The sequence below is a fragment of the Arvicola amphibius genome, chromosome 15, assembly GCF_903992535.2.
Source record: "Arvicola amphibius chromosome 15, mArvAmp1.2, whole genome shotgun sequence".
Classification (NCBI taxonomy): Eukaryota; Metazoa; Chordata; class Mammalia; order Rodentia; family Cricetidae; genus Arvicola; species Arvicola amphibius.
The window spans coordinates 19,283,960-19,569,154 of NC_052061.1; the positions used below are offsets into that span (position 1 = coordinate 19,283,960).

General features: G+C 45.2%; 2 protein-coding genes and 1 long non-coding RNA gene across 9 annotated transcripts; 1 reads left to right on the top strand and 2 right to left on the bottom strand.

Annotated features, from left to right (window-relative positions):
• The first annotated feature begins 801 nt into the window (after nucleotides 1–801).
• LOC119802263 (protein arginine N-methyltransferase 9-like) lies at nucleotides 802–36,192 on the top strand. 6 transcript variants are annotated; one of them, XR_005283366.1, is made up of 4 exons: nucleotides 802–1,150; nucleotides 12,092–12,259; nucleotides 16,538–16,644; nucleotides 21,044–21,385. XR_005283366.1 is itself a non-coding variant. In XM_038313229.1 (4 exons), the coding sequence occupies exons 1-4, from the start codon at nucleotides 968–970 to the stop codon at nucleotides 36,175–36,177; spliced, it is 516 nt and encodes a 171-aa protein (XP_038169157.1). In that variant the 5' UTR covers nucleotides 802–967; the 3' UTR covers nucleotides 36,178–36,192. The 6 variants fall into 6 exon arrangements, 4 of the variants coding, with proteins under 4 accessions (XP_038169157.1, XP_038169155.1, XP_038169158.1 ...); XM_038313229.1 differs by lacking the exon at nucleotides 12,092–12,259 and adding an exon at nucleotides 36,145–36,192 and having other exon boundaries at nucleotides 21,044–21,236; XM_038313227.1 differs by lacking the exon at nucleotides 12,092–12,259 and adding an exon at nucleotides 29,415–29,630 and having other exon boundaries at nucleotides 21,044–21,236.
• Nucleotides 36,193–67,207: 31,015 nt separating this feature from the next.
• On the bottom strand, nucleotides 67,208–69,069 carry LOC119801831. Its single transcript, XR_005283296.1, has 2 exons — nucleotides 68,456–69,069; nucleotides 67,208–68,281 (listed from the first exon to the last, which is right to left on the bottom strand). It is a non-coding gene; the product is annotated as an uncharacterized LOC119801831 (long non-coding RNA).
• A 66-nt stretch (nucleotides 69,070–69,135) lies between these two features.
• On the bottom strand, nucleotides 69,136–182,866 carry Gab1 (GRB2 associated binding protein 1). 2 transcript variants are annotated; one of them, XM_038312526.1, is made up of 11 exons: nucleotides 182,184–182,866; nucleotides 102,559–102,853; nucleotides 93,967–94,195; nucleotides 89,017–89,618; nucleotides 85,609–85,694; nucleotides 85,150–85,450; nucleotides 78,719–78,808; nucleotides 77,470–77,563; nucleotides 77,066–77,189; nucleotides 73,676–73,798; nucleotides 69,136–69,659 (listed from the first exon to the last, which is right to left on the bottom strand). In XM_038312526.1, exons 1-11 carry the CDS (start codon nucleotides 182,253–182,255, stop codon nucleotides 69,501–69,503), a joined length of 2,175 nt encoding a protein of 724 aa, XP_038168454.1. In that variant the 5' UTR covers nucleotides 182,256–182,866; the 3' UTR covers nucleotides 69,136–69,500. The 2 variants fall into 2 exon arrangements, with proteins under 2 accessions (XP_038168454.1, XP_038168455.1); XM_038312527.1 differs by lacking the exon at nucleotides 78,719–78,808.
• Nucleotides 182,867–285,195: the final 102,329 nt, after the last annotated feature.

A 285,195-nucleotide genomic window follows, 5' to 3' on the forward strand; every position in this document is an offset into this window, starting at 1 on the left:
TTTCCAGCTAACTCTTGATGCTGCAAAGTTTTAAAAGTTTTTATGTCCTTACATTAGGATGTACATAGGTATGTGCTTACAAGGGTGGGTCAGAGAATAAGTCACAAGAGAAAGCAAAAAGGCACACAAAGGTTGACTTAAGGAGAACCAGAGAATTTTTTGTTTAATGTCCAAAATTCTTTATGTTCCACTTCTTATTAGCCACTCTATACACTACTAATCTCTTGAAAATGGCAACAAAATTAGCTAACTATATAATTCCTGTAGATCTTTAAAAACTTTCGGACTTCTTTCTAAGAGGCCACATGTGACACAAGTCTTCTGTGTCAATGTAATAGGTCACCAGGAAATTCGGATTCAGCTGTACCATTCCACGGACTTGTGTGACCTTGACGCAGTTCTCGGAGACTGCTTTTTCTTTCTTTATCGAGTGTAACCCAAAGTTTTAACTCACGTGGTTTTGTTTTGTTTTTAAAAAATATCTGACGCTAAGAGAGTACACCATGACCAAATTTAAGGTGATTTATTTCGTTTTGCAATAGTGAGACTCGCGCGCTATGCTCCACAGGGCCTAAGCATCGCACATGCCTGTCAAGTTGAAAAGCAGGGTTCGGCATTCCCAATGGCTGCACCCCAGGAGGAGGGAGAGAGGACCGACAAGCTCACACCTAGTGCAAGGGACCACGCTCAGGAGCTCCCAGGCGCTGGGGGCGGGGCAGGGCGGGGCAGGGCGGGGCGGGGCTTACCCGGGAGGGCGCGCCCGGGTGGCGTCATCACCGCGCGTCGCCTCTGGTCGCGCGAGGCTGCCCGATGCGGAGAAGGCGGGGTTTCGCTCTGTGTAGCGGTGAGCGCGGTTTCCTTCTGCGCCTTCTGTTGCTGCCTTGGGTGCCAGGGAAGTGAGGCGTCGAGAGTCTCTTTTCCCGGAGGAGAGCGCCTTCCTCGAGGGCTTCGGAGGGGAGCCTGAGCCATGCCGAACTCGCGACCCAGACCCCGGCGGGGGGGTGGCGCAGGTGCGGCCGGCCGGGATCGGCTGGTGGCGCGGTCCTTGCAGAGCGCTGAGCACTGCCTGGGCGCCCGGGACTTCGGCACTGCCTATGCTCATTACCTCCTAGTGCTCAGCCTGGCGCCGGAGCTCAAAGACGACGTGAAGGTGAGGCCTTCCTGCTACCCTAGGGTGATGTGTGTGTGTGTGTGTTTGTGTGTGTGTGTGTGAGAGAGAGAGAGAGAGAGAGAGAGAGAGAGAGAGAGAGAGAGAGAGAGAGAGAGAGAGAGAGACAGAGAGAGAGAGAGAGAGAGAGAGAGACAGAGAGAGAGAGAGGAGAGAGACAGTGATGACTCAGAGACTGAGACACCTCAAGCTTCTAACTACCATGGAAGTCGATTCCCTCCCGGGCTCTCCTGCAGCCCATCTCAGTACAGCCAGGTTTTAGTAACAAAAGTCAAAAGTTGTCTTACATCTGTTCGAAAATTTCTACCTCTCTTAAGATTCCAAAGGCCCGCAGGGCAATGGTGGCGCACGCCTTTAACCCCAGCACTCGGGAGGCAGATTTAGATGGATCTTTGTGAGTTCGAGATCAGCCTGGTCTAGAATGAGTTCCAGGACAGTCAGAACTATCCCACAGAGAAACCCTGTCTCGAAAACAACAACAACAACAAATCCAAATGTCCTTTAAATGCCAATGCCACTAGATAGTCCTTTCTCTCCTCCAGTATGTAATTTAATTAGCCCTGCCTTGAAGGCTTTGTATTATCATGTGTACAAAGAAATTATCATATGTACAAGGAATACTGTTCGTCCAGAGTTTGGATAAATTGTGCAAGGGACTCTTTATTTGATGGTGCGTCTCATGTGCAGCCGTTACCCTGCTGAACTACTGTACACTTTCATGTGTTAGAATCTCAGTTTCACAAAGCAGTTGAATTCCACATTCAGTTTAAGCCGTGGACCTTCTTGCTTTGTTCATCCCGGAATTTCTCAATCTGACACTGTTGACATTTTGCAGGCGATTGTCTTCCTTCTTGTTTAGCAGTGTGGTCTGTCCTTTGTCCACTAGATGGCAGTAACATTAGGCGCTTGTAATTCACAGAAATTTCAGGATCTCTTACGTAGTATTCTGGGTAGTTTGCTCCCTCGTGTAGAAAGCAGTCTCATCAACACGATTTCTCTTGGCTCAGCTCTAGCTGCTGCTTCTGTGAATGGACAAGATAAATAGTTGGTGTGAGTGTAGAACATGGTAGAGTGCTTGTGTTGGTAGAATTCTTATCCCAACAACAAACTGAGGTCTCCGGGGAAGCAGTGAATTCACTGGCTTGCTTACAGAGCACAGCGGAGGGATTACTTACTGCAGTGTGGGTGCTCCCCTACAGAAGGCTGCACTGGAAAGCCCTGACCCGCAGGAATGATAGCTTTCTCAGGGCTGCACGGCTTCTCTCTCCCCGCCACCTCCCACTGTCTTCCCTGGTTATATACTGTAGACCAGATGTTCTTAACCTGTGGGTTGTGGCTCCTTTGGGCCACACATCTTGCATATCAGATATTTACATTATGATTCATAAAAGAGCAAAATTACAGTCATGAAGTAGCAACAAAAATAATTTTATGATTGGGGTCATCCTAACATGAAGAACTGTATTAAAGGGTCACAGCATCAATACAACATTAATTAAAGTTTGAGCATTGTCAAACCACAGCCCTAGATTCTACTTGAGGCCATGCGGTCAGGACAGCGTTGCACACAACAGGTGGTATGAACAGCAGGATACTCAGGTGAGGGTCTCATGAGGTTGTATGAACAGCAGGATACTCAGGTGAGGGTCTCATGAGCCAGCCTGCCCTTCTGGGAGAGAGTTAAACAAGTCCATCTGGTATGACTTTGGCAAGTGGGCACAGACAAACTTCCTTCCAAGATGGCAGTTGTTTGACTTGGGGAATAGGCCTATATAACAGCTTGCCATAGAATGGCCCAAGTGTGATGCTCTGGGTTCCACTGCTAGCACAGAAAAACTATGTGAAATTTGACTGTATGACTGGAGACCTAGCTCAGTTGGTGGATTTGTCCTAACGTGCACCAGATCTAAAGCTAATACTGCAGCACACATTGTGATCCCAGCACTTGGGGTGGACGCAGGAGGATCAGAAGTTCCAGATTATCTTCAGCTACATAATGGGTTTGAGGTAGGGTTGTATGCGACCCTGTACTAACTTTTTATTAAAAACAGACAAGCTGGTGATGGCCAGCATTCAGTAGCTTAGTAACTGGCTTGGTTTTATGTGAAACAAAGTTCTTTTTTTCTTTCTTTCTTTTTTCTTTTTGCAAAAGCCTCATTTACAGAAGTTTGCTTTTCTGAAACCTCTCTACTACCTATACCCACACTTTGGTCACATTAAACCATTTGTTTTTTAAAACTTTTAAATTTAATATGCGTGAGTATTTGCCTGTATGTGTGGATATGTACCACATGTGTGCAGTTCTGGCTCAGGATCCCACAAGACCAAGTTCTCAGCACAAAGGACTTTTATTTGCCTCAGAGGGATACTGGATGGGAGATAGAAGACAGGGAGAAAGGGGAAGGGAAGGGAACAAGGGCGATGGACAAGGGGTATTTGTTCCAAGGGAGACAGACCTGGCACATAGGCAATTGGTGGTTTATAAAGGTAAAGGGGGAGACCCTGTGTTAGGATAAGGTATTTAGTTTTACATGGGAATGTTAATCAGATGAGCCAAAGGGGGCTTTTGATTGCTGGACTTCAATACTTTGATAGCTGGCCCTTGGTAGTCATCCTCAGGAGGAGGAAGTGGCCAAATAAGGGAATAGACCTTGGTGGTTAGCTTTAGAAATGGTAAGCTAGGGGCTGGAGAGATGGCTCAGAGGTTAAGAGCACTGGCTGCTCTTCCAGAGGTCCTGAGTTCAATTCCCAGCCCCCACATGGTGGCTCACAACCATCTGTACTGAGATCTGGCGCCCTCCTCTGGCATGCGGGCATACATTGAGGCAGAATGTTGTATACATAATAAATAAATAAATACATCTTAAAAAAAAGAAATGGTAAGCTAATGGTTTTTAGCAAGACAGGGAATGAGGGAGAAGGGTAAGACTTGCCAGACCAGACCCATGCTTGCTGCGATTGGACTGGCTAGAGTTCCTTCATGGAGGAGACCAGAAGAGAGCATTGGATTCCTTGGAGCTGGAGTTATAGCCAGTTGTGAGCTGCTGTCTGGGGTACTTAACCTGGGTCTTCTGAAAGAGCAACAAGTACTCTTTTTATCCTCCCCATCTGAGACAAAGTTTTTCGGTGTCTCTTTAGCTGTCCTGGAACTTGCTTTGTAGACCAGGGTGGCCTTGAACTGAGAGATCTGTCTGCCTCTTCCTCTACTGAACCATCTCTCCAGCCCATTAACTGTTTTGTTCATTTACTTATTTTTGTTGTTACCAAGGACCAAACCCAGGGCCTTAAGCATCCTAGGAAAGAGTACTCAACCACTGAGCAATCTACTAATCCATAGAACTCTTGATCCACTTATATAATATCTAGACATCCAGAGTATCTACCATATAATAGGATCTCCTTCGTTATCTTTGCTTTTCTAGTAAACTGATAATTCCGATATTAACTCTTCTGTGTAAAGTTTGTGTGTGGGATATCAGAGCCTGCCTTTTCTCCATAGAGCAGTCTCTTGGAAAACAGCTGCAGGAAGATGAGACTGGAGCTGGGTGGGTAGTGAGAAGGCAGTCGCTGCCTTTACCAAGTGATTGACGGCCAGGGTAGGATGGAGCAGTAGAGCTTGTCAGAAAGCAGCAGGTTTAAGGATAATAGAGTAAGATGTGTTGTGACCAAACTTGGAGGAGCAAAGCATACATATCTACTCACCCAGATAGGAATTCCCTGACAGACCAAAGTTAGATGTTGTATGAGGAGCATGGGCCCCTTTGTTCTGTCCCGCCCTGCTAGCTTAACCCCTGAAATAATTACACAGAAACCATATTCATTTAAACACTGCCTGGCCCATTATATCTAGCCCCTTCTTGGCTAATTCTTACATCTTGATTCAACCCATTTCTAATAATCTGTGTAGAACCACGAGGTTGTGGTTTACCAGGAAAGATTCAGCATGTCTGACTCTGGCGACTTCATGGCAGCTCTCCCTGCCTGCCTTTTTTTCTCCCAGCATCCAGTTCTGTCTCTCCCACCTACCTAAGTTTCTGCCCTATCAATAGGCCAAGGCAGTTTCTTTGTTTGACCAATGAAAGCAACTCATAAAAAGAAGAACCTCATAGACCAATTAGATACCACGAAAGACTAACTTAGTGAACCATTGAGTTTTATTGGGGTTACTTACAGGGACAGAAATAGCTTAAAGACAGGTGTATCATCAAAGCCCACCCCAGCATGGACGACAGCTCACAAAGCTGGAAACTGAACCACTCTGCACAGCCTGCTGGCAGCACAACAGACTGGAAAGCATCCTTTCCAGCTGGCCCTGGTCTAAACCTCCTGGAAGCCTGGCTGGTTTCTGCTTGTTCCAGGCTAGCTGGTCTGATCTCAAAAGTCTTCCTGGCAGCTTGGCTTGTCTAAGTGACTCTCAGCACTATTGTGAGAGTGCATGGGAGGTAGAGGCGTAGTGAATCTGCTCAGTTTCAGGGACTTCCTGAAGCTATCTTGAGTTGTTTACCTTTTGTTTTAAGGACCTTTCCTAAAGGATGGAATGTTTTAATCATGGAGGAACCTTATACAACAGGGTAGCAGTAAGTAGTGATTTGTGGTTTGAGACGGAATAATACCTTTGTATCCTTTTGTATCCTGTGAAGGAAAGGTGGTGTGACAATTGAGGACATGTTGAACTTTTTAAAGATTGTTAAATTTCTATTACGATAGAAGCAACATTCACTGCATCTTTGAGTTTTCATTCTAGTTCTTTGCACGTTGGTTGATGAGATGACTGGAGACCTATGCATGATGGGTGGAGATAGCCAGAGTCTGAGGGCTGAAAAACAAGGGCCTAAGTAGTCGTGTACATGCTGCATCATTAGCACATATGTGGTTGTATATGAGGGATGAATAAGGATGAACAAGGACACTCGTGATGCATAGCTACCTGCAGAAAGCAGAGGCAGGAGAGAGGCAGCTAAGAACAGATGTTTACAGGAAGATCATACTGTCTGATTCTACATAGTATTTTTCTTACATGTGCTTATTTGGTGTCTTAGTCACTGCTGTATTGCTATGAAGAATCTCCATGTCCAATGCTGCTCTTAGAAAAGAAAGCATTTAATTGGGGCTGACTTCAGTTTCAGAGGTTTCGTCCATTATTATCACTGTGGGAGCATGGCAGGAAGTGTGCATGGCACTGGAACAATAACTTAGAGCTGCATCCTGATCTGCAGGAAGGGAGGGAAGGAAGGGGCTGTGGGAGAGACAGACACTAGACTTGGCTTGGACTTTTGAAACTTTAAAGCCCACCTGCAGTGACATTTCCTCCAACAAGGCCACACCTCCTTATCCTTCTCAAACAAGTACCACTCCTTGGTGACTTAGCATTCAAATATATGAGCCTATGGGACCATTCTTTTTTTTTAAAATATTTATTTATTTATTTATTTATTTATTTATTTATTTATTTATTTATTATGTATACAATATTCTGTCTGTGTGTATGCCTGCACGGCAGAAGAGGGCACCAGACCCCATTACAGATGGTTGTGAGCCACCATGTGGTTGCTGGGAATCGAACTCAGGACCTTTGGAAGAGCAGGCAATGCTCTTAACCTCTGAGCCATCTCTCCAGCCCCCTATGGGACCATTCTTATTTGAACCACCACATTTGGTAAGCAGTACTTACTGAAAATTAGTGATTTCAGGTCATCATTCATTTCAGTTATTCCATTTGCTGGAATCTTCAGTTAGAGTTGTGTGTTCTTTATTCTTGTTTACTAATTTGTCTTTTTTTCTCGTTTGTAAAGGAAACTTTTCAGTATACACTTTTCAAGTGGGCTGAAGAGCTTGATGCACTCAGTCGAGTACAGGACTTACTTGGTTGCTATGAGCAGGCCTTGGAACTCTTTCCTGATGATGAAGTGATTTGCAATAGTATGGGAGAGCATCTCTTTAGGTTTGTGGTAACTTCACTATTACTTGTTGAAGATTATTCTTTATCAGTCCAAAGCAAGTATAAGTTATGCATTAACTTTGTTTAGTTTTGAGATGGAGTCTTACCGCCAGCTGAGTCTGGGCTGGAATTTGTGGATTTATGAGATGTTTTAGCCTGAGACTACATGTATGCACTACCATGCCTATAGATAGGGTGATTTAAATAGAGAAAGTTTAATGTAAATAATTAACTATAGCAGGATCAAAAGAATGAGTGATTAGTTAGTAATAAGGAGAACTCAAGAGAATACAAGAATAGTAAATATGGTATGTAATCTGGCAATTTAAAATTAGATTTATTTTATGTGTGCACATCTGGGTATATGTGTGCATTTGTACACGTGTGTGGGTAGTGTGCTGTAGTGTGCCTGTGGATATCAGAGGACAACTTTTGGGAGTTGGTTCTCTCCCTCTACCATGTTGGTTTGGGGATTGAACTAAGGTTTTCAGGCTTAGTGGGAAGAACCCTTATCTGCTTAATCATCTTGCTGGCCATTGCAGTTTTATAGTTTATTGTTTAAGGGTTTGACCCATGGAGACTGAGGAAGTATTGAAGGAAGAAGTTTCTTTACTGAACTCAGAGCCTGTCTTTGTTTGAAAAGGCACTGCTGTGGTTCACAGGATGCCTTGCCAGAAAGTCTTTAGAACTTGCTAGAATTTTTTCTTTTGGGGTGCCAAAGAAAGCCTGATGGGGAAGTATAAAATTGGGAGCATTCTGTTGATGAGACTCCACTGGGTAGAGTCAAGGATAAGCTGCCATCATTGCTGCTGGTGCCACACTGTTGGATGCTGTGCCCCATGCATAGGGAGGTAACTTATGTAAACCTCGAGGCACATTGAATCACTCGTCATCAGTTCAGACAGTGAAAGCCTTCATCAACCTCAGTACTTACATGCCAAAGGTCAGCCTTGTAAGTAGGCTTTTCAGAGCTCACCAGTCAGGCCTGCCATATAAACCCTGTACACACTAGTACAAGCCGTACCCATTCCTGAGAAATTACAGGACTACAATAAAAGGTTAGCATTGCCTCTGCATTTGAAAGTTTAAAGAAATGGGGGAAAGAACATGGTTCTGCCAAATTGACAAGTGGCAGTTTCAAATTTAAGAGTTTACTAAATAAATCTCATTTTATATATTCCTTCTAGTTTATTCTCGTGCATTTCTCTACCATGCATCCTCTCGCATCATTGATGTTATTAGTAATGAACTAAAAAGCATCATAGTGCGCACAGAATTTCTCTTAAATATATCTAGATTCTATTGGCTGTTGATAATGATTTTAGTTAGGGTTTCTATTGCCGTGAAGAGCCACCATGACCACGACAACTTTTAAAGGAGAACATTCCATTGGGATGGTGGCGTCCAGTTTCAAAGATTAGTCTGTCATCATCATACTGGGACATGGCAGTGTGCAGGCAGACATGGTGTTGCTGGAGCGGAGAGTCCTATGTCTTGATAAGTAGGCAAGAGGAAGTGAACTGAGACACTGGGCATAGCTTAAGACCTTAAGCCCGCCTCTACAGTGACACACTTCCTCCAACAAGGCATACTCCAACAAAGCCACACCTAATTGTGCCACTCCCTACATTCAAAGTAGCACAATAATCAACCTAGTAGTTTTGTCTTCTACTCCCAAGGGGCCCTTCCTCGACTCAGGACTGTGCAGGGCTAGGGCTCTGGAGAAGGGAGTGTATACATTCTTTTCTGACAAATTAATTGAGCAGTAGTCTTCCTTTGTTACACATTTTGGTTCAGCATGGCGAGGCTTGCTCACATTAATGTCATATGTTTTCTATTGTGACGTGTGCTATGCAGTTCCAGAAAATATAAAGAGACTTTTATCTTCAGGGTAAGAAAGAAGGAACATGTACTGACCTTAAATATTTCAATTTTAGACTAAAGCATGAATGCCTATAATTTAACATAGTATTGCCCTTTTGTTAGTTGGTCTCATCTGTCCATGCCTGGGATGAATAGCGATGATTGAGTTTCTTTAGAATGGACGGATGGCGAATAAAGGTGCTGGTGAAGAAACAAGTGAGGACTCTACTTGTTCTGCTCTGTTGAGTGTGTGCTCTGTAAATCACTGATTTGTGACAGCCGTGTGTAGAATCTGATAGTAGTGGACATCTCTGCTCAAGGAGCTCATGGGGTGAACAAAGTATAGACCGGTTTTGGATGCTACTGAATTCCGATATCCTGTGAGACACATACTGGTCGTGGGCAGTGCAGTCAGCCCATGAGTAACTATTTTAAACAGTGTCGGAGTTTTTCACCACAGTTTGAGAAGCAGCGTTCAGATGACTTGGTAGTGTTTCCCCCCCTTTTAAAAAATTTTTATATGCTCATATTCAGTACACATTAATGCCTTTGACACCCCCACCCCCACCCCCAGAATCTCTGAGATGCATAGGTGGAAATTCAGGAGTCAGGAGAGTGCCATCCCCACAGAAGGAGAAATTTGCCCAGGAGACTGCTCTGGGGTATGGGGTAGTGATGAAGGGTTCTCAGGCTTGGTCAGTGCATGAACACAGGCACTGTAACTAATCGCATAGAGTTGAAGTAGTCTGTCATTTTTCCCCCTCTAGAATGGGCTTTCGAGATGAGGCAGCTGGGTATTTTCATAAAGCAGTGAAGCTCAACCCTGATTTCAGTGATGCAAAGGAGAACTTCTATCGAGTTGCAAACTGGCTGGTGGAGCGCTGGCACTTCATCATGCTCAATGACACCAAGAGGAACAAGATCCAGCAATCCAGAAGGCAGTGAGCTTGGGGTCCAAGAGGGTTTTAGATATTGGCGCAGGAACTGGAATACTGAGGTTTGTTATAATTATTGTTTTATTATTATAGTTACATAATAAACAGTTTTGTTAGCTATCAAAATTGTAACATTGGTATATAAAAAAAAAAAGCCAGGCGGTGGTGGCGCATGCCTTTAATCCCACACCACTCGGGAGGCAGAGGCAGGCGGATCTCTGAGGCCAGCCTGGTCTACAAGAGCTAGTTCCAGGACAGGCTCTAGAAACTACAGGGAAACCCTGTCTCGAAAAACAAAAACAAAAACAAAAAAGAATAGCAGTTGTTTTTCAAAATATTGTTAGAATATTCATGCAGCTGTTCTTTTCTTTTCTTTTTTTTTTTTTTTTTTTTGAGGCAGGGTTTCTCTGTGTAACAGTTCTAGCTGTTCTGGAACTCACTTTGTAGACCAGGCTGGCCTTGAACTCACAGAGATCCACCTCTGCTTCCTGAGTGCTGGGATTAAAGGCATATGCCACCAATGCCTGGCTTGATGCAACTATTAGCACTGTAATTTTTACTATCAAAAATTCAAGAAAACTAAGGAAAACTTGGGGTTGTTGAATTTCTGTATAATGAATTTTAGAGTATTTTTATGTTAACATTCTGGTGGATTCTAGAAAGCCCATTAAGCGAGCTTCTTGTCAGTCGTGTCTTAATTGTGTGGATGCTAAGCTGGGCCTTTAATCCCACACTTGGGAGGCAGAGGCAGGAGGAGCTCTGTGACTTTGAGGCTAGCCTGGTCTACAGAGTGAGTTGCGGGACAGCTAATGCCATATAGATAAACCCTGTCTGAAAAAAACAAAAAGCAAAACAAAACAAAAAACTGTGTGGATGTCATTATTTACTGGATTGTTTTTAAAAGGTATTCTAGTTCATTCGTTCTGTTATTTATTATTATTGTTGTTGTTGTTGTTGTTACTATTACTATTTTCTTTTCATTTTTTTTGAGACAGGGTTTCTCTGTGCAGCCCTGGCTGTCCTAAAACTCTCTCTGTAGACTAGACTGGTCTTGAACTCACACAGATCCACCTGCTTCTACCTCCCAAGTGCTGAAATTAAAGATGTGCTCCAACATACCCAATTCTTTTTATCTTAATTTTTTAAAAGTCTTTTTTTTTGGGGGGGGGGGGTTTGAGACAGTGCTTCCCTGTGTAACAGTCTTAGCTGTCCTGGAATTAGCTCTTCTTGAGCTCACAGAGATCCACCTGCCTCTACCTCCCAAGTGCTGGGATTAAAGGCTTGCACCACCACCGCCGGACTAAAAGTCTTTTTGTGTCTCACTATGTATCTTTGGCTGCCCTGGAACTTGCTGTGTAGAGTAGGCTGGCCTGGAGCCCACAGGGATCCACCTGCTTCAACTTCCTAAGTGTAGGGATTAAAGGCATGCACTACCATACTTGGCCTTATCTTAGCTAATAAATTTTTAATTAAATTATATATAAAATACACATATCTAATATATATTAAATATAATTTATTATATATATAATAGAAATATATATTGGTTGTTCGAGACAGTTTCTCTGTGTACCTCTGGTTGTTCTAGAACTCAAGGCTGGCCTTGAACTCACAGAGATCTACCTGCCTCTGCCTCTTGAGTGCTGGAATTGAAGATGTGCTCCGCCAGCGACTGGAGAGATAGTCAGAGGTCAAGAGCACTGGCTGTTCTTCCAGAGTTTTTAATTCCTAGCAATCACATCATGACTTACAACTATCTATAATGAGATCTTGTGCCTATAGGTATATGTGCAGACAGAATATTATATATGTAATAAATAAATCTCTTTTAAAAAAGATGCGCTCCATCACTGCCTGGTTTAATTATATTATTATTACTGTGTATGTCTACATGTTTTGTGTGTACACATGCACGTGCAAGCCTGTGCACCACAGTCTGCATGTGGAAGTCAGAAGTTAACTCTCAGGAGTCAGCTTTCTCCTTCCACTGTAGGTTTCAGAGATTGAACTTGGGTTGTCAGACTTGAATGGCAAGTGGTTTTACCTGTTGAGCCATCTTGCTAGCCCTAATCTTTTAAAAGCAGAGCAAATAATAGTTATATTGAAGAATGGAAGGATCCCATGTTTGAAGAGTTATAATTTTATTGAAATTGGGAAAAGATACAATGGATTTTTCTTCTTTTGCAGCATGTTTGCTAAAAGAGCCAGTGCACACTCAGTGTATGCCTGCGAGTTATCCAAGACCATGTATGAGCTTGCCTGTGATGTCGTGACTGCAAACAAGATGGAAGCTGGAATTAAGCTCCTCCACATGAAGTCACTTGACATAGAAATTCCAAAACACATTCCTGAAAGGTGTGTTTATAACTCACCCAAACCATGAAGATACGTTTCCAGCTTTTTGCGTAAATGAAAACATTCTCATTCTGTGACGGCACGGTTACTAGCCAGTTTAATAAGATACAGGATTTTATGATAACATGCTTTTTAAAGAGTACCTAAGAACTCAAGGAAAATTGATAGTGAGGAACTGAGCAAAAACCATCTTTAATACATCACGTAAGCTCATGTTTTTTTGTTCATAAAAGTGGATAGACTTCCTGTGTTTGTGTATAAAGTGTGAACATTCTACCCTGAGCAGACATCATGTTCTCATTACTATCCTTGTTGACAATGGAAGGTTAGAAGTGCCAGTTGGCAGTGTGTTTTGCCTTGCATCTCTCAGATGCTGTAAGAACAGTCTTAGCAGCCTTGAGTATTCTGCATCTCAGGGTGGTCAGGAGAACAATGAAGATCAGAACTTGCAGGGATTTCAAAATCATCTGGCCCACCCTTTCAAAGAACTTTCCCTTTTCTTAATGTGACACTTGTCTTGTAACTCTGCCTATGCTGTCTCTCTTCTGCCTTATGTAAATGTAGTCTACATATGAAGAATTTATTATACTCTATTGTTATTTGAACTCCTATTTTTAAGTCATCTTTCAGTTTTAATAAGTGTGCATGGTACTTAAACTTTCCAGTAGTCTTTGTTCGTGAAGATGTTTATCAGATTGTTAGTGCAGGTGTGTACTCACTTTATAAAAAACAAAACGTCCTAAGTTGTCTTAGGAGCCTAAGGTCACAGTTTTAAACAGCAGACACAAAAGTTTTCAGGCAGAGTTCCTCCGGGCTGCAGTGGGCTACGTGCTCTGTATCCTCATGTGACCTTTGCTGTGTGTGTGACTTATTGCTAGTGTTTGCTCTTTCAGTAGGACACCAGTCCTGTTGAATTAGAACCTCATGTTGGTGACTTTAACCTTAATCGCCTCCTAAGGGCTCTGTCTCTAAATATAGGATTAGGGCTTCCACATAAGATCTGGGGTGACTTGAAGCTACGGTTGCTTTAATTTGTATTTTCCTCACAGACTGCTTTTGAAGCAAATGAAATAGAGATCTGAACTCAGACTCTTATTTGTTCACTTTGACAATAAGCAGATTTCTGAACTAAGTTGCAGGACTCGACGATTTGAGAAATTTTTTTGTATTCTAAGTGTATGCAGTCATAAATATTGAATGTTTCCTGTCTGTAGGTCTAATTGGGTCTAGGTACTGTGGAGGATACCCAAGTCATCCCTGCTGTTAAGATACCTATAAATCTAGAGAGGGGCATAAGGAGCACTGATGGAATTTGTGGATGTCTTTAGACTACAGAAGTGAGTGATGCTCACAGTGAAAGCTAAAGGAATTCAGAGAAGGTGAAATAGTTCTGAGTGTCCTTGGGTTTTCTAGAAAGAATGAAAGAATGAGTAAGAGCGCATAACTCTGGAGTGGGTTGTTGTGGGGACTGGAGGAGTGAGCGGTGAGACAGGCGCGGTCAGGCCCAGGGAAGGGAAGTTTTGGAGGGGAAGGTTCTTATCAGCATCAGGTGTTGTTTGCCCTGCAAGAAGTATAACTGGACTGGCAAGGTGGCTCACTGGGTAAGGACGCTTGTTGCTAAGCCTGATGACCTGAGTTCAATCCCTCAATCCCATAGGGTAAAAGGAGAGAACTGATTCACACACAAAACAGACATGGTTGGGAAGTGGTGGCACACGCCTTTATTCCCAGCACTCAGGAGGCAGAGAGGCAGGAGGATTTTTGTGTTTGAAGCCAGCCTGGTCTACAGCTTGAGATCCAGGACAACCAGGGCTACACAGACAAATCCTGTCTCATAAAAACAAAAACAAAATAAAATTTCATTTTAAGAAGGGTCATTGATGGAGGAGAACCTGTGGAAGTATTCCCTCCTTGATGGTGGAGAACCTGTGGATGTAGTCCCTCCCTGATGGTGGAGAACCTGTGGATGTAGTCCCTCTCTGATGGTGGAGAACCTGTGGATGTAGTCCCTCTCTGATGGTGGAGAGCCTGTGGATGTAGTCCCTCCCTGATGGTAGAGAATCTGTGGATGTAGTCCCTCCCTGATGGTGGAGAACCTGTAGATGTAGTCCCTCCCTGATGGAGGAGAACCTATGGATGTAGTCCCTCCCTGATGGAGGAGAACCTATGGATGTAGTCCCTCCCTGATGGAGGAGAACTTGTGGATGTAGTCCCTCCCTGATGGTGGAGAACCTATGGACGTACTCCCTCCCTGATGGTAGAGAACCTGTGGATGTGATGTAGAGAACCTCCCTGATTTATTTTTGCTTTTTTAATGCAGGGTTTCATGTAGCCTGGGCTGATTTCAAACCCACAACATAGTCAAAGGTTACCTTTAACTTCTGTGTGATCTTCTTGTCTTCCACAATCCAAGTTCAGGGACAACAGACATAAGGCACCATTCCAGGCTGGTAGAAGAACATTTGTATGGAGTGTTAGAGTTAGGTGCTAAATGTTTGATGTCAATGAAGGGACCAGGAAAGATTTCAGCACCCCTTACTCTTCAGGACTTAGGCAGTGAATGAACGTCTGAGAAGGTAGCCCTTTTATGCCCAGAGCAAAGAAGAGGAACTGATGAAGAGAGGAACCCAAGCAGTACCGCAGAGTTCAGGGGAAGGTGCTAAAATGCAATGCATTAGGAAACTTTACACAGGATTTTCTGTAATGTATTTGCCTTTTTCTCTTGTCTCAGCTCTGACAGCTTTAAATAAATAGCATGACATTTTACTCACACGTATCTTTAAAACATCGTTCTATAGAGTGTCCCTAGTTGTAACAGAAACTGTTGATGCAGGTGTGTTTGGAGAAAGAATTGTGGCGAGTTTAATTCATGCATGGGAGCATTTGCTTCTGCAACCAAAGGTAACCCATGTAAAAACACTCAAGTTTGATTAAGAATTCACTATTTCAAAAGGTGTATTGAGTCCTGAGGATGTACAGAAATATATCAGAGTATGTCTGTATACCTGGAGAGAAACACAAGGAGAAGCATTCTATAGTGGTGTACACACGGTGTGCACTTTGTGTACCAGGAAGGTTTACAGAGAAGAATGCGATGGGAAGGTAGGCGAATGAGTGACCTTGTTTGAGTGTAGTTGTAGGAGAGGGAGTCCTTTGGCCTGCACAGTGTCGGTGTTTGGGAGTTTGGAACATCTCTAAAAGAGAAAATAGTAATGCTAGTTCAGTAATGTTTTAAGGTCCTCAGTGAGTTCAGTCTCTAGACAGAGCTCTGAACTCCTGCTGCAGCCCACGTGCCATTTACCGTGTATACTGAATATAGGAAGAGACTTCAGTAAAGTCCACTGTGTAGAGAAGATATGTATTTAACATGCAACAGCAGTTTATTTTTCAAAAAAAATGATGACTTTGATATTTTTCTTTTTTGTTGCTAAGAGTTGAATTTGGTGCCTCACACATGGCCTGTGCTCTCTACTGTTGAGCTGTATTTTGAGCCTACTTTTATCTTCTTTCTGTTTTTAAATATGTATTTACTTTCATTTTGTCTGAGTGTTTGTTATGTGTGCCTGTCAAGTGTGTGTGCCTGTTGAATGTGTATGTGCGCCTGTCATGTGTGCAGTGTTTGTGGAGGTTAGAACGCATTGACCCTGTGGGGCTGGAGCTAGAGATGGCTGTTAGCTGCTTGTGGTTACTGGGAATTAAACCTGGGTCCTTGCTAGAGTAGCCACTGCTCTCAACCTCAGTCATCTCTCCACTTCCTCCATTATTGTTTTAAAGTCAGAATTTTTCTGTGTAGCCCTGGCTGTCCTGGAACTCTATCTGTATATCAGACTGGCCTTGAACTTGCAGAGTTCTGCCTACCTGTGCCCCCTGAGTACTGGGATTAAAGCCACCACCACCTGGCTCATTTTTTTTAAAGATTTATTTATTTATTTATTTATTTATTTATTTATACAGTATCCTGCCTGTAGGCCAGAAGAGGGCACCAGATCTCATTATAGGTGGTTGTGAGCCACCATGTGGTTGCTGGGAATTAAACTCAGGACCTCTGAAAGAGCAGTCAGTTCTCTTAATTGCTGAGCCATCTCTCCAGCCCTTGGCTCATTTTTTTTTTAAATTATTATATCCTAAAGTGATATAGCTTTATACCTCTCTTTTTTGTACTTGTATTCTAAACACATGAAACAGTAAAAATACTTTTTAAAGGAAAAATTCTTTAACCTGTATATAGACACAAACTTACTTGTACATGTAATGATGTGACTTTTATTATATTTTCAGACCAAAGGAGCAAATGGAAATTGTGGACAGTATGGGAGAGTCATACCAGCAAGTGTTGTTATATTTGGGATGGCAGTAGAGTGTTCAGAGATACGAAGACATCATAGGTAAGTGGGAGAAGACTCTAAGTTGGGCAGTGGTGGAGCACACCTTTATTTCCAGCACTGGGGATGAGGATGGACAGAGGCAGGCAGATCTCTGATTTTGAGGCCAGTCTGGTCTACAGAGCAAGTTCCAGGACAGCCAGGACTATCCAGAGAAACCCTGTGTCAGAAAGCTTCCCCATCTCTTTACTCCCCCCCCCCCCCCGCCAAAAAGAAAAACACTACTTCCAAGCTTCGTGCCTGCTTATCATGTTTAATTAGTAGAACTCTAGAATTGAAGCTAGCTTTTTCTAAGTGAACTTTTCCTACAGCTTACTGTTGTCTCGCTGGGTGAGAAGTTTGTGTAGAAAAATAGTAAGTTCAGATTGATTTTAATTGAAGTTCAAGTAAGGATTTCCAATGTGAGGATAAATTTTAGTATTGTTTTTCTTGGTAACTTCATTAATAGTTATTAGTGGTGTGATGTACATATTTTAGCTTTCCAAATTCTACAAAATGGAACACATCCATCTGCCAGATTTCTTTCCTTTGAGAATTCTTGCGGTTACTTTCTGCAGGTAGTGGTGTTTGGTTGTATAAAGAACAAGCAAGTAGGACATTTAAATTACATATTCTCTCATTTCATCGTTCTGTTTTCAAACTGTCTAACAATCATCATACAGAGATCCAAATCCCTCCTTTTTAATGGTTTTTCCCATTCCTTAATGTGGGGAAACTCTCTTTAACCACTGCCTGGCCTGGATGGCTGACCAGTGTAGCTGTTTTACATTCTGTTCTTCAGGCAAACTTTTTAAATTAAAATACAAATAAAATATCATTACACATACCTTCAAAATAGCCACAAACAACATAAAATATCTTGGGGTAATTCTAACCAAGCAAGTGAAAGACCTGCATTATAAGAACTTTAAATCTTTGAAGAAAGAAGTTGAAGAAGATATCAGAAAATAGAAAGATCAGTGTTCCCGGATAGGTAGGATTAAAATAGTAAAATTGGCAATCCTACCAAAAACAATCTACAGATTCAGTGCAATAGCCACCAAATTCCCAGCACAATTCCTCACAGACCTCAAAAGAGCAATACTAAATTTCTGATGTGGGAGAGTCTTCGGTTTGTGTTGATTTCATTCGTTAATAAAGAAACTGCCTTGGCCCATTTAATAGGCCAGCCCTTAGGTGGGTGAAGTAGACAGAACAGGAAGAAGGAAGTGAGGTAGATGCCTTGGGCAATCGCCATGTCTCTCCTCTCTGGGACAGTCGCCATGAAGCCAGCCACCAGGTCAGACATGCTGAATCTTTCCCAGTAAGATACCACCATGTGGTGTTACACAGATTATTAGATGTGAGTTAGTCAAGATGTGAGTAAGAGGCTGAAACTAATGGGCCAGGCAGTGTTTAAAAAAATACAGTTTGTATGTTATTATTTCGGGGCATAAGCTAGCTGTGTGGGATCCAGGTGGGACGAAAAGCAGGCAACCCCTCACTACAAATTTCATATGGAAAAGCAAAAAAAAAAAAAATAATAATAATAATACCAGGATAGCCAAAACAAAAACAATCCTATATGATAAAGGAACTTCACCGTCTCTGACATCAAGCTCTGTTACAGAGCTACAGTAATGAAAACATTTTGATATTGACATAAAAACAGACATGGAGTTGAATTGAAGACTCTGATATTAACTCACACTCCTATGAACAACTGATTTTTGACAAAGAAGCTAAAAAAGAAATTATCTTCATCAAATTATGCTGGTATAACTGAATATCAACATGTAGAAGATTGCAAATAGATCCATATCTATTGCTACACATAAAACTCACGTCTAAATGGATCAAAGACCTCTACATAAATCCAACCACACTGAACCTTACAGAAGAAAAAGTGGGAAATACCCTTGAAAGCATGACACAGAAGACCACTTACTAAATAAAACCCCAGTAGCACAGAAACTGAGAGCAACAATAAAGAAATGGGACCTCCTGAACCTGAGAATCTTCTGTAAAGCAAAGGATATGGTCAACAACACTAAATGGCAGCCTACAGAATGGGAAAAGATCCTCACCAACTCCATATTGGACAGAGAGCTGATCTCCCAAATATATAAAGAATTCAAGAAAATAGACATCAAAATACTGAATAATCTAATTAAAAAATAAGGTACATATCTAAAGAGTGAATTCTCAACAGAAGAATCTTAAATGGCCAGAAGACACTTAAGGAAATGCTCAGCATCTTTAGCCATCAGAGAAATGCAAAGCAAAACAACTCTGAGAAACCATCTTATACCGTATGTCAGAATTGCTAAGATAAAAAAACGCTGATAACTGTTTATGTTGGAGGGGATGTGGAGTAAGGGAAATGCTCCTCCATTGCTGGTGGGAATGCAAACTTGTACAGCTGCTGTGGAAATCAGCCTGTCGTTTTCTTAGGAAATTAGGAATCACACCCAGCAATACCATTTTTGGGCATATGCCTAAAGGAAGCACACTCACAGCACAATACATTTGCTCAACTATGTTCACAGCAGCATTATCTGTAACAGCCAAAACCTGGAAGTAACCTAGATGCCCCTCAGCTGAAGAATGGATAAAGAAAATGTGATACATTTACACAATGGTGTACTATTCAGTGGTTTAAAAAAAGACATCTTGAAATTTGCAGGCTGTAGTAGCAATTCATTTGTTTATTAATGAATAAGATTGCTTGAAGGTCAGAAAAGTAAAGCAGCCACGCTGGCCAGTCCTACAGACCAGGCAGCAGTGATGCACACCTTTAGTCCCAGCAGCCACACTAGCTTGCCATAGAAACCAGGTGGTAGTTTAATCCCAGAACTAGAGAGGATTATAACACAGGAGGAGACAACCTCAGTCACAGCCTCATCTGAGGTTTCCTGGAGGCAGGTCGCCATTTTGAACTGAGGTAGAGGTAAGAGCCAGTGGCTGGGTGTTTTGCTTTTCTGACCTTCCAGTTGAACCCCAGTTTCTGTCTCTGGATTTTTATTAATTGTGCTTCAGCAGGCAAATGGACGGAACTAAAAAAAAAAATCATCCTGAGTGAGGTAACCCAGACTCAGAAAGACAAATATAGTATGTCCTCACTCTTAAGTTGATATCAAGCATAAAGCAAAGGATAACCAACCCAGAGGAGTCCACAACCCAGAGAAGCTAGACCCCTCATCCAGAAACAGTTGGTAGCAGATGCAGAAATCTATAGCTAACTACTGGCCTGAGCTCCCGGAATACAGTCAAAGACAGGAGGCGTGAAAATATGAACAAAGGGTCAAGACTATGATGGGGGAGACCCACAGAATCAGCTGATGGGAGCTAGTGGGATATCACTGACTCTGGGCTGACAATTGGGGAACGTGCATAGGACTGAACTAGGTCCCCCGAATGCAGGTGAAAATGGTGTGATTTGGGTAGTATGTGTACCACTGGCAGTGGTACCAGGATCTAACCCTAATGCATGAACCTACTTTGTGGAGCCATTCTCTATGGAGAGATACCTTGCTCAGCCTAGGCACAGGGGTGGTAGGGGTGGTGGATGTCTTGGTCCTGCCTCAATGAGGTGATGAGACAGACTTAGTTGACTTCCCAGGGGAGGCCTTACCCTCTCTGAGGAATGGATGGGGAATGAGGTGGGGGAAGGTGGAGGGAGCAGAAAGAGAGGAAGAAGGGGGAACTAGGAATGGCATGCAAACAAAGTGTGTGTGTATGTTTGTGTATAAATTTAAGTGCTTCTGCTTGTTAAATTAATTCATTAAAGAGTACCAATAAATACAGTCGTGTGAGACAGTATCCTTAGCATCCCTTGCTATTGACCATTCCTGTTGTAGGTTGTATAGTGTGCACTGTGGTTTTCATTTCATTGCTTTGATGATCCCTGATGGTCTTATTTTATTTGGTTATTCTCTTTGGTGAGGTATCTAAGTTTTTGTTCATTTTTGTTTGTTTTCTATTAACTTGCCAGAATTCAAAAGTAAATTTGAATATGATCGTTTGTTGAATATATGTTCTAAATATTATCCTTTTTAATTTTCTAATTTTTATTTATGCTTGTATATTTGTGTGAATTCTGCTTGTATATGTGGTGTTTGTGGAGGACATAAGAGGACATAAGAGCGTGTTGATTCCCTGGAGCTGGGGTTGCAGGTGGTGTGTGTGAGAGTCAAACTGAACTCAGGACATCTGCAAGAATAGCAAGTGTGTTTAACACTGAACCATCTTTTTATACTACAAAGTTGTTCATTTTACTATAGACTTTATCATATTTTTCTTTATGTGAATCTGTGGTTATGAGGTCTTATTTAATTTTTTATATTTTCTCAACTACTAGATAATGATATTGATAATTAAAAAAACACATCTTTTACCTCGCCTTTTCTTAAACTCTTACTAGGGTGGGCACTAAGGACATTGCTGGTGTCCATTTGCCAGCAAGTGTGAAATTTCAGAGCCCAGCCTCCTCTTCTGCAGAAACTGGAGACGCAGTTGAACCATATACAACTGAGAAGATGAGTCGGATCCCTGGAGGGTATTTGCCTCTGACAGAGTGCTTTGAAATTATGAAAGTGGATTTCAGCAGTCTTCAGGTAAAAACAAGAAGTTAATTCTTCCTTATCCCCAAACCCCAAACATAGTTTCTCTGGCTAACAGCTCTGGCTGACCTGGAACTCACTTTGTGGACCAGGCTGGCCTGGAAATAATACAAATCTGCCTACCTCTGTGGTAGGCCACCATGCCTGGCCCTTAATTCTTACTCTTAAGAATTTCATTAATTGTTTCAGGTAGTGTATGAAGTCTTACTTTTTGTTTTGTTTTCCCCCCGCCCCTCTCCTAAGACAAGCTTTCTCTGTGTAGACCTGTCCTGGGACTCACTCTGTAGACCAGGATGGCCTCGAACTCAGAGATCCTCCTGCCTCTGTCTCCCAGGTGAGTGCTGGGTTTAAAGGTCCTTCCACAACCACTGATTCTGCACGACTATGTCTTACTGCTTGAATGTACATGAGGTTCTACTTATGAAGAAATGATTAGCAACAAATTAAAATTCCCTTTTGAATGTAATCTTTTTAAATGCAAGGGCAAAGGTCTCTAGAGTTTGTCAAGTGTCTCCTGTGCTGTGTGCTTTTCATGAACATTCACTATGACAGTAGGAGCAAGAGAATGCGTGCTATTTAGTGCTATTTACTGTTTGCAGTAGTTAGTGCTGCAGAGTTCTCATGTAAACACACAGGCAAAACTTCCAGCCTAGACCTTTATTGTTTTCTTTGTTATGCTGTCTTCTCAAATTAATGGTTTTCATTCAGTTGAGCACTAATCTAAATTCAAACGTATTAAAGTCATTAGGACAGTGTCTCTTAGCCTGTGGGTCATGACCCTTTGGAGGAGGGTTGAGTGACTCTACCACAAGAGTCACCTCAGACGATCAGACAACATAAATATTTACATTACAATTCATAACAGTAGCAAAATTACAGTCATAATGAGCAGCGGAAATAGTTTTACAGTTGGGGTCGCCACAATATAAGGAACTGTATAAAGGTCGCAGCGTGAGGAGGTTTGAGAACCACTGTGCTAAGTTAATGGCATCCCATCTCAGCCAGGGCTGAAGGCACCCGAGACAGAGAACATTTCGGTTTCTGTCAGGATCCCAGAGATTGAATCTAGACGTGACACATGCTAGACGAGCCTCTTTATTACAGTTACACTTCCTGCTTGGGCTTTTCCTTTTCAAGCCAGAACAGACCTGAGGAAGGCCGATGGTGGACCACCCTAGCTTGTTTATGCCTGTCCTGGTGGCTGATAGGAAGATGTGTGTACAATATGCCCAGAGAGCCCAAGAACTGTTGAATAAGACCCCTTTCTAACTTCTTGAAGAAACAATGATGTTCATGACACATGCTTTGGGGTGGAGGTGGCTGAAGGAAGGGCATTTTGTCATGAAAGTTTAAAAGTGTAGCCAGAAGTCCCTCTTAATTCGTCTCTTCTTGGCGGGGGGAGTGTTGCAGCTGTTTTAAGTTCAGTTTTATCACACTGAGCAGTCCTGGGTTTTAAGGTCATTCCTGACCAGACACAGTGTTCCAGGGAGTAGTGGAGTAGTGGGAGTACAGCTGCGAAGTACCCCACAGCTGTTCTGTTATTTATTTTAATAGTTTTTATTTGAATTATTTCTTACACCACACACACCCTGTAAAGATTTTAGTTTTAGAAGTAGTGTCTGTCTGTTTAACACTTTGAAGGAAAACAGAACAGAAATGAAAAGGCCCGGTATTACCCTCTGAAATGTTGTTTCTTCCTTGGGTTATTTGTTTGAACTGTGTGTTCCAGGCTTGCTCTTCTTTCTGTGTGTGTGCATTTGCACATATGCATTTTTCCAGTATAAAATAAATGGCCCCGTGGCTTTGCTGCCTGCTTCTGTCATCTGGCACTACACCACTGGCATGTTTTTCTTCATCCGTGGAGAGAGAGAGAGAGAGAGAGAGAGAGAGAGAGAGAGAGAGAGAGAGAGAGAGAGAGAGAGAGAGAGAGAGAGACAGAGAGAGAGACAGAGAAACACAGAGAGAGACAGAAAGAGAATGTGTGTGATACTTTATGATATTTGTGGTTATTGTGCAAGGCGATGTCTCTCTGATTTCTTTCTCAGCTTATCATTTGTATATAGGAGGACTCCTGATTTTTTAGTTGATTTTGTATCCTGCACATTACTGATGGTGTTTATCACTTGTAGGAGTTCTCTGGTAGAGTTTTTGGGGTCACATATATATATATACTATCATATAATCTGCAAATAGTGAGAGTTTGACTTCTTCTTTCGATCTGCCTTTGTTGTCTTATTGCTATAGTCAGAACTTCAAGAACTGTGTTGAAGAGATATGGAGAGAGTGGACAGCCTTTTCTTGTTCCTGATTTTAGTGGAATGGCTTTGAGTATTTCTCTATTTAACTTGATGTTGGCTTCGGCTTGCTATATATTGCTTTTATTATGTTTAGATATGTTCTTTGTATCCCTGCTCTCTCCAAGACCTTTATCATGAAGGGGTGTTGGATTTTGCCAAATGCTTTTTCAGCATCTAATGAGATGATCATATGTTTTTTTCTTTCAGCTTATTTATATGGTGGATTACATTGATAGATTTTCATATGTTGAACCATTCCTGCATCTCTGGGATGAAGCCTACTTGATTATGGTGGATAATTTTTCTGGTGTGTTCTTGGATTCAGTTTACCAGTGTTTTATTGAGTATTTTTGCATTAATGTTCATGAGTGAAATTGGTCTGTAATTCTTTTTCTTGGTTGAGTCTTTATGTGGTTTTAGTATCAGGGTATCTGCAGCCTTATAAAAAGAGTTTGGCTATATCCCTTCTGTTTCTATTTTGTGAAATAATTTGAGAAGTATAGGTATTAGTTCTTCTTGGAAGTTCTGGTAGAATTCTGCACTAAAACCATCTGGCCCTGCGCTTTTTTTGGTTGGGAGGTTTTTGATGACAGCTTCTATTTCCTTGCAGTTTATAGGTCTATTTAAATTGTTCACCCGGTCTTGATTTAATTTTGGTATATGGTATCCATTCAGAAAATGGTCCATTTCTTTTACTCTTTCGATTTTGTGGAGTACAGGTTTTTGTAGTATGACATAATAATTCTCTGAATTTCCTCAGTGTCTGTTGTCATGTCCCCCTTTTCATTTCTGATTTTGTTAATTTGGATATTCTCTCTCTGCCTTTTGATTAGTTTGGATAAAGGTTTGTCTATCTTGTTGATTTTCTCAAAGAACCAACTCTTTGTCTCATGATTCTTTGTATTGTTTTCTTTGTTTCTATTTTATTGATTTCAGCCCTCAATTTGATTATTTCCTGTCTTCTACTCCTCCTGGGTGCCTCTGCTTTTTTTTGTTCTAGAGATTTCAGGTGTGTTGTTAAGTTACTGATGTGAGCTTTCTCCACTTTCTTTCTTTGGGCACTTAGTGCTATGAACTTTCCTCTTAGCACTGCTTTCATAGTGTCCATAGGTTTGGATACATTGTGCCTTCATTTTCATTGAATTCTAGGAAGTCTTTAACATCTTTATTTTTTCCTTGATCCAGTGGTGGTTCAATAGTTCACTGTTCAATTTCCATGAGTTTGTAGGCTTTCTGAAGGTAGTATTTTTGTTAAATTCTAACTTTAAACCATGGTGAATTGATAAGACACAGGGAGTTACTCCAACTTTTTTTTTTAATCTGTGGAGATTTGCTTTGATACTGAGTATGTGATCAATTTTAGACAAAGTTCCATACAGTGCTGAGAAGAAGGTATATTCTTTTGTGTTTGAGAAGAATGTTCTATAGATGTGTCTGTTAAGTCCATTTGTGTTATGACATCTGTTAGTTCTCTTATTTCTCTGTTAAGTTTCTGTCTGGTTGACCTGTCCATGGGCGAGAGTGGAGTGTTGAAGTCTTCTACTATTAGTGTGTGGGGTTTAATGTGTGATTTAAGCTTTAGTAATGTTTCTTTTATGTATGTGGGTGCTCTTATATTAAAGGCATAGATGTTCAGGATTGAGACTTCATCTTGATGAATTATTCCTGTTATGAGTATAAAGTGTCCTTCTCCATCTTTACTGATTGAATTTAATTTGAAGTCCATTTTGTTAGATATTAGGATAACTATATCATCTTTTTTCTTAGGTCCATTTGATTGGAATTTTTTTCCCCAATCCTTTACTCTGAGGCGATGTCTGTCTTTGAGGCTGAAGTGTGTTTCTTGTATGCAGCAGAAGCATGGATTCTGTTTTCATATCCAATCTGTTAGCCTGTGTCTTTTTTAAAAAATATTTATTTATTTATTATGTATACAATATTCTGTCTGTGTGTATGCCTGAAGGCCAGAAGAGGGCACCAGACCTCATTGCAGATGGTTGTGAGCCACCATGTGGTTGCTGGGAATTGAACTCAAAACCTTTGGAAGACCAGGCAATGCTCTTAACCGCTGAGCCATCTCTCCAGCCCCGCCTGTGTCTTTTTATAGGTGAGTTGAGTCCATTTATATTAAGGGATATTAATCACCAGTGATTGCCATCTCCTGTTTTTTTTTAGTTTTTGTTGAATGGTAATTTTATTGTGTGTTTTCCTTCTTTGGGATTTGCTGCTGTGAGATCATATTGTCTGTGTTTTTGTGGATGTAGCTGATTTCCTCGGGTTGGAGTTTTCCATCTAGTACTTTGTGTAGAGCTGGGTTTGTGGCTAGGTATTGACTGAATCTGGTTCTGTCATGGAATATCTTGTTTTGTCCATCTATGGTGACTGAAAGTTTTGCTGGTGATCAATCTTCCAGGTGCAGGGAATCCAAGGCTCAGAGGGTTGATCCTCTTGGTGTAGTCGGGGTCACAGTTCCAGGCACCCCAGAGGTCACTCGGTGTTCCTGGAGGTCGCACAGCGCTCCCTGTGTTGTTCTGCAATACTGGGGTTCTTTGGGCCTGCTATCTGAGGTATTTTTAAGTACAACACAATTTGGTGAAGTTTCCTGGTGGTAATTCATTCAATCTCATGTGCACAGCACAGCTAAAAACATGAGCACATCAAAACTCTGTGTTAAGTACAAATGCCATCTTCTATAAAGATGGATTCTATAGATTATCTGAAAAAACAAGTTTGAGATAAGGGTCTGGGTGAGGAGCTGGTGTATTCTCTGCCACATAGGTATCTCAAAGGTCACCAGGCTATTAATGACATCCATTCCCACCTTTCTGGGCAGAAAACTGGTTATAGCCCGTTTTAAGGTCAATAGAAGTCCATAGCGGCCGGGAGAATCCTGATCTTCCAGCTCAATTGAAGGTTTGCTGTGGCTCCTGTCAGGAGTGCTCCCCAATATGATGCCAACACTTCCAGGCCAGCAAAACGTAAGGTTGTGGGAACAGGAAGGAAAAGTTTTCCTAGGGAGTCACTAGGGTGTAATGAGTACATATTGCCTTTTCCATCCTGCCTTGACTCCTGGACCCATGGATCCTGGCTATGGGAGGAACTGTACCATGTACTGGATGCTGATTCAAAGCATATAGCACCTTCTAGAGAACCTGCCCCAGCCCTCCATGCTGCTGCTATCTAATTGACCCTGGATCTATGTCTTCAAAAGACCATCCCATCTTTCATCAGGTCAGCTCCCTCGGGATAGTGGAGAACAGAGTGAGACCAGTGGATTCCATGATCATGGGCCCACTGTCATGAACTACACTTTCTACCTCCCCTACCAGCCTACTGTGCCTTAAGTCTGGTTATAGGTCTAGAGGCAACTATTGGTGGCCCTGAGGGACATCAGTATTGTGTTGCCTGACATTTTCTTTATAGCTGGTTTAGAAGACAATGAAGAATGAACTTTCTCAATCACAGGTGACAATGATAGCATTTCAAAAAGGGGGTAATGAGGGTGTAGTGATTACCCCCCAGGTGGGATTAACCCTTGAGAGCCTGAGAGCTCACTGTTCTCAGCCCTAATAGATTCCTCCCACACATCCACATCTCAAGTCCCAGGATCCCATACTTTACCAATTAATGCCCTTGCCTTAACTGCAGACACTCTCTGAGGCTGGGACTTGAGTATTTTTTTTTCAGTGACTTTTACATTTTATTTACGTTGGTAGCACTAAAATACATTATGCCTTGTGGGTCACATTTCCACAACACACATTAATACCAATTCACACTCCATGGTAATTGCCCACATCACCTCCCACTGAAACCAATCAAACACAGCAAATGCTTCCTGGCCATCCCCTCAAACCTCAGGTGACACTGCCCCAGGCTCCTAGCTATGCCAGGGCCTATATCTCACAAAACTCACCCTTTCCACATTGCTGGATCCAACTGCTGGCATCTCAAGTCCACCAACACTTTTAATGATGCTCTCTCTTCCAAAAAGACAAAGTCCAAGCAACAGATCCTCATGGCCGAAAGGAACACATTCCCGAGAGGCACGTGTAGTGCAGAAATGAGACGGCATCGGAACTACCTGGTGCTCACAGTGCAAACGGCAGGTTAGGAGGCAGCATGGCATGGATTTGTGACAGGACGATGTGAAGGGGCAGTGTTTGCAATCTAAAGAACTGAGGTCAAGCTTCTTGCTCGGTAGCTGATTTTTATGCATGTACCTGTGTGGCTGTGTAAAGAGCCAGCGGCACTGACCTAGAAAAGCTAGAAATGGTATTACTAGGCCAAACCTGTTGACCGAAGGGCAAATATTTCTCCAAGAAGAAAAGATGAGATTTCCCAGAAATTAAACTACATTTGGTGTTAGTTTTTGACTAGCTGGAGATTAAAAGTTGAACAGTAAGTACAAAGAAAGACTATATCTGAAGTGGCTCATGATGGCCTCTATTGCCAGAGTACTGAATCAAAAGCACCCTAAAACCCATGACTCAAGGCGCAGCTTACATTACCTGTTAAGTTCCGCTGTACTAAAACTGCCCACTGTACCGCCGCCGGGAGACAGTCATGAACACATACCCAGCTCCCTACTGGGCCCTACTGGACTCCTACAGCTACAAACACCTCAGTGCACAGAGCAGGGCTTGGACTGCTGAAAAGAATGAGGCAGATCCTTACAACTCAAGAGGAAAATGCTACGGATTTAGTGCTGGGGAAAAGCAGAGTTACAAGGCTGAGGATGTGTCACAAGCTTACACTCTGCGGGCCACCCGAGATTCACCTCCATCTCCAACACCCCTGGTCCTACCGATCCGTGGGCACATGTCCACAATCCTGCTAAGTGAAGTGACACCGAAAGGATGCCGCTGCCGTGCACGTGCGCACCACACACGAGAGCAGCTGCAGCGGCTGCCGCCAAGTTCAGCCTAGTGGTTCCCTTTGGTCGACTTCTTCTTCCTTCGAGTCCTCTTTCTGCTTCTGCTTCTTCCTCTTGCCACCTTTCTTTAGTCCTGCTGAGGTTATGGGGGCATCCCAGTTGCCAGGAACCCGCTGCCTGTCCTGCTCTTCATCTTCCCAGTTGCTTTTAGACACAAGTTTGGCCTGTCGGGCAGGCCTGGGTGGCTTCTGTGTGCGGGTGCTGATAGAAGGGGCCAGAGTTGGGGCTGGAGCTAGAGCTAGAGTCCCTCAACACTAGGCCACTTTACATCTCCCCTCTCCCAGACTCCAGGGAGCTCATTCAAGTTCATCTAGAAGACCGTTTTGTGTCTTCCTCCTCCTCTTCAGTGATCTACAGCTGCCACCACAGCATGGAGTTCCTGTCCTCTGAGCTGAGCGCCCATGGCTGTTGCCCTATGGCCATACTTGACTATCCATTGTCTATCCCTGCCACAATGCTCACCCGCCACTCAGATCTGGGTTCCCAGGGGCCCTATCTGTGCTTATTTCTCTTCTAGAAATGGCCCTCTGCCCTACAGCCCTCCTCCTCAAAGGCCCAGCCCTGAGTCTTCTTTGTGCCCTGAACAGAAGCAGCCCTGTGGTATTCTGTGGCCCCCACCCCCACAGCACTTGGTGTCGCTTCTGGCTCTTGCCTCTCCGGAATGTATAGCTGCAGCCAACTGTGTACTGTGTTGCCTCCCTCTAGACTGTGAGCTCCTCGCGGGCAGGGACCATATGGTCACTCTGTATCTCTTGTGGCACCTAACAGTGCCTTCCTTGCACTTGGTAGGTGCTCAATACATGTCTGTTCAAGTGAACTGGAGGATGGTGCCTTCTTGACTGGAGGAACTTTGGTGATCGTGTTTCAGAGATGGGACAGACCTCTGTCAGGTGTAGGGGAGGCTTAGCTTGCCTGCTTCACTCTGTCCCCTTTCCTCAGGGCCTTCAGCACACGCCATCCTGTTCAACTTGCCCAGACCTGGAATCCTGACCAGACGGAACCGTCCAAAGCAGACAGTTGGCTTAGACCTCACCCGCCAGTCCTCTCAGAGATTTTGCCCGTTGTGCTGGGGCTCAAGCCATGTGGGATGCACCCACAACCATTAGCACCATTTTCTGCCATGGGGAAGAAACATGAACAAGAGACCGACCCTGAGTCCTGGGCTCACTTTGTCAAGGAAACCTTCCTCAGGTGTCAGGAGGCCCAGTATTCTCCAAGTGCGCCCAGATGCTGAAGCAGTTTCATGTTAGTTCATCCCGTGAGATCGGGTGTCTATGCAGAGTGAAGCGCCTCACTGTCCTTAGCAGAGCCTGGCAGATTGGAGAGCAGGCATCCAGCTTGATGTTTAGGAAGGTCCCAAAGACATGTGCCAATAGCCCACCAGGATGAGCACCTAGTCTGGGTGTCAGCATGCCACTCTGTCCTGCTCAAGAGCCCCCCCTCCCAGTTTCCTGCTACCCTACCCCTCTTCCACCCCAGGGAAGGAGGCGGCCTCCACTGTTCTGTGCTGAGGGATGCGCCCAGTACTGTTGCTGTGGGAGGAGAGAGGAAACACATTCGGTGGTTTGTTTTTGTACACTCTATCCTGTAGTCCAGGCTGTCCTTGAATTCACAGCAGTCCTCCTGCCTCAGCCTTCCAAGTGGTAGAGTTGCAGGTGAGACCCGTCATGCTTTGCTCCACTGGTTTTGAGAACCAAAAGCAACTCAGCTTTCCATTCTCCGGACACATGGTGCTGTCAAGACCAGGGGTGACTTCTGGGGAAGCAGCTGAGCCAGAGTCCTTCTGCCAGTGCGGAGATGCATCCCAGGGGCTGGACTTGCCCCTCCTGCCTCCTCCTGTTTGGTGGCTTTTGCTGCAAATCACAGGGCTCTCTGCTGCAGACTGTAGCTTCTAGGGTTTTGCTTGCCATCTCTCTCCAGATCCCCAGCTAGCCCCACTCATCTGCACAGTCTGGAACCCAGACCTGGGTGAGACCCCTCCTCTGTCACTGCTCCCAGCAGAGGAACCAGACCTGTACTGCTCTGCCGCATGTCTGGCCCCTGGATCAGGCCCAAGTTGCAACCTTCCAAACAGGCAGCAGGAAGAAGGGTCTTTCTGTGTGGCCCGCAGGAGCTGAAAAGGTTGTGTTCACAGCTTCCCCATCTATAGGGGCTATACCAGCAAGTTACCTGGACCCTCTGAAAAGGGTTGGACACCTACAGAAAATAACCCCACTACAACCCCCCCCCCCACCATGGATACCTATGCTTTATCTGTCCTGTGACCCTTATACCCAAAAGAAAACACGGGGGCGGTCCTGGAGGAAGGAAGGAGGCGGTCAGAATGACCCTCAGGTGTGTGTGTGGGCCCTGCTGTGACACACCCAGTGCTGTGTGGCCCGGAGAAAGGAAACCCAGCCTCTGGAAGGCTTGGTGCTAACATCTGTAGGGGCATAGCATGATGCTGCCGTGTGTGGAAGGCTCGCTGCCCTCCCCAGGCTCAGCCAGCACTGCCCATCTGCCCATCTACCATCTCATGGTGACCCTGTTCTGCAGTAAGCAGAAGAGTACGCTGAGCAGAAATAGTTCTCAGGGCAGGTGAGTGCCAACTTTTCACTGGAGTCCGAGGAGAGGAGACTGCCGCCTTCCTGCAGGCCTTTCCCATTTCACAGAGAAGCAGAAGTAACATCCTGGGACAGGGCTGAGAAGAAATGGATACCTCTGCTGAGATATTCCCTTAGGGGAGCAGAACAGAAGAAATGGATACCTCTGTAGTGATACTTAGTTTGTGTTTGAACTAATAAAGCTCGCCTGAAAATCAAAGTGCAGAGCTAAGCTACTAGAGGTCAGGCAGTGGTGGCACACACCTTTAATCCCGGAACTGGGAGGGACAAAGGTAGAGGGAGCTCTGTTAGTTCAAGGCCACCCTGGGCTACAGGAGAGTGAATCTGTCTAAAAGAGAAACAGCTCACACAAATGTGATCCTAGTACTTTGTGATCCCACGCCTTTAATCCCAGCACAGGGAGGTGGAGACAGGAGGGGTGTGGCTGGGAGGAGGGAGTAGAATATAAGATGGGAAGAGACAGTCTGAGGACAGGCTCGCCTCTTAGGTTTGAACATTGATCAAGGTAAAAGGTCTCTTTAGTGGCTGGCACACTGCTCTGATCCTTCAGCCTTCACCCCCTAGTATCTGACTTTGGGTGTTTGTTTGTTTGTTTGTTTTAAGAATAATTGGAGGGGCTGGAGAGATGGCTCAGTGGTTAAGAGCACTGACTGCTCTTCCAGAGGTCCTGAGTTCAATTCCCAGCAACCACTTGGTGGCTCACAGCCATCTATAATGAGATCTGGTGCCCTCTTCTGGCATGCAAGCATATATGGAAGGAATGTTGTATACATAATAAATAAATAAATCTTTAAAAAAAAAGAATAATTGAAATTTGTGCTATATACCTCTGCTGGGAAGCTCCCTTGGGAGGGTAGAGCAGAGCTCACCTGTACCGGTGCTGAGAGCCCCAGGATTGGTGCATCTGGCGGAGAGACCACCCTTCCCCATACCCCAGCTTCAGGTAGAGCCTAACTTCCCAACAAGTTAGGATACCTTTCCCTAGTTGCCCGTGTCTTCCTTTCTGGGTGTACTTCTTGGATCCAGAATTCAACTTCATGATTCTCTTCTCGTTGGCCTTCCAGTGTGAATTTAGAGAAACAGTCACCCACCAGTTCTGGAGCTCACCGGTTCTCCTAGACTCCATCCTGAGACTCGAAAGTAGGGATCACCACTGTGTGCTAGTGCTGCTGACATTATATGCGGGTGCTGGGACACAAACATAGGTCCCACTGTTGTCTGAGAAGTACTCTGCCAACTGAGTACTCCCCCCAACACAATCCCTAGTTCCGGTTTCTTAGTCCCCATGTTCACCATGATTGTCACTCTCTGTGGCTCTCATGACCTGGGTGTTCTGCAGAATATGGAAGTCCATATCCCATTCCCCGTGGTGTCTGTCTATCCATGTTGATGTGACTTTGGTCTGTGCTCTGAAAACGATGATGACCCAACGTGAAGAACAAAGTAGTTTTCTGCCTGTTGGTCAGAACTGTCACCAAAATGCTAGAGGTTTGGCTGCATGGAGTCAGCCCGTCTCCTAGCCTTCTCATTTCTGCCAGGGATTGTTTCTTCTGAGGCCCTCGGGGCCTCTGTCGCTAGTCTCTCTGAGCTTTGGGAATTGAAGATGACCATGGTGTGTATTGACACTTCTCCTCCTGTGACACCGTTTCTCCAGTTTCTGACACATCTTTCAGTGCGAATATCTGCTAAGAGGGACCCAAGCTACACAACATAAGTGGCGAGCATCCACAGTAATTTTCAGTCCAGAGGAGATCCTTCTTTCACTTCCTGACACCAGGTCTTGCTGTGCTGTGCGATAACCCTTCTGTATGCTGTTGGCCAATGAAAAAGCTGATTCGGCCTTTAACAAGGCAGAATAAATCTAGGTGGGAAAGCCAAACAGGGAGAAAGAAGGGCAGAATCATGTGAGACAGGAGTCAGAAACCAAGACACAAGACGTAAAGCCACGGCCACAGGGCAACATATAGATTAAACGAAATGGGTTAATTTAACTGTAAGAGATATTTAGTAATAAGCCTCAACAACAGGCCAAAATTTGTAATCAATATAACCTGAGCGATTGTTATTATTATCGAATGTATTTCAAGACAGGGATTCTCTGTGTAACCGTCAGTCCTGACTGTCCTGGAAGTAACTCTTGTTGAACAGGCTGGCCTCTAACTCACAGAGATCATCCTCCCTCTGCCTCCTGAGTGCTGGGATTAAAGTCTTGCACCACCAGCTCCCAGCCTAGGGATTATTTCAAAGCTGCTACTGCATGGTGCAGTCCAGAGAAACCTCTGTTTCCAACCCCTCTGTGAAATTTGTAAAATGGTTTCAGGATCACCTTAGTCAGGGAGTGTTGCCCCAGCATGCTTCAGTATCTGGTCCAGATTTGTAGCACTGGACAGGTGAAGAGGAAGGCCAATGCCTATGATGTCAGCACTTGGCAGTGGAGCAGAACGAGATGTTTGAGGTCACCATTAGAGACATGGGGCCCTCATTGAGCTTCGGAATGGGTCACTAGCCCTGTCTCAGAATCAAAAATCAAAATACTTCGAGACACACACACCAGTGCACAAAAGTTCAATTCATTCTTTATGATTCTTTCTCCATTCTCTCTCCTGTCTTCCTCTCTCTTCCCACCCCCACCCCGTATGTGTGCCTGTGTGTATCTGTGATTCTTCTTACATGCACATGCATACACTTGTGTCTGTGTGTACACATACATTCCTTTAGTGTATATGCATGCGGAAGCCACAGGAAAACCTCAGTGTTTGCTCCTAAGACACATTCACCTTGTTTATTGACACAGGTCACTCATCTATACCAGGTCTCGGTGATTCTGCTAGGTTGGTGGCATTGACAGAGACCCAGTAATCAGCAGATGGCTGCCTTGCCAGTGGTGCGATTCCAAGCATATGTCACCATTCCTGTTTGCCAACGGAGAGAAGGAAGACAGGAAGTCAGAATTCATGCTTGCCTAGCAAGTAGTGAACGGATACCTCTCTCTCAAGCTTCCTTTGCTTTTTCAGGAGAGGGTTTCTCTGTAAACAGCCCTTGCTATCCTGGAACTCCCTTTGTGAACATGGCTGATCTTGAATTCACAAAGATCCTCCTGCCTCTGTCTCCTGAGTGTGCTTCCTTTGCTTTGGTTTTTATGTTTTCCCTAGTTGCTCTGATGTCTTTTTGTGTCTCTGAATTTCCCGAGGCAGGTCTGTGCTGATGGCTGGACAGCTGAGGCAGGCACATCTAAGCTGAAGGCTCCTTCCCAGGCCTCTTTGTTTGTTGCTGCTGTTGTTTGTTTTTGGTTTTCTTGAGCTATAAAGGTTTTTCAATATGGTTGTAGCTTTACATCCCTTAAGGCCTTCTTTTCATTTGGCCATCCCAGGAACTGGTTTCTTCCCTCCAGTGAGAGCTCTGGGACCACGTGACCCTGAGCACAGAAGACCTTCCTAGCTACTTCCTGGACTGCTCCTGTCAATGCAGTCAAGAAGCATCGGGTGTGGCCATGCTGCAGACGTGATATGTTTGTGTGCTTCAGACACAGCTCCCAATAAGACATAGGTGCCCTGAAGCATGGGCTGCTACAAGAGTCAATGCCAAAGCTTTTGTGGGAAATAGTTCTGAAAAATACCAGCCACGGTGAAATCAAACAGGATTAGCAAATCCTGACTGAGAAATTGTGCTGCGATATTTCAATTAACTTAGGATTGGATATCATAGGTCTATATCAACGTAAAGAGATGGGTCAGTGTCGGGGTCCAGCCCCAACATAAATTATCTCCCTGGGCCAGTGTGGAGGGGTAGGAATAGTTGAGACACAGTTCACAGGGCAATATCAGGAGGGAGTCCCAGGATTCATTCAAATCCTAAAGATCACCCGTGTTTATTTTCCTAACAGCTTTTATATTAAAAGGTAAACTGAGGGGGAAGTTCATTAGCATTCTGTTTCAAGGTATCAGGACTAAAGCCACTTCCACAAGTATGGTTGCTCTGTCAGGTAGCCTGGATTAACACTTCCCAGGTGATCTCCATAATGGCAAAGAAAGAATCAGAACAATATTAGCATATCCTAAACTTTGTAGGATGGCGACATCCTGTCTGGAAGTCATGTGACCACCTTCCGTGTGGCCAGGTATGAGCTGGCCTGTAAGTTTGTCTGCCATACAATGTAGGGCCTGTATAATATTGCCCCACGGGTCAGGATAAAAATCAAGGCAACATTTAATAAAGTAAATAATAAACAGAGGAATTTATTTATTGATTACTGAAATAATAAACAAATTTCTGTGTCAGGCCTGGGAAATGTTCTGAGGGTGGAACATAGTTCTGTTGCACCAACATCAAGTGAAAATTAGCAGTGGGCTCCATACGGTGGAAAGCAGCAGTGGGTTCATACGGTGGGGAAAGCAGCAGTGGGTTCCATACGACCGTGACATTGTGGGAAAGGCTTCCACACAAAGCTATGAGCTGCCATTCTGTTGTTCCACAGAGGCAGCTTACAACAGGTTGCAACGCTGTTCTTCAAAGGTTCAAGCGACCTGTGATTTTCAGCAGAGTCATCTGAGGAGAGAAAAATGAAGTTGAAACCACAGTTATGCAGGAGCCTAGAATGCTGTGAACAAAATCACAGTTATCGCAGGTTGAGAAATAGATCCCGCACTTAAGAACAATCATTAATGGAAGATGAAGCCTTCACCCATTTCTTTCTATTCCCTTTTCTTCATGCCTCCCAACTGTGTGTGTCTGGGTTCATATGTGTCTTCTGGAGCACCGCCTGTCCACTCCTGTGTGAGTAGGAGGGGTCAAGTGTCACACTTACCTTGCTTCCTGAGACACTCTCCTTGAACCTGTGACTTGTCAGTAACTCTAGACCCCTGTACAAGGATGAAAAGGGGACTTCTCCCTTCCACCTCCATAGAGGTAGGATGATACGCTCACACTGGCCTTCAAAGCTTTTATGTGGCATCTGGTTCTGAGCCCACGCCCTCACGTTTGAAGACCAAGCACTTGGTGGAGTGAGTTATTCCTGTCACTAGGAGGGCAATTTCATGGCTACATTCTCATCTTATGATTTCTCTCAGGAGCCAAGTGTTGTCAACAGAACAAATGAATAATTGACCCTGTGTGGTAGTCAATCCCCTGTTGGAGCTCTGGATGGGAAACAAGAAAAGCTTGTGGTTGAATGTGTTCACAAGTACCTGCAAGCCAAGGAAGACCAAAGGTTATTATCCATTTCCTGCCATGGTGAGCAGCCTGGGGATCAGGAAGTTTGGCCAAAAAACAAAACAAAACAAACCACATGGTTTCTTGACTTGTGTGAAGATGAGCAGTGTGGATTTGCTGTCTGAAAGGGGCAGAGAAGCGACCACATGCTTTCCTGAGGTAAGACCAAAGGGCAGATGAGGCTGGTGCCTTTGAGACCTGGAAAGGAAGTGGCCTGGCTTTACTGGATGGTGTCCCTAATGGATTCTGTAACCTTGTCTGTCAGGGAAAGATTTCTTTCACATTGTCCCTAGCTAGACAGCCTTTGCTTGGGGAGAGCTGACCAGACATGTGTGTCCCATTCTAACCTTCCATGGTGCTCAGCCTGAATTCTCTGGCCACCTGCCCACCTGCCTCCCATTCAACTTTACCATGACAGGAGACAGATCATAATGTCAGAGTCACACAGATTTTGCTAATCCCCCTGCTTTCCAAAGGCTCATGAGAAAGCTGAGAAAATCACTCTTTGCTCTCTTAGATGGCTTTCCCAACACAAGGAGCTGATTGGCAGGCCTCTCCCTAAACTCCATGGTGCCCTGCGCTGGTCCAGGACTTATGCTCACATTGACTACTGTGTCTGATAGTCAGCAGCAGGGAAGACACTAACACTGAATGCCCCAGCAAGTTGGCAGAGAGGCTGTGGCATGGGTTGGTTGACAGGCTGCCACTGTGGTCAGACTTCCATTGTCACATAAGGCAGACCACTGATGGTTTTGTATGTTGTGTCTTCCAATGAGGATTGAGGGGTGTGCCTGGTATTTGTTCTTTTTCTGAGACTATCTAGCCCATTCTGACCGTGTGAGGTGGTCACAAACATCCAATTGGGTGCAGAGAGGCAAACAGGGCTCCTCTAGGTGAGGGGTTCCACAAAAGAAACTTCGTTGTGGATAAAACTGAGTGCAAGGGTCTCTTCTGTCTTCCAGACATCTTTATGGAAGTGCAGGTTTGCAAGTTTCAAGAGAGACAGTGGTGTCATCTGCTCTCTGAGAGTGCAAGGAGAGCGGAAGGGTGGGGACAGCGACAGTCAGAGCTCAGGGCGATGCTACTCAAGAGTTTCCTCTCCCCATCCTGGTTAGTATTTGGCTTTGTTTGAATGAGAATGGCTCCCATGGATGAACATGTTTAGATATGGAACATCAGGAGGTATGGCCTGGAAGGAGGAAGTGTCAGTAGGGGTCACAGAGCTTTAAGGATTCTAGAGCCAAACCCATTCCAAGTCTCCCCCCCACCCGTGTGTGTGTATGTGTGTGTGTGTGTGTTGCTTGAGAATCAGTGTCAGCTATCACCTCCAGCTCCAATGCCATGACTGTCTGCCTATTGCTAGATTCCCATCAGGATGGTCATGTGCTGTCCCCCTCTGCAACTGTGGACCCCTAAGTCACATGCTTTCTCCCATAAATGGCCTTGGCCACAGTGCTTTGTCAAGGCGATAGAGTAGAAACCGCAGGAATGAGCAAATTCAGTAAGTGAATGCTAGAATAGGTTTCTGTCTGCAACAAGTTCCTATCTCAAAGGCCCTAGGGCACCTGGCAAATGATTCATGACACAAGGAGACAAGTGTCAAGCCCTCCTCAGGATGACCTGCTGATCCACTGCACCATCAACACCAGTAGAGTTCGGCACTATAGGCTGCCACAGAGACTTGTGTGTGCAAGCTGTGCTCAGCGGTGGCCGAGGAAGTAGATTGCTATTTGCTAAGCTGACACAACACCCAGATTCAGAAAGACCAATGCCAGCATTCTCAGCAGACATAAGAAAGCCTGATTCATTGGTGGATACCATCAAGACCAGGCTTCAGAAACTCATCTTCCACAAAGAGACACTAAGAGAACTCAAACTAATTCATCCCTTCAGCGCTTCTCAACCTGTGGGTCTCAACCTCTTTGGGGATCTAATGAGCCTTTCACAGGCTCACCTAAGATCAGAAACAGGAGCAAAAGTAACTGGTTTTGGGGGGTCTTTACAACATGAGGAACTGTATTAAAAGGTTGCAGCATTAGGAATATTGAGAACTACTGGTCCAAATAATCCCCTCAGACAAGAACCCTGGATTCCCTGTCAGCTGGGAAGCTCTCGCTGACACAGAGCTGTTCACAACCTGCATGGTTCCCATGAGGATTCTGCAGACACCTCACTCAACAGGAATGTACACAATAGCACTGGCTGATTCCTTGTAGCTCCATGACAGTGACTGTTCCCCCAATCTAGACCCCGACATCATCACTGGACACAAAGCCATCCAAGGATGCTGGCCTTGTCCAGCGGTGATGTTCCACAGCCCCCTCAAGTCCTAGTTACCTTTTCACAGTGGGCAGAAAAGTCCTGTAATTTTAGTCAAAGTGAAAGTTTCTAAACTTCTGGAACATGGGAAGGGCAGCATGGACCCTGGTGGCAGGAGGCTGTGAAGAAAAGGACGCAGATGTTACCAGATCAGCCTGAGGTTGGATAGAGCAGAAAGAGGAGGAGGCTCCTGGGAAGGGGTTGGCTTGAACCCCCTACGGAGGCATGGTCTTCTGCTCCTGGGCACTCCATATATCTCTTCAGGGAGTTTCTCCCGATCAGATCAGCCCACCCAAGGTCCCTGTCCCTGCCCTACATGCTCATCTCTTTCTTCTCAGCTGCCTGGCTGGAACTGGAATTTCCCATGGGCAGACTCCTCCCCTTCCCCAGTGTCATGCCCTGTCCCCTCACTGTCTTACTGATTTTCTTCTCTCTTGCCTTGTCCCACACACCCCTCTCCTCCTCTCTACCCTTTACATGGACTTCTTTACAGCTGGTCATCGATAAGGATCTTCAAAAATTAGGAGACGACTTGGTGAAGACCCCATTTCTTGTGGAACACAAAGTTGCAGAACGTGGATTGCAGAAGTTGGACGGCTGGCTCTTTAAAATGGGGTGGCCGTGTGTCCGACTTCTCTGCCCAGCCATAGTGCTGGAACAAGTATGAGCTTACCTTGCTGGAGCTAACAGCTCCCACTGCAGGGAGAGGAGGGGTACAGAGCTTGTCCTCATGTGTCACGGGGTGTGTCACAGGGCGTGATGATTTCGGGTACATAGCTCTAAAACGTTCTGGCCTGGCCCCCTCTTGTGGCTCGTAGGCCACACCAGGCCGAACGAGACCCATGGTTTAATAACCATGGCCCCAGGCCTGTTCTTCAGACCTTGAAAGGAGACATAAGCAAAGGACTCTGTTAATGACTCTGACATAGGCAGGACTCACCACTGGGCTAGACTGTTGTCCCACAGCCCTCCCTGATCTTCCTTCCCCAAGCCCAAACCCCTCTCCTTCCCTCCACTGCCCCTTGTTGCTTCCTCTGCTTGTCTGCTTCAGGCTCAACTTCCCCAGAATCCATATAAAGGGGCAGAATGGGAAAGCTCCTTCTAGGGTCACAGACATTAGGGTTCGTGTCCTCTAAATGGTGCTGCATATCCATGGCAAAAGCAAAGATGAAATACACAAGAAGTCACTGGGCTGGTCTACACGGTCTCACTGGGACTCCATTTCCCACCTCTCCCTGTCCCTCACCTGGGGGTTGGGTCTTCTTCATTTGGGGTGAGGAGGCAACAGCAGAAACAGCAGCAGAGACGATGGATTTGCCTCCTCACCCCTTTAAGGCTCCATCTCTTCCTGTTGTTGTGAGGGCTCTGGTTTTGGTCACCATGCAAGCTGTCTTCACGGTCCACACTTGGACTGGGCAGAATGCCCTCGGTATTTTCATATTCTTCCCTTTGGATCGGGAGAGCATTCAGGGACTCCTCACTATCCCAGGGGGGGCCAGGGATAACGATAACTTTCGGGTAGAGACAGGGAGGCGCAGGACCACCAAAGCTTGTATAATCTTCTGTGTCCTGGGTTGGGCCATCACCTATGGTTCCGTCACTCGCCCTGCTGTGGCCAGTGTCCGTGATCATCTCAGGGACTGTATTGTGGCTCAGGGGACCATCAAAGGTCACATCAACTTTTGTGCCTTGGCTTGGGCCATGGCCTAAATTGTCATCAGTATCCCTGTTGGGGCCGGTGGTGACCTCAGGGAGTATACTCTCGCTAAGGGGAGCATGATAAGTTACATCAGTTTCTATGCCCTGGGTTGGGCCATGGTCTACGTTGTACTTGGTATCCCTGCTGGGGCCGGTGGTAACCTCAGGGAGTGCTCCCTGGCTAAGGGGAGCATGATAAGTTACATCAGTGTCTATGTCCTGGGTTGAGCCATGGTCTATGTTGTACTCGGTATCCCTGCTGGGGCCGGTGGTAACCTCAGGGAGTGCTCCCTGGCTAAGGGGAGCATGATAAGTTACATCAGTGTCTATGTCCTGGGTTGAGCCATGGTCTATGTTGTACTCGGTATCCCTGCTGGGGCCGGTGGTAACCTCAGGGAGTGCTCCCTGGCTAAGGGGAGCATGATAAGTTACATCAATTTCTATGTCCTGGGTTGAGCCATGGTCTATGTTGTACTCGGTATCCCTGCTGGGGCCGGTGGTAACCTCAGGGAGTGCTCCCTGGCTAAGGGGAGCATGATAAGTTACATCAATTTCTATGTCCTGGGTTGAGCCATGGTCTATGTTGTACTCGGTATCCCTGCTGGGGCCGGTGGTAACCTCAGGGAGTGCTCCCTGGCTAAGGGGAGCATGATAAGTTACATCAGTGTCTATGTCCTGGGTTGAGCCATGGTCTATGTTGTACTCGGTATCCCTGCTGGGGCCGGTGGTAACCTCAGGGAGTGCTCCCTGGCTAAGGGGAGCATGATAAGTTACATCAATGTCTATGTCCTGGGTTGAGCCATGGTCTATGTTGTACTCGGTATCCCTGCTGGGGCCGGTGGTAACCTCAGGGAGTGCTCCCTGGCTAAGGGGAGCATGATAAGTTACATCAGTGTCTATGTCCTGGGTTGAGCCATGGTCTATGTTGTACTCGGTATCCCTGCTGGGGCCGGTGGTAACCTCAGGGAGTACTCCCTGGCTAAGGGGAGCATGATAAGTTACATCAGTGTCTATGTCCTGGGTTGAGCCATGGTCTATGTTGTACTCGGTATCCCTGCTGGGGCCGGTGGTAACCTCAGGGAGTGCTCCCTGGCTAAGGGGAGCATGATAAGTTACATCAATTTCTATGTCCTGGGTTGAGCCATGGTCTATGTTGTACTCGGTATCCCTGCTGGGGCTGGTGGTAACCTCAGGGAGTGCTCCCTGGCTAAGGGGAGCATGATAAGTTACATCAATTTCTATGTCCTGGGTTGAGCCATGGTCTATGTTGTACTCGGTATCCCTGCTGGGGCCGGTGGTAACCTCAGGGAGTGCTCCCTGGCTAAGGGGAGCATGATAAGTTACATCAATTTCTATGTCCTGGGTTGAGCCATGGTCTATGTTGTACTCGGTATCCCTGCTGGGGCCGGTGGTAACCTCAGGGAGTGCTCCCTGGCTAAGGGGAGCATGATAAGTTACATCAGTGTCTATGTCCTGGGTTGAGCCATGGTCTATGTTGTACTCGGTATCCCTGCTGGGGCCGGTGGTAACCTCAGGGAGTGCTCCCTGGCTAAGGGGAGCATGATAAGTTACATCAGTGTCTATGTCCTGGCTTGGGCCATGGTCTAGGTTGTCCTCAGTATCCCTGCTGGGACCAGTGCCCGTGGTGACATTTGGGAATCTACTCCGAATCAGGGGAACACAAATGGTGTCTTCAACACCTGTGCTTTGGCTTGGGCAAGGGTCCATAGTTTCTTCATCATCTTCCCTCTCTCTCAGGGCACACAGCAGATGGAGGCCTGACTGGATGGTGATGCTGCCCTTCTCCTGGATCTCATCCTCTCCGCTGTCATCATCCATATCTAAATCCTCCAGACAGGAGAAGTACTCCTCCTCTGTCTCACTGTCAAGGACAGTTTCATATGATGAAGCTGTCTCCATCTCATCGTAATAAATCTGTGGGGCCGAAAAATCTGGCCAGTTCTTGTCCCAAAGTTTTTCCCATTCCTCCTCCATGGCCCCCACCCTGGCAGGTGGGGGGGGGTGGGACCACCACAAGATTCTAGAAGGAAAAAGACAAAAGCAGATCTAGAAGAGAAGTTTATGGCTCTCAATGTCTACATCATGAAAATCATCAAAAAAATTTAGCTATCTCAAACCTCCTAATGATACATCTTGGGGTCAGAGGTTGAAAAGAAAATAAATGCCAACCCAAACCCCAAAGCAATTATGAGAAAGCATAAGAAATATTAGAGATTAAATAAGTGGATTCTTGGAGTTTGAATCAAAAACCAAAGAAACAAAGATCTGGTGATTTGAAAGGATGAAGTCTGACAAACCCTTGACCTGCGTCACCCAGAGAGAAGATTCAAATTCTTGAAATGTGAGACAAGACATGAGTATGAAAGAAGGACAAGTAGGACCTAGGGAACCCTGCGTGTGTGTGATGTGAACTGACTCTAGAGGGTTGATACCCCTGTAAGCAAGAGATTTCTTGAGTCATAAAAGAGACACTAACATTGATAAGATGTTATTAAACCTAAATAGCACTTGCTGCCTTCCAGCTACTCCACCCTGGGCGTGAGGATCAATTCCAGATGTTACAGAACATTCAAAGTGATCAATTTAGGAATGAGATGGAAAGAGAAACACAACTTCTGCTAGCAAGGACATCCCAGGACCAACAGAGTGCATGATGGGTCTTTCTGTATAACGGAGACCAGTGTTCCTCAGGAAGCTTCTAAAAGATACGAGGAAAGATCCTCTGGAAGCATCCAGAAGACATGAAAAAAGATCATTGCAAACAAAGTCTTGAAAGCCAGTATAACCCTGGGGCTGAACCCATAATAACAACAACCACAACACACACACATACACACACACACACACACATACAGGATTAAGTGTACTCCAATGTCCTTGACAAACATCCACTTGTACATCTGTTATCAGATTCCTTGCTTCTTTACACAAGTTCAAACAATACATGACAGCTAGGATGTTTCCTGTTCACAGAGAGTTCAACAGGGAATCCTAGGACAATTCTATGGGGAAACTAACAAGCATGTAAGGAAATCAAGTGAAGAGGTCCACACTTGGCCACAAAAACATCAACTTTTGTCATTCTCTGAAGAAGAAATAGACATGAGGTTCGTACTGCACCCCCCCTCCCAGTTCCAGAGAAATGGTGACTGGAGCTGTGGATCAGTAGCTCCAACCTTAACTGAAATGGGGGTCTTTGCGGCACACACCAGGGGCAGCTGGAATGTCACAGAGCAGAGGAAAATGATCCCAGGTTCTGTTTACATCTATAGAAGTGTTACAGACGATTCCTTGTTTCACACAGATAAGGTTTAAAATAAGAAAAATGAAACCAACGTAAAACATGGCAAAAATATTTAAATGCAACAATTAAGCAAAATGAACACATAAGCAGAAATCTGTGCCTCAACAAAAAGCATTGAGTGTATGTATCAAAAAGAACAACCGGACACAAAATTCAGCCAACAATGAGGAAATCTAATGTCAAGGTCCAAGAGATTAGGAGATTCCAGTTTATCAGGTCAAGTGTAGAAGTCCTGGTGCTCTCTATCCAACAAGAGTTTCTCTGCAGCATCAAGACAAACCGCAGTCTGCTGCAGGGCCTTATAGGAAGAGATTTCACTAACTTCTCACAAAGGCTTTTTGTGATGTCACAGTAAGGAATGGACCAGTAACAGCAAAGAGACTAAAAGATGATTCTCTACCCACCTCCAGGGACTGCATAACTTTTGTCAAGGCTGTGAGCAAATCCCCAACAAAATACAGCTTAAATGACAACGGGTAACTCTCTTCTCAGGCTCTCGGGGGGACAGGGAGAGATGGCAGAGGAGGAGCTGGGGACTTGGGAAGATAAGTCTGAAACAGTTGGGTACATGACTTGGCAGGTCCCTGGTGCACCCAGTCACCCAATTCCTCCTGAGGCTCTGGGCTTTTATGACTTCCCCAAACTGCATCAAACTGCACCTCCTGCGAGAACCCAGGCATTCAGACATACGAGAAAGTGTGAGTCCCTCTCTATCAAACCTGAGTAGGACACTTTGACTTTAAGAACATAGTAAGCAGGTAACATGGTAACAAGGTAACAAGCGCCATAGTAACAGGGTGGACAGACTCAGCAACTCTGTGCTGACCTTTGCTAGGGACACGGGTATGGACTAGTTAGAGAATGAACCCATAGTCTGCCCCAATGCCCTCTGCACTAGGATGCTAAAGTTCTCTAAGTATTCTGACAACTACAGACATTGTCTCCATACTTCACATATTCAATTCCTTTATCTAAAACTCATATAGATGGTCATCTAAAGGATGCTAGTCCTCCCCGACACTGGGATGCTGTAATGAAATGGACTGTACCTCATGGTACACATGACATGTTTTTGGTCTTTTTTGCAGGGCGTTGGGGTGCAACATAGCAAGTGTGGAAGATAGTTACCAGGGTAGATGAGCATTTAAGTGCTTCAGAGTATCTATGAGATAATAGATGGCACAGGTAGATATGATAAACATTCACATGGTGATGAAATAGCTGGCTTACAGCTTGTCCATACTAATAAAACTTTGAGAACCAGAAAAATTAAATTTAAAGAATGTCAAGGAATCATGCTTAAGAATAGAAATGTGGGACTAGTCAGAAGAAACTGAATGAAAAGCACAAATTAAGTCAAGAACCACCTAAGAGACAGAAATCAAAACCAACAACCTGGGAAGCAAACTCACTGTTTGGACGTCAAAGCCAGTGAACAGCGTCTGTTTTCGTAGATCAATAATATCAAGGTTTAAGTAAATCAAAGTCTGAGCTCAACAACTCTGCAGCCAACCAAGCTACAGCTTCTCTGCAGAGTGAGAAGCCCCAGCCCCAGCCAGGGCCTCATGTGGGTGGAGCCTGCAACTCCTCACAATGGCTCTAGTGAGGAGGAAATGAACAAATCACAGCTATTCACAGCCAAAAAAAATTTAAAAAAATTTAAAAACCCACTTCACCTTCTGTCTCCCAGGACTGCATTGGTTTTCTCATAGCCATGACCAATTCCCTGAGAAGCAGCAACATTTGTTTCATGGGTTGTGCTATGGCTCAGACTCTCAGAGGACAGGGAATCCATGTCTGGGGACTTGGGAAGATGGGTCTGAGGCAGCTGCTTACATGGCTTTGTCATGTCCTGTTGCCTCCAATGACTCAATTCCCCCTGCTGGGTTCCACCGCCATGGGGCATTACAATGATTACAATGTCCTGAACAGCACCCTCTGTTAGAGACCGGAAATCCAGAGAATTGAGGTGGTGTGAAAGCTCTCCCACACAAACCTTGAGGACATTTGGACTTAAATAACAGCAACAGTAACAACAAGAGTGGACTCAGCCGGCTTTGGGCTAGCCTGGGTTAGAGACAGGCTATGGACTAGATAGTGAACACATAGGCTTCTTCAAGATCCTTTTCACTCAGACCCTCAAATTCTCTGATGACTCCAACTACTGCAGCCCTCTTCCTCTCCACCCTCATGACACTCAGTTCCTTTCCCTTAAACTCGTAGATGATGGCCTGTCTGTGACACTGCGAGGCCACGAGGAAACTGTCGTCCCTCAAGACTTTCCAGAGAGTGTTCTGTTTAGTGAGTGGCATGGTGGGCAGGAGAAGAGTCTTAACGTGGTAAGGGGATTTATAACCACAGGGAAATGCCGGGGGAAGTAACAAGGCACGTGGGTATGCTTCAAGTGCACGACCAAATCAAATCCCTTATGTTTTACAGCTAACTTAACAAAAGTTACGGTAAAGAAATAAACCAATGTATGAAATGTCAAAGATGAATGTGTAGAGAATAAGAGAAAATGGTTGATGATGAAATAAACTGAAGCAGGCATGAACTAAATCTAAGCCAAGTCAGTCAAAATTCAGGCACAAACCCGACCCCACTGGGAAGCACACTCACGATGTTCAAGTCAGTGGTGATCACAGATGTTCAGACGCACACTAAAAATAAAAATCAATAAAAATCTAAGTCTTGAGTCAAGTCCTCTGCAACCAACCAACAGTTTCACTGTCGCCAAAGAACAAGATCTAGGCCCAGTTGGTGCCTTATATGGGTGGGCCTCTCTCATTCATCACAATGGTTTCTTGTGAGGTCATGGAGCCATGCACCAATCACAGTTGACCAGAAGCCAGCATAGCTTTGGAGTTCTTTGCTCATGGCTCCTCCCACGTAGGTGCCAAGACTCAGTGTAAGGGAGGTAGAGGTTATTTGGCTCAGGCTTGCAGAGGATCAACCCAGCATGGTGGTGGGCTCAGCTGGTGTCACTGGCAGCAGGGCCTTGGGCGACTGTTTTCACTACATAGACATCTCACCCTTGAACCTACTGAAATATCCTTCTAGGGCACTCCTGAAATTCTTTTCAGTGTCAAAACCACAAATCCCGGTGTCTCCTGAGTCAAGATCCCTAAAAGCTCAAACTGCTGAGGGTGACAGTTCAAAGTTAGGTCTCTGTCACGTCAGTGACTGATAATTCTGGGGGCTTATGCCAAATCAGCAGGGCAGAGAGCTGGCTGTGTTGCCTGGTGGCCTAGGTTTACCTTCTGCCCTATTTCTATATAGAATGAGAAACATATAATAAGCAGATCACGTGACTTCGTGGTACTTATCTTTTCTACAAGCTGGAAGCTTTACTCTCTACCTGTGTCACACTCCAGGTATCCTGAACTATGACCATACCGCCTCATCCCGTTAGTTAAGCAGGGTTGGTCCTGCTTAGCTCTTGGAGGGGACGCCAGGCCTGTTGGCACACGTGGTAATCTTAGCATATGGGGGTGAAGGCAGGAGAATCAGAAGTTCAAGGTCATCCCTAGACATATGTTAAGAACAACCTGAGCTCCATGAGACCCTTCCTACAAAAGGAAATGAAAACATCTTAATCCATTTTCACAACTTTGGATTCAGCAATCTTTTCTTATCCCAGCAGCATAGGCACACACCAGGTGAGAGAAGGCTGTTAAGGGAGAACCCGGAAGAGACAGACCTGGGCGCTCACAGGGGAGGAAGAGCAGCTTATGTCCAAAAACTCAGAAGGTGGAAGAGAGACCCTTTGTTGCAACTCTGAGTCATGGAAAAAGGTCAACATCGACTCTCCTCCCCACAAAATGTAGCCCAGGCTGGCGTCAGATTTACTATGTAGACAAAAATAGCCTGGAACCTTTGATCCTCCTGCCTTTGTCTCCCAACTCCTTGACAGCAGGCACGATTCCATGCTTGGCATTGCCTTCCAAATTCTCTTAATTATTATTTTTAGTACACTTTGTGTGTGTTTCGATGTGTATGTGTGTTCCCATGTGCATGTGTGTTTGTTCCTATGAGTATGTGTGTGTGTTCTTATGTGTATGCGTGTGTGAGTTCCTATGTGTGTATGTGTTCTCAGCATGTGGCTATCAGAAGTACTTGCTATATATCCAAAGCTGGCACTGAATTTATAGGAATCCTCCTGCCTCTACCTCCTGTGTGCTGCTGGAATTCCAGGTGTACTTCCCTATACCTGGTTTAATTTACTTTGCATTATGAAAAAAATAGTTCACTTGGTTTGTGTGAACAAAAATGTCTGAAAAGATGCTGTCTGGCTGTGAACAGCAACAACAACAACAACAAAGCTCCTGGCAGGAGTCTGTGTTGTGGCTGAAGAGACAGGCAGACTAGGCAGAATTTCTGCAAACCTGTGCAGAGGTTTGAATTTGATAGGTCCAGAGACTAATTACTTTACTTTGTGCTGGTTCTAGCACCTTGTAGCACTCAGTATCTGAGTTTCTTCCTGTCTTCCTTCCGTCTTTTTTTTTTTTTTTTGACTTTTCAAAACACACAGGGTTTGGTTGTCTATCCTGGGCTGTCCTGGAATTCAGTCTATAGAGCAGGCTGGCCTGGAACTCTGTAGATCCACCTTCCTCTGCTTCCTGAATGCTTGGATTAAAGGTGTATGCCACCACCACCCAGCTATCGCTCTACTGAAACTAGCACCACATGATAATAAATAAAAACCTCCTTGAAGCTATTAACTTAGCAGAACATTAGCTTCTCCAAACCGAGAGCTCTAAGAATGTCATCAGATTGCCTGTTCGCCTGTAGAATACCACTCCCCACTTCTCGATGTACCTGCCTCTCTGGTGTGCCCACAAATGTATTGTAAAGCTGACTTGACTTACGTTTGTCTTTGATGTGTAAAATTGCGCAAATCCTGTGAAAAGGCTTCCACATTGGAACATGGAATTTTGGGTAACCTAAATTTGTGTTCCTGGGCCATGCTCACTCTAAATGACTCCAGAATAAACCATCTCTTATTCCCTTTAGGATGAGAGCTGAGGTGTTAACGTTGGTGTTTCTTTCCACCTGAGAGAAGGATAACACGAGGCATTGTCAGCCACCAGACGTTCAGAAACATCGGAAACCCCGTGTTCAACACAGTGATGTGGTACGTTGGTTATTTCCTGTTGCTGAGACAGCAGTGACTTGAGGAGGTTGGAGGGTAGAGTCTGCCATGGCAGTGGGAGCTGAAGGCGGCTTCTCACATGGTATCCACAGTCAGGAAGCAGAGAGCCTCTCCAGATGGAGCTTTATCCCCAGCTCCTATATTTTGGTTTGGAAACAAGGTCTCATGTAGCTTCACTGACTTCACACTGTTAGTAGCCATGCAGAGCCTGCACCATCAAGGGCAGTCACTGTGTCAATGACAGGTGGCCCTTTATTTTCAGATTTTTTTTTTTTATTTCCTGCCACTGACACCCAGTGCTGGGATTAAATGTAAGCATCCCATTGCTTGGCTTTATTTCCATTTGAATTGCTAATATTAATTCACATCGCATATCACACTATAAATGTAGCTATGTTTATCAGTTATAAACTCTTGCTTAACTATCCACACAAATGTAGTTATCACACAAACTCCCCTTTTCCCTTTAGAAAGCATAGCCCTAATTACCTCTAATTACCTTGTCAGATGTGCTGAGGTGTTTCACAGTCACGCCCCCTCTGAGACAGAAGAAAGCTAACAGGTGCCCACTTTGTCGGCCTTATCTGCCTTTTTGGTCCTGTGAGATGCATGATTGATATCATTGCTATTGCCTAAAGAATTGCTAATTGTGTCTGTATGTGTATATAAACTGGGATCTTTGTGGGATCCAGAGAACATCAAGAGAGAATATCTAGAGAGCATTGGAGAGAACATAGAGAGAGCGTTGGGGAGTACATAGAGAGAGCATTGGGGAGGACATAGAGCGTTGGGGAGGACATAGAGAGAGTGTTGGGGAGGACTTAGAGAGAGCTTTTGGGGAGGACGTCGAGAGAGCATTGGGGAGGACGTTGGAAGAATAAATTTGACCTGGTGAGAAGACTTGTGTGAGCTGATTCATTCCTTTCACCCTCAGAGCCCGTTTAGTCAGGTTTTGCCTAGTATAGCATTCCTTCTGGGTCCTGAGAGGTTCAGGGGACTGGCACCTCAATAAACCTCAATTTTTTGATGCCTGAATTGGATTATCATAAATATAATTTTTGGAAATTGTCCTAACAGAGACAGCTTTTTCTGGGAGAACATATCTGAGGTCTCCATAATTAGTCAGCTATAGCAAGATCTCACTAAGAAGGTTGTTGCCAAACGAGGTGTAGGAATCTCATAGGTAGTAAAAAAAGAAAACTTGCCCAACCCACTCCCAAGGGCACCATGAAAGGTCCCTTCTGGAAGTGTCCCAGAGACACTTCCAAATCAACAGCTCTTTAAAGAATCCTCACTGGTAGAACACTTCTGGTTTGAAGGAAGTGGATGCTTTGTTAAGAATGAGTGACTTTTTTCCCTTCATCCCTCTTTTAATGCTCTCTTTCTAAGTGTTTTGGTTTGGATGGGGCCATTCTTTCCTAAGCAGCACAATATAACCTATTACAGAAGATTTGGGGGTATTTTGTTGTTGTTATTTTGTTTTTGTTTTCTTTTTCTTTTTCTTTTTGATTTTTTGAGACAGAGTTTGTCTATGTAGCCCTGGCTGTCCTGGAACTCATTTGTATATCAGACTGGCTTTGAACTCACAGTGATCCGCCTGTCTCTGCCTCCCAAGTGCTGGGATTAAGCACATGTCACCACCACCCAGCTAAAAGTTTTATTTTTATTCAAATGTTTTCAATTTTATGTCTTAATTGTTTACATTGGACAAAGAATCAAAGTAGGTGGTAGTAAATCAACACAGTTGGAGAAAGGGCTCCTGAGACTCCACCCTCATGGCTGATGGCTGTCTGGCCAGGCAAATGTGGCCACAGGTAGCTTGCCCATCCCCAAGGCTGCACTGATAACTTTGAGGGGGTTATTTTTTAAAAGTGGAGGAGGAGAATGGCATCTAACTCTAGGTAGAGATAGGCCCAAGTGTTAATCCAACAAGGCTAATCATGCCCCTGGTTAAGGAACCACCCTTAGGAAACAAGGTTCCCCTTAAATTAATGTACTTTTTCTTCCCAGAATTCCTGTGCCCAATTTCAGTCCCTATGTATAGGGTGAAAAGTGTTATGGTTTTGATAAAATGCTGCAGTTCCCTGAGTGGCCAGCAGACCATGAGGGGTGGTGGGTCCCCAGCAGGGAGTCATGCAGCAGGTGAGAGACAGAGACGGATAGGCACACCATGCAGAGTGAGATTGGATATTTATTTAGTGGGTTACAGAAGGGAAGGGGAAAGGGGAGAGGGAGGAAGAAGGGGGAAGAGGAGAGGCAGGAAGAGAGAGAAAGAAAAACAGGGGGAGATGGGGAGAAGAGAGGAGCCACAGCAGCAGCTACCTCTATCAAGAGAGAGATGGGGAAAAATGGAACTCAGGCTGGAAGCAGAAGGAAGATCCACTTGCCTCGGAGGGAGTGGGTGGGGCTTGTCTCTTAAAGGGACAGGACAGACTATTACAAAAAGGACCAAGGAAAAATAACCCTGCCCCTGACTTTATTTTAGGACCAGGGCTTAACATCCCACCAATCCCTGAGCTTGCCCCAGAGTCAGGCTGCAGAATCCCACCAATCACTAAGCACAGAATCCCACCAATTCCCAAGCTTGCCCCAGAATCAGACCACAAAAACCCATCAATCCCAATGTAATGGTCCGCTCTGTCCCTTTAAGAGACAAGCCACACCCACTCCCTCCCCTGTCTGCCAAGGCATGTGGATCTTCAGCTTCCAGCCTGAGTCCCTCTTTCCCCCACTCTCAGAGGCAGCTTCTGTCTCTCCCTTCTCCCCACTTCTCTCCTTCCCTCTTCTGTTTCTCTCTCTGCCTCTCTCTCTCTGCTCTTCCCTCTTCTTCCCTTCCCTTCTATAACACACTAAATAATTATCCAACTTTACTCTCATGACGTGCCTATCCATGTTTCTATCTCTTACCCACCATGTGGCTCTCTGTCCGGGACCAGCTGCCTTTGGAGACTTGCAGTGTGGTCTTGCGGTGTGTCTATCCACCTCAGTCTCTCACCTACCATGCAGATCCCTGCCTGGGATTCGCTGCCCCTCATGGCCCACTGCAGCCACTTGGAAACTGTGCCATCCCTGCCTGGGATTGGCTGCTTTCTGGACCCACTGCCCACTGCCCACTGCCTGCACCACTTTGGGGGACCTGCAGCATGGTCTCATGGCCCACTGCCCACTGGAGCCATTCAGGGGTCCGCAGCATTTTACTTTTCCCATTCCACCCAAGCCACCCAGAATAGTTCTCCTCCTCCAATAAATTCTATATAAGATCTGTACCCTGATGTTTCTCACCCAAGGTAGCCACCCTCCTGGACTCTTCCTTCTCAATAAATCTCTGGAGTGAGGTTTATTGTGTGGCGTGACAATTTCACTGGAGTGGAGCCCAGCTATAACACTTTTGCTAGAGAAACTTCCCCTAGCAGAGCATAGTTGTAACACTTCTCCTGTGCAGGGCAGAGGAGAGCTGTAACAACTTCGCTGGGGAAAACTTCCCCTACCAGAGCAGTTGTTACATTGGGGGCACCTCTCCCAGGAGCAGAGATGTAAGTTGCTATGCTTACAGTGGCTTTATGGTATTCCTTGACTCCCAACTGCCAGGATACCTTTCAGTCTGAGCTGACAGGCTTTATACCAAGAGCAGAATTGCCCTGAGATACTGCTGGGTCTGTACCTAAAGCTTCAGAAGGGCAGAAATGTGTTTTTTTCTATTTCCATTATGCTTTTAAGTGAATAATGACCTGGACTCCCTCCCTGCCCTGTGGATGCCTGTCAGTGGCTGACCTTTACCCTTATCTTCTCCATTGTCCTCCAGACAGCTTCAAGACTTAGGGATTGCCTGCTCTGGATTTCCTGTATCAAATGAAAGCATCACCCTTGAACTTCCATTTGAGACCCTCCGTTATTATGTTAATCAAACTAAGAACTCTACAAGGAGGCCTGAGTTCCCTGGTGTCATCTGGTGGCTCTCCTGGGATGCCCCACTGTTTCTAGTAACACTTTGCCCCTGCATTTTCTTTAATTGGCAGAGAAAACGAATCCATCCCTGTGCCTTAGACATCAGGAAAGGTGTGAGAGGCACTTGTTGGGGAACCTGAAATGATTTGAGAGGAGACATGATCAAGATACATTGTTTATATGTATGACATTGTCAGACAAAATATTTAAAATATTACATAAAAAAGAAAGAATAATGAGGGTGTGGGGGAGTGGTGTATGCCTTTAATCTAGCACTCAGGAGGCAGAGGCAGGTGGATCTCTGAGTTTAAGACCAACCTGGGCTACAGAGTAAGTTCCGGGACAGCCAGGGATACACAGAGAAACCCTGTCTTGAAAATCAAATCAATAAATGTACAAAAAACTTTAAAGATAAAAAAGTAAAAAGAACTAAATTATGATCATTGATCATCTGGCAAGAATGGCTAGATTCCATGGGACAGAAAGTGAAAGCTAGGCAGTGGCTGTCGACAGTAGGTGGAGCAATAGGTCTCTGGGAGTTCCAGGACCGGCTTGAGGACAGTGTGCTGTGTGTCACCCTGGGAGCTAGGTGAAAGGGGTAAAAGGAAGAGACATTGGCTATTAGGGCAGAGAGTGAGTGTCCTGCTGGCGACGCAGGCCTGAACAGAAGTCTCCAGAGAAAACATGCTAGAAGGGAGAATGGGTTTTAGTGCTGGAGAGTGGGAGGAACCTATGTGTGACTCAGTTTCCATCTGGAGTCCATTCTTACTTTGAGTTCAAGCTTGCTTGCCCTACTTTTTCCAATAACCTTGAGGGCTGTGAGACTTCTGATTTAGCCCATGAACAAAGAGCACTCTATCTAGTAGAGCGTATACTGCTGATGACAGACCTCAGCAACATCAAGATAGAAGTGAGGCTGCTTCCGAGCAGCAAGCACATGTTGGAGAGGAGGCCGCTCACTCAAGGACAGGAATGGTCTTATGGTTAGACACTGACTGACCATCTGTGCTGTGCTTTGTTCTGCTTTTGTGTATAAGCAAGTTCTGAAATAAATTCTGAGCTGTTTGACTTTTGGGCATGATCAAACAGACCTCCCGATTCTATCCTGTGTGTTCTGTCTCTGTTGCTTTCATCTGACATTTCCTCATCTTAGATGACCCCCAATCCAGGAATTCTAACTGACTTTTAGGAGTGGATTCCTATGAATTACCTCTCTAGCTGACTCTGAACTCTATGCAAATCCCAGCACTCAGAAGGTAGAGGTAAGTGGATTCCTTTGAGTTCATGGCCACCTAGTCTTCATTTGAAGACTCAGTCACAAAAAGCAAAGAAGAGGAGGAGGAGAATGTAATGGTCTGTTCTGTCCCTTTAAGAGACAAGCCATGCCCACGCCCCCTTCCACTGCTGAGGAAGAGGATCTTCCTTCTGCTTCCAGTCTGATCTCTTTCCTCTCTCTCTCTCTCTCTCTCTCTCTCTCTCTCTCTCTCTCTCTCTCTCTCTCTCTCTCTCTGAAGAGGCAGCTTCTGCCTCACTCCCTTCTCCCCACTTCTCCCCTTCCCTCCCTCTCTCTCTCTCTCTGCTCTTCCCCCTTCTCCCCTTTTCCCCACTTCCTTTTCCCTTCATAACCCACTAAATAAATATCCAACCTCACTCTGCATGGCGTGCCTATCTGTCTGTCTCTCACCCACTGTGGCTTCAGCTCCTCATGGGACTGGTTGCCCCGCCAAGGTCTCACACCTGCTGCATGGCTCCCTGCCCAGGACCACCTGCCTTTGGGGACCTGCGGTATGGTTTTGTGGCCTGCTGCCTGCTGCTGCCACTCAAGGAACAGCACAGTTTTACTTAAACCATAACAAGGAGGAAATGAAAGAGTGAGTGAGAGAAAGAAAGAAAGAAAGAAAGAAAGAGAAGAAGGAACTTGTATTATGAGCTTGTTGTGTTCTTGTCACGAGACTCTTAAACAAGACCACAGAGTTAGTATACAGTGCCAACACAAATGGGTTTATTACAAGCCTGAGCTTGATTCATTGTCCAACACTACATCACAGGTGGAGGAGAGTGGCCCTGAGGCTTTACGGATTAGTGTTTATATAGGACAAAAACAGAAAGGAAAATCACAAGTGGGTCACAGCTTTGTCAGAGGGTCTTAGGGTAGCTGATGTTTAACCTGACTGGTTATGGTGAGGGGAAATACAGAACTGAAGAGTAAAGTTGTTAAAAATACATCAGGCATGCTTGAGGCATGTGGTTAGTAGCTGTCATTAGTGATGTGGTTAGTGGCTGTCGTCAATAATACCCTCAACAGGGTGGAGTTAAACTCATTTTGGGAACTTGGTAAACTTGGGATCATAGAGAGGGCATAAGAGAAGTGGTCTTAGTTTAGTTCAAATTTGACCCTCACAAGCTGGGCATAATTGACTTATTGAAGGCAGAAGGGTAGATCATTTGGCTCCAAGAACATTTTGTAATGAATGAAATCAGATAAAATTATATTGAGCGAAGTAACCAGGGCCCACAAGGGCAAAGGCCACATGTTCTCCCTTCTGTAGACTTGTATAACTCTGAGTACCCATGGAAGTCATGAAACTAGAAAGAGGAGGAGGCAGGGTTGCTTTAAGGAAGGAGGTGAGAACACAGGTGACAGCAGAGGGAGAGTACTGGCATGGGAGCAGAAGGGAAGATGGGATAGGGTACCAAAACGAAGGGAGGAGTGTGTAAAGGCCCCATGAAAACCTACTGTCTTGTAACACAAATAAAAACATGAAAGAGAAATTGAAGAGACTGTCCTGCCTTCCCAGATAGATGATGCTGTGCTGAAAAGCCTTAGTAAGGTACCCACTCCCAGATGTGGAATAGTTGGTGAGGGAGAATACCCAGAATACCCTCCCACCAGCAAACAGCATAGGCTCTTGACCATTTTCTTAGATGCCCAGAAGATAAGGCTCTGTTGCTGAAGACAATGCATGTCTCAATTGCAACATGCAGAGACATCCAGCTGGAACTGGGCTCTGTGTTTCCTTTCTGCTGGCTGGCTAGCTTTCAAAATGCTGGCAGGTACTATACAGGATAGTGGGGGTGGGAAGAAGGCACCAGGGTGGTCTTAGCTATCTAAGAGCCCAGGAATCACAAAACCAGCCCTCACAGAAAGATGTTCCCACCTGAGCAATTACAGCGTGAGTGCTGTAGGGGTATCAACCACTTTCTGATTGGATCTGAGGCACATTCCATGGGAGGAAATCCATGTATGGCAGTATAAGTCTGGTTAACATTTGGGGGCAAGGCACAGGTCTCAGGATGGGGCTGGCAAAGATCAATACTGAAGTGGTTTGAAAGAAAATGGCCCCTAAAGGGAGTGACACTATTACGAGGGTGCTGGAGTAGGTGTGGTCTTATTGGAGGAAGTGTGTCATCATGGGGGCAGGCTTTGAGATTTTTTTTTCTCAAGCTTTCTTGGGTTTGATTGTCAGTCACTTTCCTGTTGCTTCTGAGTGAAGACGTAGGACTCTCAGCTCCAGCACTGTCTGCCTGTACACTGCCTTGCTCCCCACCGTGATAGTGGGCTGAATATCTGAAACTGTAAGCGAGCCCCTCAATTAAATGTTTTCATTAATAAGAATTGCCATGATCATGGTATCTCTTCACAGCAATAGTAAACCCTAGCTAAGACAAGTACTGTTTAACTCAATCAGCATATCATCAAATTTCCTTTTAAATATGTACATTTAATCCCTAAACAAAAGCTATTCTCAGCTTTAGTCAGACAGGCCTATCTTGGCAGAGAATGCCTGTGGCTGCCCAAGTTACTAAGAATAAGTGAAGGTTGAGGATTCAGCTGTTATGATCTTTATGCTGGCCTGCCCTGTCACCTGGGTACCCTGTCCCTTTAAAAGACAAGCTCCACCCACTCCCAATCTCTCTCTCTCTCTCTCTCTCTCTCTCTCTCTCTCTCTCTCTCTCTCTCTCTCTCTCTCTCTCTCTCTCTCACACACACATACACACACACACACACCTCCCCACTGAGGCAAGCCCACTTGGATCCCCTTTCTCTTTCTCAGCTGTCCTTCTGAAAAGGCAGCTTTCTGTCTCTTTTCCCCTTCCCTTCCTCTCTCTCCCCTTCTCTCTCTCTGTCCCTCTATTTCTCTCTCTTTTCACCCCCATACTCCATCTATCCTTATACCCTCCCAGTACCCACTAAATAAATTCTCCATACCCAAGTTCTCTTTGCATGGCATATCTGTCTGTCCCTTACCTGCCGCGGTTCCCCACCTGCCATGGGATCCACCATGGGTCACTAGCACTGTAAATGATGACATCTGCTATAAACAAGACATCCACACCACATCCTCTAAGGCTCAGGGACATTAGAAAGAGAGAGTGGGAAGTATGTGTGAGTTGGAAGACAGAGTGAAGGGTTGTGGAATGCCATCCTCTATGCTAACATAGCCGTTGTAATCATGAAATCTCAACTTGGATTACACAAAACCGGATGATCAGCAATCAGTGTTGGAAGGAAAAGCTTGTACTCAGCACCCCTCAGTGCTAAACTACTGGACTCAAACAGATTCTGGGAGGGGAAAGTCATCGTCTTCAGTTGTGTATCCACTACTGACTCTCCCAAACCTCATTGCACAGTTCCATACCCTTGAAAGGACAGATAGCCCTGGTTACATTCAGTGACTCTGTAAACAAAGGAAATAGACATGAATGTGAGAAAGAGGCGGGGGAGGGAAGAGGAAGGTGGGAGGAAATGGGAGAAAGCGAGGAGAGAATGGTCAGCATACATTATGTGCACAGGTGGAATCGCCAGGAAGCAAATTCGGTTAGTAAAACTTGTTAAAAGAGAAGCTATTTAGTTTGTTTTGTTTCTCGAGACAGGGTTTCTCTGTGTAGCCCTGGCCATCCTGGGACTCATTCTGTAGACCAGGCTGGCCTCAAACGCAGAGTTCCACCTGTCTCTGCTGTTATTAAAGGGGTGTGCCACCACTCCACACACACACACACACACACACACACACACATACAATTTTAGAATTGTAACTCTATGACAGCATAGTAATGTGAACGTATTCCAATTGTCAGAGGTCCCAAAGATTCAGTTTCATCCGTAAGAGGGCTCCGTCAACCAAATGGCAAAGTCACAGGGCCAGAACATCAGCAGATGGAATCCCAAGAGAGAAGAGCGAGCCCTTTCAGTAGCCCTAACTGAAGTCTCATCAATACACGTGAACTTGTCTTCAATAGCACAGAATATCTTGGAAGGATACATAACTTGGATATCAGAAGAAGAAAATGTGTTCATCTTTTGAACATGTGACTGTAATATTTATTCAAAAACCCTATGTAGGAAAAACACTTTATAGGGAATAATATTTTGTGAACTTCTTTAGACTTATGTATGAAATTTAAGAAAGAGCTGTGAAGAACACAATATAAAGAAATTACTAAAATGTTTTCACAAAGCCTGCCACTTCATATTAGTAACTTTTAAAAATAGCCTTGTCTTCCATTGTTATGTTTTGGATTGGCAGAGGTTTTTTTTTGTTGTTGTTTGTTTGTTTTTTGTTTTGTTTTTCGAGACAGAGTTTCTCTGTGGCTTTGGAGCCTGTCCTGGAACTAGCTCTTGTAGACCAGGCTGGCCTCGAACTCACAGAGATCCGTCTGCCTCTGCCTCCCGAGTGCTGGGATTAAAGGCGTGCGCCACCACCGCCCGGCAGAGGTTTTTTTTTTTTTTGAAACTATTATTAGCATGCAATATTATGGTTTTTTTGTTTGTTTTTTTTTTTTTTTCAAAACAGGGCTTCTCTGTGTAGTCTTGGCTGTCCTGGAACTTGTTCTGCAGATCAGATTGGCCTAAACTCACAGAGATCCACCTGCCTCTACCTCCCGAGTGCTAGGATTAAAAGTGTGCAACATCCTGATCAGCTTCAATTCAGCATTCACATAAGCACAAAAGGCAAAGCATCATTGAAAGAACAGTGTGGAAGAAGTTTTTACAGGACCTCTAATTTGTAGGGAGAGACTTCAACTGAGTTAATGCAATGTCGTCGTAAGTGAAGAAAGAAAAACACCCAATAAGCACAAAAACAGAACCAATAGCTATGTGGGAACTTAACTCAGGCAGTATGGCTTTTTCCAATAAATGCTGGTAGGCATGAATGAAAGATGAACTATGTATCAGTGCTCAGTGAACTATAGGTACAATTGTGAAAGGCAAAACCATAACAAGAAGTGTAAAAGTGCACACTTTTATTTTTTTTTTTTTTGTTTGTTTGTTTTTCGAGACAGGGTTTCCCTGTAGTTTCTAGAGCCTGTCCTGGAACTAGCTCACCTTTAATCCCAGCACTTACAAGGCAGAGGCAGGCAGATCTCTGTCAGTTCACAGCTAACCTGGTCTACATAGTGAGTTGAAGTCTAGCCAGGGCTACCTAATGAGACCATATTTTAAGACAACAAAAACAGAATCCACTATCACTACCAGCAAACAACAACAAAAACCCAACAACAATGCTTATCTAGGATAACTCAGGGGCTTGGAATAAGAGGACCAAAATGATTACCCCAAAATGAAACCTCAGTCAATTGGAGTCTCTCAAAAATTAAGACTATCCATACATGCCATTAAAAGAATAAAAGGGAAACATGCTATGGTGCATATTTGTTTTCTATTGTTTGTTTTGTTGGTTGGTTTTTCAAGACAAGGTTTCTCAGTATAGCCTTGGCTGTCCTGGAGCTAGCTCTGTAGACCAGGCTAGCCTCGAACTCACAGAGATCTGCCTGCCTCTGCCTCCCGGGTGATGGACTTAAAGGTGTATGTTGTGGGAGCTCCTTCCGCTCCTTCAGCCAATAGCCACTGAGATACCAGCCCATTGGGGCGTGGTCTCTTTCTCTTTAAAAAAGCAGCAACTGCCCTCCGTTTGCTCTCTGGCTTCTGGCTCTGCTTCCGGCGACTAGGCTCATTTCCTGATTGCCCAGAGGGTTATTGTCTGGGACCCCGTGATCTGTAAGTTTTCCCCTTTAAATAAATAACTATTCTAATAATCATAATTCTAAACTGGTGTGGGATTGTTTATGACTTACGCCTTCAGGTGTACACCATCACTGCCCGACTGGGGCATATGTGTTAGGCATTTAGTTGACAAAGCAGTTATAACCTGAATGCTAGGTGTGGGAATAACTAGGTATCTGGATTGAGAAATCATTGTCTCTTATCAGTGAAAGGGAGGTGTCCAGCCTCCCCCGCCAGCCTCAGAATAGGTACAAAACATACCTAGCCACCAAATTCTTAGCATAAAGGAGATGTATTATCCCAGAGGGACAAGTGGGCGGGAGGGTGGGGGTGAGGCTACAAAGGTAGCAGCAGCAGCAGCAGCAACAACAGCAGCAACAGCAAGCAAACACACAAGCAAGAGAAGGTAATTCTGCAGGAGTGGCTTTTTAAGGAGAGATGGAGAGGTAGAGGAAGGGAGTCTGTGCTGGGATGAGTTGGTAAATCCTGACTGGATATTTTAGCCAAATGAATATTGATTGTTGGGCCCTGGTGTTTTGTCTCAGCAATGAGTCAGTGGCCAAATAAGGGAATAGACCTTGGGGTGGCTAACTTTAGGAACGCAATGCTTTTTAGCAAGGCGGAAGAAAAGCTGTGAGCAGGCAAAGCCTGTTCTCAAGGCTTGCCATGCTTGGGCCTGTTAGAGCCCCTTCAAACAGGATGCAGGAAGCCACCAAAGCAGCTGTAGCTGCAGCTGTGCACTGTCTCCTGTAGGTTGGCAGTGACTGCTTGAGCTCTGGAACACACTGTTGGAAGAGAATCTGACTGGGGCGGAAAGATGGTGACCTGACGAGCACTTGCTGCTAGAGATGCCATCTGTCTAATCTTTTCACATTTAGTGCATGTGCGCGTGTCTCACAGCACACTGGTCGAGGTCAGAGGACAACTTGTGGGAGTGAGGTCCTGCAGACCAAACTCAAGTAGTCAGGTTTGCCTTTATTCTCTTAGCCATCTTTTTATCTTTGCAGCCTCTGAAGTCTTCAAGAAAGCATTCTGGAAAGAGGCTAAGTCAGCAGTTAAGCAAGAAAATATCAAGACTCCTTATTCCTTTAATGATGGTTAATAAATGTCTATAATTTATAGGTTTGCCATAGTGATAAATAAGGTGACTGCTGAAGCTTTTGTTTTCCCTGCCTGGTCTATCCCCCTCTGCCTCCTCATGTGCCCCAGAGGGAATCTTGCTGCTGAACCCTCTTAAGAAGGCTGACCTTTGTATCTCTGGAGTATTTGGGCTAAGGGTAGATTTTAGCCAATGACAACTCACCAGAAAGGTGCCCTGGTGTGGAGCCCCTCAAAAACTGAGACCCTTGCTTGTCTCTTGCAGGGCTGAGTGACAGCAGTTATGTGCTCTTATGTAAGAGCACAGTGCCTGCTGGTACCCTTCGCCTTTGTCTTCTCCGGCTGGGTTTTCAAAGTCAGCTCATTCCATAGGACCCTTCACTAGAAACGTGAGTAGATTACTGTTGTTAAAGGTCATTAACTAATCCCCTATGCAGTCAGCAGTTGACTCGACTCCTGCCTTCCATTACTGCCCCAAGTGTACCCAAGCACAGGAATGACACCTCTACCCCGACGACAGAGACAGTTCTTATTCCTTAAGATTCATTCAGCCATAGAGATGGTCATCGTCTTAGTTAGGGTTTCTGTTGCTGTGAAGAGACACCATGACCACAGCAACTCTCACCACGGAAAGTGTTGAACTGGGGCTGGCTTACAGTTCAGAGGTTTAATCCATTGTCATCATGGAGGAACATGGTGGTGTGCAGGCAGACACAGTGCTGGAGAAAGAGTTGAGAGTCCAACATCTTTATCTGCAGGTAGCAGGAGACTATGTGCCCTACTGACCAGACTTGAGTTTATAAGACTTCAAAGCCTGCCTCCACAGTGACTCACTTTCTCCAACAAGGCCACACCTCCTCCAAGACCACACCTCCTCCAAGACCACACCTCCTCCAAGACCACACCTCCTCCAACAAGACCACACCTACTCCAACAAGACCACACCTCCTCCAACAAGACCACACCTCCTCCAGCAAGACCACACCTCCTCCAACAAGACCACATCTACTCCAACAAGGCCCACTCTCTTGGTGCCAAGCATTTACATATGAGTCTATGGGGGTCATACCCATTCAAATCACCACAGCTATCTATGTGTTAGGGACTGGGACTGTATCCCCCACCACAGCCATCTATCTGTTAGGGTCTGGGACTGAGTCCCCACCACAGCCATCTATGTGTTAGGGACTGGGACTGAGTCCCCACCACAGCCATTTATGTGTTAGGGTCTGGGACTGAGTCCCCCACCCTGACTCCATTCACACTGAAGAACAAACTGCCAGAGTTTCAGGAAATGTGAAATGTCCCCAAGGCTCCTGTGTCTGGACACTGGCGTCCAGTTGTAATGTTTTGGAAAGGCATGGAGATTTTAGACGGCAGGAAGACCTGAGGATGGAGTTTGATCTCTGGATACCACAAGGTGGTAGGAAAGAACTCCTGAGGACTGCCCTCTGATCTCCATGAGAGTGCTGTGCATATGTGCACATATGCATATTAATTAAATACATACACATGAAAAATTTAGCAAAGAATTCTGTACTCAGTAGGAAGCTGCACCCTACTCAGTAACAAACCTGTATTCTTAGAATACCATTTTAGCTCACTGGAGACATCAAGTCAGTGATTCCTGGAAGACAAAAGTTATGGCCAGCAGAAGTGGAAACACAGTTCACGGTCAGTGAAGAGTTCCAGAAATTCACCAAGACTAAGTCTAGGAGAGAAAAAAAAAAAACATAGACACAAGGACTAATACATTTCCAATAATTTTGAAATTACTGCTTGTCACACATGTAAGGGTTCTCAGCTTCAAGATGCAGTGTGTCCAGGACTCCACAAGTTCTCAGTATGGGGGGGGGGGCATTACCAGAAATTTAGAATTATTAATTTAGAATGTTTAAAACAAGTCATGAGTGACTGCTGCAAATACAGGTGTGTGTGTGTGTGTGTGTGTGTGTGTGTGTGTGTGGTGTGGCCCAGAGAGAGACACACACAGATTGTGATACTGAAGGAAATAAATTAGACTTGTGATCTTGGGATTGTAATTCAGGAAGACTACTAGCCATCAGTCTAGGTCACTGGATCTCACAAAACTGTCCTTTCCAAGTGAAGGAAGTATGCTAATCCCTTGACTAAGGAGTCTGTTGAAATCTGTAACAGATGATATTGACTCTGAAGAAAGTCTGGAGACGATGAATTATATGTTTGAGGTTGTAGTAATATGTAAGCCAGTGTAGAAGAATCAAGAACAATGGCTGCAGTTGGATGACCATGAGTTCCATCATGTCAAGTCACTGTGTCTACATGTAGCGTCCGTCTACACCATGGTTTGGCACTTCGTAGCTGAGTTTTGGTTTGTTAGTTGGTTGTGTACTACTGGGTGCTGAACTTAGGATCAGGAACCTATTAGGTGTCGTCGTTACTGTTCTGTTGCTGTGAAGGACACCATGGGACACAGTTGACAAGGCCACTGTTATACAAGAAGCCGTTTAACTAGGGTTTGTTTACACTTTCTGAGGGTCAGTCCATCATGGTGGCAGGGAGAAGACAGTCATGACACTGGGACAGGACCTGAGAACTTTACATCCTGCCCACGGGCAGCAGGCAGAAAAGGGAGACACTGGGCCCACGCACAGGGATACACTTCCTCTCACGAGGCCACACGGCCTACTCCTTCCCAAACAGATCTACTCACTAGTAGCTAAGCATCACATATACGGACATATAGGGAGTACTCTCAATCAAGCTGCCACATTACATAACCGTTCAACACTGGGCCATGCCATTAACCTTTAAAGTATTATAAAATCTTATATAAAATTTATATAAATGTCATCCTAGGATATGTCTCTTTCTTGCTCTATGTACTCTGTTGACTTGGCTAATGCACTGCTTCTGTTTGGGACCTGATCATTATACTTGTGAGGGGAGGACAAAACCAATCAGATCGACTCTAAGACAGTGGTTCCAATCTTCCCAATGCTGCGACCTCTAACGTGGTTCATCTTCCCAATGCTGCAACCCTCTAATGCCATTCCTTGTGTTGTGGTGATCTTCAACCATACAGTTATTTTCGTTGCTAGTTCATAAGTCTATTTTTGCTACTCCTATGAATTATCATGTAAATATGTTTTCCGATAGTCTTAGGCGACCTCTCTGAAAGGATCGTTTGACCCCCAAAGTGGTCATGACACATCAGTTGAGAACCACTGCTCTAAGAGTCAGGGAAGGTACAGCCAGCTCGGTGTTTCTGCAGTGCCAAAGATTCCACAGTTATTCAAACGATTCATGTGTTTGATCAGAATAGATTCAATAAACAGAATCACAGCCACCGTTTATATCATTGTGTACATGCATAAAGTAGCATTTCTGCAAAATACTTTTTAAAAAACTAAAAATAACTAAATATTAAGTAAAAAGGAAACGCAGAGAACTTCCCACTAGTCGAGGACAGCGGTGCACATCTGGCATCCCAGCACTCCGGAGGTGAGGGCAAAGGAAGCATGTGTCAAGGCCAGCCTGGCTGACACAGTGGGTCCCGTTTCAAGAAGTCCCCCAAACAAGACAAAAAAGAAAGGCAAACACTAGTGTTCAGTTTAAACATGGATAGCTGGCAAGGTGGCTCACATCTTTAATCCCAGCACAAGGGAGATAGAGGCAGGCAGATATCTGAGTGTTTGAGGCCAGTCTGGTCTATGTAGCAAGTTCTAGGATAGCCAAGGCTACATAGAGAAACCCTGTCTTGAAAAACAAAAATAAAAGCAAAAATACTCCAACGTAAATAATTCAGAAAATTTTTACTTTAATGTACAAATATATCAGTATTTCTATATCAAATTATTTCATGGTTAAACAAATACTATCTATATACACACATATGAATATGTACATGTGTATATATGCATATACATGTATGTGCACAGAGACACACTCTTAACTTTATGGAATTCTTTACAATTTTCACAGTAGAAATGTATAGAATGCTGATGAAAAACATTTTTTGCAGCTTAGTGAACAAGTACTTCTGTGGGTTAAAAGTTTCATTTCTGTTTGAATTTCAGTTTTTGGAAGCAGAACTATGCTTTGACATCCAAATCTTTGTAAGACCTTACAGTTTTGTAAAATAAGGGATAAAAGCAAGGCAGTATCAAATATAAGAGAAAAATAATTTTCTTATTATCTCTCATCTTTGAATTGACTGTATTGTGACTTTACCTCTAGAGAGCCTTATGAAATCTGTGGGGGGTTTTTCTTGTTGGTTGTTTTTAATATTTATTTTTGTGTATATTTATTTTGTCTATATGTATGTCTGTTTGTTACATGTATGCCTGATCTCCACACAGAGGTCAGAAGTGGGCACAGATCACCTGGCACTGGAATTAAAGGGGGCTGTGAGCCACCATGTGGGTGCTGGCATCTGAACCTGGGTCCTCCACGAGAACAGGTGCCCTTAACCACTGAGCTGACTCTCCAACTCTGTGCTGGTTTTTGAAGACAGGATTTCACTGTGTAGCCGTGACGGTCCTGGAACTCACTCTGTAGACCAAGCTGGCCTCGAACTCACAGAGATCCACCTGACTCTGCCTCCTGAGTGCAGGGACTGCAGACAAATGTTACCAAGTCTATGTGAAGATGTTTGTGTTTTAACTTGTTTGTGATTATCTTTGCAGAAACAAATGTTTTCCTAATGGCAAACACAAAAAACCCTAAGCTTAGACATAAACTAGTTCCTCATGTCTTTATAAACAATTTCAACACAATCGGGTTCTCCAGAGATAATTTAAACACAACAGTGAAATAATGTTTTTTCTGGCTCTATGCATTTGAGTAACATAAATATTTTAGGTGCCTGATGCTGAAAAGGACTTGGAAAAGTCTGCTGCACAGTTAACTGTCTCATAAGTCAAACTACTATTACAAAGTTTAATACGTCTCATCTATCGACAGCAAAGGGCCTCCCTAACACAACTACTTCTGTGTTTTAAAGCTGTGAATTGGGCCAGCTTATGAAGCTCACGGTCTGCCACTACGCTATATCCCAGCATAATACCATTCCTGCAAATCAGAATGTTGTAGATCTACAAAAGCAGCACTTTCTAAAAAGCTATGGAGAGTTTCATAACTGTTTTGAAACCGACTGGTCAGATGATCTATACTATTTTCATATGTACGGGTGTTCTACCTGCACCTATGTCTGTGCACTACATGTGTGCTGTATCCAGGACTGGAGTTACACACAGCCGTGGGCTGACATGTAGGTACTGGGAATCGAACCCTGATCCACTGGAAAAATAACCAGTGTTCTTAACTGCTGAGTCATCTCTCCACGCACAGGAAAAATGGTTTTGAGACAAGGTCTCAATGTAGCCCAGGCTGGCTTTAATCTTTTGAGGTTCCTGCTTCCACCTCCTGAGTGCTGAGATTATGTGTGTGCTCCGATGCCCAGCTGCCCTGTTTATGCAGAGCTGGGGACTGAAGCCAAGGGTTTGCACATTCCAGGCGAGCACTCTACCAAGTTCCTGACATGCGGCTTTAAAGAAAGGTTTTACTTTGAAATCTAGAAATACATTCATCTTCCATACAACACCCTCTCCTATCTTTCACACCCATTTCATGGTTTGAGAGTTTAGGTGCATCTCAGTCATTAGGTAGTTTTGTTTCAGAATGTGCAAAAATTCAAGGTTGTGAGCCTCTCTGGGCTCCCAGTAATGTGGTTAACTATATCCAGATATCTAGGAGTAGGACGAGCCATGTGTTTCCTTTCTTTTCTTGCATCACTTTGCATGCCTGGTGCCAAAGGAAGTCAGAAGAGGGCACTGGGTCCTCTAGAAGCAGCGTTATGGATGGCTGTGAACTACCATGTAGATACTTGGGATCAAACCCTGGTTCTCTGCAAGAGCAACAAGTGCTCTAACCTTTAGGCCATCTCTCTTGCCCTCTACCTGCCATGTACATATTCATCCGTGCACACATTCAGCCATGTACATATTCATCCGTGTACATATCCATCCGTGTACATATTCATCCGTGTAATATTCATCCGTGTAATATTCATCTGTGTACATATTCAAAGAGAATATGTACTTATCAACAACAATGACAAGTTTTAAATTTACTTTACAAACATGTGTATGGTGCTTTGCCTACATGTAAGCCTGTGCCCATGTATGCAGTGCCTGGAGGCTGGAAGAGGCTGTCAGATTCCCTGGAACTAGAATGACAGACAGCTGTGAGTTGTACAGAGATGCTCAGCTTGCATCCCAGTCCTCTGTAAGAGCAGCTGGTGCTCGTAACCACTGAGTCATCTCTCCAGCCCTCGTACGCATTTTCTTGACACGTTAGTTATTCACAGAAAATTACAAAAGAGCTCACACACCAAACTCAATCTTTTTTTTTATTATTTAAAAATCCACCTCAAAATTCAGTTCTGGGTTTTAGTTTTTGTTTAAAAAGGAGCAAACATTTAAAAGCATCCAATGTTACTAGTCTACAGTTCACCTAGTTATGAACACTTGGTTTGTGGCCTGGGAAAACAAGCACAGCACACGGATCAGGCACAGTACTGTGGCCAGTGGGCCGGAAATCAGGGCACATCGTGTACACAGGCAACAGTTAAGAGGTCTGAACGGGGGGGAGACAAGCCTCAGATGTGGATATTCCGTTCTGTGTCCCCTCCCCAAGCCATCAGTGAGTCTCAGATCAATGCATAGAGATTGTATGTAACTTGGGCAGACAAGGGACAATGCTAGCTGCTTTCCAAGTCACACGGCAAAGCCGAGACAGAGTGCAATTACAGCGACAGTCATTCGTGGTCTGAACACCCACACGACGCAACGCCATGTTCCAGGTGACAGTCTGAACACCCACACGACGCAACGCCATGTTCCAGGTGACAGTCTGAACACCCACACGACGCAACACCATGTTCCAGGTGACAGAATTGCACCATTCCCTTGCTGGGTTCAAAGATCCAGCTGGGTGGTATTCACCACGACAGGGATTCACACAACAGCAAGGCTTCGATGGTTTGAGAACTGGGGCAGTGAATACAAATCACAGTACAAAATCCTTAATTCATCTACTCACCAAGGCAATAGGTGCTACTTACAAGGATCACTTAAAATGACATTTCTTTTTTAAATGCAGATATAAAACATTAATTGCATAGGGATTTAAATATAAGGCCAAGAAGAATATTAAGTAAAAAAAATTATAGAAAGGGCACTATGGTGTCAAAAGAGAGGATTTCATTCTCAAGAGTAATAATATTGAATTACTGTCTACTTAATTCAAAATCACAGTATGGTGCTGTAACTGACAGTGAATGCCAACATTTCATTAATTCCAAACCAATATTAGGATTAACCCAAACCTAAATGGAGCTCTCTGTCTAAACCTGATCAGGGTATTGACATGGCAGTGCCCTGTACGTACCTGATTAGCCACAGAATCCACCTTTTTTTTTTTTTTTTTGGTTTTTCGAGACAGGGTTTCCCTGTAGTTTCTAGAGCCTGTCCTGGAACTAGCTCTTGTAGATCAGGCTGGCCTCGAACTCAGAGATCCGCCTGCCTCTGCCTCCCGAGTGCTGGGATTAAAGGCGTGCGCCACCACCGCCCGGCCAGAATCCACCTTTTGCAAATAATGTTTAATACATGTGAACAAGGGTTGAGAGCAGACCACCAGTCCATCTGCAGGTGATTTGTGGGCCTAATAGTGTGACCGGAGCCAGTCTGGCAAAGGTGCAAGGTCCTACCCGGCAGAACCCTTCACACAATGAGCCCAAAACACCAATTAACAAAAACCAAGTTATACTATTAAAACCTAAGTATACGTGAGCCAAAGAACTAGGTCTTGACACCAGTATATACATTATCCCCGGTATTTTGGAAACCAACAAAGGAGAAGTCCAACTATATTCTACAGTTTAAGCTCATTGTTACCACCTTTAAGGGAAAGCAAATTTGTGAACTACTTCTCATTTTAATGTTGTTAGCCTGTAGCTTCAACTGAAATTTCCAGAACTAAAAGTAGCTCATTTCACTTAGTATTGTTAGATAGAGTAGTGTGAGAAGACAAAAGGAACTCCCAAGGGAATCTCTAGGGTACATCGGGAAGACCCTAGGGAATCTGCTAGGGTACATTGGGAAGACCCAAGGGAAACTGTTAGGATACGTCGGGAAGAAGGGAATCTGTTAGGGTACATTGGGAAGACCCAAGGGAATCTGTTAGGGTATATTGGGAAGACCCAAGGGAATCTGTTAGGGTATATTGGGAAGACCCAAGGGAATCTGTTAGGGTATATTGGGAAGACCCAAGGGAATCTGTTAGGGTATATTGGGAAGACCCAAGGGAATCTGTTAGGGTATATTGGGAAGACCCAAACCAACATGGTCAATGAAAAAGTGCATCACTATAGTTAATACTACAGGCATGTTAGCTAGGGACAGATGTTTCTGTGAGAACTACAACACTATTTCCCCCACATTATTTACACGTTACAAATCCAATACCACACAGCACCATTTACAATCTAATTTGCTTGACCACGTCTGAGTGGTCCTTTTCTCCATCCTTGCTTGCTTGAGCTTCTACTGAGTGTAGAATCGTCGTCGCCTCCGCTTGGCGTCTGTCTGTTCCTCAGTTCCCACTGTTTGGCAGTGGCAATGGTGTATCTTCACTTCACGCTTTTGGTGGGAGTTTCCGATTCTGTCGACTGCCTGCCATCCGTCCAGGCTTCCCGGGTGCTCTTCAGAGCCAGAGTCTTCTGCTGGTCCACCACAACGTAATCCACCCTCTCGTCGGCCATGCTGCTGCCCGATCCACTGCTCTTTTGCTAAAAAAACAAAGAAATTGCCCCCCCAAGTGCAATTTGTGAGAATGGTTCTGGGTGAAACTCAAAATTTAAAATACATACATATGCCTTTCACGGGAGTGCACATCTTTCCTCCCAGGACTCGGGAGGCAGAACTAGGTGGGTGGATCTGAGTTCAAAGTCAGCCTGGTCTATGTAGAGAGCTCCAGATCAGCCAGGGCTACATAGTGAAACCCTGCTTCAAAACCAAACAAATATAGACAGATATTTGCAGTCCTGAAATTATTACATACAGAAAAGCCTTAGTTTAACTGTATTGTCTGTCCGTACCTAACTTGACACTAATTTCTCTTAATTTTAAAATTATATAGAACCATTCAAACAGAAGAAGATGAAAAACTAGGTCCATCTAAAACGCAGAGAGCAGAGTCTTCCCTTAGCTTCCTTAGCACCAGGGCCACCTGCTACCTACTCTTAGCCCTAAGAAAGATGCTATTCAAAGGAAAACAAACTACAAAGGGGAATCCCCCTCGACCCCAATGCGCAACTAGATACAGGGCAACTGAAAACAAACACAGCTGGCAATGCTCTGTAGAGCTCAGGAGACAGCAGGAGACAGCTAGGATTTGGGGAATGCTGAAGAGGGACAAGTCTATGTATGGCAAAGGCCTTTGCCATGTACATGGATTGGTACAGTGCAGTGGGGGGTGTAGGAGTGGGAGGCTAGGGAAGGAGGGATGCTGGGGGGCTAGGGAAGGAGGGATGTTGGGGGGCTAGGAAAGGAGAGATGCTGGGGTTGGGGGGCTAAGGAAGGAGGGATGCTGGGGGGCCAGGGAAGGAGAGGATGCTGGGGGACTAAGAAGGAGTGATGCTGGGGGGCTAGGGAAGGAGAGGATGCTGGGGGCTAGAGAAGGAGAGATGCTGGGTGGAGGACTAGGGAAGGAGGGATGCTGGGGGACTAGAGAAGGAGGGATGCTGGGGTTGGGGGGCTAAGGAAGAAGTGATGCTGGGGGGCTAGGGAAGGAGGGATGCTGGGAGGCTAGGGAAGGAGGGATGCTGGGGGGCTAGGGAAGGAGAGATGCTGGGGTGGAGGACTAAGGAAGGAGGGATGCTGGGGGGCTAGGAAGGAGAGATGCTGGGGTTGGTGGGGGTCTAGGAGAGGAGGGATGCTGGGATTGGGGGGCTAGGGAAGGAGGGATGCTGGGGGGCTAGGAAGGAGAGATGCTGGGGTTGGTGGGGGTCTAGGAAAGGAGGGATGCTGGGGTTTGGGGGCTAGGGAAGGAGGGATGTTGGGGGGCTAGGGAAGTAAGGATGCTGGGGTTGGGGGGCTAGGAAAGGAGGGATGCTGGGGTTAGGGGGGCTAGGGAAGGAGGGATGTTGGGGGGTTAGGGAAGTAGGGATGCTGGGGTTGGGGGGCTAGGGAAGGAGGGATGCTGGGGTTGGGGGGCTAGGGAAGGAGGGATGCTGAAACTGAGACTCCGGATAAGCTGGAGGTCCTCTAAGGAAGCTGATGTGGTCCTAGAGTAGTCGTCTTATCTGGCTTCCAGAAGCAAAGGAACTAGAGTTGCTTTGTGCAGGAAATTCAGGTTCTCAAAGGTCAACCTTGAATTTGCAATAAAAATTCATAAACACACAAGGAGGCAAGCCATAAAGAATGTATGCTAGTGGAAAGAACACGAATTCCAGCCTCTGAGGACTTCAGATACTGAAATTACTGTATCAGACTATAAAGTATGTGTACAGAGTATTAACGGGCTAATCAGAAAAGGCATTAAACACACAACAGAAAGAGATGAACATCAGTTAAAGCGAATGAAACAAGAATTTCATTTCAGAGATAAATACACAATAATTGAAAACAACAGAGAAACCAAACCCAAAATTCTCAGCAAAAGAGAACTGAGAATTAGCAAATTTGGTGATAGAGCTATAAAAACTATCTAAAATTGGACAGAGAACCCAAGGACAGAAAACTGCAAAGATGTGGAAAGAGAAGGTGTGCTGTGTCTTAACTGGCAGGTGATAAAGGAAATAAGCAGAGAAGCCACATGTAAAGCCGCAGCGACAGACTTTTGAGAACCGAGAAAAAGTTATAAGTGGGGGTGGGTGGGATAGCACTGTTAGCATCCAGGCACACATTGGGAGCCTGGCACAGTGCGTCACCCACCCCTCTGCACATGGCTGACAGTATCCTGTTCCTTAGAAGACAAGTTCCATCTACTCCTGCTTTCTTCCTTCTGCCTCTTCTCTGAGGAGGCAGCTCACTGTCTGCCTGCCTGCCTGCCTGCCTGCCTGCCTGCCTGCCTGCCTGCCTGCCTGCCTGTCTGTCTGTCTGTCTGAGTCTCCCTGTCACCTCCCCCTTACCCTTCCCTCAATAAATTCCACACTCAAGCTCTGTCTGTGTGGCCTCTCCGTCTTTCACCTGCTACGAGACTCACTGAAGGTTCCACCTTGCCGGGTAATCATAACAAGCATAACTTCTGTAGTGGACCAGCGAAAAGAAGTCTACGTCTACACACGCTCTCATGAATTTGTGAATTCAGACAGAGAAGAGTGAAGGCATCCAGATGGCAGATGGGACATGTACAGAGGAGGACCCGCTGACAGTGGAAGAGGGCGGTGAGGAGGGTCAGGCAAGAATCGATCTCAACAGCTCAACTCCCTGCCAGGAAACTGAGTCTCTCATTCTGTTAGGAGACGGTGTCATGTCAACATGACAGCAATGAGCTGGTCTCTGGTACAAATAATGACATCTTATGTAAGCAAACTCCCTAATTTTAAAAATTGAAGTTTATTATATTGAAAATTATTCAAATATGCTGTGGAATGTCACTTGAACTGGTTTAATAAAACAATGATTGGCCAGTATCCAAGTAGGAAGTATAGGCTTGGCGACCAAACAATGATAGGAAAGAGAAAGGTGATTTAAAAGCCCCTTGTCAGACAGCAAGATGGCCTTACTGAAGATGACGTACCATCATATGGCAGGGCATAAATAAGGGATATGGGTGAACTTAAAATATAAGTGCTAGGTAATTATAAGCCTAAGCTATTGGCCAGGCACTTATAAGTACTATTAATTCTCTGTGTGGTAATTTGGGAAGCGGCTGCCAGGTATTTGGGACCTAGCAGATCTGAGACAGGAAACTTCCGCCTGCATAATTATGTGGGGGGAGGGGGGAGGAAAGAAATGTGATCGCAACAAAACCTGTTTCCAAAATAGAGACATACAACCTGAAAAACTCATCCCAACAGAGCTCCATTACAGGGACTTCTACAGGATGTACCGCAGTGGGGATGAGTGAAGGAGCGACACATAGGGGAATGTAGGAAACACGACTTACAGAACCAGGAACTGGAAAGGGGCTTGGGGCTAAAAGTGGACACTGCTCTTGCAGAGGACCTGAACTGGGTTCCTAGTGCTCACATCAGCAGGCTCACAAGCACGTGTCACTCCGGCTCCTGAGAGCCGCTGCCCTCTTCTGGCCTCTGACGAGCATGCACTCATGTGCATATACCCACACACAGATGAAAAGTTAAAAAATATATAATTTAACTGTCTAATTGGCAAGCTTGATAGAAATTAAAATTTGAGAAGAAAACAGCACATGATTTGAGCCATATTTTCTTTTTCTTTCATTTTCCCAGAGGGTCTCTGTGTAGAGCTGGCTACTCTGGAACTCTCTATGTAGACCAGGCTGGCCTTGAACTCAAAGACCTTCCTGCTTCTGCCTCCTGAACGCTGGGGTTAAAGGTGTCACCACCATGCTCAGCTAAGCCATCTCTTCATTCTAAAGAGAGTGAAAGCATGGGCAAACTCAGAATTTGTTAAGTAATCATTTCTACAGTCACCGCCATGAGTAGAAAGCGTACAACTTCCACAGCTCTACAAAGCTAGCCATCTTCGTAATTCTGTTGCTTGTGACTTAGAAAACAACAGTCACAAAATTTCAATCAGGCCCCTAAAACTTCCCCAAAGAAGATGGTCTTTCAAAGAAATGCCTGAATTACTTACAGGGAGCATCTGTCTCACTTACCTTCCGCGGTGGCGTGGACTTCCCAGAATCTAGGTCTAGATCTAGATATTCCACTTGTTTATCTCCTTTGGGCTTGACCATGGGGCTGCTCCCTCCGTCAAGGCTGTTACTGCCGAAGAGATTCTGAAAGCACAGAACAGCAACCAGTGGGCAGACATTCAGGAGACATGCTGGGGGGATGGGGAAGAGTCACTGTGTTATCTAAGACTGGTCTTGAACTCCTGGGCTCTAATTCAAACTTAGCTAAAGCAAGACCTGACCTAGGAGAGTCCCCCAGCGATGACTACAGTAGAAGGCAGCCATATTCCTCAGTGGTGTAGCTAGCCACTGGTAAGTGTCCCTTGCTCAAGTAAATGACCCCTTACCTACGCTTGTGCAAGCAACCCACCCCAGGCACATGTGCACACCAAACTGTGAAGAGCAATAATAAAAAATATTTAGACATCAAGCCACACATGACTACAAAAGCTGAAGCAAACATTCTTTTGTTTGTTTGTTTTGGTTTTGGCGTTTTGAGACAGGATTTCTCTGTGTGTAGCTCTGGCTAGCCCCGGAACTGGCTCTGTAGATCAAGCTGGCCTCAAACTCAGAGATCCACCTGCCTCTGTCTCCAAGTGCTAGGATTAAAGGCGTGCGCCACCACTGCCTGGCTGGTGTATTTTTAAATGCAGGGAGCCTGGTAAAAACTAAGACAGTTTGAGAAGATTTGTATATGTGCCCAGCTCAATTACAGTTTTATAGAGAGGAACCCTCTTATGTCTTGCTTTTAAAGCGGGGAGGGGGGGGGGTCTGGTAAGAGATAAGGAGGGGAAGAATGTGATCAAAATATATTGCATGGAAAATTTAAAAATAAATATCCTCATTTAATTTTAAGCTATTTGGAGAAAGATACATCCAAGTATGTTAACTAAAGCTATGGATCATGACTGCACTTCCTTCAGTTAAGAACCTCACTCTCTCTCAGCCTGATCTCTTCCTTCTATCAAAGGAACTGCATTATAGAAGGACTCTCTAAAATCAAGCAGCAAACCCCGAAGACAGACTTTGGCAAGGACTTACAGAGCAAATGGCACAGCTCACAGGATGGGGAGCACCTGGATGCCCAGATAAAATGGCAGGCATGCCCCTTCTTCTAAGTTATGAAAAGAACAAAACCCCACAAAGAAATCACAATTCTTTCCCTCTAGGTTGACCCTCTCAGCTTGGAGTGTGGGTAACGCCCTGTGAAGGTGCCCAGTGCAAACACACATTTTACCTTTCCCTGGACTGGTCAGCACTCCAAGCTGAACTCTGTCTAACTAACAGCAGAGCTGGGCTTTCTTCTCATCTCAACATGGGGCTGAAATTTAGCTTCTTTAGGAAGTCTATGGGCTGCTGCTCCAGCCTTAGTGGGGAACAGCCCGTCTGCACACTTTAGGAAGTCTATGGGCTGCTGCTCCAGCCTTAGTGGGGAACAGCCCGTCTGCACACTTTAGGAAGTCTATGGGCTGCTGCTCCGGCCTTAGTGGGGAACAGCCCGTCTGCACACTTTAGGAAGTCTATGGGCTGCTGCTCCGGCCTTAGTGGGGAACAGCCCGTCTGCACACTTTAGGAAGTCTATGGGCTGCTGCTCCAGCCTTAGTGGGGAACAGCCCGTCTGCACACTTTAGGAAGTCTATGGGCTGCTGCTCCAGCCTTAGTGGGGAACAGCCCGTCTGTACACTAGCCTTTCACCCAGGATTTTCCCCACACAAGTTTTGGAGAAATTCCAGGATTCTGAGACTCACTGTAAGCACTGTGCACATGAAGTAACAAAATAAAGCAATAGTGCTAGGTTTTGCTAACGTTCTAAGAAATATGCAGAATTGACTGATGTTTTTGTTATCATCTAACAACATGTATGGCAGTAGTTGGACCATGACTCAAATTTTTGACAACCTATTAAGGGGTCATTTGATGAATGTGTGACTTGACCTGTACGCACAAATCAGATGTAGTATAAATCTGTCCTAACTTTTTGGAGACTAATAATTTTTTACACTGGTTTAATAAATCCAAAGGCATGTCAGATCCTGTGAATTTCCATCAACACACTGTGTTACAACAGTTAAGAGTTCCGAGGAATCTTAACAACCATATTCTTTTCTAAGGAAGGGAGACATGGGCAACCGAGTCCTGGCAGCTGGCAGCATGGGGAGCTAGAAAGGACACAGTTGACTTATCAATTGTACCCAGAGCTATTTGCACTTTAAAAAAACTGTATATGTATGTCTTTACGTATGGATGTGTGCGTGTGTGTGCAGGGACTCACAGAGAGCAGCAGAGTACACCGGATCCCTTGCGGGTAGAGTTACTGCCATGAACCATCTGAAGTGGGTGCTGGGGATTGAGCTCTGGTGCTCTTGGCTGCTGGGTCATCTCTCCAGCCCCAGCTCATGCTTGTTTGGACAAACTAGATATATCAAAGTACTTTCCTGCCTTAATGCCATAGGTACACACAATTCTTAATTTTGTTTCCTCCGTTTGACTTCTGACTGTAATGCCTTTCTTTATAACCCTTCCTTTAGTCGAACTGAAAGGTCACCAGAGACCTTCTGCATCAGACGGTTCTCCCAGACGCCTGTCATAACCTAGGCCTGGAGGATGTCACTGTCCTACAGCTGGCGATATTTTAAAGGAACTACAGCTGGAACGGCTGTGAACTCCTGGAGTGTGGATATGAAATGCCCTTCAAAGGGTGATGGGTGGGAGGACTTGATCTCACAATGGCACTAATGGTGGCGAGATCTCCAAGAGGTGGGATCTTTATTAATGTCACTGCAGTCACATCCTGAAGAGGGTATGAGATCTTGGCTCTTTCCCACTTCGATACAGGGAAGGAGGCAGTAGCTCTGCCACATGGGTCACCACAGGACCAACGTAACAAAACCGAGCCACCCCAGACACTCAGCACTCCAAGTAAAATACACCTTCTCAGCAAGGCACGGTGGCACGTGCCTTTCCCGCCTTCAATCCCAGCACTCTGGAGGCAGAGGTAGACAGATCTCTGCGAGTTTGAGGTCAGCCTGGTTCATAGTACAGGACTGGCTCCAAAGTGACACAGAGAAACCCCTGTCTCAAAAACAAACAAACCTTCTCTCTAAGCTGGTTGTCTCGGGAATTCGTTACAACGGTGCAGAGCTGGCACAACACCCTTCCTGTTTTTCAATGATTTACAACAGTAACACAGAACAATTTGATCGCGGCTGGCATTAGACTATGATAGCCCTTAAATGAGCAGAAGTACTTTAAAGGGAGCCTTGGATTGTTTAGGAATAGGAAGAAAGATGGGAGGGTAGAGGCATGCAGATGGCCAGCACAGTTGAAGCTGTACCGGTTTCACTGGGAGAAATGGATGAGGACTGTACATACGGAATCTTCGCTGGACAAGTTTGGGTTCATGGGGACGTAGTTCTCCTCACTGTCGTGAGAGTCGCTGCTGGACGTCGTGCTGTGCACAGAATCCGGCCGAGGGGACAAGGGGAATCTAGAGGAGCTAAGGAAAGATCACCATGAACAGGAGGAAAAGCTGTCCAATCACTCCAGTATAAACCTAAGCGATAGCACGCATCCCTTCTAATTTACAGTTACATACTGCACATTTTTATTATAACACACGGGAGTTCTGATTTTGTAGAATCTTGGTAGGGGAGCTTCTCTAGGCTGTTGTTTGACCTATTGCTCATGAATGTTGGCGTTTTATAAAGTTATTTCATAAAATAGACTATTTTAATTGTCCCGCTGTCCAAACTTCGTGTTTTGAGCAGAAGACTTACTCCCGAGCGAAGCTCCTGGTGATGGGAGATCTGACTGGGGCTTGCAGCTCTTCCCACTCTGGCAGTGGCTTTATTTCCAGAGGTGCTGGCTTGGCTAAGAAGAAAGAGAAGAGAAGGTCTAGGTGCATAAAGCCTCGAAAAAACCAAACAAGATCCTCTCAATTGCACAATTTATACTTGGCAGGCAGACACTGTCTTATGTATGATAACAAGGCCTGCAGTGTCAGAGTTAAACGCTCAGGGAAAAAAGCTAAAACTTTCGATGCATGACCATCAGTCAGCTCAAGGTCCAAACTATGAACGACTATATGTTGTTTCTTAATGCGAACACACAGCTTGTAGATAGAAATTAAATGAGGATGTAAACGTATGAATTCCTTTAAAGTTGCTGGGCAACTTTATTCTCATTAAACCATTTTTTTTTTTTTTTTAGAAATTTAATCTTCGGGGCGGGGGATTTAAACATCTGTGTAAAACTCGTTTCCCAGTACTGAAGCATCCAGCGGACAGCAGCACACGTAAAATGACATGCAGAAATCACCGGAAACTTTGCTAGATCCCAAACCAAAGGATCAACAACTTGTTCAAAAACATGTACTCTTAATCAGCTATCTTACATATACCATGAGCGCACCAGGTAGTCATTTCAAAGCCACAGATCGCATGGGCTCATAGCTCAAGCATAATGAAGCCGTTTACTGAATCTGAGTTAAGAGCTCTACCAAGCTATATCCTTAAAATAGACACCTTCAGCATATTGGCTGAATGAAGGTGATTTTTCTTCAAGTTTCCTTTATTTATTTTTTATTTTACATAGAAAGGTGAATAAGAGTTCAGCTGTTAATTTCTAAGTTATGTCATGGTAAAAACACTGAAACGACTTTTTATTCTATTTCAGAACAGAAAACACATACATATACAAAGACAGGAGACAACTGGGGCTCACAGCAGCCCATAAGCAAAGGTGAAACAGCTTGCTGCCACCTAGAAAGTTAAGGGATAATGCAGAGACAAGGCTGACTATAGCTGACATGTAATCAAATGGTCCACCACACTGCCTCTGTCCATCGTAACAAAGAAACTCACTGTGCATCACGAGCTGCAGTCTCTTTAGAGACAACACACTGGGAAGCAGCTTGCAACAGCAGTACTACTAAAGATCCCCTTTCCCTTTTCCTTCTTTCTTCTGAATAAAAAAAAAAAAGGTATAAAAATAAATAGATTCCCAATGCCCCAATTAGGTACATACCCTTTCTTCTTGTAGCAAAGTCAGCTATGGTTTGTGAATCAGTTCGCTCTAAACCATGGGGTTTGGGTCTTAAAATTTTAGGACTCTGACCTAATTGGTAAAAAGAAAACTCTCTTATTATAATGTTATTTTTAAATTTGAAAATGGATTCTGTTAAAAAAAAAAAAAAGGCACAGAGCCATGTGCAGAAGTGTGACACAATAAAAGCACAAACAAAAACTTGTTAGTGAAAACCATTCCAGTCTCACGAGACACAATTCATGCTTAGTACAATGAAATGGAGGAAGCTGCATGCGACGGCGTGACAGGCACCGGGGACAGAGAGGGTTGGGAAAGGGGCAACCAGCTGCTTAGCCTTCTTTTCTTGAGGACAAGGAAGAAGATCGTGTGCCATGTTAGCATTTCTTGTAACATGTCTTAGAGAACTAGACAACGCAAGAGGCTAAATGAACATGACGAGCGGCTTCCTTTGGCTTCCCGCTGCTCGGGGATGCAGCCTTTACTGTGTTCCTCTACAGAGAACCGGGTTGCTTCTCCACTCCAGCTCAGCTTGCGATCTAACAGCTCTCTGGATTCCATGGTCACACACGGCGTCAATCTACTCACATGAAGCAGAGAGGTGCCCAGGACTGTTCTTAGATGTAGAGCTGTTAACGACTCTGAGTAAATACAGATGTGGACATCACCTGTCTGAACATCACAGACCGCTGGCACATGGAGGTTCTAGTATGTCCAAACTGCTGTTGGTGTTACCTGCGGTGTGTTGTTCAGCCGGTGGTTGTCAGAAGGGCCAACGGTAGTTTTACTTTGTTCCTGAATTTTTCACCTCAGTATTCTCTAAACCTTTGTTTGTTTAAGACAGGGTCTCCCTACATAGCCCTGAAAGTCGTTATGTTGACTAGACTTGACTTCACGGAGGTCTGCCTGCCCCGGTCTCCTGATGCTGGGATTAACGAAAGGCAATGAGTCACAACGCCAAGCTGTACTCTCCAAATGTTATCTGGTTAAATAATGGCTGCTGTCTTGCTCTGGTTTCTCACATTTCTGTAGCTCCATACTTCAACTACAACTGCTGTCCAGTACTTAATGGGTCAGACCACTAAGCCAACAGCCTTAGCAGGACCAGCACAGGGGCTCAAAACCTCAGAGCTGTGTGAGAAGCCTGGCTCCTTCGAGCAGCTGCATCTAGACTAAACATGTTGGGGAAGAGAGAACTATTCAATGAGAGGAATTAAAATAGAAGGAACGGGTCACCCAGATGGATAAGAGCCTGTGTGAGTTCAGGCCTGGTGGCTCCTTCCCAGAATGATCTTGGGTTATGAAAAGTAGTGACACTCTTTAAAAAACAACAACAAAAACAAACAAATAAACAAAAAAACCCAACAAAACTATGCCTTAAAAAACAGGATATCGGTCTTCGGATGTCTCTTCTCCTGTTTCTACCAGGACAAACAGGGGCCAGGGTGTTCACAGACAAAACAGAATCATCAAAGATCTGATACTGGGAGTTTCCTGATGGCCGCTGAACTTATTAAAAGCTTAGCTATCTAGGAAATTATTTTGTTTTAATGTTTTCACCCCTGTGTTTTTTTTTTTCATAGATCTTTTTTTTTTCTGGGAGGGACCAGTTTCAAATTAATAAAGCAGAAAAAGTTCCCATCTACGTCCCTTTAAATTTCTTCTACTAACATCTTATTGTGGCAAACAAAAAACAAAAGTATGCTTAGAGGAAGAAAAATTAGAACGAGTTTACTACTTGGGTTTCTATTTCGTTTGTTTGGCTTTCCAGACAGGGTCTCAGTGTGTAGCCTAGCTGTCCTGGACCGCACTCTATAGACCAGGCTGGCCTTGAATCGAGAGGCACCAGTGGCCCTGCTGTATGGGACAGTACAATGGGCACCCACTTACTTCCCATGATCACCCAGACATGAGATGGTTTTTGGAGATAAGATGGAGGATCTGCCACGGAAGCGTACTGCGGATGCCCACCTCACCACACTGGTCAACGTCCCTCGTCCCTTGTCCCACCACAAAGCTCACTAAATCACACTTTATCAGACTGCCTTGGGATGCACGATGGCCCTTACCGACCAACAGCAGACACGTACTGAGGACTTTCGGTAGCCAGGGATTGCCTGCGCTCACCTAACCCTCTCTCCAAGCTCCTGAGTGAAGGTCGGATTAGAACAAATGCTCAAATCGTCACTGAGGGATGAGGGGCTGCTAAGAGTCGCAAGGATGGTGGCAGTACCAACAGAACTGGAACTTTCTGAGTGCAGGTTGAGGGTTCACTTTCTTATCTCCATGGGCTTATTGCCGCCTGGAGCCCTTATCTTGGCTATTCTACTTGCATAGGGGGTCCTCTCAACTGTGTTTATACTACCGCATAGATACTGCCTTCACAATGAGGATAACTCTGGTTTGTTACGTAAATAAAATAAAACCAAGCACCAGGAAGACAGTTCAATCAGTACTGGGCTGTGCAAGCTCCAGAACCTCATCTCTAGCACTCAAGGGGGTCCCAGACAGAGTGCTGTACCCCTGCAACCTCAGTGTTGAGGAGTGGGGGTGGGAGGTGGGGGCTACACAAGTGGATCCCCAGAGCTTGCTGGGTAGCCAAGCTAGCTGAATCAGGAAGCATGGAGGTACGGGGTGAGAGTGGGGTGGTGGGGGTCCCTGTGCGGGGTTGGGAGGGGTGAGAGAGTAGGGTGGTGGGGATCCCCAGAGCTCGCTGGGCAGCCAGGCCAGCTGAATCAGGAAGCTCGGGGTTTAGTGAGAGACCCCGCCTTCAACAATGAAGTGGAGAGCGATGGAGAAAAACACCCCGCGCTGACTCTGGCCTCCGTACACCACACGAATAGAGGTGGGGGAAAATCAAACATTGTTATCAGAAAACATTTGCCTCTGAGAGTCAGTGTGCTCAGCCAGATCTGCAGGCCACACCGTCCTCAAACACACACGTGCAGTTCCTTTTGAAAAGCCCTGCGTACTAATGGTATCCTCGGAGGTAGTTCCTGCCTAACTCAATGCTACACGAGAACGTTCTGAATTAGTTTATAATAACCTAGCTACATTATTGCTCTTTTAAAATTATGCTATTATTTCCAAAATTAAGGCTGAAGAAAAGTAACTCCCAAGATCACTCTCTCGGCTGATTTCAGCAGGTACCTGAGGCAGAGTTGTGAAAGAAAACATCTGTGCGTGTGTGAACAGTGTAAGGGGGAGTGCAATAATGTTAGAGCGCCAATTATTACACAGGGAAAGCTGTCTCCGGCTAGTGGGGCTCTGCTGTAAGAACAGAGTCCACACTTATTCCCCTTCACCATGACAAGTACTAGCCCCAGACTGATTTAGGATTAGCTCCTCTTTATGAACATTAGAGAAGGGGCTGAAGAGATGGATGAGGGAATACAGCACTGGCTGCTCTTGCAGAGGACTGGGCTTCATTCCCAGCATCTACCCGGTAGCTCAGAGGACTGGGTTTGATTCCTAGCATCCACATTAGCAAAACAAAGGCTTCACAGCAGCCCCAGTTGTTCTGCTCTGCGCGTCTGGCGACTTCTCTGCTTCTCTGGCACCTCTTAACAACACGATTAAAGTGCTCCTTATTCAATGCATGTGGCTCAAAGAAACACCCCAGAAAAGGACAGTGAACACTGAGCTACCCCGAAGGCCACACATCAGGTGTCTGCCCTTCTGCAGCCTCAATCAGTTGGGAGCATTTGGAAAACTGGCCAGTAGCACACACTATGACAGCTGATGTCTAGAACTGGGGCATACACAAGACTAGACTGTCACTTGTTTGCCACAGACTCTTCCAAAGAAAGCAATTGCAAAAAGCCGGTTGGTTGAGGCTCTGAGAGGAACTGAGTGAGTTTCTCACGAGTTAGTTAATAAGAGACGCTGACATAACAACTCAATCATTTATCTGGTGTTAACGAACTAGCAGCTAAAACACTCACCTGTTGCTATGAACAGTGAGAAGACTCTCATGGCCAAACGAGACATGTGCTCCCAGTGCATATGGTCAAGAATAAACTTAGTTGTGAGGTCGCAATTTCAGTTTTGTTTTTTTTTTTTTTTTTTTTTTTTGTCTTTTTTAGTGTTTTGAGACTGCCTAGCCCTGGATGGCTTGAAACTTAGAAAGATCTGCCTGTGTCTGCCCCATGAGCTAGACCCAGCTGGCTGGAATTGGGTTTCGTTGTTGTTGTTTTGAGACAGAGTTTCTCACTGTAGCCCTGGCTGTCCTGGAACTCACTCTGTAGACCAGTCTGGCCTCGATCTTACAGAGATCCCTCTGCCTCTGCTGGAATTAAAGGAGCGCGCCACCACTGCCCAGTAATTTCTTTTATCTGTAGTGACATGCATGTCAGGGGAGGTATGTGTATGTGAGTGTGGGTGCCCTTGGAAGCTAGAAGAGGGTTTGGTTCCCCTGGAAGCTGTAGGGAGAGCTTCTGGATATGGGTGCTGGGAACTGAATTTTGGTCCTTTTCAAGAGCTATCTTTCCAACTCCATCATTTTTTAAAATGTTATCATCATCATCATCTGTTTTACTTTAGCCAGGGTTTCTCATTGTAACCCTGGCTGTTCTGGGATTTTGGCTCTGTAGACTAGACTGGCCTCCAACTCAGAGATCTGCCTGCCTCCTAAATTCTGGGATTAAAGGCATTCACACCACCACCAGGCTTGGAATCTGGGTTTTAAATGGTGCTTTTCTTTTTAAAGATTTATTTATTTTACTATGTATACAGTGTTCTGCCTGCAGGTATGTCTGCACACCAAAAGAAGACACCAGATTTCACTACAGATGGTTGTGAGTCACCATGTGGTTGCTGGGAATTGAACTCAGGACCTCTGGAAGAGCAGGCGGTGCTCTTAACCACTGAGCCATCTCCCCAGCTCCTCAACTGGACTTTTCTTAACAGTTAGACTTCCCAGGGTGAGATGACAAAGCATCCCTCGTGCAGTTAAAAACTTTCCTAGGTCTCCTCTAGGAATCCTACTGATTGGGATTAAAGGTTACAAGAGCACGGAAGAAAAGCAAAAACCCCCTTTTACCGATACTATGATTTCAATAACTTCTTTAATATTTTGCTAAAACTGTCCCTGGATGTTGCCCTGGCCGCTCTTTCTCAGCTCGTCACGTATCTAAGCAAATATGTCAAAATAAACAATTTGGTCAATGAAGTCAGGGTGTAGTGCTGGGAGTGGGTCTTCAGCATAAATACATTTATATTATGTAAGATTAAACCAGAGCCTTTAGTTTGAAATTGTCTGTCTCAAACTCGGCTTCCCACAACTACAACATAATTAGTGTGAGTGATCAAAGCCCTGGTTAGCAAGAAATTTGCATAAACATTACATGTTCTGAAAAAGTTATAGATGTCACATGGCTTTTCAAATGACTTTAACTCCCCTGCAAGGAGCCAGGAGCCCATCACGCTACATAGACTCCAACTTCAGTTGCTTATGAAGCCTAAGGCAGGCAAGTGGTGTGCTGAGCACAGTGGGTTGTATTTAAAAGGCTTATTCTAAATTTGCTTTGTTTTGTTTTTGAGACAGAGTCTTAATATGCAGCTCTGGCTGACCCGGAACTACGTAGACCAGGCTGGCTTTGGATCACAGAAGTTCACCCGCCTCCCAAGCACTGGGATGAAAAGAATTGGTCATCATGTCTGGTTTGCACCCACGTTTTTAAAACTTGAGGAGACATTACCCAAAGGGGCTGAGAAGTTTCCTCTGAAGAAGAGGACCAGGCCTAACGCAGTCTGCTGCTTTGGAACCCAACCTTCCTTAGGAAGTCCAGACTAACCGCTACTGGAGCTTCTGTTTATCCCGGAGCCAAAGCAGACTTTTTTTTTTTTTAAAGTTATGATGTGGGAAAAGATTATACAGATATCATCACTATTGTTAAATAATCAATCAAGTGTGTTATAATGCACCTTTAATTTGGTACTATTTAAAAGAGCAAGGGAAGGTCCTATCTACTGCTAGGTTTTGGCTTGCAATTCTTTAAAAAAGCAAAATAGCTGGCAGACATTAACAACAATAAGAAAAAAAATCAAGAGGCTATGCACATAAACCCCTAGATTTCAGGTCACTCTTGACATGTATGACAGTCACACGCCACTGCATGGGGACAGTCAGGCAGGAATCAAACCACCTACGTGCTTTGGAAAAAACAATCCAGATTCTCCTAGTGGTGGCCCCTTGCTGCCATCGCTCCGGATATTCTAGCTTGTAACCTCTATTCTAGATTGAGGAGACTTGGAAATCCCATTCATTCACAAATAGCAGGATTTCTGTACTTAAGGACCCAGGTTGTATTACGACTTCAGACTGTCCCTCGCTAGCTCCATGTTTAGGTATGGTTACAGGCAGCCCTAACTGCACCCCGCCCTTTCCCTTCTACTTGCCACATTCCCCTTACCTTTTCTGTCTGGCTTGAGGTTCCTATCCACTGGGGGTGGTTCACAGTCAGCAACAGGAACTGGCCTCCTGGGAGGGGTCTTTGGGCTGGACCTGAAGCCCAAATGAGCGGGAGGAGGGACTTGCATCCCAAATGAAGAAAAATCGAAGGTCCCAGGGGTCATTGGCACATAATTTGGTTCCTGAGTTGGCTCCGTAAAGCTGCTGGATTGTCGTGGTGGTGAGTTGGGGTTCATGGGGACATAGTTTTCATCCGGCTCTTCACCCGAGACACTGCCCACTGTCAACACAGTTTTGATTTTCTAAAACACACATACATTTCTCTTAATAAGCAAAGCCACTGTTGCACGTGAAGACAGTTATCACATCTGCCCATAAGGGCTCTATGGTTTCACTTCATGGTCTCAGAGCCTTGGGTACTAAGTATGAAGATTCAGATAACGCCACCGTCAATACTTACAGACTGGCTATGGAAGCCTTCCAGGGAACTAGATCTATCACTTGGAAAGGTTCGTGGAATATCATAGCAGTCTTGAGAACTAGCATCTGGAATTAAGAAAAAAACCTGTCAGCTTTGGTTCCCACTTTGCCAGTTTGCAGGTGTTCCGCTCTTCATGCTTGTCCACGCACAAATTCGTCACCCTCGAAGGGTCACTTGTCAGACAGGCTCTGGAACTAGCACATTAAACAAACACTGAGATGCTTGCCAATATCACGACCTGACTGACAGCAACCGAATGTCCAAGCCTGGCATGAGAAAAGTTATCTAAAGATGGAGAAAAGAAATGGTATCCATTTTGAGCCATCTCGAGTCTAACATTTCACTCATATAAGTAGGCTATATAGCCTCTTTGGAAAGAGAGTTAGAAGGTCATGTGTGGTGGGTCATACCTACAACCCCAGCACCGAGGAGGCAGAGGCAGGAGATCAGGAGTTCAGGTCATGCTCAGGTACACAGGGAAATCAGGGCTCTATGAGATCCTGTGGCAGGAAGAAAGGAAGGGAGGGAGGGGAAGGGGAGAATGGCAGAAAGGGAGGGGAGGGGAGAATGACAGGGAGGGAGGGAAGGGGAGGAAGGGAGAATGGCAGGAAGGGAGGAAGAAGGAAGGAGCAGAAATTTGAAATTGGCATTGGAAGACTGAACACATACTGATAAAAGTATTTTTATGGTATATCAATTCTTTGGCTTTTTTGTAACAGTTAGAAAACTCGACCACAAAACACAGAAATGCTAATGCACAGTTCTCAGGGCCTGTGTAGCTACAGCAGTGGTTTTAACTTTATAATTTTAAAAATCTTAGAGAAACAATGATTGTAGCACAAAACCAGACAGGTAGATCACTGAGCTAAGAAGGCCCAGATATAACTCCAGGCAGCTACAGCCTCCCCCCCTCATGGTTTTTTTTACAACGATGCCAAAAATACACACAAGAAAACACAGTCTCTTCAACAAAGAGTGCTGGGGAAACTGGATATCCACCTGCAGAATGATACTAGATCCCAGTAGCTTATCCTGCAAAAATCAGCTCCCAGTGTATCAAAGGCCTTACTGTAAGACCTGAAACTCTGAAGTTGCTGGAGGAAAAGAAGGAGGAAAGACTGCTGGTGTGCCCGGAGGTAAGGACACTAAGTCCCCAGAACCAGCAAGTGACACATGAGACCGCAGGAGATGAAGATGCTTCTGTAGAGCAAAGGGAGAAGCCGATAAATAAAGAGATGGCCTAGACAGTGGGAGAAAGCCTTTGCCAGCTACACAACTGATAGGGGACTCATGCCAAGAATAAACTCAAAAACAAACAAACCAACAACAAGAACAAAAGACCTAGCCCAGCAGTTCTCAACCGGGGGGGGGGGGGGGGGGGGGGGGGAGTCCTCCATCGATTCCCTTTAAGGTCAAACGAGCTTTTCACAGGGGTCTGCTAAGACCATCAGAAAACACAGATACTTCTATTATAATCTGTAACAGTAGCAAAATTACAATTATGAAGTAGCATTGAAGATAATTTTATGCTTGCCGTGTGTAGGGGGGGGCGGAACATGAGGAACTGTATTAAGTGGTGGCAGCATTAGGAAGGCTGAGGGCCACTCACCTAGTCAATAAATGGGCTAATTAAAGGAATAACCAGTACACAAAGAATGGGATACAAATGGCCGTTAACACACAAAAACCCATTTAGCCTCACTAGCTGTCACAGAAATGCAAATTAAAACTACACTGAGATTCCTCCTTACCCCAGTCAGAATGCTGGTCATTAAACAAAACAAACAAAAAGCAACTAACAAGTGCCGGCAAGGATGAGGACAAAAGAGGGCTTTAAAATGTTGCTGGTGGGAACTTAACTAGAGCAGCTACTGTGGAAGCCAGTATGGAAGTTTCTGAAGAACAGAAGCCAGTCAAAATACAGGTACTGTGGGGCGCAGTGTTCAGAGTTCCTGAGTGTTCAGAGCCATGCATCCAAGACCTGCACATCAGAGCGTTCCCTGCAGCCCTGCTCACAACAGCCAGGCTAAGTGTCCACCAGCAGAGGAATGGACAGGAAAGTGTGATACACACACACACACACACACACACACACACACACACACACACACAGGGTACTCCAGCCATGAAGAAGTTGGCTCAGCGAATAAAGCACTCGCTGCTAAGCCTGAGGACCTGAGTTATTCTCTTGGACCTCCATGGTAGAATCAGAGAACTGGCTCCTGCATGTTGTCCTCTGCCCTCCTACACATCATAAATGAATAAACAAAGGCAAAAAAAACCCCAAAAACCTGAATGAACATGTAAGAACATGGATGCAACTTGAGATAATTATATTAGAGAATTATACAAATGTCATAAAAACAAACATGTTTTATGGTCACTAGATTTTATATTGACATACAAAATTGTACGCAACATGAAAGCAGAAACAAAACTCTCTAGGAGATCAAGGGAACCAACAGAAACAGGGAGAAGAGAGGCAGAAAGGTAAGGGACATGAGGACAATATGCTCAACACAACGGCATTCAACTGTACCAAAAACTTAAGACTCTTGGAGAATAAGCCAGACATAGTCCCCACTCCCAAAGTCTCCAGTTTGTGTTCACAAGCTCTACAAGACGGAATAAGACAAGCACCCCACAGTCAGGCAGCAAAGATGGACAGAGAGGACACTCGGTGCTCTAAAGATCGAAAAGCAGGAACAGCATAATGGTTTGATTTGAACAGTGTCATTTCCTATTAAGTCAAAAACATTATAAGTGTGATAGAGGAGGGAAGGGGAAAAACCCAAGAGATCTGACACAGAAGGGGCCATGATGGCACATGGTCACAGGCAAGAACTACCGTTCAGATAGCCCACTTCTGCAGAAGTCCTAGAAGGTAGGAGGCATATGGCCATACATTTCCAGGCATTAGATGATCCAGGTCTTTTCTAACTGAGCAGGCTGGCAGGCAGGCAGGCAGACAGGCAGACAGACACACTCTTCTGACTCTGACATCATGGCTATATGTATGGGGGCCAGGGCTACAGAAGAAGAGAGATAAATACTCTTTAACACCACACTACACAGAAAGGAGCAATTGCTGAGGAAACCGGGTTTTCCTGCATGTACATGTATGTGTCTGAATGAATGTGGTATATGTGCACATGTGCATGTGGGTTCATTTGCCCGTGTGCCTTCACAGTGAGTGGAGATGAGAGGAGATGTCAGGTGTCCTCCTGAACCACTCTCTTGCCAGGGTTACACACTTGAGCGGGGGCTGGGATCTAAGCTTAGGCCTCCATGCTTGAGCAGTAAAGGCTCTGACCTATTGAGCCATGTCTCTAGCCCCTCAGAAAACCAGGCTTAACCCCTAACAGAGGAGAACCTGTTGGAGCTGACCTTTCCGTAGCTTGTTCAAATCCACGGTGGAAATGGTATTACTCCGGGATGGCGGCACGCCCGCTGCGGGAATACAGTAACTGCTATCGCTGTCTGAAGCTGCGCGTGGGGCGCCGCTCGTTTCCACAGGAGACCGGTCATGAGCTGGATGTGGCTTTGGTGGCCGAGGTGGGGGGATATCAGGAATGGTGTCCAGCTTTGATGACTGTCCCAAGGTGCTTTCTGGAAATGTCCGTGGAATCTGGTAAGTGTTCCCAGGGGTAGGCGGAATGTCGTAACTGATAGATACATGTCTCATCTGAGCTTCCACACTTGAAGCCCCAGACAGGGTATTAAAGATGTACAGCTCTCCGTCTGCTTCAGTGCTTGACGGAGACTCCTTTGGTAACACGTCATGGGAGTAACTTCTGGGCAGGTTATAGAGGCTGGAGTCTACAGAGACGGATGGAGCTCGGGATGGCGGGCAGTCATACAGCATTTGCTGCTGAAAAAAGCCGTTCATTCCGTGTTTGCTCTGGGAGGAAGCAGGGGTCTTATGGGAAGGGACGTTGTCATTGCAGTCTGTCTCGGAAGGGGTGGGCTTTGCAGAGTCAGCGTGGGTTCTGGATACAATTGGGAATGTCAAAAATAAAACAGAGTCAGGATAGACAGACTCGGTTTGGACACACATACTATAGCTCAGCAAACAAAGTATGTTTTTCTGTTAGACTGTTTTTTTTTTTTGTGATCCGTAAGATTCAGGAAGCATAAATGTTCTTTAGTTGCATATAATTATAAACTAACAAAACCACCACCACCAAACTGCCAGAAGCGTTCTCAATAATTCCCATCTTGTACTTGCCCATGCCCATTTGCACCAAGGAAACACCACACACACACACACACACACACACACACACACACTCCTCAGCATTGATCAGACACCACAGAACTCCAAACAGACACAGGAAAACATTTTCTACTGAGAACATGCAAAAACAAACAAACAAACAAACAAACAAACAAACAAACCCTGGCACCCATCCAGATTACAAAGTTCATCTATCGCTCTTTAATTTTGACAAACTGTTCTGCAAACCCAAAAACCAAGTGGGAACTGCAGAGGACTTCCAACAGGTTTCTCTCTTTGGAGACACTCAGCCCACGCTATTAGAGGGAACGAAATACATGGTACGGGGTTAACTAACCCCTAACAATCATAGGAAATCTCATTTGAGATAATCATGCTTTGGATATATTTCCAGTACCTGCAAAAAAGATTAATTATTGTTATTTCTAAACTTATGGATGTGTGTATGTGCACATAAGCGGGTACCCGAGGAGGCCACAGAGGGATCAGCACCCAGGAACCGGAGTCACAGGTGTTTGTGAACTGCCTAAGTAGGTGCTGGGAACAGAACTTGGGTCCTCTTCTAGAGCTGAACCCGCTCTTCACCAGTGAGGCGCCACCTCTACAGTTACACCTGGCCCTGTGTCACACTTGCCCTGGCTCCCCTCCCACTCTGGGGCAGAGATGTCACCCTACACTAGACTACTTACCTTCTCTCTAGCTTGGTCCTGCAGGACCTTTGCTCAGAGGCTAGCACCTCCCTCAGTCTCTACTTAGAAATGGCCGCCAAAGCTGCGCACACTACACTGGAAGATCCTTTCTCGCCCCTTCACCTTCTCCAGGGAATGGGGACAGCTCTCATCTTCTCATCGAATTCCGAGTCCCCTATTTTCAAAGTCCTATCCTGTATGATATAATATCCATATCCTGCTCACATGCCCCAGTGCAAACTGCATTTCCTTTACAAACTAGCTGTCCTTGCTATCATGGACAAAAATGACTCCACCCAGACTCCTTAGCGTCAGTATCCTCGAAGTTTGATTTCCTGCGACCCCTACCACCAGTGAAGCCCCGAGTTTGAGTCTTCCCTATCTCCCTCCCTGCCTCCCTCAGTCCCTCCCTCAGTCACTCCCTCTCTCCCTCTCTCCCTCCCTCCCTCCCTCCGTCCCTCCCTCCCTCCCTCCCTCCCTCCCTCTTATCTGTCCCCTGCTCTGTTCCCACTCTACTCCAAGTTCAGACAAATCTCTGTGATGCCCTCAGCACAGAACCCTCCCTTTCCAATTTGCTCACTTGAGCTAACGCCAATATTTTCAAAAACATCGTTTTTACAGTGTTCATTTAATTAGAGAGAATTGTATAGTTTGCTAGAGGTTGTTTGACTCTAAGGCCAAAGAACAGCTCAGACTATCAAGGCTCCCAGTAATACTTAACGTTATTTGTGTGTGTGTGTGTGTGTGTGTGTGTGTGTGTTTGTGTGTGTGTGTGTGTGTGTGTGAGAGAGAGAGAGAGAGAGAGAGAGAGAGAGAGAGAGAGAGAGAGAGAGAGTGAGAGAGAGTGTCAGGGGCTGTTGACAACTTTGCAGAGTCGGATCCTTCCTTACATCTCCACATAGGTTCTGAGAATTGAACTCAAGATGTCTGGCTTGTGTGGTAACTGAACTATCTTACTGACTGCCTTTTTTTTTTTTTATCTTGAAAACAATGTTCAAACTATTCTTGTAGAATTCCTCAAGTTCTCATGTGAGCTGTAAAATATGCACCTCCTTCAGTTTGCATGTGGGATCTCAAAGCGTGAGGAAAGTTTCTGGATCCTGCCAGCTGAACTTTCATGGTGGGAAGGAATACCTACTGAGTTATTTCCAATACTACAATAGGATAGAGATTTGGGCACTGTATAGCTAGTATGGCGTAAAAAACCAGAGAAGGCTGGCAGGATGGCTCGGTGGGTAGAGGCCTTTACCACCAAGCCTGAGATGGTCCCTGGAACCCACACAGTGGAGGAGAAAACCAGCTCCTTTCTGATTTGTCTTCTGCTGTACACACAAGCACTGTGGTATAGGTGACCCCACCACCACATACACACACATGTAAATAAACAAACGTTAAAAGATAACAGCAAAACCCCACCAACCCAGACGGACATTTCAGCCTAAGCTCCTGAAGAGAGGCTTCCCGGAGGAACGTGTGTATCAGCTAAGTCCCAGCAGGTAGAAAGAGTGTGTGTGACCAGTACCATCTATGTCTGAATCTGTAAGTCCTTTGCACTCACAGTGTCTGGCTTCTTCACAAGGTTCACGAGAGAGCTCCCAGTGCGACTGCATCTCAGTGTCCTGTGGAATCAGTTTGTAACTTCACAGCATCTAACGTAACAGTGGGCATGGCTGGGTGTCTTCAGAAATGTTTGGTTTTTAACTGTCACTCTGATAAAGTATCTTACGCAGACATTTCTAGAACAATTTCTCCCGGAGCAGTAATGGTGTTGTGCCAGTGATTAATGAGAGTGTGGTCATAAAAAAAAAATGCACCAATCACTGCCTCACTTAAGATAAGTTGGCTTCTTAGAAACAACAAACCACCCGAAAGTAACGGTGAGTCTCCATAAGGCAAAGTCTCCGTTAGTGGCACAGGGACAAGTCACAAGTGTGCAGCCTTCAGTCTTCACAGCAAACAAGCACAGTCGAGTTAGAACTGGGCACTAGTAACTACTGTTGGTTTGCACAGCTTTCTTGCTCTTACAGGTAAAATTCCATTATAACAAACAGACAGAACCATCTGCGGAATGTTCCTGCGCTCCTCCCGCCATCCCCGGGAATGTTTCACAGAAGCTTTTTCTGGGGGGGGGGGGTTGAGCTCTACATTCTTTTAATTTGCTTGTTTGTTTTCAAGACAGGGTTTCTCTGTGTAGTCCTGGCTGTCCTGGAACTCATTCTGTAGACCAGGCTGGCCTCGAACTCAGAGATCTGCTTGCCTCTGCCTCCTGAGTGCTGGGATTTAAGGCATCTGCCACTACACTCTACAGGTTCTACATAACAAGTATTCTCCCAAATACTATTCTAATCAACAATCACTTTCTTAACACTGAGAAAAGAAACACTTTTGTTATAAAGACAATAGAGCTTGAACTCCTCAGCACACGGGTTTATAAACACCCTGTGTGCGCTATGCGGTCACTGCCACTTTTGTCCTGTGAATCAGTGCACCAGCTGGCAGTGCTGTCACCAACGGCCACAGGCTATTAGCAGCAGACACTGGCCTGTTACTGATCTTCGTTTTCCTGTTGCTTCCTCAGATAGTGAAATAACTGTGCTCTGACCTCCTCTGCCGCTTTTTGCCTTCTAACATCCCAAAAGCCAAAGATGACCAACTTAAAATATCTTTGGGATTATAGAACGAGGTATGTGTGTGGAGGGGGTGATGACCCCTGTACCAAGCATTGGGGAAAGGCTTTTTTGGACCCTCTGGGTCAGTCATACACTCCATAGGTTTCTACTTAAAAACCTGTAAAATCAAGGCTTGGGGGTCAGCACTGCTCCATGTCTGGGGAGAAACGTTTGAAAGGGTCACAGCTTTTAGTAGTCTATCTGATTTCATGAAACGTCATTGCCCCCCCCCCCAGTCCACCTAGCCTCTAGGATTTGCCATATTGGGATTTTACCTGCGCGATTAGTTTCTCACACAGATCCAAAATTACAGCGCACTCACTGCAATGGGATTGGTTTGCTTTCAAAATCTTCTAGTAGGAGGTACTCCTCTCCTTCTTCAGAAACAAGAGATGACCCTTGTCTGCTTTATAATCACATGAGAAACGGAGCAAGATCACCATTCACAAGTCAGTGACATCTGTCAAACAAGTCACAAAAACTGCGAGGCTCTTTCCAAAGAGCCTTGTAGATACCCTGTGATCGGCCATGATTGGCCAGAGATGGTTTTTATCAACAAGAGACCTCCCAGATAACGGAAAATGTTAACAAACCTATAATACAAACCTGCAGTGTAAGCCTACTGAGATGGTTTCATGTAAGCTAGGCTTTTAAATTCTATACACACACGTGTACATATGTGTACATGCATGCAACCACTCACACCCACTCACACACACACATGATGGCATGGATCATGTACCTGGTGGGTTCAGGCTTCTTGCTTTGACAGTTGATCAACAGGAGGTAGTCCTGGGGGTCATCCTGGAGGCCTAGAGTGTCCTGGTGTGGCGGGAGGCTGATGAGCTGGTAAGAAGGAGGTAGTGCTGCCGAGGAAGAGGCTTCCAGCTGGGCGGAGGCTGGTGCTGTATTCAGAGGGAAAGGTGAATCCACCGGTGCTTGCGAGGAGCTGCCCAGGGGCTTCACGGGATCTGCAATAAAGTTGAATTTTCAATCTATCACAGTTGAAGGCTTTGCTGATGTTGTTAGACTAAACAGCTTTGAAGATAAACTCTTTTAATGCACGAAACCAGAATAAATGGTACATGTTGGTTAAAACTATACTACCCAAGGCCACAGGCAGCGGTGCACATGTGCAACGCTAGCTATTCTGACGGCTGATGTGGAAAACTGCTCACACTCAGGAGTTCAAGGCCAATCTGGGCAAAAGAACAAGATGGCACCTCAGAACGAAGCAGCAAATACCACTTACATAGCGACATTTATACGCTGTTTGATTCTTGTCATAGATGTCTGAAGGACAACCTTCCCTTTATCCAGGGGCCCTAAAGAAGTCTCAGCTGGGGCTGAGGAGATACTCAGTTAGTTGGTAAAGTGCCTGCCATGCAAGCAGGAGGCCTGAATTGAGATCTCTGAAACACGCACGAAAAGCCAAGCAGATCCCTAAAGCTCATTGGCCACCTAGTCTAACCCTCTTGAGCTTCAAGCTGAGTGAGAGACTTTGACTCAAAATGAAAGGAGACAGAGAAAGACCTGATACCAACCTCTGGCATCCACGCGCATGTGAACATGCATGTACACACGTCTACATACCCTCCTCATGAGACCACGGTAATGGAACTCTGAACTATACTTAGTCTTGAAACTACTTACATTTAAAATAAAAATGTTCTATGATCTTAGCAGGACACATTTTTAATGCTAATTTAATTTACTGTGCGCAGGTGTTTTGCTTGCACATATGTCTGTGCACTGTAACTATACGCATGCTTGGTGCCCTTGGAGGGCACAAGAGGGCACTGGGTGCTCTGAAAGTGGAGTGACAGGTGGTCACGAGCTACCATGTAGACACCAGGAATGGGACCTGTGTCCTCTACAAGAGCTGCCAGTACTCCAAACCACTGAGCCGTCTCTCCAGTCAAGAGACAGGTATCTTGTTGGTTTTCTTTTGTGATTCCTCACCCCCCCACCATGCCGAGGAAGTGTTTTCTAGGTCAAGCCAGTCTGACAAGGACAGCCTTGATGGCCACAATGCTGACGGACGGAGGCTCCTAGGTCTGCTCTCTAGGCTACCCCCAGGGTGCTGCTCATTCTTTCCTTTCTACTTCTCCTGTGGCTTGGGGAAAATCTGTCTAATTCAGAGGCTAGTGAAGATGAACTCTTCATCGTCAGCATCAGAGCCTCTGCTCTGGGCTCGCACTAGTTTGCAGAATTTTTAGGAAAAGACAGCGAGCAAAGAAGCAATCACACATCCCTTAATCATGTTCCAAAACGATAAATGAAAATTGTGTAGAAGGATATGACTAGAAAAATAAGTTGAGTAAGTTGTACGTCTAGAAATAAAACCCTCTGCAGTTTCTGACATGACAAAGTATAATTTTAAGGGCCCTGGCAGACTATGATCAAGTCCATCAATAGCCAAGGAAAAGGCAATACTCAGATACGAATGAACAGAAAAGAGAAGGCTGAGGGAAAGTCAGGCTTTAAAAAAGGAAATACGCAAAACACGCTAAAGGATTAATGCGCCATCAGCTCTGACTGAGCTCAGTCATTTAACCTGACGACCTGAGTTCCGTCTCCATGACTCCCTGGTGCTCTGACTTCTGCTCTATGACATGAGTGTGCACGTGTGTCATGACATGCATGCGCACACACGCACACACAGATAAACACACACAAGTAAATGATGTCAACTAAAAATTTTGAACTGTGCCTAAATCCTCCCTAACTTAAGATTTCCACTAGAGTCAAACGGCCCCCAAAAGCCTGCTGTTGGACCTTACAGGCTGTGACTTCAGCCACTTCTGGGCCACAAGTCCCACGGCTAAGGCCACTCTGCTCTCTGCCTTGTTTGGATTTCTGACCTTTTCCTCTCTCCAGGTATCTTCCTAAGAACAAACAGTGGTTCAAAGTCTGCATGCACATGTAAAATCATTTCCAATGTCTCAACTCAGAATACACCAAGATTATGATTAACACCTTTAAGTGCCTAATAAGCCCCTGGAGCAAACGCCTAATTGGAATTTCCTTAGAAAGCTAATAGACATCTCTAAGGCGAGGCCTTCCAGCAAGTCTTCAGCACAGAAGGGAGATTATGATTTGAGTGGATCCACAAAGAATAAACTGGCTCCCAAGACCCCTCACCCTATGTGTCGGTTTTTACTATTTAGGAACATCATGCTTTGTGTTAAAAAGGAAATATAGAAGATTGACAGGAATAGGGGGAAGAGAGAAAGGTGTCTTATGTGGTAGTGGACATGACCAGAATATGCTTGTGCATTGTATGAAAACATCATTTCAAATCTACTATTATACACACACACACACACACACACACACACACACACACACACAAAATGTATGATAATGAAAATTTAGTGGCCCAGTGAGGTAAAGGCGTTTGCTGCCAAGCTTGATGACCTTAAGTCTGTCCCCAGGACCCACATGATGGAAGGAGACTCCTGCAGGTTATCTGTGACCCAGCAGGACCCACATGATGGAAGGAGACTCCTGGAGGTTATCTGTGACCCAGCAGGACCAACACGATGGAAGGAGACTCCTGCAGGTTATCTGTGACCCAGTAGTCACTGCCAGCGAAGCAAACTTCAGCTTCCACAGCTTCATCAACCAAGCAGGACTCTGAACCATTCACTTCACAACTTGTTTGCTGCGTTTCAAGTACAAAATGACTCTTCTCTTTCCAAGTCTCTATTCCTCACAGATTTCAAAACCTTCTTGTAGCCTTTTAATCCTTAGGAGATGCTGATAAATGCCGCCATTCTTATTCAGCGATCTGATGGCAAGAAAGTCCACTGTGGGGTGGTATAGAAGTTTTATGAGCCTGGGCCCCACCACAGGGCCCCCACTGGATTATGGCTGAAACTGCAGGAGCTTCAGACAGAAGAGTACACTTTCTGGTTGAACTGCTTCTCAGGGAAACACAAAATAAATCATGAACTTGTAACTGCACAGTCACTGGGAAGGCCAAGATGAGCCACTGACCAATGAAATGGATTATTAAAAATGTTGCAGGATCCCCGGTGGCAGCAGGCAACAGAAACGCTGCAGGTCCCCAAGCGGTGATAGCGGGCCATGTGGCAGCAGGCAGAAGGCCCTGAGAGCAGCCAGTCCTAGGCAGGGATGGCTGTAGGTCCTTGAGCAGTGGCTGGTCCCGGTCAGGGAGACACGTGGTGGCAGGCAAGAGACAGAGACATGGATAGGCACGCCATGCAGAGTGAGGGTGGATATTTATTCAGTGGGTTATGGAAGGGAGAAGGGGAGAAGAGCAGAGGGGAGGAGGGAGGAGGGAGGGTGAGGGGGCAAAGATAGAAAGAGAGAGAGGGAGAGGAGGGGAGAGAGAGAGAGATCTCTCTCTTGCGCAGAGAGGATCCTCTTCGCTCGAGAGATCATACGTAGCCGCTCCTCTTCTCTCTTCGTCGTGTAAGAGTAGAAGGGAGAGACGGAAGCTGCCTCTCCCAGAGGAAGACGGAAAAGAGAAGGAACTCAAGCTGGAAGCTGAAGATCAGCCTGTCTCAGTAGACGGGTGGGGGGTGTGTGGACGTGGCTTGTCTCTTAAAGAGACAGAACAGACCATTACACAACCAATATCAAATGTCGCTAACTGTAGAGGCTAACAATTTCTCACACACTTCTGGTAGGAAAGCAGTTGGTTCCATGACTTTGAAGACATAAAGCTATGAATATTACAAATGCTAAGCTGCAAACACCCTGTGGTGTGGTATTTCTACTCAAAGGCAAGTGCTCAAAAGAACTAATGTCTATCAAAAGACACACACCACATATGGGGCTGGAGAGATGGTCCAGCTGTCTTGCAGAGGAGCTGAGTTTGGTTCCTGATACACACATGAGGCAGTTTCCAACTACCTAGTAGGGATCTGAGCTCCAAGAGATTCAGTGCCCTCTTCTGACCTCACTGGCACCTGTACTCAAAACTGGCGCACGTGTGTGCACGTGCGTGCACACACACACATACACACACAGACCTAAAAATAATAATGAAAAGGGGATCTTTTTGTTTGAAAAAGACACACACGAATGTTCACACCTCTGAAGAACAGCTGAGATGCCCATCTACCAACATTCAAACAGACCCATATTGTATGACGCGGTCACAGCATGGAACGTTGCATGGAAAAATTGCCACACGCTTCAACATGCTGACTCCTAGAGACTGATTTGTAGAGGAGGGAAATCAGACTTAAGGACTCTGCTTATATGGCATTCAACACAGGTAAAACGAGTAAATTAAGAGAAGTTAAAAATACCCCAAACTTACTTTGAGATGGGGCTATCTCTAGATAAAGGATTACCTGGTGGAATGTGAATGTTGAAATTCTTAATCGGAGCTAGAACTTTTTAGCACACTTATATTTATATGTGTGCAGGCGGACACATATAAAGCCTTGAAGCAATGCATTGACAACCTATGGCTACACAGTAGTAATAACAGATAGTGCTTGAATAAAAATGGTAAGAAGAGAGCTAGGCGTGGTGGCACACACCTTAAATTCCGGTACCCAAGAGGCCGAGGCAGGAGAATCTGAGTTTGAGACCTGTAACAAAAGAAAAAAGAAGATTGAAAAGAAAAAAAATGAAGTATTTTTTACTTGTTAGTTTATGTGTAGAGGGTTTGCTTGCATGATGTCTGTGCCACTCGCCCACCTGGTGACTGTAGAAGTCAGAAGATGGTATTAGGTCCTCAGAACTGGGGTTCCAGGCAGGTGTGACCTACCATGTGGGTGCTGGAAATTGAACCTGGGTCCTCTGGAAGAGCAACCAGTGCTCTTAACTGCTAAGCCTTCTCCCCAGACCCAGTAAAAAGAACCTTGGTGTTCTTGATTAATAAATACCACTTTATGGAAAAAGGGCCACCCTCAATCCACCACCCCACACTCCTTCCTCTTCATCTCTGAGAAAAGATCTTCTATGTCCATGTAGCCAAGAATGACCTTAAACTTCTGGTCCTCCTGCCTTCACCTCTCAAATTCTGGGATTTACAGGCATGTACCATCATGTTGGGCTTATGCTGTGTGAGGGATCAAACCCAGAGCTTTGTACCGGCTAGGCAAACACTCTACTAAGCTACCTCCTCAGTCTGCATTTTTCTTAAAAGTCAGCGTATCTAGCTTATTACTAAAGGGAAGAATATCAAACTGAGAATTGCATCTTTAAAACTGAACTATATGGTCTGGATGCTTTGAGAAAAGCAGTCCAGGCGGCTTTCTAAGCTCATGCCCTAAAATTAGCCCAGAGGTTTTGCTAGATGTTGGAGCTTCCTGCAGCCCCCGCTGGCCCTCCCAGGGCTTATTTAGCAGAGTTTACAGCTTCCACCTTGGTGTGCCCAAACAAAAAGAGTCAATCTGCACATTTCTAAGAAAAACAAAACAAGCCGGTTTCCATCCTCAAATCCATTAAAGAAAGCCTCCGTGGGAGCCACACACAACTCAATGCGCTAGAACTGAAAAACAGGACAGCCGGCCAGCATTCTCCGTGTTCAATAATAGCAGCGGTCACCTGGGGCAGCGGAAATAACACAGTAATGATATTTTGAGGGGTTCCTGGAATCAGAACACAGGTCAGCTTTTTCCCCTTTCCTTTTGTTTTCAGGGGAAAATGAGCTATTCTCACAGGGAACAGGAGCCATTGCTGTCCGGGCTGTCTATTTCTTTCCCACATCTGGCTTGAAACTCCAACAGAAGAAATGCATCCTGAGGTATCAGTCAACATTTGAGCAAAGAACAGTGCGTATCCAGCCTTCGAATGGAGAGCAACAAGGCTTAGGGACAGACTCGAGAAAGGCAAAAGTACCTATTACTGTTTGGGGATTAGTTACGAGGTATGGTTGGAAACAACAGGCATAGAAGAGGACCCTGGTTTGATATACAACACCCACGTGGCAGCTCACAACTGTCTGTAACTCTCATCCTAGGGGACCCAACGCCCTCTTCTGTCCTCCACGGGCACCAGGCAGAATGTGGCACAGAATAATATATGCAGGAGAAATGCCCACAATTAAAAACAAAACCAAACAAAAACCCACTGTCTCCAATTTCAGTTCCAAGGGATCTGATACCTTCTCCTGGCCTCTGCTGGTACTGCACATACATGCTGGCAGATCATCCAAATACATACAATTAAAAAAAATAGAATTTAAGCTAGGTGGTGGTGGTGCACACCTTTAATCCTAGCACTTGGGAGGCAGAGGCAGGCGGATCTCTGCGAGTTTATAGGCCAGCCTGGTCTACAGAGAGAGTTCCAGGACAGCCAGGACTGTCAAAGAGAAACCCTGTCTCAAAAAACCAAAATAAATAAAAATAATTAAATAAATTTAGCCAGGCACGCCCCCCCCACATACACACACACACACACACACACACACACACACACGAGAGAGAGAGAGAGAGAGAGAGAGAGAGAGAGAGAGAGAGAGAGAAAGAGAGAACGAGAGCGAGAGAGAGAGATCTTTTAAAACAGTGGCAAACCTAATGGAGAACGAGAGAGAGAGATCTTTTAAAAACAGTGGCAAACCTAATGGAGAACAAGAGAGAGAGAGAGAGAGAGAGAGAGAGAGAGAGAGAGAGAGAGAGATCTTTTAAAACATTGGCAAACCTAATGGAGAACACAGACATCCAGTCCTGATCACACAAGCTAAGCGAGCCACAAAGCTCTTCTCTGCTGTTAGGATTGAACACAGAGCTTCAGACTCACTGAAGTTATGCGCTACCAATGCATGAGGACGTGGAATGCTGGCTTTTAAAGCACGTTCCCCAGTTTCCCACCACATACCGAAAAGCAGAATTACAGAGTACAATGATCTTTCTGGCTCTCTAACATGACATAATAACCGGTCACCCTTCTATATAGATTTATTTAAGAAACTCAGCTTATACATCAACACAGCACATCAAGAGGATCAGCTGTTTGGGAGCGACAGGTAGAAGGAAGCTGCGAGAACTAACAGCATCTAAGATATAATTCCCATCCTGCTTCAGGAGCTGCAGAAGGATCAGGGACACCGAAACCTAGGGGCCGATGGAAGGAACAAGGGCTTCTGATGAGCGACGCTGCTCTGGCAACAGGCTCACAGGGCACACAGGCTCATGCTCTTCTGCCCTTCACGCGAGGTTGCGAAGACACAAAGGGCGAAGGTTTCACTCAGCCTGAACATATTGCTAAACTGATTTCTAAAGACTTCAGAGTTCTGCCACTGGAAAGGTGGCTTCAGGTTGTAACCCTAAATACCCTCGTCAAGCCAGAGTGTAAGCAAAAGCTGACATGGTGACCAACCAATCCTGACATCGAAAAATCAAGGAAAATCTTCCATTAAATATTTTTTTTTTAAAAAAAGAAAACACTCAGTACATTTATCACAGAGCATTTAAAATGTGTCTTTTTCAGGAAAGTAGGAAGGGCATACCTGAAGGGGGAGAGGTCAAAAGTTCAAAGGGGGCAAATGGAGCTGATGGGATATACAAAACACAAAGCCCAAGGGGACCCACTTGTGGCAAGGAAGGGGGACAGGAAGAGGTGAAGGTGGGCAGGGCCAATGATCATGGGTGGAGCAATAAGAAACAAAGCGTAAAGACACACATGCATGTCGCATCCTATGACGCATGGGACATACTTTTTGTATTATAACAAAAAAATTAATTTGGAAATGTTCTCAGGCCAGCAAAGTCGCTAAAGCAGGTAAAAGTACTTGCCGTCAACTTGAATTAAAGCGCCAGCATTCCTACATGGGGAAGAGAAAACAAACTTCTACGAGCTGTGTCCTTTGACCCCGCAGCACTCCTGGGCCCACGCTCACACTGAAGCATGCGCATGCCCCTTCCCCAAATCGGTAAAATGCCAAGGTTTAAAAATAGTTCCTATCACTGTCTTCAAGAGGACAGTTATTTAGACACTGGTCCACGCCAATCAATTCTCTCAAAACCTGTAGAACTTCTCCCCAAACTGCCTGAAGAGTTCAGTGCTCGCTCTAAGTGTCAAATGCCTATTGTAACAACAAAATAATGAGGCATATAACTGAAAGAACAGAGAATTTTGTAACTTTCTTAAACTATAGTAAAAAAAAAAAAAAAAGGACTGTTCAAACTAATAGCAAAAGCCTTAAGCTCTGGGTGTGGAGAGATAGATCCAGGTTCAATTCTCAGCACATGGCCACTCAAAACCATCTGTAACTCCAGTCCCAGGGAATCTGACGCCCTCTTCAGGCCTCTTTAGACACTGCACGCATGTGGTACACAGACATACATGCAGGTAAAACATCCATACACATATAATAAATTTAAACAAAATGGAACTTTGGGCCTACCTTCTTCTGTGGGGTTGAAGCCACAGATGTCACAGATACAACGGACCCACTTGTTCATGTCCTCCTCACTGTCTGCCACCAAGTAGAAAATCCGGTCGATGGTGTTGATATCGAAGATGTAGCTGTTTTCAAACTCCTTCTTGTTGAACGTCAGCCCAGCATCAACTTGCTGACACAAGTTTAAATCAATAATCCGGATAGGTTTCTTGGCGTGGTCGTTTTTGTAATACTCCAGGACATCGGGGTCTCCGGTCAAACGGCCACTGCGCAACACAAACCACCTTCTCTTCCATGCCTAGAAACAAGCAAACACCCGCTTGCCATCAGGAAGGAACATTCTGTGGTGATGCACATATTTCATAAAGGCATGGTCTGAAAAAGTTGCAATATTTTGTATCGATTCCATTAACACAACAAATGAAGCCAAGTATAAAATCGTTTTGAGGAACAACAGTGTCGGGAAAACAGCATCAGCCAAAGAATCAGGTCAGACGCTACGCTAAGAGAAAGAAGCCACAGGGCAAACACTGTGATCCTGTGACATGAAGCATGTACAGGAGTTAAATCCAGATAGGCAGTGTTTGTAGGATAGTGGTTGGTGCAGCTGTTCCAGAAAGGGGAAGAGGAGAACGTTCTAGAGAAGTGGTCAAAGTGCATAACAATGTGAATGTAGTTACAACACCAAACTGGTTACTTAAAATTAGTTAAAATGGTTAAGTTGCCAGTTATTTTACCACTTTGAAAAATAGTAGGTTTCCATATCTTAATATGTCAAAGAAATGGTTTAGTAGGGCAGAGTGTGCTGGGCGAGCATGTTCAGGTCCCCAACATCCATGTAGAAAGCCAGGCATGACCATGTGTGCATCATTATCCCCGGCTATACAGGGAAGAGACTAGAGGGCTGGCTGGGGTTTTCTGGCTACCAATCTAGTGCTGGAGTCAGTGAGAGACCATCTATCAAAGGAATCGGAAGAGAGTGGCAGAGAAGGGCGGCTGATGGCCTCCTTGGGCCTCCATGAGCTGACACACATGCACACTGTCTCCACCCCTACACACGAGAGAATATAGTAATGATGCTTCTTCCTAAGATTTTAAACTAGAGAATCTGTTTTCTCAGAGTGAGACAACAGAGGAGGGAGAAGGGGCTTGGGTGATTCCCTGATTGGCCCCCTGGGGTTCCATTCTAAACACATCCTACCTGATGTTCTAAAACTACAGAGAGCTGTATTCCTGAACTGTCATTTCTCTTCCTGACACACATACATGCACACACACACACACACACACACACACGTGCGCACGCGCGGTATACTCAATATTTCCTTCCTCTGTATCTTTACTACCATTCCTGAAGAAGGCTGGGGGAGTTGGAGAGATGTCTCTGTAGTTAAGAGCACAGGCTGCTCTCACAGAAGACCCAGGTTCAGTACCAGCACCCACATCTATAACTCAAAGCATCTATAACTCCAGTTCCAGGTGATCCATCAATTCCTCTTATGGCATCCAAGGCACCAGCACACATATGATGAATATATACACATGCAGACTAAACACTCACACGTAAAATTAAATACATAAATCAAAAATCCTTTGGAAGAGGCTGTGATTCTTACCACCACCTTCTCTAAAGACTATATGGATTAGGTAAAGCAGGACTAGATGACTGACAGTCTCTTTTTGTTAGCTCGGATCCCCTCAGATCTGGCCCTGGATCCCAAACCAAGCCTTACTGCTCTGAGTTTTGTTCTCTGTCATAGACAGCTAAGCAGTAAAAGGCAGTACATCTCAGTCACCTCCTAGGATGCATACACACTCCAGAACAAAGCCTGGGGACAGGATGCCCACAGATGGCAGTCTGCAAACAGGAAGGACTGAAACATGCATTTCTGCAGCACTAGGGGTATCACGTGTAGGCACAGTTATGCTTGGTGTCACAGCGTGTCAATGTTTTAGTTCCGGAAAACACTGCACAGATTGTCAGTAACGAGTGGGATAAAGTCAGCCCCATGCCCAGTGTTTTCAGAGTTCATCCATCACCCAGTAGGAGTTTGGTTTCCTGTGGTCTCATCAGATCAAGAGTGAGCTTCGTGACTGTACTGCTGATGTAAGTCGACCCCCAACTCAAGTATTCCTGAGTCTTCACTAACACCTGCAGATGTGTGTTCCCCAACTCAAGTACTCCTGTGTCTTCACAAACACCTACAGACGTGTGTACCCCAACTCAAGTACTCCTGTGTCTTCACAAACACCTGCTGACGTGTGTTCCCCAACTCAAGTACTCCTGTGTCTTCCCAAACAAACCCTGCTGACATGTGTTCCCCAACTCAAGTACTCCTGTGCCTTCACTAACACCTACAGACGTGTGTACCCCAACTCAAGTACTCCTGTGCCTTCACTAACACCTACAGACGTGTGTACCCCAACTCAAATACTCCTGTGTCTTCACAAACACCTGCTGACGTGTGTTCCCCAACTCAAGTACTCCTGTGTCTTCACAAACAAACCCTGCTGACATGTGTTCCCCAACTCAAGTACTCCTGTGCCTTCACTAACACCTACAGACGTGTGTACCCCAACTCAAGTACTCCTGTGCCTTCACTAACACCTACAGACATGTGTACCCCAACTCAAATACTTCTGTGCATTCGCTAACAACTACAGACGTGTGTACCCCAACTCAAGTACTCCTGTGCCTTCACTAACACCTACAGACGTGTGTACCCCAACTCAAGTACTCCTGTGTCTTTACTAACACCTACAGACGTGTGTACCCCAACTCAAGTACTCCTGTGCCTTCACTAACACCTACAGATGTGTGTACCTCTTGTTTAAAACCACCAAAAGCAAAATGATGAGCGCTCCATACCTTCTGTGTATCACAAATTTGACAAATTTAACTAAGAGGCACTACAGTACCAACCTGAAAACAGCTTCATTTTATTCTGAAAATACATGAAAAAAGGATAATAACTAATATAATATCCATTTCTCTAGTAGCTATCTTGGGTTTAGCCTCCACATCAACCATTTTATAATAAATCAAGAAGGAGGAGCTAGGAAAGCACATAAGGGTCTGAGGGGAAGACAGAGGGCCAAGCAACCTACATGGCAGGCTTTATACTGTACTCACAAATGACTCCATCTGGGTGATAACTCTAGGATTAATATGTTAGAAATATTTTAAATTATATCAATTATGTAAATTTTTAAACTACTTTAAATTATATCAATTAGGTAAATTAAGAAAAAAAATCTATGAGTCTATCAGTCAGTGAGTTCCTGTAGGCCCCAGAGAGAGTAATTGCCAATGGTGAAGGAAATATTTTATATCCATGCAAACACGTCAAGACATAACAATGCTGGCAAAGCATCCAAAGCAACAGTGAGAAATGGACAGGCAACCACTTACAGAAAACTATGTGTAATCCTCCGGAAAAAAAAAAAAAACATGCAATTCTTTTCCTTTGTATTTTTTTTTTTTTTTGAGATGTTTTCTCTGTGCAGCCCTGGCTGTCCTCAAACTCACTCTATAGACAAGGCTGGTCTTGAACTTAGGGGTTCATCTGCCTTTGCCTCCCAAGTGCTGGGATTAAAGGTACCAGCAGACAATTCTTATTTTTTTCCAGATTATTATTTATTTATTATGTATACAGTGCTCTGCCTGCAGGTATGCTGGCACGACTGAAGGGGGCGCCAGATCTCATTATGGATGGTTGTGAGCCACCATGTGGTTGCTGGGGAATTGAACTCAGGACCTCTGGAAGAGCAGCCAGGGCTCTTAACCTCTGAGCCATTTCTCCAGTTTGTAACATTCAATTAAGTAACAGCATTTGATTTTTCTTCTTGTGGAAGCAGGATTTCATATTTCCTAGGCTAGCCTTGAACTCTTGATATTTCTGTGTTCTGGGATTACAAGCATGGTTTATGTGGTGCTGAGGACCAAGCCCAGGGCTTCCTGAATGCCAGGCCAGTACTCTTATCGGCCAAGCTACATCCCCATCCCCTAACACCAATATTTTAGATGAACTTCCCAAGGAAGTAAAGAATGTGTCCAGAAGAAGGCAACATGGAGTCCTGTGGATGTTCCAAGTAACAGGAAATCCCAGGGCAACAGAAACACATGAACGTAGCACTGGATTACAAAAATCCACTTATTTAATTCAAATAACAACAGCCATCCTAGTTAGGGTGTGACAGGACAGGCAAGACTCTGTGAGGCTCTGCCCCCATGCAGTAAGCCTGAGCCAAGCAGTATTATTAAGCAAGGCCATCCCAGTAGCCTCTCTCTGCCTAGTGACTTTTCCAGACTGAAGAGGTTCTGTCTTTAAATACAGAAACAACTTTTAAAATTTTAATGGCTCACAAGGAAATCTTTCTGAAATGCCTTACTACATAATTCATTGAATATAATTCACCCATTCCCCAGTGGTTCAGCCTCGGCAGTACAGGCATCCGCTTCTAAACTGCATCTTGGAGAGGCTGCTGGGCTGTGGAGGGTCATTAGCCCCACATGTCCAAGCTCCCTGCTGGGTCTGCACGGTTCACCTGATCTTTTTAAGGTGTGTGTACGCACACGTGTGCGCGCGTGCATGCAGAGGGCAGAGATCAACCTTGGTGTCACCCTCAAACACTGCACACCTTTTTTTTTTTTTTTTTTTTTTTTTTTTTTTTTGAGGCAGAGTTTCCCTGTAGTTTCTAGAGCCTGTCCTGGAACTAGCTCTTGTAGATCAGGCTGGCCTCAAACTCAGAGATCCGCCTGCCTCTGCCTCCCGAGTGCTGGGATTAAAGGCGTGTGCCACCACCGCCCGGCTACACCTTGTTTCTTATGTTTTACTTTTTAGATCGGTCTCGCGCTGGTCTAGAGCTTGCCAAGGAGTCTGGGCTGTCCAGCCTGTGAACCCCTGTGATCTGCCTCTCTTCTCGTCTCCACGGTTGGGCTTATGGGCGCATCCCACCATGCCCAGCTTTTCTGCATGGGTTCTGGGATCTAACTCCGGACCAAACACCCGCATGACAAAGTCCTTGCTCATCTAAGCAGCTCGCAGTCCTGTCTACAACCCTTTGAGCGTCGTCTCTAGCCTTTCTGCCTTACACTGTATCATCTCCCACTTCTGTCTTCTGTCTTTGAGAGGATAAACTCTTTGCAGAGTCTCTTTTCAAACATCTATTCTATTCTTCCGCCCCTCAACCTATGCCTTTCCTTCCGTGGTCACCTTCAGAGTTCCCAGAGGAAATAAAGTTGTACAGTTTGGGGAATATTAAATGTACTCTATGGCCTCATTAAAATGAGATCAGTGCTTCCCAAACCTCTTTGTGGTGTGAGAAAAAGAAATACATGTGAAAAAAAAAAACACATGCAAAATAAATGGCCCAAAATACACCAGTGTGGTGGGAAAACTACAACCCAGAGGAGAACGGGCTGGGAGTCTTCCTGTGTGCCTTGGAGACACTTGAAGGATGACATTCTGCATCCTGCTTAATCAGCTTCCCCCATTTGGCCCTTGCTGTCACCAACATTCAGAAGGCCTTTAGAATCTGCACTGGCCACAGTGGACCAGCGGTTACAGGAGCTGAGTAGACACCAGACAAACATGATCCCCAAAGACAGGAACTGCAGGACTGAAACACGGAACTGAGCCAGGCGGCACCTGCCACTTTATTTATTTATTTTTAACACGGTCCAAATGTGAACATTTGTCTCGGTCACAAAATGAGTCACTCTCATTGACTCTGGCACCGAAGAAATGGGGAAACAAAAGCAATTACATAAACGCACACTTTAACAGGGCAGATACAAAGGCTCTCTGGACTGTGGTACAAAGCACAATTTAGTCACAGAATAAAGCTCGATGCTTGACAAGAGATCTGACATCAGCTCCCTTGCTGATCACAGCACAAAGGCCTCTCTGTCTTGTCCGAGCACAAAACAGCCTGCATAAGTCACTCTTTGTTATCTGAAAATATCTGGGATTCTTAAAGTTTGTCCTATTTTTATCCCGCTGTCTCGGTAGCCCCAGAGACAGCTGTATGCTGCCTTCCAGCCCTGCTTGAGTAACACACAAGGCAGACAGTTTTCACGAAACCTTCAAAATCAAACGCTTGGATTAATTTGAAATACAAATCTCATGAAAAACCACTTTAACTATTAGACGTTCATGATGTATGGGCAATGGAGCAGTATCCATAAGGTTAGTTGAGGAAAAACGCATAAAAGTTTATGGAATTATTGTCATTTCTTACAACAATTACTCCAATTTCAAGCTGAATAAACAACAGTCCCAACTCCAGCGACTGCATACGGATGAAGCTTTGAGTGACCACACTAGCACCAACTCCCCTGCTTACTGGGTGACTGTGTGCTACAGGAGAGAGCCCAAATTCTCCCAGGGCATAATAACCCAGCCTCCAGCCACACCCCAAAGGCTCGCAGAGACTGCCTCTGGCCTCAACACATGCTGTTCTTTAGCACACGATCCATCCCTGGACTCAGCTCACCCCTGCCTTACATCCCTGGACTGGCTTGGAACCCCCCATTCTCACCTCCTCTGAATCACATACGGTTGGGTAGTCTTACATTTGAACCACTTGGGGGTTGGGGAAGCCTTGTCTTCTCACCTTGCCCCAAACGGAGCTTCTACCAGCCACTGCTAATGATGCAGTCAAGCCCTCCGAAGCAAGGCTGAGGATACAAACGTTCTCATACGACCTACACATCTCAAGGATACTTGCCCGGGCACAACTGGCCTGGCCTTGTCAAGGACTTTCAGGAGAGAATGGGTACAGAAATACTCAATTAATTTGTTTTTCAACCTCCAAACATACAAGAGGGTGTCCATGTAATGCAGCTGAAAGGACCCGTCTGTATAAACACTTTCTGCATTTAAGCAAACGGGGCAATGCCAAGTTGCATTCAGGCAACACTAAACAGTATGAACGCATCAGCAACAAAGGAGAGATGGGGTCCTGTCGTCTAGCAGGAGGGACGAGAATTCCCACCTGGACTAGCCCACACCATTCCTGTGCTATTAACAAGAGTACAGAACATGCCTGATCAGCCCGAGTGGAGCTTAGGTTCAGTTTCAAAGAAAACACCCTTTCTGCCACATACTTGAGTCTCCTGTGGATAGAAATAACTGGAAAACTCTGCTTAGAGCGGTCAGTGAAGCCTTCGGAACAGCTACGCCGTCACAGAGTAACTGTGACGTGCACAGGTTTGTGGCATAGCTGGCTTCCAGACTCCTAGCACTTTCCCCAAATGCTTCCCAGCTATTTTCCCAAATGTAGACCCATTCTTTTATTGGTAATTTTTTGTATCATCAACAATTTCACAAATTATTAAGAACTTGAAAGCCTTGATAAGACAATCTAGTGTTTTCTACCCACCAGAAATCATCACAGAGAGCCAGTGAACTTAATGAGAAGACCTCAGGGAAAGAAACAGGAAATCTAAATTACCAAAGTCCAAGCGGCTGTTAAGGACGGCATATGAGCCAGTGTCTTCCAAACCAGGCTCTGCCCTGCACCCCACCACACTGCATTTTCTTTCTCTTTGTTTGTACTCCCAAAGACCTATATCCTCACCTGATGATCAACTTCCTTCAAAACCCACATCATGATATTCGCTTAAAAAGCCCCGACTGCCTCACCTGCCACTCCCCCTCCTTCTCTGTGCTCTTGGAGACTGCACCAGAGAGCCCACAGACAACCCTGCTTGCTCACAGGGGCTAAGGGTAGGTTTCTAAGACCCGCAGCGGCTGCCGAAGCCCACCAAAGTTTCTGTGAATGAGATACAAATGGCCACGGACGTCTCTTCAGCCTGCGTTCACCCGAGAAGGCCTGGGGAGAAAGTGCAATGGAACTGGTTTTGTTTTGAAGTCTACTAAAAGGTACCATACAACTGACACTCTGCGGGGGCAAACTATGAACGTGTGGCAAGTTCTTTGGTGGAAAGAATGCAAACTGTACACATACTCTGGGAATCAGGGGACCGTCACGAAGACGCCAGAGTTTGCGCTGCTGGGGTTCAGGATTTTGAGACAGTCTCATGTAGCTCAGGCTGCCTCTTACTAGCTATACTCTTGATTCTACATCCAAGTGATGGGATTTCAGGTGTTGGCAGCCATGCCTAGTGTTCTCAGCCAGCTAGCTTTATGGGACAGAGTTTTTCTGTGTAGCTTTGCCTATCCTGGAACTCTCTCTGTAGACCAGGTTGGCCTCGAATTCAGGGATCCACCTGCCTCCGCCTCCTGAGCACTGAGATTAAGAGTACATTTGTGTATTTTGTCTGTCTGAGAACACTGATATTCTGATTTTGTTCTTGTTTTTTGTGAGACAGGGTTTCTCGGTGTAAGAGCCCTGGCTGTTGTGGACTAGTTCTGTAGACCAGGTTGACCTTGAACTCACAGAGAACCACTTACCTCTGACTTTTGAGTGCTGAGACTAAAGATGGGCACCACCATGCCTGGCTGAGCACTGAATTTTTTAATGATAGGAATTGCATGGTTCATGTTTATCTGTAATCCCAGCACCTGAGAAGCTGAGGCAGGGGGACTGACATAAATTCAGTCAGACTGAAAGACACAACAAATTACAGGCCAGTCTCGACGACTGAGACCTTGCCTCAAACAACAAGAGAGCAGCAAGACAAAAGCCGCGGAACTGTACAGAAGGCAGGGCTCTGTTTGTCTGAAATCACGTTTGCACACACACACGTTTTTACACACACATTTGCACACACAGGTTTGCACACACGCAGCAGTGCTTAGAAAAACCATCTGAAAACATGTGTATCCCACTGGTGACGGTGATGACTCTGTCACAGGGGTCAGAGGTTCAGACCAGCTGCACATCTTATTTTATAGACTTTAGTATAATCTGATTTCAATGATCTTCCAATTATTATTTTTATAATTGAAATGTTATGTATTTTAAGTATGTGCCTAAAAAGACTTTAAAAAGGAAAATGAGTATTTTTTTTTAAAAAAATCTAGGAGCAGTGTACATAAAATGAAAAGTTTGTGTTGCCAGGAAATATCATTTTCTTGTTCCTCTGCAACTAGTGAACGGATTTAAAGTTTCTCTCAAATATAGAATTCCAGGATACATCTGGAAGCGGCTCAGCCAGGAAATGGCTTAAACAAAGATATAGTTTTGAGGATTGGGCTCAGGGGTTAAAAACAAACAAACAAGCAAAGCTGGGGAGCTTAAAATAGACAAGCGCATGTCCCCCTTCCCCCATTTAACATCCTTGACGCTCTCACTGCCTTTAAAAGCCACGCCAGCGAGCAGTCATGCACTCTGATGCCCGCATATCTAAAAACATAAAGTCCGTGCCTAGGGATTTGCTTTCTCCATTAAAACTACTAAATTTCCAAAATACTGTTCCAAGTGTAAATGAAATCGAGAAAAACACATTATCCATGCACAGGGACAAAAGCAAAGCCCGGTGCTTTAAAAATCCTCACTTGTTTTCCAGGAAACATTATCTTCTCTCCTAGAGCAAAATAAGGAAAAGGCAGGCTTGGTGGGGCTTTCCACCCACAGGCGCTATCATTGCGACCGTCTGTTCCAAACACACACAGCCTAAAATTTCCTGTTTTCAAGCTGTGGTCACCACTTTCTAGCCCGGTCCTATCTGTGCTAACTTTAGTTTAGTAACATAAACAAGAGAACACACTGGAAATACTGCAGAATGACGCCTCGCTCCAAGCTCTCGGCTGCCCAGCGAACTGGATAAAAAACTGGTTAGCCAAATGCAGAGAGGATGAAGGCTTCCGATGGCAGAGAAACCAGATTCAGCAGTAGCTGGAGAGAGCTCAAGGAGGTTTCGTGTAAACAGTTTCTTTTTGACACACTTGTTAAATTGCTCTCTCTCTAACGGCCAGGTTATAAATTCTACATTAAAACAAGCATGCACAGTCACGACAGAAACGTCTCAGTGTTTAATAAAAAAGTTATTCTTAAGCTTTTTCCTGAGGCATGACTTGGTGTGAGAATTTGATGAAGGTAAGCAGAATGTTCCCTGGGAGGCCGGGAGCGGGGGGGGAGGGGGAGGAGAACTAAGGAGCAAGGGGAACAGACTAAGAACCATGAATACTTCTTACTACAGATGAGGCTGCTCTCCCGCAGACTCCAAGCTGGGAAACAGAGTTACCAGCATGCCATGCATTCAGTGCTAATGCTCGGTAGAGCACTTTGGGGCAGTCTGGGGTATTTTTTGCCAGTGAATACTAATGACTGCTAGTCTCTAGTTGTATTTCCCTTACTTATTCTGACCAAGAGAAGGCTGGGAAAAGAAGACCATTCCACTTTCTATGTGGGCTGGATGAGGCCTGAGTGTCAATGTAGCCCAGGGAAGAGAGCCAGCCGGCCTTGATTTCACTGTATCTAATCTTTCTTACAGCCCCAGACACGGGGACGGACACTCAGGTGGGGTCAGAATATCCACTCCATGTCTGGAGAGCAGCATTTGGCCTGTCGCCGTTCCAGGCAAGGGACAGCTGCAGTTTCTGAGTTGGTTTTCCAAGTTTCTTGTGGAGCATTTGCAACATATAATAAAGCAGAGCCACAGTAAGAACCAGATGGTGGCAGGCAGGAGAGGGGCTCATCAGTTCGTGTGCGTACCTAGCTCCTGCAGGGGACCTGCGGTCAGTTCCTAGCACCTCCAGGGCAGCTCATAATTGCTGAAATTCCAGCTCCAGGGGAATGAGATGCCCTCTTCTAACCTCCAAGGGATCCTGCACACATGGTGGACATACATACGCTAGGCACACACACACACACACACTCACACATCGAGTAAATAAATAATTTTTTTAAAATTGAGACACAGTTCAAAAAGTACTTTCACATGAATCATTGAAATACTGGTAAAATTTCAAACTGCCATAATGACATCAATATGGAGTAAGCCCATATGACGCTCAATCCCACTTTCTCCTGAACCCTCAACTCAGTTCAAGACTTCCAGACCAAAGGCACGCGGCAATGTGCGTTTCCTTGAGGAGACTAATACAGCGAGACAGTCCCACGCTCTAGAGTTCCTGACTCAGACAAGATAACTGACCTTACCCAAAGACAAGCACCAGGTACAAAATGGACCCCGAGACAACAATCCCCTCACAAAGAAGAAAGGTTCTCTAATGCAAACATGGAAGGCTCAGCTCACGTGATCCAGGCGTGGCTCTTCAAGGAAAATGATTTCCATTCATGTAACAAGCCAAGCATGATCTTGTCACCCAAGAAGAACTGTTGACTATTAACCTCTTTCTGTTTGCAAATCATGCAAGTACTGGTCGGACCATTCTAGGCTGTGGACCTGCACAGAACCCAGCTTCCTGTTTCCCGTCAACTTCCCAACGCCCTCTTTACCACGCTCAAGCCTCATAACCTTTGGTCAGTGGGAAAGCCGTTAAAAAGTATTGAAGATAATAGCAAGAGAGGATTTGGAGGACCAGGACACAGTTGGTGTAATGAGAACAGGGTCTTCTGCCAAGTGGCGGCACCTGGTGTACCTTCAACTGGAAACAAAGTCACACGGCTCATAAAAACAAAACAAACCCCACCAGACAGCAGTCCAGTCACCTACATAACAGCCACACTGCGCAGCTGATGCCAGAGATCCTACACACATGCGCACGATGTTGGATGTGTTGGAAACCCCGGGAGACAATCAGAGCCATTGACAAAGTATAGTATCTGAGATACAGGCAACAGTCAGAACTGCCTCTGAATGCTAAAGTCTATGAAAGCTAAAAATAACCACACCGACATGTTTAAAAAACACAAGATCCACACGGTCATCTAAATATAGCCCTTGAGTTCAGACGGCAGGGGTTGGCTTTGGGTTTGCAGAGATGTCTCCCCGACATGCCACAGGACATCACAGACACTCCCATTTTGTTCTTTTCCTTTAAATATGCAATTATTGGCATTTAACTAGAAGGAAGGAGCAGTGAACTGGGGGTGAGGGAAGACAAGCAGGAGGAAGGATGCCACTTGGTACCCCTCTAACTAGAATGCTCCAAGTCACCGTGAACTCCTGCCCGAATACTTGATGGAGGAACCTGACCTCACGGACGTTATGCTTGTATTTCTCGGCTCGGCACATCTACTCTCCTCCCCAGGGCTCCCTGCCCCTTCCCCTGCCTCATTCCCCACACAGAAGATGCCTAGAGATGAACACAGGTGAGAAAAAGCATGCACACATGAAAGCTGCCATCCGCCATCTGGCACAACTGGTACAGGCTTGTGAAAGGCCAGTTTGAATTCAAATCCTGCTCTTTTATTTGTTTGCTTTTATTTTTCTAGACAGGGTCTCTCTATCTAGACCAGGCGGGCCTGGAACTCAGCGACCTACGTTCTTCTGCCTCACCAGAGTACTGGGATTAAAGGCGTGTGCTCCACAGCGAGCTTCTAATTCTGTTCTTGAAAAGCCAGACGCTCCCAATCAGATCTGTGAAAATATTACACTGGAGCCACATGAAGGCCGGCAGACCAACTGAGCATCTCACCAGTGCGGTACTGTGAGATGAACAGCCGGATACTGTTGGTTTAAAGTTTATCCCCATAAAAACAAACAAACAAACAAGAAACGCTTGTCACAGCTCAGCCCTGTACTCAGAAGTAAGAAACTGAAAATACGTGCACCTCTTAGAGGACCACGGTGGAATTTTCACTTACGAAGGTCATCTAGTGTTTCAGGAAAGTGTTCTCAGTTAATATTGTGCAGGTGGTATTGTTTTCTTTAACACTTTTACTTTGAAGAAATTAACAGTAAAACGGAAAGGTTAGGGAGTGGCTATAACTAACATGGCAACCATCAATGGGTGTACTTTCCATACCTGGATCCAATTTTCATTCATATGCACATACATGCTTTCAACGCCCTGTTTTGGAAAAAGCTTCACCTGCCTTGCACACGCTAGGTAGGCCCTCCACACTGAGCTCCGTCCCCAGCACTCAGACTTTCGAGACAGGGTTCCACTAATAGTGTGGGCAAACGGCTTTGAACCCCCAACCCTCCTGTCTCGGCTCCCTGAGCATGAGACTGCGGGTGCATCAGCAGGCCACTCTTCTAAGCAGTTCACAAAGAATCATCTCATGAGCCACTTCCCAGCGCTGCTTTGTCATGATCCTGTCCCCTCACAGCACAGCCCTCTCGGGCCACACATCTACCACCTGTGCACACTCATGTCACACATCTACCACCTGTGCACACTCAGGCCACACATCTACCACCTGTGCACACTCAGGCCACACATCTACCACCTGTGCACACTCAGGCCACACATCTACCACCTGTGCACACTCAGGTCACACGTCTACCACCTGTGCACACTCATGCCACACATCTACCACCTGTGCACACTCAGGTCACACGTCTACCACCTGTGCACACTCAGGTCACACATCTACCACCTGTGCACACTCAGGTCACACATGTATCATCTGTGCACAGTCAGGTCACACATCTACCACCTGTGCACACTCAGGCCACACATCTACCATCTGTGCATACTCAGGTCACACATGTATCATCTGTGCACATTCAGGTCACACACGTACCACCTGTACACACTCAGGTCACACATGTATCATCTGTGCACACTCAGGCCACACATCTACCATCTGTGCATACTCAGGTCACACATGTATCATCTGTGCACATTCAGGTCACACACGTACCACCTGTACACACTCAGGTCACACATGTATCATCTGTGCACACTCAGGTCACACATCTACCATCTGTGCATACTCAGGCCCTTGCCCTCTCGCACTGGTGCTCTTCCTCAAAACCCAGCACACACTAACCCAATGAAATGGCGCGTGAAGGCATGAATTAATGTCTCTGTACACAGGGAGCACCAGGATAGTCACCAACGGGCTGGAGAGATGGCTCAGAGGTTAAGAACACTGGTTGCTCTTCCAGAGGTCCTGAGTTCAATTCCCAGCACCCACATGGTGGTTCACAACCATCTTTAATGTGATCTGGTGCCCTCTTCTGGCCTGTAGGTGTACATGTAGGCACAACACTGTATACATAATAAACCTTTAAAAAGGAAAAAAAAAGAAGATAATTACCAATAAGTGATCATTAAGTGGTTTGATGATAGATGTACCAGGAAAGCAAGAGACACTACGTCAACAAACTGAGGAAATGCCAATGGAATTGTCTAAATTTAAACTGTATAGAATTAAGTACGGGAAAGGCAAACTCTAAACCACTGTGAAGCTTAAGTAGAAAGACTTGCCCCAAGCATCTGGGGCACAGGCACGAAGACCTGTCTGCCCCCTAGTGGAGGGCCCGGAGACAGGGCAAGCATTAAGGCTTGCACTGCAAAACCCCAAAGAAAACAAATCTGAAAGATAAACAGCACTGGGGCAAGAAATGAAACGAAGCCAGAGGTTGCTTCCATCTTCTACAAGTCAGACACTTCAAGAAAAGAAAGGTGACAATGGGTCCCTGGTAGGACGGCACCTTTACCCAGAGACAGCGCATCTACAACCTGGGCACGCCGTTTCCTCAGGCAGCTCTGGGCGGTGATCATTGCCTTGTAAGAACAGCCTTCATTTCTAGATTGTATCTAGTTAACAGTGTGGATTTCTCCACAGGTAAGGCAACAATGCACTGGCTTTTTTGCATCCAGGCCGACACAGGCAGGCCCCTCTATTTCTGTTTATTTTGGATGTCCCAAACACGAATAATTAAAATAAAAAAACGTTTCCATAAAGAGGGCTCTGGAGGTCTCAGGGTTTCATAGGCACAGGCAAAATGAGTCAAGCTCTGGCTAGGCTGGCAGCCGGCAGGCGAGGCGGTGTAGCTCCCCCAGACGCACATGGATCTCTGTGGGGCTCTTTCTGTGGAGAAGGGGTGTGTGGTTTGCCTATGACCTCATCCTCAACCACAGCTGTCTTTTGAAACCAGCAGCGCCTTTTATATTAGAGTTCCCCACTAATACACAGGCAGTTCCTGACAGACAGGATGACAGGGAGGGTGGCTGGCCTGCGAACACAACCCATCTGGGGACCCCTCCCTGGAGACTAGTGGCACAGGTTTCCAAGACAGACAGCCACAGCTAGACAAGAGGTGTGGACTGAACAAAACACAATGCCTGAAAGTGAGGCCCAACGACTGGGTAGAGTTTCTGGCCTTAAATGATGGGTGGTTCAATTTCTTTGTTCCTAAGCATCTAGAATGCATGGTTACTCTCTGTCTCCAGAGGCGATTCTAGATTCCCCCACACCCCCAGATTTAAGGGCACATAAAACTCCTCCTGGATCAGCTGGAATCAAGGACAAAACAGCACTTCCTCGGCCCTGTATCACCTACCGCAGAATACACAGGTCACTTCGGCAGGTTCTAAAAGCGATCAGCCGCTAGTGACGTCTTAGCCACACCTTGTGTGGATGCAGCGGGTGCTTGAAAGATCCCTACCAGCCTTTTTGAAGGCAGCGAAGGAACGGCAGCTGACATCAGCGTGGCTGGAGTACTCGTAGCTTACACTTAGCAAGTAAATGCCCAGGATCTAGGAAGATAAAGCTTGGATTTTCCTGCTTCCCTGTCCATTTCCTGTTCATTCACTGTTGCGAATGCCATGAAAGATGGACAGGGGGGGAGAAGCCTGAATCCATCCTCCTCTCTTTTTCCCTCTGAATCCAAATCCCTCAGCAACGGGACACACTAGGAAACACAGACAGACAGACAGACACCCACCCCATGATTGCTTGGGATCTCTACCAGAAGAGGAACTCTCAGCCAAGGCATCCCCAAAAGATCTGTTCCAGCTACAAGGTTCTGATGTCAGGAGGAAGGCGGTGAGGGAGTCCCCAGCCCTCCATGCTCAGATACAGATCCCTGAGTTAATTTTTATTCCTTGTCTCTCTTCTGTCTTCCTGCCAAATTATTTATGGTGGGAGAAAACAGCGCAAATAATTCACTTTCTGAAAATTCACTATATTTAGAGAATGATGTCACCGCTCAGTCTGAAACACATGGTATAAGTCTTAAAGCATGCTCATATGTCTAACTTCATGCTTTGGAGTCAGTTCAAATTATTCATTAAAATGAGTAACAAAGAACAAAACACAGAGGTAGCAGCTGTTGTATTTGGATATCTGATTTGCATCAAGTAGTGTATTTATAGTTGGCAAACTGGCTCCACAGGAAAGAGCCACTGCTACCCCCAAGTAATTATATTGCAAAAATCAAGCCAATCGTTTATTCAAAAGTGAATTGATTTTATTTATTTATTTACTTACTTACATATTTTGAGATGGGGTTTCACTGTGTAGCTTTGTCCTGGAACTCACTCTGTATACCAGGCTGGCCTCGAACTCATGGAGGTCTTCCTGCCTCTGTCTCCCGAGTGCTGGGATTAAAGGTGTACACTGGCCCGGCCATTGTTAGTGTTTTTATAGGTTCTGAATTAAACTTTGCTCATCAGCCATAAGTTGTAAACAAATTGAGGGCAGAGACTGAGTTTGCACTGTCTAACAAGCTCTGAGGACATTAAATAACATGGGTGGATGCAAACTTTATCTTAAGTTGCTCTATTAAATCTATACGTAAAGTCAAAACATCAAGTAGTACAGGGGAGCTTCGGAGCCAACACTAGGATCGCTGTCTCAGGCATCCTGGACCCCAGCTCTACACAAGACAGAAGTACGCCCAGGCTTTGGTTTCTCTCCGTGGATACCCACTCCCCCTTCCCGCCCCCGGCTAGCCTTGGTTTACCCCATCTCTTCACCTCACCTACCATCCTCTGCCCACCGTGTTTGGGGAGGGGCGGGCAGACAAATTCTCAGGGTACTCCAGGTGCTCTGCTGCCCACTGTACTTAGGTGCAGTTCCTTGTTTGTTTTCCTGGAGACAGGGTTTTTCTGTGCAGCCCTGGCTGTCCTTGAACTCAGAAGACAACCTGCCTCTGCCTCCCGAATGCTGGGATTAAAGGCGTGTGCCTCTGCCACTGTGCTGAGAACCAGTTTTGAAACTGTACCCATTGCTTGCAATTTTCTTTCCTGTGTCCTTCAGCTCACCTAAGCCAAAGGAGTATCCGAAACATCTGGAATGAATTCAGTTTATGATGGACATGCTTAAAAGAAAGAAGCAAAGAAGGAAAAGAAACTATGTGTTCACAAGGGAAATAGCACACTTAGACGTTACCTACACCTTAGATCTCTGCTTGGGCTTTTGAACTCATGAATGCTTCTTTCCAGCGTGGTTTTTCCTGTGACTGGAGAGGCTTCCAGCCACATACTTACGCCTCTCCTTCTCTCCTCGGTCTCGCAATGCCTGGCTTTCTGGCAACGTGAACTTTATCCTCTCTCTGCTATTCCTTGTGTCCTCGAACTTCCCCTAAGTTCCTTCTGCTGTACTTAGACTTTTAACTGTCAAAGCTGGTGCACAACCAGCTCAATATTTTTCTTCCATTTTAAAGTCTGCACCAATTTAAAACCAACAAAGCAGTCACAGTACTGTGACCATAGATGCATTTCCCTAAGTCTCGAGATGGCCTAGAATTCTGTTTGCTTCTCTGCTTGTCTAGGGTACTTGTCATTCCCCTCCTGTCACTCAAAGGCAAATGCTCTCAAGGCAGGCTCTAATGGAGGTCCCTTCTTCCCCACCTCTCCAATTAATTGCCTTTCCAAAGCTGTTGTGGCTTGGATGTGAATTGTCCCCCAGAGGTCGTGTGTTTGAAATCTTGGTCTCCAGATGGTGGTGCTGTCTAGAGAGGTCATAGAACCTTCCGGAGGCACTGGGGTCAGGCTTTGCGATGTAACATTCTGATATCACTTCCCATCTTTCCCCTCTCTCCTTCCTCCCCTCCCTCTCCTTCCTGAGTGTAGATGCAAAGCGATCACACAGTTTCTTGTCCCTGCCACCAGGAGCCATGTCTTCTCTGCCATGGTGAACTCTATCCCTTCAGAACTATAAATTGAAATAAAACCCTTTTCCTGTAAGCTGTTTCAGTGGTCAGGGTATTTTCTCACAGCAACAGAAATCTAATCTGCAGCTTCCCGCCCCCAACACCCATGCAATTCCTTAGTCCTGCTGCACAGGTAGCTTCTGCTGGCATCTACCCCTTGTTCCTGTCTTCACTCAAGGACGGGACTCACAAGCCTGATAGATGAGCTCACAAATCCCTGCAGCATGTCTTCCTCCTTGGTGTGTTCATCTTACTCTATCCAGGGCCCAAGAAAGGGTGCGGAAGTCAAGCTTTAGAGGACGTGTGGCATAGCGGTTAACTGTGTTTTCTAATTCACTCTGTCTGAAAGAGAAGTTCAATGAATTTTAGCTCTTGGTGCATTATTATCTTAGAACACAGAGAACAGCAAACTTTTAAAAGTGTTCTCAAATGTTCTTAGAAGTGAAGACTTCTGACTGAAGCCTGAAGTGCCTGGGCTGTTGTATCTAACCATGGTGTCAGCCACCATTTGCCCTGCAAAAACACAGATATGTGAGTCTTAGCTGAATTTCCCTTTGGCATAATCTATCTGTAGTGTGAAGCGGCGGCGGGGCTGCGTCCCGCCACCCGGCCGCCGGCTAGCTTTACACCCGAAATAATTACACGGAAACTGTATTCTTTTAAAACACTGCCTGGCCCATAGTTTCAGCCTCTTATTGGTTAATTCTCACATCTTCCTTTAACCCATATTTAGTAATCTGGGTAGCACCACGAGGTGTGGCTTACCAGGAGAGATCTTAACCTGCGTCCATCTCGGAGAGGAGCAGCATGGAGACTCCCTATGGCGACTGCCTGAAGCGTCTCCCCCACTCTACTTCCTTGTTCCCACAATTCTGTTCTGTCTACTCCACCTACCTAATTTTCTGTCTCTTAAAGGGCCAAGGCAGTTTTTTATTAATAATGAAAGTAACACATAGACACTCCTCCAGATTGGCGCTCCAACGTGGTGACTAAATCCACTTAAAAACCTGAGAGGGCTTTAAATAAAGGAGAGAGAGTTTAACACAGCTTTTTGCTGTTTGCCTGGACGTGCCGTAGAGAGATTTCCTGTTTTGGCAATAGCGGCAGAGAAAAAGCTGAGTCATTTTAAAACGCGGCTTCCTGGTGCTCTGCCGCCATGACTGAGGCAGTAGCAGCTCTGGCTCTGCTCCGCCACACTAAACTGTGCTGACCTCAGGCAGGTCTATCGTAATTACCATAATAACAGCGCAGTTAAGGTTTAGACTTGGCTGTAAACAGGCGGTACCGTATTACCTCTACCTGGCGCAACTTAAGTTTTTAAGAAGTGGTTAACCTTTTAAGAAGTGCTCCTGGATATTAAAAAAATTACAGATTCACAATAGGAAAGATTCAGACATAGAAGGCCTTTAAATGGCTCACGTAGGCTTAAAAGAAAAAAAAAGAAAATATAGAGAATAAAGTTAATGCCTTTAAAAAAAGGGTAAAGTGTTTAAAGAGACAGAATAAATTAATTGATAGAGTAAATATAAGCCACGTAAAAATGGAAAATTCACAGAGAGTCTGGATTATGTATTTTATTGTGTTTTCTTTGAAATTTTTGACTGTAAAGGAGCTAAATACAGAGAGACATTTTATTATATGGGCTGCCAGCCTAGACCAGAATGGACATTTTAATGGTATGACTTCAGGATTTGGATCTAAGAACATGATGCTTTGGAAAAGAGTTTCTTCTTTTGTTTTCACAGAGGACGAGACTCTGTGGATTGCTTCTATCCCAATATGGTATGATAGGCCACGCCCTCCTGAAAGGTTGCTATGAACATCTTCAAAAAATTACTTCACTCAACTGCCAACTGAGAGGAACCTAGCAGACAGGTTATACCATGAAAGACCTAAATAACAACACCCCCATTCAGCAGGAAGCAGTTTGGAGAGAAAAAACTGCGCCCATTTTCCCAAATATTGCTTATAAATGTTCTTTTACATTTAAAGGGGGAGATGATATAGATATGAATTTGCATTGGTATAGATTTTAAGGTCAATTTTGTTATATGTATATGTATTTCTGATCTTGATTAAGCTATTGTGATTGTAGTTCATTTTAAAAACTGTAATGTATAATTAGGAAATATAGGTTGTTAATGGATAATCATTGATAACAGTTAAGCTTGTAGTCATGTTATTAGATTTTCTAGATATGTAGAGATATATTTCAGTTAGATAGACATTCTTCATATCTTTCAAAGACTGCAGAATATGGCATTTAATGTTTTAATAACTTAGGGTTTTTCATGACAATGAGACACGTCTGCTCCTGGCAGCACCAATCTACTTCAAGAGGAAGATGGGCATCGAAGAGGCTACTTATGGAGTTTGTTAGCCATTTGGGCAAGAAACTGCTCTTGGCTGGACTGTTCCATAAACTGGACACAAAGAACCCGCAGAGAGAGGACTGCTGAACTTGCCTAAAGGTGAGATGGTCTTTCGGGGTTCCTGATTCATGAAAGAGTCTGCGAGACGTTCTGCAGGACACAGCAGAAAGTGACTGAACTGTCTTTGGAATTTCCTGCTTCATGAAAAAGTCTGCTGAACACTATGGGCCTGAAGGCTGAAGATGGATGCCCCAACGGTACAGAGGAACTTTGGGTGACTGTCTAGGCAGCGAGTTGTCTCTGTCATTTCTAGAGTTTGAAAGTTACAAATGACTTGTTTACTTAGGTAATATTGTATCCTTCTGGAGTCTTTGATGGAGTTGAAGAATAAATAGATAGTTATAGATTTCCTTAGTTATGATAAAAGATAAAATAGATCTAAATATTGTAACTGTAATACTTGCTTGATAACTGTTTTGTTACATGTAATTTTGCTATGTTAAAGTTGAAGCCTTTCTTTTTTGTTTAAACAGAAAAAGGGGAAATGATGGAGGAGTGTCTATGTGTTACTTTCATTATTAATAAAAAACTGCCTTGGCCCTTTAAGAGACAGAAAATTAGGTAGGTGGAGTAGACAGAACAGAATTGTGGGAACAAGGAAGTAGAGCTGGGGAGATGCTTCAGGCAGTCGCCATAGTGAGTCTCCATGCTTCTCCTCTCCGAGATGGACGCAGGTTAAGATCTCTCCTGGTAAGCCACACCTCATGGTGCTACCCAGATTACTAAATATGGGTTAAAGGAAGATGTGAGAATTAACCAATAAGAGGCTGAAACTATGGGCCAGGCAGTGTTTTAAAAGAATACAGTTTCCGTGTAATTATTTCGGGTGTAAAGCTAGCCGGTGGCTGGGTGGCCGGACGCAGCCCTGCCGCTTCACACTACATATCTGCTCAATGGAGATCATTCAAAATTTACAACATTCTTCTTAGCAAAAATGGATCTAAAATAATGCCAACTGGCAACCTACTTCCATTTGGAGAGGCTTTCATTGGGAATTATGGTTATGCTTATTTAATCCGTTCACCCATTCACTCATTCCAAAATTATTTATTGAGTACTGACAAATGCCACTGTCACAGCTGGAGGGGTGGTGCTTTACCCAAACAGAGCGTGCCTGCCTTGACAAACTCAAACTCTACTACAAGAGGACAAAACCCAACAATAAAAAGAAATTGATTTTTTTCTTTAGGTCTATCATTGCTACAAAAGAAAACTCAACATTTTCTAAACCATCCTAAGGACACGGGGAAATGCCCTAACAGGGTCCCACAGTGTATTTCAGCAGGCCGAACCACCACTACCCTTGACATGGTCCCTTTGGGAGATGACAATTAGCGAGCTCTTAGCTCAGATCCTGGGAGCTGCACAAGCTTAAAAGCTCTGCCATCTCGTTCTCTTGAACGTCTCCATCAGCTAATAAGATGAGGTAATCAATGTGTGGCTTCACCGCGTAATCCGCATGCAAGGCCATTACTCCAGCCCCCTGACATCATCAAATACCCATCCTCGGCCACTCATCGCTCCAGTCCGGTATCCATCAACAGAGTACACAGAGAACACAGCTAGAGTGAGAAGGAAAGAGAGAGAGAGAAATACAGAGAACTGTCTTTCATTAAATTTTAAAAAGCATTTTCTACATTTTCTAAATAACCATTTGTCCTTTCCCGACTCGAAGGCCTGAGTGTCAGAGAGGACAAAGGCGCTCAGATGTGGATCAAATGTTTGATGGTAACCGTGGCTATGAATAACTAGCCAGGTGTCCTAAACACTAAACATGCAAATATGGATTCATGGGGGTTCCTAGGGAGACATACACAAGGTATGGTTACTTGATGCTGAAAATTTATCTCTGCAACAGAAGAGAATCAAGCAAAAAAGAATCACACATTTCCTGGAAACAGCGTATAAACTGGACCTTGAGAAGCCGGACACCCTTGAGAAGCTTGCGGCATCCCTTCAGCTGTGTCCGTCCCTTCTTCCTTCCCCTTCCGTCACTTTCTACAATATCTCCTCTTCTACATCTCTCATTCCACATCATTTCTACCTCGACTGCTTCGCCAAAGTACACCAAAGGACTTTTGGTTTGCTGTTTCCGAGGCAGGGCCTTTGCCAAGTAGGCAAGGCTGGCCTGGAATGCATCTGTCTCTTGCCTTAACCTCCAGAGCGCTGGGATGACAGACCACGTGTGTGTCAATATGCCCAGCAGAAATGAGCTTCAGCGGCCCTTCACTTAGGAAGCCTCGCTGTTTAGGTCTCCTTTTTTCAAGCATTCTTCTCACGACTTGAGTGCAGATTCAACTTTTTTTTTTCAGTAAAGCACTAAAAAGCATTAAAAAGCAAAAAATATAAACCCAAACCAGCCTTCCCCTCTCAAAGAAGAACTAACAAAATGGGTTAGAGCATTTTGGACAGGCACCAGCTAAAACCGAGACCGAAGTCAGACATAAAAAAAGTTCTTACAGAACTTTTTCCATCACAGGAACACTGATTGACGTTTATTGAGCACTCATTAATCCCAGACATTGTTCTAAGCACTTTATACATTCAGTTAATCCTCACCACAGCCCTATGAGGCAGGGTGTAATTATTCCCAATTATAGATGCAAAAACAAGGCAGAGATATTAAGTAATTTGCCCCAGTCAAACCAGTGTCAGCTCAAGAGCCCACGCCTCTTCCACAAGTATCTTGTCTTTGAGGGGCAGCATACGTTTGGTAAAGGTTAACTAATACATACATCTCTCGTTCTTTTTTCTGAGACAGGGTTTCTCTGTGTAACAGCGCTGGCTGTCCTGGAACTCGTTCTGTAGACCAGGCTGGTCTCTAATTCATGGAGATCCACCTACTTCTGCCTCCCAAGTGCTGGCATGGAAGGCGTGCGCCATCACCACCCGGCTTCTTCTTCTTCTTTCTTTTCTTTTTTTAACAGCCCTTTCAAAAACTGAGACCTTTCTTAAATAAACCAGCACAGCAGTCCACTTTGCTGACTTCTGGTGTGTGATTCTATCATTTGTGTGTGTCTGTGTATACGAACATGAGTGGTAGGGGTATATGTGCACATAAGAGTGTAAGTTCTTGTTAATGTCAGGGTGTGCACAGTGGTGCACGTGCATGCCAGTGCCTACAGAGGCCAGAACTTGAATGCTTTCCTCCACGGATCTTTTTTATTTTTTGAGACAGGATGTGTCCGTCACTAACCTGAGGCTCATGCCGTTGGCTAGTTGGCCGACTGGGTTCTAGGATCCTCTATCTCCACCCTCTGCCCCTGCTAGGGTGCCCTGCTCCCTCGCAAAAGCCTGGGCTTTTCACATTCATTCTGGGGATCCAAACTCAGGTCCTCACGATGGTGCGGTGGGCACCTTACAGACCAAGCCATCGTCCCTGTGCTGCTTTTATTATTTCATAGGTGCCCGGCCACTCTTTTCACAGAGACAAGTCCAAGCCAAAGCAAGTCGCCGTGAGATTTCAGTCGGCCTTGCAGTCCACAACACAGGACCCAAGGGTGACCAACGGTGCAGGCACAGAACAGGTAAAGAGATACAAACATCCGTCTGTGGTCTGTGGATGCACATAAAACATATAGACCACAGGAAAGAACCAGGTGTATAAGCACAGAAGAGAAGCCATAGGGATAATAAAAACCAATGACCTAGAGTTTCACAAAGAAACTTAACTCTCTACCTGCTGGCTGCACACAACTGTTTCCCTTGCTGACATTTCTTAGGGTCTGCACACTGAGAAGCCATCTTTAGCCAGCCACTTAGCAATGCTGGCTCATTGTTTCCTTATCAAATACAATCTTCCAAGTCAGAAACCTTATCAAATACTATCTTCAATGTCAGAATCCTTATCAAAAACTACCTTCAATGTCAGAATCTTTATCAAATACTATCTTCAATGTCAGAATCTTTATCAAATACTATCTTCAGTGTCAGAAATGGAAGAAAAGCAGTACGATCACTAACATCTCAGGGTTCCTGAATGTGAATGCCATCAACTCGTAGCCCCCCCGCCCCACCCTCGCCGGACATCGGAGAGGACCTGCTTCTATAAAATAATAGCCTTGGCGTGCTTTCTCACCCTCTTAATGCATCATAATTTCTTACATTAATATTTTAGGCCACATATATTTCACCACAACTTAATGTCTTTTAAAAATCAAAAGTTCCGAGCCAGCAAGACGGCTCACCTGGTAGACACTCATTTGCCACACAAGGCTGGTGACCTGAGCTTGATCCCAGGAGTGCACTGAAAGTGGGCGGGGAGAACCCCCTCACAAAGCGGTTCTCTGATCTCTCCACACATGCTTCCGTACCTCAAAATGATAACTGTTTCCATTGCAACTAATGATTTAATTAATAATCCAAAGATCTGTTCTGAATTAGGTCACTTAAGTTCACTTTCAATTTACCAAGATACACAGCTCCGTCTACAAAGCCCATGCCCAGAAGTTACTCCTTCTAAGCATTCATATAAAATTTGGCTAATTTTAGTCTGGACGAGGGGCACAGACCTTAAGAAATCATCTCACACCTACTTTCTTTCCTACTAAATTGGGGACATCTGTTTAAAGTAACAGCAGTCGTTTTTAGCAGTAAGACAAGAGGGAACTTATAAAACAACAGCCACCTCGTCTTCAACATCAGCCCTCATCCGGAGGAGGGGGCTTCACGTTCACACAAGTTCCCAGGGTGCCCCTGGCACATATACTCTTATATAGACTGTTCTAGAATCCCCATTTTGTTGTTGGGTTTTGTTTGTTTTTCCTTCCTTCAGATGGCTTTCAGCAGTTTCTAAGCATGGAAGAGTTGGGACCCTGAGGTCGTCACAGGCGTCCGGCAGTACCTAGTGACGGCCCTCCTTAAGACTCTGTGCGTCTCGGATGAGGCAAGCTGCTTACTTCCTACTTCATATCTATCCTGAACTCCTTCCTCCTGAATGCAGGAAGCTGTGTCTTCAGTCCCTTTGCTCCTGGCGCTGGGGGGTGGGGGGCGGGGAGTGACAAGAGAAAGAAAACAAGTGTGACTGTCCCCTTTTCATATAACAGTGGTGATCATCACAAGAAAGTCAAGCCCCCAGCACCACACTTCACCTGCCCTCTCTCTGCCTTCCCTGGAAGTATCTGCACGGCTTCTAAGAAGTTTCTTTTAGAAACCAATGCACCTTGCCCTTGCCAGGTCAGATAAGGACTTAACTTCAGAGTGGGCCTTTCTAAGTGTTTTTATTCTCTTAGTTATGGAGTTAATTGTACATACCGTGAGCTACAATTTGATAGCTGGGAACAGTGTGTAATGATCAAACCACAGCGGTAAACATATGTGTTTCTTTAAGTGTGTTAATTTTTTCAATTACTGTAACAGTCATATGCATTTGTTGGGCACCGTGCAATGCTTCAACACATACATACAACATATACTAACAAAATCAGAACAATCCATGTTTCCCTTCTTGGCGTTAGTTCTTACTTTTGGCAGCACAATTCACAAGATATGGGATCAGTCTAAATGGACATCAGTGTCACGGATAAGAAAATGTGGTGTCGTAATTTCATCAAAGTATGCGATGAAATACTATTCAGCCATTAAAATGATATCCCATCACAGGCATTGAAACCGGCGGATGCTAGAGAGTAGGTGCCCTGTACAGCGGTGACCAAGAGGCTAACAGCTAATTACCACAGACGGTTCGTCCTCAGGGAAAGCTCCTGGCCACACAGGGCGCTGCTCTCTCAGATTTTCCCTCTGTGGACCTGCTTGTATCTGGGCCAGAAGAGTTAGATCAGAATTAAGGGATTAATATCTGATTTGTTCACAAATACCCATAATCTATTGTTTATTTTTATTACATTACACAAATATGTATGTGTGCATGCATGCGTGTGTGTGTGTGTGTGTGTGTGCGCGTGCGTGTGAGTGCCCACCAAAGTGCCTGTAATAGCAAGCCACCTTTACCTGCTAAGCCATTTCACCAGGTCGAGAGATTTCTGTGAAACTCAAACTTTGGAGGAAGTAAACTCAAGAAGAAACAGTTCCTGGAGGAGACTTTCTTACTGTTATACAGTCTGTGATATCTCAGTAAGGCCAAGCTCTACATCACAGTGCGGTGCTATAAACCACTAGACCACTGCAATTGAACTTAATCTGCCATCTGTGTCTACTGCGGGGGGGGGGGGGGGGGTGTGAAACACCTTACACAACACGGGTCCTCCTTTGGACAAAAGGAGGCCACATGCCTTAACTCTCCCAACTTCTTGTTTGTTTGTTTTATTTTTCCAGACAGGGTTTTTCTGTCCTGTGTAGACCAGGCTGGCCTTGAACTCACAGAGATCTGCCTGCCTCTGCCTCCCTAGTGTTGGGATTAAAGGCGTGCGCCACCTGGCTTCTCCCAAACTTCTAAAAGCAGGAGAGATGCTGGAGAGGCATGAATGCGGGGAGGATGAGAGCATGAAGAGGGTGCCTGCAGACCACAGCCCTCTCTGTCTTCTCGTGCTCGGGAACCCTCTCATCCTCCTGAAAGCCCTGACACTTAAGTGCCCAATGAATCGCTTTATTCATTCAGCAAACACGTACCGAGCACTTGCTGTCTGCTGAGTGCCGTGCCAGTTGCTGGATCCACTCTGGCAAAGTGACTGAGAAGACAAACTAGAAACTTTCATGCAGCCATCATGGCAGAGAGTCTAACGTAAGCTTGAGAAAAAAAAAAAACAAAAAAACTCCACATTAATTTGCTTTACCCTGAGCCACAAGAGCCTAAGAAACAAGATTCGTTTTCCTTCCTTAAGTGACAGGAGTCCCTCTGTCACCAGGGGCCTGGAAGCCTACTCTATTTAGGCTTCAGATACCACCCTGCTCAGAGGAAACCCCACCTCTATCCCTGGGACTATCTTTCCTGCTGATCCTTTTAAGAAGCTCATGGTTATCTTATCCACCTGCTTTTCCAACGCTGTCGCCAAGCCCAGCAGGTTTTAATTAATAAGCGGTGAGTGAATGATGTGTGCTCTTGGCCAGCACAAGCAAGTATTTCATTATCTGTATTAGTCTCCTCGCTGTATGCTTGCCTACAAAGACTAAGGAAGAAGGAGGATTGGTACCCCACATAGTCAATCATTCCTATTAAGATAAAAGCTCCCCTTACCCTTGATTAGTTGCTGCGAAAAGATGAAGGGGCATACAGGACACCAGGTGTGGGTGAGGTCCCTGGCAGTCTGCTGTGGGAAGTTCCCTGATCCTGTCCTTCCAAGTGGCCTGGGCTACATTCTGGCACTCACAGGGAGTTCTGCCTTCACACCCCTACTTATGTCTCTCACTGGCCCACCCCTAAGTTTGGAAAGAGAACGGATGCAGAGGGGAGGTGCCTTCAATATCTTCCTATGGGATCCATCCACATGACATCAGCACCCTCCTCTGCCTCGGTCATGAAAGAGAGAAAAATGCACAATGATCTGTAGGGTGCAGGGAAGGGGGGCACCCCTGAAATAAGGGATGTCATCATGAAGGGAGAAGCTCACAAGAGAAGCAACTTTTAAAAAGAGACACAAAGTGTGTGTGTGCGCGCGTGCGTGCGCCCACAGTGGCTGGAGAAAAGCACTGGATCCCCAGGAGCTGGAGTTACAGGCAACTGTGAGTTGCCTGGTGTGGGTGCTGGGAACTGAACTTGGATCCCCTGGAAAAGCAAGTGCTCATCTCACTATCGTTTCCCCGAAACAACTTTTTGCACCCTCGTTCTCCACACCCACCAAATAACTTCCCGCCTTGCTCCAAAGATCTACCCCTGAGCACCGCTTCTTCAACAATTACTTGCACACCAACTAACTTCCTGTGAGCAACCAGTCTTCATAAGCCAACGTCCAGCTGTGCCTCTCCAAAGCAACGACTCACCCTGTTTACCAAGCTGCAAACGGTGACACGAACTATTGGTTACTCCTCTAATTTCATTTCTCCATTTTTTTTCTAGCAGATGTCAGCAAGCTTCTGAGAAGAGCAAGATAGTAAATGTGTTCTGCTTTGAAGTCTATATGCTCTCAGAGAACGCCTCAGCTTGTCCACGGTGCTATGAAAGGAGACGAACCATTCACAGGACAATAGGAATGGCTGTGTCCTAACAATTTTCTTTCCAAGTTCAGGTGACAGGCTGGTTTGACACCAATGGCACTACTGACTCCTTAAGCCTATTCCACAGTCACAGAACCTGTCTGTGTGCTAATATGTGTTTTTCATGGCTTCCCTTGCAGCTAGATATGGCCACGGTAATGGTTCTGGAGAACCGGACGCTGAGTGAAAATGACCTAAACAAATCTAGATCATCTCCCTTTTCTCAAGCTGAAATTAAATTAGGGCGAACTACATTTGAATGTGGAGGTAGGAACAGCTTTCAGAATGACTGAGAAAGAAGCTGGAAGGAATGTCCTGGGCTGGAGGAAGGATAGGGAGAGGGAGAAAGGCGGAGGGGGAGGGGGGAAGAAGAGACAGAAACAGAAGACAGAGAGAGGCAAATTGGTTTTGTTGTTGTTGTTTAATTAAGTGGACTTTGGAAACCTTTTAATAAAGATTTGCATCTCTAAGCTTAGTTCAGGGCACAAGATGGTAATTGATTCAGAAAGGAAAGTAACTTTGTTCTAAGACTACAAAACCCCAATGATCCAACCACATGCCCACATGCCCACACGCCCACACAGTGGAGCCCAGTGACTTGCTACAAATCTACAAATACTGAAGTATCTGATCTCTTACAAAGGCTAAGTCAGTGCTGTGCTCTTAGACATGCCCTCCCTCTTACCTTTGTAACAGTTGATATTATGGTCACCTTTAGAAAGTGACAGCAGAAGCGTCCCTGCAGAGATGTCTTGGGGGACACAGAGTTCTTAACCACACTCTTTCCCCACAATTGACCGCCTTGGGTGAAGACCAACCACAGTACTATTTAGTAGATTGCAGCACGATCCTTAGGAGATGGCTTTGCCACTGTGGGTTTCAGCTTTCAAACAGAAAAGCACCACTGAAATCCGCTGGCAGAAGACTCTGGTTTAATTAGGACGCTCCTTTAGAAGCCAAGTAAACCAATAACGCAGGTTAAATGACTTACCCGGATTCCTTTGAAAAACTTTAAGAATGCCAAAGAGTGGATTTCATCAGACAGCCCCCAGACTGCCAACCTCCAGCCCTGGCTGGTGCCATTACCTCTTCCCGGATTGCCCAGTGGATGTCAACGGTCTAGACGCTTGCGGCACCAGGTTGAGAGAGGCCTGCTAAGCAGTGGCAAAACCCGCTAGAAAAACCCAAGCAATTTTCCTGCCCTGTCTGTTTCGTGTGGTATCTACCCTCTGCTGGAGGTTTGGCACCTTAATGGGGACCATCTGGCTCTGTTTCCTTGACTGTGGCCTTTCTTGTCCTATATAGCCTGGAGGATCTACATCAAGTAGATGAACCCAAAAGCCAGTTGAAAAAAATTAATCTTACTTCAAATTTAAAGTGAAGATTTCTTTCAAAAAATTTTAAATTTATTTATTTTTATTTGCAATAGTGTTTTGCCTGCATGTAGCTCTGTGGGAGGGTGTTATAGACAGCTGGGAGCTGCCATGTGTGTGCTAGAAATTAAACCCAGGTCCTCTGGAAGAGGAGTCAATGCTCCTCATTCCAGGCCCTGAAGTTTTTTGTTTAAGTGGGGATAAAAGTTGGTTGTTTGAAAATTTTACTGAGTTAATAGCTATAAATAATAACCAATTAAAATTATTTTAATTAGCTGTTGTTATACAAAGAATTTCTAATATATTATAACATATATATGTTCATTTTATTGCAAAAATTTTTCAAAGAGTAAATCTTTTGTATGTAACCATAAAGTTTGCATATTATCAATTAAACCTTGAAACAAATTATTTTTAAAACTAGGAAAGAAATTAAAACTAGTGAGTGTGGTTTACCAGCAGGTCTCTCAGTGGCCTAGCCAGGGTTGCTGCTGCTGTGCCAAACACCATGACCAAAGCAACTTGGAGAGGAAGAGTTTAGGTCATTTACAGTCTCACAGGTCATTGCCATAAGTCAGGGCAGGAACCTAGAGGCAGGAACTCATGCAGAGGCCATGGAGGGGGCTGCTTACTAGCTTGCTCCTCAGGACTTGCTCAGCCTGCTTTCTTACAGAACCCAGGACCACCAGTCCAGGGGTGACATCACCCACAGTGAGCTGGACCCTCCCACATTAATTATGGGGGGTCACAGACCAATCAAGTGAGGGCATTTACTCAATTGAGGTTCCTTCTTCCAAAATGACTATAGCTTGTGTCAAGATGACAAAACCAGCCACACACCCGCCATTAGGGACGTGCAGGCGGGAAGATCATGAGCTCAGGGGTAGCCTGTGCTACACGAGACAAGACCTTAGCATTTTTCTTTAAAGGGGTGTTAGGAAGATGGTACAGTCAGTTAACTGTTTGCCAGGTAAGTCTGAAGATGTGAGTTTGGTCCCCTGTACCCACGTTATACCTGTAATCATACCTCTGCGGAGACACGGACAGGACCTGGGCTCCCTGTCAGCCAGTTTAACAAAATCTGCAAGCTCCAGGTTCAATGAGAGATTCTCTCAAAAGGTCAGGTGGAGCACAACTGAGGACAGCACCCAGTCAGTCTCTGATACGGGCACACACGTGAGCATACGCAGAAATAAATAACTTGTAAAGAGAAAAGAGAAAAAAGGAGACATCTTCCAACTGTGCTTTTTAATTTCAGTGCACATCTTTACAAGAAAAACCACACCAGATTAAAAATAAACTCTACTGCTATTTAAACACTATTTACCAAGAATAATCTGGGATGTGGAAAATGTGCTCAAATACTATGGTTTACAAACCCAGGTTCCCAAACAGTTTAAAGTATTTTTTTAACAAGAGAATGAGCAGGGCTGCTGAATGCCATGGCGCACACAGAGATGGAGACAGGAGAATTAGGAGTTCCAGGACAGCCTGTCTCAAAAAGCCAGAATAAATAAATAGATAAGGAACTATGCATACAAAACTAATGTGGAAGTAATTACCTCTACATTTTAATAGCGGTTTTTCTATGATTGGTTCAATAACTGTTTTCTGCTTTATAACTTAAGAATTTGAATTTTTTCTACAACACATTCTAACAATATGGTTTTATTATGTATTTAGTATTTCTGGAGTTTAATTCGGGGCCTCACATATGGTAGGCAGGTAATCTACCTAGTTACACACCCAGCCTATACACACATGTGCACACACACACACACACACACACAATTTTTTAAGACAAAGTCTCACAATGTACTTAGACTTCCTTGAACTCTAGATTCTCCTGCCTCAGTCTTCCAAGTGTTGGGATTAAAGATGTGCACCACCATGTCCATCACATATATTTTTAAGAGAATTAGGTATAAGGACGCCGTAACACTAGAAGAACAGGCTTCTCCTTTCACTCTGCGAAGAGGCTGAGAAAAGCGTTGTGGGGGAAAACACAAGCTCCTCCTTCTCATCAGACTCTGGGAAACTCACAGATTAGGCACCAAGCGAGGATTGAAGGATCCACGAGTGGGAATCTCAGGGAAAACCAGCAGCCATCACAGCCTGTTAAGACACAGAGTCTCTAGGGAGAGGGTCCAGACACAGCACAACACGCCGGTGCTGCGGCCACCCTCTATGAGCCTGACAGTCAAAGGACAGATGCGTGTGCAGTGCTCACGCATCTGTGGTCATGGTGGAAGTGGCATTTTCTTAGAAATTATGATTCACAATTACTGTTTTTTGAATTGAGAAAACAGAAAAGAAATCTGTTGAAATAATAATGAAGTACATGCACATTACAATTTAGCTAGAAAGTAATTTTTACTTCACAATGGAAAACCCCCCAATCGTGTAGGAACATAAGTCAAAAGAAAGTACGTCTGGACACTGCTATCTTTCCCATTCCCACTACAACACAGCAGAAAACGAGCACATGTATCTGCTTTCAGATATTAATAACTAAACACTGCTTTTTTTGTTTTTGTTTTTTTTTTTAAAGAGCTCAGCTGCGCAGGCTGACCAATGCCATTGTCCTGTCTCACTCTGAGGGTCACAGGATCCTCAAGCGCTCTTCCTCAGACTGCATCTTCCCTGGCAAACAATACCTCCTTTCATGAGCCAACAGATCACCAAAACAGCCTGGGCCCTGGCGTCTGTGCTCTTCAAAGTATGGAACCTCTCCAGAGCCAAACAAGGAGTGTTCCAGGAAAGAGCAGGTAGAGGGTTCAGGAAAGTGTCTAATAAAATTCCACTGTGTTTTCCCAAAACCCAGCCTCCCAAGCCCCAAACACTACAGCAGAGCGGGAAGGCAAGCACGTTCTTCAGTTACGCTCCTCAGACAAAGATTCTTGCTGCTGGTTCATGCAGTGAGAACTCTGTTCCCAGCATTATTCCATTAACAGGGGAAACCCAGCTGCCAACACCAGTGACACAGACTCAACAATGGCCACCCAACCTAGCATATGACAAAGGGTCTACAGAAACAGCCAGTCTAGGTGAACAATTCTACCTGCACTAAATAGACAAGATTTTCTGCAATGAAGTAACCGCGGACAAAGGAAGCCAGACACACGGCAACCACAGCCCCGGTCAGCCTAAGCAGAGAAGAGAAAGGCGCCCAGTGAGATGGGAGCTGCAGAGACAATGAGCAGGATCCAGACCTAGTCACGTAAATACAAGGAAGCAGACAACACACCTTTCCTGTGGGCTGCTAGAGAGGCAGCTTCCCTGGCCCTCTGACTTCCATCATCCCGCTCATGACCAGTCCAGGAAAGTAATAGACGACTTCAGTAATGCTGCCTGGCCTTCACCCAAGTCAATGACTTCAACCGCTCCACATTAATAACAAAAGCCAGCCAGAGTGGATGCAGGGAGCGGGGAAGAGATGAAAGACCGGGGCAGCTCCTAAGAGGACAGCTACGCCATGCTAAAGATGCAGCCAGGACTGACCGTTCGGAAGCAAGAGTTTCTTCCTCTGAGCTATTAGCGGCTAAAGAGCCTACTGTAGGCTCATGTACACACCAAGTCCTCACAATACAAAGACCTTCACTGGGAAACACTATAGCAATGCTCTGTGCACACTGTACAACGTAAAGGCTGCTGGGCTGCCAATCAGGTCGATGCTATTCAACTCTGTACACTAACAGGAAGATACTCTTCAAGAGCACGGTTAGCTGACGCAAACACAGCTTTGTCTGGCTCCTGAGGCTATGGAAAGAGTCAGTGGACCTGGATCACACTGTGAGTGCTCTATAGGCTATGGGAGGAGTCAGTGGACCTGGATCACACTGTGAGTGCTCCAGAGGCTATGGGAGGAGTCAGTGGACCTGGATCACACAGTGAGTGCTCCAGAGGCTACGGGAAGAGCACAACCCGTCTGAGGCTGGAGACATTGCAGGTGAGACAGCAGTGGCTGCCAACGCAGAAAAGGGCAAGAAGCTGACTTTTGCTAAGTGTCCACCCTGTGTCAGACGCTGTGCTACTTGGCTTTTCATTGCTGTCGTAAAGACCAGGACCCAAAGCATTTCTGGGAAGGAAAGCGTTTGTTTGGCTTACACGTCCTAATCGCAGTCCATCATTAAAGGGAGCCAAGGCAAGAACTGAAGCGGAGCATGGAGGAACTCCACCTCCAGCCTTGCTCTCTATGGCCTGCTCAGCTTGCTTACTGTGTATCTACAACACACAACCACCTGCTCAGCATGACGCCACTCACAGTGGGCTGGACCCTTCCACGCAACCAAATTTCTGCATTCGAGTCTTAACCATATTTAAGTGTTACTGTGGCTTCAAAGAAGCTATCGATTCTGAAGTAGTGGGTTTTGATTGAGCTGACTGTTTTTAAAAAACTGTTTGGATTTTAATTGTGATGCAGAAGTTATAGTAACAAACATTTGGTTTTGTACAGACATTATTTCCACTCTGGTGGATAAGCTCAATAAAGGTCATATCCCAAACTAGTTTTACACCTGCTTACTGAAAAAAAAAAAAAAAGAAAAAAGAAAACATCCCACAGACTTGCCTACAGGCCCATCTAATGGCAGCATTTTCTCAGCTGAGGTTCCCCAGATGACCCTAGCTTGTGTTAAGTTGACAAGAACTAGCACAATCCTTTCAGAAACAACACAATTTGGGAGGCGGGGTGGAGAGAGATCCCAGTGGACATGAGTTCACTCCCAAGCAACCAAGCAGAACAACCAGCAACTTCAGATGATAGAGATAGACAGATAGATGATAAACAGATAGATGATAGATAGATAGAAGATAGATAGATAGATGATAGATAGAAGATAGATAGATAGATAGATAGATAGATAGATAGATAGATAGATGATAGATAGATAGATAGATGATAGATAGATAGATAGATGATAGATAGATGATAGATAGATAGATAGATAGATAGATAGATAGATAGATAGATAGATAGATAGATGATGATAGATGGATGGATAGATAGATAGATGATAGATAGATAGATAGATAGATAGATAGATAGATAGATAGATAGATAGATAGATAGATAGATAAGCATGATATATCAACACTTGGGGCTCAAGATGGACAGGGGTTGAGCACTGAGGTCTTAACTAGAATCCGTGGAAGGAACACTGAACGCATTAGAATGTTACCTGCTTCCACACAGGGTCCAGACCAGGAGCCCTCTGATGTTAACATGACGTGTAAACTGCGATCTTCTTAACTGCCCTGATTAGTAAAGAGTGCTAATTGTCCGGGGGAGAGGGGACATACCACCTCCGGCTTTATCTCCAGCCTAAGTCTACCATCTTAATACAGAGTTGTGTAATATCAGTGCCAATTTACAGTGGGCGGAAGGTGTGACAAGACCCTGGTGTCCTCTGAAACGATTCAAGGACGGCAAGAGGAGACGCTTAAACTCAGCTAATGTAGCCAGTCTAAGATCTTTCAGTGCAGAATAAAAACTGTCCTTCCTGTCATCTGTCTGCCCCTTGAATTTTAAGGCCTTGACACAAAAATCAATACTTAAATGAATTCCTTTAAAACCAAGATTTGTGGGCTGGGCAAGATTTGTGGCTCAGCGTCAAGACTGCTCTCGAAGAGGACCTCCTGTAACTCCTCTTCTGACCTCCACCTAGGAACCAGGAAGGTGGTGCGAAACTGCCTGAGGCCAAAGGCATCAGGTCAGAGAGAGGCCAGGTCTGGGAATTTGTGGCCTGTGTGTGACCTGAAACTGGAGGTGATGAGGACAGGAATTCTCAGGGCTGGGGCTGTTTAGACTGAAAAGCCGCCCTTTCCGAGAAACAAACCTCGTCTATTTTCAATTTTGACCCCTGGATATACGGTTGATGGCAAGTTACGGCTGACCCGTTTGGACGTGCCTGCACAACGTGTAAGAGATGATGGGTTAAATGCACTCCGAGCGCCTGCCCGCAAACTCCACCACCACCACCACCACCACCACCACGATGGTGGACTGTTTCACGGTCTAACAAACGATTACAGAGTTAAGGGTCATGTGTTCACATGATCAGGGCTAAGTTAGCCACCAAGGCAAGCTGAGGCCTTTCTCAGCTAGGCCTTGTCATGTCTTTTAAGCATATGCAGACGTACACAGAGCGTGTGCTCACAAAGCAGTACAAACAGCATGAAAAACTGGCCATTTCAGTGTAAGACAAGAACCTTCACAAAACTCCCACATGCTAAGATGGGAGATTACAGAAATAAGTGGGAAAGTCCCCTCTATCCTGAGGCTGTGCCAAGACATCTGACATGGTCATGTTGCTAGGACTCTACAGTTCTTCAACCCAGAATCCATTTCTTCTCCTTAAATCAGCACAGATATTGCAATGTTCCAAAAAGTTCCAAGCGTCATTTCTTGCCAGAATAATAAACTTCTTGATATTTGACAAAAGATTCGTTCTGAGAAAAAAATGTCTCCCTGCTAACGGATTTCAATTACAAAATGCAGAGAGGCAGGTTTTTTGGTTAGTAATTTTGAAGAAATAACTCACCATGTCAAAAGTTTTTTTTTTTCAGAGAGATTATATCGAGTTTAATATTCAAAAGAGGTTTCCAAAAGAGAGACCTCAGAGCCTAACTTTGACCACCATGTCTACCAAGCAATGAGAACACTAGGAGAAATTCAGCTAGCCCAAACTCTGCTGGTGTCTTCTTCGTTCTATAAACACGTTTATCCGCAACTTCTCAGAAACAAGTTTGTTAAGACTGAGATCTACATGAAATCAAACAAAGACGAAAGAACCATCCAGGTAAATCTAAACAGGACATGAGCCACACCAAAGGCCACAAAGGCGCTGCTGTGTCAGCTGGATTTCACTCTACCTCAAACGCAGGTGGATGCACTCCGCAGTGCGGCGGCCTGCCATTTGCTCCTGGGCTCTCCCTAAGGAAAGGCCCTCCGAGCAGAAGCTCTGAGAAGAATGATAGAGATGAAAGCAGAAACAGCCGACACGCAAGAGAAACTTTAAATTGCCTCGTGTCTGTCCCAAAGCGTCCCCAGCTGCCGGGCCTCCCTGTGAGTTCTGAAGAAGAACAGCATAAACCCAGTTACAGCTGTTTGTAGTCAGAAGGTACAAAATGTGAGAACCAGGTTCTCCTGGTTATTGAGATGAGTCTTAAAATAACCACAGGCAGCTAATATTTAATTTGGTGTTCTTACCTTCGTGTGAGAAAAGCTAGTGAGACACAAAATGCCCCTTATAAAACGCAGCAACCCACGGTAGGAGTCACGCACAGCACAGGCCTCTACAAAGAGCCTTGTCTCAGTTTTCAAGAGAGAAAAGCCAAGTCGGTTTTTTGGGGGTGGAGGGAGGGGTGAGCGGCAAATTGTTGTTTCTTTCTTGACATAAGAACTTCAAATCGTCTCTCATGAAGCCGGTAGACAGTCCCACAGGGCTATGCCAGAAGCCAGTTTCCAGTGAGCTTGCTTTGTTCCCTTGAGAAATGTTTACTCTGCAGCTTGCATTCAAAGAATACTGGGCCTAGATACTAGTTTTTCTGGGACATTAATAAGCCGATATGAGCATACACTTTCTTATGACAGGTGATAGAGCTTCATCAACAAGTCTGATGACCTGAATTTGATCTTCGGGACCCACACAGTGGAAGGAGGGAATCAGCACCCACATACTGTCCTCTGATCTCTACACACGCCATAAAATCCATGCACTCACTCACCCCATAATAAATAAATAAATAAATAAATAAATAAATAAATAAATAGTAAATGTAAAACAATTATACAACGCCAACTCAGTATTCTTGAGTCTCTCTCTCTCTCTCTCTCTCTCTCTCTCTCTCTCTCTCTCTCTCACACACACACACACACACACACATACCTTTATTTTTAATATTCACTAATTCGGAGTGGGGGTCGGGTGAGGCGTGCTCTGGAGGACAGCATGCTGTATGGTTTCCAGTCCCTTCTCTCATTCGCTGGCTGTCCTGCTCCTGCATTTATCAGAAATCTGATGGCTATTTCGCCCCCAGGGGATATTTGGCCATTGCTAGAGACATTTTTGGTTGCCATAGGTTGCCCGTGGGGCAGTAGCACAGTATTTAGTGATTCGAAACCACGTGTACAATTAACTCCAACACATCCTATAACAGAGGCACCCCCACAACAATCTCACAAGCCAAAGTAGCTGCACTGCTGAGGCCAAGACCCGCTGTGGAGGAAAGTAGAGGATGCTAAATATTCAAGCGTCTGAGGCCAGTCTGAGACATAATTAATGTAAGGGTTTCCAAGGGTCAAAGGGCAGCAGAAAGCAGGGGAGCTTCCTCCACCTCCCATTCCCTCCCAGTCAGTGCTGGGACTCAAGATGGGTAAGTGATAACTTTGGTCTCGCAGAGGAGACAAACTTAAACCAAATAATTATACAATTCCAACCCTAGCAAAGGAGACAAAGCCACCTTTGAACCACCAGAAGATTTAGGAGTCTAGCAAGGGCATGAAGTAGAGCAGACTTACAGAAATGCACAGGTTCTTTAAGAGGAATCTAAGTGGACTTTAATCTTCAGCTATCACTAGAGTGCCTTCTTCACTGGTGGATTTTTAAGTAGATACATTCAACTGAAAAGCTCAGTTATGAATGTTTTCATTCTAACAAAGGGAGGCCATGACCTAATACCCCACTGAGAAGATAACCTAACCATCTCACAGTCTACTAGCTCAAGGACAGTCTACTAGCTCAAGGACAGTCTACTAGCTCAAGGGCAGTCTACTAGCTCAAGGACAGTCTACTAGCTCAAAGACAGTCTACTAGCTCAAGGGCAGTCTACTAGCTCAAGGACAGTCTACTAGCTCAAAGACAGTCTACTAGCTCAAGGGCAGTCTACTAGCTCAAGGACAGTCTACTAGCTCAAGGGCAGTCTACTAGCTCAAGGACAGTCTACTAGCTCAAGGGCAGTCTACTAGCTCAAGGACAGTCTACTAGCTCAAGGGCAGTCTACTAGCTCAAAGACAGTCTACTAGCTCAAGGACAGTCTACTAGCTCAAAGACAGTCTACTAGCTCAAGGGCAGTCTACTAGCTCAAGGACAGTCTACTAGCTCAAGGGCAGTCTACTAGCTCAAGGGCAGTTTACTAGCTCAAGGGCAGTCTACTAGCTTAAGTACAGTCTACTAGCTCAAGGACAGTCTACTAGCTCAAGGACAGTCTACTAGCTTAAGTACAGTCTACTAGCTCAACGACAGTCTACTAGCTCAAGGACAGTCTACTAGCTCAAGGACAGTCTACTAGCTCAAGGACAGTCTACTAGCTCAAGGACAGTCTACTAGCTCAAGGACAGTCTACTAGCTCAAGGACAGTCTACTAGCTCAAGGGCAGTCTACTAGCTCAAGGACAGTCTATTAGCTCAAGGAGACAGCTGCCTTCTTAAAGGAAAAGCAGGGAGAGTGAGAAGCATCGTGTGGGGAGGGGCAGCCTGCTTCCTGGAATATTCTGGATGGTATAGTGTTCCTGCAAACCCAAACACTTCTGAAAATGAGTCTGTCCAGGAAGAGGGGGCACGGCAAGACCAGGGTCCACCAGAGCCACCACCCCAATGGTGCCCACATGAACTCTGTGACAGTCACAGGGTACAGTTATGGGCAGGACTGCTACAGCTTCTTGTCAACTGGAAACCATCTAGAAATAAAAAGACAGACCTAGTACACCGGGTATAAAATCGAGCAACTTCACATCCTGTTGATGAACCTCATCTCAGACTCCAGGGGAGTGCCTATCACGTGGAGTTCTTCACACAGAAAGCAAGGGAAACCATGAAGTCCCATGTCTTTTCCTTACATGGAGATGATAACCTGACCCTCTGCTCAGCAGAAAAGCCATCTTTGGCAGATTTTCTATTAGGCAAGAGTTGGCTATAATAATTCTTCTCTGAAAGTCACACTGTCAGTCAACTACGGCGACGCACATCTGTAACTGAGGCAGCTCAGGGCCAGCCTCAGCTACATAGTGAGCTTGAGGTTGCCTACATAGGGCTGTCTCAAAAAAACAAAAGAAAGCCACAGTTAGTTATGGTCATTTAGGCAGAGTTAATATGTGATATATAGATAATCTCTAACTCCTAAAAATAAGACACCAAGCAAAAATAATTTTTTTAAGTTCTGCTTTTAAATTCACTCATTATTAGTAGTAGTATATTTGTGTGCATGTGTTTGGGGTGTTTCCTGGAGGCCAGAAGTCAGATTCCCTGGAGCTGGAGTTTCAGGCTATGGCAAGCCACCCCCCATAGGCACTGAGAATGAAACCACACATGCCACAGCACTTGTGCAGAGCCCACAGAAGTCTAAGCCCGAAGTTATCTCTTCCTACCACATAGCTCCCAAGGATTGAACTGATCTGAGAACAACGTAGTCTTATATAGAACTCATAAATTAAAAACTAAACCAAATATACCCAGTGCTTGGACATTTAACAAAGACCGAACGTAAAAAGAAATTTGTCTCCTGACGAGAGGTCAGATAAACAGGCCAGGGCCCAGTAGCCCCCAATCGCAGCAGCAGGGCTCCTGGGCACACAGGGCCATTCTCCTATCTTCTTCTAAGGTTTACCAGAGCGAGAGGAAAATGCCAGGAAAGAGGGTGGCATGCCTTTTTCTAAATAAGGATCAAGCAGAGACTTCATGTTGGAAATGGTTATCCCTGGAAAAGTTACAAGGGGTACTTTAAATTGTAGCCATGTCTTTAAAAACCAAAGAGTCACTACAAACAATGCTTACATAAAATGCAGACACAGATGACAGAGTCGTGATTGTTCACAGTTACTGCCGTGCCATTATAAAAGTTTTATTTTGGTTGTCGTTTGTGGGGTTTTTTTTAAAGGGATTTATTCATTTTTATTTTGTGCACATGTTTGCCTGCACGCCTGTCTAGGCACCACATGCAGTCTGGTGCCCACAGTGGCCAGAAGAGGGTGTTGGATCCCTGGGAGCAGGAGTTACAGGTGGCTGTGCATGTCACCATGGAGCCAGGGCTCTTACTCACAGAGCCAGCTCCCCAACTCCCTACAATGCCATCTTAAAGGAACAAAACTAGAGACTGGCATTCTCGGGAATGACCTGCTATCCCTTCAACATTTAGTGGAACAACTGCATTAATTACCTCATGGAAGCTTGAGAATGTCCTTATCAGTTTTGCAGATGACAAGGTTAGGTGAGAGACAATATTCAAAAGGATCTTGGGCTGGAGGGATAGCTCATCAGTTAAGAACACTGACTACTCTTCCCAAGGACCCCAGTTCAATTCCCAGCACCCACACAACAGCTCACAACCATCTGTAACTCCAGTTCAGGAGATAGGACACCCTCTTCTGTCCTCCACCGGCACTGACATTTACACGGAATACAAGCATACGTAAAAGTTAAATAGTCATATATGTAAAAATAAACAAATAAAAACAGAACTTTTTATTCTATTTTTTTAAAAAAAATTAAAAATATTTTACAAAATATAATTGTTTTTGTTTTGGTTTTTGCTTTTTGGATTTTTATTTTGAAGGGAGGGTGTTTGAGACAGGGTTTCTCTGTTGAACAGCTCTGGCTGTCCTGGACTCACACTATAGACCAGGTTGACCTCAAAGTCACAGAGATCCACCTGTCTCTGCCTCCCAAGTGCTGGGATTAAAGGCATGAGCCACCTGGCCTGGCAAAAAAAAATAGTATTTGGGGGCTGGAGAGATGATTCTGGGGTTAAGAGCACTGGCTGCTCTCCCAGAGTTCCTGAGTTCAATTTCCAGCAACCACATGGAGGTTCACAACCATCTGTAATGAAATCTGATGCCCTCTTCTGGTGTGCAGGCATACATACATGCATACACAATAAATAAATAAAAAATAGTATTTAGACAGAGACTAAAGCATAGCAATGAACTTACACTTAGAGAGAGAGAGAGAGAGAGAGAGAGAGAGAGAGAGAGAGAGAGAGATCAGTATACTGTACACATGAATAAACTGTACAGAGTGAAACACAGGAAACTGGCCTATCGAGACTGAGAATCATGAGACCAGCCTTTTGTTTGTTTCTTTTTTTTTTTTTTTTTTTTTACAGGAAATTCAGTCCTCAGCCACCTTACTAAACAAAAAAAACTAGTTCAAGGGAAGGAAGCCAAAATGGCATTACCCAAGAAGAAGCCACATCTGGAGACACCAGGTACATTTCAGAGCAGCGATGTGGGAAGGGATTAATTATCCTTAAAGAGACAGAGATAGTGTGTGAGAGAGACTGATCGGAATGGGAAGGTTAAATCCAGAGCACCGCAGGAACTGGGGACGTGATGGTCTCTTCAGCGATCTGAGGGCTGTAACGGGGAGCTCTCCCAAACATGCTCTAGTTTGCTGTTATCTCTCCAAACTGTAAACCGCAGCACTCCAGGTCTGGCTTGATAGGAAGAAGGCAAGCAGGACCTCAGGTATTCAAGGGCAGGATGATGACGCAGCCTAGGCTGGAGCGGGGCTTCTTGGCAACCGCATCACCTGGTTGACTCATAATGAACTGAAACCCAATTTAAGCAGTTTTCTCTTGTGACCAGGGTTAACTGCTCTTAGTCAACGCTGCTATCACCAACAGACATCACATTTCGTGTTTGTTGGCTCAATGTCAGTCCTCACCCTCTAAGATGCCTCTGTCTGTCACTGGGCACCAAGAGCAAATCATGCCCACACGAGATGTTTAGTAAGTGAGCTGCGTAAATGGTTGACTATTACAGAACCAACAGAAATGTCTGTAAAGCAAAAGACAGACTCAAAAAAAAAAAGTGGCCTTGTCTTGTGCAGCTCCTAAAGAAAGAGAAACAAAGTGGCCAGGAGAGATGGCAGGGGATGAAGGCACCTTGGTGACAAGACTGACAACCTGAACTGGATCCCCGATTCAAGGTGGAGCAAGGAAAGAACCGACTTTCACAAGGCAACCTCTGACCTCCGCATGGACCGCACACTGTAGCGCATGCCCCTCCCCCTCTCCTGCACCAATGAAACAAACAACAAAATGGTTTGGAAAAGAAGAAGTTAGAGGAGGCAGATGTCAATGAAAACTTTCTTCAGGGATTCCTCAGTATCAGAACAGAGGGTCCCCGGAGCATGAGCTCGATCCCTTTAACTGAACAGACTAAGCTGGAGGCTGAGTGGGTGTGTTTTTAGAACACATGACAGGGTAACTTCAAGCATCTTTGAGTCAGCAATTCCAGAGAGAGAGAGAGAGAGAGAGAGGGAGGGAGGGGGGAGAGGGAGGGAGGGGGAGAGAGGGGGAGGGAGGGAGGGAGGGAGGGAGGGAGGGAGGGAGGGAGGGAGGGAGGGAGGGAGGGAGGGAGGGAGCTCCCGCTCCATGGTACAATGTAGAGGACAAGGCTGCCCCATCTGAGAGGACATCTCGGCTAGACAGTATCCAGCCTGTGCTGCCTCAGGTTATAGGCTGCGTTTACATGGAGGGAGCCGAGCAGACAGGGCAGGCGACAAAGGTGGGAGATAGGACGGGAAGCTGAGAGGGAGCTGGCTCCTGGCTTGCAGTTTTGTAAAGGCTCCTGGTTGGTCTCTGTGTTGGCAGCTTGAGCTCCTGCAAGGCAGCCCTTTCCACAGCCAGCCCACTGTCCAAGTTTAAACAATCACAGCCAACATCATTTGCTCCAAAAATGGCAGAGTCCAAAGGACCCGACATCTGCTGCGGGGAAAACAGAAACCAAGAGAACCCCAAGAAGCTGGATTCTTCCCCCTCTTCCCAAACTGGGCTCCGTCCTGCCCATGGTTTCCTCTTCTCTCGTGCATAACCACAGAAAGTAATCTAGCACTAAAACAGGATCCCATCTTTTGTTTCATTCCAAACTCGGGCCGATCCAACAAACCTGTAGCTATGGCTGAAACACAACAGCAGATAACCAGATTCCTCTACATTGCACTTGACAACCACGTGTGCGGAGAACACAACGTGCAGAGAGCACAGAACACGAGTGTGGGAAACATCTAACAGTTTAAGATGCTTCGCCCTAAAACGCCATCCGGGAAAAAAAAAACTGAATTTGCTGTCTTTTAAATCCCCAGATCAAGTTCACCTCGGACACGAAAAGTGAAATGTTAAGTTAAGCAAAGTTAACATGAAGTTCAACATCTGAATACATGTTCTCAGGGGGAGCCTAACACCCTTCCCATGAGCCAAGTAAGAGCACCCTGGGGCCGCGCTCCATTGTCAATGCTTCTGATGCCATAGGAAAAAGACCAGCAACTTACAGACATCAGTTTCTGTTCAACAGTCTCAGTTTTCCAAATCTGGTTGCTGATCTTCTTTTCCATCGACAAAACCACCACTTAAATGTGTAGCTATTTTGTGCCGGTTATGGGGGGAAAGCCTTTACAGTTGTGGGGTGGCTCGATCAATAAAGCGCTTGCAGCACAAGTGTGATGGCCTGAGTTCCACCTCCAGCACCCATGCAGCAGGCCTAGTGTGGGGTCTGTCCGTCAGCCCCGCGTTTCAGCGCCTCTCTGCCTCCCTGCAGCAGTTATTGCCCATAACTGATGGGCTGTGAATGTGGGATTTCCCTCTGTGTACTGTGATTACCATTAATGAATAAAGAAACTGCTTTGGACCAATAGCAGGGCAGAACTTAGGTAGGTGGGGAAGACAGAACTGAATGCTGGGAGAAAGAAGGGCGGAGTCAGAGAGAAGGCATGAAGCCCGCCAGAGACAGACGCTGGGGAACTTTAGCTGGTAAACCACAGCCACAAGGCGATACACAGATTAAGAGAAATGGGTTAAATTAATGAGTTAGCCAATAAGAAGCTAGAGCTAATGGGCCAAGCAGTGATTTAATTAATACAGTTTCTGTGTGATTATTTCGGAGCTAAGCGGCCAGGAACAAACTAGCAGCCTCCTTACTACAGGCTGTTCCTTCACTCAAACAGAACTAGGTCTTCTCAGTGTGAGGTTTCAATTTCTCACAATTACGGGAACCAGATTTCAAAGAAGATCGAGCTTCATATTAAAAGAAACTGCTCTGATGTTGGATACGAAACTCAAAATACAGAGGTTGCAGAGAAGAAGTCGTCTACTGCGGAGCGGAGCTGCATGCATGAGTGAGCAGGCAAACATGATAGTGGAAACAGAACCGACAACTACTGCAGACGTATACACCCACAGGAAACACAGAAAGCAAAGAGTGCATTCCCTATCCCCACAGATGCAAACTCCTTACATACGGACTTGGGAATTCACATGCGCAGGTGCTAACCACTGAATGAATGAAAGCTCCGACACCCCCAGATCCTGGGAGGAAGCAGGCATCAATTTACCTGCCAGGAGCAACCATACTAGTTGAATTACTGGCTTTGGGTTTTTTTTTTTTTTTTTTTTTTTGAGACAGGGTTTCTCTGTGTAACACCCCTAGCTGTCCAGAGACAAGCTCTGTAGACCAGGCTGGCCTCAAACTCACAGAGATCCACCTGCCTCTGCCTCCCAAGTGCTGGGATTAAAGGCGTGTGGCACCACTGCCCGGCGATTTACAGGCTTTACTTAAAATAAAAGCTATCCATTAATAAGAGGGTTTGTTGTTCAAAGATGTGATCCACAGCGCTAAAAGGAGAAGGGGTGATGGGGAGGAGGAGGAGAAGAGGAAAAGGAGGTGGGGGGGAAGAGAAGGTAGAGGGGAGAAAGAGGTGGGGGAGGAAAAGGGGGGGAGGAGGAGGTGGGAGAGGAGAAGGGGGAGGGGAGGAAGAAGTGGGAGAGGGAGGAAGAAGTGGGGGAGGGGAGGAAGAAGTGGGAGAGGGAGGAAGAAGTGGGGGAGGGGAGGAAGAAGTGGGAGAGGGAGGAAGAAGTGGAGGAGAAGGAAGATTGGCAATTAGCTAGATAACTTGAGTCTCAAGTTTGAAGGGGAAAAAAAGGACTAGCTCCACACAGCCCTTCACAATTCAGAAAACTCAAAAAATAAAGATATAAAAATAAAAGGTTCATGTAAATTTGCTTCAGGAAATTTTAAATCTATTTTATAAATACCAGCAGAGTTTTCTCATGAAAATACAGATGTCCACATCCTAGCTCCCACTATTACACAGAAATGCACGGGGGATGGGGGGGGGCGGGTAGAGGACACACAGAGGTGACTGACCTTGAGAAGTCTAGGCCATTCAAATACATGCCTGAATCTAAAGACATACTGTCCTCTGTGCATCGGTGAGTGTACGTGTATGAAGGCGGAATGAAAGAAAAACACAATTGTTGCAAAAAGAACACAGACTACAAGAAAACACTAAAAAAAAAACAAAACCAGGGGCTGGAGAGATGGTTCAGAGGTTTAGAGCACCATCCGCTCTTGCAGAGGTCGTGAGTTCAATTCCCAGGAGCCACACAATGGCTCATAACCATTGATGATGAGATCTGGTGCCCTCTTCTGGTGTGTACATGTTAACGGAACATTGTATGCTTAATAAATAAATAAACAGATGATAAATAAATAAATCTTTAAAAAATAAAACAGCCAGAAGTATGTATTCCTAACATGCATACATTAATCTTTGTGGACTATCACGTGACTTTCAAAGTGCACGTATCTGGACTTTAAGTCACCGTCATTCTACCTTTGTGTCACTTTCTTGATGTGTCTTTATCTTTTTACTATGAAAAAGAAGCTAAAATAAAAATCCACAGTGTGGGCTACTAAGATTGTTCAATGGTTACAGGCTTCACAACCTCTGTTTGATTACCAGAACCTGGAGGGCACTCCTGCACAGCTGGGGCGCCCTCCAGACCTCCCTGATTAGGCCAAAACCACACCAAACACCTGTGTTCACAGAGATCCTTTATTAAGCAGGGAAGAAAGTGGCTGCTTTCTGACTCTGGCATTAAAAACAGCAGCAAACGACCTTGCATTTTTAAGAGAAAAAGGGAAGGCCTGTGTTAGGAGGGGCTAGGATGTGGTGGTCAAGGAGACAGAGGACAGGAGGCGGAGAAGGGGACAAGGGAGAGGGGCACGGATATTTGTCCCCTCTGGATAGAGAGGAGACAGACGTGGCATATGGGCAAATGGCAGTTGATAAAGGTAAAGGAGGAAGCCCCCGCTTAAGGATGAGGTATTTCATTTTAATTGTATGTGTTAATCAAGTTTATCAAAGGGGGTTTTTGATTGCTGGACTTTGATAGTCAGCCTCGGGAGGAGAAAATGGTCAGATAAAGGCATGTAATCTAAGGATTTTAGCAAGGAAGAGGGAATGGGAAGAAGGGCATGGCCTGCGAGAACCATGCTCATGCTCAAGCTGGCCATAGTCCCCTTGGGACTCATATGGTGGACACAGGGAACTGACTCCCAAGGTATCCTCTGATGGACACACATTTGAATGGCACACACACACACACACACACACACACACACACACACACACACCAGAGAGAGAGAGAGAAAGAGAGAGAGAAATATAATAAAAGAAATTAAGAGAGCTAAACAATTTTGAAGTTACCAATTGGCTATGTCACAGAATAAAGGGAAATGAAATAAAGGACATTATACTGCTTGCTCCTGGATTGTACATCTTTGTCCTAGGCTTTGGCGGGGTGACACTGCTATTGGGTACTTGAGAATGTCGCTATGCTTTCATTCACTGTTAATTAAAAATAAATCTGGTAACAGAACCACATAACCCAAGGAAAACAGGCCAACCACAGATACAATAATTCAGAAGTCACAGAATCAGTCCGTCACATCCGGAAATGACCTCCTACGCTGGAGTTGAACTCTTCCTCGAGTGAAATCTCCCACTGACCTCTGCAGGATGGAGTCCACTCCATTCACGTGTGAAGCCTTCCCACACTGTCACCCAGCGTGTGCTGGGCACACGACAAACACATTTGAAATGAACTACCCATGTCTGCTGGACAAAGGAAATTCATTTTAATGTAATAACTTGCAATCTCCAGAGAAAAGACCCCCTCCGTCTCTGGTCCTTCAGCAAAGTCATGGTTGTTCACTCATGGAGAAGGGGGTAAAGGCTGACCAGGAGGCATGTGATAGATTCCTCACTGGCGGGGACGCTCTCACCCAGAGCTTGGAGGCAATGGGCTCACCAGAAGTCAGAACGCATTCTCCCACAGAAGCAAGTCCACAACGCTTTACTCTGGACCAGCAGGTGAGAGACGCTGAACACCACGTGTGTAAAAATGCTCCACACAGCAACTACTCACCCCAGAGTGGGAAGTACCTCCAATGCTCCCCAGGAGGGCGATCCCTTCAAGGTTAGTCTGGGGGACACGTGGGCGAGGACAGAGAGAAACGGCTGGTCCGAGTCTCCTTCTCCTCTCTGCTAACTCACCAAGCAAGATTTATTCATTTACTGATGGTGTTGGGAATGGAACCCAGGGACTCATGGCCTACACAGGTTCTACCACAGAGCTCCATCCTTAGCCCCAACCAACCATCGTTTGAGGCTTCCTATATGTCACGCCCCATGCTAGGCATGGTTTCTAACAAGGAAAGAACACAATCTAAAGGGTTAGAAACAAGAGGGTAGGCGAGAGGGTATATGATAGGCAGGAGGGAAAGGGGCACAGAAAAGTCCACTATTGTCTCCCCGTCCCTCCTCTCCGTCTATGTTGAGCCTGTCAGCTAGGTGAAGGGAGATGGGAACAGACACAGATTTCCAAACGCAGACATGGGGAGAGGTCTGAGTTCTTTGTCCTGTTCCTTCTTAAACCTCTTTTTAATAAATCTTCCTAACTTGCATGGGGTAAGAAATGAATGCAAAGATGTGTGCGGGGCAGAAGGACAGCAAACACTGAAGATGCAACCTGACTTAAGGAAGGACTTCTCACAACTCTAGAATGCAGGAGTGGAGGCTGCACCTAAAACCAGGAAAACCTACTCAAAGCGCAGGTGACAGACGCCACACTGGATGCTTAACCTTACAGTCACCAAGGATGCTCCGGCCCAGATCCAATGGCACCCACGGTTTTCAAGAATATACTTTCTTTCCTGCATTACGATGGCACCTTGGTGTCTTCCAAGGTGTGTGGGGGGCAGGGGGCACAGGGCTGGTTCAAAGTTCAAGTCCTTTACAAAACTGCTGCAGTATTTGAATAAAACCTACTCATATCCTCTCATACTGCCTAGATCATCTTTACACTAATTCTAGTAATATATATATATATATGTAAAATAGAGCCTGTGCATATACAGTGTAGAGATGAAACTTTTTCCAAGTATTTTCTACCTATGATTACTTAGATCAAGAATTACAGAAGCCACGGGTACAGGTATTCTTATTCTATGCTCAAGCGCTCTGTAGTCCTCTCTACAGGGGGTGGTTACAATACTCTAGCAAGCCACTTTTATAGTTTGTAATTTATTCATTCAGTTTTTAGTTTTCTGGGTATAGGTGTTCACCTACATGCCTGTCTGTGCTCCATGTACCTGGCTGGTGGCCCTGGAATCCAGAAGAGAGCAGGGGTTACAGATGCTTATGGTGCCATGTGGGTGTATTCTCTCAATTATAATTTAAATAAACGCTGATTGGCCAGTAGCCAGGCAGGAAGTATAGGCGGGACAACCAGACCGGAAGTAGACATGAGTTAATGAGAACAGAAGAATTCTGGGAAGGAGGAAGCCCATTCCTCTACAGTCCTGACCCTACCACAAAAGCAGCAAGATGTGACTGCCCCATCAAATAAGGTACCGAATAAGGTATTGAGCCACGTGACTAACACGGACAAGAATAATGGGCTAATATAAGTTGTAAGAGCTAATAAGAAGCCTGAGATACTGGGCCAATCAGTTTATAGTTGATGTAAACCTCTGTGTGATTTCTTTGGAACTTAACGACTGTGGGGACCGGGTAGGACAGAAACCCCTCCAACAACAAGAAGCCACATCTAAATCATCATCCTTTACAACATGAATTCCAATGGTCCTGCAAGGTTACAAGCAGAGCTAGGAACGGGATGGAAGTCACTACAAGGCCTTAGGGTCGGAAGGCAGATGGCAGGCGGGCTCCGAGTGGAGACCTGGATGGAGCCGTGGAAGAGACCAGTTATTCTTACAGGAAGGCCGCCTAAAGCTACAGCATAGAGTATAGGGGGAACCACCGGAGTTTATCTAGAATGTTCAGAGAGTCAGCACCCAGGGCCAAAGGGGACCAAAAGTGACCCCACAGGAAAACCACTAAAAAACCCAAGCAAAAAAACAGAGCCTGACCCAGAATAATACAGGGTTTGTTGTTGTTTTGTTGTTTATTTTTTATTGCTGCACTGATTTAGAGGGGGAAGGTAGGCAGAGAAATTACACAGCATCAGCATAACTTCCTGCTTGGTCAGGTCACCCGGCCTTCCCCCAGGCCCCTGGCCACTGTCCACTCTCCTTTTAAAAGTGTGCTCTGGTCCCTCACAGGTTCCCATTCTGGTCTTCCTCCTGCCAAGTTAGAAACGACCTTCTGAGGCTTCCTCCTTGTCTAAGCTGCCCCTGAACCAGTGTTCTGGTGACTTCTCTCCTCTCCTGTGGAGCAGAAGGATTCCTTCTGTGCAACCTCCTCTAGTCCCCAAGCATAGGGGCTCTTTCAGCCTGTGACTCCAGAGTCCACGGCTGGTCCCTGTCACTTTCTGGTGACTGGCAGAGTCTTGCAACTCCGGACAAAAGATGAAATCTTGGAGTCAGAGACACCACACAGAAACACACTGGCTACTCTTAGTCAGGGAGGTCATCTGTACCCCTCTGAAAGATTCCTGCACAGAGAAAGCTGACTCAAAGTCCAGAGCAAGGTTTTGGAGCAGACATACATGTTGCCACATCCCAGCTGTGTGACAGGTTGGGGACCTATTCTGAACATCAGTTTTCTGTATAAAGAAGGGAGCAATGGCGTCTATTCTTTTTAGAGGGGTTTTATAGATTACAAAAACAAACAAATCTAACCTAGCCTCTCTGGAGGGCTTGCCAGTGGGGAGTCACTGGGCCACTGTGGCTCTACACTACACCCACGGTTACAGGGCTCATGAAGGACTCGGCTGGTGTGGAAAGCACACGTCAGGCACACCACTGAACCGCCCACGTTCCAGCAGGGCACAGTCTTGGCGCTGTAAGGGTTGGCACCCTAAAAGAGGTGCCCCCTGGAACTCAAGGGTTGTACATTCCACCCCAGAGGACCACTGAGCCCACTGTGTCCCCAGCTTACATCATCCTTGGTGTGGGACGCCCCAAACGCACAGTTGTGCAGTGTGTAACAGCCACTCCTGTGTTTGTGTTTGCTGTTATGAGACTATTGAAAACTATGCAGTCACTGCATTTTTCTCATTACTATTAACAGTCATTTTATGTTTTTCAAATTAGTTATTTATTGTGTGGGGTTATTATGGGGTGGGCAAAGGTCAGAGGACAATTTGCAGAAGGTTTCTCGTGCTTGTGAGTTCAGGATGGAATTCAGGCCCACAGCCTTCATAGGAAGCTCCTTTACTTCCTAGACAATCTCACTGGCCCGATATTTTTTATAATTAAAGTATTGTAAAACTGTAGCTCATCTTTATTTTTTATCTACATGCTTCCACATGCTACATGTAATGGAAATATGATTTTTCTGTGTTTCTACATACCCCCCAAGATGCCAAAAGTGATGGAGTTAGTATTTTGTGTTATCCAATGTCTGAGCTCCCTTCCTACGTCAGAAAATCATTAACTGCAAAAACGAAAGCCCCAGATAATCCTTTTCTCATTGACTCTCTAACCTAATGTGTAGGAACAAGACTCAGCCCACTGGCTCTACCCAGCAAGTCCACCCTGGCTCTTGAATCATTTTAAGGAGCATGAACGAGGCCCGAGATGGCTTGCTGAGTAAAGGTGCTTCCCACTCAGTCTGATGGCCTGGGTTCTTCCCCAGGTTACATGGTGGAAGGAAGGAGAGAACTGAGTCTCCCAAAAATTGCCCACTCACCTCCGTACACGCACCATGGCATGCCTCTCCCGCCCCTGCAATAAATAAATGTAATTTTGAAAGTTATCTTAAGTATCATCAGTGAGAACTATATACAAAATCTGTGTCCGGGGTTGGGGTGGGAGGAAGTTGGGGTGGTGGTCCTGTCTCATGTCACTAGTGTGGGCAATGTAGGATGTGGGACCTATGGTCACGGCTCTCAAGATGGTTGTGATGTTCCTTGGGCCAGTCTAACTACACTGTTTCTAGAGAACAAGCTTCCATGGCAGGTCCTGAAATTTCTCAGAAAGACTATGAGCTACCTAATACCCAGTCCCAGAAGGAAGGGAGGGAGGGAGGGAGGGAGGGAGGGAAGAAGAAGAAAGAACCTCTCTCTGATTAAAGCAGAGATTTATGTTGCATACAAATTCTACTCGTAACTGATACTCCACGTCAGGCAACAGCTTATTGTTTAGGTCAAAGCCACTGTTAGGTTTTCAGAGCAAACACAAGCAATGAATCATTTTCGTCCATAAGTTTCTGAGCAAGAGGTTATTGGCATTTCTGAATCATTTCTTGAAATCAACGAAAGGATGAACATATTACCATAGTGTTTTTGGAGTGATGATCTATGACGTGGGTCAGGCTGAGGCAGGAGGATGCAGAGTTGGAGGCTAGACTGGGACAAACCGCAAATTCAAAGCTAGCCTGGGCTACAAAAACAAGACCCTATGGCAAAAAGAACCAAAGACTAAAAGAATAAGATTTGTTTTTCCCAATCAGACGGAAAGACACAATGCCTCGTCCCTCAGAACACACCTATGAGCTGGGAGATAGCTCGGTAGCTACGAAGGATCTGAGCTCTAATGCCGAGTATCCACATCTACCTGTAGCTTGAGCTCTGGGAAGCTCTGACGCTCTCTTCTGGCCTCTGCAGGCTCCTGCACACATGTGGCATACACTCACACGAAGACGCACATACACATAAAATGAAAAGAATTTTCTTTAAAAGAGCATTCTTGTATATTTGACAGTTCATCACATCAAAAGCCCTCTAAGAACAAACAGAAACTTGTGTTTGTTAGTGCTGAGTTTTGATCCAGGGGCTCTGACACACTGGTCTACCATTGAGCTACATGTCCAGCCCCAAAGATTAAGCTTGCTTTCCTGTTAGTGATGCTGCTCCACTGAAAGGGGTCAGCGAGGAGCAGAGGCTTCTGGTGACCTGACAGAACAGAGCAGCAACGAGCTTCGATGGAGCTCTGACTGGCTCCAAATGGAAGTGCATTTTGCCCTTTGCTACAACCAGCAGTTATTCTCCTTTAAGTCACTGTGGATAGTGTGCTGGTCTCCCAGTCTCAGCAACTAAACTTTATCAAAGTCTATACTAAATGTTCCTTTTGGTTTATTACCAAGACATTTACCAATGCACTTTAAAAAGTCTTTCCGGTGGGCCGGGAGGTGGTGACGCACGCCTTTAATCCCGGCACTCGGGAGGCAGAGGCAGGTGGATCTCTGTGAGTTTGAGGCCAGCCTGGTCTACAAGAGCAAGTTCCAGGACAGGCTCCAAAGCTACAGAGAAACCCTGTCTCAAAAAAACAAAACAAACAAAACAAAACAAAAAGTCTTTCCAGTAAGATCCAAGTTGCTACAAGAGGCCACATGAAAAACAGAACTCTGGCACGTGAGAAACTTTCCACGGAAAGCAAGAATCAGGATTCCGAGAAGAAACAACTTGCAAGAAAGCTTCTTTTAGCAGGAGGGAGGGAGAGGGTTTGGGGAAGGGACTGACAGGAAAAGGAGCTCACGCTGCCAGCCAGCCCTCACATTCTTGCTGCTGCAGCTACTTCATCAATGTCCAAGGAGAACTCCTTACCCCAGCCCTCGTTTATTTTCCGCTTTGTCCTCTGACGGTCACCCACTGAAAGGCAGCCAGCGCACCAACGGAGTCGCCAACCCTAGCCCTCAGTTCATGAACACAGAGAAGAGCGGAGTCGCCAACCCTAGCCCTCAGTTCATGAACACAGAGAAGAGCCAAGTGGCGCTGGCAAGATGGCTGTGGGTAAAGGTGCTTCTCAGTAAACCTGAAGAACCGAGGTCAACCTCTGGAACCCACATGGTAGAAGGAGAGGACTGCCTCCCACAAATTATCTTGACTTCTACATGCATGGCAGTCAACACACAGACACACAGAAGAGAGGGGGGGAAGGGAGAATGTGCACGCGCGCGCGCACACACACACACAAATAAGTGTAAAAATTGTATAAACAGGAAACTTTCAAAGAATAAAAACTATTATTTTTAAATGTTTTTAAAGAATAGAGAAAAGTAGTCAGGCGGTGATGGCACACGCCTTTAATCCCAGCACTCTGGAGGCAGAGGCAGGCGGATCTCTGAGTCTGAGGCCAGTCTGACCTACAGAGAGATTTCCAGGATAGCCAGGGCTACACGGGGAAAACCCGTCTCGGGGATATAACAACAACAAACTATAGAAAAGTAGTTTCTCAATCTCAAATAACAGAAGCAAGTTTAAAACAGGAAAGTGCTTTAATAAAAAAAAAAAAACAGAATCAGAAAAATAAACGGTTTGAAAACCACCCCAGTTCCAGAACTGATTGCGTTTTTTTTTTAAACAGGTATAACAAACATCACCTCCCTCACTGTTCAAGAGTAAGACGGGAGTGGGAAACCTTGTCACACAAAGGACTAGTTTGTCTGGGAGCCAGACTTACAGTTACATCATCCGCACAAGGCCATGCTGTTTTGGCCATTTCCTCTTCTCTCTACAACCATTCAACACCAGCGATGCTAAGCAGTCAGGCAGGTTGCAACCTGCCTGACCTACAGAAGTAGAGGCTCTTTCAGGGTATTTCAAACTAAGAGTGACTCACTGGGGGTGGGGGTGGGGACACAGGTTGTTGCTAAACTGAGATCTTCTAAGAGTTCCCTGTCTCTGAACAGACAGTGAGCCTATAAGGGTCAGCATTGGCTTTTCCTTTGGATCTTTGACCCATGATCTTACGGAATCCAGAAAAGCACATATACCGGCAGGGGCACACAGTCCCATCAGACATGTCCTTCACGACCTTATCAGGGACAGTGTTATTCTGGGAAACTTCCAGGGTGACCCTATAGCCGAGGGAACACTCAGAAACGTTTCTGAGTGTCACTCAGAAACGGCCAGCACTAAACACTCTCCTACACAGCGGGTCCCACCCAGCCTTCCCTGTCTTCACAGTGGGCACAGGCAGAAGAGAATGCTGCTGCCCATGGGTGCAACTCTTGAAGTGACACAGTTAGCAGCTAGCTGCTTTTAGCCCGGGGCATTCGCAGTATCAGGCATGAGACCTGCATGTCTCATGTGGAAGGTGTCGTCACCTGACCAGGCCTTCCTTTCTACAGTTTCCCACTAGTTCCTGTAACGCAAAGGAAACGGAAACTGACCCAAAGGAGGCAGTCTCTGGGCACCTGGCCGCGGGCCCTTTAGTCGTCTCTGGCCAAGTACTGTTTAACTTCTAATACCATTTAAAATGTTATCACATATATACTTAGCTCTGCAGTTTAGAACAAACCAACCAAACAGGACAAGCCAGTCTGAATTATACAAAGTACCAGGGAGCCGGCCGCCCGTGGGACGGGCAAGTCAGGACAAGGGCTGAGGGAGCTAAAGCGCACTACACCTGAAGGCAGCGTCTCTCCTCCGACCTCACTTCTGTCCTAGAAGTGCATTTACAGCTAAAACGCAGAGCGCCCAAACACCAACGAAGAGGCTGTAGTGAGGCCACAAACATCGACACAGCTGCTGCCAGCCAGCAACGTTCCTGAGAGACAAAAGGCATTTAGTCTTCGAAATCTGGCACACCCCCTGAATAGCTCTTCCGTGGGTCTGATAACAGTAAAAAGCATTCTGAAGAGATTATCAGTCATTAGTTTCTTCTTCCCCAACCAGCACGCTATCAGCTTAAGTGCGGGCCAGGAGCCAGGGCTCCAGTTTTACCAACGTTCTCTTCTGACCTGCCTAAATTGTCTTAGTTTCATGCCTACGCTTGCTGAAGGATTTTTACACGGACCACCTTCCTGAGGGTTGAAGAGGCAGCAAAGCACTGGAACTGGTAACATTTCGGAAATATCCCCATAGAAGCTAATCTGAGGACGATCCACAAATGAAACCACAGCCATTCTACCCCAAAGACGAAGGACTTCCGGAGATGGTATCTGAGGTGTTCGCCAACTCACATCGCTTCGTGGAGATCGCAATGGCTTGTAATGTTTTCAAGTCTGCTATAAATCAACTGGGGAAAAAAACTACAGTTCTGTTTTCCGTCTTAATTGCAGACAGTGGTCACAGAAACACGCAAATCATGAGCATTATTGACAAAATGACAAGCCAAGCACTGCCGTTCAACAAAGGAAAGACTGCCATACGATGGTTTCAACCTAGACACTTCAAAGCTCATTAGTTATAAATAGGACTGAAACATAAATATATATTAAAAATATCTATTAAAAATGTTGGACTTCCAGGCACAGTGGCTGATAATCCCAGCATTTGGGAGAGTGAAGTAAGAGGAGGAACGTCAGAGTTGAGGCCAGCCTGGGCTACCTAGGGAGTGAAATGACAGCCTGGGACACAATTTTTCAATTTCAAATTTCCCATTTCAAGTTAAGTAAATAAAAATAGGAACACTGAGGAACTTAATGTATGGGATTAGGGTTCTTCTCTATTTAGGATACTCAATTCTAAAAGGAAGTTGGGGGGGGGCATGGGATATCATATAGGCTAACTTTAAACTCTGTATGCAGCCAAGGATAGCCCAGAACTTGTGGATCTTTATACCCAATGTTCTGAGTGCTAGGATTACATGTATGTACCACTATGTTCAATCTACAGGGAGCTAGGGATTGAACGAACCCAAGGCTTTCTGAAGGACAGTCCAATACAATACATCTCCAACTAAAGTACAACCTCCTTAGAAAGGCTTTTTAAAAAAGCAATAGTCAAATTTGTTCTTCCCTATTTCTGATACCCGACATTACATGATTTGAAAAAAAAAATCATGGTGGTACATATGAGACCAATCAGGAAGCTGAGACATAAGGGTCAGGAGTTCAAGGCCATCCTGGGGTACGTGAGAACCTTTTATCAAAACACAAGTATTAAAGAAGCACATGCCTTTAATCCCAGCACACAGGAGACAGAGGCAGGCAGATCTCTGTGAGTTCAAGGCCAGCCTGGTCTACAGAGCTTCCAGGATAGCCAGGGATACACAGAGAAACCCTGTCTTGAAAAACCAAACAAACAAGTATTAAAAAACCAGTTTTTTTGTTTTTTGGGTTTTTTTTTTTTTTTTGGTTTTTCGAGACAGGGTTTCTCTGTGGCTTTGGAGCCTGTCCTGGAACTAGCTCTTGTAGACCAGGCTGGTCTCGAACTCACAGAGATCCGCCTGTCTCTGCCTCCCGAGTGCCAAGAGATAAAAGAAAAAGTAAAGCCCCCAAATGGTTGGCGGAGCCCATTTCTGGAGAGCCTATTATTTAGATTTATTTTATTTTATGTATATGAGTGTTTTGGCCTACACATTATATGCACCACATGGTGCCAAAGGTCAGAAGAGAACATCAGATCCCCTGGATCACAGCTGTAAACCACCGTGAGGGTGGGTGCTGGGAACTGAACCCAGGTCCTCTGCAAGAGCCAGGGCTCCTAACCACCGAGCATCTCTCCCGCCCCTTGGTGAGCCTACTAAAAGTACCTTTTTTAACATTTCATTACTGTGATGATGATGGAGATGATGATGAGGATGACCAAAAACAAGGTCTGGCCAGACAGACTCGGCTATCCTCAAACTCCCAATCCTCCTGCCTCACCTGCCTAACAGGCCCCCAGCTTCATTTCCTCGTCTCTGATAGGGCAGAACTGCTGTCACTAATCAGGAACATTGCATCCCAAAGAGCAAGCATGAGCTGGGAAGGCAGTCCAGCAATGGGTCTGCCCCACATGCGTGAAACCCTGAGTTCAGCCCCTAGCGCGGGAAGGAGAAAAGTAAAGTATAAAATAGAAGGGGTAGGAGTGGGCACCTAACTAGAGAAACCACCACACCGTGGTGCAAATCATCAGTCACCCTTCACTGCAATGCTCCCCAGATCTGCCTCCTGTGCCCCATCTTTACACCTGCCACCTCCAAAACAAACAAACAAACAAACAACAGCAACAAACCCACTGTAAATGAAAACATCTAGAAGCCTTCTCTTTTGTCAAAGAAACATCAAGAAAAGTATCTGGACAGACACAGACCCCAGGCCACATCTTCATGGGGCCTCTTTATGATGTGAGCATCACTCTTCAGGGCCCCTAGCTGATCCTGTCTGTCCTGGTTATGATCTCTCACACACAAACCCTCAGAGAAGAAGGTCTTCTTCCCAAAGTGTCAAACCGGCTGGACAAAGGTTGGATTACCAATCTCCCGTGGCACTGTTTAAAATAATTAAATCAAAAATCCGGGTGTGGTAAGATCACTCCTGTAATCCCAGCACTTGGGAGGAGGCGGAAGCAGGTGGATCCAGTGTAGCTTGGTCTACAGAGTGAGCTCTAAGTCAGCACGGGTTACCCAGTGCCACCCCACATTCAAAGAAAAAGTGGTAGAGAGAGAGAGACGATCCGAATTTAATCAGAACTGAAACAAAAGAAAGCAAAAACCAGAAACAGGTTGTGAGGAGAGTGGAGACAATAGTCTTAAAAGGCATATTCTAAAGTCCTCCTCTCCCGAGAACCAGACTGTGTGCTCCCATCTTTACCCCTCTCACCAAAACTCCCACTGCTGCCTGGAGGGTTTCCAAAGGCCTAGCAGAGCTGGCACACATTCTAACACAGTTATTCAAAATATGTTAATGAGGTTAGCCCTGGGCCCACATCACACACACCTCCTTCCTTTGCTCTGTGGGAAGTGAACCTGCGCAGACTTAAACAGGCGTGCCCAACACTCGCTAGGCAGGATGACGGACGCTGGCTGGACACCTGCCAGCCTAGGACAAGCTCTCAGGAGGAACAGCTCCAGGTTTTCCTTTGGGGATCAGTCACTGGCCTTCACACTTTGCTCTACTGGTATAAAAAGTCATTAATGATTTACGTTCCTTGAAATTACCCTAGAGATTTCAAGGCTCCGGATAAGGACGGCAAACTTTTCAAATATGTCTCAGTGAACTGGGCTGCGTCTGCAAAGGAAGAGATAGGAGGAACGGCTACACTCTGCGCAGACAGTGGTGCAGGGACAGCAAGGGACAGCACCGTGACAGTGAAACACATCCCACAGTATCTCCGGAACCCAGCAAGGCTGGGGGACACCGGGAAACCACAAAACAGCTCATTTAGGCTGCATGTGTGAACTGTTCCAAAGTGGTCGATCCTCCTTTCCCTGCCTCCCCAGAGAAACATTTGCTTTGGTCTGAACAGACATTCCAGGCATAGCCTGCATTTCAGAGCCCGAGCTATGCAGCTTCTTTTGCAGCAGGAAAGCACTGCTGGGGGGGGGGGGGGGTTGGAAGAAAAGAAGAAAGGAAAATTTCACCACCTCATCCAGGCTTTAAACGTAGCCTCCGTGTTAGACCTTACACTCCAAGGCCTCGGGTTTCAAGAGCTAAAGCAGAGTTGGAAGGTGTGAGCACAGAACTGCACACCTCTCCAAGGTGACTCATCCTCACATGCTCAGGATTAAACACAGCACTGAATCCAGCACCAGGAAGAAAGTTTTCCTCAGGGGCAGAAAGGTGTGTGGGATTTCCAAAAGTACACTGGAGTAGGATCATCTGTGTGGGTCAGGTGAGCAAATCCCACACACAACTCACTTCCTACTCCTGGGAGAGCACAGACACCATGGAGGAGCCAGCCTTCCTGAAACGAGTTTGGATAGAGTCCTGGGGGTGAGCCGTGTGGTGTGAGGGCTGGATGGAGATGCCAGGGGTGGGCTACAGGGCAGTGAGCAGCACTAACACGGCTGCAGGCTAAAATCTGAGCCTGGATATGCCCGCAATCCCAGCACTGGAGAGGACACCAAGATCAGGAGTTCGAGACCTGGGCTCCAGTGGTCTATTCTACAGTGTGTGGTGGTCATCTGTTTTTAAACACCTGAGCAAATAAAAGAGGCAAGTTGGGATGGATATGTGATATTACTACTACTTTGGGGGTACCTAAAAAAGGCTCTTCTCATGTAGAGACTGGAAGTGAGAAGATTGTGAAGATGGAAGAACTTGCAGGCTGGGAGGAGCCTCCAGCTGCACATCTGGAAGCCGAGTTCTGGTCCAGCCCTGAGTGCTGGAACAAGTGGTCTTGGACAGAGAATGTTTCCTACGCTTACATTTTCTATACACCTCATTTTTTCTCATTAAGAATAGGAGGAGGGTCAGGGTGTGGTTCAGTGGTGAGGTGCTTGTCTTGAAATGCAAGGCCAAAGGTTTAAGCCTAAGTACTGAAAGGGAAAAAAAAGTGTGGCGTTTAAGTCAGTCATGGTGGTACACAATCACAGCCCAAGCATTTTGGAAATCTACCTGGGGACTACCCTGGAGCATGCAGTGAGATTCCACAGGGAGCTGGAGGCCAATCTGTCAACAGCTTAAACTATAGCCTCAAAAAAAAAAAAAAAAAAAATGCTGGACATAGTGGCACATGCCTGCGGTGCCACCTAAGATGCAAGAGGATCGTCCCAAGTCTGAGGTCAGTCTGATCTACATGGAGAGTTCCACGCCAACTGGGGCTACCTAATGAGATCCTGCCTCAAAAGAAAACAAAAAGGATAATAAAGAACAATATAATTTTTTAATCCAGTCATTAAAATAAGAAAAACGGGCCTTTATTGCGTGTGTGCGTGCGTGTGAGGGTAGGTGTGGTCACCATTCATCTTGTTTCCTGAGACAGTGTCTCTTACAGGCCTGGAGTTCACTGACTATGGTAAGCAAGCTGATGGCCAGCGAGCCCTGGGGAGCCATCAGCCTCTGAGGCCTCGGTGCTGGGACTGAAAGCAGGAACCCCTACAGGCAGCTTTCCTCATGGGTTCTGGGAAGGAACGGAGGCTCTGGTGTCTGTGAGGCCCTTTGCTGGCTGCACCTTCACCCAGTCCCTGAACTTTATCTCTTTCTTCCATCACTTGTTTTTACTTGCGATGCTTTAGACTTAGCATGTGGTTTACAGAAACAAGAAACCTCGTGTGAGAACAGGCAGGACTGAGAAGGTGTTTAAAGATAGAGCTCAAGCTGCCCCTGGTACGAGCTCAGGCTTCTCACCAAACATCTAACTTCCCAAGTTGGAACTAAACACGCTTGCTTTTAAAATAATAAATAATTGGAGTATCTTTTACTTGCTTAAAAGTTACTTGACATCTCTGCTGGTTCCAAGTTTCACTGACTTTATGTAAACGGAATCCAAGCCATAAGAATGGACCAGCAAAGAGGCTAAGTCCCTGATGTCAGTTAAACTCTCATGCAGACTGGCATGTGGATAAACAGCCAAGTAAGTAATAACTTAGGAGGCAAAGAAAAGTTGCTGGATCACATAGATAGATTTTTAAAGGTTCAGATATACTGGGAATATTAAGATTTATGACCTAAGCCAGGCATGGTGGAGCACACCTTTAATACCAGCACTTGAAAGACAGGAACAGGAAGATCTTTGGTGAGTTTGTGGCCAGCCTGGTCTACACAACCAAGGCTGCACAGTGACACTATATTTCTGTCTCAAAATAATATTAATTAATATTACCTAAAATCAAATACCAACATAGTATGAACTTCAAGTCCGTCTATGTACATACTCTATTCAAATATAAATAGCTATGAAATCATAAACATGTTATAGGACTAAATATATTATAGTTCAAGGGTAATTCTAATAAAGAAATACTTCCCCTGGGCTATATAAGCCCCCATGGGGGGAGGGAGGGAGGGAGGGAGGGTGAGAGAGAGAGAGTGAGAGAGAGAGAAAACACATATTTCTCTTTAGTAGCTTACAAAGTCAAAAATCTGCTAACCTTACAACCTTTTATCTCTGTGCTAAACACCTCCAAAAGAACACTGAGTGTCAGCACTTTGACTGACAGATTATAAGCCGTCATTTTTTCAGTAGCATTTACATGACTTCCCGATTAGCCTTCCCCCTGTAGTAAGCACTAGGACCCGTTCTCTGGGGTCACTGGAAACCTCTACCTCTAGGTTAAATTTATATGGAATAGAGTAGGCTCCAAAAATAAAACTAGATTAAGGCCAGTAAGAAACATCGAACAAGCACATTACCACAGCAATATCCAAAAACCAGGGTATAAAGTCACCTGGGAGAAGCAAACACTCCTGTGTGTGGCCTTCAGCGCCTAGAGAAGAGTAGCAGCCATGGAGAGCGCCTTCCCGGGTTACCAGCATCAGTGGAAGGAGCTGGCTCTGGGTCACCACCGGCACACAGCAATAACCCTCCTGCTTGCTTCAGCAGCTAAGCATCTACTGACCCAACTCACTTGCTCTGAGCAGTGCACGGGTGTGGCCTCCACCTCCCCTAATGACAATAATGATCCTCAGCACTTACAAAGCAGATATGAAGATGCGTGGAGATCTCGTAGGCAGATGGGTATGGTCCTTAAGCGGATGGAGTGTTCCTGGGTAAGTAAGTGAAGGAGGAGAGGGGAAATGGAAGGTAGAAGAGAGAGGGGGAAGATGGGCAAAATAGTTAGCCTGACTGTATAGTGGCAAGAATTCCAAGGAGCACTGTGAGCAGAAAAGCAAAAATGTCGGAGCCAAAATGGATGGAGCTATTAAGATGGATCGTCTAATAAAGGTGGTGACACCCGTCATATTATAAATATCTCCCAAATCATTATTGGTATCTTTGGTCAATATCTCTCTGTGAGGCAACTCAACAGAACATTAAAATTCTCCCAAGGAAATACTAAGTCAGCAACAATAAAAACCAGTCTTCCAGATAAAGACCGAGTTCATTAGGACACAGCAGGAAGACAATTCCCTCACTCCCCTGCTGGGTGAAGCAACCATTCTTACCTGGTCCACTTCTTGGATGATTTCCTACAATAGGCGGGGTCCTGATCTCTCATTCTCTGGTGTGGACTTTGGGTTATACACATAGAAATGATAGTTGAAAAGCAAGAGTTTTGACATCTGTCACTAAGAACAAGCAGTTTGGTGCTCTTTCTAAACCAATCCCATCTCAAAACCAAAAAGTAGGACAAGCCAGTTTTATATTCACCAGGCAGTGGGAAAGGTATTTGAATTCTGAACTATTCCAGGAAATAATGTAACTTTAATAACACTCTTTCAGATTCTACAACCAGAATAACCAGTACTGTGGTGAAGAACTAATCCCCCTTCATCTCTCCTCCTCATCTCTAAGCCATCCACAAAGTCTGCACCCTCTTCTGAATGGAAGACGTTCTTGTCTGATGGATGTCAACTTAATACCTTCTCTGGCTCGACAACTTTTGAGGACTTAGCAATACTTAGGTACTTTTTAACAGTCTAATCATTCTAAAAATTCTAAAAATTCTCCTTTAGTTCTGTCAACTTCTAAGTACATCCTCATGGAGGGATACTTTTGATGTCAATCACAAACAAAAAAAAAAGGCAAAACTAAACACCTGTATTTCCAAAAATCCCATATTCCCCTCATTTCAAAGAAACAAGAAAAAGTAACTCTGACAGTCAATTCTACCTTCTCATCCCAGTGTAAATGATATTTTTATTAGATGTTTGTTCTTTTCCCCTTTGCACTAAGATCAGTATCTCCCCAAGTATTATCTAAGGCCCACCTCCACCAAATCATCAGGTGGACCAGGGTTCGTTTTTAACTGTGGGATCCTAGGGCTGGGGAGGTGACTCAGCTATTATGTGCTTGCTATGGAGGCCCTGAGTTCAGTCCCTAGCAGTCACAGAAAATAAATAAGTAAAAAGTCAGGTGTGGCAGTGTGCACCTGTAACATTAATGCTGGAAACCCAGAGCAGGGGGATTCCTGGGCCCTACAGACCAGCCAGTCGAGACAATTAGTGAACTCCAGGTTAGTGAGAGGTCCAAACTCAAAAAAATAAAAAAGTAAGGTGTAGAGCAAGTGAGGACATTGGCGGAGACCTTCATCTTCCATCTGTACCAGTGCACACACGTGCGCGCGCACACAAATATGTGTATCTACAAACCCCACAGACAAACACAAAATAGACAGATATTTGCTTTTCTAAAAACAGATTCCCTTTTCTTTGTATGTGCATGTGTGTCTATCTCCAGATATGTACACGCCACATGTGTCATGTGGTCAGATCCCCTGGCGCCGAGCCATGCAATGTGGGTGCAGGAAATGAAACCCAGGCCTTCTGGAAGAGCAGCAAGTAAGGACACTTCCTGATAAGCACCCTCTCCAGCACAACACTTGGGGTTTTGTGGTTTTTTTTTTCTTTTTATTAATTTCTGGACCCTTACCTGTACTTACTAAAGTCATCAGATGGGGGAAGAAAATAAAAACAGCAAGGCTTCACTTTAGAAGTGACCCAGTGACGTCATGAACATAGCAATTTGAGGACCCCCTACCTCAAACCTTCCATTTTCCCAAACCCAAAGGACAACAAGGACTCTCCCAAGTCCTAACTAGGGGCCACATTACACCTGAGAGCCTGTGCTGGGTCTCTTCCCCTTCCATTTAAAACACAGGTGGAAGAGACAAGCAAGTATGGCGAGCAGAAGGCCTACCCTAAAAGAGCAGCAGTGCAGACTCGCTGGCCCGGCTCTGTGGAGACTGCCAATTATAGTAGCCAGACCAGCAAGAGGGCTTGATTACATGTAATTTATAAAAAGTAAACAAGTTGGGCGGCGTATGAACAATGACTGGTGATCTTCCAGCCAAGAGGTAATAAAGAGCACGGAAAAATGACTCAGCACCCCCACCCCCCACCCAGAGACAACAATGGCCTGTGCTCTAGTCTAGTCTAGGAGACTGAGGCAAATGAGTATCTGGGTTGATCTGAAGGACAACAGCTCTTTGGACAGAGGCTCTGCCTTGCACACAGTCTTTCCCAACCTTGGAGTGTTCAAACTTCAGCCACATAGAAGACTGGTCTTGTCGTCCTCACCAACGTGAAGAAATGCTTTGACTCTAGGGTTACAACTGAACCCTGCATCAGAATTGCAGCTTATGGTGGAATCATGGGACAGAAACCCAACAGATAACACGGGGCAGGGGCTGCTCACTGCAGCATGCTGACAGTCAGGGTTGGGCAGTGGTGTGTTGTGGGGCTGGGCTGTGCAATACAGGTTTGGTCCTGATACCACCTCCCTCCAGACGCTACAAGAGACATCGGCCTTCAGACACAGCCAAATGTCTTATGGCTGGGCAAAAAAACGGCCTCCCAACCTCATACCACACTGACCCCTCTACGGAGAAACATCTCAAGAAAAAAGCTTGTTAGTAAGCCAGCTCATGGAGCGTATTTTTGAAATCATAAACATCGCAATGATTCTTGCTCTTAAACATATATAAGGTAGTCTATTAAGCATATATAAGGTACCAAACATATACGTTTTTAGGTATATCCTGATTTTCTGAACATTGTTCTATTCCCAGGGACCAAACAGTGACATCTCAGGATTGCTTGAGCTACCTGGGCGATGACAAAAGTACCACATAACTGAGTTGAGTGACCTTTTTGCCATTGCCCTGATCTATCAGCTGGCGTATGCAGTGGGACTTTATCTGCAAAGCATTTCTGACCACTCAACAGTCAGTATGCCCATGAATGAATTGTATGAATAACAAAAGGGGCAGTATCTGGTGACCAAGGCACTTTAATAGAGCTTAGAATATATTTACATTACAGAATATATTTGTGCTTACCCTGCCCCTCCCTGTGTGTGTACATTCATACATTTTTGCAATTTGCAAGAGTTGGTTCTCCGTATTCATCATATACTCCATCGAACTGAGGTCTTCAGACTTTAGGTAAGTACTCTGTGGTGGTTTGAAAGAAAATGGGCCCCAAAGGAGTGGCACTAGGAGGAGGTGTGGCTTTGTCGGAGGAAGTGTGTCACTGTAGAGGCGGGCTTTGAGGTCTCACATATACTCATGCTCAAAATAACACCCAGTGTCTCAATTCACTTCCTGTTGCCTTTGGATCAAGATGTAAGGCCTCTCAGCTCCAGCTCATGTCTGCCTGTGTGCTGCCTTGCTTCCCGCCATGATGATAATGGACTAAACCTCTGAACTGTAAGCGAGCTACCCCAATTAAATGTTTTCCTTTATAAGAGTTGCCAGGGTCATGGGGTCTCTTCACAGCAACAGAAACTCTAAGACATACTCTTATCTAAATTTTCATTTTCTGCTTGTTTGGTTTTGGTTTGTTGACACAGGGTTTCACTCTGCATCCTCGGCCAGCCTGGAACTCCTTCTGTAGTTCCAGACTGCTTTCCAATGTGAAATCATCCTGTCTTAGCTAGTCGAGTGCTGAGATTATCGATCCAAGCCACACCTGGTTTTACATTTTCTATGCAAGGGGATCCCATGAGAGTAAAAGTACCCGGAGCTCATAGAAGTTGCAATGGACTCTACCCACCAGTATCATACAGTCTCTGGGAAAATAAACAACTATGTAAGGAAATACAAGCAAGGGTGGGAGTGGTATGCTTAAAATCACAACTGTCTTGCACAGTGTGTCTGTGCGGGAGATGGAGTCCAGGCAAGGCCACAGAGAGGAGAATGAGAATCAGCAGAAGTTAGTGTAGTCAGAGGAAACAGATAAAGAAGGTCAAGCACTCCTGCAGGGGCTAAGGTGTGTGCGAAAGCCCAGAACGGCAGGTCTCCAGGCCAACTGGAAACACAAATTCCAGCAAAGCTGAGGCAGAGGCTGCCTGAAGAAGGTGGCAACAATCCTCCTGGATGGACGTGGTCATGATGAAGCCCGGTGAGCCAAGGCGAAAGGTCTGGCTATTAGCAACAGCAAAGGAACGCAGCAGAACCAACAACCTCAGCCCAGGGCGATGGCATCATTAGATTTCTGTTTCAGAAAAATTGCCTAGCTGCCTTCGCAAAGAGATCTCTGCAAGCCTGGACGCAGAGGCCAGCTAACGACTGCAGCTTTCCGTAGGGAAGGCAGCAGAGCCAACAGTCAAGAGCTGCTGGGGTAAACTGGCAGGGTCTGTTTCTGGTCTCTGTGGCCAGAAGGAGAAAGCCTGCGCTCTCAAGCCACCGGAGAAGGGCAGCAGTGCTGTCCTCTGGGGACGCGAGGGGGACACCAGGCCTGAAGAGTGAAATGCTGGCACGCCTACCTGGCCCTTCTACAGAGCAGCTAAGCAATCTGATCCACAGACTGGCTGAGAGAATCCCCAGGTTAGCAGCATAAAACGTGAGCACATTTAACCATGCATTGAGATTTGCATATGGGCTTAATGGCTCAGAAACCACACTTACTAGTTTCTAAGAATTCGTATGACACTGAGAGCCCAGTGCTTTTTATTCTTTAAACATTGTGTATGTGGACATACGTCTGCCACACTGTGTACAGTAGATGATCGGAGAAAAACCTGGAAGAGCCGGTTCTCTTCCACGACATTGGTCCTGGAGATTGAATTGGGTCGTGACACTGGGTGGCCAGTGTCTTTAAAGCTGATCAAGCTGACCCACCTGAGCACATGGCTTTGAAACTCTCAAGGCGTTCACAACCTCACCATGGATGAAAAGCCACTGACAGGGGAAGCAGAAGAAAGGGCACACCGGAGCTCTTAGGAACACCAGGAGTCAAGCAGACTACAGCCTGTGTCAGGAAGGTATGGGAAGGGACTTGGTCATACACACCCAAGAGTTTCAAGAAAGAACTACAGTTCACCCCTAGTCTTGGTAACATGGGGCTCCCCATCGAAGCTGGTGGAAATGGTTCTAGTTCAGATCATGGAGGACTCGGGTTGCCATCCACTACCATACTTGAGTGGCAGGTGAGGGAGCCAGCGGCCACATCTACATAACCCAAGGGTAGCCGGGGAAAGGCAGAGATGCAAACCGAGTATTATAGTCCTGCCCCCACCTTTGAAAATGAAACCAACCTTAACTAAAGCCCTGAAGAAACGGTCTCTTCTTAGGAAGCCTTTCTGAATTCCTGGACCAACCTCTCTTTGCTGAATTTGGTGAGAGCCCCATCTCATACGTCACGGTCATCACGGGATGCTGAGCCTGAACACATCCATGCCCTCTACTCGTGCACCAACTCTTGACAGTGACAGCAGTGTCCCCTGGCCTCTCCTTTAAGTTCTTCACTGTACCTTTATAGCCTGCACTCACGGGGAGACTAAAGGACTTACCCTGAGCCCTATGGGAGAGCTAGTGATACTACACGGTCTTAGACAAATCAATCACTCCCCCATGGGGCTCCACTTTATTCCCTGTAAAGCGAGGGGGCTAGACTCTTCCACAAGTGGGGAAGGAGATGAGCACAACTGGAAAGAGACTAGCCAATGTTGTTTATGTTCTTGGTATGCAAATCAAAGACAGGCTAAATAAAAAGCCAGCGGATGCTGAACACACCTGAGGAAGGAACCAGGAAAGCTGAGGAAGCACTAGATAAGGTGATTTATAATTCTGGATTCAAAAGTCTACAGCTCTTTGGTTATACTGTTCAAGAGATTGCATAAAGTCCAACATTTTAGACAATGCGTAGATGCTCTCTGCCCTCTGGGAATGAATATCCTGCCACAAACAGCAAAGAGCAATGAGTGCAGCAGTCGTTGTCTGAAATACATACACACTTTCTTTTTACTGCGTATACGTGTGTCAGTTTGAAAACCATCTTCAAAAATGCACGGCGCTTGCTGTTTCTGCTTGAAGCATTGCACACTGGGGAATCTGACCCCTGACTATGACGGCTTACAGAAAAATAAATGAGAACCCGTCTCAATAGGACCCGTCTGATTCTGGCCTCTTTCTGGGGGCACAAATGACTTACCTACCTCATGGAGAGGCTAGGACAGAAAAGCAACACCAGAGTAAGCCCCCTCTCCAGTACTCAGTGTCTCCTGTCACTTTCTCTCGACCCTTCGCTGAAACTGGAATCATCAGGGAGAAATTGCAGGTCAGTTATGACCAGAGGCTGGGGTTCAAATGATGCCTCCCTAGCTGAGCCAGGCCATCGTTCCTCATCAAGCCCTACGCCACCCTCGGAATTCAAGAAATGCATGAAAGGTGGCATCTTACCAAGCATCTCTCGTCCAAAACTGAAATTTGAAAGTACTTCCACTGAAAGTCAAGTGTCACCTTGCCAACCAGCAGCGGTCAAATCCTGGCTCCGAGACTCTGACCGGAGCACTGTGGAGAGGTCGAGCTACAGACTGAGCTGAGAAGGGGGTGAGTATTTCAATTCTTTAATCAGGTAGTCATCTCTGGGCGGAGTCCTGCAGTCAGAAGCGGCCCAGCCACATTTCCCAGCACACTAGTAACTGAAGTCGTGCATCACGAGGATGAAGCAAGCAGGCTGCCTACCGAGTGAACACCACCACTATTCGAGTCTTAGGTACCTTACGGTGGTGGCAAGGCAAGTTAGGAGCGGAGGGGAGGGGACTCTGGGAACAGAGAAAGACCAACTTTTCTCCGACTTACGAAAATTGGCAAAAACAACGTTACAGCAACAGGCAAGCCAATGCGTTAAATACAACAGAAACCACAACAACAATATGCCAAGCTCTCAAAATCCCTATGCCACAGGACATGCTAGAGAAAACAGTGCCAAGTGTTTGCCTGGGCTAGAGAGGTGGCTCAACACTTAGAGCATTCTCTGTTCCTGTCGAGGTCCTCTGCTCAGGTCCCAGCAGCTGCACTGTAGGTTCACAGCTGTCCATCACTCCTGGACCAGGAGCTGATTTCCATTTGCTACCCTCCACCAGCACTGGGGACACGTGGTGGTAGTGCAGACGTGTATCCCGGCAAACGCACCCATGCAAAATCAAACAAGTCAGTCTAGAGAGGTCTTTAGAGAAACAAAATTATATTTATCCGCTTATTTCATGTAGTGATCTAATGCTAAGGTAAGTCCCAGTTTATCTAGTGTTGTGAGAGTAAGCAATGCAGCCTGATTTGCTTCTTGATATTGTGCCCCTATTCCTCAGAGCGGTGGGCCAGCCTCTTTCCTAACAGAAAATGGAGCTGTCATTGTCACTGGCCGTGCGCTGTACTCTTGAGAAGACCATCTAAAACCGGACTCAAGCTACTTGATTCAAAGCAAAAGAAAATAAATAAAAGGGGCGGGAGGAAACCCACTTGACAGTATAGTTAAAGCAAAGTTCAGTATTTTTCTTCGTTTAACAAAATGACAGGAGATTTTTTTAAAATTGAAATGTTTAGATTTTAGTATATTGTTTTTAATTCAAAAAAACAATGTGGCTATTTGGCTCCCACCTCCCTCTCAGGACATTGTTTTTTAGAACAGACATTTACCTAGGCCAAGGATGAACTCAAAGCAAGAAGCTGAGAGAAAGAGAAAGAGAGAGGAGGGAGAGAAGAGAATAAATAGAAAAACCTAGCAAACGCAGCACTCTTTGCAGTGCATAAAAACGAAAGATAACTTAGTTCAGAAAAATGACCAACATCTCTGGAAAACACACCAAGGCAAGGAAAGGATGACTTAAACAGTAGGAAAATATCAAATCACTCACGTTACCCTTTCTGGTCGCTTTCTCCTTTACAAAGTACACCTTCCCGGTGCGCTGCGCAGTGCCTACAGCAGCACAGCTAAGGCGAGCCACATGGAAAATTTTTGCTGCAGATAATGGTGCAGGACAGGACTTGGCGGCTACCAGTGGTAATCAGCAAGCTTCAAGAGCTAAAGTAGCAGAGATAAGGACCAAATATGCACTGCAAGGCCCTGCCCTCAGAGCGGCAGGGCAGCCCAAAGCCTGTGAGCTTTCCATTTTGCTACGAATTTGGAAATGAGAGGTTTTCAAATAGGGAGATACTTTTTCCCTCTAGGTGTACAAAAGAATTACCTAAAATATAAACACTCTCTTTCTTCCAGGTCAGGAACCCTTGTGTTATTGAAGGTGCCCCTGTGTACAAGACCGGAATGGCTCATCCAAAGCTTCTAGCTCCTGAAATGACTTTGCCTAACGATTCTGAAGCCTAATTGTTGCCTACAATTCATGAAAGTTCCCAAACCACCCCACCCTGAGTTAGCAGTGGAAGAAGGGTCTACATATTTAACAAATTTGGAAATTCACATCACAATAGACCGCTTTCTCCTCAGTAATCATAAAGAATACTAATTTATTTGTGCTGCGGTCCAAGAAGAGAGGAGAAAGAGCCTCGCGTGTCTAAGTTTTCTGTAGTTAGTGGACACGTGGACTGAGAAAAAGACAGTCACAGAAACGTGACTTTCCTCCAAGTTCACATGGCAGATTCAGAGGCAGCTCTGGTTTGCTGAGAATGAGCATTGTCCGTGCAGGGAATGGGAGATGAGAGACCCTGACATCCCATCAACAGTCAGAAGCGGTTTCACGTGATCCGCTGGTATTATTCTCACCCCTCCAACACTGGCTGGCACTCACACAGCTGGGCTAAGATGGCTTCCAGAGTCCAAGTTCAGACGCTAGCAGCTCAGAAGCAGAGGAATCAAAGGCTCTTTCATTCTTCTTCCCACCCGAACATGCTCCCTCTCTGTTGTACCCTGGAGGCTTGCCAGGATGAATTATTTAGCTCAAAACAGACATAAAGAAATCTTAAATACACAGGTGCCTTGGAATTTTAATAAGCCCAGGTGACCATACAGGTTGCTGTGTTTCTTTCTTTTTGGTTGCAGAAAACACACTGCAGTTAGGAGCCCATGGGAACCTGGTTAGGTCATAGCAGAAGCAGAATTTCTTCAGTGAGAAGTTACAGCTGACATCCAAACTCTAGGTTTGAAGCCCAAGCATCCTGAAGCACTTCTTGTCACTTAAACGTCCTCTTTTCTTTATTGAAAACCATCCTTCCCTTAGGATTCTGCTGCAGCTGAGGGCAGCACCTCGAGCCTTCCTGGAAGAGCCTGAAACGCTGGTGGCAAGTGTTCTGTGGTCTCTCCTTCCTGTTCTGCTCACAGTATGAACGCTGAGGCAATTACAATCTGTAGCCCTCATCTGGCATTTAACCACAGATAGTTCCATAGCCAGTCTCTTCGTAAAGCTATTTAAATGTGCATGCATCTCTAACTTGTTTTCACAGATTAGAAACTCCTCACAGGGAGGGAAGGGACAAATGTCTCCACTGCATTCCACACAGGGCCCAGGACCAAAGCTCCCGGAAGCAGCATAGAAGCTGTGGACTTCTACCCTGAGCCAGGCCCTGCTTGTCAGTGCCCCAGCACGTGAGCACTGCAGCTGACTGTCCGGCTGTCCGTCTGCCTTCTGCACTAACTACAGCCGTCTGTCCATCTGCCTCCTGCGCTGACGGCAGCCGTCTGTCCGTCTGCCTTCTGTGCTGACTGCAGCCAACTGTCCGTCTGCCTTCTGCACTGACTACAGCCGCCTGTCCATCTGTCCACCTGCCTTCCGCGCTGACCACAGCCGACTGTCCGCCTGCCTTCCGCGCTGACTACAGCCGACTGTCCGTCTGCCTTCCGTGCTGACTTTAGTCGACTGTCCGTCTGCCTTCCATGCTGACTACAGCGACTGTCCGCCTGCCTTCTGCATGGACAGAAACATTGGGGAGGCCACAGAGAATTCCTACCATGTTTCCACAAATATCAGAGATGAGCAGTAAGGCCTAACACACAGCTCCCTGTCTGCTCTCTGTCATCAGGAGATGTCTAAAAGGATGGTCTAAGAGGATGCTCTGGCTGGAGCTCTCACTGCCCACCCCCTTAAGAAAACAGGATCAGGTAGGAGGCCAGAGACACAGCACAGCACTCAGCCTGAGTTTCTTCCCACAGCCGGCGGCGAAAGGCACAATGAAATGCTCAGTGCTTTTCATTCCCTCGCTATTCTGAGTCTCAGACTCAGTTCTCCTGCCTCTGCCTCCGCGGGCCTGTAGGTCTAAGCTGCAAGACCCCCCCTTATAAAGATACAATGTCTGTTTTTTTGTTTTTGTTTTTAATTTTAGCCTCAAACTATGTAACTATGAGTGACCTTGAACTTCTGATCATTCTGCCTCCACCTCCCAAATGCTACACCATGGCCAGTTTTCCACAGTGCTGAGGACTGACCCAGGGCTTCACCTGGCATGCATGCTGGGCGAGCACTCACTCAACTACTCCACATCCCCAGACCAAAGGAGATCTTAATATGTTTTCTAACGAGCAGAATTCTAAATCTGTAGCCCTGACAGATGCCTTGATGATTTAGCTGACCTACCCCACGCTAATCTTGTTCATTTTCAAGAACAGGGTGTCTAACAGCCAGAAGTTCCTTTTTAGGTAGGCTAGCCAAACTGGAAGCTGGTTGGCTTTAAGCTGGCTGAGAAGAAGACCACCAGATGGCTGCTAGCTCAATGATAATCCCATCTGGACGGCAAACAACGCACCTCCCGTTGTCAGTACAGTTTAGAGCTGCCGTGTTGACACTGGAAGGAAGGATAAAAGGAACAAGGAAAAGCAACACTTGAATGATCCAAGAAATCTCCACCTATTCCCAGAAAAGACACGAATATTCCTCCACTTCATTAGCCTGTCCCTCCTCTCATATTTTTTTTTAGCCTGTCTATAACTTTCCCAATCCCAAGAGTTGAAAAGTTTCTAAATCCACTTCCCACTTCTGTTCTTGGCAGAGCTGAATGTCCTCTCCACAGCCCCATGAGAGCTGAATGTCCTCTCCACAGCCCCATGAGTGCTGAATGTCCTCTTCACAGCCCCGTGAGTGCCTGCACCTTGCTTTTGGTTCCACAGTTTTAGAAGGAAAGGAAGGGATCCAGTTTGGGGTAAAAAATGTCAATGAAACTACCACACGACATAGTTTCCAAACAGTAACTCTGAACCCCCAAAAGCTAACAGTGGTATTTAGGGATCCAGTGAGCATAACGGGGGAGTTTTTTTTTTTTTTTTACAACTTACCATTCTGCCCAGGCACAACAAAAGAATTACCTATCATTAACTAGTACGAAGGCTTAACATAATTGATAGTTAAAGCCCTGTGTTAATAGACAATTGTCCTGCCATAATTCAGAAGGTGGAGTGGAGACAGCAGAACTTGAACTGTATTGTTCACTAACATGAAGATCACAGGGGGAAACATCCTCAACTGAGAAGCCATACGACTTCAACATAAGGCCATGGGAGCAGACCTGGGGCTTGAGTTTAGCACACAGCCTCTGTTATCCTTGAGCCAAGAGGATGCTGCACGGGCTCCCCTCCTCCATGTCAGATGGCAGGTGCCCACCCAGTGAGAAAGGGTATTTGTTTCTGGGCTCATTTCCAGACCAAGGGGTGTGTTCCCAAAGTCCAGACAAAAAAAAAAACTGCCCCGTTAATTGACAGCCGCGGTAGACAGAGCTCAAGCTGGGGGACAGATGGCACAGCCACCCGAGAACTCGCTGAGGCCTTGCTCCAGAGCCGTCTGCTCACAGGCCGCCTTGCTCCGGCTGCCCAAGCAGGTTCTCTGACTGAGAGGGAACACCTGCTCCACCCGGACACCCGCCCAGAGCTGGCAGCAGGCTGTGTGTCCGAGCTCCCTGGGTGTCCAGGCTGGAGGGAGACTACCGGGGAAGCTCCACCTGCAGAGATACGATGAGAGCCAGCTGGCTGGAGGCAACCCTTTATTAACTCATTTACAGCTACTTCTGTGAAAACTTCAAACTCTACTGAAAATTCAACCGATACTTAAAAAAAAAAAAAAAAACGAAACTTCTACTGGGTTTGTTCTTTGAAGTTTCCAAGTATGTATAACGTGCACTCTGGATATTATAATCCCCACCAGTACTTTTAAAATAAATCCTTATGAGTCTGAACACCTATCAAGATGCATCTTTTATAAAATATCAGGAGAGATGTTCAATGGCTACCAACACAAATACAAAAGTAAAATGTTTAGGGAGATAAGAAGCCTTAACGACCGACCTGATCACTCCACACAGGTACTGAATCACCACATTGTAGCTCCAAATGCTTGGACAGCAGTTAAAACAATTACATGTTGTTTGAGACGTCACCTTGACAAGGCTCATGTCTACTAGTAAGGACAATCTTATTAATCTTACTTTTTATTAGGGCTGCGTGTGTGCAAGCGCATGCGCGCACTGTACCTGCGCACGCGTGCGCCAGGAAACTTGGGTTGAGGTCAGAGGACAACTTTCAAGAGCCAACTCTCTCCTTGCAAGGATGAAACTCAGGTGATCGGCGTGCTCTTATCCACTAAGCCATCTCCCCTCCTCCACCCGCACCCTCCCCACTCCCTGCCAAGATGAAGCTTGAACTTTGGCTCTTCCTGCTTCCCCCTCCCAAGTGCTGGGATTGCAGCTTGAGACAGTGTGACTGGTTCAGAGATGCTGGACATCAAACCCAGGACTTCCTGTCTGGTAGGCGAGGCCGAGCTACATTCCACTCCTGCAAATTTAAAGTTTAATAAGAAATTTGAGCACTACCCTGAAGTTCCCTCATCTCTACAACCCTGGTAACTAAGCTTTAGACAGCATTCAACAAAACTGAAAGCCGGGGGACGCTCCGCTCCACGGCAGACAGACTTTCCCAAGCTGTCAGAGAATGGAGCATGCAGAAAGTTCTTACCGCTCTGCACAGAAAAGGCTGCAAAGAACCAAAATTAACGTTGACTAAGGAATCGACTTCCAACTCGGGAGTCTTCTTCCTTTATCCCATGTCACTTTCTCTCTCTGGGAAGTTCAAGGAAGTTTCCTCTACTGGATGAGCAAGTGAGAAAAGCAGAAAGTTCCTCTACCAGATGAGCACAGGGCAAGCAAAAAAAAAAAAAAAAAAAAAGCACGAAAATTGACAAAGGGAGCAAACACAGAAGCAGGAGCTGCGAGGAATTTGTCAGGGGGCCACGTTATGAGATGGTTTTAAAGATGAAATCAATATAACTTTATCTCGCATATGCATTTGGTATGCATGTATGTTCATACGTGGCCACACACGTATGTACAGGTACAGGTATGTGAATCTTGTTTGCAGGCCCACAAATGAGATCAGATGTCTTCCTCAATTCTTCTCCACTTTGTTCATTGAAGGAGGAACTCTCGTCAGTGCGGGAGCTTGCTAATTCCAGCTAATCTAGCTATGCAGCTGGCCTGAGTATGCTGTGTCTAGCTCCCTAAACGTGAATGACAGGCTGCCACCATATCTCCCTGCTTCTCACATGAGGTCTGGGGATGAGAACTCCAGTTCTCATAATCATGAAGATGAGGCAAATGATTTATCCACTCAGCCATCTCCCTGGCCCTAAACTTTTTGTTGTTGTTGTTTTGTTACTTACAGACCTTAACAATCATCTCAATCATTGTTTGGACCACTCTACAAATACTGCAAAGAGTGAGACAAAGTCCCACAGGCAATATTTCCCAGCATAACCACAATGCTCAAACTCCCAGAAGTGTCATTTAATAATTACAGTACGAGCCTCCAAGATAAGCTTTTCACAGTGAATCTGCTCATTAAAAACCATTATCAGGCAGAAAGATGGCCCAGAGGGTTAAGGCACTTGCCCCTAAGCCAGGCAGCCTGGGTTTAATGCTCAGGACCCACATGGGGGAAGGAGAGAACGGACTCCCACAAGCTGTTCTCTCACCTCCACTGCATGTATGCACATACACATACAATAAATAAATAAATAAAGACGAGACTTTAAGAAAAAGAAGTGCCATTGCGGTGACATATCTTTCATCCCAGTACTTGGCAGGCAGAGAGATTCCTGGGAGTTTGAGGCCAGCATGATCTACATATCAGGTTCCAGACCAGCTATGGCTACATAGTCTTTAAAAAAAAAAAAGGCGAAGAAAGACAGCTCAGTTGTGAAGCATTTGCTACTACTACGTATGAGGCCTCAGGGCCTTGGATTCCACCCCTATAAACACACACACACACACACACACACACACACAAATTGAAAAATAAAAACCATTACCAATCAGTCTTTGGCCTACTTTGCAGGATTCTGTTCACCAGAGAAAACAAGACTAGAAAAATGTATGTGCACATGGCCTCTCTCCTCCCTGGTCAAAACTGCTTTTGCAGAAACAAAGCCAGACACCAAAGTCAAAGGTTCAAGAATCTGAGGACGTCAAATCTTGTGGGGAATAAACCACTTGGCAGTCTGCCATGCCATCTTCTTGGCAGTCACCTGTTCACCGTCATCCTGGGCCGTCCTCACCTACTTCACAAATGTGTAAAGAATCACCAGTCATCTGGAGAGAGAACTAACTCAATAACTCCCACAGAAGCACCAGGAACTCAGCTCAACCCCCAAACCCCTTGTAAAGGCCAATCACAATGCTGCACCTTGGCATGCCAACGGAAGAGAGGGGGACACAGGACTCCTGGATCTCACTAACTGGCAGCCAACCGTAGTCAGTAAGTCTGAAGTCCCAGAGAGACACTTCGAAAAAGGCGAGGGGGATGGCTCCTGAGGAACGGAACATCTAAGGTTGACCTCTTGATACCACACGTAAACATACACATACCGGCATGCAACACACATGCACTCACAAACACCTCGGAGTCGGGGGGGGGGGCGGGCAGAGAGGGAGCGAGGGAGACTAGCTTTCCACCCTTGGCTTCCCCCACATCCTCTGCTTACTGAGAACACAATTTTAGGAACCCAGTTTTCTCCTGAAGGCATCCATAAAACCCCAGACCACTCAACTTGGACATGCAGACATTTCGGCCGCCTTTCTCCATGTATAATTTGTTGTTCCCCAAACTTTTAAAAGTATTGAAGAGCAAAGACCGGGTCTCACTCTTCAGTGCTATGACTCTCTGCTCGGAACTTCTTGAGTTCTCAGATAACAGGCTCACAGAAAAGTCTAGTCTGAAATGCCCGTATGACCCAGGCTAGCCCCATGTTTGGCAAACTGCTGTAGAATATGGCCATGAGACCACGCTTCCCTGATTCAGAAGCTAACAGGGTTTGGTCTAATTGGGACTTGAATGGGAGAAAATGGTTGTGGTCAACAAATGATACATGTAAATATACATAATCATACACGTATATAGTCTCCCACACACTTTCATTTTTTGTATCTATTTATTTATTATTAATACCTGTATTGGTAATAAACTTTGTTTTGTTTTTGTCTTTGAGAGATAGCCCCGGCTACCCTAGAATTTGCTATGTAGCCTGCACTGAAGCCTGAAGCCTCCCATTTCTGTCTCCCGAGTCCTGGGTGGTACGGGCATATGCCACCATGCCCAGTTTTTACTTCATTTGGCCCTTGTTAAGACCATTTGCTGTGCTTGATTTTCTTCTTGCGAGGCTTTTCCCGTTCAGTACTTCCTCCCCTTGTGGCTGGTGCCTAGCACAGAGCTCAGTAGCACTAGTGAGACTATCAGCAAACAGATTGTACTTTAGCTCTCCCAAGAATCCTAAAGGCATCTTTCCTAAGCAGAGCCTTTCAGGCCTAGTGTTTCCAGCTCCCCACCCTCCCCTTTCACACACAATTGCCTCTCTACAACTCATCTGGAGACGCCACTGCCACTCTCAAAGTTTTGCAATCAAGTTGCCATCTTTACTAAGATATCCAGGAAAACCGTGACAGATGGAAAGACATCTTTGAGAGGGGGGAATCCTCTGACAATTTATTAAAATATTCTAGCAGAAAGTAAACCAGAAACTGCGGGTGAGTTTTGGGAAATAAATGCTCCCCACACACATACACACACAGTTTCATGGAAGCAGGCAGGCAGTGAGTAATCGGATTAGCTTGGTGGAGATTCCCTTCAACCAGAAACAGGTTTCATCAATACTGGTAGTGTCTACCGAAGGGGGTACACTGAACATTTTGCTTTTGGAAAACACGCTTACTCGAAAAATATTTGCTTCGGCTGCCAGGACAGAGTGTCATTTCTTTGTTGTCAGGGGACATCGTAAAATTAGCCGATCTGAAGGAAGGCTTAAAATTCCAGAGTTCTGAGCCTCCTCAGATTTCCACTGAAGTAGTAGTGTAGGTTCCGTCACGATAGTTTCCCTAACAGCGAACACAGTTTAACTCACGACCGGCATCTTGAATAAATTATACAAATACCATTTAAGCCGTTGTGGTGCCCTGGAAAAGAATCACAGCACTCAGAAATCCCTGCTGGCTTCAGCTGTCCTGCGGGGCTTGACAGCGCGTCCGAAGGCGCCCAAACATCAGCCACCAGGCTCCCCCCAGCGCCCTCCTGTCGCATCAAACCGCCAGCCTTCTCGGGCCAAACTCCAGCGTCCCTCAAAGCAAAACGGCGAAAATGTGAACCCTGCTAAGCAGACGGTAGGGCGCGTAATAACTCCCCCACCCCTTTCCCTGGTGCGAGTATTTTGAGAAGTTCGCCTATACTATCCACTTCTCGCCTAGAGGAGCACAGGGGGCGCGAACCCAAGGGAGAACCGATGATCAGTACTTTCTTCGCGGTTTCTCGGTGCGGGGAGATTTAACAACTCCTCCATGTGAACCTGATGCAGATAAGCGGAAGGCTCTACCTCCCCGTGTCGCCCCACACTTGCTAAATAGAATTACCGACAAGGAAAAGTATGTATGCAGCCGGCTTTGAGCCTGGGCTCCTCTAAGGGGAGACGAGGCCTTCAAAGGAGGCGGTCTGCAATATGGAGGAAGAAAGTTTGGCCGCCAAGTGGACGTCAGGGTGCGAGTGGACCGCACCCGGTCCGAAGCCAGCTGGCCCAGAGAGGGATCGAGGAAGAGGAGGGCGGGATTCGTGGCAGAGCTCGGCGAGCAGGCTGCTGCTGCTGCCGCGGCCGGGTACCCTGACCTGTACTTAGTACTTACATAACGCTTCAACTTCTTCTCCGGAGGGGACTTGCGGAGCCATCCTGAGCAGACCACTTCGCCGCCGCTCATGGTGCACGCCGTGAGGACTCGAGGGCCAGGCACCGGAGGGGTCGGTGGAGACAGTGGACGCGCTCGGGACACGGCGGGCACACACAGCCCAGAGGTCCCCGCAGCTTCCCTCGACGGGGCGGTCAGGTCCCGCGCGCCCTGGGTCGGCTATCGAGCCTCTCTCTTCTGCAGATCCGCGGACCAAAGCGAAATCCAAGCGGAACAGCGGGGACCAGAGCTTGCCGGCCTTCTTTCAGTGCACTCTCCTGGCCGCCAGGCGCGGCGGGACCGCCTCGGCAGCGGTCGGGCTCGGCTGGGGCTCTGCCGGGACCCGGAGCCCGGAGCTCGATGCCCAGCGCTCCGCCCCTCGGGGACAGGACCTCCCGCGAGCGCTCCCTGCTGCGGACCCCAAGCTACACGCGTACACACACACAATGCCCGCGCTCAGTGTCCGCTCCGCCCGCTGGCGCTTTCAGTGAACGGGGCGCGATCTTCTCCTTCTCCCACCTCCGAGGAGGGCGCCCGGGAAAGCGTGCGGCTTCCCGGTGTCAGCGGACGCGGGAGCACTTCCCGATCCGCCTAGAGAGCCCAAGGACCGGCGGCGAGGCGCGGGGCGTCGCCGGGCGTCGGGGAGGTCGCGGGCGGGCGGCGGGAGGGTGGGTCTGCGCTCCAGCCTCTGACGAGGGCGGGGATCGGCGCAGGGACGAGGCGCTGGGCGGCTCTGCAGCGGGGAGGGACCCCCTCTGTCCCGTCCCCTGCGCTCCTCCCCCACCCGGGGGCGCGCGGCGGGTTCGGGGAGGTGCAGCCCGGGCCCGGGCCCTCCTTCTCCTGGCCTTTCCGCCTCCCCTTCCCACGATCGGTCGCCTCTAGCTTCTGCCCAGACTTTCTCTGAAACTCCTCCGGAGCTCTTCCAGCCAAAACAAGGGCCAGGGAGGCGGGGCCGGCGCTGGGAGGGAGCGAGATGGCAGAGGCACCCTGGGATCTGTAGTCAGCCGCGCGGCGCGCTGGGGTCCTCGCCGCCCCGCCGCCCCGGGCTCGCGCGCTGGGGAAGGCTGCGGTCTCCAGGAACTCAGCGCCACCCCGGCACGAGCGCGGGAGCGGCGGGCACGCTCGCCAGCTCGGTCTGAGTTTGCCATCTTGACACTAACCAGTGTCAGGAGTTTGGACTTGCCTGTACCCTCGTGATACGGAGTTTCAGAGGGTTTTCTCGACTTGACAGCTTGAAAAAAAAAATAACCCAGCCAAGAAGGTCCCGGTAGCGTGAGGCTGAAGGGTGTGACCCCTGGACCAGGAGTGCTCCATGCTGTGCACCGGGAGGCGGAGAGGGACCTCCACGACTCCTAGGGCCTGACCCAGGAGCCTTCTACCCAGTGGTATGATCGCCTAACCTCAACAAAGTGTTCAGATGCATGTAGTATCTCTGAGACACCATAGAGTCTCACACTACCTCCATTCGTGGGCAGTTTCTTCCACTTGGCTTTGTATTTGCTTAAAACCTTCCCTAGGATGTTGGACAGGAAACAGAATTGTACTGGATATTCTAGTTCTATTTACTTTCTTGTGTGTTTTACAGTTATTGTACCTGGGCCGTTTGATACAGTCCTGTAATCGAGCTCTTATTTGTGGGTGTATTTGGAACAAAGCCTTGGAACAAATTTTAGTAGGTAATATAGATAATCCGATAAAAGTTCTGAAGAACTGGGCGTGGTGGCGCAGGCCTTTAATCCTAGCACTGGGGAGGCAGAAACAGGCCTGTTCTCTGTGAGTTCAAGGCCAGTCTGGTCTACAAAGTGGGTTCTATCTAGGATAACCAGGGCTACAAAGAGAGACCCAGATCAAAAAGGGGGGAGGGGTTGTGTGAAAATACGAATAAATAAACAAGCATTTGTGAAAAATATAAGCTTGGGGTTCCTAATAAACAGGAGTCTGAGTTTGGAATGCTGTAGGTTGTAGAGAGAAAACAGGGCTGGGAGCCCTGCTTGGCAGGAACCCTGCAATCTCCAATCTGAGGAGGGAGAGCAGGGGGAAAGAGAGACAGAACAGAGGGAGGAACTGAGGCAGGAGGAGGCAGAAGTGAGGAGAGGAAAGAAAATAGGTGCTGGATTATAAAACAAAAATCCCCACGTGTATTCAAAGGGACGGTGTGCTTTTTGCTACAGAGTCTTTTTAAATGGAAGAGTGTAATCTATCCTGTGACGGTTGACTTTGGGAATTTCAAATAGAGCTTTTTCTTCCGAATAGATTTCAGTTGTTCCGTATCTATATGCAAAATCTTTAACTGTGTCCGTTTACACCTGTAACCCCAGCACTTGGGAGGCTGAGACAGGAGGATTGCTGTGAGTTCCAGATCAGTCTAGGCTAGAACATGAGAGAACATGAGACTCTATCTCATTAAAAAGATGACGAATTTGAAGTGTTGCATTAGGGCTATGATGTTAAGAGCACTGACTGTTCTTCCTGAGGACCTGGGTTTGGTTCCTAGCATCCACATGGTCCCAGGGGATCAAACATTCTTGGGCCCTGTACTGCTCTCCATAGGTACCAAGCACATACAAGGTACACAGACATACATGTAAGCAAAACACCTATAGGCATAAAATAAAAAATAATTTTACTAAGTATTGCTTTAGATTTGTGTTTGAGCCCATGAACTATGTCTCCATATATTGTACATTATTATAGAAATATTTACATTGTTACCTTTACATCACCTACTGAGTCGTATTTTATACATGTGCATTAAAGGATTTGCTAGTGTGATGACTTCTGACTTTTTGGGGGAGGGGGGGGTTGAGACAAGGCTTGTTTGTATAGTCCTGGCTGTCCTGGAACTCACTCTATAGACCAGGCTGGCCCTGAACTCACAGAGATCCCCCTGCCTCGGCCTCGTAAGCTCTGGGATTGAATGCATGCACCACCACTCGACTCATGATCCTAACGTCAGCGTCTAGGAAGCTGAGGCACTGCGAGATCTGTCTCAAAAATAAATCAAAATAAATGAATAAATGAGTAAATAATTGGCATGCTGGGAAAGGCTATTACATATAATTAGGCTGGGTTTTAGTCACACAGCGAGTATTTACAAAATGTCTGATACTGGAATACAATAGAGAGGAAGGGCAGATTTCATCCTGGCTTCATCTACTCTGGAAAGAAGAAATTATAGCTAATTAACTGGCAAATGTCTATAATTTAGTTGATAAATGGTGTGGAAGGAAAATAAATAAATGTTTGGGCATATAATGGAGAATTTACCCTTCAAGAGGGGAGGGGTAGGTTGACAATGACTGCTCTCAGCTAAAGACTTTGCAGTGAACTCTCAGGAGAGGCAGGAGCGGTCTGGCCTACGGTGACAAAGGATCCTCTAGGTCTACAGGTCCTCGGGCTGCCAGGAGCTTTGAGAGAACTGAGTAAAGAGAGCAAAAGCAGCCTTAGCACAGTGAGATTGTAGAGAGCAGAGTTAGCACAGTGAGACTGTAGACAGAGCAGCGTTAGCACGGTGAGATTGTAGAGCGAAAGCAGCCTTAGCACGGTGAGATTGTAGAGAGCACAGTTAGCACGGTGAGATTGTAGAGAGCAGCATTAGCATGGTGAGATTGTAGAGAGAGCAGAGTTAGCACAGTGAGATTGTAGAGGCCGCCAGAGAGCCAACTTAAGATCCTTGCATGGTGGGGGTTGTTTAGTTTTGTCTTGAACTGCTCAGGTGAAGCCCAAGCTAGCTTCACCATGGATGACTTTGAACTTTTGACCCTCCTGCTTCCAACTCCTCCAGGCTGGATTACTAGTGAGCACCACCAAGCCCATGCGGGGAATCTTTTTTGAGTCTAGGCCTTTTCCTTAAAGTATACGACTGTCCCAAGACCTCGATAACTCAGTGAACTCATTGCTACTGCAGGCCTCTCTCTTGATCTGCACCCCTCCCTCCTTACTTCCACTCCCACCCTGTGCCATTGTTCTCGCTTCTCCAGGCTTTCCCAGGCCATGGATGCTCTGATTTACTGTAGTCCTTCCGATTTCCCCTTCTGTCTTCAGCCTCACATCTCTGGTCCATGATCCATGCCTTTGACAGCATGCTCACACTTCACAAGGATCCAGTCCTAAGCAGAACCCAGCTGAACTATTTTCTGCACCCAAGCAACCAAGTCACAGCCAGATGAGTGATAACACTCTAGAAAGTTCAGTGAGTGGCCTCAAGTCTGCCTCTAGCTCTTAGATCTTTCTGTGATGAAACCTAAAGTTTATACAGTACAGAGAGTCCTTTGAAAGAAAAAGTGCAGGCAGAGTGTTTGATTAGTAGGCATGAAGCCCCGGTGAATTTGATTCCAGGCACCGCACAAAACCCAGACAGTGAAACACACCTGTTATCTAGCACTTGGGAGATAGGCACAGGAAGATCAGAAGTTCAAGGTCCTGGCCTGGATTGCATGAAACCCTGTCTCAAAATAAAAAAAGAAAGAAAAAATATATCTTATATTATAATAGTATTTATGCTATTAGTATGATATGTACTTATAATGAAAAAATAAGTCACCAAAAAAATGGCTACAGCCTTCTTTCTAAGATTTGAAGGTGACATCTAGACCCCTTTTATGTATAGACTTGCTACTTACAATGTGGCAACCCCTCTCAATAAGGACAATCTACCCTTCCCTCAGAAAAGAGGACAGGACAGGCCTTGTACAGAAGCCTCATCAGCTTCACAGACGACTCCTGGTGTCCCAGTCCATTGAGGCCATTATAACGAAATACGCCACACTGGATATTTGTAAGCTATAGAACTCTACATCTTAGAAAGCAAGAAACCATTATCACAGTTCCAGCTGGTTTGGATGCCTTATAGAAAGTGCCTTTTGTGACTTCATGAGCTAGCAAAGAAGCCAAGCTCCCTCAGGCCCCTTTGATAAAGCAGTAATACATGGCCTCCTGAAGGCCTACACTATTGTCCTGGTGCTTAGCTTTCAGCTGGTATATTAGAGAGACAGACATGCAAACCTAAACACCCCACAACCCTATTTCCCCTCTTGCTTGATCTGGGTGATTTACTTACCTGTTCTCTGCAGTTCTGTCTGTTTCTGTTTCTCTATCCCCTCTTCCCCCTCTCTCAATTCACCATTGCTAGGGATTGAGCCCAGGGTTTTGTGCAGGATAGGTGCACACCAGCTCTTTTCTCTTTCTTTTTTAAAAAGTGTGTGTGTGTGTGTGTGTGTGTGTGTGTGTTGGTTTAAATGAGAAATGTGTCCATAGTCTTAGGCATTTGAATACATGGTCCTCAGCTAGTGGCATTGTTTGAGAAGGTTTAGGGGGTGTGGCCTTGCTGCAGGAAGTATGTCACTGGAGGGAGGTTTTAAGACTAAATCCTCTTAGCCAAAACAATCCTGTACAATAAAAGAACTTCTGGAGGCATCATAATCCCTGACTTCAAACTCTACTACAGACCTACAGTACTGAAAACAGCCTGGTATTGACATAAGAACAGACAGGAGGACCAATGGAACCTAATCGAAGACCCAGATATTAATCCACACTCCTTTGAACACCTGATTTTTGACAAAGAAAAAAATATCAAATGGAAAAAAGAAAGCATATTTAACAAGTGGTGCTGGCATAACTGGATATCAACATGTAGAAGAATAAAAATAGATCCATATCTATCACCATGCACAAAACTCAAGTCCAAATGGATCAAAGACCTCAACATAAAGCCAGCCACACTGAACTTTATAGAAGAGAAAGTGGGAAGTACACTTGAATGCATTGGCACAGGAGACCACTTTCTAAATATAACCCTAGTAGCACAGACACTGAGAGAAACAATTAATAAATGGGACCTCCTGAAACTGAAAAGCTTCTGTAAAGCAAAGGACATGGTCAACAAGACAAAATGACAGCCTACAGAATGGGGAAAGATCTTCACTAACCCCACATCAGACAGAGGTCTGATCTCCAAAATATACAAAGAAATTAAGAAATTGGTCATCAAAAGAACAAATAATCAAATAAAAAAATGGAGTACAAACCTAAGCAGAGAATTTTCAACAGAGGAACCTAAAATGGCTGAAAGACACTTGAAATGCTCAACATCCTTAGTTATCAGAGAAATGCAAATCAAAACAACTGAGATTCCATCTTACACCAGTAAGAATGGCCAAGATCAAAAACACTGATGACAACTTATGCTGGAGAGGTGGTGGGGAAAATGGAACACTTCTGCATTGCTGGTGGGCATGCAAGCTGGTACAACTCCTTTGGATGTCAGTGTGGCGATTTCTCAGAAAATTAGGAAACAACCTTCCGCAAGACCCAGTAATATCAGTTTTGGGTATATATCCAAAGGATGCTCAATCGTGCCACAAGGACATGTGCTCAACTATGTTCATAGAAGCTTTGTTTGTCATAGCCAGAACCTGGAAACAACCTAAATGCCCCTTAATCGAAGAATGGATAAGAAAAAATGTGGTACATTTACACAGTGGAGTACTACACAGCAGAAAAAATAATGACATCTTGAATTTTGCAGGAAAATGGATGGAGCTAGAAAACATCATTTTGAGGAGGTAACCCAGACCCAGAAAGACAATTATCACATGTACTCACTCATAGGTGGTTTTTAAACATAAAGCAAAGAAAGACAGCTCACAAACCACAATCCCAGAGAACTTAGTCAACAATGCAGAAACTAAGAGAGACTTACATAGATCTAATCTACATGGGAAGTAGAAAGAAGAAAAAGACAAGATCTCCTGAGTAAATTGGGAGCATGGGGACCTTGGGAGAAGATTGAAGGGGAGGGGAGAGGCAGGGAGAGGAGCAGAGAAAAATGTAGAGCTCAATTAAATCAATAAAATAAAAAAGAAAAAGATTAAATTCTCTAGCTGTTTCCAATGTGCTCTCACCCTGCTCTCTGCGCTGAGCTTGCTCTCTTGCTAATCCTCCGCTGTACCATCATGAACTTAATATTGTAGAAGTTATCAATCAGAAAAAAATTCTTCATTCTATAAATTTCCTTCTTCTTGAATGTTTGTCATAGCAACAAAAAAAGTTCTGTAGCTCAGACTGGCCTCAGACTGTGAGAGAGCTGCCTGCCTCTGCCTCCCTAGTGCTGGTACTATAAAGTACACCACTACATCCAGCAAAAAGGGCATTCTTGAAATAAGATTTATACATAGTGAGAAGACAATCTTTTCAACAAGGAAGTAAAATATTGCTTGCATTGTGAATATTTCAAATACAAGTATTATAGGATATGATAAGTTTAATAATACTTTAATTATTCGAAATATTCCCCAAACAAGCAATGTTTTATTTCCATGTTAAAAAGTATGGTAAGTTCCTATTAAAATAGCCAAGATCAAAAACACTGATAACAGCTTATGCTGGAGAGGATATGGGTAAGGGCAACAAACACTCCTCCAGTGCAGGTGGGAGTGAAAACTTGTAAGGTTGCTTTGGAAATTGGTTTGGCGATTTCTTAGAAAATTAAGAAACTATCTACCTCAAGACCCAGCAATACCACTATTGGGTATATACCCAAAGGATGTTCAATCATAGCACAAGGACATGTGCTCAACTATGTTATTTGTAATAACCAGAACCTGGAAACAACCTAGATGCCCCTCAACAGAAGAATGGGTAAAGAAAATGTGGTACATTTACACAATGGAGTACTACTCAGCAGTTAAAAAAAACTTGAGATTTGCAGGCAAATGGATGGATCTAGAAAAAAAACCATATATAATATGTAATCCAGACTCAGAAAGACAAATATAATATGTACTCACTCACTCATAAGTGGCTCTTAGAAATAAAGCAAAGAAAACCCAACCTACAGTCCACAACCCCAGAGAACCTAGATGACAAAGCAGACTCTAAGAAAGACATACACAGATCTATATAGGAAGGAGAAAAAGACAAGATCTTTTTGGGAGCATGGGGGTCACAGGAGAGAGTGGAGGAAGGGAAGAGAGCAGAGAAAATGTATAGCACAATAAAAAAATTAAAAAAGAAAATTAAAAAATAAAATAAGTTTAAATGTATATCATGTCACTGCTTGACTTGTCTACGTTTACTTCTAATATTTCAGATTTTAGGTCCCCAACTGGGACTTTTGGAAACATAAAAAGAATCTTCTGTGATTATGACAGGAAAGAAATTAGAGCACCATGCTGCAATCACTATCTGTGGTAAATAATCCACCCTGAACTTAAGCTACATTGTCCTTGTTTTGGATTCTGTGCAGTCAAAAATGTGTATTGTGTCCTGTTTTCTTTTAATCTAGATGTTATTAAAGTGGCTGCTTCAGATCAATGCTGTCAGAGTAAACACTGCTCAGGTAACAAGGAGGCACGTCAGTCAAAGTGACCGAGAAATAGAGCAGGTGACAGTTTCTCAATAAATGGCACTGGACCAAAGGACATTCATATGGGAAAGATAGGGCTCATGATCTCATCTTACGAAACAAAAAAAAGAACTCAGTGTTAAAATATGTCAAAACAATGGCAGGTTGTAGGCTTGACAGCTAAAGATGACGCCAGGGCTACAGATCTCAAGACTCCAGTTGATTGTCAGTGTCACAAGAAAGTAAAAACAGGGGCTGGTGAGAGGGCTCGGTGGGGTGTTTGCTGCCAAACCTGTGAGCCACGTTCCACCCACTCTAGAGATCTGCATGATGTGAGAAGAGAGCTGACTCTCGCCATTATCTGCTGACTTTCATACGCATACCATGGTACTTGTGGAGAGAGAGAGAGAGAGAGAGAGAGAGAGAGAGAGAGAGAGAGAGAGAGAGAGAGAGAGAGAAATATAACAAAAAAATCTAGGTTAAAATGTGGGAAAATGAAAATAATCTAAAAGATTAAAAAAAAACTCTCTTAAACTTTGAGAAAGATGAACACCCAGAGAAAGCACTGACCACAAAATTGTAAAATGATGTGTTAGGCACAAGCAAAATTGAAAGCATCTCCTGGTCACAAAACATTTTAAGATGTTTGTTACTACTTATTTATTTATTTTTATTTTCTGAGGCAGAGTTTCCCACTGTACCCCTGACAAGTCTAGAATTTGCTGTGTAGACCACAAGATTACCATCACCCCCAATCAGTGGGAAATGGTATAAAAAAACTACGCCCAAATTCCCAAAATATTGTTTATAAATATTTGTTTTCATTTAAAGGAGGTTGGTTGTACATAGTTAATGGTAATAGTCAATCTCTTTCTAAATAAAAGAGAGAAATATGATATATAAATTATAAAAAGGTAGATTATTAAATCTACTTTAATCCACAAAACAACTGTTAATCTCAAAATACTTTACATTTTGGACTTTGGATTACTGATACAAATTGAAGGTCAATTTTATTATACTATATGTATATTTTGCTCTTATTTAAGGTATTAAACTTTTATGCAGCTCATTTAAAAATGTAATGTATAGTTAAGAAATACAATTGATAGTCATCTCTAATAGTTAAACTTACAGTCGTGTTAGGCTTTCTAAATAAGCAGAGATACATTTCAGATGGATAGGTAATCTTTAAACACTTCAAAGACCTACACAATATGATATTTAAAATGTTTTAAGAACTTAGACATTTCTTGACAGTGAAACATGACTCTCAATTACTTCAAGAAGATGATGGCATCAAAGAAGCTCCTTGTGGAGTTTGCTTCAATGTGGCAAGGCTAGTCATTTGGGCAAGAAACTGCTCTTGCCTGGACTGTTTGACAATATGCTACATAAACTGAATGTGTTGAACCCACAGAAAAGTGACTGCTGAAACTTGCCAAAACAAGGTGGGACAGTCCTTCAGGGTTCCTGTTTCATGGAAGAGTTTGCCAGAAATTCTGCAAGACACAGAAGAAAGTGACTGATGAATTTTTCCAAAATAGGTGAGATAGTCTTTCATATTTCCTACTTCACTAAGAAATCTGTCAGATGCTCTAAGTCTATAGGCTGAAGATGGCTGCTCCAATGTTACAGAAGAACTTTGGGTGACTATCCAGGTAGCCAGATATCGCTGTTATTTCTAGAGTTTTGGGAGTTGCTTACAATATACTTCTGGGTGACTTAGGTAATATTGTATCCTTCTGGGGTCTTTGATGGAGTTGAAGATTAGATAGTTATATAGTTTTATTTAGTTATGAAAAATGATGAATTAGATATGAAACTTTAGACTCACAAAGATAAAATAGATGAAAGAATATTTTCTTTAATTTTTCAAATACAAATAACTAAATATTGTAACTGTAATTCTTGTTTGATAATCATTTTGTTATATGTAATTTTACTATGTTAAGGTTAAGACATTTTTAATTAGACAAAAAGGGGAAATGGTGTGGGATGTCCTTCTGTATGCTGCAGATATGTGTTGCTTTTATTGGTTGATGAACAAAGCTGTTTTTGCCTATGACAGGGCAGAATATAGCTAGACAAGGAAGCCAAATTAAATACAGGGAGAAAGAAGGCAGAGTCAAAGAGACAAGAGCAGTCACAGGGAAAGCAAGTCACATGTCTTGTGGTAAAATATAGAATAATAGAACTAGTTAATAATATGCCTGAGTTAATATTAATTGTAATTAATATTAAGCTTCAGAGTGCTTACTCAGGAACTGGTGGGCAGGAGAGAAACCTCCAGTTGCATAGTTGTTTGAATTAGCCAAGAGCTAAGTACGCTCTTGTCTTAGGAAAAAAAAATCAGCTAAAGCAGCCATAAGGTTCAAGCTATTTCTAAGTGAATATTATAAATGTGGGTATGTATAAAAAACAAAGGCCTGTATTTCTGGGAGACAAGCATCCAACAAAATAAAATGCATAGAGTCTAATACCATGATGGTTAATAATGTCAACTTGACAGAAAATAAAATCATGGGAGAGACAAATCTCTTGTAATTCTGTGAGGGATTATCTTAAACAGGTTAACTGAGATGGGAACACGCCTCTAAATGTGGGTGGAACCATTCTTTGGGCTGAGGGAACATGACCTGAGCCAGGACTGTTACACAAAGAAAACTGTTTCAAAAAACCCATAGTAAAGAACCTTAGCCAGGACCAGCTAAGGAAACTGAATAAACAGTGAGTTCAAGACTAGCCTGAGCTATATGGTAATACTCAGTATATAAAGTAAAATAGAAGAGATACCTATAAGAAAATTAGTGGACAAAAACATTAGAGGAGTTGTTATGGGCTGGGGATATGACTTAATGGTAGAGGACTTGCCTGACATGCATGAGGCCCTATGTTCCCTTAATAGCATTGCAAAAACGTATGCCAATCCCATGTTCAGGGAGCTCTAGGAATGACATCATGTTAGACAGAAAATTAGAAGGAATATTATGTAGAAAGACCAAAATCAAACCTCTAAAGATGAAAACTGTAATGACAGACAAGAAATGCACTATGTATGACTAGCAGTAGCTTAGATATCAGATTAGTGAATCTGATACATAGAAAATTTAAAAAAAGATTGAACATAGCATTAACAAAAACAAGTCCATCCCAGCAGAGAATAGTGTGTAAGTAGAGTCTCCTGAGGTGGGTGAGGTATACATAAAAGACATATTTGAGAAAATAATGGTAAAAATGTATCCCCTTTCATTGACAGCTATAAATGCATATATTGGAGAGGTATTTCATGGAGGAAATTAGAGGAGAACCTAGTAAGAAATATGGAAACATTTCCACAGCTGTCTTCAGTTTTCCCCCAGGTCAACCCATACAGTGAAGACATTCCCGCTCATGACACCAGCTCCTCAAACACAGCCCTTTTCCTCACAAACGTACAGGCTGATTCAGCATAGAAAGGACCTTGCGTGCCTAAAATATCATTGATAAGGAATAAGATAACGGGGACAGGAGCAAATACAGAACAATTGTGGGGACGTGGAAAAGAAAAGGAACTCCTTACCCGGGGTCTGGTTGAAGCCTTTCAATAGCATAGCATCAGGAATTCCATCACAGTTAACTCAATTTGCTTTGCCAATTGCCTATGTGAAGACAAGGTGCCACCGTTTAGCAACAATATTTTCAAATAAGAATGTTACAATTGTAATGACCCGGGCTTGAGGCCAGCGTGCTAATAGCCTTGCGTGTGGCCTTACTCCTCCCCTGATACTTTCTGAGCTCTCAAAACTATCGAGTTTTGTTTACAATGAAAACATCTTCTTTCCCTACAACTCCTGTGTCCTTGGCTCTACCTCAAAGGCTGTCATTTTGTCTAGTGCCGCCCAGGAACCAAGAGGTGTCTTATTTAAATTTCTTTCCTTTCTTTTTTTTCCCGTCTTTTGGTTTTTCAAGACAGGGCTTCTCTCTGTAGCCCTGGCTCTCCTGGAACTCATTCTATAGACCAAGTTGACCTTAAACTCACAGAGATCCGCCTGTCTCTGCCTCTTGAGTGCTGGGATTAAAGGCATGAGCCACCAACACGTGGTTAAATTTCTTAGCAGTTCTTTAAGACAATAATTTCAGGGCCAGGAGGACTGCTCAGCAAGTAAAAAGTGCTTGTTACTCAAACCTGATGACTTGAATCCAGAAGCCTGGAACTCATATAAAAGTCAGAAGAAGAAGAAAAATCAGCTGGTATGTGCTGGAAATCCCAGTACTTCTACAAGATGGCAGATAGAGACAAGAGAAGCTTCTGGAAGATTGGAAGCCCATAGACAACCTAACCTGTAGTGCCCATCAGAAACAAAGAGAGACCCTGCCTCAAAGTAGGTGGAAGACAAGAACTGATGCCTGGGGTTGTTCTCTAGCAACTTGCACCTGTGACGCACGTAGACAGACAGACAGACACACACACACACACACACACACACACACACACACACACACACACACACAAAGTGTAACGATTTTTCAGGGGAGGGACCTTGGCAGTGAGAGCCCAGAGGCCTCCCAGCCGGAAAAGATATAAATATGCCATGTGGATGCAGACAGGGCTTAAATGGGGAGTTTATTGAGAGAAGGGGGAAAGAAGAGGAGAGAGAGAGAGAGAGAGAGAGAGAGAGAGAGAGAGAGAGAGAGAGAGAGAGAGAGAGAGAGAGAGAGAGAGACCCACCCACTTGCCTCTTCAGAAGAACAGCGGGAAAGAGTGGTAAATGGGCAGAGCTTGTCCCTTAAAGGGACCTTTTGCACCATTGTACATACTACGCAGTGACATAGCAGCCATAGGACCCTGGGCTGGCCAGGGTACTGCCTGAGTGCATCCTGCCAGGTGATCATAATGCCGGAATCCTAACTCACAGAACTAACTAAACAACACTTTAAAAAAAAACTAGTTAATAATTCAAAATCCCAGATACGGTTGCTGGACAGACCACGAAGTGTATCTTTCCTTTGAGAAGCCTGCTCTCACACGCTTAGGTGTCTTATTCCTTCCCTGAATGCTCCCTCCTCTTTCATCTCCGCACACCGGGACTAAGGCTATGTTCAGAATCTCCTTTAATAAGTCACAGTCCTGTTTTGTGCTGGCCATCCTTCAGCTCCTCTTTGATTCAGCTTTACCTGAGCGGAGGGCCCTGAAATGAACTCCTCAGGCTGCTGCAGGCAACAGCATGGAGCTCTATGTGTCTGTCCGCAGTAGCGCTGATAAATATAATGCCACAGCCATGAAAGGCATTCAGTGTTGACATCGAGACAGATGGACTGTTGAAACAGAGGCACACAGACATGGCCCATTGATTTTGATAAAAGGATATAGCCAATTCAAAGGAAAGAAAGGGTAATCTTTTCAAGAATTGATCTGGATTTAATCCCAGCACTCGGGAGGCAGAGGCAGGTGGATCTCTGTGAGTTCGAGGCCAGCCTGGTCTACAAGAGCTAGTTCCAGGACAGGCTCTAAAAAAGCTGCAGAGAAACCCTGTCTCAAAAAAAAAAAGAATTGATCTGGAAACAATTTAACCATAACGTGCAGACTTCGATCCATGCCTAGAAGCGCTTACACCAAGGTGCTCTCAGCAGATCAGAAGTATAACACCTGGTTGAAAAATAGTCTTCTAGAGGAAGATTCAGCTTTAAAACTCTACCGTATGGAATAAGGCAAAGATCTTCCAGATTAGGGACCCTAAATTATACACATGCACATGGGTATGCACATGCATGCGCGCACACACACACACACACACACAGAGAAAGAGAGAGAGAGAGAGAGAGAGAGAGAGAGAGAGAGAGAGAGAGAGAGGTTGGTATGTTTAAAAATTAAAAATCTTTTTTTTTCTTCATCAAACACTGTTGAGGAAATGGAAAGTTAAGCCCACAAACTGGAAAGATAAATCTACAATTGTATCTAATAAAAGATTATGCACAGAATATATAAAGATCTACAAGAACACAAACAAGCCAATTTCAAATGGATACGATTTGTCCAGACCCCAAACAGATGACAAACACATTAAAAGCTGCATCTCAAAGCACTTGCCATTAGGAAGACACAAACTCAAGCCCCAAAGTCACGATGTGACACCATGTGCCCGTGTTAGAGTGTCCGGGAAGACATACACAGTTAGTGCTCACGAGAAGGCTGAACATTGAAAGCTCTTACACACTCCTTGTGAGAATTTGAAATGGGAGGCATTTTGTCAGTTTTTATAAAGTTACAAACGTATGGTCCAGTCACTCCCAAGCACTGCTCATAACGACTCGTGCATAGAAGTTTATAGCCTTCATCTCTAAAAATCTTTTAAAGATTATATATAATATATATTTTATATACATAAACATTCATTTAGTCTGTGGGGGGGCACACACAAGCACCTGCACACATGCCATGCCAAGCATTAGTGTGTGTGTATGCGGACATGAGCACACGCACACATGCCATACCATGCATGTGCAGATTGAAGGACAACTTGAAGAGTTGGTTCTCTGTCTCTTCGTGTGGGTTACAAGTGTCAAACTCAAGTTGCCAGGCTTGGTGACAAGTGAGAAATCTCATTGGCCTTGTGGCCTTCACCTTAAGAAGCTTCAAGATGGAAACAAACTAAATATACAACAGATTAAGAAATAAAGTTTGAAATTTGGAGAATGTTATTTCAGTTAGTGGGGTGTTTGTCTTCCATGTATTCAACCCTAGCTTTGATCTTCAGCAATGAAAACTAAACTGGACGTGTGGCTACATTCCTGTCTTTGAAGCAGTAAAAAAGGAGTATCCAAGGTTCAAGGTCATCCTCAGCCATATACAAGAGGCTAGCCTGGGCTATACAATTCCCTGTCTCAAAAAGAAAGGGAGATGGGAAGTAAGGGAGGGAAAGGGGAAAGAGGAAGGAAGGAGGGACAGGTAAATTGTTTCTTTGGTGTATTTACAGAACAGGTACTGCTCAATGATGAAACAGAATAACCTAGTAATGTACGTGACGGCGTTGACAAAGCTTCAAACCTTTATGCTTAGTGCAGAAAGCAGACAGATAAAGATAAAGGCATACTACACAGTCACATTCATTTGAGATTCTAGAAAAATATAAACCAGTTTCTGGCAGATGGACATCAGTAGTCGCCTGGGTTGAGGAATGGCGGATATGTTCACTTCTCCATACTCTTTTGAGACAGGCTCACAGTGAGGCCAGGCTAGTCTCAAACACTCCATGCTACAGTTCCCATTTCCAGTTGCTGAGACTATGCTTGTTATCACACCAGTCATGTGTGGTGATGGTCTCATTATATGTACATGTCCCATCTTCTTCATACCAAGTATGAACATTGTTCTACAACATTGTTTTAACACACAAAGCCAGGGACGGGATGCCCCAGATGATAAAGGTGTCTGCCACCAAGACTGGAGTTTCTTTCCAGGCCCCACCTGGCTGAACGAGAGTCCCTACCCAGACAGGTTGTCGTCTGACCCTGTGTGGTGGCGTGTCTACCCCTGGCAAACAAACGAACAACAACAAAGAAAAAACAGCAGACAAGTGAATGGGGAAGCCAGTAGAGGGTTTAACCAGGACTTTCGGGCAAAGCTTTTCTGTGGGGTGGAGCCTGGGCGCTTGCCGAAGCCCAAGAGGAGCTGGAGTCTAAAGCCGAGAGCTGATACTTGGTGTTTGTTTCCTTTTGGAAAGACATGCAGCTTCTTCTCTGTGCACATTTTTGTCTTTTGTCTTTATGTTCCACTTTCTGTTGAAAAACTTATTTCTAATGAAAACAAAGGTCCTTGCATCTGCCATCCCAGTGGGGAATTTTGCAGTGTGGCAGTCAGCTCTGTTTCAGGGGATGTCTCTGCCACTCCCGGTCTCAGAGATGAAGCCGCTTGCATTGCTTTTGCAGGTGCTAGAACTTCTTCCTCAGAAGTTTCTCAGAATGCTGCTTATTATTTTTATAAGTGAGGGCTGTGCCTATTTTAACTTCAAAGAAATCAGCAACCTCATCCAGACAGGAAATTGCTTGGGAGATGCAATTAGATTGTTCTGAATGCTAACACAGTTAGATTCCAGAGGGCGGTGCCTGCTCGGCCCTAGCCAAGTCCACAAGCCTCTTCCCTGGGAAATTTCTCTCTTTTCAAGCCCACTGGGGTGGACTCTTTGGTCATGGTTTTGCTCCCTCATTGAGTTGTGGGGAACAATTGAATAATTATGCTGGGAAAATTTGTTCTGGAAGAATTTGGAATTGGAGTTGAGGTCCCAATAAAGTCCCGATGGCCTCGGAGCTGGGAGATCTTGTAACTCTCCAGAAAGGAAAGTGTTTGCTGAGGGCCTAAGGTGCCATGAAACATGAGGAAGACTGAGGCCATGTGCTCTCAACTTCCTCGGGGCCTATTAGAGGCCTTGCCCTTGCAGTCCAGGAAGTAGCACATGTTGAAAAGTGGTTTTGATCGAATGAACCTGGAGCGGTCTTTCTCCCGTACCCTCAGACTCTCTAAGACACTTGGTGAACAGGAGAGGAAGGGAAACCAGTGGGCGTGGGCTACGTGCTTGCAACCCCAGCTGCCACGAGGAGGCTGGAGGAGTTTAAGGTCAGCCTAGGAACACAGTGAGACCCTATCTCAGGGGTAATAAATGAATAAAATGGTTCACAGTAAGCCAAAATCTGGCTTCTGATAGGAGGCGAGACCTATTGGCATGGATCTGAGATCTGCAGTAAACTTCAAGCTACCCAAGCCAGACTTTGCCCTCATTTAGAAGCTCCTTTGCTGTCTGTTTTCTTCCCCGCCCCCTTTCTTTGATTCTTCATTCTTTCTCTTCCTTCTTCTGTCCTCCAGCAAATACCCAATGGGTGCTTCTATTAGCCAGGCACCTATTTGGTGCTTGACATTAAGCAAACCAAACCAACATTAATTAATTATTTTTTGGAGGTGGGACAGGGTTTCATGTAGTCCACACTGTTCTTGAACTCATTCATAGCTGAGGATGACTTTGAACTCCGGATATCCCCACCTTTATTTACCTCATATGGGTTGGGGTTCACCCAAGTGGTGGGGTTGCATCATGCCTAGTCTATGTGGTACTGGGGATTGAACCCAGGACTTAATGCATGCTAGATGATCATTATGCTAGGGAAGCGTTTTATTGACTCAGCTCATTTCCCAGCCACTGGACCCCCCCCAGAAAAATAAAACTATAAAAAGGGCCAGTGAGGAGACTCACTGGTGAAAGGAGCTTACTGTCCAACAAGAAAAGCCAGGGGACCGGAGGTTGATTTCTGGAACATGTGCACATGTGGAAGGTGAGATCCAGCTATATCAAAGGGTTTGCACCTGGTATCATAGAAGTGTGTTACTTTCTAATATTCCAGTTTATTAACGTTCCTGCCACTGGAGCATAAACTCCATTAAGGAAGAATATTTCTTTTCTTCTTCTTCTTCTTCTTCTTCTTCTTCTTCTTCTTATTATTATTATTATTATTATTATTATTATTATTATTATTATCCTTCTGTGTGTGTGTTTGTGTGTGTACATGGTTGGAGGTGGGTGCATGCCACAGCCTGTTGTCTCCTAATCCTGTACACAAAATCCTCTGAGAAAAAAGCCAATGTGTAAGGACCATAGTGGTGTGTGAGGTGTCCTGCCGCTCTGGGAACATGTCGTGAGAGAGACACAAAGGGGCATTGACTGAAGGAGCACAGAGAAACCAGAATCTACTGGAGGAGAACTGGGGAGATTGTGTTTATTTAACAAGGGCCAACCCACATGGAGCCACAGAGCCAAATTCAGGTGTGTGTGTGTGTGTGTGTGTGTGTGTGTGTGTGTGTGTGTGTGTGTGTGTAACAAAATTGACTGTCATATCTGGAGCTAGAGTCACACCTGACATGACATGGGTACTGTCAAGTGGACTCAGGTCCTCTCCAAGAACAGCATGTGCTCTTAGCCACCGAGCCATCTCTCCAGTCCAAATCTGGAGTCTTTGGCTCTCTCTCTGTTTGAACTGAGAAGCCTTCCCAGGGCTCTCAGCAAGCAGATTTGTGTTTTAACAAAACTGGCTTCTGCGTTGAGAAGAGATTTCGAAGGGCCAGGATAGGTTCAGAGACAATGTAGTCATTCCTAGGGTATCTTGTAACATATAGCTTGTTTTTGCTCTAAACTCTGGAGCACTTAGAATTAATATTTTTTGAAAGTTGCCTAATTTGCAATCTGTGTGTGTATGTGTGTGGACCTCTCTGTGTTCATGCACACTCATGTGATGTCCAACAAAACCAGAAAAGGGCATCAGGTCACCTGGAGCTGGAGTAACAGACAGTTGTCAGCGTCCTGATTGGGTGCTCGGGTCCTTTGCAAGAGCTTAAAAACATTTTAAAAATTACATTTATTGTGTGTGTGTGTGTGTGTGTGTGTGTGTGTGTGTGTGTATCTTTCTCTAACTTCTCAAAGAGACATTTATGGTCAGAAAAGTTGAAGTTTGGGGTCTTTACTTGTCTGGATAACCTCCCCACTCAACTGCTGAGGACCTTTCAAGCAGCCATGTTATATTCTGAATACCCCAGCCTACACGTATGACTTGGATCTCACTTATATGAGGCAGAATCCATCCTGTTGGCATATGGAGCTGGAGCTGAAGGATAGCCCATTTCTGGAAGGCGAACTAAGGTCTGGAGAGGGCCGTGTCACACAGACAAAGGGACACCTCTGCCGACTTTCCTGCTGCTGCTCCATTTCCCACCCCAACCCTGAACTCACTCGGCTGTCTCTCTAACTAGGATTCTATGAGACACTCCTGTTTCCAGGGGGACAGTCAAAATATTTGAAGCCAGCACTCTAGGGAACCGAAGAGTCGAGCGGATGCTGAAGATCAACAGCTCGCTTGCATACCTACGCATCTCACCTCACCGGTGGCCTGTATCCGTGTCTCACATCCACCTCGTCTAAGCCTGGACCACACACAGAGTCATGGTTCTGGCTGGATGGTTGTCCTGGAAATACCTTGAGTGGTGGAGAACCAGAGCTCCCCAATTTGGTCAGACTCCTTGAGTTACCTGTGACTATTAATGATTATATTATTAGTTTGTGATGTTTAATGTTTACTATCAAGTTCGCAGTACCTAGAATCATCTGGAAGATGGGCCTCTGGGCATGCCTGAGGGGAGATCCTCTTGTGCTAATTAAAGTGGCAAGACCTGCCCTTTGTAGGTGGTGACCTTCCCCGGTGGATTCTCTGAGAAAGGGAACTGAGCAGCAGTGACGTCTCTGTCTCCTGATTGTAGACATGATGTACCCAGATGCCTCACGCACCTGACAACTTGACTTCACCACCACGAAGGGCTGTATTTTGAACTGCAAGTCAGGATAAACCTGTTCTTTCTTTTCTTCTCTTCTCTTTTCTTTTCTTTTCTTTTCTTTTTGAAACAGGATTTCTCTGTAGCTTTGAAGTGTGTCCTGGAACTAGCTCTTGTAGACCAGGATAGCCTCAAATTCACAGAGATCTGCCTACCTCTGCCTCCTGAGTGCTGGGATTAAATGCATGCACCACCACTGCCTGGCTATGCCTGTTCTTTCTTACATTGCTCTTCTCAGAGTCTTTTATCATAGCAACTGAAATGTAACCATGACAGAAATGTCACAGCCTGAATCTAAGGTATCTCCCACATGCTCATGTGTTGAATGCTTGTTCCCCAGCCAGTGGTGCTATTTTGGAAGGGCTGTGGAACCTTCAAGAACTGGGCCTAACTGAAAGAAGTAGGTTACCAGGGGTGGGTAACACTTGAATGCTGCCTGTTGCCCAGTCAGTTAAAAGCGTTAAAAGTGAATGCCTTAACTATTTTATGAGAAAAACCTGACTGCTTTGTTTTTTAAAAACAAAAGAAACACACACAAGTTCAGAGTAACAACCTTGCTCTGAAAGCTAATTCTTTTATGGTATGTATTAATTAGTAGGATCAATTTCAAATCAGGCAAAGCAACTGTCTCAGTGAACCTGTGAGGTTCCATTCTGTTGTTGGGTGCCAGCCTTCGGGGCTCTGAGAGCTTTAAAAATCTCCGTCATTCTTAGCCATCTCTTTTAGCATGTGTCATCCAACTTTGAGTACTTGGCTCTATCACCTGCTTGCATGGTTAGGCTTGTTTGAATTATCTTGGGTGAGTGAGCAGAATCCCGTTGGATGTCAGATCTTGACCAGCATCTGGGTTTCGGTCTGACAGCTAAGCTGCTAAGAAGAATTCTTGAGAGACATGGAGATGGTCCTCAGTGAAGGAAGTCTGCAGACAGCTGAGCTGCAAGGCAAGGGAAGCATCCAGTTTTAGAGAGAATTACAAGTGAATCTAGAACTCCCGGACGTAGTGATGGGAGCTCAGTCTCAGAAGGCTCAGCCCAGTTCTGATGCTGTCCATCCTCGCTTCACTGACCTGCTCCCCCATGAAGAGGCCCTGGGCCAAACGCGGACCTTCTTTTTCTTGGTACCTGAAGACCCCAGATCTTTTATAGCTGCAAGAATGTGTTGGGAAAGGACAAGGAATCTTCCAGAGTTTAGACCAGTTTATTGATCCAACTTTCCTAACCCGAGTTTGGTAGTAACAAGTCTAAGCTACCGGGCAAGTATTTATAAGAAATCTTAAGTCTCTAAGTTGGTTACTTGGGGACAGGATATTGGGACAGGAAAACTCTGCCTACAGAGTATGCCCATGTGTTGACAACTATATCTCATATCACAAATTAAATAGAGCAGCTGGGCAGCCCTTCATGTCAAGATTATGCTTATTTATGTTTTCTTTATTCTGGGTGGTTTTCTGTAGGAAAAGCTCCATGTCTGCTGTGGCCAAGCCAGTACCTGTGACTCAGAAGGTGTGGTGTTTGAATGACAATGACCCCCATAAGCTCATATGTCTGAATGCTTTATCTCCAGTTGGTGGAACTAGTCGGGAAGGATTAAGAGGTGTGGCTTTGTTGGAGGAGGTTTTGAAAGTACACAATATTCCCAGTTCTCTCTGTGTGTGTCTCATGCCTGAGAATCTCAGCTGCTGCTCCAGCACCATGTCTTCCTTTCTGCTGTCATGCTCCTCAACATGATGGTCATGGACTATAATCCTCTGGAACCATAAACTCCTAAATTAAATGTTTTCTTTTATAAGTTGCCTTAATCATGATGTCTTATCACACTGATAGAGATAACTATCAGGGAAGTCCCAAGGCCTGAGGAAAGTTCTACTGTTCTGTTCTTTCCATTTTAACTGTCACACCTTGGTCTCCACGCTGCCTCTCTGTGCTTCCAGTGGAGACAGTTGCGGGTACAAATCTATAGCAGCTCAAGCCCAGGGTGCTGTTCTTCTGTCAGCTTAGCGTCCACACCTGAATCTACCGGTATTTCATCTAAGGTCCTCAGTCCTACAGTCAGCACCTCACCACTCAGATTTCTGGTCTCGCTGGCACCAGCTTGGCCACAGCCACCAAATGTAGGCTTTAACTATGTCTCTATCATTCTATTTAGCAATAAAGACTCAAGAGTCAGATATTGGGGTGAGAGCCTGCTAGATCAGAGAAGCAATCAACTGACTTCCCTTTTAGCCAGAGACCCAGCAAGAGAGCATCTCTCCACTTGTCTCAAACCAAAGAGACAACAAGTCTTTAAGTCTTTAAGGTGCCAGCAGAGGCCAGCAGATGGCATCAGTTCCTCTGGAGCAGGAGTTAGCACATCTGTGTAGTGCTGATGTGGGCACTGGGAACTGATTCCAGCCGCAAGCCCATGGCACTGTGGGACATGATTGAACGTTTAGCAGGTGATCTCTGTCTTAGTCTCCCTTCTGTTGCTGTGACCAAAGCAACTTAAGGGAGAATGGGCTTATCCTGACGACCGGTCAATGTAGAGTCCATTTTGGTGAGGAAGTTGAGGAGAAATGACTCCATCAATGCTATCCTGTCCTAACTCCATTGTGTGTTTGCTTCGCCGGAGCAGTGTTCACATCTGTCTTGGTAACACATTCGAGATTTCCATGGCCTTAACTGTGGACCAGATGTATTAAGAAAAATAACTGGCATGCTATGTCTTAAATAATCACCACGCCTTGCCAGGAATGAATGCTGCATGCTACTCTGACCCTCTTCTAACTTTGAGGCCAATCATGGTCTTTGTGGTTTTTCCCTTGAAAAATCTCTGTGTCCCTGAACTTGGTCACCAAGAGGCTTTCAGAAGCACAAGCCCGCTTTTGGTCTGGCCATCAAAAAGACTTAAAAGGTTTAAGTGGCTTTTTCAGCATGGTTGTCAATAACTGTCTCTCATGGGTCATTACAGAGGTGCCAGAACCTGAAACCACTGGTCACACCGGATCAGCCGTCAGAAGAGCAAGGGACTTGGCGAAGGGCTCAGCTCACTTTCTTCATTCTGTACAGGCTGCATTTCCTACCTAGGGAGTGGTTCTTCTTCTGGTTGAATCTGGTTTAATCTTCTCCTATCTAGGAATATAATTAAGAAGATCTTCAAGACACACCCAGAGGCCAATTTCTCAGGTGACTCTAGACTCTGTCAACAATTAACACTACCTCAGGCTGAGAAGGAAGCCAGGCCATTGGAGCCATATCCCAAGAGGAATGCTGGGACCCTAGCTTCTGACAACTCCCTCTTTATCACGTGGCAAGTAGGTTTTTTGTTTTGTGTTTTGTTTTGTCATTGTTGTTTCGGTTTGGCTTGGTTTTTTGTTTCTCAAGACAGGGTTTCTCTGTGTAACAGTCCTGGCTATCCTGGACCTCACTCTGTAGACCAGGCTGGCCTCAACTTCACTGCGATCTGCCTGCCTCTGCTTCCTGAGTGCTGGGATTAAAGGCAAGCAGTTTACCGCACATTCTTTACCATAGTGGTCCACACTGCAGGGCCAATGTCACATGGTCAGGTCACATTGTCTCAGGGATTTTTGTACCAGTAACAGAAAGCTAATATTCCCAGTCAGAGCAGCTTTAAGCCCAGGCCAGTAGAGTATGTGTATTAGCTTCCTAGTGTTACTCTAATGAAGTGTCAGCAACTAGATGGCTGGGAACAATGGGAAGGTTCTGTCTGGAGGCTGGTTATATGTGGATGTCTTTTCCCTGCGTCTCTTCATTTTATCTTTTCTCTGTGCCTGAATTTCCCTTTTTCGGAGGACATCAGTCAAGTTGGATTAGGACCCTACCTAATGACTTCACCTTCACTTGAGTATATTGTAAGCTTGGCTCCCTCCAAATAAGGCCACATTTGGAGGCATAGGGTACTATAACTTGAACATATCCTTGAAGGACACAATTCAACCCTTAATGGGACAAAAGTCAGGTTACAGAAACATGTGAGAGAACAGATAGAAATTATCACACAGTTAAACAGCCAGGAATTCTCAGAAGCATGTTCAGGAGTCATGTACCCACACACTCAGAGTTCAAGCCAAGTTTACCTAAATCTCCAAAGGTCAGGGAGGCAAGCATTTGAGTGGGAGGTGGGATACAGAAGCACAGGAAGAGGCAAGGACACTACCTCCGGGAAGGGAACACCCTCTTTGAAGGAGCTCTAAGAATCCTTCCCCATGGGGTAGATTTGGGTCCACAGGAAGCCTGTCTCACAAAGCTGTTTCCAAGCCTTTTAAAGATGGATATTAAGAGGTCTTCCATCAGCCACCAGGAAACATAAACCTAAAATATAATCTTGCATCATGTTTCAACATCATTAAGGAATGGGGTGGAGAAGGAGGGGTAGCTGGTTTTCCTTACTTTGACAAATGGAGGAGAATCTGAGAGAGGACAGAGTCTCCCCAGTTTCCCTCTGATCTCAGCAGGAAACAGTGACTCTGGGTGATCAGTCTTGGGTTGCTAGTCTCAAATGAAGCATCAAGTTGGCTCAGTCCTCTCTAGGTGTACGCCCTGTTTCTGCTGAGGGACTCAGGTGGATGCTGATCTTTCCCAACTTGGTTTGGTTCTGTTTATTTGCCACACAGTTCTGACTGGAAGAAGCAATCATTTTGCTCCCCCCACACCAGCAAAGTGTTACTGCTCAGCTACCTTGCAGGTGTCTTCCAAATAAAACCTCCACACTGGCTCTGTGCCACTGAACCTTGAAGAACACATTCTCTGTTCTGTGATTTGCTCATCTAAAATGCCTTTATTCAGTCGATCTGTGCACACCCCCACCACACACACACACACACACACACACACACACACACCTACCCACACACATACATGCATACACACATCCAAAATACATGCACATCCACCACATTTACACATATACATGCATATGTATACACAGTCCATATATACATACACACCTGCACAACACAAACACATACATAAACAAACATATTCCTGCACAAACCCACATACACACATGCACAATGCACAAATACACAGATACACACATGCACACACACATACACACATATATACACATGCACACATACATATACATATATACACACATCTTCACATACATGTGCTAATTTCTCTAGGGCCTTTCTTTGATCTGTATGATGGCTATTACGGCAACTTGATAAAGCATAGCATCTCCTAAAAGTGCTATGGTGTCCTGCACCCTCACGCTCAGAGCCCAAGTGAGTCTGTGCTGCCTGAAGTTGTTCTAGTCTTGCCTGCTGCAGCATTAAGACAACTGACATCTGGGAATGGAGACTGTCATCTTTCAGTCATTTGTCTGTCAACTTGGTTGGGTGGGTTGGTCCATCTTGGTATTTGTCCCATCCTCCCCCCCCCAAATGGGTTACACAGTAAACATTTATAGTTCCAGCTGTTAGGTATTGTTCCAGTTACTCAGCTCAACAATTGTAGCTCAAGCAACAATAGGCAGTGTGCCTCATTGTATACATCGTTACCTGTGAGAATAGGCAGGAGGCTAGACTCGGGCCCCAGGGCTGCTCTTTGCTATGCCACTGGTTTAATTTGTAACCAGCTTCTGCACTGGCTCGTTTGCCATCTTCTGATGTTTTCTCCCTCCATTTCCATCTGCTTTCTGTTTGCGGCTGAGGATAAAATACCACGCCTTAATATAAATCCCCAAGGTAGAACTCTGTGTGTGTGTGTGTGTGTGTGTGTGTGTGTTATATGTGCACATGTTTGGGGTGATGCAAATGCTTGTAAGCAAAGCGGAACAGAGGAGGCTGCTGGCCTGGTCACTTTCCACCCTATTTCCTTGAGACAGGCTCTCTCAGTGAACCCGGAGCTAGGCTCGAGGCCAGCAAGCCCCAGGGATCTTCTTGCCTCTGTCTTCCACATCTCCAGGGCTATAGACACAACAGCAGCCTTATCCGGCTTTTTACATGGGTGTCAGGGATTTGAACTCACACTTGCACAACCAGTTCTCTTTCCCCCTGAACAAATTTTCATTCCCCAAGAGGATTCTAATAAGGACTGGAGGCACTAATGAAAATGGGTTTGTATACTGAGCATCCATGAGAATGTCTTAGAAGATCAGGCAGCAGAGAACCCTAGACAGTTGCTACCTCACCAGCGCCCTCTTAGACAGCTGCTGTTGTTTCTTTTCCAGGTATGAGACCCTGTCCTGACTCTGATAAGGTTGATGCGTTGCTCACGCTCAGCTGCATTGTGACTCCTTCCTCAGGTGTTCTAGAGAGCTCTGGCTTTTGCTCACTCTAGATGCAGGACCCTTACTACTGTGTCTTACTGCTCCTCAGTGAAAGGAACAGAATTTATCCGCGATTCAAATTGGATTATATCTGAGACCTAGTTCTGGGCAGTGGAATCTGGAAGAAATCTCGTTGGCGCTGTTATGAAGGAATTACGATCTGTGTTGAGAAAGCACAATGAGGAACAACCGCTCACATACACTGTCATTATGGAAAAACAGTATTCTTGAACTTGCTCTGCCTCTCCCATCTTGGGACTATAAAGGATACGCAACTAACACTATAATGTTGGTATCCTAGGTGTCCTACATAGACCTGTGTGTCCAAGGTTTGGTCGTCAGTCTGTGGTGTTGGTGGGAGGTAGGGGAACATTTAGGCTGTAAGATGCAAAGAGGTTAGGTCTTTGGGACACTGGATTCTTCCTCTTTCTCCTCCCTGTTCTTTCCAGCTGCCATCAGTTGATCTCACCACCGTGTTCCACCCCGCCATGGATAGAACAGCAGAGTTTGGGACGAAAACCTTCAAAACCCTAAACCAAAATAAGTCTTTCCTCTTTTAAGTTGATTTCTTGGTTATTTTTCCCTAAGAGCAGAAAGATGAGTAACAAACAGAAAGACTATTTTATCACAGGCTTGGGCCCATTTTCTCTTAGATATAGAACATATGCTTCATATGAATCATCTACAAACCTGAGAGAAGCCAGAAGTCGGTATGTGTGCCTTAGACCTAGCGCTCAGAAGCCTGGCGAGTTCGAGGACAACTGAGCTACACAGAAGGTCCCAGGCCAGCCTGAAGTACCTACCAGGACTCTATCTCAAAAACAGAAACATGAGGGGGCTGGAGAGATGGCTCAGAGGTTAAGAGAACTGCCTGCTCTTCTAAAGGTCCTGAGTTCAATTCCCAGCAACCACATGGTGGCTCACAGCCATCTGTAATGGGGTCTGGTGCCCTCTTCTGGCCTGCAGGTATACACACAGACAGAATATTTTATACATAATAAATAAATAAAACATTAAAAAAAATAGAAACATGAATGAAGCCGAGCATGGTAGTACATGCCTGTGATTCTAGCACTTCACAGGAAGATCGCTTTAAGTTCAAGACTAGCATGGCCCACCTAGGGAGTTCTGGCCAGCCTGGGCTACGTAATGAAAGTGGCTAAAAACAACAACAACAAACCCTCCAAACAATCAAAAACTTAAAAGATTCCAAATTCCAAAACATATATGACCACAAGGGCTTTGAATCATGGAACCTGGACTTGTGCCATAACCCGTGTCCTACATCAGATAATACAGTTCCATTCTATGGTGCTGACTCTTGAGCCAGAAGAGCCCCTAGGCTCTAGGGAAGTTCGTTCTCATACATTAAGAACAGAAGCTCTTTCTGTCCAGTACCTTCCCACCCTCTCTACTTTACTGAGTTTAAGCCTACAAGAAACACAACAACAAACCCACACAGCTAGTTAGCACACAGGTGAATTCAGAGGCAGTGTTGCCTGGGAGAACGTCTGATTTCTCCCCACCAGGAACTCACCATGTAAGGAAACAGCTAGAATGAAGTCTCAGTTCCCAAGATTTTATGGGGCCATGCAGAAGAGCAGCATGGGGGCAGAAGCGTCAGTTCTCTGGCCTCGTGTACCTCTGCAGTGTGGGTGATAATCTAGGCCTAGCCATTTCCCGCCAGTGACTCTCGCTGCTCCTTCCTCACTTCTATTCAGAAAAAAAAATCACTATGTTTGCTTGGCTGATAAACCTGTTTTAATAAGGCCTGTGTATTTTGGGTGGTCTACAAGGAACCTCTGAAGGCATAAATTGCTTCTTGGAAATGTGTCTGCCTCAGGTCTCTCGGGGACTGAGCTGCAGAAGGATTTGCAAGATTTGCATTTTTCATTCATTAGAGCAGAGTTGCTGCCAAACTTCCCTTCCTGTTAGTCACACGGGGAGGAGGGGTCATTGCAGTGGGGTGGCTGTAAATTACCCTAGAGCTCAGCAGCCAAGGTATAATACCCAGGGAAACAGAAAGCTTGGCACGTCTTGTGACTAATCTGTGAGAAACTCACATGTCAACTGAGGAATGAAAGAGCCTATCTTTAAACTCAGCAAGCCAAGCACTCAGCTTGCCCTTTATCCAAACCTGTATGAGAAGGTCAGAATTAGTGGCTTGTAAACAACCTAGATCTGCAGAAAGCTATTGAAGACATGCTCTTATGTCACACAGGATGGCTTCAAATTCTTGAAGCTGAAGCTGGGCCTGGTCTAGAGCCCTGATCCTGTCTATACCTCTCCAATGTAGGGAGTGTGCTCCTTCATCCCCAGTGCAGGGAGTGTGCTCCTTCATCCCCAGTGCAGGGAGTGTGCTCCTTCATCCCCAGTGCAGGGAGTGTGCTCCTTCATCCCCAGTGCTGGGAGTGTGGTCCTTCATCCCCAGTGATAGGAGTGTGCTCCTTCATCCCCAGTGCTGGGAGTGTGCTCCTTCATCTCCAGAGCTGGGAGTGTGCTCCTTCATCCCCAGAGCTGGGAGTGTGCTCCTTCATCCCTAGTGTGGGAGTGTGTTCCTTCATCCCCAGTGCTGGGAAGGCAGAGACAGGAGGATCTCAGGGCCTGGTTGGACAGCTAAGTCTTGGAGCTCTAGGTTCAGTGAAAGATTCTATCTCAAAAAATGAAGTGGAGAACAATTGAAGACACCCAAGGTCAGTCTCTGGCACAGACAGACAGACAGACAGGCACACTTCTCCACTCATTCCCCCTTCTAGAGACAGACAGACAGACAGACAGACAGACAGACACACACACACACACACACATACACACACACAGAGGCATACTTTTTCACTCTCTCCCTCCGGAGACAATCAGGCAGGCAGGCAGACACACACATTCACTCACTCTCTTCCCACAGACATGCAGACACACACACACACACACACACACACACACCTTAGCTGACATTTTTCTGATGTGAACTTACAGTGTAAAGAACTTCACTATTTCATAGTCTTTTTTTTTTAGAAGTTCAAGATCACAGATGCAAGTCTTGTTTGAAGTCAATTGTGCAACGTGCCATTATACACCCTTGGTGGAGGAAAAAAGAAATAGAGTTTCCTCCCCTACACCAAACATTCAGTGAGGCAGCAGTAAACACCAGTTAACTCTGCTTCGTGTGAACTTTTTACTTCTTCCCAGTGTAGAGTCCAAGGTTCCCACAGGCATTGCACTGAGCAATACCAGGGGGCACCAGTCACACACTGATGTATACAGATCTCGGTCCTCACCCCATGTGAGCAATGACTGCCATCACTGTGCCAGAGCCATGTGTGCTCTTCCCAGAAACTAGTAAAGTGTATGCTGTCTACATTAGACCCTTGGGGACATGGAGAACAAGAAAGCTGAAGCAATAGGCTCACAGCCATATACTTAGTGAGAGGTGTGCTCACAGTTTGAACCAGACTTCTCTGATACCATATTGATTTATTGGGGGTTTTTTGGTCACTATTACTACCTTTTCTGTTTTAAACAGGCTTTCATGTGTCCCTCGCTGCTCTTGAACTTGCCATGTAGTAGAGGACAACTCCGAATCTTTGGATTCTTCTGCCTCTGTCTTCAAGTGCTGGGTTTACAGATGTCCACCACCAAGGCTAGCTTATGTGGTTCTGAGGATTAAACCCAGGGCATTGTGCATAGTAGGACACTGAGCATAGTAGGCACACACTCCACCCACTCAACTACACCTCCAGTCCACACACTTTCAGATTTTTAGGCTTTTCTGCACATGTAAACCTTCATTTAGTGACAACATTCCTGTCTTAACCATGGATTACAAAGTCTTCAAATAGAGTAATATTAGAGAAGTAAACAGGACAGAACTAAACATGACTGTTCATGGAGGATTGCCATCAGCCTGGGCTACAGGGCAAAGCTCTGTTTTGAGAAAAAAAAAAGAAGCGTGGGGGGTATGATAGGCATCGTAGTGCACACATTTAATACCAGCACTTGGGAGGGATGTCTTTGAGTTCAAGGCCAGCCTGATCTGTAGTGTGAGTTCCAGGGTAGCCAGGGCAACATAGAGAAACCCTGTGTAGAAAAACCAGAAGAAGAGGAGAAGGAGAGAGAATAAGAGAGCCAGGCAGTGGTGGTGCATGCTTTTAATACCAACACTTGGGAGGCAGAGGCAAAGGCATGCAGATCTCTATGTGTTTGAGGCCAATCTGATCTATAGAGTTAGTTCCAGGACAACTAGGTCTGTTACACAGAGAAATCCTGTCTCGAAAGAGAGAGAGAGAGAGAGAAAGAGAGAGAGAGAGAGAGAGAGAGAACAAGAGAAGAGACCCATTTGTCTACTATTTTTCCTTTTATCAGGAAGCCTGACTGAGAGCTTCTGGGAATTGACACCTCCACAAAGATTAGCTATAACGAGTCTTTCTGTGTGCCATAGCCAGCTCCCAAATAATTACATGGAGATATATTGATTATGAAAACTCAGCCTTTAGCTTAGACTTGTCTCAGCTAGCTTTTATAACTTATTCTAACCTATTTACATTAATCTACGTTCTTCCATGTAGATTTATCTCTCTTCCATCTTGCACCTCCTATTTCCTCTGAGTCTGGCTGGTGGCTCCACCTTTCTTCTTCCCAGAGTCCTCTCTGTGCCTGGAAGTCCCACCTATATCTCCTGTCTAGCTATTGGCCGTTCAGCTTTTTGTTATACCAATCAAAGTAATATACTTTCACAGTGTACAAATATCCCACAACAATTAACTGCTTCCCCACTGAGGTGCTGGCAAAGCGCCTCCTTCCTGACATAATGTATACAACTGAAGGGAATTGGAGATGGATGTCTACCCCTCCCATGTCCACCTCCCTGATTCTCCTTCTTTCTCATTGGGTACTCTGTTCGATGGTGACAGCACAGTGAGCTGGAGCTATGGGGTTTTCCCACTGTTCTATAAGAAAGTGGCAGTCCCTGCTGTGCTGTGCTGAGTAACTAACAGAATAACACAAGAGAAAAGTCCCGAGGCTGGGAAGCATGGACAATAATACAGGTGTGTGCGTGCAGGCATAATGGATTCAGGGAAGAGTTGGGATATGCAGAAGTACAAACAGCTGAAAAGCTGGTTGCAAGATGGAGTGATGGCATGTGCCTGTCATCCCGACACTCAGAAGACTGCAGCAGGAGAATTACAAGTTTGAGGTCAGCCAGAGCTACATAGTGAGATACAGGGACCTCCTTCATGTTCTCTGAGATCCAGAAACTCCAAGTTGGAGAAGAATCAGCTCTCTTCGACTGGAAGCAGTAAGCCTGTCAGCTGGGTCTTCCAACTGTCACCCTTATTTGGTTCTTTCTCGGTACTAGAGGTTGAACCCAGGACCTCACAGATGCTAGGCACATGCTGTGCATACTCCACCTCCTTCTTGAGCTTCCCACAGTCCTGCTCCCCAAAAGTTCAAGAAGTTGTGGGCAATGAAAATTCAGATTGTTACATGAAGAAGCTGAAAAAGAAACATGCCATAGTCAGGACTTTGCTTTTACTTTGTCAGTTGTTTTTCTTATTGATATGACAAGAAATGACTGTGGAAAAAAAAAACACTGACTTGACTTCCAGAAAGTTTGAGGGGATGTGGTCCATTGTGGCAGGCAAGGCGTGGCGGCAGGTGTCCAAAGTGTTTGGTCACATTGGGTCTGTAGACGCAATTCAGAGAGCAGGCAGGAAGTGAGCCCACCCCAGTGATCCACTTTGACTAGAGAGACTACAGCTCCTAAAGTTTCTACCACCTTCCAAAGCAGTGCCACCAGCTGGGGACCGTCTGCGAAAAGACATGAGCTTATAGGGGGCCTTTCACAGTGAAACCACAGCACCTAGAGAGATCCTAGGTAAAGAAGCTGGACTGTTCTGTGGACCCTGGAGTTTATGCGCTAGAACTGGGGAGCACAAGAGAGACACCTGGCTGAGCCTTAGTGCTCTGGGTACACGGGATGGTGGAAAAAAAAAAGAAGAGGCAGCAGCTTCGGAACACAGTGTCTGGGAATGCCCAGGACAGAATCGTGGAGCCAAGGGCATGATTTCCTCAGCCTCACATCATCCCAAGAAGGAGCCAACATCTGGAAACTGCACTGCCTCGGCTCAGAGGGACCTCTCAACAATAGTCCAGTCTGTTTGAGAGCAAAGGAAGCTAGGCACCGATGGACAATGCGTTGGATGAAGAATGCGTGAGGCTGGGGAATGGCAAAATACTCCATCTATAGTACAAACTACAAAACTGCCTTGTAAAATGCCCCAAGGATGATTAGGTAACATTTAAAATAGCATGGGAAAAATATCTTTTCTGGTTGCTACCTGAACATGTTTTGGGCAAGATTAAAAGAATAGGCTATTCTGTTTTATTTCCTGAAGGGGCTATCAAGCCTTAGATCAATGTGGTCCAAGGTCTACAGATATGAGGAAAGTCTCCCTCCCCTTCCCCCTCCTATTTGCTTCCTGCCTGTGGAAGCTGTGTGAAGAGTGATCTCCTCCTGCTCCTGTGCCTTGCATCCATGAAGGGTTGCATCTCCCCACACTCTAAGCCCTGATAAACCCCTCTTTCCTTAAGTTGCTTCTCATCAGGTATTCGATAACAAGTCACAAGGAAAATAATCAATACGTGACAGAAAGACTTAATGCAAGACGGATCCTTCAAGTCCACTGAGCAAATTAGCATGGGAGGAAATTAGTCTGAGTGGCCATTTTCCTGTTGCTTCTACGTTCTGCAAAGAGAGCACCCATCTACCAGGGTGTCCCTCCTTTTGATGCTGTGAAATGAAGTTGCCATCTACAAAGTTCACTCTTCAAAACTATACATCTGAGCTACAAAGCAACAATTCCTGCCCTATAATGTTTTAAGCGAGTTTAAAATATTCACTGGGCAGCATTCACAGCGCTCTTTGCCTGCACGTGGCCCTGGTTCACAGGCTAGACACGACTAGATCCACTGTCAGCCCTCTGGAAGAATATTGCTGTATCATGCTGGGCCCATGATATGCGGAAGAGAACTCTCGAGAACAAGACACTGCACAATCCAAGGAAGTCAGGGCTGAGTCTGAGAAGACAGTGAGCACTTAAAACCTACCCTTTCCCTATTTCCCAAGAGAGAAAGAAGGGGATAGAATGAATAGAACAAGATCAGTTCTCTTTTCTAGCCTACAGTTTTCTTCTCTCTTCCAATGGGAGACATGCTTATTGAACATCTGTGCTCCAATGCTGGGAGGTCTTGCTAAAGATATAAGCATGGAAAGGCAGGGTTCCTTTTGTGATGGGAGTTCTAACGGAAAGAGAAAAGTGCACAGCTCAAGACCCTGTTGCAAAGGGCCCACCTAATCAATAAGAAGGTGGTGTCTGGGTGCCGCCAGTGAGGAGAAAGGACCAGAATGACATGTGAAGAAAGTCGTGCTTGGAACTGGCTTTGAGAAACAATGGTGCCCAGTTACTGGGGAGAGACTGAGGCTTGGGTATGCCATGCCTGGAAGTCCGAATACCTTAGAGGCTTTGGGAAAGAAAGTTAAGGGGTATGCCTGAGAAACAACTCTAGAGGAGCAAGACTCTGCAACATTCATCTCTTCTGCCATCCCTGCCAAGCCTGTCTCCTGTGTAGGTGCCCTCTGCTCCAGTATTAGGGAAGGATACAGGAGAGGAGACACCAGAAGGACTTTCTGAGTCCTCACCTATTTTTCTCTTTTCCTGTTACTCGGTTTCTGTCTCCTTCTTTTTCTAAGTGTTGCAGGAAGCAAGCTTTGACTTCTGCACTGGAAGAGAGTCTCTGTGTTCCACTTTGAAGAGTATAGTAGTTTTTAAACACACACGAGCAATTTTCTGTTACTACTAAGTTCTGAACACTTCATGTAATGTGTGCTTTGAAAGTATCTCAGGCTGAGCATGAGGAGTCATGGCTGTGGTCCTAGAGCCTGGGAGTCTGAGGCCAGCCTTGGGTGCATAGTGAGTCCCAGGTCATCCCGTACCAGGTTGAGACCCTGTCTTAAAAGCCCTACATATTCAGAAAATTAACATTTTTCCTTCTGTTTCTCATTAGCATAGCTAAATTAGCTCAGGGTATTTCAGTGCTACCCCCCCTCCAGGACTGACAAGCGATTTAACACTCCTTCCTCAGGACTATGTTTGCACAAAGGACACATTTGACTATTTTAAAACATCAAAGTGATTTTCTGATTTATACAATCTAATGATATATGTAGGTGTATATATGCATCAAATATAATGCATAGTAATTATATATATTATATTTAATTAAATATAAAATTCTGTTTTCTACCCTATATATGGATTTCATATAGATGGATTTATAATCCTTATATGTAGATAATATTTATAATGCATAATATAATTATATATGCCTTATTTCATATATATATATATATACATATGCATAGATATACATGTTGGAGGAGGCCACTTATTGGTTCCCGGTCGCTTAGGCCCAAAATAATCACACAGAAACTGTATTAATTCAATCACTGCTTGATGCATTAGCTCTGGCTTCTTATTGGCTAACTCATACATATTAATTTAACCCATTTCTATTCATCTGTATATGGCCATGTGGCTGTGGCTTATTGGCTAAAGTTCTGGCATCTGTTTCTGGCAGGGCTACATGGTTTCTCTCTGACTCTGCCTCCTTTCTCACAGCATTCTGCTTAGTTTTCCCCGCCTACCTAAGTTCTGCCCTATCAACAGGCCAAGGCAGTTTCTTTATTAATGGTAATCACAGCATACAGAGGGGACTCCCACATATCACACACACACACAAACACACACACACACACACACACATTTATATATGAACAATGCATATTTAGCAGAGGATAGCTAGCATCAACCTCATAATCCTCCTACAGCTGATCCCTGGGAACCACAGGCATGTATTTATTATCCAGCTTATTTTTTTTTTTTTCCTCATGGTTTATTTTTTTTTATATTTAAAAATTTCCATCTCCTTCCCTCCTCCTCCCCCCTCCCTCCTCTCCTTCTCCCCTTTCTCTCCCCTCCTTCTCCCCCTTCCCTCCCCTCCCCTCCACCCATACCTCCCCTCCCTCCCTCTCAAGGCCAAGGAGCCATCAGGGTTCCCCACTCTATGCTAAGACCAAGGTCCTCCCAACTCCCCCCAGGTCCAGGAAGGTGATCGACCAAGCTGAGAAGGCTCCCACAGAGCCCGTCCATGAAGAAGAATCAGAGCCCAGAGCCATTGTCCTTTGCTTCTCAGTCAGCCCCCGCTGTTGGCCACACTCAGAGAGACGGGTTTGGTCGCATGATCCATCAGTCCCATTCCAACTGGAGTTGGTGATCTCCCATTAGTTCTGTCCCACCGTCTCTATGAGTGAACGCACCCCTCTCGTTCCTGACTTTCTCCCTCATGTTCTCGCTCCTTCTGCTCCTCATCGGGACCTTGGGAGCTCAGTCCAGTGCTCCAATGTGGGGCTCAGTCACCTTCCCCATCTGTCGCCAGCTGGTGGTTCCCTCACGGTCCTGACTTTCTTTCTCATGTTCTCTCTCCTTCTGCTCCTCATCAGGACCTTGGGAGCTCAGTCCGGTGCTCCAAGGTGGGGCTCTGTCATTTTCTTCATCTATCGTCAGGTGGAGGTTCTATGGTGATATGCAAGAAATTCATCAGTATGGCTATAGGAACTGGCCTTTTCAGGCTCCCTCTCCTCAGCTGCCCAAGGAACTAACTGGGGGCGTCTCCCTGGAAACCTGGGAACCCCTCTAGGGTCAAGTCTCTTGACAACCCTCAGGTAGCTCCTTAAATTCAGATATATGCTTCCCTGCTCTCATATCCACCCTTCCTATATCCCAAGCACCCCATTCCTCCGAGCTCCCCCCGCTCTCCCCTTCACACTTTTCTCTCCCCATCTTCCCTTGGCCCAGTCTTGCCCAACCCTCAAGTTCCCAATTTTGCCTGGCGATCGTGTCTACTTCCAATATCCAGGAGGATTACTATATCTTTTTTGGGAGTTCACCTTCTTATTATCTTCTCAAGGATCCCAAACTTATAGGCTTGATGTCCTATAATCATGGCTAGAAACCGAATATGAGTGAGTACATCCCATGTTCATCTTTATGGGTCTGGGTTACCTCACTCAGAATAGTGTTTTCTATTTCCATCCATTTGCCTGCAAAATTCAAGATGTCATTGTTTTTTACCGCTGAGTAGTATTCTAGCATGTATATATTCCACAGTTTCTTCATCCATTCTTCCACTGAAGGGCATCTAGGCTGTCTCCAGGATCTGGCTATTACAAATAATGCTGCTATGAACATAGATGAGCATATGCTTTTGTTGTATGATTGGGCATCTCTTGGGTAGATTCCCAATAGTGGAATTGCTGGGTCCTGGGGTAGGTTGATCCCGAATTTCCTGAGAAACCGCCACACTGCTTTCCAAAGTGGTTGCACAAGTTTGCATTCCCACCAGCAATGGATGAGTGTGCCCCTTACCCCACAACCTCTCCAGCAAAGGTTATTATTGGTGTTTTGGATTTTAGCCAATCTGACAGGTGTGAGATGATATCTCAAAGTTGTTTTGATTTGCATTTCCCTGATAGCTAGGGAGGTTGAGCATGACCTTAAGTGTCTTTTGGCCATTCGAACTTCTTCTGTTGAGAATTCTCTGTTCAGTTCATCGCCCCATTTTTTAATTGGGTTAATTGGCATTTTACCGTCTAGTCTCTTGAGTTCCTTATATATTTTAGAGATCAGACCTTTGTCAGTTGCAGGGTTGGTGAAGATCTTTTCCCAGTCAGTAGGCTGCCTTTGTGTCTTAGTGACAATGTCCTTTGCTTTACAGAAGCTGCTCAACTTCAGGAGGTCCCATTTATTCAATGTTGCCCTTAAAGTCTGTGCAGCTGGGGTTATGCATAGGAAACGGTTCCCTGTGCCCATTTGTTGTAGAGTACTTCCCACTTTCTCCTCTATCAATCTCAATGTGTTCAAATTAATATTGAGGTCTTTAATCCATTTGGACTTGAGTTTTGTGCATGGTGATAGATATGGATCTACTTTCATTCTTCTACAGGTTGACATCCAGTTATGCCAGCACCATTTGTTGAAGATGCCCTCTTTTTTCCATTGTGTACTTTTGGCTCCTTTATCAAAAATCAGGTGTTCATAGGTTTGTGGTTTAAGATCCGGGTCTTCTATACGATTCCATTGGTCAACTTCTCTGTTCTTATGCCAATACCAAGCCGTTTTCAATACTGTAGCTCTGTAATAGAGTTTGAAGTCAGGGATGGTAATGCCTCCAGAAGTACCTTTATTGTATAAGATTTTTTTGGCTATCCTGGGTTTCTTGTTTTTCTATATAAAGTTGATTATTGTCTTCTCAATCTCTGTGAAGAATTTTAATGGGACCTTGATTGGGATTGCATTGAATCTATAGATTGCTTTTGGTAGAATTGCCATTTTTACTATGTTGATCCTCCCAATCCACGAGCAGGGGAGATCCTTCCATTTTCTGGTATCCTCTTCAATTTCTTTCTTCAAAGACTTAAAGTTCTTGTCATATAAATCCTTCACTTCCTTGGTTAGCGATATTCCCAGATATCTTATGCTATTTGTGGCTATTGTGAAAGGTGATACTTCTCTGATTTCCCTCTCTGCTTCCTTATCCTTTGTGTATAGGAGGGCGACTGATTTTTTGGAGTTGATCTTGTATCCTGCCACGTTACTGAAGGAGTTTATCAGCTGTAGGAGTTCTTTGGTGGAGTTTTTGGGGTCGCTTATGTATACTATCATATCATCTGCAAATAATGAAAGTTTAACTTCTTCCTTTCCAAATTGGATCCCCTTGATTCCCTTATGTTGTCTTATTGCTATTGCTAGAACTTCAAGCACTATATTGAAGAGATAAGGAGAGAGTGGACAGCCTTGTCGTGTTCCTGAATTTAGTGGGATAGCCTTGAGTTTCTCTCCGTTTAATTTGATGTTAGCTGTCGGTTTGCTGTAAATAGCTTTTATTATATTTAGGAATGACCCTTGTATCCCTAATCTCTTCAAGACCTTTATCATAAAAGGGTGCTGAATTTTGTCAAATGCTTTTTCAGCATCTAATGAGATGACCATATGGTTTTTTTCCTTCAGATTGTTTATATGATGGATTACATTAATAGATTTTCGTATGTTGAACCAGCCCTGCATCTCTGGGATGAAGCCTACTTGATCGTAATGGATAATTTTTCTAATGTGTTCTTGGATTCGGTTTGCCAGTATTTTATTGAGAGTTTTTGCGTCCATGTTCATGAGTGAGATTGGCCTGTAATTCTCTTTCTTGGTTGAGTCTTTGTGTGGTTTAGGTATCAGGGTAACTGTAGCTTCATAGAAGGAATTTGGCAGTGACTCTTGTGTTTCTATATTATGAAATACCTTAAGGAGTATAGGTATTAGGTCTTCTTGGAAGTTCTGGTAGAATTCCGCATTGAAACCATCTGGTCCTGGGCTCTTTTTGGTAGGGAGGTTTCTGATAACAGTTTCTAATTCTTCGCGACTAACAGGACGATTTAGAGCATTTACCTGGTCCTGGTTTAACTTTGGTATATGGTATTTATCTAAAAAACTGTCCATTTCTTTTACATTTTCCAATTTTGTGGCATACAGGCTTTTGTAGTAAGATCTAATGATTTTCTGAATTTCCTCTGTGTCTGTGGTTATGTCCCCCTTTTCATTTCTGATCTTGTTAATTTGCGTGTTCTCCCTCTGCCGTTTGATTAGATTGGCTAAGGGTTTGTCAATCTTGTTGATTTTCTCCAAGAACCAGCTTCTTGTTTCATTGATTCTTTGGATTGTTTTCTGTGTTTCTATTTTGTTGATTTCTGCCCTCAGTTTGATTATTTCCAGTCTTCTACTTCTCCTAGGTGAGTCTGCTTCTTTTTTTTCCAGAGCTTTCAGGTGTGCTGTTAAGTCACCAATGAGTGCTTTCTCCGTTTTCTTTAAGTGGGCACTTAGTGCTATGAACTTTCCTCTTAGCACTGCTTTCATTGTGTCCCATAGGTTTGAGTATGTTGTGTCTTTGTTTTCATTAAATTCAAGAAAGACTTTAATTTCTTTCTTTATTTCTTCCTTGACCCAGGTGTGGGTCAGTAGTTGACTGTTCAGTTTCCATGAGTTTGTGGGCCTTCTGGGGGTAGCATTGTTGTTGAATTCTAATTTTAATCCATGGTGATCCGATAAGACACAGGTGGTTACTAATATTTTTTTGTAACTGTGGAAGTTTGCTTTGTTACCAAGTATATGGTCAATTTTCGAAAAGGTTCCATGAGCCGCAGAGAAGAAGGTATATTCTTTCCTATTTGGGTGGAATGTTCTATAGATGTCTGTTAAGTCCATTTGGTTCATTACCTCCATTAAGTCTTTCAATTCTCTGTTAGGTTTCTGTCTGATTGACCTGTCCATTGGTGAGAGAGGAGTGTTGAAGTCTCCAACTATTAGTGTGTGTGGTTTGATGGCTGCCTTGAGTTCTAGAAGTGTTTCTTTTACATAAGTGGGAGCTTTTATATTAGGGGCATAGATATTCAGGATTGAGACTTCATTCTGAAGGATTTTTCCTGTTATGAGTATAAAGTGTCCCTTTCCATCTCTTCTGATTGATTTTAGTTTGAAGTCAACTTTGTTGGAAATTAGTATGGCCACACCAGCTTGTTTCTTAGGGCCATTTGCTTGATAAACCTTTTCCCAACCCTTTACTCTGAGTAGGTGCCTGTCTTTGTGGTTGAGGTGTGTTTCTTGTAAACAGCAAAATGTTGGATTCTGTTTTCGTATCCAGTCTCTTAGCCTGTGCCTTTTTATAGGTGAATTGAGTCCATTGATATTAAGTGATATTAATGACCAGTGGTTGTTAACTTCAGTCATTTTTAGTAGTAGAGTTTGTGTGTTTCCCTTCTTCTAGTTGTGCTGGTGAAGGGTCGCTAGATGCCTGAGTTATTGTCGGCGTTGTTGGACTCCTTGGTTTGTGATTTTCCTTCTATTACTTTCTGCAAGGCTGGATTTGTGGCTGCGTATTGTTTAAATCTGTTTTTGTCCTGGAATATCTTGTTTTCTCCATCAATGGTGAATGCAAGCTTTGCTGGGTATAATAGTCTAGGCTTGCATCCATGTTCCCTAAGTGTCTGTAGCACATCTATCCAAGCTCTTCTGGCTTTCATGGTTTCCATTGAGAAATCAGGTGTAATTCTGATAGGTTTCCCTTTATATGTTACTTGACCTTTTTCCTTTGCAGCTCTTAATATCTGTTCTTTATTCTGTATGTTTTGTGTTTTGATTATTATATGGCGTGGGGATGCTTTCTTTTGATCCAGTCTATTTGGTGTTCTGTAGGCTTCTTGTACCTTCATAGGAACATCCTTCTTTAGGTTGGGGAAGTTTTCTTCTATAATTTTGTTGAATATGTTTTCTGGGCCTTTGAGTTGTAATTCTTCTCCTTCTTCTACCCCCAATTATTCTTAGGTTTGGTCTTTTCATGGTGTCCCAGATTTCCTGAATGTTTTGTGTTAAGAATTTGTTAGATTTGTTTAGTTCTTTAATCTGTGAGTTTATTTCTTCTATAGTATCTTCAGAGTCCGAGATTCTTTCTTCCATCTCTTGTATTCGGTTGGAAATACTTGTCTCTGAAGTTTCTGTTCGTTTACTCAGAGTTTCCATTTCCAGTCGTCCCTCAGATTGTGTTTTCTTCAATACCTCCATTTCATTTATCAGGTCTTGTACTGTTTCCCTTACCTGTTTGATTGCTTTTTCTTGTTTTTCTTGTTTTTCTTGGGTATCTTTGAGAGATTTATTTATTTCGTCTACCTTTTTGTTTGTCATCTCCATTTCTTTATGGCAGTTTTTTACCTCCTGTTTAAGGTCCTCTATTATTTTTATAAAGTACTGTTTAATGTCGGTTTCTTCTATATCTTCTGGGGTAGGGTGTTCAATTCTTGTTGTTTCGGGATGTCTGGCTTGTGGTGATGTCATGTTGCCTTTCATGTTGTTGGAGGAGCTCCTGCATTGGCGCCTGCCCATCTCTTCCCCAAAGAATGATGGATCCTTCTGCAGACTGTGAGGTCCCCTTGCAGGCCAAGCAGCTCTCAGACAAAGGCCTACCTTGCTCCGGGCAGTCAAATGAAGGAGGGGACCTCCCACCGGCCTGGGAGCACTCAATTCCAGGTCCCCAGAGCCCAAACAGGCTGAGCTGTGGGATTTTGTGGCCCCAAAGACGGGAGGATGAGGAAGGGGGAGGGGGGGGAAGATTCTGGGTGCAAGCTGGGAAGGGACAGGGAGAGAGAGGCGGTATCCGGGGAGAATAACCCCTGCAGGAAGAGCAGGAAGTGTGCTGGTGGCAGGGGGAGTTGTGGAGAGTCGGTGGTCCCTCACCGGGCAGCTGCCGAGGTTCGGGCACTCACTCCTCACTCACCCCAAAGAACGATGGATCCTCCTGCAGACTTTCAGGTCCCCTTGCAGGCCAAGCAGCTCTCAGACAAAGGCCTACCTTGCTCCGGGCAGTCAAATGAAGGAGGGGACCTCCCACCGGCCTGGGTGCACTCAATTCCAGGTCCCCAGAGCCCAAACAGGCTGAGCTGTGGGATTTTGTGGCCCCAAAGACGGGAGGATGAGGAAGGGGGAGGGGGGGAGGATTCTGGGTGCGAGCTGGGAAGGGACAGGAAGAGAGAGGCAGTATCCGGGGAGAATAACCCCTGCAGGAAGAGCAGGAAGTGTGCTGGTGGCAGGGGGAGTTGTGGAGAGTCGGTGGTCCCTCTCCGGGCAGCTGCCGCGGTTCGGGCACTCACTCCTCACTCACCCCAAAGAACGATGGATCCTCCTGCAGATTTTCAGGTCCCCTTGCAGCTATTATCCAGCTTATTAAATAAAAACTTTAATAAGATAAGTACTTTAGACACAGAATTTGAGAAAGTCTTGTAAGCCTTTAACTCTATTGGTTTGCTAGTGTTCATTCCTCTGTGAAAGAAATGGAAATATTAAATTCTTTCAATTAGACCTGTTTTGTGTTAATAGTGACTTACCTGTCTCTCCCTCCCAAGTGCTGAGATTTAAAAGGGCTGGGTTTCTTGTTTCTCTACAGAGGAGAGGAGTCTGGCAGAAGCATGTAGTCCTGACCAGTAGCAGAGAGGAGGACCAGGATACTGCAAGCTCAGAGAATTGCTGAAAGGGGTTCAGGCCTTGGCTGGAGGATGAGATTGGGAGGTAGGAAGCTTACAAACCCACTGCCTTTGCAAACTGCTCAAGGACCTGATGTGGGGAATCCCTTTGACACAGTGGAATCCCTGTATACCGCTCCTTAGCTGCTCAGTTACTGAAGGGCTTCAGTGAGCTGCAAAGCGGAGCGCTGATTTGAACTTACTGCCTTTCTGTAGGAAGAGATTATCTGATAAGGATGCTTATTTTGGAGTATAACAGGTTCTGGCCCTCTACTGGTGCCCTGTGATGCTGGGTCCAGGGCTTTACGTCCCCAGATATGCCCACACATTCACACAGAGGAAGCAATAATCCTAGTCTTTCAGGGATAATGTGAGAAAAAATATAATAGGGGACCAGGGATGTATCGCAGTTGGCAGAGTGCTTGCTAGCATGCACACACAGAATTGGGGGCTCTGATCCCAGCACTGCACAAACTGAGCATGATGGGGTACACTGTAAAACCATGACTCACAAGGTGGAAGCTAGAGGGCCAGAAATTCAGGATCATCCTCAATACCAGTGGTTCTCAATCTTCCTAATCCTTCAACCATTGACACAGTTCCTCCTGTTGTAGTGAACCCCAACCACAAAATTATTTTGTTGCTACTTCAGAACTGTAATTTTACTATTGTTAGGAATAATAATGTAAATATCTGGTGTGCAGGATATCTGAAATGCAACCCCTATGAAAGGTTTGGTTGACCCCCACCAAAGGGGTCACGACCCCCAGGTTGAGAACTGCTGGTCTATACACATGACATTGGAGGTCAGTTTGGGCTACATAAGATCCAGTCCCTAAAACACCACCCTGCCCAATAAACCCAAGAATGTAGTGTTCTATGTTTTGTTTCGAAATTAATTTAAGCATTTCATTCAGAAGTACACTGTATCTCCATCCATTTCCTCCTTCCCTTTCTCCCTTCCAGCGCTTGCCATGTCCCCATCACGTCCTCTCAAACTCATAACCTCTTCTTCTTCCACAATTATTGTTCACACACACACACACACACACACACACACACACACACACACCACAAACTATTCAGTCCAATTAGTGTTACTGTATGTGCTTATATTTAGGGGTAACCACTAAAGATCCCTAAGGAAACTAAATTTTCTCTCCTTCAGCAGCCTTTAACTGCCTGTAGCTACTCAGCTAAGTGTGGGGCCTTATGAACTTTCTCCTCACCATGTCAGCATGTTGTTTGGTCCTGTGCAGGCCATAATGTTGAGAGTTCCTGGGTCCGACCACTGAAGACACTACCAAGCAGCAGCTGCAGTGGCCCTTACAATAATGAGGTTTCAAGAAGCTAAGAATACTTTCAGCCAATATTCTGTTTCTTGCCTCTTTGTTCCCGTTTTGAATTCTGGAATAATGGCTCACATTACAAAGCAGGGCATCGGAGGGCCATTCATGCTGGCATTTACTACTTGGTCACAGTGCCCCAAAGCTGAGTGCCTCTCTCAGGGGAGCCCCAGAGCTGCACAAGGAGAAGCAGCCTTTGGTCTGCTGCCAGCTGGAGCACAGCCTCTCCAGAGCAGTCCTGGGCATTGCCCCGGAACTGGACCTGCTGGGACTGAGGAAGCCTGGCCTTCTCTGGGCTTGGCAAATTTCTTTCGACTTTCCAAAGAACCCTGCCCGGGTCCTGCCAGGCGTGCTGTATTTCCCTTCTTCCTCAGACAGTTTCTGTTCATCGGTCAAGGCATCTTGGAACAAGAATTCATCACTTTGGGGACATTTTCCCTAAAGGCTCCAGCCTGTGACACACATTCCAAGATAAAAATACTCTGTGTCTCAACCCCTAAGACTTTCTGTGTTGCCATCCCGGCAGCCGTGGTTTGTGTCTGTTTCCTCAGCTAGATGTTGCTTGAGGGGAAAAAAAAGATTATTCTAGCAAATATCAAATGTTTGATAGAATTAACTTTAGCTGCCCTAATTTGCATGGTTAAAAGTACTTTCAAACTATGGGTCTCTAGGAGAGAGAGAGAGAGAGAGAGAGAGAGAGAGAGAGAGAGAGAGAGAGAGAGAGAGAGAGAGACCGAGAGAGAGACAGACAGAGACAGAGAGAGACAGAGACAGAGACAGAGAGAAAGAGATGCTCATGTCAGTGTGTTGATTACTTCTGTGCACGGTTCTCTGGGAAGACGAACAGTTTCCACACAACTTTTTAGTAAATTCTATTACTTTTATGCTAAGTATTTTTTTTTTTTTTTTTTACAAAATGTAGCAATCTTCATGAAGGGCATATTTAATCTGACCTTACTTCCCCACGGAAAGTTAGGTCAACAATTAGGTCATCAAAACAGAGAGCACAGGGGGAGACGTGGCTCCGTAGGTCATCTGCCAAGCTTGCAGAAAGCTCCGATTTAACCCCTGCATGACATCAGCTGCAGGGTGCTGTACACCTGGAACATCAGCCTCAGCCGGGAGAAGGGATGGTCAGAACCTCAAGACTACCCTCAGTTATAAAGTAAGTTGAAAGCCAGCCTGGGGCACATCAAACAAACAAAGAAAATAAAACAGGACCAAAGAAACCGAAGTGTGTGTGTGTGTGTGTGTGTGTGTGTGTGTGTCTGTAGGGGAGCTTCTGAAAGATGTGTTCTTTTCCTTGGACATCTGAGGAGGGAAATAAACTGTTTTTCTTTCCATGTGACTGAGAGGAGCCTGAAGTCGCCTGTTTATGAAAGCGTCCCTGGAGCTTTAGACTCCCCGGGAGGACTCGGGCAGGGCTCTGGGAAAGGAGACTTGGCCAGCTGTTCTTGCTGTGGGTACAAGGGCTGTTGTCACAGTGGTGGGACGATGACTGACACATGAAGTGGGACAGTTCTGAGCCCTAGGGACAGTGGCCAGGGTTTCTGTGTGCTGGACCCATGTGGATTTCGCAGTCTGTGTCTTTCTGATCGCCATCTAATATTCATAAAGAAATGTGCATGACAACTGTCCTCTACTATAGAAACTCGGGCAGAGCATGACTAAAGGCTAGCTGGTGGGACTGCCTGAGGTTAGAGTCCAGGTTCTAGAATTTACCAGGACAGTAACCTTGAACGAGCTGCTTAGTGGTAGCTTTCTCAACTTCTTACTGAGCTAAATAGAAATAAGGTTTTCTATCTTCTAAATTAGAACTAACGAAATTAGGGCTTAAGGGTAATCTTTCTTGTTGTTGTTGTTGTTGTGTGTGTGTGTACGCATACACACGTGGGTGCACAAGTCTGCGCACGTGTGTAGAGGTCTGAGGATCACCCTGGCTGTAATTCTTGGAAGATATCCATTTTGTTTTCTTGAGACAGTGTCTTTGATTGGCCTGGATTGCTGAGCCAGGTGAACTGGCTTGCTACAAGTGCTAGGAGCCTACCTACCTCTTTGCACCTGGCTTGCTACAAGTGCTAGGAGCCTACCTCCCTCTTTGCACCTGGCTTGCTACAAGTGCTAGGAGCCTACCTCCCTCTTTGAGGCTGATGTTACATGAGTGTGTCATCATACCTGCCCTTTTCCTTTAAAACCAAACAATTAGTGTGTGCATGCCTGTGCGTGCGTGTGCTGTGAGTGGACACATACAAGTGTGAGAAGCATGCATTCAAGGGCATTACTATAGAATTCAGAAGACAGTTTGTGGGAATAGGGTCTCTCCTTCTACTATGTGGATCCTAGAGACTGAACTCAGGCCATCAGGATTGGTGACAAGGACCTCTTTCACCCCCCTTCCCTTTTATTGCCCGTGGGTTCTATAGATGGGACTCAGGTCCCTGTGCTTGCAAAGAAAACAATTTAAGTGCACTGAGTGCTCTCTCCAATAAGCCTTTAACTTTTCTTGTTGGCAATGGATAGATTCGAGCCTGGGTCTAAAGTGTCGAGCATGAAATGAATCTCATATCTTGTTTTCCCATTTTCACTTTGCAATGCCAAGAGGTTTGGACAGATGTCAATATTCTTCTTCAGCAATGAGTCCATACATTGACAGGGGCTGGGAAACTGCAATATAAGGCAGAGTAGGGTGTGGCCTTCCGCAGAGGTGACTGATGAAATGTGGGCTGGATGTCTGAGCTCAAACGTCTCACGGGTTACTTCATGCCTTGAAAGGGACGGTACCTTCCCATCACCTCCAGTTGCTGATACGCAAGGTAAGTGAGGTCGAGGAGCCCGAATCCTGGCGGCAACTAGCTGTCCTGCCTGAGGCAAGCTATTTAACCTCTGAGACTTAAATTTTTCATCATCTATAAAAATAGACTAATACCTGCTGTCAGAGATGTTGTAAGGCTTGTGATTCAGGTTAACCTCAATTATCTACTTTCATGGAAGAGAGCAAAAGATAATCCAGGAATAAAAGGAGTTCCTCTTTAGCTTTGAGTCTATAATGATTCCTTTTAACTCATCAATTTTTCTCTTAGTTCTTTGCTTACATCCTGGGGAGGATGTCTATGTGTTGGGGGAATACAGGTGGGTGGAGTGAGCTAGTCAAGGAGAATACAAGTCTTTCTCAGGTCATTGAGAAATGATGGTGACACAGAGGTCATTTCAAACTTCCGTGCTAGTTTATGTATCACGGGGACATATGCGAGAATGCGGAGCATGCTTAGTGGGGTGACCCACATGGGACCAGAAGGGAAACCTTCCCGTAGTAGAGATGGCCGCTCCTCAGGAAGCATCACAAGTGAGTACTGGAGACAAACTGGGGACAGCAGAGGCACCACTGTGCTTCTCTGTTCTTGTCTGTGCCACCGGTGTCACAGTGCTGTAGACTCTCATCATCCCACAGGGAGGAAAGCATATGCATGCTGCTAGCCCACAGCCTGGTGCTTTCGAGGGGGTTCCGATGCAGTCAGGCAAGTCTTAGCTGACCTTGGATACTTCCCTCTGTGTCTCCAATGTTCTCTTCTGGAAAAGCAACCTTTTCAATCTATAAAGTAAAGACATTGATTATTTCCACTCGATATTTGGAATAATCACGTGCTCAAAAGAAAACATCTCCTTTTCTTTTCCTTCTTTGAGACGCGGTCTCACTGTGTAAATCAGACTGGTGTCACTCACAGAGAGCTACGTGCCTCTGCCTCCCAAGTCCTGGACTGACGGCGTGCACCACCACACCTGCTTACCTTCATTTCCCATGAAGTTAGCAAGTTCTTTCTCTTCTTCCATACTCTGGGATAGCCACTGTCTGATCTTTTGGTTTCTTCCCATCAGAACACAGTCTTCCACCAGATCCTCAGACAGACTGTCAAGCCCTTGTTCAGTTCGGCGCCTGGAACTTAACAGTCAAAAAGAAGGGTAGGCCCCAATAGACATGCTCAGACCTGCTCCTCTCTCAAGTTTTATAGTAACTCTTTCTTAAGAATCTTGTTGGTTATAAGTCGTATGTATTCTGCGTGTTTATATGGCATATCAACACCACTTTCTTTGGTTATCCTATTAATTGCTATAGTTCAGGAGGAAGGATGCTGGCTTGTTTATTCATGCCCCCTCTTCGTATGAAACAGAGGCTGTGGGCGAGCGATGGCAGCGCAGTGGTGTGCAAACTGTGGAGGCTTTGAGGTCAACGACTCAAATCAAGGTTGATAAGATGGGAAATGCTGGCTGTGCGGCTTCAGACCGATCCTGTCACCTCGTGCTGCCACTTGATCTAACACACTCCAAGATACACACTAGAACATGGAACAACCAGCATGTGCGTGTGTGTGTGTGAGGGGGTGCATGTGTGTGCATGTGTATGCACATGGATGTGGAAGGCTGAGGTTGGCATGTGTCTTTGTTTGTTACACTCCAGCATCGTGTTTTAGAGACAGGTTGGTTCTTTCACCGAAGCTGTAACACACTGATTTGGAAAGCCTAGCTGCCTGGTGTGTGCCAGAGACTCCTCTGTCTCCATCTGCTTCGTCCCGGGGTCACAGCCACATGACACCACCCCTGGCCTTTTATGTAGGCTCTAGAGATCCAAGTTCAGGTCCTCATCCTTATTTGGCAAGCATGTTACTGTCTGAGCCTTAAATTCATTCCTAAATTTAAAGCACCTTCTACTACATATTGCCCCCTGCCCCACACACCACCCCCCGGGGGACAGTATAGTTGAAAACTTAATTCTTTGAAGTATCATCGGAACAAAAACTGTGAGTGTTTAAACCCCTGATTGCCTGTGGCATTAGTTCTTCTGCCAGGATATGTGTGTGTGTGCGGGGGGGGGGGGGAGGGGGGTGTTACACCTGTCGCTATTCCCATAATGCTTGAGTTGGTTTATTGCTCAAGCTAATCTTTACCTGCTTTCAGTGACTCAGTGAAGGGATCATCAAGTTCACATGCTGATGCAAATAAAGGAGAGGGAGTGACAGGCGTTTTACAATCTATTGCGAGGCAAGCATGGGCACATCCAATAAACGTTTCTATGCAAATGGAACGTTTTGCTTAAATCAATCAGTTAACGTGCATGTTGCGAGTTAGTTCCAAAGATGTACTGCAAATAAACAATAAACAGATTAACAAACATAGTGGTTGACAGGTTGAAGCGACAGCAAAATCAACAAGTCTCCCTTCCTAGATCCCTCAGCCTGTGGCAGACTGTCATGCAAATCAGAGAGGATCTAGGCTCAGAATGCTCATACTCTTCCCTGAGGGAACACTCCGATCAAATGGACGCAACTCGTCTGACTGTCCAGCGCAGCATGAGGCAGAATTTAGACTGACAAGTCCCTGTGGCTGTGACCTCAGAGTTACCCTGTCTCAGAAATGAGTGAAGACTCAGGGACAGTCACAGAGAGAAGTCCTCTCGAAGGGAGGGAACAGCTGCAGTTCTATTGACACACGGGAGTCATGGCTTTCTTTTTGCCATCTTGAGACTGCGGTTTGACCAGGTGATGATGTGTAGAACCATTAATGGCTTCGCACTTCCTGATTCTAATGGAGAATAGTGGCTCTCAGCTAGAACTCCCTTTGTCCCTTCCATATCTCGGAGGATCTTTGGCTGTATTTGGAGACATTTTCGTGTGCCATAAACCACAGTGTGCGGTGAGTGGGGAGAACCCTGCAATGTTGCCGGACAGACAACCACTGTGACCCGCATGGAAAGCATTTCCCTAGATCCTGGTGTCAGTAGTACAGAGGTTAGGGCCCTGATTTGGAGGCTCTGGCAGCACTGGATGGTTGGCCCTCTAAGGGATGTTAAGCAACTTTACTTTTGCAGAATACTTGGAGATCTTAGGATAAAAGTTGCTGTGTATGTTTTTTAAAAGAAAAACTCATGTTGCTACATGCTCTCAGGTTTCAAGGAGGCTTTTGACAAGGTCTGACTCAGCTTTTTCCCGAATTTTAAAGGGAAATTTTAAGTCCCCTCCTTTCCCTTTCTCTTTCCACTGCTCTCCTCTCCCCTCTTGTTTTCTCCCCTCCCTCCCCTCCCCTCTTTTCCCCTCTTCTCTCCTCTCCCCTCCACTCCTTTCCTCTCCCTTGCCTTCCTTCCCCTCCTCCTCTTCCCTCCTCTTCTCTTCCCTTCTCCTCCTACCATCCTTCTCCTCCCCTCCCCTCCCTTCCCCTCTCCTCCCCTCCTTTCCTCTCCTCTCCTCTTCCCTTCTCCTCCTCCCCTCCTTCCCCTCCCTTCCTTCCCCTCGCCTCCCTTCCCCCTCTTCTCCTCTCCTCTCCCTTTCTCCTCCTACCATCCCTCCCCTCCCCTCCTTTCTCCTCTCCTCCCCTCCCTTCCCCTCTCCTTTCCTTGGGTGTCCCCCCATATGTGTATGTACGTTAATATGAGTGTAGTACAGGCATGTCTGGTTGCTTGTGAAGGCCCCAGGTTCAGGTGTCATCCTCAATTGCTCTCCACTTTATTTTTGACACAGTGTCTCTCAGCTGAACCTGGAGCTTAAAGACTGGCAAGTCTGGCTGGCCTGTGAGTTCCAGGGAACTGCCTCTCTGCACAGCACTGGTATTATAGCCACCACAAATGGTTTTTGTGTGGATGCTGATGACCTGAATTCAAGTCTTGATGCTTGTGTGGCAAATAGTATATTTTTTAAGACACGGTCTCCTGGAGCCCAGGCTAGCCCTGAACTTCCCTTGTAATCAAGGATGACTTTAAATTCCTGACTTTCTTGCCCCTGTCACCTGAGGCTGGGATGACTGGCGTGTGTTACCGTCCTCTGTTCATACGGTGGTGGAGTCTGAACCCATGCTCCCTACATGCTAGGCAGGCGCTCTGTATCTCCAAGTTGTTTGAACTTTGAAATGTTGATCCTGTACCGTCTCACTACAAGTCATCTCCAGTGTATTATCAAGAGTCTCAGAGAGAATGTTCCACACTGATCTTGGGTTGGGACCCTAGAACCAGCTACTCCAACAGCTCAGTCACATGGAAAGTTAGAGCAGTTCACCCGAGTTCCCAGTGTTCCCTTTCCCGGCCCTGTTCCAGGGAAATGCTCTTCAGTAGACCCTCGGGGTCTCGTGGAGATTGATGAAGAAGGGTAAAAACAACTTCCAGAGTAGACACTCTCAAGAATCCTATTTATTGTTTCTAGAATCATCTAGAGAAAAGTACTAGCCACACAGACAATAGAGTTTTAAACCAAACCTCTTTCTGATTTATTTCCTTTTAGTTAAGTTTGTCAAAATACAAGTGCATTCCATGCAGTCAGTGTGTGACTGTATCTAGAAATGTATTCTATTTCTTCAGGTGTGTGATTTAAAAAAAACCAACCACTGAAGACCAAGAGCAGACGTAAAATTTCTAGCTATAAAAAATTGACTTTGAGCTGGGTGTTGGCTCACGCCTTTAATCCCAGCACTTGGGAGGCAGAAGCAGGTGAATCTCAATGAATTTGAGGCTAGCCTGGTCTACAGAATGAGTTCAAGGACAGTTAGCTCTGTTATATAGAGAAATCCTTCCTTGAAAAAAAAATGATTTTGGCTAAGAAAACTGTACCTCACTGTCCATAGACAAGCGTTCTGCCCTCTACGTTAATAATACCTTCCCTCCTTTCTCCCTTCCTCCCTCCTTCCATTCTTTTCTTCATTTTAGAGAACCTCATATAGTCTAGGCTGGCCTTATCCTTGCTATAAAGTTGAAGATGACCCTGTACTTTCAATCCTCCTGCCTCCATCTCCTGAGTTCTGGGATCACAGGTGTGGGCACCATGCCTGGTTTTTGGTCCTGGGGCTTGAACCTAGGGCTCTATGCATGAGGCAAGCATGCATACTACTTGTGTAGCCAAGGATGACTCTGAACTCCTGATTCACCTGCATCCACCCTGAGTGCTGGAATTATAGGAGTGTCCCACCACACCCAGTCCATGTTGTGTTGGGATTCAGTCCAGGGCATCACACGTGTTAGGCAAGTGCTATGCCAACGGAGCTACTGAATTCTGACCCCAGCTATATTACACCAGTTTGATGAATTCCTGTAGTAGATGCTAAAAGTCCTAACAACATCACAAGCTGGAAGGCACCGCTGGGAAACTACGAAAGGACCAATGAGGGGGTGACGCCTCTGACGTTACGTAGCTGGGAGCTGCGAGAAGGGTGTCAAACTTTGAGTTCCGTGGGATTAGCTGTTTCTCTAGACTTTTTTTTTTCTTCTCTGCTTGAAGGGCATTATGGGAATGCAATTGGCTCAGAGTGATGACATTAACATTATGAATAATGCTTGGGGGCTAGACTCAGGATGCTGGGAACTGGGCTGTGAGATTCCCAGAACGTTTTACATAATGATGCTGGGTTGCCAGGCCAGCAGAGTGACTGCCTGCCGAATGGAAGCAGGCAGCAGAAAGCACTGGGGGTGGGGGTGGGGCATCAGAAATGAGCTATTCAAACAGAATTCTGCACGCACTCTGTTGTTCTGTCTGTGGTGTGGTGTGGTGGTGTCAGCCTGCAAAATGCTCTTTACTGCTCCTAAGTGTGCTTTCTCGTCCTAACTTCCTGTTCCCTCTTCTCAGGGATGGCAGAAACCCCAAGAGCGTTGAGAAGCCAGCAACTGCATCTAAGCTTCCTGGACTTTTGTTCCGTGAGTGAAGGAATGGAATGAAGTGAAAAAGATAGCCATGACCTGGCTGCTAGCGCATTAAGGTAGGAGTGAGGTCTTTAGATACAAATTGGAGAATTCATTGTGTGTGTATGAGTGTGCTTGTTTGTGTCTAAGTGTGCACACATGTGTATATATGTGCATGTAAAGGTCAGAGGTCAATGTTGCTGCTCCCTTCCTCCCTCTCCTTTCCAAGATAGGGCCTCTCTCTCTCTCTCTCTCTCTCTCTCTCTCTCTCTCTCTCTTTCTCACACACACACATACACACACACACACATTTGCTAGCTCTCTCCCTCTCTCTCTCCTTTCCATGACAAGGTTTCTCTGTGATGCCCTGGTTGTCCCAAAACTCACTCTGTAGACCAGACTAGACTCGAACTGTGTGACTCTGCCTCTCAAGTGCTGGAGTTAAAGGTGTGTGCCACCATCCCTTTACCTTTTTTCTCCATCGACAACCATCTTTTATTTTTGAGTCAAAAATCTCTCACTGAACCTGGAGCTCATTGATTTGACTAGGCTGGCTGCCCAAGGAGCTTCAGGGATCCAACTGTTTCTGCCACTTAAGGGCAGCACTGTACCTGCCTTTCCATGTGCGCGTTAGGGATTCAAACTCATGTTTGGATGCTTGCCATGCAGACGCTTTACTGACTGAGCCATCTACCCAACTACAAATGGAACTTTTATAGGGAAGATCGAAGAGAAGTTCAAGAATATTGATTAGCATGGTAGTCAGTAAGAGTAGTGTCTATGAAAATTTTCAAAAATTGCCACCACCTATTACGAGGCCAAGCATTATGTGCTAGAGGCCGGCAGGCTTATTTCTCAAGGGCCAAGTAGTAAATACGTTTGCTTACTGACCACTTGGTCTCTTTGACAACTACTAAACTCTCTCACACAGTATTAAAGCAGCTGCGGACAATTCAGATGGGCTGTGTGCCAATAAAACTTTATTTATGGGGCCAGGGATGTAGCTCAGTTGGTATAGTGTTTGCCTAGCGTGCATGATGCCCTGGATTCAATCCCAGTACCACACAAACTGGGTGTGGTGGGACACTCCTGTAATTCCAGCACTCAGGGCAGGGTCTTCAGGTAAATCAGGATTCAGGGTCTTCCTTGGCTATGTAGATAGTTCAAGACTAGCCTGGGATACGTGTGACTGTCTTAAAAACACAAAACAACAAACAAGAAAAATTTTTTAAAAAAAAACCTAATTATGGACACTGAAATTTGGATGTCATGTAATTTCCCCAAGGCACAAAATGGTTTTCCTCCTTTTTTCTTTTCAACAGTTTAAAAATGTAAAACCCCCTGCCACCGTGCAGATCATGAAGTGCACAGTAGACTCAACTCTCGGGCTATCACTTTCTGACTGCTGCCACCGAGGAAAACACCATGACTTCAGCATCAGGCAGACTGGGGTCAAAATCTGGTCCCGCTTAACCTTTAGCGAATTGCTTGGCTTGCCTGGGGAAGATTCCCCTTTGTCAGCTTCAGGTCCCTCATTTGGGAACGGAGGATGCAAAATCTCCCACGAGTGGTTATTGTGGGAATTAAAAAGATGACCTTGGTCTGGGGGGATGGTTTGGTGGTGAAGTGCTTGCTGCCCAAACCTGAGGACCTGAGTTCGGATCCCTGTCATGCACATAACATGTCTGTAACCCTACGGCCAGGTAGAGACAGATGGATCCACAGAGGTCTCTGCCCTGGCAATCTAGCCAATCGGCGAGTTCTGGATTCAGGTAGAGACCTGGTCTGCTGCAAGGAGACCATTTGTTAATTCCCAGCTGCTCAGTCCCAAAATAATCACACAGAAACTATATTATTTAAATCTCTGCTGGGCCCATCAGCTCTCACTTCTTATTGGCTACTCACATCTTAATTTAACGCATTTCTAGTAATCTGTGTATTGCCATGAGGTTGTGGTTTACCAGGTAAAGTTCCGGCATCTGTGTCCGATGGGGCTACATGACTTCTCCCTGACTCTGCCTCCTTTCTCCCAGCATTGAGTTTAGTTTTCCCCACCTACCTCTATTCCCTGTGCAGGCCCAAGACACTTTCTTTATTAGCCAATGATACTCACAGCATATAGAGGGGAATCCCACATCGCTGATCTCAGACGATAAGGTGGGGAGCTGTACTGGAGTGGACCTTAGGCCTCCGTGTGCACAGCGGAGCACATGCATACTCCTCCCACGCAAACACCGCAAAGACAGCGTGAGCAAACACATGTGCTTGCTCTCCTTTAACAAGTGGTAACAAGAACATTAAATCAAAATCTTACTAGCTCTGTGAGCTGTTCGAGTCTCGCATTTGCAGTGGTGACACACCTTTGTCCCAATCCTTGAAGGTGACACAGGCAGATTTTCCTTGGGTCTGTCATCGGTTTCTCCCACCTGAACATTTTCATCCAAACATGTCTCTGTAAGCACCTGCAAAGCTCAGGTTCGCATCACCTGCCCCACGTGGATGGATCGATTCACACTCCAAATGCGTTTTTCCTGAACCCTCCTACATTGCTCCAGGTGGAAACTGGTCAGATTCAAGTTGCAGGTTAGATCTGAGCATTGTGTTGCAAGTTGGCCCTCCAGCTCTGAGCTGGTAGGACAAGGAAGATTCTTGGGTTTTGTTTTGGGATAGAGCAAGAAGTGGTCGTGATGGTGGTGCCTGGTGACTTTGGCGAGACAGAAAGTAAGCACTCAGAGAAACACTGTCCTGAGTAAGTAAGTCTTTCTTCCCCACCTCAGAGCCTCTAAGGCATAAACCTTTCTCCTGGATCTCTGGAAATAGCTTCTCAGGAGCCTCAAAAACCAGTGTTCACCCAACTGAACTCAGCAGCTTAGCTAGACTTCCATTGGAATGGCACGTCTAGAGGAACCCAAGTCAGCCTGCAGTGGATGACGATGCTTGCACCGGCGTGCTTACTGAGGCACGGTTCACAACAGCCATGATAGAGAATAAGCTTATGTGTCCATCCGCAGAGGAGTGGATAAAGAAAGTGTGATATAAAAACATAACAGCGCTAGTCAATCATTAAGAAGAACAAAATCATGTCAGTTATCGGTAAATTGATAGAGCTAGCAATCTTCATTATCAAGGGAAATAAGTTAGCTACAAAAAGACAAGCAATCCATGTTTTCTCATGCATTGTGGGGGAGGAGAGGCATGAGAGTAGAAGGGAGGATGCCAGAGAAAAAAACGGAATCAGGGAGACAATTAGAGATGCAAGGGTGAGGGAGGAGTGACTATGGCCGAAGCCCGGGGTGTGTGTGTATGTGTGTGTGTGTGTGTGTGTGTGTGTAGAAGTGTCCAAATAAATCCCATTATTTCACATTGTTTCCCGCTTCTTTACCACTTATTCTGGAACTTAGATCTCAGCGAATGCTTGTGCCTTAAAAAAAATGAAGTGGTCATCTCCCGAGAGAGGATGCCAAAATTGACATCTGGCCTCCACACTCGGGCACACACATGTGTGCAAATCATCACACAAAAAAGTAAAAAGTAAATAGAGTGAAATGTTTGTAGAAATCAAAAGTAACGGTAGGGGTGAGAGAAGATAATGGGGAGAATATTTTTGATAATACATTATGTAGATGTGGCTGGGAGAAAATACGCTTGCAGCACATTCTATCATGATGAGGCTGTTTCTTTTTTATATTTATTTATATATTATGTATACAATATTCTGTCTGTGTGTATGCCTGCTGGCCAGAAGAGGGCCCCAGACCCTATTACAGATGGTTGTGAGCCACCACGTGGTTGCTGGGAATTGAACTCAGGACCTTTGGAAGAGCAGGCAATGCTCTTAACCTCTGAGCCATCTCTCCAGCCCCATGAGGCTGTTTCTTTAAGTGTTTTCCAGGCTGAACCGCACCATAGAAGAGTCCATTTTGTAATCAGCTTTTGATTTTATTTTGAGTGAGAAGAATGGCTTCAACCCCTGAGTGGGACCAGGAAATGGCACCCTCTGAAGGGCACCACCTTCAGAGTTCCTACGCAGAACAGACCAATGAATGGATTATTACTGGGAATAGAAAGCAAGCTATGGGCCTGGTGGTGGTGGTGGCACACACCTTTAATCCCAGCACTCGGGAGGCAGAGGCAGGCGGCTCTCTGTGAGTTCTAGGCCATCCTGATCTACAAGAGCTAATTCCAGGACAGGCACCAAAGCTATACAAAGAAACTCTTGTCTCAAAAAAATAAAAACAAAACAAAGCAAAACAAAACCAGAAAGCAAGCTATGGGAATGAGTTAAAACTGCAGGGGTACATCAAATAAAATCAGGCCCAGGAATTTATCAGACATGTGAGACCAAGAAAAGCATATAACTCCCTCCACTGGGCACCCCAAAGTGATAGATACCTAACTCTTGATGGCATAGCGCCACACCAACCTGCCATCAGATACCTGGCGTTTGTGGCAAGGACTGACAAGCAGCACGCTCTGTGGGTGTCCTTGGCTCTGCGTGACCCTCTGCTGTGGATGAGGCCCTACTTGACCACTTGTCCATCCTCCTGTTGTTGGCCAGTCTGGACTTGGTCTCTGAAATCTTGCTTAGGCTTTTATGTCACAGCTTTGCTCTCAAACACTGATCCTAGCAACTCCCTCTTGGCACAGCTGGCTGGGTTCATTATCTTATCAATGTAGATCTTTGCCTGCCTCTGAAACCTTTTGTACTCGGTACAGCCTCTTTAACTTGTATTCATTCCGTAAACCACATATATGCACATAGATAAATAGATACCTTTATTCTGTGTTAGGTGATAAGGAAGTTAAGATTAGCAATTAAGGGAGACAAGCTTGGTTTTACGTAGTAAGTTCCAGGACACCTAGGCTTGCATAGAGAGAGCTTGTGTTAAATACAAAACAAAGCAAGGCAAAAAATGAAACAAATATTAGTAATTAAGATTGGAATAAAGGACTCTGTATTTGCCATAACCAGGCTACCAAGATATGCAGATTATATGGCAAATTGTTCTTACGGAAATTGCTAAGTCTTGCAAATTTATCTTTATTCAGTAAAATCTGATGTTGTAGAAAGACACAAGAGTATTTGATATGTTTCTGGCATTGCATGCTTATGACAGTTATAAGTATGAAGTTATGAAGGAATGAATTTTGGAACAGGTATATAGACAGTATTATATATTACTAAAACAACAATGGAAACCAAGAGCAATACTAGGTAATCCATAAAGAACAACATTTCAAAGCTTTAGATAGACATAGGATTAGTAACAGTGCTGGTCCGGCTCTACCCTTCCTAAGGCCAAAGGAAGACTCAACAGTGCTGACCTAGTAGATCATGAGCAGATTCCGACTCTTCCTTGGTGTCTCTCCCTTGGTGGCTTGCCTCAGCATAGCGGAGCAACGAGAACATGGCTCTGTGGCAGTCTTTGCTCCTTCTTATTGCTTGTCCTTCTTTCCTTTTCTTCCTGTACCCTTGCCCATCTCTTCTCCTCTGTCTTCCGTTATTACTCATCCCCCCACCTACTCGGAGATGAGTTCTCACATAGCCCAAGCTGACTTCAAGCTTACTATGTAACCAAGGACAAGCTTACGCATCTGAGCCTTCGGCCTCTACAGCCCCAGTGCTAGGAGTCTAAGCATGGACTACCACACTCGCGATATGAGGTGCTAGGGACTAAACCCAGGACTTCATGTATCCTACTAATTAAACTACATCCCTTGCCCCTCACTCATTTCTCTCAGCTTTAAGAAAATATGCTCTCCTTCAGATTCGGTAATAAAAAAATGGTCAAAGAGTTATCTGACTTACAGTAACAGTGGTTTCCCGAAAGTCGATATTGGCAGTGAAATGCCTTTCTTTGTTGGGGGTTTCTATGCTGCTGGCCTGAAGCCCTTGTAATGGCCTCTAGTGATTCCCATGGCTTTCCTGGCTGTGGACGCCTTCCACGTGGGAAACTCTGTTCTCTGTGTAAGTTGATAAACCACCCCAAGGCCAAGGGATTCCCTTTAATCTATTGGTGGTAATCTTTTAGTAAGTGCTGGCAAGGGCAGCGGGCCACTCCTCTGACTCCTGATGGTTACCAGAGCATTCCTCGGAGAGGATGTTTTCAAAGCGAACGTTTGAAGTAAGCACCAGGGATCCATAGGGCCATGCATGTGGCGGCATCTGGCATTTATAATCAGAACAAAAGCTCCTTCCTCTTTCTTAATCTTTATCCCAGATGGGAGCATGGCCCAGTACCAAGAAACTTCTTCCCAGTTTTTCTTCCCAGAGAAAGCTAAGCCAGGAGCATAGAGCACCACTGGGAAGTGGCCATGGGAATGTGGGTCACATCTTTCAACCGTTCCACACAAAGTCGAAAGGACCATCAGGGAGCTGGGGTCTAATGTCAGCTGTAAAGGGAAGCAATGGCACCAACACCAATTAATCCCAACCCATTTCAGAGGATGATGAGGTGAATCACGGCGTGGGAGACTCTTTACTATTTCCCAGCGCTTAAAGCTGTGTTTGACCTCTTTGTTTGCAAACTGTATGATCATGGTTTCTTTAGTGCAGAATCTGAGCTCTAAAATAGTAAAACAAACATGTCAAATATTTATCCACATGCTGTCCAAACACACACACCAAGTGTTTCTGTGGTTGGTTTGAAGTCATGCTTTGGGGTTTTCTGTATTTATTTATTCGTCCTTTAACAATGTGAATGTCCTGTACTGAGATTCTAGGGTGAGAGCCGGGAGACGTGGAACTTTTGAGATGGTGGGAGAGACTCAAACCACTTCTTCCAGGCTGGGAAAGCTTGCTGTCGTGAGTAGAGATGAATTTAAACAAGACGTAAAAAGAAATTTCTCGAAGCCGGGCGGTGGTGGCGCATGCCTTTAATCCCAGCACTCGGGAGGCAGAGGCAGGCAGATCTTTGTGAGTTCGAGACCAGCCTGGTCTACAAGAGCTAGTTCCAGGATAGGCTTCAAAAGCTACAGAGAAACCCTGTCTCGAAAAACCAAAAAAAAAAAAAAAAAAGAAATTTCTCTGAGGAAATAAAAGGAGCCTCTAGTTTTTCCCCTCAGACAGATAAAGACTACCTGTGTTCTGGGAGAAACCATGGTTAAGTACAGACAGAGAGGCTTCCAACATCATCCGCAGTGCCTAGTAAAACACACAGGGGGCAGAGATGTGGCGCAGTTGGTAAAATACTTGTTTGGCTTGCATCAAGCCCTGGGTCTGAGCTCTAGTCCTGAGTGGTGGTACGTCCCTGACAGCCCAGCACTTGGGAGGGAGGTCAGAGAGACCAGAAACCCAAGGCCAGGCTGGGGATCTGAGACCCTGTCTCAAAACACAACAGGGTCCAAGAGATGAGTCAGGGAGTTACTGTTAACCCTGCTAACCTCGGTTGGATCTTCAGGATTCATGTGATGGGAGAATTGACTCCTGCAGACTGTTGTTTGAGCTCCACTTGAGTATTGTGCCAAGCACACACACACACACACAATCACCCCCAGAAACAAAAGCCATACACACAGTTCTATCCCAGCTTCTCAGTCAAGTCAGGCTTGAGCACTGAACCCATAGCCGTGTAAAGGCTACAAACGCTAGGCTGTAACCCAGACTTAGGCACCATGACAAGGGTGCAACTTCCATTACCGTGCCTGAGGGATGCAGTTTCCCCACCTCCTCCTCAGCTCTTGTCTCTTGATTTTGTTGGTTGCCAGTTTATGAGGTGTGAGGTGAAGTTCCCTGATGGTTTTTAATGGGCGTCTTCCTGATGATGTGCAGTGTTACCCACATGCCCGCTGCTATTCATATGTCCAGGTTGAACAAATGCTTGTCCTAGACTTTGTCCACCTTAAATAAGGTTATTAAAATTTTTTTTACCATTGTGCTGGGTGGTGGTGGTGGTGCTCGCCTTTAACCCCAGCACTTGGGGGGCAGAGGCAGGTGAACTCTGTGAGTTGGAGGCCAGCCTGGACTACAGAGTGAGTTCCAGTACAGACTCCAAAGCTACACAGAGAAACTCTGGCCCGAAAACATAACAAAATAAAACAAAAAAAAATTACCATTGAATTGTAGAATTTCCATATGTATTTATTTTGCATACTAAACACCTATCAGGTGTATAAATTTGAAACATCTCCACAGATTGTTGATTCTTCAATAGAAACTTTTTAACATAAAGTTATTTGATTTTTTTTGTGTGTGTGTGTTTTGTTTTGTTTTTATTTCTGGCATTTTAGGAGTGACATCCAAGAGATCATTGATTTCCCAGGCCTGGACCGTGAAATTTCTCCCTGTTTTCTTCTGAGAGTTTTACCCGTTTTGAAGTGGTTTTTCAGTATTGTAGAAGCAGAGGGCATACTTTCAGTGGAAACTACCTTTTCCTCCACTTTGTGTTCTTGGACAAAAATCAATTGGTTGTGCACGTGTGGGTTTGTTTCTGTGTTCTCCACTGTGTGTGCAGTGTGCCTGCTTCCATGCCAGCACCACACCGATCTAATTACTGTAACTGTGTAGGTAATACCTTTTAAAAGCAGGGTGCATCAAGTCTCCAGGTTTGTTTTTCTTTATCAGGACAGTTTTTAGATGGGCTAAGCTGTAGCTCATGGGTAGAGAGCTTGCCTGGCATGCAAAAGACTGTGGGTTTGATCCCAAATGTCAGACAGGAAAAAAAAAATCATGGATCAGGTTTTACTGGGTATGGTGGTTTGGGTGAGAATGACTCCCATAGGCTCAGATGTTTAAATACTTGGTCCCCATTGGTGGCACTGATTGGGGGAGATTTAGAAGATGTGATCTCTCTGGAGGAAGTGTGTTACTTGAGGTTTCACGGCCACATGGCTTTTCAGCGTGCTCTCTCGGGATGCTTGGAGTTCCAGACGCGAGCCCTTAGCTTCTGCTCCAGCCACCATGTCTGCTGCTTGCTGCCATGCCTTTGCCCTCCCTCAGGTTCTTATCCTGCTGGAGCCGCAAGACAAATAAGGTCTTGCTTTTTGTAAGTAGCCGCGTTTTGTCATAGCAGCAGGAAGGGAACTAATACCCTGAGCGTGGACTGCATTCTTGTAGGGTTTTCACAGAAAATCCACCGACTCTGTCATACAGACATCAGTACACTAAATCTTCCAAGCCGTGTCTGTGGCTGTCTTTCATTTCTTTTGGTCTTTAGTTTGCCAGTCGCCGACTCTGTTGTAAGGACACAGCGCCATGGTCTGTCAAAGACGTGATTTCTGGGTCAGAAGAGTGAACCTTCAATCCTGATGCAGATGTTGACTGGAAAACAGGTTTCCACAGAGATTCTCAGTTTCCTTTCTGAGAGGTGAAGATATTACCTGCGCTGCAGGTAACTGTGGAGATCCGGTGTGTGTGCTAATGTAAGTTCTGTCCTATGACTTGGGACTGTCCCTGCTATCTCTCTGGTTGTTCTTCCTCGGACGTGGCTAGTTTCCCCTTATATCCATCTGCTAATCAGGACTCTGATGGCGCTGTAAGGGACTGCACTGTGCTGGAGTGTTCTCTCTGACTTCCTCTCAGTCTGCCTTTTTTTCTGCCTATGATCTTACGTCACATTGATAACCTGAAATTGAATTTCCTTTTTCCTTATGTTAACATTCGGGATCAAGCCTAGAGCCCTGTGTGCTAGATAAACTCTCTATATGACTGGCCCCACCTACAACCTCATTCTTTCTTACTTTCTGGACATCACTTGCCTTGATTGCTCTGGAAACTTCATTTTCCAGAAGTCTTGTCTCTGTTACTCCTGTTTTATTTTGAAACAGCGTCTCACTAATTTTTTCCCCCTAAAACAAGGTTTCTCTGTGCTGCTTTGGAGCCAATCCTAGAACTCGCTCTCTAGACCATGCTGACCTCAGACTTACTGAGATCTACCTCCTGACTGCTGAGATTAAAGGTGTGTGTTACTCCTTCCTGGTGTGAGTCTCATTGTTTTACCCTACCAGGCCTAGGTTGTAGATCAGGCTGGCCTTAAACTCATAAATATCCACCTGCCTCTGCCTGCCAAGTGCCACAATTAAACGCATGGCCACCATACTTGGCTAGTTTTAAATTTTAATTGTTAATTCTTTTTTGAATTTTAAACAATTCCATTTTGTATATTTATTGTGCATGACTCTGGGTTACTTAAAGACATTTTGTACAAGTACTTTTTGGGTATGGAGTGTACCCCTTCCTCCCCAGCTGCCCGTCTTCTTCCTCTCTTCTCTTGTTACTTCCTTTATCCTGCAGAGTTTCACTTCTGCGGTTTTGTTTTGTTTTTTTTTCCCGCTGTGTGGGCATATATGCTTTTATGTCTTTATACAAAACTCAGGACAACAATCGAGAGGATATGCTGTTTGTCTTTCTGAGACTGATCTAATTGGCCTGCAAATTAGGATTATCTGTAGCTGCTCCATTTTCTGTAAAGGTTATAACTTCATCCTTCACATTGAAGAATAGTCCATTGTGTACGCCTCCCGATTGCATTCTTTCCCATTTCCCCTGCCATTGGACATAGGCTGGTTGCATGCGTCTGCAGTTCTGGACAGTGCTGCAGAAAGCACCAATGAGCACGTATCTCTGTGTTCTGTCACTCGGGCATCCTTTGGTAAATGCCCAGCAGGGGAGTAGTGCATCATCTGGTAGATCTATTTTTAGATTTGGGGAACCTCCATTCTGCTTTCCGTCATTGCTGGACTCGTCTGCGTTCCCAGCAGCAGTGCGTGACAGTTCCTCTTGTCCACATCCTCGCCATCCACATTTGTTGATGTTGTTTCCTGAACCCCTGCCATTCTGACTTGGGTAAGACAGAATCTCAATAGAGTTGTAAGTTGTGCTCCTCTGATGACTGTGAAGTTGAGAGCTTTTCATGCATTTATAGGACAATGGTATTTCATCTCCTGAAGTCTATTTACTTTCTTAGGCCATTTATCGATTGGGTTGTTTGACTTCTTTAGTTTTTTTTTTTTAAGCTCTTTGTATAGTCAAGATATTAATCCACTGTAGAATATGTCGGTAGAAAAGATTTCGCTTACCCTGTCCCTTCACTCAACTGTGGGCCTCCTTTGTCATGAACAGGTTTCTTTAGCTCCACAGGGTCCCATTCATCAGCTGGCCTTACTTCCTGAACAACCAGGAAGTCTGTGCCTATGTCATGAAGTATTTTCTCTGTTTTTCCTCGAGCAGTTTCGGAGTTTTGGGTCTTACACTAATGCCGTTGAGTGACGTGTCCTGGATTTTTGTGCAGGTTGTGATCTAGGGTTCTAGTCTCATTCTTCTCCACGCAGACATCCAGGTTTCCTAGCAGCATTTGTTGAAGAAACTGTCTGGTCGCCAATGCGTATTTTTAGAGTTAGATAATCTTTCCCTTACGCTCTTGTTCTTTCTTTTTAACAACAGAGTCTCACTATGGTCTGTATTTCTCTGTGTAGACATGACTGACTTCAGACTCAGAGATCTGCCTGCCTCTGCCTTCCCAAGTTCTGGGATTAAAGGTTCATGCCACTATGTCCAGCAATTTCTGAAATTTTGATAAAAATCATGTGCCTGCACAGGTTTGTGCGTGGCTCCTCTTTTGGGGCCACTTGTATGTATCTCGAGGTCTTTGTCTGTGTTGGTGCCATACTGTTCCTGTGGATCTAGGGTATAACTTGAAATCAGGTACAGAGATGCCTCCACTGCTATTGTTTTTATTCGAGACTGGATGAGGGAGGGTATTTAGGGCCTTTTGTGTTCTTATGAATTTTAAGTGTTTTTCTATTTGTGTGAAGAGTGACATTAGCATTTTGATGGCAATAGTATTGAGTCTGTAGATTACTTGTGGAAGGATGGACGTTTCTGCAATATTGACTTTTACAGTCCACAGTATGGACATTTTCTGCCTTCTAGTTCTTTCTCCTTCGTTCGTGTTTTATTTTAAAAGGTCTTTCCTTTCTTGTTAAGTTTATTTCAAGGTATTTTATTTTTATTGATTTGTATTTTGAGGCAATTATGGATGGGATTCCCTGATTTCTTTCTTATCATATACTGATTTTAAATGTTTTGTTTAAATTTATTTTATGTGCATTGGTGTTTTTCCTGCATGTATGTTTTTGTGACAATGTCAGATCCCCTGGAACTGGAATTACAGACAGCCACGAGCTGCCATGTGGATGCTGGGAATTGAACCCGTGTCCTCTGGAAGAACAGCCAGTGTTCTTAAGCACTGGGACATCTCTCTGGCCCCCATATACTGAATTTTTTTTTTGTATGTTGACTCTGTGTCCTTCCACTTTGTTGAAAGAAGTGTTTCTCAAAACTAAGAGTTTCCTGATTGGATTCCGAGAGTTTTTACGTTAGAGGAGCACATCACCTTCCCTTTCTATCTCATTTCTTTCTATCCCTTTTCTTTCTTTCTCTTGATGTATTGATCCAGCTAAGAGGTCAAGCACCTTGTTGAATGCAGGAGGAGAGACTACACAGCTTGTTCCTGACATTAGTGGACTGCTTTGAGGTTTTCCCCGTTTAGGATAATATTGGCTGTAGGTTTCTAGTATAAAACCTTCATCATACTGACATGCATTCCTTCTAGTACTGCTTTCTTCAGGTATTTTATCAAGGAGGCATGCTATATTCTGTCAAAAGTCTTTCTTCATCTATTGAGATGTCAGTGTAATTTCTGTTTTAAGAAATTTATGTGATAAGTTGCATTGATTGATTTATGTATGTTGAACCATTCCTACATCTCTTGGGGGGGTGGGGGGAAGACAACTTGACCATGGTGATCTTTTTTGACGTGTTCTTGAATTCTGTTTGCAGGTATTTTTTTGAGAATTAAAAAAATATTTATTTTTGTTCTTGTATGTGGGCTTTTGCCTGCATGCAAGTCTTTGCAGAGTTCAGAAGAGGGTGTCAGATCCACTCTAAGAAGTGGAGTTTCCGGTGGTTGGGAGTGCCCTGTGAGTGCTGGCGATGGAATCCTGCTCCTCTGGAAGGGGCCAGTGCTCTTCTCAGCTGCTGGAATTTTGTTTCTGTGTTGATGGTTCGGGAGCATTCAGTAGAGTCTGGCGTCTTCCTTCTCATCTTATAGACTAATTTAAGAAGCCGTTGTTTGGGGTGGAAGCCTCACCCCAGCTCCTTGCACCCATCCTTGGAGTGCCAATGAAGCAGCAATGGAGCAGGAAGCTTCCTTTCAAGCCCCTTTCCCTGGGAGTGCCTTGGTCAGGACTCCACTTCCGGGAAAGCCTGCCAAGCATTGACCCCTCCCCAGGGAGGGTCAGCACCACTCCCACAGGCTGTTTAGGCTGCTGCCCAGACAAGGACCATGTGGTCTCCGGGTTTTGCGTGGTATCCCCATCTCTTTCCCAAGATTTCTCCGGCCACCGGGGAGGACTGCATTAAATGTGGGCATCTTTGATTCGGTCTAATTTGGTCTGATTGGAATTATTTGTGACGGTAGAGAGGCTCCTCTTAAGAAATTCCTAACAGTCGTCATGTTGGTTCTTTACAGTCTGGTAGAAATCAGGAGTAAATCTTAGTGAATCTTTAGTTGGGAGATTTATTATTACTTCTTCAATCTCATTGACTGTTATAGAGCTATCTAAATTATGTATCTTAGTTTAAATTTGGTAAGTCAAATGTATCTGAAAAATTTTTCCACTTAGTTTAAGCTGGCCTCGAACTTGAAACACAGGTGAGAATGGCCTTGAACCCCAGACCCTCCTGCCCCCCCCCCCAAGTGCAGTTTGCCCGGGGTTTGTGCAGTGCTGAGAACTAAACACAGTGTTCTTTGCATACTAGGCAGACACTGTACTCAGCTATGTCCCCCAGCCTAGGGATTTTCACAAAAGCAAATTAAATCAATAGTTTGCCTTTGAAAAAGAACAAAATAAAACAAGGCACGAAGTGTGTGTTACCCACAGTACCATAAGGACATCTTTGCTCACATTTTCACAAGTCAGAAATCAGAGAAGCGGCCACTAGAGGACCGTGCCCCAGTGAGAATAGAGTAAAACCGGAAAGCTGTCAGGGATGCAGCTGGCACACGGCAGGACTGGCAGGAAAAAGCAGAAGAAAATGCCTGGAACATTTGTTACTGCAGACCAGGAGACTCTTCCTTTGTCTGTCTAGCCCTGGGCAAGAGCCCCACAGAAGACACAACAGAGAAGTTACTTTAGAAGGTAACAGATGGGAAGCCATCCCACCAAGCCAGAAAGGGGCACATCTGGGAAGCCACCCCACTGTGCCAGGATCACAGGGAGGAGGCCGTGAGAGGAACAACTCATTCCAGCTTTCTTTTAAAAAATCTTATTTATTTATTTATTTATTTATTTATTTATTTATTTATTTATTTTGGTTTTTCGAGACAGGGTTTCTCAGTAGCTATGGAGCCAGCCCTGAAACTTGCTCTGTAGAACAGGTTGACCTTGAACTCACAGAGATCTGCCTACCCCTGCCTCTGGAGTGCTGGGATTAAAGGTGTGCGCCACCACTGCCGGGCTTCTTTATTTTTTTTTTTTAAGGCAATATCTCATAGACCTCTCCGAGGCTGGCCTCTAACTTGCTGTGTAGCCAATAATCCTCCTACCTCTAACTCTTGATTCCATCACACCTGGCTTCTGGTGCTTGGGATGGAACCCAGGGTTTCATGAATGCCAGGAAGCACCCTGTCAGTTGAGGGACACCCTTGCATGCCCTCCCATTCTCTTTCTTCCAGTTCTCCTGGGCTCACGTGGAGCACAGACACCACCATCAGGACTCTCCTCTTGCAAGGAAGGAACAGAAGATGGAATGCTGGGTTAGGGACACGGTACTCTGAGCCAAGGCCCAGCACTCTCCGCTGCTGTTGGCAAGAAGGATGAGAATCAGTTCACTGTAGCCATTGTTGCTCACAGGAAGGAGCGCATGTGCAGAGCTGATGTGTACAAGACGGCTTGCAGCCGTGTGTTACATGTGTGTGCACACATTTTTGTAAGACTTGGGAAATTGTGGAATTTTAATTGATTCATAGAAGTTGAGTAATGGAGAGCCTGACTTTCTGCAGCTCTCTGACGGGCTGGAGTTTGGGGGTCAGCCTTCCTGATTTGCTGCAAAGGCTGCCCTCCCCCACTCCCAACCCCAGAGGCTTGCCAAGCTCACATTGGAGAAATCCCCATTCTTCTTGGCCACACCTCCGCGACCTATGACCTAGATACTGTGCTCTTTCCCCAGATGAATTCTGCACATTTTTAAAAGCTGGTGTCTTCATCTTTTGAGGTATTTCCTGGATACTTAAGCAGTCTTTTCTAGTTGCTCGTAGCTTGATAGAGGAAAGGGGTGGGGGAGGGAGCCTTCACTTTATTGTCTCCTGATTTAGCTGACAGGATCAGCAAAAAACTAAGTGTGACTTCCTGTTTCAGCTAGCTGGAGCTTTTAATCAACATATTAACGCTAATAGTATTTTTGAAGTTTACAAAATATGTAAGCGATACATTCTAACCAGAATTCACATTGCCACTCTTTTTTTTTTTTTTTTTTTTTAAGGAATTTTTAGTTTCGAGGGTGGGGGTTATGCTGAAGATTAAAGTCAGGGCCTTGTCCACACAAAGCAAGCGCTGGGCACTAAGCTGTACAGACAGCTTCCTGTTGTCAGTGTTCTTGCGTTTCTCCATTTATTTCTGAGACAGGATCCAATGTAGCCCAAACTGAGCTAGAACTTGTGTAGCCAAGGCCGACCTTGAACTTCCAACTGCCGCCCCCCCCACCTCCAGGTTCCAAGAGTTGGGATTAGCAGCACGCATTATCAAGCCTGGGTTATGTGGTGCTGCCATCGGACTCCGGGTGTCTGGAATGTGAGGCAAGGATTTCTTCAACTGTATCCCACACTGCCCCGAATTTAATTTCACTTTTTCTTTTTTTTATTTTAAGCTACACATTCTTCTCTTCCTTCTCCTCCTTTTCTCTGTCTCCTTGTTCTGTGTATAATGGGTGTGTGATCACATGTATGTTCCAGCATACATGTGGAGGTCAGAGGGCAGCTTTGTGGAAACAGTTCTCTCCCTCCACCTTTAAGTGTGTTCCTGATAGTAAATGCAAGTTGTCAGACTTTACAGCAAGCACCTTACACAGTGGCCTAATTCCGGTTTCATAGACCTGCAATAGTATTATTTTAGCTTTGTAGACCTGCAATAGGATTTTACTGCAATTTGATCAACATCTTCCTAATAACCAATGATGCCAGCAATACTCTTCTGTGAAATGCCTGTTCACATCTTTTGCTCATTTTGGAATTTTTTTTTTCCATTGAATTTTGAGAGTTGTCATAGTTACTCTTCTGCTGTGAGAAGACACCATGACCAAGACAACTTTTATAAAAAAAAAGTATTTAAATTGGGGCTTGCTTATAGTTCCAGAGAGCTAGTCCAAGGTCATCATGGTAGGGAGCGTGGTGGGAGGTAGGCAGACAGTAGGCAGGAGGTGTGGCACTGGGACAGTAGCTGAGAACTAACATGATTTGTAAGTGGCAGACAGAGAGGTGACTCAGTCTGAAGTGGGCGTTTGAAACCCCAAAGCCAGCCAGGCAGTGGTGCCAGGTGCCTTTAATCCCAGCACTCCAGAGGCAGAGGTCAGAGGATCTCTGTGAGTTTGAGGCCAGCCTGGTCTATAAGAGCTAGTTCCAGGGCTGGAGAGATAGCTCAGTGGTTAAGAGCACTAGCTGCTCTTCTAGTGGTCCTGAGTTCAATTCCCAGCAACCACATGGTGGCTGTAATGAGATCTGAAGCCCTCCTCTGGTGTGTGGGCATACATGAAGGGAGAATGTTGTATACATAATAAATAAACAAACAAACAAATAAATAAATAAATAAATAAATAAATCTTTAAAAAAAACCCAGCTAGTTCCAGGACAGGCTCCAAGGCTACAGAAAAACCCTGTCTCGAAAAACAAAACAAAACAAACAAACACAAAAACCCAAAGCCCACCCTCAATGACATACCTCCTCCAACAAGGCCATACCTTTTAATCCTTCCCAAACAGTTCCAGCAACTGGGGACCAAGCATCCAAACATACAAGCCTATGTGGACCATTCTCACTCACACCATCACAAGAGTTCTCTCTAGATGCCCTAGGCTCAACCCTCTGCTGAATATGCGCCATGCAAACACTTCATTGGTTACTCTCCTTATGGCTGTAATGAAGGAACCAACAAAAGCAACTTACGGAGGAAAAATTTTCTTTGGGCTTGCAGTTGGGGGCTGGTTCATCTCAGCATGGCAGGAAAGGGACAGTGATGAGCAGACTTGCCACATGACATCTAGTTAGAAAGCTGAAAGACTGAATGCTGAAGATCAGTCTGCTTTCTCCATTTTATTTGGTTGAGGTCCTCAACTCCTGGAATCGGTGCTGCCTTCATTCAGGGTGGAGACTCATGTCTATTAACCTGACCAAGACATCGCCTCATAGACCCACCTACCTCACAGCCTGCCTTTCTCACAGACCTGACTGGAGCTTTATCTTGTAGATGATTCTAGATCCTGTCAAGTTGACAGTCAATCTTTTTTCTTCTTTTATTTCTTCAGATTTATTTTATGAGTATTTTGCTTCAGTGTGTGTATCTGTGCGTTACGTGCATGTCCACAGATGGTTGTGAGGTGGAAACCAAGAACAGCAGGTGCTCTTAGCCACAGAGCCATCTCTGCAGCCCCGACACAGTCTTAACTGTCACAGTCATGCACAATGCCATTTCCCCTTTTCAAGTGTTTTTACACCATCTGCACCTTGCTTTGCCAGTGTTTCCTTTCATGAATGGCTTGTCAGGACTCTGAACTTACTCTGCATTCTGAGTATTTCTCTTCTACATGTCCCTTTGAGTCTTTTACCTAATGCATGTGTCTTAGTTAAGGTTTCTGTTGCTGTGAAGAGACAGCATGACCACAACAACACTTATAAAGAAACATTTAATTGGGGTGGCAGCTTACAGTTCAGAGGTTTAGTCCATTGCCATATGGTGGGGAGCTTGGTTCTATGCAGGCAGACATGGTGCTAGAGAAGGAGCTGCTACATGGCCCATAGGCAACAAGAAGTAGACTGTCTCATTGGGAGTAGCTTGAGCATAGGAGACCTCAAAGCCCACCTCCACAGTGACACACTTCCTCCAACAAGACCACACCTACTCCAACAAGACCACACCTACTCCAACAAGAACCACACCTACTCCAAAAAGATCACACCTACTCCAACAAGACCACACCTATTCCAAAAACCTCCTAGCAGTGCTACTCCCTTTGGGGGCCATTTTTTTTTTTAAATCACCGCAGTAGGGGTTTTTAAAATATTATCACTGCTGGGCAATGGTAGTGCACACCTTTAATCCCAGCACTCAGTGAGGGGGTCAGAGGCAGGTGGATCTCTGTGAGTTTGAGGCCAGCCTGGTCTACGAGAGCTAGTTCCAAGACAGATTCCAAAGCTACAGAGAAATCTGGTCTCGAAAAAACAACAACAAAAATTATCCCTTTAAATGCTTTTGCAGTGGATCCTTCCAGAACTTCAGTGATGTGGATGCTGTAGGTGTAGCCTCAAGAGTTCACACTTTGCCATCTCTTCTCTGTTCACTCTGACTCTGCCAAATTTCACCTTTCTCCCCATTTCTGTCAATATTTTTCCTTTGTTAGTGTCTTCTATTTCTTTATTGAGATGTTCAGTTTTTTATTTGTTTCAAGAGAATTTGGTCTTGATTGCTGATATATTTGTATGATATCTGCTTTAAAATCCTTGCCATGCTCATTCTCCACCTGATTTTTCTTGACTTTAGCCAGTTAGCTGTCTTCTTCCCTTACCCACTTAGTTTGAGACATAGTTTCACTACGTATGCTCCTGTCTTGTTCTTCCAAATTCTAGAATTACCAGCAGGTACCACCTTGCCCCATAAAACCAGTGTCTGTCTGTCTGTCTGTCTGTCTGTCTGTCTGTCTGTCTGTGTCTATCTCTGTCTCTTCTCCTCCTCCTCTCTCTCTTTTTAAATGTATTCCAGTAAGATGGTAGGTTTTAATGTCATCTTGACTACACATTAGAATCACCAAGAAGGGAGCCTTACCTAGGCATGGCCCCGACTGCCTTCTCTGTGTGTGTGTGTGGGGGGGGGCACGGATTAAAGAAAGGTGTAGCAAAGGGAAGATGATTCCCTTCTGTATGCTTGGGCATCCCTTTTGCCAGCAGGTTAATTTAGCCTGTTGCTGCTTTGGCTGAGTCCCTCCTGGTTCTTCAAAACGAACATTCCCAGGCTTCCACTGTGAACCAAGGACCAACAGCCTTCCAGCAACCTTCCAGATCTTCAACATCAGACTGGAACTGCTGATGCCTCCAGGCTTGTGGACTGAGAAACTACTGCATTGTTAGCCTCTCTGGGATGAAAAAGCCACCGTGGGATGGCTTTGAACCGCTGAGGAACCAGCCTCAAGGACCAAACAGCAGGGTAAGACTCCCGTTGTTACGATCATAGCATAGGCTAATTTAAAGTATTTCCATCCTATTGGTTCTATTCCTCTAGGTAACCTTGATTAACACAGCTGGGCTGGTCTTGAACTTGCGATCCTCCTGCCTCAGTCTCCCTACTCTTGGGGTTGCTGGTATGTGCCATTGTGCCTAGTTTATATGGTACTGGGAACTGAACCTAGGGATCTTTACATGCTGACAGGCTTTGTACGGACAGAAAGATAACTCTACCAACCCAGTCCGATGCCCAACTGGAGGGGTGCTTCAAGCATTTCCCCCCAAGTCATTTTGTCTTTGACCAGGCTTGTGCAACTGGAACAGTATTCTTGAGCTCACTGTGTCCCCCCAAACACCCCAAGATGTGTAGGAAAGTAAATGTCACCTTTTCTATCTTCCAAAGAACAGGCAGAGTCTCTCCAAATCAACAGTGAATCCACCTCTGCGGACAGCATGTAGACCTGCCTGTGTGTGGAGACAGCATGTAGATCTTCATGTGTGGGCAGACAGCATGTAGATCTGCATGTGTGGGCAGACAGCATGCAGACCTGCATGTGTGGGCAGACAACATGTAGACCTGCGTGTGTGGAGTGGGTCTGCAGACAGCATGTAGACCTGTGGGGGGGTCGGGTCTGCAGATAGCATGTAGACCTGTGGGGGGGCAGTCATCACCTGAGATGAATGACTGAGTTGACATATTTGTGATCTTTCTTCGGTTGTATATCTTAATCCCATTTCCTCCCCACATTTAGGTGATTTTTTTTAAATTTACCATTCAGCTACATTCATGCTAGAAGAAGGTCACGTGCTCTGGCTGTATGTTTTAATTTTCTGGACCAGTGCACTGACTGAGCCTGTCATGAATGGTGAAGATCATACACATGCTAGAATAAGCAGACATTTAGCCTTAGGAACATGTCAAAAGCATAGGTTCCTAAGCACATACATGTCATTGACTTTGGGAATCCAAGGAGGGAGGTTCCTCCTCTCCATACTTCATGCCATGGATACCTCAGGGATGCCCTTTTAGTCTAGGCCATATGTGGTCTGCTTGTCTTGTGAAGACTCCTAAGACTGCCTAACTGACACTATTGAATAGTGTCAATGTGTCTGATGTCAACAGTGTCTTCTGTTCCACCGGAGACACACTGCTCCTGAACCAATGCATCCCTGTTGGTTTAGCTGTAGGCCATCTCAAGCCCTCAGGGAGGTCGACTTGCCAAGGTTTGTGTTTATTCAACCACACCGCCTACCCATCCATACACAGCAGGAGAAGAAGACCATCCACCCTCCTCTCTCCTCCCCTGCCCAGACACAAAGCCCAGCAAGCTGGAGAAGATGAGTTTTAACAGTGAAGTCATCCAGGACTGGGGATGTAGCTCTGGGATGGAGTGCTTGCCTAGCAGAATCAAGGCTGCTTGGGCTGGGTTCTCAATAAATGAAAATGAATGAAATTTATGCCCTGGCCATGCTGAAGTATGCATAGGCAGCCCGTATATGGCGGTTCTGTCAAACCTGTGCATATTGATTTTCATGATCTAAGTTGATGAGGACGACTGACCGGGTCTCTTCCTCAAGAGGGCGCCAGATCTCATTACAGATGGTTGTGAGACACCATGTGGTTGCTGGGAACTGAACTCAGGACCTTTGGAAGAGCAGGCAGTGCTCTTAACCACTCTCAGTACCAAAACCCAAACCAAACCTAAACAAAAAGATTCAGAAACACCCCAACTAGCCAAGACCCTGAGAGCGAGGAGAGAAAACATGCAAGGGTTGCTGATGGTCCCCGAGAATACTCACCGCTTTGGTGAGGAAGATTAATGCTTACACAGCTAATGACATTATCAAGCATTTAAATAAATACTAGGAAGATTAAAATGGCCAGGCTGGTGGTCTCCAACAGGGGTTGGGATCAAGGGTGATGTGTTGAGGAGGTGGCCTTTGGTGGCCTGCAGACAGGCGCTGCAGCATGAGGAACTTCCTTCTCCAGTCTGCTTCTTCCTTTTTCCTGAGAGGAGAGGCTCCTCTTCCTTTGTGTTTTTAGTTTTTGTTTGTTTATTTATTTATTTAACAAAGCCTTCCTGTTACTAAGGGGCTGCTTCCTGCGGAAAGTCCTGAATAGCCTTTGGTGATTGGAAAGCCAAAAGCCCTGTGTGATAATATGGTCCAGATCCCTGGCTTCAGTCAGCAAAGGAAAAAAAAGTGTTAACTGAATTTTCAATTCAAAGACTGTCCCAGGGCCTTTGGGAATCTCTGTTTTGGCTTTGGCAATTTGTTTCTGGCCTATGAGCAACCTCAGACGGTAACAGCTTGCTAATTGGATCTGAGCCTGCCACTGTAATTCATTTGAGGGGTGTGAACACTTTCCTGACCCTTAATTATATTTGCTGTTACTGAATTCTCTGATGACCGAGAGAAATGATATAGAACTCAGTGATTGCATTTTCCAACAGAGAGGCTTTTTAACTCGTCAAGATGAGAAAATACACAACAAATCTCTTAACACATTTCCATAAAAAATTCCATTAAAATTCTATCGGGTTCTTCGTGGGGGGGGGGCGGATTTCCCACAAATTTTCAGCAGGAGCCTACTGCGAAATGTAGGGAAAATTAACTGTTATTTTTTCTTAAGTAAGTTCTTCCATGCAAAAGTTTACTGAGTTTGCTGTAGGTGGCGGGACTGTCGCTGTATTCTGGTTAGTGACTGTAGAAGAGGGAGGTGGGGACATGAGTCCTTCAGTGGAGCACTGTGCAAGAACAAGGGTCTGAATTCAGATCCCAGCATCAGTGTGAAAAAGGCAGACATAGACATGCGTGCCGTAATCCCAGGAGTAGAAGCAGAGATGGGATCCTATGCTCACTGGCCAGCCACTCCAGCTGAGCTCGTGAGCTCCAGGTTTAGTGAGAGATCCTGTCTCAGAATATAAGGAGGAAAACAGCTAAGGAAGACACCTGACATCAGCTTCTCTGGCTTACCCACATACACACACAAGCACACACAAGCACACATGCACACACATACACACATGCGCACACATGCACATGTGCTCACACACATGCGCACATACATGGAGAACTGAAAAAAACTGAGTTTTCACTAGTCACTGAAAATGAATGCATGTGGGTGGAAAAGCAAAGAAGTCAAAATTAATATCCTGCAAAGAGGCAAGAGAAAACAAGGCAAGAAAAGGTATTGCCACCAACCCTGGTGATCCGAGTTTCACTACTTGATGGAGGAGTGTTTATGTGTTACTTTCATTATTAATAAAGAAAACTGCCTTGGCCCTTTAAGAGAAAATTAGGTAGGTGGAGTAGACAGAACAGAATTGTGGGAACAAGGAAGTAGAGTGGGGGAGACGCTTCAGGCATTCGCCATAGTGAGTCTCCATGCTGCTCCTCTCCGAGATGGACGCAGGTTAAGATCTCTCCTGGTAAGCCACACCTCGTGGTGCTACCCAGATTAATAAATATGGGTTAAAGGAAGATGTAAGAATTAGCCAATAAGAGGCTGAAACTATGGGCCAGGCAGTGTTTTAAAAGAATACAGTTTCCGTGTAATTATTCCGGGTGTAAAGCTAGCCGGCAGCTGGGTGGCGGGACTCAGCCCCGCCGCTTCACACTACAGATTGGCGCCCAACGTGGGGCTAAATCCACTTAAAAACCTTGCCCGCTTGGGATCGGAAAGAAAGTTCTCTGAGACCATGCCAATGGCTCACTGCTCCCTTCCTGCACCTGAGCAGATGGCGGAATCAGGCTTAGGCGAGCGGGAGAGCATGGCGGATTTCTGCCGCCATAGAGAGAGAGATGTTTTCAGACTGCGCGTCAGATTTGGCTGTAACTTGGATTAAAAGAGTTTCTGTGCTGCACGCTCAGTATCAAAATTAAACTGCTGAGTGCAGCTCCAATGTGGACTGCTGTGTACCTGTAACTGTGTGCAGCTCAGGGGCACCAAATGACTGAGGCAGGAGCAGCTCTGGCTCTGCTCCGCCATGCTGAATTGTGCTGAGCTCAGACAGGTCTATCGCAATTACCATAATAACAGCGCAGTTAAGGTTTAGACTTGGCTGTAAACAGGCAGTACCGTATTACCCCTGGCGCAACTTAAGATTTTAAGAAGTGGTTAACCTTTTAAGAAATGCTCCTGGATAGTAAAAAAATTACAGATTCACAATAGAAATGATTCAGACATAGAAGGCCTTTAAATGGGTCACAATGTTGGATAAATGTACGTAGGCTTGAGAGCGAAAGAGAAGAAAAAATATAGAAAATAAAGTTAATGCCTTTAAAAAAAAGGGTAAAGCCTTTAAAGAGACAGAATAAAGTAAGTGATAGAGTAAAAATAAGCCACGTAAAAATGGAAAATTCACAGAGAGTCTGGATTATGTATTTTATTGTGTTTTCTTTGAAATTTTTGACTGTAAAGGAGCGAAATACAGAGAGACATTTCATTATATGGGCTGCCAGGCTAGATCAGAATGGACATCTTAACGGTATGACTTCAGGATTTGGATCTAAGAACATGATGCTTTGGAAAAGAGTTTCTTCTTTTGTTTCCACAGAGGACGAGACTCTGTGGATTGCTCCTATCCCAATATGGTATGATAGACCACGCCCTCCTGAAAGGTTGCTATGAACATCTTCAAAAAATTACTTCACTCAACTGCCAACTGAGAGGAACCTAGCAGACAGGTTATACCATGAAAGACCTAAATAACAGCGTCCCCATTCAGCAGGAAGCAGTTTGGAGAGAAAAAACTGCGCCCATTTTCCCAAATATTGCTTATAAATGTTCTTTTACATTTAAAGGGGGAGATGATATAGATATGAATTTGCATTGGTATAGATTTTAAGGTCAATTTTGTTATATGTATATGTATTTCTGATCTTGATTAAGCTATTGTGATTGTAGTTCATTTTAAAAACTGTAATGTATAATTAGGAAATATAGGTTGTTAATGGATAATCATTGATAATAGTTAAGCTTGTAGTCATGTTATTAGATTTTCTAGATATGTAGAGATATATTTCAGTTAGATAGACATTCTTCATATCTTTCAAAGACTGCAGAATATGGCATTTAATGTTTTAATAACTTAGGGTTTTTCATGACAATGAGACACGTCTGCTCCTGGCAGCATCAATCTACTTCGAGAGGAAGATGGGCATCGAAGAGGCTACTTATGGAGTTTGTTAGCCATTTGGGCAAGAAACTGCTCTTGGCTGGACTGTTCCATAAACTGGACACAAAGAACCCGCAGAGAGAGGACTGCTGAACTTGCCTAAAGGTGAGATGGTCTTTCGGGGTTCCTGATTCATGAAAGAGTCTGCGAGACGTTCTGCAGGACACAGCAGAAAGTGACTGAACTGTCTTTGGAATTTCCTGCTTCATGAAAAAGTCTGCTGGACACTATGGGCCTTAAGGCTGAAGATGGATGCCCCAACGGTACAGAGGAACTTTGGGTGACTGTCCAGGCAGCGAGTTGTCTCTGTCATTTCTAGAGTTTGAAAGTTACTTACTTCTTGTTTACTTAGGTAGTCTTATATCCTTCTGGAGTCTTTGATGGAGTTGAAGAATGGTTCAATAGTTATAGTTTTCCTTAGTTATGATAAAAGATAAAATAGATTTAAATATTGTAACTGTAATTCTTGCTTGATAACTGTTTTGTTACATGTAATTTTGCTATGTTAAAGTTGAAGCCTTTCTTTTTTGTTTAAACAGAAAAAGGGGAAATGATGGAGGAGTGTTTATGTGTTACTTTCATTATTAATAAAGAAAACTGCCTTGGCCCTTTAAGAGAAAATTAGGTAGGTGGAGTAGACAGAACAGAATTGTGGGAACAAGGAAGTAGAGTGGGGGAGACGCTTCAGGCATTCGCCATAGTGAGTCTCCATGCTGCTCCTCTCCGAGATGGACGCAGGTTAAGATCTCTCCTGGTAAGCCACACCTCGTGGTGCTACCCAGATTAATAAATATGGGTTAAAGGAAGATGTAAGAATTAGCCAATAAGAGGCTGAAACTATGGGCCAGGCAGTGTTTTAAAAGAATACAGTTTCCGTGTAATTATTCCGGGTGTAAAGCTAGCCGGCAGCTGGGTGGCGGGACTCAGCCCCGCCGCTTCACACTACAACTACTTGAATGGAAGACAAGAATGACTCTCACAAGTTGTTTTGTGACCTCCACGGGCAATAAAATAAAAGTACTTTTTAAAAAGTCAAAGCATAAGTTGGGCAGTGATGGCGCACGTCTTTAACCCCTGCAGAGGCAGGCAGATCACTAAGTTCGAAGCCAGCCTGGTCTACAGAATGAGTTCCAGGATAGTCAGGGCTATACAGAGAAACCCTGTCCCAAAACAACAACAACAACTAATAATAATAATAATAATAATAATAATAATAATAATAATAATAATAATAATAATAATAAAAGTTGGACAGTAGTGGCGCACGTCTTTAGTCCCCACTTTCATGAGGCAGAGGGAGGTGGATTTCTGTGAGTTCCAGGCCAGCCTGGTCTACAGAGTGAGTTCTAGTATAGCCAAAACTATACAGTGAGCCCTGTCTCCAACAAACAAACAAACAAACAAGTAAAAATACAAGAATTAAAGAGAAAAATAATGAAAATACAGGGCTCCAAAGCTGCAGAGAAACCCTGTCTCGAAAAACCAAAAAAAAAAAAAAAAAAAAAAAAAACCCAAAAACAAAAACAAAACCCACAAGACAGAAGAGGCTCTCTGCAGGCGGCCTCTTTGCTCCCATGGTCCACAGCACGAAGATGGCTGACAGATGAGGCTGTGGCCCTGGTGTTTGGGCGCTGGGAGAGGTGCGGTGCAGCTGCCTGTACGAAGGCTGAATGAGCTGAACTTCCCATACCCTCCTGCCATCTGAAATATCGTCCGTACAAGCTTGTAAGTGGCAGGTCACTTCCTGTGTGTACCTGCGTGTTTCCCGAAGTCTGTGTCTGCTCATGGGGAGGACAGCTCATGGGTTGGTCACCACTGGCTTTGGTGACAGCACGCCAACCCATCCTTTTTTGTGCTTTATTTAACTCACATATGCGATTCTATTCTCTACCTTGGGGCAATCCCCACTGATACTTTTAAAGCTTTCTTTATTATTATTGGGGTGTGTGTATGTGTTGGGGCACACATGTCATGGCATATACATGTAGAGATGAGCGGATGACTTTATGGATTCAAGTCTCTCCTTTTAACTTTCCATGGATTTCAGGGATCAAATCCCAATGTCACGCTTCTGTGACAAGCGCCTTTACCTGCTGAAGCCTCTTGCTCCCTCAGCCCCCACTGAGGATGGACACTCTTTTTCCCCGGAAGAAACATCCTGTAGATTGGCAGAGACCACCCATCAGAGCCGTGGCCTGTTTCTGGCTATGCAATAATGCGCTATCTGACAACAATTGTCAATTTAGTCCTATTGGAGAAACATGATAGGAAGTTTGTCGACTTCTGAGAAAGACAATTGTCCCTTAACAAACGAAAGCATAAGGGAAGATGTTCCTTTGGCCTCCACCGTCTCTCCATCCCCTGCCTTTTGAATGGAGTGCACCATTGAAGTTAAGGCAGCCATTTTGTGGCCATGAGACAATCAAAGAATGGCTGACCCACTGCACCCAGCTGAAAGGATGGAGCGAGTCTAGTTCTCAGCAACACTGGTCAGGAACTTCGGGATTGTTTTTATACGTTTCCATGCCTGAATATAATATGTTCTCATCATATTTGCCTCTTACCTTCCTTTAGTCCCTCTCCTTTTCTAGTCCTCTTTCTACTCTCATAGCGTGTGTGTGTGTGTGTGTCTGTGTGTGTGTGTGTCTGTGTGTGTGTCTGTGTGTGTGTCTGTGTGTGTGTATGTGTGTGGGGAGAGAAAGAGAGAGAGGGAGAGAGAGAGAGAGAGAGAGAGAGAGAGAGAGAGAGAGAGAGAGAGAGAGAGAGAGAGAGAAGGAGGGAGAAGGAGAGAAAAGTTTCTTTGAGGTTATGTGGTAGTTTGAAGGGAAATCGCCTTCAGATACTTGGCTGTTTAAATACTTGGTATTTAGCAAGTTGGTTATTGTCGGGGTAGGTTTAGGACACGCATCCTCACTGGAGGAACAATGTTACCGACGGCCAGACTTCAAGAGGTAAAATATGCCATGTCCTGTTTATGTTGCTTTCCTCCTTTCTATTTAAGACGTGAAATCCCAGCTTGCTGTCTCAGACTCCATGTTTGCCTGTTGCTATGCTTCCTGCTGTGATGATGGTATACTCTTTTTGCTTTTTTTTCTGTTTTGTTTTTCGAGACAGGGTTTCTTTTTGTAGCCCTGGCTGTCCTGGAACTCATTCTGTAGACCAGGCTGGTCTTCTTGAACTCACAGAGATCTGCCTTCCTATATCTTCTGAGTGTTGGAATTAAAGACATGTGCCAGCACTACCCGGTGATGATAGATTCTTGTCTGATGTGGGATTCCCCTCTGTATGCTGTGAATATGTTTTATTACCACTGGTTAATAAAGAAGCTACTCTGGCCTATGGCAGGGCAGAATAGAGCAAGGTGGGAAATCCAAGCAGCAATAGAGGAGGAAAGGAGAAGGATTCTAGGAGGGAGATGCCATATAGCTGCCGGGAGAAAGACACCAGAACCTTACAGGTAAGCCAAGCCTTCTGGCGATACACAGATTAATAGAAATGGTTTAATTTTAGATATAAGAGTTAGCTAGGAATATGCCTGAGCCATTGGCCAAACAGTGTTGTAATTAATATAGTTTTTCTGTGATTATTCAGAAAAACTGTGGCTGGAAAACAAAAGAATGGTCTCCATTTGCATGTATCCCCCTGAAACCATAACCACAAATAAACCCTTCTGTAAGCTGCTAGTTATGGTGTTTATCACCACAGTAGAAAAGTGACTAAGGCAGGCCACTTACAGGAGCATTGGTACCTTACTTGTGTTTACACCAGTGAAGAAAACATCTTCCCTCTCCCCAGCAACCATCGGCTGCCCACAGACTCTCCAGGAGTGGGGTGTCCCATCAGTCTTGGGAATATTTTCCATGTTATTTTGGCAGATAAGAAAATGCTTTTGCTTCTAAAGGCATTTAGATTTTTGGATGTTGGCACTACAAAGCAATCCCTAATGATAGAGCAGATGGCCTAGACATTTTGCTCAATTTTCTATTGGAGTCAACATTGCATGTTTGGGGCATTGAGAAAAGGGCCAGCTATGGAGTACAGTTTGGCCTGGAATTCATCATCCCACTGATTCTACCTCTAGGAGCTAGAATTATGGTGTACAAAAGAGGGCTCATCAATATACTTCTTTTTGTTTCTTGGTGTTTTTCTTTCTTTCTTTCTTTTACCTGCCTCTGTCTTCCTTGTGCTGAGATTAAAGGTGTGCACCACCACTGCCCAACTCATCAAAATACTTCTAAAATGTGTTCTTTTTCCTCTTTGGGTAACTGGAATAAAGTTCTGTTTTGTGTAACCTCAAATAACATTAACTTATTTCCAATATTTTACAACATATTGGAAAGATTTTTCTTTTCAACGTAGGAGGAAAATAGGAAAATTAACCCTATATGAATAGTGAACACTGCTTTTTCATTTTTTGTTGAACACTCTTTCCTCTCATTTTAACTCATCACCGAACACAAAGGGAGCAGTAAGCTCACCAGATACCATTCCACACTCAGATTTGCAAAAGACTTAAAAAAACAAGACAAAGCTGGGTGTCATAGCCCATACCTGTACTCAACAGGGAAGGGAAGGAAGAGTGTGAGTTTGAGGCCAGTTTGGGCTACATGACAAGATCCTGTGTCTGCAAACGACAGCAACAAAGCAAATAATTACAGAACGGTGTGAGAATTAGAGCCCAGCTCAACTGAAGGGAGGGCATCTTTGCTCACAAGGGAACTGACAGCTTATGAGGCAGAGTCAAGCTTGGGCTTAGATATGTAGTCAATGGCATCTCAGATCCACAGCTCCACCTTCTAAAGGCAGTAGGCAACATACAGTAGGAGCTACGAAGACATAGAGGTCTTTGATCAAGCACTATTGCTCCAGAGAATTCATCCTAGGGAAATACTTTGACAGGAATTTCTAGCTATAGAAATGTGGAAGAAGAGATGTTTCTGTCTATAGTAGGAAATAAAACTGACACAGGAAAAACATACTATAAATAAGAGAATTTAGAATTAAATTCTAATGTATCAATAAGAGGGATAATGATATACATCCATTACATATGGGTATTTAAACAAGGTAGGAATATAGAAAGTGTTATATAGCTGTTTTTTAAAGTATAATATATGTGAGCTGGACAGTGGTGGCACAGACACGCCTTTAATCCCAGCGCTTGGGAGGCAGAGGCAGGTGGATCTCTATGAGTTCGAGGCCAGCTTGGTCTACAAAGAGAGTTTCAGGACAGCCAGGGCTACACGGAGAAGCCCTGTCTCAAAAAATCAAAATACATACAAATGCACACACACACACACACACACGTGCGCGCGCGCGCACATGCACACGTGCACACACATAAAATATATATTATGATTAAATTGTAGACAAGATCTGGAAGGTACATGGAAACAATACAAACAGACTTTGTGGAATTCAGTGGAATTGAGGACAGTTTCTTCGTTTTTTAATTGTGTGTGTGTGGTTTCTGTCACATGTTTGTATGTGTACGTTATGAGTGTGGACCAATCACTGTCAAGCCTGCCTTTTACATGAGCTTTTGGAGTTCGAGCTTGGGCTCAGGGAAGCACTCTTCTCTGTGGAGCCCCCTCCCCAGCTCCCACTGTCTTTTTTGAGACAGGGTCTCACTGTCCTGAAGTAGGCCAGGTAGACCAGGTTGCTGGCCAGTCAGGGCTAGCCTGGGCTATATGGTGAGCATCTGAAAAGCAAAACAAAAGCAAGAAAACAAGCAAATAAAAACACGATCGCCAGGCAAAATTGGGAACTTGAGGGTTGGGCAAGACTGGGCCAAGGGAAGATGGGGAGAGAAAAGTGTGAAGGGGAGAACGGGGGGAGCTCGGAGGAATGGGGTGCTTGGGATATAGGAAGGGTGGATATGGGAGCAGGGAAGCATATATCTTAATTTAAGGAGCTACCTGAGGGTTGTCAAGAGACTTGACCCTAGAGGGGTTCCCAGGTTTCCAGGGAGACGCCCCCAGTTAGTTCCTTGGGCAGCTGAGGAGAGGGAGCCTGAAAAGGCCAGTTCCTATAGCCATACTGATGAATTTCTTGCATATCACCATAGAACCTGACGATAGATGAAGAAAATGACAGAGCCCCACATTGGAGCACCAGACTGAGCTCCCAAGGTCCTGATGAGGAGCAGAAGGAGAGAGAACATGAGAAAGAAAGTCAGGACTGTGAGGGAACCTCCAGCTGGCGACAGATGGGGAAGGTGACTGAGCCCCACATTGGAGCACTGGACTGAGCTCCCAAGGTCCTGATGAGGAGCAGAAGGAGCGAGAACATGAGGGAGAAAGTCAGGAACGAGAGGGGTGCGTTCACTCATGGAGACTGTGGGACAGAACTAATGGGAGATCACCAACTCCAGTTGGAATGGGACTGATGGATCATGCGACCAAACCCGTCTCTCTGAATGTGGCCAACAGCGGGGGCTGACTGAGAAGCAAAGGACAATGGCTCTGGGCTCTGATTCTTCTGCATGGACGGGCTCTGTGGGAGCCTTCTCAGCTTGGTCGATCACCTTCCTGGACCTGGGGGGAGTTGGGAGGACCTTGGTCTTAGCATAGAGTGGGGAACCCTGATGGCTCCTTGGCCTTGAGAGGGAGGGAGGGGAGGTATGGGTGGAGGGGAGGGGAGGGAAGGGGGAGAAGGAGGGGAGGGAAGGGGGAGGAGGAGGGGAGGGAGGGGGGAGGAGGAGGGGAGGGAGGGGGGAGGAGGAGGGAAGGAGATGGAAATTTTTAAATATAAAAAAAATAAACCATGAGGGAAAAAAAAAAGATATCAGGTGTCAAAAATATTACCTGCTGAAATTCAGATTTTGTGATTTTTTTTCCTGCATGCTGTATAATTTCTGAGTCTCCGGGTAGTACTATAAATCCAATGGCAAGGAGAGAGAGGGACTGATGAAAAGACAGAGATGGATAGACAGAGAGAACTTTGGTTCCCACGTTTCATTCTGATGCAATTGTCATTTCGAAGCAATCCAGCCACCTTCAAGCCTCACACATGTGCTTTCATTTTGGTGGGAGTTGGGGTTGCGGTAATGTGTTTATTCACACAGCATGGCAGACATGGGATTAAATTAGCACGTGGGGAACTGGCGGGCAGAGAGACCTGCCTGTGCTTCTCCAATCAGTAGTTCGGCGCGAAAGGGTTCTTATAGCCACATAACTCTCTCTGCTGAGGTTTGCTCAGCCTGCAGGCTTCAGCCCCTTGATATCAATCCTCCTTCACCTATCACTTGTGGTTACAGAGGACTAATGAAAAGGAAGGATTCTATCCATCCTTAGTTGTCAGCTACGCTATGTAAGGAGAACAAAACCTAAATGCAAGCACGCCATTCCTTGGATTGAGGCAAAGCAAATGTGCTGAGAAGAGAAATATTATCCACTTACATCCAGTCTCTTCTCTGTTTTAAAAATATATTTGAATGTGTTAGGAATTCTAAACACAGGCTTCCTCATATCAGATACTTGAGCACTGTTTAAAATAAATATTCTCCTGCCTTCTTCCTTTCCTCCCTCTAACATCGGAAGAGACCGTGGGTTTGTCTAATTCTCAATGCATCTCAGTTCTCTGGGTACCTCCTCTCACCTGGTGAAGAACCTCCTTCGGCATCCTGAGAAACCGCCACACCCCTCACTCCTTCTAGCCTGGCTTCCGCCATATTGCTTTTGGCTCAACCTCTGATACAATTACTGCCAGAAGAGAACGGGCTGCAGACTTAGGAAACGGCTGTTTGGGGGGGCCTGAATTTCTATTGCATTTACAGAGGACAAGCCTTCTAAGAATCCAGGGGAAGATAAAAGAGTGTTTTTCTTAACTGAAAAATAAAAATAAAGAACCCTGTTCTTCCCCTGGCTTCTCAGCAGTCCCCAAACCTAAGGAAAGTTGTTAGAAAAAAGAAGCCAGGCATTTCTCTCCAAGTAGGTGGCCACAGATGGTTCCCAGAGGCATTCCCTCCCAAGCAGAACAGAGCTCTCAGCCTGGGTGGTCAGAGAAGCCCTGCTGGGCAGATGGGGTGAGGCCAGGAGCAGGTGAGCTGCTGAGCCACCCCCTCACCACTCAGGAGGCCTGAGCAGGGAGCCTCAAGCTGGGCGGCCTGATGGAAACTCTTCACTAGTTTTGAACTGGTGCAATTATAATTCTATTCTCTATGCCAATATTATGCCATTCTCTCTCAGCAGATAGCAGAAATGTGGACTGTTGAGTGGACACAGAAAACCATGACAACCGTTCTATAGTGACATACTTTCCTGCTCTGCTAAATTCTAGTGAAGGTTTGTCTCATGCTGCCTTCATCTCCAGTGCTCACAACTGTATTGTCACTTTTAGGGATTACTGCAAAGGTGTCCCTGCAAACACCCACCCCACCCAAGGATAGCTGTGTCTTACCGGCTCACGGGGCAATGCGCCCTCTCAGGGTGAAAGCTGTATCAAAAACTCATTGATGAGCCGGGGAGCTGGCTCAGTGGTAAAGCAAACAAGTGTCAGGGCCTGAGTTTAGATCCCCAGAACCCACGTATAACTGGTCATGTAACACACGTCTGTAATCCCAGCTCCTACAGAAAGGCAGGAAGGGAAGACTGAGGATCCCTGGGAGCTGGTGTGTTGGGAGCAGTGAGACCCCAGATCTTGAATTTCTTGTAATCCCCTGATCTGAGTGCCTACAGCTGTTCTGAGCACAAGACCTTCAGGGGTTCCTAATGGCAGAGTGGTTTTTGGTAGCTTTGGCTAGGGCATGGCTATATCTATATAATCTGCCCCTGAACACAATAAAGGGGCATTCTTGGGGAATTCAAGAATGACCCATGTCGTTGTCTTTCTGTCTGTCTCTGTTTGTGTATTTTAACTTCCAGCCCCTTGCCCGAAGCTCGGTAACAGGGTTCAAGCGCACCGAACGCAGACACGGGGGCGCGGTGCGCGGCACCGGTGGACCATTCAGTTTGGTGTCCATAACCAGTGAACAAAAAACTCTGCCAACCAAAATGCAAGGTGAGTGTGGATACTTGAGGTTATCCTCTGGCCTTAGCACACGTGAGCCCATGTTTGTACACATATACATCACAACACAACTCAAAGATCTCAAAGATATATCCTCTTTAATCAAGAAGTCCATGAGAAAAAGTTTGTCAATTTTGAGGCAACATTGCAGCAATTAGGACAGTCCATCCAACTCATGGTGATTAACACTCATGGTCAATGTGACAAGACTTAGAGTCACCATGGGAACATATGGTTATGTCTTTGAGGATGCTTCAAGAAATATTCGGCTGCGAGAGACACCATGAGCATGGGTGGTACCTTCCTGTTGGGTAGAGTCCCAGTCTGAATATAAAGGAGAGAGCAAGCGGATTACTGACACCCTCCTCTCTGTGCCCTGACAGCGGGGTCACAATGTGAGCTGCTGTCGCTTAACTTGCTCCCATGCCTTCTCCATCATGATAGAACTGCATCCTCAAACTGTGAGCCCAAACAACCCTTCTGCTTTTGTCAGACCCCAAACCCAGCTGTTGTCATGGCAACGAGACAAGTGACTAAAGCCTACTCTATGTGTGTTTCTGTGATGATAACACAGAGGGTCTTGGACAGGAGAGTTTTAGGAAGAGCATAACAAATCTACAGAGTATAGTAAATCTACAAACGGAGGTTGGCTGAGCCCCTCGGTCCATAAGAAGCCATTTTTGTTTGACTTGTCTCATCTGCTGGACTTGGGGAGGACCTGCAGCGACTCTCTTGCTCTGGTCTACTCTCCCAGACTCTCCTGGCCTCTTCTGCTCCTGATTTATCTCTCACTGTGATTTGCTCTTCAGGCCAAAGAGTCCTGACTCGGAAATGTTAAACCAGCGGATCTACACTACTTACTTGATGGATTCTTTAAACAGAAGGGAAACTCTATGCGCTGCTGACAGGGCTGTGAGCTGTCACAGCCACTGTGGGAATCCGGAGAGAGGTCCCTCTGAAGTCCTGCTGAGTCTTCCCACCTCGCTGACTGAATAAACTGTTTCTGTCGCACGTTCTCTTCCTCCACTGACCCGGTTTCTCTTGGTGGGACAGTAGATTCCTGCTTTCATTTCCAGAAGGGAACCCGACTTTCTGAACTGAGAGGTAGTGCATGGTGGTGATCCTAGATCTCAGGTCTGAGGTCAGCGTGTGCTCCATAGCTGGACCACATTTAAAAAAAAATGGAAAGAGGGAGGTAGACATGGGGAGAAGAAGGTAATGAAAAGAGATGGGGAGGAAAGGAAATGAAAAGGAAGAGAATGGGAAGGGGGAAGGAAGAAGAATTAGAGAGCCAGGTCTTTGACCCTCTGCTTCCCGGGATACCTGATATAGTGCTGGCCCCTTTGTTTCCTTCACTACCTGATGTCACAGAAGGATGCTGGCAGTCTCTTCTTTCTCAAGTCCCAACTTTCTCAACAGTAGTACCAACAGTCCAGTGGTGTTTCTCCAAGTCTTGGCAAGCTGTTCCACAGGGACAGTACCGTTCTTAACGCCACCTGCTAAGCCCCTTTGTCTGCGGTTTATAATACTGCTCTTACTGACTTTTAAAAGTAAATGATTGGAGTGGTTTCTTACCATATCAATTGCTTGTGACTAATTTTGGTACTTTTTTTGCAAAGAATAATATTACAGATATTCTTTTTTATTAATTGTTTTCAATATTTATTTATTATGTATACAATATCCTGTCCACATGTATGCCCGCAGGCCACCTGCAGGCTAGAAGAGGGCATCAGACCTCATTACAGATGGTTGTGAGCCACCATGTGGTTGCTGGGAATTGAACTCAGGACCTTTGGAAGAGCAGGCAATGTTCTTAACCGCTGGGCCATCTCTCCAGCCCCCTAATACAGATATTCTTAATAGAGATAAATACTACAAAATAATGAGCAGCATAAATATGAGTAAAGGACAGAAACAACTCACCAAATATCCATTTTGAATGTCTTAGTAATTGACAGGAAGGAATGTTCACTTAAGTGCCACGCAGAAACATCTCTCTTCTATCCATCAGTAAAAGACGTTGAACCAGTCACTGTACACCTGGACCGAAGAATGACCAGCAGGAAGCCAGCGACCATAGCTGGCCCTGGCTGAGGGGAGTCTGAGGTGCCTGGGATAGCCCCTTGGTCTCCATTTCCTGCCTCTGGTTTAGTGCTGAAGTCGGCAGGACTGGGAGCAGATGTGGTGCTGGCCTTGCCGAAAGGAGAATGAGAATGCCAGGAATGTATTGGCCAGGCCTAACCCGAGGGAAACAAAGGCACCTGGGATTTCACTCTATTCAAAGGAAGCGACAGTTAAAAAGTATCACGGAGAACCTGACTTCAACAATGCAACACAACTCTCCCCCAGTGATGTTAAACTAGAAAATTTATGCCCCCCCCCCCCATTCTCATTCTCTAGTTCAAACAGAAACAGAAACAGCTCAGTGAAGTGTGTTTACCATGGGTGTGTCGCTGGTCACCAGTACGGAAGACAGACTGAAGTATGCAGAGGAAGGAATAAACGCTTATAAAGGACATGTGGGGACAAAACAAGAAGGTAACACACAGCAATGGTGGCCACCTGCACGGAAATGACATGTAAGTAAGAGGTGGGGTTAGGAAGAGGGAGGGGACCTTAAGACTGGGGGGAGGAGTCAGAGTGGGTGGATGCCTTTACAATGCACTGCAAACATGCATACATGTGCATAGGACCGTCCAAAATATATAGATAATCAAAGTCATAAACATTTAGCTATGAACACACAAACACACACATAAACAATGTTGTGGGGAAGGCTTTTAAATTTAATTTCTATCGTTAAAGGGAGACACTTATTACATTTTTGCTCTAATTTAAAATTTTTTTAAACAAGGTTTATTTTAGTTTTTGTTATATATGTGTGTGGTGTGTATGCCCATGCTGCGTGTAGGTACCTGTGGAATCCAGAAGAGGGCGTTGGCTCTCTGGGAGCTGGAATTATAGGAATGTGAGCCAACCCACATGGGAGCTGGGAAATGAACACTACTTCTCTGTGAGCAGCTTGGATTTCCTAACTGTTGAGCCTTCTCTGCAGCCTCTAGGGTTTAACATAAAAGTTATACGTCTATATTACACATCAATCTTTTATGAATATATCTTTATCTTTAAAAATAATTTTATGTGTATATGTATGGTGTATGTGCACATGTGTGTTTGGGGACATGCACCTACACATGTTCATAGAAGTCAAGAGTCCTTATTCCTTTGAGTGTTGGGGCCACAGCACACGTGAGGTAACAACAGGCTCCTTACATTGGTGCTGGGGATTTGAACCCAGAGCTTCATCCTTGCATAGGGAGCACTCCTCCTCTCAGAGCTAGCTCCCCAGCCCTCTGAAATACTTTAAAAAGTTTGTTCCTATTTTTTATGCATTTCTTTTATGTGTGTGTGTGTGAGAGAGAGAGGGGGGAGAGAGAGAGGAAAGAAGAGAGAGAGAGGGAGAGAGAATCAGTACAGAGGAAAGAGAACTGCTGTGGGGATTGGTTCTCTCTATTGTGTGGGCTCTGGGGATTGAAGTTAGATCATCAGACTTGGTGGCAAGTGCCTTTTCCCCACTGAGCCATCTTGCTGCTCTCCCCAAACATTTAAATTGTTTTTAGAGTGCTGTGTGATAATTCCATGCATGTGTTTAATGATCAAGTCAGGTTAGTTAATAACCTCAAACGTTTTTGTTTGAGGAGTCAGGTCTCATTTTGCCCAAGCTGGCCTCAAACTTGCTATGTAGCTGAGGGTGGCTCTGAACTCCTTATGCAATTACCTCTTCCTCCCAAACTTGTGTCACACGCCTGAATACTGTCTTCTTAAACTTCAGAAATGTAACATGTAATTGTTGTGCACATTTCTGGAGTACAGTGTGCTGTTTCAACATGTGTGTTCTTTTCTATTGCTGAGCCATACTCCATTGTGTATGTATGGCACATTTTCTTTAGGCACCTATAGACACTGAGGTCGAGTCCACATTTTTTTGTTATTATGAATAGAAAGACAACGGACCTGGACACTTAAGCATATCTTTGATAGGCTGATTTACTTTCTTTGATATCGACCCACAAATGGGGCATGCTAGAGCCAATAGTTACAGCTGTTTTTATTTGTTTAAGGAATCACCGTATTGTTATGGGAAAGACTTCTAAATCAATGTTGTAGTGGTTTGAATGATGGCCCATAGGAAATAGATTATTAGGAGGTGTGGTTTAGTTGAACAAAATGTGTCACTGAGGAGCGGCCTTTGAGGTCTCATATGCTCAAGCCATGTCCAGTACACCGTTCACTTCCTATTGCCTGTAGATAGAGATGTAGAACTCTCAGCTACCTCTCCAACACCATGTTTGCTTGCATGCTGCCATGCTTCCCACCATGATGATGATAATGGACTAAACCTCCTAATTGTAAGCCAGTCCCAGTTAAATGTTTTCCTTTATAAGAGTTGCCATGGTTGTGGTGTCTCTTCACAGCAGGAGAAACACTGAAACAGTTATCAAAAAACCCAGACATGGGACCAACAGAATAATTCAGTAGTAAAGGAGTTTGTCACAAAAGTCTGATGATCTGAATTCAACCTCCAGAACCCATGTAAAGATAGAAGGAGAGAATTGTACAAAGTTATTCTCTGAACTTTACAGAGGTATCATGGCATGTGCATACCTCATATATACATCACACAAAATAACAGTAATTGATAATAATAATAATGATAATAATAAATGTTTTAAAAAGCCAGTTGTGGTGTAAGACTTTAAGATAATTCTGAAGCCATTTCTGACAATTCTGAATCCTCTCAGCCTCCGTGCCATAATGCTTCCCCTCCTCCTCTGGGAACCAAGGACCTAACAGCTACACATGCATGTACTCAGTTCCTGCACAATTACCCATATACGTATGTTCTGATTCGGTCCCCTGGGAAACGGGGTCAAAATGACCTCTTACCTCATATGATCTGGCAACAGCTCTCCAGCCAATTATTGATAACAGCCATTTTGAATAAGCCAATCACAACCCCCCTTGCTTCTGTGGCCTTCTCCTTTAAAAGTAGCCTGTGCCATCTATTCGAGGTCTCTTGGCTTCCCGAATGCTGGGGGACCCTGTCATGACAGAATTAATAAAATCCTCATGCTTTTGCATTGGCTGTGGTGTGTGAGGTGGTCTCTGGGGTGACTCCTCCTCGGTGTTTGGACGCTAGAGCCCAACAGTGGTAGCACAGAGCTGCAATATTCGCTCTGTGGAGGAAGAGTTGAGAGGTTTAAAATTTCAAGGTCATCCTTGACTGTATAGCTAGTTTGAGGTCAGCCTGAACTACGATAAACCCTGTCTCAAAAGTGAAAAAAGTTTTTAAAAATATAAGGAAATAAAGTAGCAGCTGTCTACTGTTAAATATGAGTTGTCTTAAATCGACAGGAAAAGGAAGATGTCCAGAGCTAGTTTCAGCCAATTTAAAATGTTAAAGGAAGCTGGGTGTGGTGGCGCACACCTTTAATCCCAGCACTTGGGAGGCAGAGGTGGTGGATCTCTGTGAGTTCAAGGTCAGCCTGGTCTACCTAGCGAGTAACGACAGCTTGGAGTACATAATGAAACCTTGTCCTAAAAAACAAACGAAGCCAAAAAACCAATCAAATATAACAATAGTAATAATAACAATAGCCTTAGTGTTCTATGAAGAGATGCCATGACCATTGGGGCTTGCTTACAGTTTCGGAGGTTTAGTTCATTGTCATGATGGTGGAGAACATAGTAACACATGCAGGCACATGTGGTGCTGGAGAAATTGAGAGCTCTTTATCCAGATCAGCAGGCAGCAAGAAGAGAAAGCCACTGGGCCTAGCATAAGCTTTTGAAACTCCAGAGCCCATTCTCAGTGACACACTTACTTCAACAAGGCCACACCTCCTAATCCCTCTCCAAGAGTGCCACTCCCTAATGACCTCCCCATTCATTATTCAAAACTATTAAAATGTTGAAGGAGTTGGGGCAGTGCCACCCCAGACACTTCAGTTCATGGGTACCTTTTATAAAGCTTCTTTATAACATCATTATTTTATTGTTTTTAAATTTCATTTTGCAATCTAGCCATAGTTCTCCCTCCCATCCCTCCTCCTGCTCCCCTTCGCCTCCCCCATGCACCCAACCCCTTCCACTTCTCCTAAAGGGTCAGGCCTCCCGTGGGGAGTCAACAAAGTCTGACACATTAATTTGGGGCAAGAGCAAACCCCTCCCCCACTATATTAAGATTGAGCGTGGCATCCTACCACAGGGAGTGGGCTTCAACAAGCTAGCCAGGGATAGACCCTGGTCCCACTGCCAGGTTCCCCTCACATAGACTAAGCTACATAACTGTCTCCCACATGCAAAGGGCCTAGTTGGGTCTCATGAGTTCCTCTGAACTGAGGTCACTGGGCAGGGTTCAGACAGCTGCTTTCCCTTAGCCCCTCCAACCTGCCTTGAGACTGACCCTACAAAAGTTATCTTGACCTGCTCCCTGAACCCTCATCAACTAGGGTACTAGGAGGGGAAACTGGAGGCTGGCACCACACTGAGACGGATGTCACCTCCTTTTCCAGGAGCTGCTCGAGACAACTTCCCTGCTTGAAGGGCTGTGTCTGCATAGCGAGACTGCCTTTGGCTTCTGCCCCAGAGAAACTGACCCTACAGTCCCTTCCCGGCAGCCCCAAGCCTCATTCCTTTCTCTGGTGTAGGATGCTGCTTAAGCTTTAACTTGACCCTTACTGAGCCTTTTACTTTATTTATTTTTCTCTTGTAAATTTGGTTTTATGTGATTTTAATTTGCAGCTCGGCCAGGGAACCCAGGAGTGTGGTGGAATCGCTTTTTGCTCTCCGACTCTTTTGCAAGTTGAGAATTATAGGAAAATGACATTCAGTGATGATAGCTCTAGCCTCGCTAATACACCGTCACTCTAGCTAATATCCATCTTCACCCAGACTGTCCATTAACGCCCTATGCTGTATTTACCTAAGTAGAGAGGACTGTTAATACTTCAGTTGTAGAAAGGATGGCTGGAGGTGTTCCAGGCTGCGATGGCGGTAGGCAGGGGGGCAGTGGACAGCCCTGGCCTGTATATTCCAGTTCTAATGGGAAAGCTAGGGCAGTTGAGATGGGGACGAGTAAATACTCTTTTAGTGAATGGGAAATCGCTACAATTTCACATGACACTTCAAACTTATGCCGTCACTCAATTTCCCTTCCACGGTCAACATGCGACCTTTTGAAACACATTTGCGGGGTTAAATTTACTTTAGCGCTTTTAAAAACCTCTTTTGGAGAGGACGGAGATGTGCTTTGGCTTGGTTCAGGCTGGCAACTGACCCCGTTTTCCACTTAAGTTCCAGATTTCTGTGTCCGGGCTCAGGGAATACATTGGGGCTCCTCAGAAGAGAGTCACAGGAAGTAAAACGTACCTGAACATAGGTATAGACTCCTGCTCAGGGGACAGTGGCCCCTGTCATCTTTCCACTAAGATTCATTTAGAAAACCAGTGGACATGCTTTGGCGCCTCCCTGGGTCGCTGTGACAGGTGCTGAGGGTTTCTTGAGCTCCCCACAGGGGGCTCTTTCAGCCCTGGTGCTGGCCATGCCTCACAAACCCGCTCAGTGACTGCAGTGAGGGACACTGTACTCTTCTCCTTAAAGAGCTCCACTCTAGTAGTGTTCAGTGGCCAGGGATGTCCGGCTCTAGAGACTGGTGGTCCTGAGGATGGCTTCCCTGTTAGCTCCTCCACTGCCTCTCCTGCCTCCCTCACTCCCTCTCCTCTCCCCCTTTCTTTCCTTCATTTCCAATGCTACCTTCTTCTCCCTTCTTCTCCCCTCCCCTCTCCTCCTTTTCCCTCTTTTCTCCTTCCCTTCTTTCCCCTCTTCCCTTCCCTCTCCTCCTCTCTCTTCCCCTCTTCTGGGGAATAACTCCAAATATTTCTTTCAAGTGAAAAGAATCCTTATCTCAGGCTCTGCTTCTACAAAAATCAAACTCAGGACATTGTATAAGTTGGATTCGCTTATCAGTTATGATATACTTCAAATAGCCAGAATAATGTAGACAGAAGACACAGGCAATGTGCGCAAGGAAACCTTTTTTTCTTGAGATAAGGTCTCCTGTAGTCCAGGCTGGACTCCAGCTCACTTTGTAGCTGAGGAGGACGCTGACCTTCTGGTCCTCCTGCCTGTACCTCTGGATTAGGATGATAGGTGTGCAGCGATGTGCTCAGTTTACACAGTGCTGGGATGGGATCCTGGGCTCCGTGCATACCAGACAGGCTCTACAATCCAAGTTATAGCCTCAGTCTCTCAGTGCCATGTAACAGGCCTAGACAATGACTTTAGTTAGAGAAGCAAAGCCTCAAGCTTTAGCATTCACCATAATCCTGGCTGCACACCGAATTGTCCTTCCCAAAGTTTGCATACCTAAAACTACAGAGGGTGAACTACAGAGGTGAGCAAAGAGGGAGCCACATGGGGAGAGGAACAGAAGTTGGCTCTCTCTCTCTCTCTCTCTCTCTCTCTCTCTCTCTCTCCTTTCTCCTTCTTTCATTCTTCCTTTTTTTGTTTTTTGTTTTCCAAGATGGTTTCTTTGTATAACAATCCTGGCTGTCCTAAGACACACTTTGTAGACCAGGCTGGTCTTGAACTCACAGAGATCCTCCTGCCTCTTCATCCTAAGTGCTGGGATTAAAGGCGTGTGCCACCACTGCCTAGTTAGAAGCTGGCTTTCTTTAAACACACACTGCTCTGCAGATTTCGACTTTAAGATTACGTTGATGTATAATTGTATACAATTTTTGTTGCTGTTGTTTTTCGAGACAGGGTTTCTCTGTGTAGCTTTGGTGCCTGCCTATCCTGGAACTAGCTCTTGTAAACCAGACTGGCCTTGAACTCACAGAGATCCACTTGCCTCTCCCTCCCGAGTGCTGGGATTAAAGGTGTGTACCACCACCACCCGGCTTCTTTTTTTTTTTTAAGATTTATTTATTATGTATACAACATTCCTTCCATGTGTGCTTGCAGGCCAGAAGAGGGCACCATCTCATTACAGATGGCTGTGAGCCAACATGTGGTGCTGGGAATTGAACTCAGGACCTCTGGAAGAGCAGCCAGTGCTCTTAACCGCTGAGCCATCACTCCAGCCCCGCACCCGGCTTCTGTACAACTTTTAAAAATTAATTTTTAATGGAAACAAAGCCACAAGAATCATATATATTAATTGGGGCACCATGTAATTTTTCTTTTTACCCATTTGTGTGTTGCATAAGGCTTGTGGCAGGCTTTCCTGTCACTGAAGCCTTTTCTTTGTGGGGTAAACTTAGTGCCTCTCTCCTGACTTGTTATCTGGGCTGCCCTGCTGTGCAGCATTGTCTGGAGCTTTCTGTGACAGTGGTTCTCAACCTTCCTAATGCTGTGATCCTTTAGTACAGTTCCTCATATTGTGGCAACCCCAAACCATACAATTATTTCCTTGCTACTTCATAACTGTAATTCTGCTACTGTTTTGAATCGTAATGTAAATAGCTGATAAGCAGGATATCTGATATCCTAAAGGGATATCACAAGTCACAGGTTAAGAACTGTCCTGGGGCTGGAGAAAGTGCAGGGGATAAGAGCACTGGCTGCTCTTCCAGATGTCCTGAGTTCAATTCCCAACACCCACATGGTGGCTCCCACCTGTAATGAGATATGATGCCCTCTTCTGGCCTGCAAGAATACATGCAGGCAAACATTGTACACATAATAAATAAGTAAATCTTAAAAAAAAAAAGAACCACTGTCGTAGAGGGACATCCCCTATGGGAAATTATACAACAAAAATGGTTCCTTAACAATGACAAGAGAATTCACAAGGAAAATAAGAGAGAACGATGGAGAGGCAAAGACTGAAAAGTTTGAGGCAGCATCTCCATCGGTGAACTATCTCTTGTAGACCAGGCTGGCCTTGAACTCACAGAGATCTGCCTGCCTCTGAGTGCTGGGATTAAAGGCGTGTGCCACTACTGCCTGGCTTTCATATTTGGTTCTTGATTCAAACTGATTACCTGGGATAAAAGGGAAAACATGGCGAGGCAATTTTGAGAAATCAGGATACTGCCTGAAAGGCTGATGATATAAGGAAGCATTGATATCTTTTCATGTTTTAAGTCACTTAGTATTTACATACTGATTTACAAAATGAAATCTGAAGGTGACCTAATTCACAACTCAATTTGTTCGTATGACTGATCTTCTGAACACACTACTGTAATCCTCTGTGTGCTGTGGAATAGTTTAGAAGGAGTGGCTGCCTTGGGGACTTAGCCAGACCACCACACTGTGAGGCAAGGGTCAGCTTGTCCTTGCTGGACACACAGACCGTTTCTGGGTGATGACCCAACCCCTGACATAGGCCAGCCCTGGACAGAAAACTAAATGCCTGATTCAAATTTTTGAAGGTAAGCTCTTTGGACAACTTCTCTCCTACTTAATCCCAGCCATCCTTCTACCTTGGACCAAGAAGAACTTAGTTTGCTTCTTGGCTGTCTACCATTGAGCACCTACAGGCAAGCAGGCCAGGGCTTGTGCCTGCAGCAGCTCTACCAAGAGATGCTGCCCTGGTCCTGTGCCTCTGCACACCCCCCCTCCCCCATCAGATAGCAAAAGCACTACGGCTAAGGTGACTTAGAAGGGTTTATTTGGGGCTGATGGTTCTGGAGGGTTCACCACTGCTGCAGTCGCAGAGTGTGACAAGTACCTGGTGTGGTGGCAGGAGTTAGGTAGATGTCCCACCATCTATGGCAATGCTGGTGATATTGGTCTAAACAGCAGGACTTTGGCCAGGTAAACAGAGAAATTGTTATTGGGTAAACAAACCTAACGGTGGGTTTCTGTTTCACAGAAGAGCTGATTTCCTATGAGGGCTCTTGCTTGCCAGGAACTTCCCTTAATCTTCCCCCAAAGGTCAACTGCTCTACGCAAGGGCACCTCGATCCAGGTCAATATGGACAGCCTGTGTCAGCTCAGATCCCCAGTTTCTGCTGTCATGTGAAATCTGCTTGCTTTTCTGCCTTTGGCTCTTCTCTCTGCTGCCCCCCCCCCCCCCATGGCCTTGGCAGTTTGATCCCCAATAAATCCTTCTTTCTGTCTACAGAGTGGTCTAGTTTCTCTGAGATGTTGCTTATAGCAGGAACAGTTGAGAACCTCACAGTTCAAACCTCAAACAAGAAGCAGAGGGAGCAAGCTCTAAAGGACAATTCTTTTTGAACCTCAAGTCATGCCCCCAGTGACACACTAACTCCAGCAAGGCCACCCTTCTTTAGCCTCCCCCCAAAGCCATTCATTGATGACCAAGTATTCATATACACAAGAATATGGGAGACATCTTATTCAAACTTCATAGTAGCAGAAGTAGAAATATTTAATGGGGCTGGAGAGATGGCTCTGTGGTTAAGATCCCTGGCTGCTCTTCCAGAAGACCCAGGTTCAATTCCCAGCACCCCCATGGCAGCTCACAACTGTCTGTAACTCTAGTTCCAGAAGATCTGATACCTTCACACCAATGTGCATAAAATAAAGTTAAAGAAATTATTAAAAAACATTTAATGACTCATTGGTGCCTAGGATTATTTTAAAATAATTCTGGGGTGAAATAGATGATGGGTACTTGGAATTTAGAGCATACATGTTCCAAAATAATACACTGATAATGCATACTTTTCATGTTTTTATGTAGCAGTTAAAATTTGAAATTTCGTGTAGCAAGTGATATGGAAGTGGAAGGGGACTCTAGGGCGGTAAAGTTAAACAGGGATGGGAAGAGAGGGGGTGGGCGAAGGGAAGGACTGCGGGGAGGGTCAGACAACCCCCTAAATGTATAAGGAAGTCATGTAGAAGTCCAACACTTTATAAGCAAACAAAAATCTAACTAGAAGAGTCAGAATGGAAGACTCTGTATAGATGTACAGTACTGCTCTCAGAAGCCACAGGTTGCTCGAAATGAAAATCCTGGAGCCAGCTGTGGCCCAGAAGCTCTCAGAGGCTGCCAGAACAATGGAGGCTATTGACATTGCTCTTAGACACCTGGTAGAACTGAATGATAAGCCCCTTTTGCTGAAGACATCACACACTCAGGATGCAGAGCACAGAGAGCATGAGCTGGGATTGAGCTAGAAGCCTTCTCCCTGGTGACTAGCATCCATAGTGGCAGAGGTGCCGCACGGGCTCCCAGGGGTGAGAACTCACCAGCAGCCTTACCCAGCTTGGACCCTGCAATGCCGATTTGCCAGACAAGATGTGCCTGTTGAGGCAATAGTAGCATGGCTGTTTGTGGGCTAACCCCCCCCCCCCCACACACACACCCAAGTTGCTGCTGTTAAAGACTTGGTCACAGTGACGTGGTGGTAAATAACACACCATTGTTCTGCTTTTGGGTCCATTCAATTCCCCAGACCACACCACCCATGTTCAGAGTGGGTCTTCTACATTCACCAATCACATGCCAATTATTTCTGGAAACATTCTCACAGAGACCTGGAAGTATACTTTCTTAGTTTTCTAGGTAACTCTCCATCCAGTTAGGTACTGTAAGACACCGTCCTGTCTGCTGTTTCCTAGTGTGCACATATGTCTTCAAGCAACAGTGTCTTAAGTGTCTTTAACACGTGGTTTGGGGAGTCTATTTCAGACTTTTGTTTTCAAAGATTCCATACAGTAGGAATGCGTGACCTGAGCAAACCTATGCTTAACCATTATTATTAAGGAAAATCTTCGAACAGACTCTAGGGCTGTTTTTGGAAGAGAAGCACAGGAAAAGGCACAGAAGCTGAGTCACCTGAGAGTGAGTGAAGTCCCTGCAGAGAGATAGTCCATGTGTTTGACTTGGAAGGGGCAGGTGACAGAGCAAGGAGGCTTTGTTAGTGGACCCGGTGTATTCGTCCTGTCCTCCGGGTGTTTGCGTCCCTATTGGCTCTGAGTGTTTCGCTCAGGGCAGCTTTGTTATTCTATTACATATGGACTGTAGAACAGGGATGGTGGTACCTATCTGTTAGAGACGGCGTTTTCAGGAGGGTCGAGGGTGTAGCTTGCCTAGCACATGGGAGGCTCTGGGCTCCATCACCAGAACCAACCACCATCACAACAGGATCCATGAACCTACTAAAACGTCTCTTAAACATGACTGAGGGGCAAGGAGGTTCAAGTGATGCTCACCTCATGTGTGGGTGTATTTGGGTATGATCAGGCATGGGCTCTTTGCTTCTAAGCTGTTAGATTCCTGTGACGAGTAGGTCACTGAGTAATGTGAGCAATGAGGATTATCACCAAAGACACCAAAGATGACCATGTTATCACCACCATCATCGTCACCATCAGTTTTGTGTTCCTAGCTACAGGTGAAAAAGGAATATACTTTTGTCTTGGGCCAATCTAGTTGTGACATTGCTTTTGCTATTACTAAAATCCCAAAGGATAAACACTATCCTGGCAAAGAAATGGTTCAGTACTATCCAAAGGAGTTCCTCTATAAAACATCACACACACTCATTTTTTAGAATCAATCCTCCAGGTGTCAATGGATGCTGAGTTGCCTGGAAAACAGATGAAGGAATTGTTCTGAGCACTCATTATGACTCAGCACCTGGTCTGGGAAGATCACTGGCCAGATTATAGTTGGTCTACTATATTGTCACTAGTAATTAACACACACTTAGCCTGTCGTATACTAATGCTGTATATGTCGAACTATGGTGACTTAATATTATATTCCAGTGAAAGCAGAATAAATTACTGTCCCAGACAAACGCTGACCTGTTTATTGACAGCCACTATCCTCAATGAGGACCAAGCAGATTATCCCAAACAACTAATTCCCAAGGCAAGAGTCTAAGTTTAGCTTAGAATGTTTTCTTATGATTCTGCTGAGGTTTAGGGGGAAGATTGTGTAAATTGGGAGATGAGTTTTAAAATTTCATTAGACTAATTAAGATATGTGGTGGTGGTGGTGGTGGTGGTGGTGGTGTGTGTGTGTGTGTGTGTGTGTGGCCATGCCATGCCATGGGTGTGGAGGTCCGAGGACAACTTCCGGGAGTCAGTTCTCTCCTCCCACCACGTGGGTCCGAGTGATTGGACCTGGGCTGTCAGACTTTTCGGCAAATGCCTTTATTTATTGACTCATCTCACTGGCCGGAAAGGCAAGTTTTATATATTATTATTGTGCTCATCTCAGCTACAGTGAGGAAAGCAATACACTTTGTCTATTTGCTAATCTGCTCATGAAATTGCTTTTGCTGTTATAGAAGCCAGACTATAAAGGGCAGAAACTAGGGAAAGAAATTGCTCAGCAGAGACCTACAGGGGTCTACCATCAATTTCAGTACCCAGTTAGTTTTCCATGTTCTGAGTCTAGATTTTGGTATTTTCCCCATTAACCCTGGACTGTAGCTTGAGAACAAATTGCTCCTAGCACAACCAAGTTAAGGTCAAGCTTGTCTTTTGTGCCTGAAAATGAAGTTCTTTAGAAATAGAAATGGTTATAAATACTACACGGGCATGATTTGTCAACATGTGTCCTGGACTTAGCCAAGCACACATTGTGCTAGAGACATGAACTGGCCGCAGAGCTCTTCCCTGGAATGTGCTGCTGTTTTGATATTGAGACCATCAAAACCACAAGGCAATATCCTGAAAAATACTCACCTCTGTGCTCGTTCATCTCAATAAACCAGGGTCCTTGGTAGGGAGTGGAAGAAAGAGCATGACCCAGAATTAGAGACGAAAATAAACTTATGAGAAAGACATGGTGTTCTCTTGGGGTCAAGAACATGTTGTGAGTTATTCCTTTATTACAGCCACAGAAAGACTGGCTAATAAGCTGCCAACAGCAGCAGCAGTAAAAGTAACTTCATGGGTCTGCTGTGTTAACCATGGGGAAGCGATCAACACTGTTACTCTTTTGCAACTCATTATGATCAATTCTCTAAATTGAGCTGGACATTTCCTGGGATAGGTATGCAGAATACTTTTCTTAAGCATCTTCATTTATTTCCTAGTTAGATAATATGTACGCATTTAATTGTTTAAGAGTGCCCTGATGATGGACAAGATAGTAAAGGAAGTGTAAATGACAAAATGTGATCAATTCAACACCACCATCTAGAGTTGAATTCTTTATGGTGGGTAGCCATGAGCTATGGCTCGTTGAGACCACGTCCTCTTAAAGTGTGGCTAGTGTATCCAAGGGACTGATACTTTAATTTGCATTTCAATTTCAGCTTAGAGATTGCAAATAACTCATTTCCACCTTCATGGGGGATCAGCTTCCCTTCCTCCTCCCTTTCCCCTCCCTTCTCTTCTTTCCTTTTTGCTTATTATCTTTTCTATCTCCCCCTCTTCTCACAAGGGCTTGCTATGTAGTCCAGGCTGGCATTGAGCTCACAATCTTCCTGACTCAGTCTCTAAGTCCTTAAGTTCTTCCTTTCCTCTAGTCTTACACCTCAGGAGGCTTGTTGCAAAAGACTTGTCAACAGTTAAGCTTTTGGAGAGCATGACAGAGAGACATTAATATTCTAAGTACTAAGAGGAAGACAACACAGTAAATGGAGAACCAGCTGTAAACCACAGATGCCCACAGCACAGACCACTCCTTCCCCAAAGGTACCCTCCTACTCTCAATACCACAGAAGAGCTTGACTATTTTTTTTTAAAAATAAACTAATTCTAAAAGTGTCTATGTAAGTTAAATATTTTCATGTACAGTATTCTGGATTTTAAAACTATAAATGATGGGTTGTGGTTTGCCTGCTCCTGCTTTGGTTCGTCTCCATCTATCTCCGACACACAACAGATGAAGGATGTCTGGCGGCTGCTTGTGGACAGTGGTTTTGGGCTTTCTAAAGCTCTTCTTTCCTGGACAGTTTGTAAACTGACTGGAGGTGACACACTAGGTCCAGTGTTCTTTGCACAGGTCTAAGTTCCTGGCTGGTAGCACTTCCCACCGACCTGAAGAACTTTGCTTCACACACAACATATATCTGTCTGTCCATAGCTGGGATGTGAAGTGTTCATGTTTTTGAGACTTGGTCCCTAAGTGGTGGTGCTCTTTGGGAAGCTGTGGAGCCATTATGGAGCAGAGTTTCAATGGAAGAAATAGGCCATTTAGTGGAACAAGGCTTAGTTTATAGGCTGGCCCCACTTGCTGTTCTGTCTCTGCTTCCCGATCTTTCTAGAGCTGAGCAAACAGCCTCAAGCTTCCACTATGAGCTTAGAGCAAAGGTTGTCAAGCTGTGGTCGAGACCCCACTGGGGTCACATATCACATATCCACAGTACAATTCCTAACAGTAGCAAAGTTCCAGTTATGAAATAGCAACACAATAATTTTATGGTTGGGGCTCACCACAACGTAAGGGTCGTAGTTTTAGGAAGGTCAAGGACCACGTACCTTAGAGCCATTTTTACATTCATGTCTTCCCCTCCTTGATGATGGTCCACATTGTCAAACCGAGTCAGAGAAGTCCTTCCTTTTTTATGCAGCTTGTTCAGTGTTTGATCATCAATAAAAACAGTAACTGCTTCTTCCAGAAAGACAATTTCATCTGTCATATTGCATCACCGAGTGTGTGCGCCTTATCTCAGCGGGTTTCCCTGAGCTCCTGAGGCAGAAGCTAGTCCCCCAGGGGCCCACTTCCACTCCAACAAGATGAAAACGACGGTCAGGAACCAGGAACAACTCACCTAACTGCAGGCACAAGAGTGCATTGGAGGGAAAGGAGCCACTCACAGAAGGAAGGTGGTTCACACACAGCCACAGCAGACGATAAAAAGCTGCACTTCTTAAAGAAGGCAAGCAGCATCTCTGGTCTGGAAAAGGTGAGCATGTTTACAAACCAAGGAAGGGTGATCCATCTTAACAGCCTAAAGCTCAGGCCTCTCTGGCAGCAAACCTTTACCATTACAGGTCAGCCCGAGACAAAGCAGCTGACAGAAATGCTTTCCAATGTCCTACACTAGCGTGGAACAGATGGTCTGGCTAGAGTTGGAGACTGTGAAGTCCTGCCCAGTTTGTGGATGAAGAGCCCCACTTGTGGCTGCCGGAGAGCATGATGAAGAAGTTCCAGGTCTGGCGAATTCTGATGAGGCTAAGGAGGGAAACTGGAGAGGCAATTCTAAAGGGTGATACTTGCAGACGGTACAGGAGCTGCCATTTTAGACCATGACTGCTTTTAAAATTCTTGTACGGATCTGATAAAA

What these genes read in the sequence shown, in the direction of transcription:
- LOC119802263 (XM_038313227.1), top strand. Translation starts at nt 968, where the DNA reads ATGCCGAACTCGCGACCCAGACCCCGGCGGGGGGGTGGCGCAGGTGCG. An exon ending in GAGATACGAAGACATCATAG is followed by an intron (nt 16,645 to 21,043) that starts GTAAGTGGGAGA and finishes AACTCTTACTAG; the next exon opens with GGTGGGCACTAAGGACATTG. An exon ending in TGGATTTCAGCAGTCTTCAG is followed by an intron (nt 21,237 to 29,414) that starts GTAAAAACAAGA and finishes CCCTTTCCTCAG; the next exon opens with GGCCTTCAGCACACGCCATC.
- Gab1 (XM_038312526.1), bottom strand. Translation starts at nt 182,255, where the DNA reads ATGAGCGGCGGCGAAGTGGTCTGCTCAGGATGGCTCCGCAAGTCCCCT. An exon ending in AAGAAGCCTGAACCCACCAG is followed by an intron (nt 89,619 to 93,966) that starts GTACATGATCCA and finishes AATTGTATCCAG; the next exon opens with AACCCACGCTGACTCTGCAA. An exon ending in ACTTGTCCAGCGAAGATTCC is followed by an intron (nt 73,799 to 77,065) that starts GTATGTACAGTC and finishes CTGTGCTTTCAG; the next exon opens with AATCTCTTCGGCAGTAACAG.